Genomic DNA, 223,912 nt, shown 5'->3' with positions numbered 1-223,912 from the left:
TGAACTTATTGAGCGGCACCACACTTATCTTCTGACTACACGCCGCTGTTTTCTGGATGAAACTTTGCTCAGTTGCACTGGATTATCTTTAAAAACTCTGGCCCGGAGAAAGCTGGGATTGGCTTCAGCACCCCCCGCAACCCTAATGAGGATTTTGGAATGTTGAAGGCTGATGTCAAAATAATGATTCATGGTAAAATACCTAAAGTATTCCTCCATTTTTTTACCCTCCCAAATTGCTATCATCTGATTAACAACATACATCAAGCTGGATTTTTGCCGGTGGAGAGTCAGTCGTTCCCCAACTTGGCGACGTCAGGGTACAATGACAATAAATGACATTGTGTTCATTCTGTTCCAATAATTATTATAATAATAGCTTTTGTCTCACAAGATAATGGCTTCAACTTCAACCTCCATAAACGAACCATCTGCCATTCTAACCAATTTTCATCAGGGCCTGGGGTGAAATTTTCACTGCACAGACAAGTCGATTTCAACGGTCCTCCCCCCTTTCGTTCTGCACTCGCTGGATAAAAAAGTGTCTAGGCGTTCAAACTCGCAAAACTAAATTTGAAAATGTTACCTAAAATTGATTTGGCCGGTTCTGATTCAACAATGGCTTTAAACAGGGTTGACAAAGTCAAGGGCCGGGGGCCAGATCAGGTCCACCGAATCATTTTGTGTGGCCCGCAAAAATCAAAATATGTATCGACTTCTTGCTTTAAAGGTTGTCACAATTAAGACATTAAAAGCAATCTCGATTTTACTCGGTTTGGACTTCAAAATCAGCGACTGCATTTTTCAGCTTTTGCTGTAATCACACATTTGGGTTCCCAGTCAAACAAGATGGTCCCCCGAAGCAAGCCGTAGCGGTACTCGGTCGATTGGTCGCCGGTCTTTTGGTCGCCCGGAAGGTTATTGATAATTACCATTTAAATCGTTGCTCAAATTCCCTAAATACAAACTGCGAATTACTATTTAGTCATACTTAATGCCCTATTAATTATTAGGCTAAAGAAAAGCTCCAAATTTCCCGTACTTTTATTGTGTTTTGTTGGAGAACTTGTTAAGACCCTGACTGACATAGCTTCTTAAAGGGACAACGCATGTACATACAACTCTTATACACTCACACGTCAGGCTCAGTGAAACTGCTCATGGCCATTGTTGGCTTTTATTGATGCATAGACCGTGTTGTTTTACCTTGTTTTGTCGCCGGTCTTTTGGTCGCCGGTCTTTTGGTCGCCGGTCTTTTGATCGGCCGTTGTCACGGTCGGGGCGACCAAAAGATCGGCGACCAAAAGACCGGCGACCAAAAGACCGGCGACCAAAAGGCGGCGACCAAAAGACCGGCGACCAAACGTCCACACACGAGCCGTAACGACAATGCGGCTAGTGACAAAATGAGTTTGACACCACTGGCCTGGATCGTGGTCAACCTCATTTGGCTCATTAGAAAGCTAATTAGTGACCACACAAGATGCTTACGGATTAAACGCTAGGCCGAATGTGATATATTTAATAGACATAAAAATAGAGTAATGACGTGAAATGTGAAAAACTATAAGAGGCGGCGTGAAAGAATAGATTCTTTGTGCCGTGGTGCAGTGGGAACTGACGTTTCACAGTTGTAGATCATGTTGGGGGCTCGGCAGGGAGAGCCTGAGAGGTATTTTCCCTTATTGTGTTGGCCGTGTGCCCAGAGGGGAGACGACGGCTCTATAGCCCAGACTTGTATGTTAAAGTTCATGGCTGCAGCCTGCCTGTCTGTCTGTTAATGGCAGAAGAGTGCTTTTGTGTACACGCACGTACTTGCGCATACTCGTGCAAGAGAGAATTAATGTATGTATGTGCAAGAATTTTGCTCAGTGGCTTGTGCATTTAATCCTTCCGCAGACAAGGGATGAGTAAGAATTAACGGAAGTTGGCGAAAACCCCAATAACCTCCAACATCATCACACACACCCATGGCCAAAAACATGCCCCTTGAAAAGACGCCACAACTTTTTTCAACTTCTAGCCTGTCTACCTAAAATTGTTGGCATAGTAGAGGATAAAGAACCGCAATGGATTGCATAGATTGACTTACTCCCCCAATTTACTAGAAAGAAGCAGAAGTAACGTTAAGCTCAGTTTAAATCTTGCCAAATGCTTTCTGGAATTGCCTTGTCTGTTTTCAGGTTTATCTTTAAAATTGGTGTTGGAAATCCCAGTGGTCAAAACCTCGGGGTTGTAAAGTTTGAGGACGACATGTGGTTAGGTTTGTACCCAACCCATATGGCATGATCTGGACTATAACTCGTTCTATTGACGATATAGCACTTTAAATTGTTATATTATTAAGCTATGTGGCATGGTTTCATCATGCAATGAAGGAAGTTGAAAATCAATGCCTTTTATATTTATTTTAGCTTCCCACAATTTAGAAACATGTCAAATTTATTTATTAAAATCTAATTTTATAGGGGGGCAGCCCGGCGGCGTGAGTGGTTAATACGTCAGCCTCACAGATCTGGGGTCCTGGTTCAAATCCAGGTGAGTCCACTTGTGTGGAGTTTGCATGTTCTCCCCGGGCCTGGGTGGGTTTTCTCCGGGTACTCCGGTTTCCTCCCACATTCCAAAAATATGCATGGTAGGCTGATTGGACACTCTAAATTGGGTATGAGTGTGAGCATGGACTTCCACATTGGATTATCGGCAAACCAGTTTAGCAACTTTGAACAATGATTCAAATGAACAACTTGTTTCAAGTGTTGGCATTGTTCATAGAATCACCGTGACAAAAACATTTTATGCTTCCTTTCCTCTTTCATTTGTCACCCAAGGGTAGGGCATTAAGGTATGTGGTGAAGGGCATTTGCTGATTTAACGGCATCTGGACGCCACATGGAGCCCCGGCCCCCCTCTCCCGTCATGTGAAAGACTTTTCATCGTCCACATGATGGATGACCACTATTGTGGCAACATGTGCGACTATACCAAGTGTATATCTCTTTTGTGTGATTGGTCGCTGACTGTGTCAAAGAACAACCAGCCTTTTCAAATCGAAAAAAGTCAAATACCAAGTAGTGGTCATTAAACATGTATGTGTTATAACAGCTGACTGACATGGTGTATTTATTTTTGCATGGGAGACTTCACTCCAACAGATTTTTACCCCACACATTCCAATGCAATGTGATACAACCCATAGGCCAAAAAAGAGGTGTTTTGCTACGCTTGAGGTCTCGTTACATTTTGCCTAAGAACCACAATTTCAGTTGACCTTATAAACATGTTTTTGGCATGGAGAGAGGCCGGACGGATTTTAACGTGTGACTTTTCTGAAGAGAAGCAGACTCTCCAGATGTGGCATATTCGATATGTTAAAGTTTTAAATCAGAGGACAGCGTTAGTGATGCTGTGAAAAGCAGAGAAGATGGATTTTTGTTTTGTTTTGAGGGGGTGGGGTCATAAAAAAGGCTTAGTAATTGTATTACTCAATAACTACTGCTATGACTGGCGTCATGGTTAAGTTGTAAAATTGTGATTACGATACCACTAATTGCTTTAATAAGGAGGTAATACAGTATATTTGTGCAAGTGTTACAGCAGGAGCATTTTGGTGATGTATTGGCCATTTAAAATTGTTCGCATTTTTAAATTCTTGTTAAAATAATTGGTTTTTCAGGTGTTTTTTGTGCTCTTAGAATTGGGATGGTTGTGAGGATCAGATCACATGCGTGACCAAAGCTGACCAAACTGAATCTAATACATTGTTGTATTGTTTCCATTTAGTCTTTTGGGGTAATTCTCAGTATGAGACTTATTGACCTAAGATGGTTGGATCACTTCTTGTCACAAAAATACATGAAATGTGTCAGATTATGAGGTTTTAGGTCTAGATTTCAGGTGGGGCATTCCAAATCTTTAAATAGTTGATTTAATTACAAATATGGAGTCAATATGATTCTGAAAGGTGAAATTCTTTTTAGCTATTTTTTTTCTTTTCAGACATCTGAAAAGATTGCTAAAATGTAACGTTCTTAAGGCCTGCATGGTAATCCCCTCCACCTTGAATAAAAGCCCTCTTCCAGATGAAGAAAAACAGCCCATGTCTAGATACTGCCATCAAGGAGTCTTTTCTGTGCATATGGTGTTTTGCTGGTGATGCATGGTGTTGTTTTCATGCCAAATTAAATCCAGTTGACAATGCGCAGCTGAACGGAAGGGGGGTTGTGCAGAGGGGATGACCTCACAAATGGACATCTTTCAAGCACTTTTAAAGGGGTTGTCAAATGTTGTCATAGCGAGCAGTTCCATATGTCACACTTTTGACTTGTGCAAGGTAACAATGCAATAATATTTCTTTAACTTGAGGTGTGTGCAGTTTTGCAATCTGCAATCCGGGCAAATCTTGGAGATGTAGCCCTTCACAGATTTTCTTATTTCTAGATTTGAGACGAAGATAAAGAGTGCCTGGGATAGAATTTTAACCTTGGGGGATAATTACAGCACCATCAAAGTGAAAACGTAGCGAACAAGAACCCTTTGGAGTCTTGGTCAGCTGATAGAGCTTGACTTTAATAATGAGGTATACATGATGTCATGAGCTGCATGTGTAAACACTTAGAAAGGCTTTAGGCTGTTTGCCACTTGAAATCGGCAAGAATGGGGAGGTGTCCAGCAAAAGTTGCTATTATTTTTCAACATATATATGCTGGATGCTTGATTTGATTAAATAATAACAACAGTGTGTTAGGTTAAGCAGAATTTTGCCGTTATGACCTGAAACTTGACCTAAAAGATTAGAGGGAGCAATGTTAAATCCCATAATCCCCTTTAGAGCGAGCAGTTCAAATGAGGTCTGTGGCCTGATGGTTGCATATGATTAAGAAATGCACAATTTCCTTCATGTTGAAAAAGCATCCAGATGACAAGCTCTGACATTAAGCCTTTTGGTGTGATAGGACCGTCGGGCCACTATGAGACAAGTTTCTGTGGGTCTCAGAAGCCATGCTGGCCCGTGAATTCATGATATAATATGTAAGTTTGAGTCATTATTTGGCAATTATTTACAGTTTTTTTAGGCGATTGATCTTACCAGACTTTTTCAGGCAATACAAAAGTCGCACCTGTATAGAAAAAAAGCACAAGTATGAATATATAAATCACATTTTTGGGATGCTATTTTCCCAGAGAGTAAGATTATATATTATAGTAATGATGATAAAATGTATAACAATAAGTTAAACAGGCATCTGTTATCGTAACATGTCCATTATTCAGATAATTCGACCCTAAACAGATAATTTAAGACAGAACACACAATTTGTTTGCCAAATTTTGATTTCTACCAAAATCAATCAAAGCGTTAATCTTTGGTATCTCTTCTAAACAACTCTGGAAATAGAGTGCATGCCTAGAGCACCCTTCTCGCAGTAGTCAATGTGAAGAAAAACAAAAATCCCCCCCAAAACACACAAGTTTCACCTGAGTAAGTCACTAAACAAACTATGAAAAAATTGTGACTTACATGCCAGAAAATACAGTTCTGTGAAAGTAGTTGTTTTAGGTTACCATTATATATTAGAGAAGTGATTTTGTAATAAATCAAACAAGTCTATGCATACCAACGATGGTACTCTAGCATGTGGCAGGTCTGTACATGACAAGGGTACTTAGTAAGGTTTTGGGGGGAAAAAATAAAATTAAGTTGCTTATTGTATTGTATTGTATTATTTTTATTATTCCCTAGGTAGGCTTAATCACAAGATTTTTTTCACTTGGTTTGTTGTGGTGAAAATGAATAAACCAGGACATCTTTCGACTGAGTTTGGGGGTGATGAGTACCCTTAAAAAAGTAGGTCATGGAACTTTTTTTAAGCAATCAACAGCTGTCTCCATAAAACGCAGCCAGAGACGAGAGATGACTTCAGCAAGTCTGCAGCCCAGATGCGGGTAAATGCAACGTCCACTTCTACATGTCACTAATTTAAGCTTTCCATCAGAGCCCTGTAATAAGTTTAAGAAAATGCTTTTTATTTTTTACATTCTGTTCCCAATCATTTTCTAAAGCATTTTCTCCCTCATCAGGGTGGCTGGTGAACAGGAATCACTAGTGACATCGAGTGACAGATACACCATGGACTGGTCGACAGTCTGTTACATATATTTAATTATTTACACAGTGACTGCTTCAACTCATAATCACACCGCTACCAAGTGGGAATCGAACCCACGTTGCCTGCATCAAAGTCAAGCCCAAAAACACTACACATTTGTATGAATTAAACAGAATGAAACACTGGCAGGTCTGATCATGGCTAAGGATATTTTTTTCCAGATAAATGCGCATGCATATTATCAAATGAACTGATATAATTCATATGTAGGTCATATATTAGAGAAACTAAAGATGATAGCATCAATGTACATTTTTACTATCCACCATCTTACTTTCTATTGACTGAGGCAAGTACTGTCCCGTTCTTAATCACACCCCCTGCAGCAGCAAATACTTCAAAGCTACGTAAAAAAAGAATATTGGCCAAGTGCCAAAATTAACTAATGAACCGTGAAAGCTGAAAATTGTGCTACAGACTACTTTGCTCTGAAACGATGGTTCGATAAGCCTTGTGTTAAATTAAAACCCTGAAAATGTATTTTCATGGTTTGGCTTGTTTATAGTTACCCTGAGAATTAGAAAAAAAAAGTGGCACAAAAAAAGAAAAGAAATTCAGCCTTTTTCCCCCTCAAGAGAGCAAGTAAAAACCACAAAACCTTGCTTTTATGATTTAAAAACTTTATTCTTACCACGGTATTATAAGGGTACTACAATGGTAAATGCATTTGCTTTTCCAGCATGATTTAAGGGAGACAAAAGAGCAGATTTAAAAAATTAAATGCCTCAGAAAAAAAGAAATGAGGTTCGACCGTAAAAATACACAAGCTACCTCAAAACACATGATAGTGTAATGGAGAAAAAAAATCCACCTGTGAAATCAACAAAATTGTTTAATCCTCCACGTTGCACCAAGAACGGGGCAAAAGTCTGTTGTTGTGTTTCTATGAATCGTCCGAAATAAATTCTTCTTCATTTGGATCTTCAATCCTCTGGAAAATAGCCCGGAAGTTTTCCCCTTTGTTGCGTTGCACTTTCTTTCCCTCCTCTGTGCAAATGCCCAAGCGAGGAATGATGACATCGTCAACCTGCAAACAAATTGAATTGAATGCATTTTACATGTCAAATATTCAAATGAGAAAATATGTTCATTGTTCGTTTGTGCAACAAAAAAAGGGAGACAAATGTTGGCAAAAAAACCAAAACAAAATGAAGCTAAAATGAGTGTGGGATTTATCTAAATCAGTTTTTTCCAAAATTGTTTTGCCTCCAAAGGCCATATTTCAGAAAAATTCCACAGACACTCTTCGACTATAAATTGTTAAATATGGTAAAACCAGTACACCAAAGAATTGCATATTAGATTTTTTTAAACTACATATAATCAATGAAGCCAACTTATCTCTTAACATCATTAGGGCACACAGACACGATGAGGTGATGACTGATGCCAGGCAGTCGTGACGTGCAAAAAAAATAAAAATTAAACGTGGGGAATTAATGGCCATTGGGCTAAATTTTGGGCATGTCTGTCGTAAATAGTTTTAAAAAGGAATTAGAGTCAGAAAACAATGTGAAAGAGGACCATTCCTTAAGTTTGTTTCCACTGTTTCAATGCAAATGATTGTGTGACCTGGTTGAAGTTTGACATTTATGTGGTTCCGATTGCAGTCGCTTCCGTTAAACAGTGTTCCGTTAAACAGTGTTCTGCAAACAAGTATATTTCAAATCGGTCACTGTGTGATGTCACATCGCTTCTTATTATGCAAATATCGGCCCACTTTATGCTTAGGAGACAAGGCAGCGCACCATTGCATTCATTACATGCAAACCTATTGGCGTCAGCCAAACTGACACAAGTTCATTTAGGCCTACATTGGAAGAATGACCAGAAATCGCACACAACATAAGCATTTCCTTCTTCTCTGAATGTTTTAACATGTGTTTGTACTTTTAATACTTTTGTCATTTATTGATCATTCCCTGTCTCTTATTAAAAACATTTTAGATGAACTATCAGCTTTTCACTATGGGCTCTAATTACCTATATATATTTTTGTGATCTGTTGTATTTTATTTCTACATAGGAGCAAAATGAAAGGTTTATGAGTCTAAAATCTTTTTTTAATGCGCATTTTCCCCCTTCAAGTACCACATAATCCATTGGCTGTCATTGACCTGTTTCATTGTCAATGACATGGAAACATAAATCACCACATGCTTACTTGGTGAAATTTGATTGAACAGCTAATGTAACAAAGGCAATCAATGAGATGATTGTCAAAAATTTTCCACTATGAAAACATTTTAGTCAGATATTTATTTGACCTATCAATCAATAGCAGAACATTGAGCGGAAAAACACCGGGAGATGGTGAAAATCCCATTCTATTGCAGTGAGTTCAAGTCTCCAGGGGACTGAACATCTCTCAACTTCCAAAATACACTGAATTGGATATCTCATTTTAAAAGGCTACACTACATACGAGAGCTTTAGCAGTTTGAATATTGACCAAACGTTCTCACTTAAACACCTCAAAGAAAAGTGGAACACTGGGGGGAAAAAATGGGTGACCTCTCTGGAGCAGACAGAAAACAAATACAGTTGTGTGTGACCTGCAAACAGAGGGTGAAAGAAAAAATTCCACGTACCAGCTCTTCATCAGGGACCCGCTTAAATAATGGATGTTCACTAAAATGCTTCACCATCCAATGGTGGACCTCTTCCACATCTGTGATGGTGTAAACCAAACCCTAGAGACAAAAAACATACATACATGCATAGATACACACATATACATACACATAATATGTAATATATCTCACATTACACTTTTAGAAAGGTATGGGGATGATGTATGATTTGTAATGTTTAAAAAATACCAAATGCTAAGCAATAAAAGACCTCTGCGGTTTGTTAGTTTAACATTTAAATTGCCATAGAGCAGAGCAAGAACATAAATTTGCAGCAAAGACTCTCCATAAGCGCTTCCACTAACAACCCTGGCCGAACTTGCCGCCTCCCCAACGTAAAAAGATGATTAACTGTTGAGATATATCACTTCAACATGCTTCCTTGACAGCAGCTAGTACGTTGGTGTGTGTTTCCAGCGAGGACAGCGTCCACAGGGAAAAAGAATGCAAATTGACTGTGTAACAACTAAACTAGGGTGATTTTTTTTTCTTTAAATAAAATAAATCCATCACTGTTGAGTTTTATACTAAATACCATCAATTTCCTAAAACGTGGCCAACGAGAAACCATTATATATTTTGGTATGGACCCATGGGATTTTTTTCCCCTATTTCTCTTAAGGTCACAACATAAGTCTTTTTAAATACCGCAATTTCACAGAGAAATTGTACACATTATTATGAGAGCATTAACACACATGCAAAAGGTGGTTTTTTCTGATGGTATACAAGTTGGAGCAGATCCAAATAATGGTGGCGCAAACTTGGCAGAGGTCTGCCGTCCGCAGAGAGCCAGTTCCAGTTTTTAGGCTTTCAGTGCAAATTGCTTCTGAATGTTTCATCACATGTGCAGAGCAATGATCCTTGGCAGTATGATAAAAATAACATAGAGACAACACAGAGGTTAATCCACGATGTCACTGCTATTTACTTTGGAGACTGCACAGATAGGCTTACTAGAACAAGGACTTCTTAGAAAATGCAGTCATGCCACATATTATCACACTGTACTGCACTTTAGCTTACTTTTACTTTTTTTTTCCAGGGTGGATGAAATGAAGACGAGAGATTGGACACACGTTATCTGCCTTCACAAAGATCATTTATGTTCAGAATTAATTTGCAAGATTGTGTCACACACTAACTATAACTCATATTTGGGGCGTGAACTGCATCACGTCAGTAGAGTTCATTGGGAGCCATCCCAACTGCCAGCACAATTATGGCCGGGAGCCAAAAGGTCCTGGCAGACCTTGTAGACACAAGCGCGTGCACACACACACACACATACACACACACACACACACACACAAACACACACACAACACTAACCCAAAAACTATAAAGCTTAATTTGGACACAATCCGTTCTTTGTTAGCGAGAAAGAATTTATGGCTGGAGGGAAGGCAAAAAGCTACTGGGTTAGACGTAGGTAAAAATTAAACACAAATTAAATTTCTCAACTGTCTAATCAATTTACTAAATATGTAGGAATACAATATCAAGCCTGTAACTATAAAGTCTAGTCGGAAAAAAACACGTGTTGCTATTGGGCAGGCAGAACCATTACACAGCTCCTTCCATCTGTGACTGTTTTATGCCAATCAGACCAGTGTATCCATAGCATAAACTTTCAGTACTACTGGAAATATATATTACTAATATTTGAATTGCATTGAAACAAAAAATCTCGGCCAAAACTGAAAACCACATAATGAGGATTCTTTTTTTTTCGGGATAAAATACTGTACTGCATCATTTTGTGCACTTTGCCAAAATCTTTTGTTTTGAAACTTTGATTATATAGCACATTTCATGCATCTACCAAAAAGTGATTTAGAGAAAACAAGCAAAAGCACAATTGATGCCATGTGTGCCCACATGTCATCCCATTTTTTTTCTAGCATATTCCTACATTCATTTATTCAACCGCTTATCCTCACAAGGGTCACGGAGGGTGCTGGAGCCTATCCCAGCTAACTACCAGCACCAGGCGGGAGATCACAAGGGGATGGACCACCATACGCACTCACACTCATACCTAGGTGCAATTAAGAGTGTCCAACCAGCCTTTTTGTGATATGCGAGGAAACCGCCGTACCCAGAGAAAACCCACGGAAGCCCGGGAAGAACGTGCAAACTCCACACATTGAGGACCGACCTGGAATAGAACCCTTGACCTCAGAACTTTGAAGCTGACGCCCTAATCACTCACTAACCGGACCGCCACATGCAAACATCTTGTAGTGAAATAAAACAAAGTCAAATGAGGATACCTCCCCTCAGACTCCAAAATAATGAATAAACTAAAATGAGTTTTTGCCATTGGCCTTTTACTGGGAAGAATTGGGGGGTGTCTACCATAGATGTCAGTTTCACCTCAGGGGATCTATACAAGCAGATAAGTAAAAAGCGGCAACTGCAGGCATGTTGATAAAGCTAGAATAATTAAGTTGATGTCTGTCTAGTAAGCGCAAGAACTTCAGCCCTTGAGGAAGGATGTGAATTTTTAAAGGATACACCAAAAACTCAAGTTCTGTGTGCGCATGACCTCATTGGCTTAAGTAAGCACTCTGAGCGTTTTTACTTTTTTACTCATTTCAATCCATGCATCAAAAAAGAATCCAGTTCCGTTAGAAACACAATGTCTTCCACTAAGTTAGGTTTCCGTTAGGGCTGTCCCTATGCAGATTTTTGCCGATCAGATACTCTTATTTTTAGTCCAGCAAAAATAATTGAGAACAGGGAATACTATGTTTGCAAAGTGGTTTGATTTACAGCAGCTGAAAAGCACGAAAACACGTGACAACTGGATCAGGTCAGAACATGTGACCAAATCTGATACTTTTTATAGAACGAAAATAAGTTTAGACAAATGTTTAGTGACTGCGCTTTGATTTGTGCGGTACGTACTCCGATTCTGAGTGTGTAGGCATACTCTGCCAACAACGTCGGACTGATGATCCTCCATTTGTGCTTGGTTTTCTTAAAATGAGGGTCTGGGAAGAGGAAGAACATCTTACAGAGCTAAAAAAAAGAAAAGAAAAAAGAAAAAAACTTAGAAACCATTTAGTGAGCCCCACCAGTGATTAACATTTAGTCACACTGAGCCACATACAACTGTAGTTTTTATTTTTAAAATATTACTATCATATTAAATAATGTAACCTTTAATCATGGCAGCCATAAGACTTTGTTGGTTGTTAAACACGGCTCTTTGCAAACTGGAATTGCCCTTTACAGTTCCTTATAGTTTCTCCCATCAAGTGCAGATAGTCTTCTAAATCCATTAAACAACATTAAAATATGCATTTTTTTATACAAATAGGGAAAAATTATATGTCAAGTATGGGTAGAAAGACATGAAGAAAATTACTAGGGACTAAAGCAGTGCTTGCAAAAAAATAAATAAACATTGCATCCATTTTAAGTTGCAAACTAACCATAAACCAATGAAATTGTTTCTGTCTGTCTTTCGAGATGTTTTAAAAACAACTTTGGCAAACATTGTTTTGGTAATGGGGGGAAAAAAAAGTACAAATACTTTATGTGTTCTTTCATTATAAAGGCTCAATTACACTGTGTGCGGAACAGTATGATCTGTCAGCAAACGCCAGTGGAATTAAATTTGCAACTATTAAAATCCATGTGTGTAGTTCCATAGGACACGTGAGTTGCGCATCTGCCCGGCGTGACCTCTGCGGCAGACGCAAGTCTAACGCAAGACTTCTACTTTTGCCAGACACTGCAAGTAAAACGCATCAGAAGCGACCACGGAAGTTCTGACCACAGAGTGAAATGTCCAGTTGATTTTCAAAATGAAATCAGGTCAATACTGATCTTCACTTAATAATAAGACCCAGTTTCAACTCAACATTCAAAAGGGTCTTTTACATCCATATTTCCAAAACCATATTAATGACAACACACATTAAACATGAGTTATTGTTTTTACCCCGTCTCGTTGGGCTGCTTTCCAGTGAACAAAATGCCAAATATGAAAAATTCAGTGTGATGCAATGGAATTTTATACACTATCGGTAACATTCTTTTACAATTACTAGTTTCAGAACTCTGTGATATGATCACTAATAAAACAAAAATGTTCCTGTACATTTCTCTGAAATCTTGAGATTTTCTTATAAATGAGCTATGCTTGCATTTTCATTCCAATTTTTGGAGCCCCCCTGAAGTAGTAAAGTCCAAAAGAAAACTCACAAACCTTTCAGCAAGCCATGTCATCATAAAATAATGGAAGCATGCCACTCTTGGCAACGAAACAGACTCCCGATTTATGCTCTAACCCAGGGGTGGGCAAACCGGCCCTCGAGGGGCAATGTGGGTGAAGGTTTTTGTTTCAACCAGAGATTTCTGCAGAAAACAATAAGCACCTGACTGCAATCAACTGATTGTACTTTTCTTCTTTATGAATTGGACTTAAAATCCCTCTTTCGCACTAGAACATGTGTCAAAGTGGCGGCCCAGGGGCTAAATCTGGCCCGCGGCATCATTTTGTGCGGCCCGATTAAGTAAATCATGAGTGCCGACTTTCTGTTTTAGGATCAAATTAAAATGAAGAGTATAGATGTATATTAAATTTCCTGATTTTCCCCCTTATAAATCAATAATTGTAATTTTTAAATCATTTTTTTCTGTGTTTTTAGTTCAAAAATGATTTTGTAAAATCTAAAAATTTATATAAAAAAGCTAAGATAAACATTGTTTTAGATCTATAAAAAACTGAATATTCAGGGATTTTAATCCAGTTCTTTTAATCCATTTATTTTAAAAAATCTAAATATATCTAAAATGGTCCGGCCCATATGAAATCGAGTTGACGTTAACGCGGCCCGCGAACCAACCAGAGTCTGACACCCTTGCTCTAGAAGTATACGTCTTAATAAACCCTGTATAAAGCTTCCAGAATTCCAACATCATACAATAACTACATTTACAAAAGCAAAATAGCCCACCTGTCCCTTCTTGAAAAAGTTGGGAAGATACTTCATGGCGTTGCTGCGAAGGCAGGCAACGTTCTGATAGTTTCCTGGATTGGTCTCACGCAATGATTTAATGCGATCCTGGACATAATCGGAAACCTTCACCCGGATTTCCAATCCCAGCATGAGTTTATCTGGGAAAAGTGGAGATAGCTCCACTAAAATATCATACATGTTAGAATGCAAATGTTCAGTGTACAACTTTTGATGTATTGAATGGTTAAAATGTAGCTACCCAAAAGTCCTCCGTATCCACATCCTATGTCTGCAAACTCAACTTGTGGAGTTTTTTGGGGAGACTGCTCCTCTGTGAAAAACTGTGGATACAATGTATGCCAGTCCATTTCCTCGGGACACACGGGACTGGCAAGGGAAGATTCAAACCATTGTCAATGTAAACAAGTATTTAAGGGTAAAAATAATGTGATAATGAGAAAGAGAAATGGGAAATCTGGGAGAAGTAACAAAACTCTGAACACGCTTGCTGATCAACACTCGTCATTACACACGTTGCCTGTATGCCAAGTGGTGACTTACTATTCAAATGTATGATGTGCCATCGGGTTTGAATGTGCTCGCTGTCTGTAGTAACGCTTCTGTGGCATCAATGAAGCCATTTTGGCTTCCACGCTGATGTTCTTGCCGATAACACGCCAACTTTTTCTTTTATTTTACCTGATCAAAATACAAACTTTGCTGTCACGCTTGCGGGAGCGCTAGGACCGGCGTCGCAGGTTTGTGACGTCATATTCAAGCACCCAGTCCCGATTGGTTAGTAAAGGCAGTAGCAAAATGACTAATCCACGTGCCTACTTGATAGCCATGTTAGTAAGGACAACAAACCCATCAAATCAATGCAAGAGCATTGAAATGAACGCGATCGTTCTTCAGTTTAGTATTATTATTAAAGTATTACTTTTTCATTTCCAAAGCCAAAACATATGCTTTCAAGGCAGTATTTTTTGTAGTCATTTAGGGACAAAAAATAAAAATAAAAACATTTAGAATTTATATATTGTATATTTCTTATCTCATTTTCTGAACCGCTCTATCCTCTTTAGGGTCGCGGGGGTGCTGGAGCCTATCCCAGCTCTGGGGTCCTGGGTTCAAATCCAGGTCTGTCCACCTGTGTGGAGTTTGCATGTTCTCCCCGAGCCTACGTGGGTTTCCTCCGGGTACTCCGGTTTCCTCCAACATTCCAAAAACATGCATGGTAGGCTAATTGGACACTCTAAAATGCCCCTGTCTATGGGTGTAAGTGTGCATGGTTGTTTTAAAATACTGTTCATTTTAAAATTGAGCTGATTAAAGATTGATGTATTAGACCCTGTATATTTACTAAACTATGTTATACATTTTTGCCATTTCTTTTTTTTATTGCACTTTTTCCCAGATAGAGTACATTTTATAATCTAAAGTGTTTTGATTATAACACTTCATGGTATTTATTTTTCTTAACCATAGATATACTGGGCACGTAATCTATTTTTTTTCTTCACGTAAAAGCAGTCATATAATCCAGTTAGTTTTTGTACTCTTAATAATGCATATACGTATTTAGGAATTCCATATTAAAAGCCTAGGTGTCCTTTCATCCAATCGTTACAATCCTTACATACTAATTTGTTGTGAAACCAATTAAAAACTGTCAACACAAGTATATTTCAAATTGAAATTTCAAGGTTTTATTAGGATTTTACAAATGCAATCCGTTAACACCAGACATTCAAATGTCTCAATAGATAGTTGCAGCACAAATAAGCATAACAGTATTTCTACAAGCAATGCTGATTCATCTGGGAAAAATACTGGGCAACAATGATTGGTCTTGGTGTTCAAAATATCTGCTAAATGTCAGTGATAAAAGACAGAAGACATGAACTTTATTTTTTTAGGAACTCTGTCACAACTGATCCATTCATCCCTTTGCACATGTTCACTTCTGTGAGCAAAATCTGGATTAGGAATTCTAAAAATTCATCCTGACTATACGGTGGCCACCCTCATGACCATCTCACTGTTGGCGATGTTGTTGGGCCTTAGCCTGGTCAAGATGCGCAGTACTGCATTGCCAAAATAGAGAATAAGGCAAGGCCTTAGACATGGCACAATTCCTGTGCGTTGGCGACGTGTCCGCTTTCTTCACCACCAGCACCTCTGCTGCCACAACCAATCAAGTCTTTTGTTTTCTCGTAATTCAGTACCTTCCACGTCTGGTTCATTGTATACCAGCGCTTTATGATGCGATAAAATTCTCGTCCTTCTTGGATTACAAATCCTACAAAGAATGTAAAAGTGCGGCAGAGTGGATCACATTGTTGAAGATATGGCTCAATATACACACAGTATGAATGGTGAAATATGCACTTTATCAATAAATCTCTTTTTAATACTTTTTCCTTTAGGTGTATGTGGTGGGTTGATAGCGAGAGAATCATAAATTGACGTTTTGTGAAAAAATCTGGGATTTTATTTTAAGGCAATATCGCCAAACCTTTGTTTTGTCTTTGCTTTTTTGAAAAACTATTTGTATGTATTTTTAATTACAAGTTACACATTACCTAATCACAATCAATGGGAAATGTTATTTGAATGTTATACACTGTACACTGCGCTTCTTACCTATACAAATGAAATCCACGAAGACATACATCCCATAGAATATCTGAAAGATATAATCCTTGCGTTGCAATTCAGCATAGGGGCTGACCATTGACCAGGTAAGCCAACCAATGCTGGCTATGAGGAAGAGTAAGCCCAAAACCATGGCTGAAATTTGTACCTTTTCAATCAAGTTCAGGGATATGGATTGCCACTGCAGGAACAGACAAGACAGATAAGTTAAAAATGTTTAGAATCTTACATCAACATAATAACCACTTATCCTCACAAGGGTCGCGGGGGTGCTGGAACCTATCCCAGCTAACTTATGGACACCAGGCAGGGGACATTCTGAATTAGTTGCCAGCCAATCGCAGGGCATCAGGAGAAGGAAAACCTTTCACACTCACACTTATACCTAAGGGGGAATTTAGTGTTCAACTAGCCTACCATGCATGCTTTTTTTGGAATGTGGGAGGAAACCCAGAGAAAACCCACACAATGAATTGAATGAATAACTGCATATTAATGAGAATTCATCGTCTGCAGAAACTCTAGACAAGAAGACCACGTAAAATGCTTGGAAAATGACTCATTGGGACACTATTGACTCAAACTTTAGTGACACTTTAATGTCCACGGAAGGGGGTTAGAAGGGCAATGAGTGGAGGGGGCAAGATGTCAGATGCTATGATACCTGCAGCGGGTTTTTGGTGGAAATGGCACAAACGTGGTATTTAAAGCGGCACAGCTCACAAGTCCAGGAGCCAGTTTCTCCGATCCAACGGACCAAGCAAGACTGGTGAGAGAAGCGGACAGAGCCGTCACAGAGGCAGGGGCTCAACAGTTCTCCCTGCAGAACACAAAGAGCACGTACATCAAGTATAACCCATTGACTTTTTTTCTGTTCAATGATGATTCACACGGCCTAATACATTGGTGATTTAATAAATTAGATACCTAGTTAGGAAATACGACATACAGTACAATATGCATAAGTGGGTAAACTGCTCCAGATGTCTTAGATTTGATGGGGGTCTTGTCCAGAAGGCACATTTCGGCCAAAAATGTGATCTGGGCTCATAGAATGCACCTTCAGAAGAGTCCAATACATTTCTCTGAGGTGATTTTGGCTGTGTGTTTTGGATTGTTATCCCGCTGAAAGACTCACGAGCTTCAACTGAGTCTTGGCTTTTTGGCATTAAGCAGCCTATCTCGCACCAGAATCCCTTGATAGTCTTGAGATTCTTGCATATTTGATAAATCCTGTGCCAGATGTACACAGCAGCTCCAGAACATAACTGAGCCTCCTTCAAGTTTCATAGACATCATGAGCATCTCTCCTATTCAACACAATTAGGCAGGAAGGGCATCCGGTGTAAAAACCTGCGTCAAATCTATCTGGGAACCGACTGTTTGGATGTGGTGATGCCTTCAAGGGGTATGACGAAAAGTCAGTTAAGTCTTGCTAGAAATATAATAACGAACAAATTCACTAACACGCCTATTTCACCCAACTCACTGAACAATCAAGATCAGTGTGCCAACAACCAATTCTGCTGCAGTCATAAGACTTGTGTACTATAGATATTTGTGTCTTGATTCAATGTTTTTTAAATGAGTTTCATGACCTACTTCACTTGAGTACATCTGACTGACATACGATTGGGAAGCAGTTGCCATTTTGAATAAAAATATATTAAAGTCAAACTATTCACCATTTTAACTTACGCAGCAGAGGAGCAGGGAAATTTTATATAATTTACCGTAGATTCCATAATAATTATTCTAGTATTTACACTACACAAACTGCTTGGTTTTATTACGATCCCTATCATATAGTCCACTGTCATAGAAAGAAAAGACCTAAGAAACCCTTTAACACACCTTTCAAAATCTTCAAGACAAAATCCCCCAAAATGCAAAATATCTTTGAAGGATATTTTACAGAAAAAAGTAGGACCACCACCCAAACTATCAAGTATACAAACTGAAATCACAATTTACTGATGCTCCTTATGAGCAAAATGTTGGCCTGTTTCATTGACTTTAAATCATTTATTCTTATAATGATGGGCAAACGAATTCTGCCATCTAGCGGATAAATCATTCGGTGCGCTCTCTCTATCACTAACATTGTATTTCCCCGAAAACATTTATGTCGATTTTTTCCCCCACATAGGATGATGAACTCCCAAAAGAATGCATTGCAGTGCACCTTTTCTGGACCCTGGAAACAGATCCGGCACTGAGGGCTTCGCAGTCCACTTTCGGTAAGACTGGAGATGGAGCCAAGGTCCTCAAGATGCTTCACTTTTTCTCCTGGCGAAGCGCAATCTTTCTCCTGCTCACTTCGCGGAACTTCGGGCCAAGAGGATCCATCAATGACCCCCATCATTCTTCGACGTGGTCTTTCGGTGCTCTCCTCCTGCTTGATTCGGAGCGGAACCCTTTTTTATTTTTTTTTAATAGATATAGTTTAGTTACCTACATAATGTACTCATCCTTTGCGAAGACGCCACAACGGTGGATGTTTGTGACGTGAGTAACAAGAGGAAATTGTTAAAGCATGTGCAACAACGCCAATGAGCCAAAAAGGGACGACATCATATGGAATAATGCATGGTGTTCGATTTAAAAATAAAATGTAAGCAAACATTTCAATCCTAGCATGAATGTAACCCACTTTCACAACCTCTCCTCTAAGAGTGGTACTGACGCCACAAACTTAAAAGTGTCGGTACCAGATTCAATTTCATTCCACTGCTTTTAAACGTCACGCAGTTGCCATGACGTGCGTGTGACGTAGATTATTTGATAAAACCGCAACAGAGGTGACTTGCTTTTTTATCATCGTCACCATCATCATCATCATCATTACCATCCTTATCATCATCGTCATCATATCATCATCATTATCAGCATCATCATATTATTGGACCATAAATTGCCTTACAAAAGGCACATGCAGATGGGACATTCATTAGACTACTGGTAGACTTAATAAACACTGTTAACTTGAAGGGTGCTATTGACAGAAATAGACGTCAAATCAGTTTAATGATTATATTCACTCCAACTGCCTTCGACAGACGCCAGATGGGAGGTGTATTGTCATAATAGACAGTACACAACCTACTTCCCTCTGGCAGGCGCTAAGGACCATAACAGCCAAGACACACAGATTCAAGGACAGTTTCTCCCAAAGAGCCATCACCATACTCAAATCGAGTTCTGCACCTAGGAGGACCTAATCAAAACTTATATTGTACTTGCACTAAAACTCTATAGGCTGCTAACCACTTTAGTCACTTTTTTACCTACCAACTTATTTCTGTGACCACTTATTCTTGTTGACTACTACTTATTTATTATGTTGACTGATAATTTATTTATTATTTGTTGATTATTGATTATTTATTATTCTTTTTATTTATTTGTGTTTGCTGTTTTTATTTGTGCACTCCCTACTTTATGTTGTTGACCATTTATTATGTTGACTACTTATTTATTTATATTTATTTTTTGTAGTTTTTTGTGCACTTCATGGTGAAGCTTTACATCATATTATAGAAGACTTCTATAATTTATATATATACTATATACTTATTTATGTTGTTGACCATTTATTATGTTGACTACTTATTTATTTATTATTTATTGTTATTACTTATTGATTATTTATTTTTTTGTAGTTTTTTTGTGCACTTCATGGTGAAGCTTTACATCATATTATAGAAGTCTTCTAAAATCTAAAAAGCTTTACATCATATTATAGAAGTCTTCTATAATATGATGTAAAGCCTCACCATGAAGTGCACAAAAAACTACAAAAAAATAAATTATCAATAAGTAATAACAATAAATAATAAATAAATAAGTAGTCAACATAATAAATGGTCAACAACATAAATAAGTGCTTCTATTGTCATTATACAAGTACTTCTATTAGAAGTACTTGTATCACATGGCATGGGGTCAGACGACATTTTTTTTAAATAAAACATATGTATCTTTTTTTAGACATAGAAGTGGTCCGACAAATATACACAAAAAAAGACTATTTTCCTTATTCTAGTCGTGATGCATGCCTAGTAGTATAAAACGATAATCAGTGGCACCGCCCCCGAGTAAACGTTCAACAGGAAGCGAAAACCCCCCGAAAAGAGTGCCGACTGAGAAGGATAAGAAAGGAAGGGTGGGTGGAGGCCGAACTCTCATCGATTGATTTCCTTTTTCTTCGATCGACATCGAAGGGGCTGCAAAACTAGTTCTGGCTGCCCCAGCAGAGCCTTGTGCGTCGGGGTGAACTTATACGTGGCACCGCATCGAGAAGAAGAAGAAGAAGAAGAAGAAGAAGAAGCATGTGCGCCCCTTAAGATCCAAAGAAAACCGAGGAGCCGGTTCTGGGTAGGGTCGAAGGTAAAATACTGCTAAGCAGAAGTATTATGACTGTTTTATGAAATATAGATTTATGTTTAGTATCTTTTGAGGCCATTCTTTGCCCACCGGACGCGAGGTTTTTACGTAATGCGTGGCCATGTAAGTTTTTACAGGTCACTTTTGCTAGTTGCAATGCACCCCACGCTGAAAGGTGGGAGTGAGGATGCAAACTTATGGCCGATCGTTCTCTCTGAAGCTTTAGTTTGAACTTTTATTCAACAAAAGAGCGATCAACGCAACGTGTTGCACTTCCCGTCCGTTCGGCCTGATTCTCTCTATTTCCGCCCACCAGCCTCGCGTGTGTCCGGATGGCTTGGATCAGTAACCCGATGTTGATGAGATTTAACCCCAAACTGGATTTGAACTTTAAGCACTGTCCCACATTCCACCTTAAATGATGAATGAGTGAGGAGAATGATCTGGTGAACACTCTGTGTTTGGAGACATGGGCATCTCCAGCTGTTTCCATGATGAATGAGTGAAGTGAATGCTCTGTGTTTGCAGACATTGTGGTCCAATCCAGTTGTTTCCATGATGGTACCATTGGATTTCAGTGTTATTTTTGGAGTAAATTGAAAAATATAATTATTTATTTTATTAGTCATACTTTGATTCCCGATTTTTCTAATAATAAAATGTGTGCTTCGGGTCAATAAACAGTAAATAGATAATCCTCATTTGAGTTTAATAAGGAATGTCAAGAGTTAATAAATGATGACAGGCTTAGCTTCAGACAATGACTCATCTTTCTCAACATGAAATATGCTTTGTTCATCATGACTACTATGCACTCACTCATATATTAATGATATTAAAGGGTGGTTAGTTACGTTCAATTCATATGGATAACCATCACAATTTATTTGCTATATGATTGCTATTTGTAACTTTTAACCTTTGGTTGGAAAGTTGGTTACAATGTAATCCAACATGACTTCTGTCATTGTAAAATGTGGTCTGAATATTGCAAAGATGGTCGGACATCAAGCCCAGTACACAAGTAAAATGTGGTTTGTGGGCTGCTACAGCAGAAAAGGCAGACTACACCCTTCCCTTGTCAGTTATAAGTTCCAGGGCACGTAAGCGACCCTTCTCACTCAAATTCATACTGTCAAGGATTGGAAGCTGAACCCATGCTCCGTCACTGAAGTCATCTGGTTCCACCACAACACTCTCAATGACTTTGCTCATGAAATGGAATCATAAGTGTATTAATTGTTCCATATTTAGCATCACCTATATTATCTAACACTTAAAAAATAACTGTGTAGTGAGTTATCATGCCTTCTTTTTACACACAGTGGAATGCAGAATTTTACTTACAATTTATTATTTGCAGTGTCCATCCAGGTACCGCACTCGGGTGATTTCCCCAGTAAGATGTCTATCATGCAAGGGTGATTCCAGATAATTTTCAACAGAGACGGCTTATACCAAGATTCAAATCTTGAGGCACTTAGCCTTGGCCACCAAACAGATGCACCACTTCTTCGTCAAAGGGGACTAAATAGAAGATGATATCCTGATACGCACAAATATTGTGTATAAATACATGTGAGATCTTCTACGAAAGTCAACCAACCAACCTCTGCTCTTGACTGACGAAGCAACATAAAAAAGTGGAGTTCCATTCCAACATCCTCCTATCAACAAGCTGGACACCCATTTAAGCATGTTAAAAGATTTTGTACTGCACACTAAAAAAGGAAGTCAACTCATTACCAAAAGTGTTTGGCTTTGCAAGTGTTTCTGTTCATTTGTCGCTGCACTTCAATCACTCCCCTGCAGAAAAAAATCCAAACTGCAGTTCTTTTCTCCCCCTTCAAAAAGCTCTTGCCCAGCAGGGGTTGGAGGCACCATCAAAGTCACACAGAAGTCGTACCTCTCTCTAGCATTAGTTAATTCAAGAGAATTGTGCCACTCGGGTCATAATTGATCTTCAGAGCAGCCTTGTTTTCTGTGAAGGGAGAAAAGCCCAAACATTTGGCATTTATAGAAGGTCAATAACTCGTGCATGCTCTAAAAGAAGTGGTTTGCAGACAGCAGGCTTTTCTTTCATTAATCAAATGCTCGGAAATATGTGTTTGATTTAGTCCAGGAATGTTGGATGAGTCAACAAACTCACTGACTCGTTCTACTTTTGCCGTGCAGCTTATTCACAACCGCTTGTACAATATCCCCACACAAGGACATGCATGTTCAGGGTGGAAGTGGGATGGAAGTCCCCATTCTACAACACAGATCTGAGATCTCCGTAGTCAGCATAACAATATCAGACCATAGAAGTTTGCTTGCAGTACCTCATACTTTGCAGATTTTACCCCTCCGGACTCGACCAAGTCAGTTTCTTCTTCCGTCAGGTCAAAAATCAGCACTTTTAAAGGGATTGTAAAGGGGGCTGCTGATTGGTTGTGAGTGGATTGACTCATTAGCACACCTCAAATAGTGCAAAATTCCCTCTTTCAAATATATCTGCTTACATGTGTAAATCACCAACACCAAGTCTATAATAACAAGACTAGACTTGCACTGTACTAGGGAATAAAACCAGAGGAACTAGATTGGCAATGATTGGTGGATATTTTCCAAGGATTTTTCCAAGATATATAGTGAGCAGTCACGTATTGAATGTTATATTTCTAGAACAATTATGATTACATTTTCTGAAAACACCGTTTAAGCTCAGGACACTTACTTTCAAATTGGATTGTGTATAGAACTTACGTTCTCACCTTTAATATGTTGTATTTCCCGTTTGACAAAAGTGATTGGAAATTTGTGTTGTACATTACTCTTAAATTCCTTGATTGAGGTTGAATTACAAAGTTAGCAGCATGGCACTGTCTCTATCCAAAGTGCATAATTTGTGAGTAACCAGACTTTTCTTTACCTGCCGTATGATGATGGCAAATCAATACTTTTGTCTGGTGAATTTTCACCTCATTACAGAGTTTATGTTCCAGAAAACAATCCTGTCTATATGTGGAGGTTAATATTATGTGACTTTAGGACTTTAGGAAATCACGCTCTTGTTTAGTGTAAATCAGGGGTGTCAGACTCGGGTTGGTTCGCGGGCCGCGTTAACGTTAACTCAATTTCATGTGGGCCGGACCATTTTAGATACATTTAGATAGACTTTTTATAAATGGATTAAAATAACTGGATTAAAAGCCCTGAATATTCAGTTTTTTATAGATATGTATGTGTGTATATATATATATATACATATACATATACATATACATATACATATACATATACATATACATATACATATACATATACATATACATATACATATACATATACATATACATATACATATACATATACATTATACATATACATATACATATACATTATACATATACATTATACATTATACATATACATTATACATATATATATATATATATATGAATGGATAATTTTCTTTCTTGTTTGTTCTTGTACTGTTATTTTAAGATAATATAATAAGAGCAATATTTCTGTCTTTCAGTGTGAAACCAGTCATGGCCCAAGGTACCAACATCCAGTATGAGCGAGTTGCAGAGATCGGCGGTGGTGCTTATGGGACTGTTTATAAGGCCCGTGACATGGAGAGTGGTCAGTTTGTGGCTCTAAAAAGCGTGCGGGTCCAGACAGACCATAATGGTATCCCCGTTTCTACGGTCAGAGAGGTAGCTCTTTTAAAGCGACTCGAGCAGTTTGATCATCCCAACGTGGTCAGGTAAGAGAGTTGTGTGCCCTCAGGATATTGAGTGTGGCTTTTTGTGAACATGCCCTCAACCATTATCGCTTTTCTACCGTCTGCCAGGCTCATGGATGTGTGTGCTACCCGGAGGTCAGACCAGGAGACTAAAGTCACGTTAGTCTTTGAACATGTGGAGCAAGATCTCAAGATCTATTTGGAAAAAGCCCCAGCACCTGGGTTGGGGCTTCAACGCATAAAAGTGAGCAGCCAGCATGCTGAAATGTTGGCAGTAGGCCAGTGTCCTGAGATATGCAAAATATGCACCAATGTTGTTGGGACAATTTCTTTCCATTGACTTGAAAGGAACACTTTGAGAGTACTGTTATGTGACACTGAAATCAAATCAGCTGCTCAAAAGCCTGCTGCTTGGCATAAAGAACAAATCTCCAGCTCCAAGCAATTTGTTTAAACTCCCAGTTGATGACTAACCAAACATAAACCATAAAGAATTGCATGTTATGTACTTAAAACAACCACATGATCTAGTTCTGTCTGAATGAATTCCATTTTTTTATCAAGCCGCACAAAAATGCTTTGCATAGGCTAACAAATAGCCTCTGGCGTCACTGCGTTATAACCTCTCGGACAAGGAATATGTGAATACAAACAGTGTTGGAACATCTCAACAGACAAAATAACCAAATGAATAAATATAAATAGGATTTATAGTTCTATCTGGAGGTACCAGTGTATATAGTATATTACATTGCTAACATGACAGTGTTAGGAGTATATATGAATAGTATAATATTGTACATTACATTTTTCTTAGTTGTAGTAGATTTTACTGTACTGAAGTGCATCATCCTCATCACGAGTGGAGTAAATCTGAATTGCGATGAGCATGGCGGGGCCCCACTGATGGCGGCAGTTAATTGAGAGATCAATCGCCACTGCCATTACTGGGATTATTTTTACGTTGAATTACCGAACACCAGCCGTCTTGATTTTGTTAGCGAAGAGGGGCGCATCATCATGTACATCAGGGGTGTCAGACTGGTTGGTTCGCGGGCCGCTTTAACGTCAACTTGATTTCACGTGGGCCGGACCATTTTAGATATAATATTTAGATTTTTTTTTATAAATGGATTAAAGGAACTGGATTAAAAGCCCTGAATATTCATTTTTTTATAGATCTAAAACAATGTTTATTTTAGCTTTTTTAAAATATATTTTTATATTTTACAAAATGATTTTTGAACTAAAAACACAGAAAAAAAATTGATTAAAAATTACAATTATTGATTTAAAAGGGGAAAATCAGGAAATTTAATATGCATCTATACTCTTCATTTTAATTTGATCCTAAAACAGAAAGTCGACACTCATGATTTACTTTCCCGTGCCACACAAAATGATGCCGCGGGCTAGATTTGGCCCCCGGGCCGCCACTTTGACACGTGATGTATACATAATTTTTAGGCCATCACCCAGGCCTCTTTTACGGCCCTCTAGAGGTCCACGTACGCCGAGGACTCGTTGCAACCCCAGCAATGACCAATAACCCTTAGATCTCTTGCTCTACTGCCATAATCATGTTGTCGAATGGTTGTGATTAGTATTTGCAAGCACTCCAACAGCTTGCAATTAAAATATATCTGCTTGTTTTTCTCCAGGACTTGATGAAACAGCTGATGTGTGGTCTGGCATTCCTGCACTCAAACCGTGTGATACACAGAGACCTGAAACCAGAAAATATTTTGGTAACCAGCCAGGGTCAGGTGAAACTGGCTGACTTCGGACTGGCGCGCATGTACAGCTGCCACATGGCCCTCACTCCCGTGGTTAGAAGCATCACATTTTCATTTATTTTTCTCTGTTACACATCATTTGGGTTTTCATTTGTTCAACCCATTTGGGAGTGAACCCTCCATCTCAGAACTGTGAGGCTGATGCTAAACACTCGGTCACCGAGCCTTGTTGGGTATTTATCGTGTAAAGTTTAATTAATTTTAATTTTAATTAATGGCCATTAATAATGATGCATATTCAATCTTGTGTGAATACTTTGTGCTGGTGGTTATGGTTCGATTTAACACTCTAAATGCCATGTTCCAAGATGAACACAAGATTGATGGATTGACGTCCCTCATTAATTCTGAGCAATTTGAATTTGGTATATTTTGTCGTATATTCATATTGTGTGGCTTGTCGGACAATAGCGTTAAAGATTAAACTTTCATTTTAAATTTGTCATGTTTTCAAAATCTGAACAGAAGCGGCTCTGAACTTTAATTGTGAGAAATTAATGATTTTTATGACTCGTTGCTTCATACATCTCCCTAAGGTGGTGACGCTGTGGTATCGGCCTCCTGAGGTTTTGCTGCAGTCCAGTTACGCCACACCTGTGGACATCTGGAGCGCAGGCTGCATCTTTGCGGAAATGTTCAGACGGAAGTGAGTCAACAGAAATAGTACTAATCCGATTAAAAGACACTGCTTATGACTACAATTTAATGGAAGTCACGGTATTGGAATTAGTGACATTGTGAAGAGTAGAAAGTGAAGATTTATTGTGGTAAGGCTTTTTTTTTTTAAATGCGGTGCAGTTCAACGCTAGAGTCATGTGTCATTATTACATTTATGCAGATAGCTTTCATTTCATTCATCAAATTTTGACTCCTTATTGAATGAGCCAGTCCCAGTCCGGAAGCGTAACAAGAAATGAACATTTTCATGTTATTTCTGACAGACCCTTATTCTGTGGTGAATCCGAAGTGGACCAATTGGGGAAAATCTTTGAGTGAGTCATCCATTCAAGAGTTGCCTCATTGTGACTTGTGCTGGTTGATGATTTTTATGTCTCTAAAATTGAATGTGTCTTTGCAGAGTGATTGGTCTCCCACCAGAGGAGGATTGGCCAACTGGTGTTACACTTCTAAGAAAACACTTCGCTCCTTCCTCGGCTCGCCCAATAACTGACTTTATTCCAGAGATAAACGAGCTCGGGGGACAACTGCTGCTGGTAAGATGTCAGTGACTTGGCAGTGAAGTGACAGTCAATCAGCATGTTAACAGCTATGCAACCTAAGTTGCTGCAGACTGAGGAAAGCTTAAAAATGGCAGGATTGGGCCACCTTGGCATAAAAACATAAAAAGTTAACTTTTAAATTCTACTAAGTATATTGAAAAGGGCAATAAGAACGTCAACATTGCTAGTTTGACATTATATGCTTGCACGTCACAGTGAAACCCATTGATACGTTTTGTATTTATTTTTTTAAAGAAACCTTGTCTTACACTCATTTTCACTGTGCTTAATGGGACCAGACGAGTTTAGGTATTTTGCTGCCAACCTCCCTATTCATGCACAGTAGGGAGATGTAATAGTCAGTCCATTACATGACAATGGAGGAGTTAGAAGATGAAATAATAATGATAGTGTAGTGTGTTTTTAAAATGCGCATCAAGATGTATTGAATTGGAGAAAACTTGATGGATCAGTTTTTTTATGAGACATTTGTGGACGCTGGCAATCTCGAAGCCCCACTCAACTGTACACATTCCTCATAAAAAAGTGCCCCTGTGTATGCATTAAAACTACAAGGACATGCTAAAATACTCTACTAAAATAAGAAAATCGATTCATTTATCTCAAGCTTAGGTCAAGGGTGCTTGATAGAGCGCTATTAGTTTTATTCCTTAAAAACTTGTGTTGTAGTACCCATAATAACAGCTTTTGTATTGTACGTGATGAGGTAAAATCGAGAGTATACAGATCTTCTGTGGTAAATCTTTTCTGCTTTCACAACTTGGCCCTGAGAATTGTTTTATTAGAACTTCATTGAATCCCCTTTGGTTGCCTAGCAACTGGCCTCACTGAGGATGAGCGCCCAACATCATGTCAAATGGCAACTGTCAATGTTTGTGAATCAGATTGTAAATCAAAGAGTTTAGTGCTGATTGTCAGCTTCAGTCACAATAAGCAGGTGAATGAACAGGTGTCAGCTTCTAATTTGGCTTCCGAATATGCCACTCTTCTTTCTGTCTTGCAGGATATGTTAACCTTTGACCCCTCTGATCGAATATCTGCCCTGAATGCACTTGCTCATCCCTATTTCTGCAATGATGAGATATTGACTGAAACAAAAAGCTGAGCGCCTCCATAAAACAAAGTCACAAGGGACGAATCAACTGAGCTTGGGCCACAAGATTTCACACTCAAGAAGCATTCCTGCACCTAGGGCTCATTTTTTTTATTAGTCCAGTATGAAATCGATCGCAAACTCCCTTATTGTGCAAATGCCAGTCTCAAAAAAATTGTTGTGTTTACAGGATTTGATAACCATCAGACATACATTGTCTTTGCCAACTTGTAGTCCAGTTCAAGCAAGCTGTCATTTGAATATACTTTTTTAAACTATGATTTATGCATCCTCTTCCATATGTTGATATTACACTGTACCTCTGATGATCAGCTGAAAAATAAATGTAAGAAACAATCTTGTACAGTTTGAAAAATATCTGCTATCCTTATATTTTAAGTTTATAAATGATGTCAAGTTGTCAACTGGGCTTCCCCTCTCATCCACCTGTTGCTCTCGCCACATCGTTCCTATTGGCATATATTCCACGTTAAGAGAACGTTCTGGATTAACAAGTTTAGGCACCAAAAAGGAGTGCTTCTTCTTTTGTCTCTTATCATTGTGACATCCATACGCTTTGCAGTCTGCCATCTTGTGCGAGCCAGGAGTCATTTCAATGCCATTTGCCTCTCAATGATGCTGTGTAATGACTGCCATTTGCTAACCATTTGCTGAATATGGTCCGTGTTGGAGGGACAATTTTGTTAACATACAAGATCAGAGACAAATTTAAGATCAAATATTTATCAAACTACTGTAATTTCACGACTATAAGGTGCACCACATTACAAGGCAGACCCTCAATGAATTACATTTCAATGTTTTTTCCATATATAAGGCGCACTGGATTATAAGGCGCCCTGTCTATTTTGGAGAAAATTTAAGACTTAAGTGTGCCTTATTCGTGAAAATACAGTACAGTATTGCTCCACGAACCCTATAGATTTTTTTCAGCTGACCTCCGGACGTGCATTTCAATGTATTGACTTCTCCATTCTTGAAGTTATGCACTGGGGTGCATAAACGCAAGTTGCGTCACAAAGGATGCAATCCTTCACCGTTGAGTTAAACAGCTGTGAACTCCAATGCTTTTACCTAATGTAAATGTCAAATGTATTGATGTAAGCAGCGCATGACTTAATTGTTTACGCTCTGTCTGTCACACGGCATTTAGTGACAAGCTCCGCAAAGTGACAGAATTGACATCTTGGTTGTGAGCAAGTCTTTAATAAATTGAAAATGCACACCATGGTGTCAATCACCTCTTAAATCCTTTTGGAAAATGGTTCGGTGCTATCGAGCTGAAGCAGTTCATTTCATTCAAATCCATTTCTTTTTTAAATCAACCTTCCCTGCAAACCACAAAGGAATAAAACTGTTTTCATCACAGTACAACTTCATGACTGCAAGGTTCACTTTAGTGTCACAATTCATGACTTGACACCCTGAGCTGGTCAACAGCTATTCACAGAAGCACTGAAATTCATGTCTACTCGCTATTTACTGTCTCCAGTTAACTTAAAATGAATGTTTCTTGGTTATGGGAGGAAAGCTGACTACCTGGGGGCATAACACACACAAACACACACACACAGACACACACACACACACACACACAGGCACTGAATGAATATGTGGATGCCACACAAGAAGGCGATAGCAAAATCCTTGACTTCTGAACTTTTAGACGACTGTACCGCTGCGGATGTCCAGATGTTGAATATAAATATATATATTTTTACTTCCAATTAAATCTTTTTCAATGCATGTTTTGCTAAACCCGATCCAACGCAATATTTCCATAACCCTTAATTTGTATTAAAGTGAGCCCTTGTAGAGCCTCCTTAAGAAATGCTGTGTTTACAACTATTACTCATACTGTTACTGACATTAGTTTCTAAAGAGAAGTCCCTGCTAAGAAATCCATCATACTCTGGTTTCAGTACTAGCACGCTGGATCTGTTTTCTTTTGGTACTGGTTTTGCTGGTACAGGAACCAGCTGTTGATTTCTTAGCTGGGTTTTCATTCCGTAGTAATATAATGCCTCTGTTTAAATCTTTACCCTTCCTCCACCTAAATCTTCCACTTCTTAATTTGATGTTGTATGTATTCTATTGATCATAAATATGCTAAGTGGTTCTCATCTTGTGCATCTTCTCTTTTGTATGCAAGCGGCCAAGCTGCAAGAGCAGACGCTGCCCATAAATTGCTTTGGAAAGGACAGAGAGAAAAAAAGAGAGAGAGGAGGAGAGGGAGAAAGAGAGAGGACAGATGCACTGGCAAGGGGTTTGTCGCCCCCCTCTTTCCTCTTTTGTAGTGTGCACAGATAAAAATCTGATGAACGTGAGCACCACCTCGCAGTTAGCTTCCTTTCGGAACCAGCGAGTCCAGTTGTGCTGCAGGATTACGGTAGGGTAAGTGAAGGGGGGGTGGGCAAGGGCGGAAGGGCTGGGGTGGACTGGTGGGCTTCCTCTGGCTCACGGAGACACATTTTATTGACTTGCTAATTGGATGAGGCGCTCGGAGGAGAGGATGCGGTGACCGAGAGGAGCCTTCTCCAGAGGAACGACGGACACAAGGAAGCGTTGCGTGCCTTTTTAGTGAAATTCTTCCATTTTGGGGGTTCATCAGTAGATGGCTTTTCCCCCCAGTAGCCGCCACGCTGTGAATACCTGCTTTTATGCGTGACATTGTCAAATGGAGGCTCCAGCTGCAAGACGCATCGCGACAAGTGAATGATTTTTCCCCCCTGGCAGCCTCACTTTCATCTATTTTCATTTCCTTTTGTGGATCAATCAGCTTCTCCGCTCCGAATGATATCCTGTTTGATGCCAGTTGATCGCCAAAGGAATCGTTTTGACTAAGCAAGGACCCATGTAATCGATGGGCGGCAAATTGAAGGTAGGAACACAATTCCAAGAAAAAAATATCCGGAAATGTGACCCAACTGTTCGATATATGCATTCCCCCCCTCCCTCCATCCCTCCTCCCTCAAATCCTGCGTCCTCGTCTATCCATCGGTGTGTCTACCTGTCAGATTTGTACAAAAGAAAAGCAAGGAAGGGCTTATGAATGAATTAATAGTAGAGACAAGTAGTAGCGGTGTGCGTGGATGGGGATTTATTCAGGGAGGGGGGGAAAGCAGTCTAGACAGGGTAAAACATTTGAATGTACTGCGAAAATATGTCCCGCATCCATCCTCGTGGATTGTGCTCTCTGTTTCAGTTGCCGCGTGCTGCCATGACTGAGGTTTGCATGCGTGGCCTGCTTGGAGAGAAGGTGGCACTGTGCTGAGCTCTTCTCTCCCAATGAACCAAGCAGACAACCCACAGAGGCGCACCACCTACCTCATCTCCCTCACTCTGGTGAAGGTTGAGGCTTTGCCAGAGGATGTAGCCGGGAACCGAGAGGAGAAGGAGGGGGGATGGAGCCCCAAGGAGGAGGCCAGGGCTTACCCCCAAGAGGAAGAACCGTGTCTCGGCCCACCAGCATCAGGCAAAGCGTGCTCGCGCCAGGATGAAGAAGCGGAGCAGGTGCGCGTCAAGTACGACAGCCCGCCTGAGAAATGGGGGAAAGCCGGGCAGGGAGACCCCAAAGATCTGGTGCCGTTTGCAAAGAGCAAGGACGCGTCTATCGCGCACGCCCAGTTGAGGCAAATGGTGAAGGTGTACAGCGGGAGCGCCCTGGAGAGCAGCGTCCGGCGAGACGGGCCCCGCAATGACGCCTCGCGGCCCAAGACGGAACTTTACCAGGAGCCTCCCAGGCTCTTCCCGAAGGGCGAAAATGGAGCCGAGCTCAACAACCGTTCGCGGTGCAGCCTCCCTTTTTCGGTCAGTCAGCGCCCTGACGTTCTAATGAGGTCGCAGACGGGAACCAGCTCGGGAGGCTGGAGGGAGACCAGGGAAGCCAACTTGTATCACTCAGCTAAGACTCTGGAGAGGAGAGACAACCGAATCGGGGAGCAGTCCCCCCTCACGGCAGCTACGGGTCTGGGGCCTTACCGCGCGTCTTGGGCCGACAGCGACGGCAGAGGCACGCTCATCCGTCCCGCCGCTCCCCTCAGCGGAGGCTATTCCGGAATCATGAACCGGGAGAACCATCACGAGGAGAGATTTAAGGTTTCCCTGGTTACCCCGGTAGGCTGCGATGTGAGCAGGCCTCAAAGAAAAGCCACCAGTCGCACCCTAGATAACAGCGACCTACATTGCCTCTCGGAGGATGCCAGGAGAGGAAAAGAGGGCCAAGGAGGAACGATGCAGAGAGCTCCCGCCCGTGACCGCAAGATGCTCAAGTTTATTAGTGGGATTTTCTCCAAAAGTGCAGCCGTGCCCCCAATTGTCAGCACAGCATCTGGTCCGTATCCCGCTGTGGAGAGGGGCTCCAGCGAGGAAGAGGGTAAGTTCTCCGTTGATTCATCTCTTCTACAACATGACAGAGATCTATAGTGGCTTCTCTGTACTTTTAACATGCACGTTAGCCTTCTAATTGGACCACTATTTCACACAGTGAGGTTTCTTTCCAGTCACTGACACAGTTATGCCATTGAGAGACGAAACGGTTCCCCTGCAAGATTTGTAGCAGGAACATATATATCTTGAGCCCCTCTCACCTCTCTGAGTTTAAATAAGGAAGCCCTCATGTACAGAAGTGATATATTGCCAAATCCTGTTCTCAGAAATTCAGTTCTCACTGTTAGAATCATTTTGAAAGACCCCATTTCAGAAGTGCATTAATCAGTGGTTCTGAAATTGCGGCACGAGTACCACCATTGGAATGCTAAGGATTGACTGAATTATTACTGTATAAATGTCAGGAAAAGAAAATTCATTTCATTAGAGGCACCCTAAAAAGTGGCAGCGAGGACGCAGATGTGCACTTAACAGGATATTAGTTGTTTATTTTTAGTCCTGTCATTTGGATAGTATCCGAGTTGTTAAGATATTTTGAACTTTAATTTTGAAATCTACCTTGGCCTCAATTTTTCATTTGAACAAGGGTATGTTGACATTGTCTACCCGCTGTAGCAAAGAAAACGCATTATTTTCAATAACATTTACAACATCATTAAATCTTTAATACATTTGTCAACAAATTTCATGATAATGAGTGTTGTATTATTTATATTTGTTGTTAATTAAATCCTGCCTGGTAGTCATTAACTCTGACTTGTTAAATGGACAGACAAGACGTCGTATAAATGGTGTTCATGTGGAAAAATAGTTGGGCAAAGAATTTAAATATTAAAATCACAAATTTCTCTCTTATTTCCGTCTTGCATGCTCACACTTTTACCTAGGGACAATTTTGAGTGGTCATCCAACCTACCAAGCATGTTTTGGGGATGTGAGAAAAAAACAGAGTACCCGGAGAAAACCTATGCAGGCACAGGGTTACAAACACCCCACAGCAATTGAACCCTCAATCTCAGAACTGTAAGGCAGATGTACTAGCCACTCACCCACTGTGCCACCCATATCATAAAAATGCTATTCTTTTTTTGTTTGATTGTTTTATTACCAAATACTTCTCTCTCATCTGTTTTTCTGAACCGCTTTATCCTCATCACGGGGGGTGCTTGAGCCTATCCCAGCTGACTCCGGGGTCAGAGGCGGGGGACACCCTGAATTGGTGGCCAGCCAATCGCAGGGCACGAGGAGACGGGACAACCATGCACGCTCACACCCATGCCTAGGGGCAATTTGGAGTGTCCAATTAGCCTATGATGCATGTTTTTGGAACGTTGGAGGAAACCGGAGTACCCGGAGGAAACCCACGCAGACCCGGGTAGAACATGCAAACTCCACACAGATGGACATGACCTGGAATTGAACCCAGGACCCCAGAGCTGTGAGGCCAACGCGCTAACCACTCGCTCCACCGGCCGCCCCCCCTTTAAACATCCAGAATATAATATGTCAACCTTGCTGAATGAATGAGCCTGGAAAATGTCAATGGGCTTCAAGTGTGACTTTTTACACAAGCAGAGCTTTACATACAAAGCCAATAAACAGGTGGTGGTTCAGTCTTCTAAAAAATACACATCAGTCTTACATAATGATATTCTAAGTTAGAAAATGAAGGATAAGATGCCCTGGTTTATCGAGCCTTAAAGTGAAGATAGTTGTCTATGACGGTGATTGTGGGATCCAAGAAGGCGCTGAATAATTTGTCAGGAGTAAGTGGGACATGAATAATTAAGGTTGGGGAGACACAGAGCCGTGTTCATGCAGAGAACAAGCTACTACTTCCTGCTCTGTGTGGCCTGGTCATCAACATTCACACTGTTGGCACGTCGACTATTGGTGAGCTACGTCGTCTACATCTCACCTGTTGTCTCCTTTATCTCTTTTACCCAGATTGATACAAATTCCGTTCGCACACAGTGGCGCGGAAAAATATACGTACACGGTCGTGTGCTATCTGTAAAGAGGTGAACAACACAGCCTCTTTTTGCCTTTCACATGTCGAGACCATTCATCGTATAGAGGCTTCTGGAAAAAGGAGTTGTCATGGCAACAGCCAGCTGTGGGGATTGTTATTTGGTCGCTGGTGTGACGGTAATGAAAGAGAGTTTGGGGTTACCCAAAGATGGAGGATTAGGAAAATGGATGCCAGGGGGACAGTTGTTAAATGGTTCTAAAAATATGTCCCCTTTGTGGGTGTGTTTTGCACTAGGAAAAAAACTGTCCATATTTAAGTGTGTGTGCGTGTGTGTGTGTGTGTGCAAACAGACTGAGTCATGCAGACAAACGAAGGATGGTTGCCCTGGACACATTAAATGCCCATCCTTGAACTATTACAGCGCCATTGACGATGACAGGCGTCCAATGTTGTGGCTCTTTTGAAATGAGTTTGTCACTAGTAGGTGTCCAATCAAATGGAACTGGAAGGTGACCATTTGTTACCAGCACCACCCAGTTCAAACTTATTGGATGCCTAGCGACATCAATGGCAGACAATGATTTCAACAGAATCATCAAGTAGCCTTGTACATTTTAGTGAAAGAAAATATTCAAGTTATGAGCCGTCGCTTTGCTTTGTGTTGAGTTAGAAGACAGTTTCAAATACCTATACGCTATTCTAAAGCCGTCACATTTACAAAAATCTATTGTTCCCTATTTTACTATTAATTTATTTTATTAAGTTCTTGGGTCCTGATAAATTAAGAAAAAAAACTCTCGTGCAACTTTTTTTCTCATTGTATTGTGTATTCTTTGGCTAATTGGATTCATACTCTGAAGTATTTATACTCAAAAAATACGTCAGCAGTAATGTTGCATTTACACTGTGTACTATATTGAAGGATTGGGCAAAATAGAACGAGAATGACAATTGAATGGCTTCCTCAGTCGACATATTGGCTCTCTCCTGAGAAAAAAAACAAATCTGAGAAACAAGACCATCTACAGTTTTCAAATTTGATTCCAGTCTAGTATGGTGCCCAACAAACCACTTCCTGCCACTTTGCATTCATGCATATTGATCATTCTCCTTTTGCATTTAGCTCCATGCACCAGCAGTCAGGAATGGACCATCACTCAAACTGTACAAGAACTTCACCTGGTAAAATTGGCTCTTTTCACGTTTTGACATTCAAATACATTCGTCATGCCTTTATTCTAACGCGTGTTTGTGTATCAGGCTGTTTTGGGAGGACTGTGCAGCGGAAAGTCTGCGCTGGTGCACAGACACCTGACAGGAAGTTACCTGTCACTGGAAAATGCTGAGGGTCAGTTTCAATTTGGAATTGTATTTTTGCTTGGCTTATTGATGCACCTTAACGTAAGAACTGAATGCACATTTCGTGATTTCATGGACAAGTCTTAAACATAATTTGTATTACTCAGGGCGTCAATATATTAAGGATGTTCTGATTGATGGACAGAGCCATCTGTTGATCATCAGAGAAGAGACTGAGCTCCCAGGGGCCCAGGTGAGTTAGGAAACAAGCTTTGCTTGGATATAAAGTAGTACACGAGTGAGTCCTATCCTCATGTATTGTAAACACCAATTTTTCCCCTGCCTCGTCTTCAGTTTGCGAGCTGGCTAGACGCGGTTATACTGGTCTTTAGCTTGGAAAACGAGGCCAGTTTCCAGGAAGTGTATAAGATCTACCACCAGCTCGCCGCTCACCGGCCCGTCATGGAGATACCTTTTGTCGTTGTGGGCACTCAAGGTGAGAAATTCCCGAAAAGGCCCCAAAAAGTCAATCTCAACATAATATGTAGCATGGATAAAGATGATTTATATACAATCTTAGTGGACATTTGTATCAGAATTTTTATGTTGGCACTCATAGTTGAATAACATTGAAATATATTCCAAAAATATTTACGTATTTGTTGATTTTTTGCAAGTTGAAACGTGTGATTTCAAATTAAGCGCTTAAAATTGTCAACTTTTACATTTGAATAAATAAATACATGATAAACATTTTAATATTAGGAAGAAAAAAGCTTTCTAGAAGTCACTTTTGCTGCTTTTCTATGCTTTTTTTTTCAGTTTAACCCTAAACCTGCTTCTCTGTTTGTCTGGTTCACACACGCCCACTCGCAAATCTGCTCCGAATAAACGGTTTGACTCTCTGAGTCGTGCCATCTGGAGGTGGTAATATGCCTGAAATGGGCATTTGTATTGTCTGTGGGTATTCTTTTTAATAACCACAAAACAGGAAAGCTTCAAGAAAGGTGTGCCATTTCACCTTTTAATTAAAAAAAGGCTTTGGTCAAAGCAATATCTGATCAGCTAACATGTTGCTTGAACACTGGTAACAGCAGCATTTCTTTCAAAAGAAATCTTGACATGAGCAACCATTTTCGATAGGGTTAAGCGATCTATGCAAGAGAACTTGAATAGAAAAAGTCTCATTCCGAAGCACCTTTTTTGCTTTTCACAGACTAAGACAATTAAACAGCAAATATTGGCAAAGAATGAATGAATCTAATGTTACCTGATCTCATGCTTATGACCTCTTTAAGAAGTGACTGTTTCGCTTTTTTTTCCCATTCAATTATTATTATTTAAGGCACATGTGTCAAAGTGGCGGCCCAGGGGCCAAATCTGGCCCGCCGCATCATTTTATGTGGCCCGGGAAAGCAAATCATGTGTCGACTTTCTGTTTCAGGATCAAATTAAAATGAAGAGTATGGATGTATATAAAATTTCCTAAATTTTCCCCCTTTTAAATCAATAATTGTAATTTTTTAATCCATTTTTTTCTGTGTTTTTAGTTCAAAAATGATTTTGTAAAATCTAAAAATATGTATAAAAAGGCTAAAATAAACATTGTTTTAGATCTATAAAAAACTGAATATTCAGGGCTTTTAATACAGTTCTTTTAATCCATTTATTTAAAAAAAATCTAAATATTATATCTAAAATTGTCTGGCCCCCGTGAAATCAAGTTGACGTTAAACCGCCCCGCAAACCAACCCGAGTCTGACACCCTTGATTTAAGGCATTGATTTAGTCTTTTTGTCTCGATCAGATAAGATCAGCAGCAACAATCCCAGGGTCATCGACGACGCCCGGGCCAGGCAACTCTGCTCGGATGTACGTCGTTGCACCTACTACGAAACATGTGCCACGTACGGCCTCAATGTCAACAGGGTCTTTACTGATGGTACGTCACAACCGCAACAAACTACTACTGTATAAACAAATACGGAAACCCTGATATATATATTTTTTTGCATTTAAATTGTTGTACTACCTTTATTCTTGCTCTAGCTGCTCAGAAAATCATGGCTGCCAAGAAGCAAGCTGCATTGCTGGCTTCCTGTAAATCCCTTCCCAACTCTCCCAGTCACTCAGGTGGCTCCACTCCAGTGTCTGGTGTCTTTCCAGGACAGGTGAACAATTGATAAACACATTATGTTACTTGAATTGTTGTCTACTGGTTCCACTATGTGCTTCACAATATTACCTGAGTATGTATAGTATCCATGGAAGCACTTAGGCAATGTGTTATTATCATATAAATCTGCACTCTGATGAGAATTCACATTGATGTAATATTGAAAATCCTGGAAAACCAGAGAAAAAGTAAATTCATTTACTGTTAGTTTTCCCACAATATAATTCCCATCCTTCACATACCTACAGATAAATATAATTTTCCTTTTTGCTTTCAAGGAAAGCTCTTCCAAAAGTACTGTATAGGAAACAATTACACCCCTTAAAAAGTAATGTGGCTCATGTCACCTTTCAATAAAAATGTTATTTGTGTTCATTAAAGTTTTTACAAGCATGTTCATGGGAAATATTCATTTCACACATCCTACTGTAAACTACTGCCTCGCTTCAATAATGTCGTCCATTTAACTCTCTTTCTCTCTAATTTGCAGGCTAGTAATGGGGGTCAGAGTAGCGATTACTCCTCGTCGCTTCCCTCCACGCCCGTGATTAGCCATAAAGAGATTGGCAGATCGGCAAGAGGGGAAAAGCAGGACGCTGGCACCCCTGGTTCCGTCCGCAGTGCCACTCGCAGACGCACTGCACGCTTTTCGGTATAAACTGCATTTGCCAAGTATACAAGGACCTATATATATATATTTAACCAATTGAATAATGATGCCATTGGATTGGATTGGATAACTTTATTCATCCCGTATTCGGGAAATTTCATTGTGACAGTAGCAAGAAAAGGCATAGTTATAAGTTAGACAGTACAGTCGCAAAGGCCGCACAACAACATAAAACAATAAAGCTGGCTGTATCCATTAGCAGAGTCACCCTGAACCACAGTGGCTCTATTTTAATTGGCCCATATGGTGTAGGCCTATGCTTGTTTCAATCCTTTAGTTTCTCGGCGGTCTCACTGCAATTATCGGTGTTTAGCAAGTAAAGTCTAATTTGACAGCATGTGTGACTATAATGAAGGTGTCATTTTGGTAATGTGTCTGCCGTGTGAATGATGTGACATGTTCGTTTTGTAGCTTACTTCTCGTTCCCTTTCCAATTGATTTTTGAAGAATTTCGGGCAAAATTTGGCTAGTAATATACAGGCAATGATGGGTATTTTTTTTTAAATTAATTATTTATATGTTATATTGAGTATCTCGATACTGCGTTTGGCTTGCAACCAATTCAGGGTGATCCCCACCAAATGCCCAAATTTAGAATCCAGCACCCCCGCGACTCTTGTGAGGATAAGCGGAAAGGACAATGAATGAATGAATTATAAAAAGTATTAGTATTGAGGCAGTCTATGGTTTTGCGACATGATAGTTAGAATTTTATTGTAGTGCGTATGATTTAGCTCACATAATACTTCTTTCACTCTGTTTTGCATTTTTAACATCTCTAACTTGGTTATCACCACCATGAAACGTATCGTTAGTTGTGAGACGGTGTATTTTATTGCCTTTGCTAACGTAGCAGAAGGTTGCATGCTTGCGCATCGTTACCTGTGAGATGAAGTGTTTTAGTGCCGTACACCAGCTGGTGATGATACTTTGGTGTGCCAAGAACAGAAGGAGGAGAGAATGAAGATTATTAGACCGCTTCAAGAGCAGGGTTTTTTTTAAGGTTTTTTTTTATCTCAAGGTGGCAAATTCTGGAAAGAGCTTTGGGAATTACTTTACACTTGAAATACCCTACTCCTAGGAAGTTAGTGACTGGTTTAGTGGTTCGTGTCTTGATAGTTCGTGTCAACTTTCTGTTGCCATGCCGACCGAGAACAGTGAGAATGTTCCGGTAATTCAGGGATCACTGTGTAGATCTAGCTGTTGCAATGCAACATGGGAATGTGCCACATTTAGAGGGAATGAGATGAGTCGATTTGATTGGTGGCGAATTCTTATTTGCTTGATGGATGTGCAAGACAAATTTAAAATCTGTGGGATAGGCTCCATCCTCTCTCAACAGTAAAAAAAATGCTCTTGGCAAGACACTGAACACTATTTTGCCCCCAGTGGGATGACAACCCATTGGTCTGTGAATGTGTATTGATATAAAGTGCTTTTGCCCATGTATACAGATTAAGTATTTATGTTTCCATAAAGGTTTATGAGAAACTAAATTTGTCAAATTGAAATCAATAAAAACTGAAATAAATTCTGTTTAAGGTCACCGATAATACTCAAGTCTATCATTCATTTATTTTTATAGTATTTAAAGGTTGTACCATAGAAACAAAGCAGTGCTTAACCAACATCCCAGCACAAAAATAAGGTTCCAATGAATTAACTTCTTTTCCCCCTTGTGTTTCCTTCAGGGTCGACGAGGCAGTGACTCAGCCAGACGAAGCGCAGACTGCAAAGGAGATGTGGGAAGCGGGCGCTTCATTCCCATCAAACAGGTGAGAGAAAGATGCAGCATACAAATCTTCAGTCGAGGACATCTCACCTTGACACCTTTAAGGAAGCGTCATTGTGTGAATTAAAGTATCGCACATATTAGCTGCATGGAAACGTTGTGGATGATTTTGGCCGCCACTGAGCATCCGTCTGAGATGAACATGCATGATTAACAGTGCGTTTCCCATTTTTTCCCCCCACGTGACTTCTACCAGGGTTTTTTGCTGAAGCGGAGCGGCAACTCCCTCAACAAAGAATGGAAGAAGAAATATGTTACCCTCTCCAGCGATGGCATACTGTCATACCACTCCAACGTCAATGTAAGTGTGTGTTTTGACAGAGCAATTTCAGGGTTTTATGATGCAGACACATCACTGTCAGATGGCGCTTGGTGGTCATGCAGTTTCCTTGACTTGGCAGGATTACATGCTGAACACCCCCGGGAAGGAAATGGACCTGTTGCGGGTTACAGTAAAGGTGCCTGGCAAACGACCCCCTCGTGCTGTGCCCGCTGGCGCCCCTCCAGTTGGGCTTAATGGCAGGATGAAAGATGCACAAGGAGCAGAGGGTGTCAACTTGGGTGAGGAAAAAAAAAGGATACCGCTCTGCTCTGCATACCTTGACAAATGTCCGGGCAAAAACTAACGATATAAATTGGAATAATAACATCATTAGGAAAAGGATCGCTCCCCCAAGGCCTTCCATTTGAGTAATGAGGCCGAGCACCCACAAAATTGTTAAAAATCAGTCAACTTCTGTGTGCATAATAATGAGAAATTCGAGAAAATGCGCAACTCTCCAAATTTTTGTCTTATTACATCTCATTTATTAGAAGTCACTCAAGGGCCTTGATTATTAACATAAACAAACAAGCTATACCATTAGAAAGAGGGGTCAGAATAAATATATTATATTATATTATATTATATTATATTATATTATATTATATTATATTATATTATATTATATTACATTATATTATATTATATTATATTATATTATATTATATTATATTATATTATATTATATTATATTATATTATATTATATTATATTATATTATATTATATTATATTATATTATATTATATTATATTATATTATATTATATTACATTATATTACATAACATTAGATTACATTACATTATATTATATTATATTATATTACATTATATTATCTATTATATTATATTATGTTCTATTATATTATAGTATTTTCAAGGCTTTTGCAGCTGCATACAGGAAGAAAAACGGTTACATCAAAGGTATCTATTGAATATTTACAATATAAACACTAGCAGTGAAGTGGCAAATAACTGGCACCTGAACATGAATAAATAAATACAATGTTGTTGTGAAAGGAAAAAGCTGCAGCCTTAGAGGCAACTTTATATGAATAAATAAATCACATTGACACAGTAATGAATAAGCAATAGAGCGTTGTGTTGATTAGGTAGTCTAACAGTGGAATGGATACATTTCTGGAATGTAATACTTTTGTTTACATCATGAGCAATTTGGGATATTTTTTTCCTCCATTTTTTAAATGTTTTTATTTTTTTACTGCTCGATTTTTGTCATAGTTCCTGTCAGTGCCAGTGGGCTCCTGCAAGTGGATGACATGGAGGGTCTGGGAGGCGTTCTTTTCCTGAGGAGCAACAGAGGCGTCCAAAGATGTTCTTCCAACGTCTCCAACCACGCTCAAAGCGTCGGTGAGGGAAAGAAGCAGAATATATGTACTTCAAATATCACACATCGTTACACGAGCTGATGAATTGCGAATGTGTCGGCAGACTCCGCCGTTGAGGGCGTGTCCAGCTCCTCGTCCACCAAGGACGTGGGCTCCACATCTCCAGTGGAGGACAGGAAGAAACATCGCAGGAAGAAGAGCACAAACCAGAAAGGGGATGCCACGATTGGCCAAGCAGAGGGTAATTATGAGATGAATATTGGAAAACCTACAAATGAAAATCCTTTATTATTTGTGGCCAAGTAAGCCAAATAATTGTTGAATGTCTTTTCTCTTTCTAGCCAAGCGCAAAATGTGGAAACTTAAAAGCTTTGGCAGCTTAAGGAACGTGAGCAAAGCAGGTAATGTATAACTATCTCTTATCACATTGCAACTTCTAGCACATTCTAAGTTAGAGATTTGAATATTGCAGTTGTTATAAGTTATGGTCATTGATAAGGATTTAGCAACATTTACTTTTTAGGTGTTAAGTAGTGCAATTTAAAAATAGTTAGTTAAAAGTAACCCCATGATTAAGAATTAGATGAGATTAGATAACTTTATTCATCCTGTATTCAGGAAATTTTACTGTCACAGTAGCAAGAGGGTGAGAATACAGACACAGGAAAAGACATTTTAGACATAAATAAAGAGGTAATAAATAAGTAAATAAATAGTGTTGCATGAAATATATATGTATATGTGTGTATATGTGTATATATATGTATATATACACACATATATACATACACATACATATATATATACATATACACACATACATACACATACATATATATACATATACACACACATGTATACATACGGTTGGTCTTAATATTAAGAATGAGTTTGTATGTTTGTGTATGTGACAGATGAAGAAAACAATGATTTCTTGATTGTGTCGAGCTCCGGCCAGACGTGGCATTTTGAAGCCCAGAGTGTAGAGGAAAGAGACTCTTGGGTGCAAGCCATCGAGAGCCAGATCCTAGCCAGCCTGCAGCTGTGTGAGAGCAGTAAGAATAAGGTCAGACAAGCAACTCCTCACACACACACACGCAAATGTATCTTGCATCTTGCGTCCATTTGCACTGGATATAATCAAACATTTTATCCTTGATTCATGATCCAACAACAGTCATGATGGCTCTTGTCACAAAGATAAAGAAAGTTTAATTGATTTTCCGCTGCAAAAGTCACTTCATCAAAGGCGTGCTATGATTTCAGGCCTGCTCAATATTGTCTTGTGCTGATATCCGCACTGCAGCAAGGACACATCCTTGGATGAGTGCTTAAAAATGTAATTTCCTCCGATATCACGGGTTAATGCTAAGATGCAGGTTTTTTTTTTTTTGATGAAACAATTTTCCTCGGGTCAACCCCTTTTAATATCATCCGCCATGTTTTACAGCTTTATTTCAAGCATATTTGGAGAAGAGCATGGCTAAAAGAATATACTTTTTTTTCACAGGCTCGCAAAAATAGCCAGAGCGAAGCCGTGGCTCTGCAGGCTATTCGCAACGCAAAAGGCAACAACTTCTGTGTCGACTGCGATGCTCCCAGTTAGTCACATCTTTCTCTATTTGGCTTTTTTTGTGTGTGTTTGTCTACCATGCAACATCTGATTTACTATTTAGAAGCTATTCTTGTGCCGGCATCTTTCATCTTCTGATGAATGACGTTTAACAGAACAATAGAACAAAGCCTTCCATTAGCTTTTGAGTAATTTCTCAAATTTTTGGAAACCCAAATGATCACATGGGGAGTAAAATAAATATCTCAGAATAGCACAATGTACGACAGAAATCCGTCTGATAATCTTGATTGCGAGACACAAAAAACACTTTGATGTCTTGTCAATTTTCCCACTGAATCAAAACTGGGTCACCATCATGTGGGAGGACGGGTACTTTTCTCCAGTAAACATCTTGCTTCTGAATGTCTACAGTCTTCTTTGTTGACATTTAGCATCATAAGACATTACAAAAGTGGCTGAGTATTGATGAAAAAATAGTGTTGATTGGTTTTTTATTTTTTCTCTCTCAAAAGATCCTACGTGGGCCAGTTTGAACCTCGGTGCCCTCATTTGCATTGAGTGTTCGGGGATTCACCGTAATCTGGGCACCCATGTTTCGCGCGTTCGCTCCTTGGATCTGGACGACCTGCCACGAGAACTCACTCTGGTTCTCAGTGCCATTGGCAACCACATGGTTAATTGCATATGGGAGGCACGCACCATGGGCCACCGTAAACCGCCGCCTGATGCTAGCCGGTAATCTCATTTTCTCATTTCATTTTCTCAACTGCTTTATCCTCACTATCCGCACTGGGGGTGCTGGAGCCTATCCCAGCAGACTACAGGCCAGAGGCGGGGGACACCCTGAATTAGTGGCCAGCCAATCGCAGGGCACTAGAAGACAAACAACCATTCATGCTCACACTCATACCTAAGGGCATTTTAGAGTGTTCAATCAGCCTACTATGCATGTCTTTGGAATGTGGGAGGAAACCGGAGTACCCGGAGAAAACCCACGCAGGCCCGGGGAGAACATGCAAACTCCACACAGGTGGACCGACCTGGATTTGAACCCAGGTCTCCCACTGTGAGGCCAATGCTAGCGGTAAAGATAATATATGTATTTAAATATATCATAAAAGTGCATAGCAACAAAGACTTTTTTTCTGTTCCAACTCTTTCTTGATGTGTTTTTCTCCAGAGAGGAACGAGAGTCATGGATTCGGGCAAAATATGAGCAGAAACTCTTTGTGGCGCCGTTGCCCCCTCCTACTCCCAATGAATGTCCGGACATGACACTGTCAGGCCGTCTTCTACTCGCCGCCATGGAGCACAACCTCCCCAAACTGCTGCTCCTCCTAGCCCACTGCACTAAGGAGGACATAAACGGCCCCCCCAGCATGGCGCTCTCCTCCCGATCCCAACTGGCACTGCGACTGCCCGGCACAGCCCTTCACGCTGCCTGTCAGCAGGCTGACGTAGTGATGACACAACTTCTTGTTTGGGTCAGTTTACTTCCCTCTCATTCATCCAAAAGTGTTTTTGCCGACTGCGATATACACTCACCGACCGCGACATTATGAAATCGGTAATATGAGATCATATGCTGTGTTTTGATCAACACTCTCAGAGAAGTATCCATTCTTTCTACAGTGTTATGGTTGCAATTTGCAACAAAGCACAAGCGGGTAAAATGACCTGTGAGCCTGTGACTGCAACAAATTTCAAATCCCATGAAGCGTCCAAATTTTTTTTCAGGCTGTCCTTCATGACATCTAGTTTCAGAACCCAGCACACGTGCAACAATTAAGTCAGTTTTGACCATGTCAAGGGGGTAGTTTTGTACATTCGTCCTCTAATATTTTTCACGGGTGAGTGGTTGGCCTTCAAGAGAGCCAGCAACGCCCTGACATTTCTTCTCCAAAGATCGTGTCATGGTGTGGGATAGCAGGCAAATGAGCAACAGAGCGGGGTGGGAGCAAAGAGGAAGGGCACCTACAGCAAACAATAATCACAACACCCACCTGAGATATAAATAGGGCATGGAGAAAATGAAACAGTCATTCATTTTCTTTCCCCGAATTAATAAAATAGCTTGTGACATCACAGAAATGCGACCGCTCTTCAATATTTATTTAATAACCCTGCAAAACTAAGCGTTGTCGAAATGCGCATTTTGATCATTCAGGTCAGCACCAATTATCCGGTTGCACACCTGCAGCAACATTGATACATTATGATGTTCAATCACTATAGTTTAAGAATTAAAGGGACAACATTATTTTTTTTCATTATGACATTGGAAACCATTTTACCGAGTTTGCATAACAATTTATGTTGAAAGTGCCCTGAATGTCATTTTCCAAGCTTTATTAGTTGGTCCTTTTGATGCTCTCCTGCAGACATTCACTTTCTCATTATTATGCATCTAACTGCATATAATCTAAATATTCTTTAACCCTCGAACAGCATCGCGGGAGTGGAAGTCGCAGTGAAAAAGTGGCATACAGAGGAACTGGTCATTCAACAAAAGTATTGTACTAAGCCACTGCAAAGGCTCATTTAAATTCTGCATTATTTTTATATTGGATGCGTGGTCCAGTTAAAATCCAGTTAACTTGTTAACCTTGAGACGGGTTTTCTAAGTGTTTAGTGCTCCCTCAAACAAGCAAAAGCTTCTCCAAGTCATTGCGTCATATAATCAAACTCTTTTTCAAATGTACGATTGTACAATAAGGACAAATTTACTAAACATGGCACATAGATAGCGATAAATTAAATTTACGCTTATCTGCTCTCTTAGTTGGTCTAAATTATAATGGAATAGGGTGATTTCATTCCATTTCACCAACACTAAACGAGTAAGAATGTCGAGAAGTTTGCTCCCAAACAATTCTAATTGATTGAGATTACGTTGTGAAAAATAATAATAAATCAGTATCAATCAAAAGAATGCATTGTGTATGTTAGAAATTAGCAACAACGACATAGAATGGTATACAACTATAATTCTGAATGTCCTCTACTTGGGAAATATTCAGGTTACGAATGTGTTTATTCTTAATTTTAATGAGTTAATAACATTTTTTTAAATCTTTTTTTCTCTTTTTGTGTGTTTCTCACATATTTCATTAGAAAATTGGTACACTGATCATTTTCAAAGGGTTTAGTTGGAAGTATATTGTGAACTGAGAGAACAAATTAGAGAATAAAAATCTAAAATGCACTTCTTCATACAAAAAATCCAAGTTACAGCTGTACTCAATTATCCATTACTTCCCTTCAGCAACACGCCTGCATCATATAACTAATTATCAGGCTTCTGGACAGCTTGCTGACGAGTTGATCATTTAATCATATATAGTTTCTTAAAATATTGTTTTATCTCTCCTTTCTATCAGTATGGATGTGACGTTCGGTACAGGGATGCTCAGGGGCAAACAGCGCTGACCCTCGCTCGCATGGCGGGCAGCCAGGAGTGCAGCGACATCCTGCTGCAGTACGGTTGTCCCAACGAACCTGCCCCATCCATCGCCACGACTACCGGTTTCGCATCCGCGGCCAACCCAGGCTTCTCCGTCGCCATGACCCCAAACCTGACGGTCGCCACGACCCTCAAGATCTCGCACAGGAGTGGCGGAGCGAGCTTTAGCTACAGCACGTCGAGAAAAGCCGTGTCGTAAAAGTGGATAGAATTGTTTTTTTGTTTTTCTTTTTAAAGATGATTGTCAGATTGTGGCCTGCACATTGCACTAGTGCTGTGCCAAAAACTCTAATGGAAAAGTGTGCATGTGTGTGTCTAAGGCCGAAAGACAGAGAGGTGGAAAAAAACTGAAGAAAAGACAGAACCGGCACATGCAAAAAAAGGTCAGGAGAGAAGATTGAACAGTTTTTTTTTTTGGTCGGAGTGGAACAAAATCTCAAGTTGAAAATGTCGAGAACTGCAATAAGCTAATTGGTCTGTACCTATTTGAAATGCCATCACTTTATTGGCTATTTCCAAGAGAGACTTTATATACAATGTTGCATTCAATACAGCCAAGCAGACAGTTCCATTTCAAAATTGTGCGACACATGCTGTTTTTGTTTGAAAGAAAATGTAGGAATATCATGAGATTCTATTGTAATTATATAAATCTACACACATACAAATCAGCACAGCTTAATTTACAGTGTTATTATTATTATTATTATTATACTTTTTGTACCGGTGGTTCTGTATACAAAAGTGGCTTGAGAAAAGATTGACACTTTTGTTGCTTTGGTGTTCCTTTGATAATTAACTCTTCAAAGCTACAGACTAAGATTTATATATGTAATGTTTGTATCACTGTGCCCGACATAAACACTTTACATGACTTGTGCATTTTAGATATCTTGAAATGACTATGAGCAGCACGATGGAGCAAAGGAAATGCCTTTCATTTCAACTGAATGTATTCAAAAGTGTCACGTCGTCAGAAAGAAATGCAGCTTCGACGGTTCTCTTGCTGTGACTAATAGAGATTAAAAGTATTGTTTAATAGCTTGTTTTCAAATGTACGTACAGTATATACAAGTGAGCATTGGAATGAATGTATGTATGTATGTAAGTGACTGGTAATCTGTGAGGATAAGAGGAATGTTGCCCATATGGAGATTTAAGGAGTAGCATAAGACCCATCCATACTCGATGTAATTTTGTGTTCATCTAATGACTGTTGCTGAGTATACATGTTCGTGCTGTAAAGAGTTTATTCATTTGTATTTTTTTATTCATGCAATGATTCATAAAGCATTCATTATCTCTGCAGGATATTCTTCCAGCTCTTTTCATTGAGTCCAAAAGCAAGCAAGCAACTACTGGTAACATTTATCGTACGCAAGATTCTACCGTTGTCTATTTATGTCCTTCAAATTGCCAGGAACGCATTGTAGCGCGGCGATAATCAGCCAGCAGAAATCACTTCACACTCATCATCTGACTGTTCGATTGCCCGCTCCTTGGCGTTGGCTTACATTTTTCTAGGTCAGAGCCCTGGACTCTCTTTTATTATGGAGTGCCGACATCAGCTGTAAAACCTAAGCCAGATTTATGAGTTATGATATGAAGGGTTGCCAGTTATTAGAAACAAGACATGGAGAATGGCTTCTTGAATTTTCTGTGAAAATATGCCAGCACAAATATTCTCTGCCAAGTATCAATGTTTCTGGAGGGTCAGGATGACAGTATAAAAGGCTTTTATGCAATAAAGACAAACAGAAGGAAAGGAGACAATATACTAAAGGGATGAGAATGGGTGAGTGTTCTGGTTCGACACTTTTTAAAATGCCAGGTAAAGGTATTTCTTTGTTGGTTTAGATTTAAGCATTAGGTTGTTGTAATACTGGAATTAAATTTCTATTAAAAATCTGATAGTTGATGTAGAAGAATCTTGCTCCCTAGTTTGGCCTGATTTAGAATCAATCTTGGTAGTATTCTTATCCACCATATCTCTTTTTAAATAACTTGTTATTCAGCACTGGCATACTGCGTTGACATCCTTTATTCATGAGTAAATAAAAGAACCAACGCAAACAGTAACGCAGAAACTTATGCATTATTGGGTTTTGATCAGTGCAACCTAATTTGTTGCCACAAATGTTGCAATCAACGCCAGAGTGCACTGCTTGCATTATTGCATTATCAGCATGAATGCTGAGCCAAACAATTGGTAAACAGGTTTATTTCTTCATGTTAAAAAACACACTTATTGGTATCAGAAGTCATTGTACACAAATGTCTCGAGTTTCATAAAATGCACATGTTTCAAACCAGATGGTTAGATATTACAATAGTGAATATTTGCAAATACGGACCACAATCAGATGTGAGAACAGTGGAAATTGAATTTTTTTATTGTAAAAAATCAGCAGGTCATTTATAAATTGCCCTAACCCTAAACACGTTTTCATCACTTATCCACAAACATATTTCATCTACCACATTTTTTAAAAAAATCATCAAAATGACTGCGCTGTGCTTTTCACATTTACTACAAAGTACTTCTACACTCTACACTGATTGCAGACTTATTACAAATGTGACCTTGAACAACAAATTTAAGGATTGAGTCATTTTCCTTTAAGTTTGAAAAATTCATTTGCGAAAATCACTTTTTAAAGACACATTTTAAGACCTTGTCCATCCTTTACTAGTGAAAGCATGATGGATCTTTGATCTGCTAGTCAAATATTTTAGTGACAAACTCCTTGAAACGCTTCGCATACTGCTCTGGATGAACAGTGGAAATCTCTGCTCCTGCCTGCAAACACACACGCACAATTTGTCAATATGAAAAAGTAGTATCCCTTGCTTGACTTGACGCTGATGCTCACCCCGTGTTTTACAGCCTTGGCCGCGTGAGCCGCTTTCTTCTTGGCGTCGTACTGCGTCAGCACATCAATCAAGCCCATGAAATACACTTCCCTCCGAGGAGCGCCTACATGGAAGTGGGGGAGGCTCAACGCTTCAGCCTTTGGTGATTACTTTGAATCTCACCGTATGCTCTCGAGCGCCCACACCCAGTGTAACGTGGTTTTAAAGTGAGCAAAGAGCAGCCTCGGGACTCACCTACAGCGCTCTGGATAGCATAGACATCCACATAAGGGTCAAACTCCCCGGGGCCCATAGGCTTGAAGGAGTTCATGTAACCCGCGATGCCTTCAGGTGAGGTGGAGTCTGGAACTAAAGATTGGCTGCTTTCATCTTCCTCTTCTTCACCATTAGACGATTCCATCTCTTCTTCCTCCCTCTCAGCCCTCTCCACATCATGGATTCCCAACAGGAGGCTGTAGTCCATGATCCTCATACGTACCAGAAACTGCGGGAAAGGGACACTAAAGCCTAATTTGCATTGCACGGTCGTCATAGACACAAAAGGTTCGAGGCTTGAATCTTAGCGCGGGACTTTCAAGCATTTTAAGATTAATGACGTTCTTGTGCTAGATTGTCACAACAAACTTTACAATAAACAGTAGATAATGGATGATTCTGGAATAAAATAATCTCCTTGCTTTGCTGTTGATATTTTCAGAAAAAAAACTAAACATGAAACAAAGAATTACTACATCTTGTGTTTCTGACCAAATCCCAATTTGTCTGCGAAAGTCCGCCAATTTAATGTTGACAAATAATAATGAGGTACATACACAATGGATGAGCTCATAAATCTGGCATCAATATTGCAGAAGTTATAAATCTTTAAACATCCTACATTATATTCAAACAAAAATGTGGGCATATAATCATGTTCTCATGGGAAAATAACGAAAAACAATTGTTTTTGATATGGTTGCAAGCGCTTCTTTAACATACCTCAATATCTCGGTTAAGCTTGTCCATGAGTCTCTCTTTCACCTCGTCACACACGTAAACCTTTTGCATGTTGTTTACAAAGTCTATGTCCTTGTAGGTGGGGAGTTCCTTGACCTTAAAAGCGCACAGTAACCACCTTTACTCAAGGCATTCTGACTGTAAAAGGACATATCAGAGTTGCTCCAGTCCTATGGATCTCACAGTTTACACACAGCATCAATTAAAAGCAGCAGTCTTCATACAAAATGTGTTTTGCATTGGATGATGAGCAATTCCTTAACATCTCCTTGTTTGTGTTTTCACTTCTAAAGTAAAAGTAAAAGTTTTAATCCGTTGAGTGTAGTACATGTTTTCCAAGCACATACTGTCATTTGAAAAAGCAACAAAGATCAGTCCACTTCGTTCTCAGTCACTCATATCTAATTTAGTAGTCCAAAGGAAGCTCACTGCAATCATGATGTAGTCCTTATTAATGCCAAAGGATAATTTGACTTCATTATATGTGCATGAATTCCAACAAGTTATCACAACAAGGAAACCTGCTTTTCTGTGAGCTCACCTTTTCTTTAAAAGTTGCTTCTCGTGACACTAGGAAACCCTGAGGACAAGAGAGACCACAAAACATTTCTCATCTGAGTAATTCTCAATTAAACTTCAAGTCAATTAGACCTGACGAACACATGACTTCACTGAGTTGTTGGCACATCACTGACTTTTAGTTATAGATGTGTCTTGTAAAATCTTATAGAAGATCTTGAAAAATGGCATCATTATTCATAAACATTTCTATAGTGGTTGTTAATTTTCTAAGAAAACTGAAAGTCATCGAGAAAGGGAACAGTATACACAGTCTATAATGAGATTACGACTGTTAATCTTACCCAATTTACCTTAAGATCATACTTCCAGTGTACATGCAGTCTGTGGCTGAACATGTTCCTCATGACCAGTAGGTAATTATCCTCACTCTCTACTGTGACTCTGTACATGGCCAGGAACTGAGGGAGCAGCGTTGAGCCGTGGCAGGTGACAACATGCTGCATGAGAAAAAGAAAAAAAAGTGTTTATTGACGAGTAGTGTGTAACCATGTGAATAAATCTCCCCTTGAACTCACTGCCTGCCATTGACAATGATGGACAGACTAGCTCTTCTTTTACATTGACCTCACAGTAAGTTTGGCATATTATCACTGAAAACAACAACCTTCCTTCTGATGTAACTTGCTGAAAAAGTACCTGCTAGTTTTCTGGTTCAAATATGTTTTAAATGCATATATCACCTGGTGATACTCAGAAAGGATGTTGTGCATTTCAGCCACCTCCTCACTGGAGATTTCTTTGACCACTAAAGTGCGGTCATATGACACAAGCAGCAGCCGCTCACATGACCCCTCCCAGTCTTTGAGGGGCGGACTGCGAGCCAGAGACACCTGTAGATGAAAACGCAGCCTTTTTACATACCGCATTTTCTACGCTCTTTAACATGCAAATCCCTTTCACTGATATGTAAATCGCTACAAACCGGACGATGGGAAAATATATTGCTCATATTGTGTATTTGCTCTAATGTTTCGTCAGCAGCGGAAACACAGAGTGGATGAAAGCATTCCGTATTATATCTCGATGCGTTCTGAGGGGTGTAGAAATGCAAATAGCACTCAAATGTATGCAAATTTAGAGATGATAGTCAAAAGAAATTCAGATCATTTCAGAACTGGGTGTTTGGCCGATTCTTTTATTTCTTAAAGTGTACCTGGTAATCTGGGTCCTCGATGCCGAAGCGCTCACGCAGGTTCCTGAAAACCTGCGGACAGTATTCTTTGAATTTAAACTGTCCCGGGAGATTCTCTCTGGGAAGCAAACAGCGCAAGATTGTTATTTTCTTATTCTTATACACTATTAACAAGTCCAGAACCATTTCAAGCATACTTACAATGAGGATGCTGAACATGTATATGCTTTAAATAATCATCCATTTGAAAATATATAAGATTCCCCTAGTATACATAAATCAAACAACTTTGTTCTACTACTCATAAAAACTTAAATACAACTTCATAGAGAACCAATGCACTAGTAAGTTCAGATCTCTGTAGTAACATCACATGACAAAACACATTTTATTGTTCTTCTGGAGACTGTTACACAACCGAGATTCCTGACTGGATTAACGGATTATTAAAAGCTACTCATTTTTCCAGATTTGAGTTTGTTTATACTTCTGTGAAGAATGAGGAAACTTTTTTCTTGACATTACGAGTATGTCGAAATGTCATACATACCACCTAAACTGCATAAAAATGGTTCTATCAGGGTTACGTTTTACCAGGTAAATAAATGGAATATAAATGTATCATTTCAGAATAATATGGATTCATTCAAATTTGGCCGTTAAGGTGTACCCAGTCTAAAGTGTGTTATTGAACTTTTTGAGGAAAGTAAGATTCAGAAGACTTTTTTTTAAATTTGTTATTAAAATGTACTGAATGAGAGGTAGTGAAATATATCAATTCTGTATGGGCCGTTCCTGGAGTTCAAATCCACTGAGTGCTGAGTGAGGGCCATTGTCGTGAAGTGTTAACATTACCACTTCAACGAGAATGAGAGTGTGAATCAGAGTTATTGTACGAAAATAGGAACATGAAGTGAAAGACAAGTACTAAACTTGTTGAAGAGGTGGTGATTGACTTTGACCTTGGTGCTGGCTCGGAAATCATCTGGAAGCAACATGACAGGAACTGGTACTTGGTTCAAGTCGTTGATCTGCACACAGATTGGCCAACAACCTCAACATGGAAAGTTTTTTTAAATAACCGGTGATCTCATTTTCTGATAACATTTGATTCTGACAACCTAACATTCTTTGTGTTATTTATACCATAGTTTATCACTTTTATTTCAACCTCAAAATAACTTGGAAGAGGGATGTAAAGTCATCTATGGTCAAGGTCTTGACTTGATTATGACATGAGGAGCATTAGTGATGACATGTGACAAGGATTGATCCCCACTCATCACATTATCTAAGAGAATTGTTTGATGTTGTTTGCTGAGACAAATCCATCTCGCCCACGGCTAAATTATAAACAAGTTGTTTAGAAGTTGTTTAATGTAGAAAAATATTCATCAATTTTCAACACATCCTTGTATGGGTAGCGGGGTGCTGGAGCCTATCCCAGCTAACTTCAAGCGAAAGGTGGACTCCACCCTAACCTGGTCGCCAGTCAGTTGTGGCACACAGACAGGGGTATGAGTATAAGAATGAATTTGTCTCCTTGTGCCCTGCGATTGGCTGGCCACCAATTCAGGGTGTCCCTTGCCTGGTGCCTGGGATAGCCTCCAGCACCCCCCGCGACCTCTGTGAGGATAAGCGGCTCAGAAAATGAATGAATAACTTATTCCACTGTCCAATGAAAACTGTGTTTTTTTTCTCTTTCTTATTTTTTTTTAAAAAACTTTTATAAGTATAAAGTATTTTAAATAGAGCAACATAAGGGAGTCACTCCATTCTTAAATTGAAGTTTGGTTTTGTACAAAGTAGTCCTACATTGGAACCAATTGTGATCATTTGACAACTTTAGCTGGACACAACAACATTAAAAAACAAGGTGTGTCATCCTCCCCATCCCAAACTCACCGAGTGATTGACTCCCCACATGAGCACGCTCGTCACGGGCTCCCCGGCTCGGAACACCTCCACTTTCTGCTGCACAAAGTTCTTCATCTTTGTCTTCCTCTTGTGGGGGACGCGTGCCGAGCTCGGTGAGGACATCGGATCACGTTGGCGTCGACACAACACTTTTCGAAGGGTCGGTGTGCGAGTGGTCACCTCGCGACGCCGTGTTGTATTTGCAAAAAAAAAAAAAAAAGCTGCATAATGATGGGGATGGCTCAACTTTCTGTTGCAGGTTGGTGGCGCTGTGACGCAATTGCCACCTGGTCCAAACGAGTGGACTGTCTTTTTTCATTCTCAACTTTAGACACGTTTATTTATCTAGCTTTAAAAAAACCAATGTCAAAATATGTAATGATTATCCATTATCATGAGACTTATCGTGTACTGCACTAAAAACTCCATAGGCTGCTAACCACTGTAGTCACTTTTGTATACCTACTTATTTATGTAACCAGTTATTCATGCTGACTGTACTTATCTATGTTGGCGACTTATTTACTATGTTGAATCATTCAATTTAATTCAATTCAGATGTTGTACTACGATGTAATGTATAATATTTAGCGATGTGTCTTCTCAGCGGACGAGACTTATATTCATCGTTAATATGAAATGAATAGAAAAATGTGAGTCAACTAAGTGAAAAGCAATACAGTTCTTGTTCTTGTAGTTTAATCAGTTTTTATTAAGGCAAAAAAAGGAAAAATATCCTCAACAGCTTCAAACTCCACATTTATTTCTTTTCCTGTGCCTGCTAATTAGCAGTGGCATTTGTCTGATTAGCATTAGTCATTATTTATTTATTCATTCATTTTCTGAACCGCTTAGTGCTCAACCAGCCTACTCTGCTATGTTTTCGGATGTGAGATGAAACCGAGGTACCCGGAGAAATCCCATGCAAGCCCGGCAAAACATGCAAAATACACACAGTGAGGACCAACCAGGGATCGAACCTTCAACCCCAGAACTGTGAGGCCGATGCGCTAAACACCAGGCCACATACAATTAGTCATATCTGAACATAAATAAAAGTATGAAAAATATAAATACCATGACAAATAGATATCACATACTACAACAGTTACATTGTTCCAATATCATTCATTCATTCAGTCATTCATCCATCTTCCATACCGGAAGGCTCGTGGGGGTGTGCTGGAACCAATCCTAGCTAATTACGGGTACCAAGCGGGGGACACCCTGAATTGGTGGCCAGCCAATTACAGGGCACAACACGGACAACCACTCATAGCCAGGGGCATTTAGAGTGTTCAACCAGCCTACCCTGCATGTTTTGGGGATGTGTCAAGAAACCGGAGTACCCACAGAAAACCCACACAAGCCCAGGGAGAACATGCAAACTCCACAGATTGAGGATCAACCTGAAATGGAACCCTCGACCCCTGACTGGTGAGGCCGACGCTCTAACCACTCATCCGCCGGGCCACCCTTGTGTAGATATATTATAGAAAATGTGCTGGCAGTTACATTAAATTAGCAAAAGGAAATTAAAAAATATATATCCAAAAATAACCGCTAAAATAGTTTTACAAATAACAAATTAAAAAAAAATCAACCCCAAAAAGAATTCATTTGAAAAACGGTCAGGGTTTAATTGATTTTGAAAGTGAATGCAATAGGGTTCCGTGAATATTAACACTTGTATATTGAAATATGTTAATTTGTACAGGTGGACCTTATACTATGGTGTCTGCCAGTTTAGTGGAGACATGAAAGTACGTACATATATTGCGTCTGATCAAAACAGTTCACCAAACGTTCCCTAGGGGGCATTAAAGATCAAAGTTGCACTTGTATATTTCTGCGGCTCATGTAATGAAAAGGATATAAGCACATTCAAACGAAGTTCCATATCCTATATTGGCTGCCAAATTGTCGTCATTTTTGGGATTCAACATTGGCGACCGTCTTCAACAAGTCAAGCCTTTGTCTTGATGTGACGTCACCGGAATGCCGCTCTCATCGACGCACCAGCACCTCCCTCGCTGTTTACCTCGAGAGGACCAACACTGCGCACAAAACACAAATTATGATACTAATCACATTTACATCTTTTCTATCTTTTCCTATATTATAGGATTTGTTTTAACCTTACAGAGCACTCATTGGCTGCAATTGACAGCTCTAGACATTCAATTCATATATTTCATTTTCTTTTTTTACATTCTATTCAAAATGGATTAGACATCTAGTGCTGTCAATGGCACGCAGACATGAGCATTCACAGACAGCCGTACCACTTTAAATGTATTAGACTCCTGTCATCGTCAATGACAAGCAATGTGTTAAAGACTATACATACTACTATGAAAAAAATCTTCTCTTGAGCATAACTTGGGCCGCGTATTTATGTTTTATTCATTTTAACTTCGTTTTTATAACATTGTATAGATTAATAAACATATCTCTGAATATTAAAAAATAATATGACTGGTGACTGAGAGGAGACCATCTTATTCCATATTGCTGTGGTTTGTTTAATCATTATGCTACTGTGAAATGCCTTTTGTTTGATTTAAATCCAATTGATTGTTCAATCTATTTTCTTTCCTGCTCATCAAGGCTGGCAGTTAAGCTTTCACTGTTGATTGGGCAAAATGCAGCATACATGCTGCACTGGCTGCAAATCAATGCAGTAAAAATTGATGGAAAAAACATTTCATGAATGTTTATTTTGAGTTTTCAATCAATTTACCATGAATTGTTTTGAAATATGGACAATTAAATTGATTACAACCCATAATCTCTGAACTGTAATGCAGATGTGCTAACTTGTCGGACATCAGCATTGACCACTACCAGCCATCTTATTTTAAGAGTACGTATTTCACATTATTTGCAGTCAATTTCAGTAAATGATTCAAAAATAAAAACAAATGCCATCTGTCATTTCTATGCAACGACACATTTGTAGTAAGACCTTCAGTCTGTGAATGTATCTATTAAGCCTAGGGGTTAAAGTTGCAGTAATTTCAAACTCACCTGCTTCTTTCTGAAGAAGCCACGTTTATCACAGTTGGGCATGTAGATATCATGATGAGACATGAATAAATAGCTATCAAGACCTCGGATAAGTGTTGTTAGCAGCTTTCGACATGGGGCCTGTGAGAGGAGAAGATCGTATGACTAATCATTAACTGTCACTACAGTGTATAATTATTAAAGAAGATGATAGTTACCTCCCCCGGATTCTCAGTAGGTGCAGGATCTAAAGACAGACAAAATATCTCACATGAGAATTGTTGTGAATCTAAATGTGATGCTATTTTGCATCATAATAAATGAATTCAAAAGCATTAGAAAGGCTTCATTAGAGCTGGGGTGTCCAAACTTTTTTCTTTGAGCGCCACTTTCATAAATATCAAAGGACACAAAGATGCAGAGGATCAGAATTGAGTAAAAAAAAGATTGGGCTGTGGTTTAGACACCTCTGATTTAGCAAGTGTTTAACAACCAAACAGTTGCAACGCCGTCAAGTGGCAAGCCGGAAACATTACCTGCAGTTTGGCTCTTTTGCGTCGCGCTGATGATGCTGACGTTACTGCAGACCCCCCTGCCCTCCAACAGGGTGCGGAGGGGCCGCGGGTCAGTCTGCGTGGGCGCACATCGCAGCCCCTTGGCACAGTTCAGTGTGTATACTCCACATGGCTCACCAATGTTCAGAGTGCTGATGTTCATATCTCCTGCCGTGTGTAATTGAGAAGCCTTCCCTTTGCAGCCAGGACAGCCTTTGGATGGTGAAGTTAGCGGCCTCGGGCTCGAAAGAAGTGGCTGCAGGAAAAGCAGCCCCAGCACATTTGCACACAGACGCATCTCACACTTGAAAGTTGTCCAAAGCCTTGATTTGTTGACGCTTCCTTTCTTTCCAAGGACCGTGGAGCCTCTTTGTTTATTTCCACTGAGCCTCGAAAGGTGAATAGCAATTTGCTCAAGCCAAGAATTTGTGATAATGAGGCTGACAGATAGCACTGGCAGCAGCTTTTAAAGGGCCAAACCAGTGAGGAGAGGTATGGGAGGGTGCTTGATGAAGAATGCTAGTTTTTCCTTCTCATTTCCACAGAGCTGAGCACACCCCATTTCTCCTTGTCACACAAACACACGCACAAACACACACACACACATACACACACACACACACACACACACACACACACACACACACACACACACTGATACCATTTGTTGTCTGTCATCTTGAAGGATAGTCATGTTTTCTTTTCCAACATAAATCAGCAGTGACAGTTACTAATACTTTGCTTTTTTGCCAGTTAAAGTGTAATCCATCTGCAACCACCAATCGGAGCACTGCAATAGTAATAAATGAAACTCTCCATGTGCTTGCGTAAATTTGATCCTGTTTCAGTTCTGTTAGTTGCTCACTTGAAATGTCTTGCTTTTGCTTGACTTTTGAATAGAGATTTTCAAGTAAAATACATTAGCTCTATCTTGTAATCCACAAAGAATTACATTCTAGAGTCAAGTGAGAAAGATCCTCAGCAAATTTGGACATCCTGTATGTCAATATTAATGTGAATGAATATCAGGTTTGTTTTAATTCTATTTTTGGGGTCAGTATTGTGTTTTAGGTTACTGCTTCTTTCACTGGTGTAGGGGCTGATATTTATGCCCTCAGAAACTAAATCTGAACATGATAAACAGAATCTGAATTGATTGGGATCACTGTACTGCAATATAATATAATATAATATAATATAATATAATATAATATAATATAATATAATATAATATAATATAATATAATATAATATAATATAATATAATATAATATAATATAATATAATATAATATAATATAATATAATATAATATAATATAATATACTATAATATAATATAATATAATATAATATAATATAATATAATATAATATAATATAATATAATATAATGTAATGTGGTGTATTGTAGTGCAGTGTAGTGTAATGTAATTATGTAATATAATATAAATTTATATATATACATATATATAATATATATATGTATATATATATATATATTCATATATAATATATATATATATATATGTATATATATATATAAATTTATATTATATTACATAATTACATTATAATATAATATAATGTAATGTAATGTGGTGTATTGTAGTGCAGTGTAGTGTAATGTAATTATGTAATATAATATAAATTTATATACGTATATATATGTATATATACATATATTATATATATATATACATATATTATATATATATATATATAATATATGTATATATATATATATATATATATATATATATATATATATATATATATATATATATATAATGAAATACTTCATCTACGTTTTCTGTATCTTATGGTCTACTACCATAAAATATGACTAATTTACAAGGTAACTAAATAATAACACATTATTTTAGTAAACAATTTGAGACGCAGTCAAATGCACGTCAACATGCGATCACGTTTTGTTAATCCCTTGCTCTGATTGGCTCCAAAGGCGGAACTTCCGGCAGCACCGGTTGAAGAGTGGACAAGGAGTAACTTCAGCTGACCAAAATTGGGAGAAAGTCCGAAGAACGTCGAGTTACGACTTGTCAAAGAGTAAGGCGATAGTTTACGAAAGACGGATTATCATTTGTTTGAGCTAAAAAATGCCATCGGAATGTATTGTCACCGCTTTTAATGGCTTAGCGTGAAAGTGTCGCAGCTATACGACAGCCAACCTCGTATTGTGTAGTTTGGGAAATTTCGGGGGCGTTTCATTACCAAATATATATACATACGTGGGTACATTTTTAATCGTACTGTCCCGCATTGGATAATCACTGTTCTACAGATATTATAGAATGTAATTTAACGGGTTCCACGTGACAATTGAATCCAATCATCCTTTAGTTTTCTCTTACATAAATGGAATAGAGCACCAGCAAGTCGTTGTTATTATATGTACAGGCATTTCTCTAGTACTGTATTTTGGTTTTGATGTGCTCGTCTCCTCAATGAGTTGTTAGGGCTGCTATTGATAATCACGCCCATTTCTAATGACTTGACCATAAATGTCTTTTTTTTTCAACATTGTATTGGTCTTAGACAGTGAACTGTATATCTTTTGTAATTTTGTATTCAGATATGTGTTGATCCACAAAGTGAGTTCTAATGATTGTCTGTTTCTATATGTACTGGGTAGCAATATGTGGATTAGTCTGACTTTGGGAGTGTCTAGTTTTCTAATAAAACCCCTAACAAGACTAGATGAGCACTCTGTAAGCAGATTGTCCTCACTGTTTTTATATCTCAGCATAGCACTAATTCTTCAAATCTAAAGGAAATTGGATATTCTGTCGTGTAATCACGATATTGAACTGAACTTGTTGACCTTTGACCTGTTCCCCTCATATTTTCAACTAGTTTATAGTACGAACATGTCCTGCAAGTTTGTTAACAATCCATTAATTTGTGTTTGAATGATCCACTTCATTTCTTTGCCCTTAGATTGTGATGATTTCCACAAATGGAAGATATCAACCTCCATTATCGCTTTTTGAACTTGAGAAGGCGAATACGAGAAATTCGTGAAGTACGACCACTACGCTACCGAGACCGCATGAAACGAATGCTAAGGGATGGTGATGTGCTCAGGTAATGGAAGAAGAGTGCACCAATTCACTAAATACCTTTTACTATTCAGCAAGAGCAACTTGAGTTTATTACATTTCACTCTTTAAATTATTTAAAAGGTTGTGATTATTTTTTCCTATTCTCTTTGGAGGTACCACGGTAACTCGGATGAAGTTGGCTGTTTTGTGGCTGCTAGGCCATTGACAAAGAGAAGTCGCTATTTTGAGGTAAGAGTCAGAGAAACAACAGGGAAATCAGCTTATTCTAATGTAAATTGCAAATCAGAATTTGTAATATATACACAGAATGTAGTGCATAGTGAAAAAAAGTCCTATCCTTTTTTAATCAAAATAAGATCTTAAATTACTTAAAATAAATTATTTAACACTATCGGCTACAAGCAGTAGTAATACTTCATCCAAAAAGATTCATTTTAAAAATTATAAGTAAGATGAGTATGTGGGTATGCTAATCTGACTGTTTCCGAAATGAATCTAAATTGGCTTAATTTTTTTTGTTTTTCGCCCTTTCTGTGTCTTTTCCATGTCAATGGCCAATTGTTTTTTTGTTTTGTTTTGTATTGAATATACTTTAAGTTTTGCTCCAGTTCCTCTCGGCAGCCTCCCTGTTTACCTTGGGTTCACGCCTTCTTTCCTCACCAGCCACAGTGTAAAGACAATCTCAAATATTGACTTGTCCACTATCAACATGCCAATATTTTAGATTGTCAGCTCTGACACCCAACGTAACTCAGACATAAAGATAATATTGATCTAATGAAAGATAGTCTGGCGTTGACCTACTTGAACGCGGCGGGACAAAATAAAGACAAAAACCTAATTGTCTCTCTGTGTAGAGAAAAGAGTATGTGTTGAAGATAAAAAGAAAAAGGCAAGGTAACGTCCAACTTAATTCCCTCTGAGGTCCTTTTCCAAAATTCTTAGGATTAGCTCTCAAACACCAAATTCCTGGAAGAAGGATAGAAACAATTCAAAAGAATGAAAATAATTTCACAATTTTCTGTGTGGCTAGGCTTAGTTTTTAACTACCAATCCACACTTCAGTTTTATTTTTTATTTTATTTTTTTTCCATTTCAAGTTTCCAGTTGTTGTTCTTGTTAAAACGTCATGCATTTCACTCAACAATTTCATGAAATGCGGCGTTATATTCTTAAATATGTAATAATAAGAATGTACAATTCTGTAACTACATCTATATAAAAGGGGGAAAATAGAAAACACGTTCAAGCAAATCAGGACTTCGACTTAGATCAGTCTTGTTATTAAAACTTGGCATTTTTAACTCATTGATGGCACTGTACGCCCACAATCCATTTTCACCGGGAGGTCTGACAGCGATCATTCCCTGTCAGCCCTCCCAGCCAAAATGGATTTGACGTCTTGCACCGCCCTCGGCACTAAAACATGAGCATTCACAGCTAGTCCTACATGTTTAAGTAAATTGGACATCTGTCGTTAAGTCAAACTCAAAACTCAGTATTCTGTCAACCTTTATAACAACCTTGCCTTTTGATGCAATAAGAACACCAAGCTGTTGGTTGCAGGAACTGTACTATTCAATAAAATGAAGTCATAATTATGTGATCGTGACAACACTCCCCACTCTAGGTATGTAATGGGGTGTGTTTATCATGCTCTTCTGACAAAAGACAAAAAAATTGGCTGCAATTGCGTTGGGGCGTTTGGCCCATAATTAGTGTCTCGGGGTGTGTTCGGCAAAAAGAGCTTACTGTTTGTATCGCAGAGGGCCCCCCAGGCTCATACATCTACGCTGGAAGTCGGCAAAAACACCTTCATTTTATGTCTGGGTCAAGGAAGTGCTGTCAGTGAATCAGTCAGGCGAGTTGTGCATCTAAGGTGATTTGCCCCCCGGTGGGAGATGTACTCCTTTTATGGTTTTCCACAAAGCCTTCACATTTTCCTCTCTTAACGTACACATGAAATAGCTCATCAAGTGATGCAGTTTTGTTTAACAATGATCTGTCCGGAATTGTCTTTTAAATTTTCCCTGAATGGGTGCGGGCGGGTCCCATACCGTCAGCTTTTTCCCCTCCCGAGGCTGCAAATCTCCCTTTTAATGAATGAATTATTTCATGGAAATCATCTGCAAATTGTATACATTCAAGACATTGTATTATGTCAAGAGACCGTGAGTTTTGTCTTTGTGTCTCCACCAATATGAGTCATATTAATTAAGAAATCAATACAATTTACTAGGTTCACAAGGATATGTTGGATGACGGTACATCATCCGAGGTTACACATGGTCCCTTCTGAGACATGGTCTTATTACTATTTGCTAAATATTTTTTCTTCACATATTGTTTATATAGTAACTTCAAAAAGTATTTGAACACTGCAAAATTGCAAGTTCTCCCACTTAGAAATCAAGAAGGGGCCTGAATTTTTTTTAATCTTAGGTGCATGTCCACTGTGACACACTTTAAATTGCCCCTATGTATGAATGTGAGTCAGCTGGGATAGGCTCCAGCACCCCCCGTGACCCTAGTGAGAATAAAGCAGTTCAGAAAATGAATGAATACATTTATATAATTTTTGACTATTCATTTATTTGTTTTTTGTCAAGTCACTGTGGGCCACGAGCAGGATTACGTGTTGCCATAGTAGCAGTTTGATCAGAACAGGACATTCGACAAAGAACAATCTGTTTTACGACATTACTATCCATATTGGAATATTTACGAGTGAGGGTGTAAGCAGCCATTACATCATATGTTTGGTTGTTCTGAACATTTTTCAAATCACCTTCCAACTATTCCATTCTCCCAAAAGATTTCATCTTTTTCACAAATAGATTTGTAAAGCCAAAAAACACAGCAATTACAAAAACAATTTTGCTATTAGCTAAAACGTCTTCAACCTACTCAGACTTTTCTAGTTACATGTAATGTTTTCATATTGTTATCCAACAATAATAAACAGTGTAAACACCTGTTCAAATGCTAGCTGATTTTGAGATCCAAAATTAGGAAATGGGAAATCACTTCAAATCAAAGTTTTCGTCATTAATGAGAAATCTGTAATAGCTCTACAACTCTATTTTTTAATCATTAATTGATTTAAATTTCTTTCATCATAAAACAATTTCTCACAAAAGTTTGGGAGATTTATGATGAGTATCTTTAGATTAAATGCAATATTAAAAAACCCTTGACCTACAGTGAAGCCATTCATTTGACAGCATTTTGCTAAGTCTAATATTGGAAGAACATTTTTGCAGTACATTAATGACATGACGTTATTTCATTTACTATGTATTATCTTTTTATTTTTTGCTCCCTCTTAATATTCTGAACACCAGTTTTTGATCAGTGTTCTATCGAATAAAATTATGCACCCAGTTATCATGAAGTGGCTATTGCTCAAATTCCCAGATGAAGTTTAAATGTTATTTCCCCCTTAATATATTCAAAACACGACTTATACACAAGCAATACTGCAGTATTGGAATTTCCCAAAAATAAATCGACTATTGTGTCCGTGTTGAGTTGCGTCATTTGTGGTATTCCAGGGTTAGGGTTGTCTCATTTTGTGCAAGAAGAAAAGCCCTTCCAACGAGGAGAATGACTTCTAAGAACTGGAATAATATATTGTGTGATTCCAAGTTGTAATTGTTTTAGGGGAAGAATGTCTTCTGACATGGCTGTTTATCAAGTGGGAAGCTCCTCTTTGTGTCACTTTGGCTTTAATCATTTGAATCCTGCAAAATTCTGACTGGATCCAGATGGTAGATTTTGGACATATAGCCACTTACAAATTCAGCTCAAGAAGGAGTACGTGCTTCTGCCTACATGGAGGATGGCAGCTGACTGCTGGCCAGTTTGCTACTGTGCAAACAGTTGTAACTTATTTCTGAGTTGTTTTGGTGTGATTCTATTCGACGCGTTCTTGTTAGTGAGTCAACAAAAGCAGACAATGGTGGGCTATTGTATTTTCTACACCAAACATTGGCCTACAATTTAAAATATTGAGAGACGCACACTGTAAATCAACTTGAAAAGTAAACATCCACATTTCCTCCTATTTATTAGCTACTCATCATGAAAACAATTTCCTGGCTTTGTGTGTAGCAACGGTTACGACAGAGAGGGATTTTGTCTCACGGCACACATTTATTGCAGATAAAGTAAGCTGTGCTGTTCATCATTTTGAAAAATAATTTGCAATTTACATTTGTGTGATAACCAATAATTCATTCATTTTTAGAAAGTATTTCAAAAGCTCAACAATGAAAAAAAAGGATACAAATGGGATTAATATAGTGTGACTCCAAAAAAAATAGCTGAAATCTTCACAGTGTAGGTCAACTATATAACATTACAAAACTCTAGTTGGCAAATGTGTTGAATATAACTTCCAAGTTTTCTTTCATGATTTACAATCGCTAAATGTGGCCACTACCGACAAGGACAACATCACGCTGAAATGAGAATTTCTCCCAAACGTGTGTCACCATGTCATGGTCCACTGTGTTGATTGTAGCTGTTCCATTTTCCATGTCACCAATATCTGCTGGAAGACATGCTATGTTAAAACCAACATTTAAGTTCGAAAAACATACGTGAAACCTTGTCGGCAGTGGCCACATTTAGCGATTGTAAATCATGAAAGAAAACTTGGAAGTTATATTCAACACATTTGCCAACTAGAGTTTTGTAATGTTATATAGTTGACCTACACTGTGAAGATTTCAGCTAATTTTTTTGGAGTCACACTATATTAATCCCATTTGTATCCTTTTTTTTCATTGTTGAGCATTTGAAATACTTACTAAAAATGAATGAATTATTGGTTATCACACAAATATAAATTGCAAATTATTTTTCAAAATGATGAACATCACAGCTTACTTTATCTGCAATAAATGTGTGCCATGAGACAAAATCCCTCTGTATCGTAACTCTGATCTTGGCCCCTCACCTATTTTTCCAGGAACGTTTGTTCACATTACTTGAGGTGTCGATATGATTCATTAGGCTAGCCTGCAGTGGCATCCGAAATTGTGTTTAAACTTGCCGAGTAAACCCACGCGGCCCGGTCTAGTGATACGGTTACAGTTACCACACCTTTTAACCTTTCTTTTTTTACATGAGCTTTTTCTTATGACTCACCAAGTGGGAGGAACAGCAAAGAAGGGAGGCAAGAGGCCATGTGCGTCAGTGGGTTTGGGGGCCTAATCAGCGGCGTGGCCTCCTCGTAGATCTGATGTCAGTATTTATGGGCCATCTGACACTTTTAAAGAAGAAAAAAGAAAGATTTATTCCTTCTCAATCACGAGGGATTTTTGAGAGATCGGTTGAGGTCATGGGAAAGAACTTGAAGTATCCTTTTCTGCTTTTCTTTTGTCTGCCAGCAGTACGCTTCCTTGTAGGGCTTCCCAGGAATCACGTCACATGTTCAGAATTCAGGTGTGATATCAACGGCACAGACCGGTTCCTAGATTCATTCTGACTCCGTAGTTTCGATATGAGTTGGACATCCGACTGGCTGCTATGATTTGTCACTTCTTGTGAAAGCGCCCACACTTTTAAAAATTAACTGCAAGTTGACGATTTCCACTCCTTGGAAAATAAATCAGGTTGCTGACAGGTTGGATTTACTAATTACATGTTCAACTTTAGCCTAGAACTTCATTCACCTAGAAAGTTCACTATTACCACTTTAACAATTGTATTTCATATTCCCATAAGTCCTTTTGATGCTTAGCAGTGACCCTGGACAATTTAAGCTAAAACCCAAACACACGCATGATGAAAATGGTTAAATGTGCTAACAGGTGTAATTACTTAAAAAAAAAAAAAAAAAAAAAAAATTGGTTTTTCCAATAACCTATACTCGGATGCAATTTAAATATATTATATTATTTTCTCATTAGGCATCAAAATGCATTAGTAGGCCGTGCCTTACAGTAACATAATCGTAACTGAAATATATTAATATTATATAGGCAATGGTTCTGCACAAAGCCACTCACTACTTTTGTAGCTCGACTCGTCCGTAAGTTTACCACTTTTCCAAGCAGCCTCCACACAGAGAAACAAAACGGACGAGCTATTCCTAGCATCGATTCGTAGCTGATTACAGACTTGAAAGAGAATGACGTGCGCGCACTATCTCACAAAAGTCCAAATATTTTGGACTTCACTGCCTCATCGATGATATGCTCACACAAGTCGCAACACTACTGGTTTTCACATTGCAGCTGGCAAAATAAAAGCATGCAAAACTGTATGTAGTGTTTGAATGAAGTAAAACATGCCAAGCAGAAACACGAGCCTCTATGGCGGTGTGTTAATACTAGCTCCAAGGCCAAAACAAGTCCATACTGCTGTAAATGAAACTATTGTGTTTTCTGCAAGGCACTGTGTAGGACGAATGAATTAAGAGGTCATATTTAGAAATATATATAGTGACTGACCTGTTACTATGGCTTTTCCTATAGGTCACAATTGTAGATACTGGAGTGAGGGGGATGATTGCTGTCGGTTTAGTACCTCAACTCTACAAGCTGGACCATCAACCGGGTTGGCTCCCAAATTCAGTGGCTTTTCATGCAGATGATGGCAAGTATGTGTGACCATTTTTTTGAGCAGCATGACTTGTGGTGATGTTTGAATCACATAACAAAAAATAACAAATAGCATTAAAACATTTAGCCTTGTCTCACTTGAAGTGGGAGAATCTTGACCAATAAGTGTTCACGCAACTGTAATTTCACAACACTTGTACACCATTCTTATATGGTGTGAATTAATATGAATGTAGTACTTGACTGTCACACTTGCCCTTAAAAAGTCTCACGGTGGTGGCAATAGAGCAGAATCAACGACACAATCCTCGTTGGTTCCATCCCAACAATAAACATTTTATCTGCATACCATCCAGCAACATTAAGCCTAAAAAAATCCTTATCATCAACACAAAAGGATTTTAACCCAGTTGAAATAATTAACTATAATAGCAATCTTCTGTTTCAAGCTGAATATCTGTAGTTGTTCTTCTCCCAGGTGTGTTTGTATATATGATTTTTAAACTAATGTTATTCTGATCTCTGAGAGATTTGTTATCTCCTATTTCTGCAGGCTCTACTATGGCAACACCGTAGGACTACAATTTGGGCCAAAATGCTGTAGAGGGGACCATATAGGCTGTGGAATATCCCTGGACTCGGATGATGGACAGTTGATTGTGTTTTTCACCAAGAATGGAAAAGAAGTAAGTCCTCTGAACTGCACTTGTTGCGATTTCTTGATGTTGAAGAACATGTGAATATGTGTTCAGGTAGGCAGCTTGGAAATACCAGCAGATGAAGCTCTCTACCCTGCTGTCGGAATGCATTCGCTGGGGGAGGAAGTACTGCTGGACCTAAATGCTGAATGGAGAATGGAGGAGGATGAGGGACTGATGATAGTCGATAGCCATGAAGATGACTGGGGCCGCCTCCATGATGTCCGTGTGTCTGGCACTGTAAGTAATTCACACCTAGAGGAGGTTTTGTAAAGCAGTCTACAGAGTACAGATTCCCGTATTTGAAAAATATCATTTTTCTGCAGCATTCAAAATTGAAGGTTGCCTTCACGTACATGTTTCAAATAGAATTATGGAAACTAAACGCCCAGTTTTTCGTCATTCTTATTCGTTTGCCTTCATAGAGAAAATAGATGAACACAAACACCCAAAAAGCATTAAGTGCTATTTCAACATTACTGCAAACATCTACATCGTTTCATTAACAATTACTCACTGCCGGTAATCAAATATTGCTGTGTTTAGTAGTGTTGCACCGATACTAGTTTCGTAAGGCGTCCCTGAAACTGCAGGAAAATCCAGGTATCGTTGACACCAAGTACTAAGAAAGAATGCTCCCATGATGTGCAATATGTGCTCTTCCAGATTATTTCCAAAGAGTGGAGTTTTTATTCTGTCATTTTTTGCAATGTTAGTCTGTGCTTTAAAATATGCATGTCAAACAGTAATAACGACCAAGATTTAACCGTCAATGAACACTGACCTTGTCATCAGCATCGATACATAATTATAGGTGTATTTCCGCTATGAAAGACAAAAATAAAAAGTTAGTATCGTGACCCTTTATATAATCCATTTTGCTTGCTCCCCTAGTATGAAACTGTTTCTGTTCATAGGAAACAAAAATGACCTTATATTCAAACAAGTGTCAGATTTCAGTAAATGTGTAAAACAAATTTATAAGTTTTTAACTTTTTATGCTGAATCTTGTGATTCTTACTATATGTAAATTATGCGCCTTAGTCAAGTGGCATTATGGAATCTAACTGCTTAATTTCTATGTATAAATATTACATTGGGTCACTGTTGAGGATTTGGAATCAAAGTTCCCACCTTTTTAAATGACAATATGAATCATGACTGAGTCAGTAAAGTAGAAAATGCCAAATACAAATGTATTCACAAATTGTTAATGATAGAATCGAATTAGTATTTTGACGAGGTCATTGACCTCCCTCCCTTTTACGATCCCCACCCATCGTGGAGACGTCCAGACTGCAGTGTTGGTGTCTGACTCAGACGCTGATGTGCAAATCTGAGCTCAATTATAGGAGGCAGGAGGGAATCGCGGCTGTATAACCCTCAGGCACCAGCAAATAACACGTGTCTGGAACACCTTTTCGTCATGCGTGATTCCTTCAAATTAATCCCCTATCATTTTATCAACGTCCATTCTGTAGTACATCAGTACACAGCATGCAAGCTGTATTGTTTTGTCCTCCGGAGGCTTGTTAGAGGGAAAAACACGTAAAATATGGCTTTGCATTCAGATAAGCCCAATTTATGCAGGGCCTGAACTTGAATGCTAATTAACAGTATATTAGCTTGTTGGGCAAGCGTACAAATTTTGTAAGGCAACTGTAATAAAATCTGTTACCGTCGTTGGAAAATTTTGTGAATCTAAATATGATCGACTGGCTTCAGTATTTATTTGTACAAAAAAAATCATTATGTTTTTATTGACAAATAAGGTGTCCACCCCTAAAATTGACACCAGGCATTAATGTTTAAATGCTAAATCCGCACAATTTAAGATAAAAACATAATTTATAATAATAATGATATCATTTTGTGTCTTGCAGTCTGCTTGAACCCAGTGCCCCCAAAACTGCTGCATGCCTGCAATATAAAATTTAAACATCCAAACTTTTTTTAATCCAATGGGGGCTAAATTGTTTAAGTTCTCAGTTCTTCAGGAAGCAAATGTCAAATCTTGGTTTTGAACTGAAAATGTTATGTAGGATTAATTAGGAGGTCACATAGTTTGCATTTTTTTCCCTCTGTCCCTGCATGGTGAAAGTTCACATTTAAAAGTCAAGTCAGGAATTTAACCAGTCAGCATTTGAGCATCATAGACACACCTTTTTCATTCTAAGCATAATAACAGCCTTCTTAGCTCTATCAAGATGTGTTTAGCTGTTTCAGGCTATTCAATCAAGAGAATGTATGAAGTGCTGATGTGAACATGTTCTTTCCTTAGCTCTTGGAATACGTGGGCAAAGGAAAGAGCATCGTTGACGTTGGCTTGGCTCAGGCCCTTCGACCACTAAACACCCGCTTCCACTACTACGAGCTGGAGATCACCGACGCCGGGGAGAAGTGTTACATTGCCCTGGGCTTGGCGCGCAAGGTACGTGATGAGGCGCCTGGTGCTATTCACCATCCCAGTGTTTGACAGTCCACGTTGGGTCACTTCTCTGGAGGCTCCCCTCGACATGAAGCGCTGCACTCACAGTTTCCAGTTCGCGTGATGATGGATGAGGGAGGAAAAGCTAACAACAGAATATAAATATTGTCTCATTGTGCCCTCACATCTGCGTTTCCGTCCAAAGCAGGTTGTTCCACTTAGATGCTAATCTGCCTCATTAAGGAGGAAAGGGTGGTCACTTTGGGGGAAACTTAGTTTGGTGTTGTTTGATTGCAAATGATTCACATTCTGGAAACGGGTTGCGGCTGACAGAAGACCTGTTTAATGTTTACACATTATCGAACCATTGTGTCATTGAAATAATACTAAAGAAGGGGGCCTCGTCGGATCATTGGTTTTATTTTGCGGTGGTGGTTTTACCAGCAGCAATTTGCTTTTTGCTGGTAGGCGTGTCGCAGCAACTGAGAAAAAAGATTTTGTCCCATGGATTTCTCCATGTGCATCTGTGCTTTTTCTAAAGCTTTTGTACTCTTTAACCCACCAGTCAGTCGTCGTTTTTGCTCCAATAACCAAAACACAAGTGTCGTTTTTCTGTCAGGGTAACAGTTTGTTCTTCCACAACTGTTTGGGTTCCATGTACTCTTTAAGGGTAAAGTCATCAATCTCACTATGGATCCAATTTGGCTAGGCTTTCACAACACTAATATGTTCACATCTTTTCACTCGGACTTTCTATGAGTAAAACAAAGGTCACGTATCCCATCGTGTGCCATTCCAATAGTTCAAACATGTGACGTTCCTAACTCATGTCAGCCATGTTCTTCCACGGTGAGGGAAAGTCAAGGCTGATGGTGTCAAGAGCATTTGGAACAAAAACATTCAAAGACTTAAAACAACCTCACCCCACACAAGTTGAAGGCTAAAGCTACAAGGGTGCAGCTACAAACTAGAAGCTTCTGCTGTCCTTCTTCACCAAGGTCAAAATTGTCAAAAAGGAACATTTTGGAACCTGATTGACCAGAACTCACACCTACTGTGGCTTATGGGGCTTAAAAAATGAATTTACTAGCTGCTACTTGATTAAATTTGTACTTTGATCACACAGGATTACCCAAAGAACAGACATCCAGGTTGGAGTAGAGGATCCATCGCTTATCATGCGGGTCAGTATTGATGAACTGTCACTGTTCAGACTAATTGTGAGATCAGAATAACCCTGTTGCAATTTGTCTCTTTGCATATGGACAACAAGGGCTTAGAAAAACAATGCTTGGGCAAATTTGAAAGAAAAGTCACGAGATTGTCTTTTGTAGATGACGGCAAGTTGTTCCAGGGTAGCGGTGTCGGCGACGCCTTCGGGCCGCGTTGCTTCGAAGGCGACATGATGGGCTGCGGCATCATGTTTCCACGCGACTTCAGCCACGAGGGCGGAGGTGAGTGGCTTCGCGCTCCGTCCGCCAACGGTCCTATCCTTTGTCTCATTTGTTCGACTTCGTCCCCACCGCTTTGTTTAGATGCGGCAGACGAGTGGGACCCGGAAGTTTTGTCGCAGCCTGCAGAGGTTCAGAACGACTTATACGAGGATTTATACAACAACGAGGACGAGGATGACGAAGAGGAAGACTTGGAGGGAGCCAAGGTCACGGTGAGGTCATGAAAAGCGAGGCCCGAATTACAGCCTGCTTGGCTGCAGGAAATTATGAAATTATCATTGAATATGACCCGCAGGAGAGCCTTGAATTCAGCCTACAGTTTAACGTAAAACTTGACAATGGATTAAAATCAATGTAGGAAAGGTGTCACATTTCAGTATTTTGTGTTACATGAATAAGACATTTGAGATTTTCTTGTTTCGGAAAATTTCTTTAAAAAAAATCTTAACTCTTTACTCATTAAGCACAATTGACAATTATAGGCATCAAATCCATTTCAGCCATTGAGGGCGCCAAAGATCCAATCCCTATTGACTGGGGGACTGGCAGCCAATGAGTTAATAATTAACAATAAATAAGATATAAAAACCGGATCTTTCTTACCCAATTCCCATCCTCTAACAATTGAAATTGGTGGAATTTCAATTTGAGGGATAGAAGTTTGCACACCCCTATCATGAAAGTGCGAGGCTCCCCCAGTGAAACGACATCCGTTGTCCTCCTATGGCAGGTGTTCTTCACCCGCAACAGAAAGGTGGTGGGCCGCAGGGAGGTGGTCTTACCGACAGGCGGCTTCTACCCCACGATCGGCATGATGAGCGCCGGGGAGAAGGTCAAAGTGGACTTGCGCCCTCTCAGTGGCTGAACCCCGTTACGGGAATTCCGCATGCTCGTCGTCGATGGGCCACTATGCAAATGTAGCCTTCTCATGCATGCTGTTGGAGTCAAAGAATTTGGATTCCTAATCATCCGAATGTCTATTCTGGGTAAGTTCTAATTGGATCGCACAATGTGGTGTTGATGTTTTACGTTAAAAACAAAATAATAATAAAAATAAGAGAAATGAGAGAAAAGAGCAACGAGAGCAGGGTCAATGTTGACAGCAATCAAATATTTTACCTTTAATTTAGTGGTGGTTGCCAAACTCCAATTCCCACAAATTGGACTTTAGTGACACTCTGTGGTCAGAGTCCTGTAATGCAGTCATGAATACGTGTTCAAAAGACATCTTTTGATGGACATAAAACAATACCTTGAACTGTAATATAATGGAAATATGTGTCCTTAATTAGCTTGATTAAATAATTTTGTCTATTTTCCTGGTAATTTAATGCCACTGAGTACATGTTTCAAATCTGGTCTTGTTCACAAATCACAAAACATTTTTAACCTGTTTATCAACTAAAGTTGTTTTGATACTTAAAGGGAAAATGTGATTTTTGATAGGGTAATAACTGACCAAAAACAGAAGTTTAAAATGCATTCTTGACAAGGAAGCCATAGATTTATGTTGCTCTCAGGTCTATTTAAATATAAAAAGTTTTTTTTTTCATTAAAGTTACAAATGTCCTTGCTTATGGCATATTCTTTTATTTGGATTTTTTTCGCTTATTGGAATTATCGGTTGCAACACTAAAATGTATTAATTTCTGTTATTTCATCTTTCCAGTATTTATTCTCATCTTCAGATGAGCTCTTAAAGATTGTGTCCAAGCTCCTTCTACATTCCAAAAAGCAGGCGTAGCAATAGCCAATTGATGGAATGATAGCAAGCTTTTCTTTTTCATTTGTATTTACAATCCGCTTTGTGGCAGCCAATCACATTATTCTCACCAAAGTGCCTGTGTTTACAAATCAACATGTATATTTTTGTCAGGGCTGGCAAACCACCTCTCCTGAATTATCAATTAATGAAAATGGCATCATGGTGCCTGTTATGATGACCTAAACCTAGCCTAGACATACAATTATGTATTGTCTTAATTAGTAATCCCATGCAAGCCAAAAATGTATGCTATGTATATTTTATTTCACCATAACTTTTGGACAATTCATGCATTTTTGTCACCTTTTAGATAGCTGTATAAATTAAATGCCGTATTCCTGAAACTTGAGTATTCTCCATTTTAAAGTTTACATTCCACTTTGCAAATCTTTCTTCCAGCGTAATGTCAACTGTTGGTATTGAATACGTAATGCATATTTATATTATGTAGGGAACATATTCAGGTTCTATTGGAAATATTACAAAGTGCCATGAATGTTTGTGCTTTTAATGCATTTGACAATTGTTATGCAGTTGATTCATAATCCATAGTATAGATAGAAAAAAGCTGTGTTGCCTTTAATGTAACATTTTATTATACTACTTGAACATAAAAACAGTGCTACTGAAATGGAATTTATGGTAAAAGTTATTTAACAATCATAGAGGAAATCCATCAGTGCACTTTTACATACAAAAACATGGTTTTTGTGCTGGTATACAAGAACATGTATGGAGAAACAAAATCTGACAAATATATTAATTGGAAACAGTTTGTCGATTGGGACTTTTTGTGGCAGTTTGAACATATTAAGAGCATCTTGACTCCCAAAGGCTAAAAATAAAGTGACACCAAAGTGACATTTCAACTCCCTTTGGAAAACAGTAAGGCAACATATGGCAACGTGGCCTTCACTATTAAGGTGTTCGGCGACAAAAGTAAAGGCTTTTTAGCGCAGAGCTCTCTCATTTGTTTACCTGAGACGTTTGGTTTGCAGTCAATCTAATTGTCTTTAGCACGGTAGCAAAATAATATCGGACTCCTTCCAGTATAATCACAACGCAATTGAGCAATTAGCCATCTAGCTTCAATCAAAAAGAAAACTGACTTGAGCATTATTTCATCCTATCCAAAATCTCTTTTGCACGTTGATGAGACGGTCGTCTCACTCGTCGTAGTCGTAGCAACGGTTCCGCTTGATGATGGCCTCGGGCGACAGCTCCTCTGTTTCGCTCTGGTCTTTGTCGTTCTCCCAGAAAACTGCGTCCTGCTGTGCATGCTTCTCTTTAGGGTTGGAGGAGGACGCCGACAAGTCGGAAGAGATGCTCAGTGAGACCTCCTCCGCCTCCACCTCCGCCTCCACCACTGCCACCACGCTTCCTTCCCGTGCGGGCTGGTCTCGTTGGTACTCGCTTTCCACTTCCCCCGCCGCTGTGCTTTTGTTTGCTTCGTCGCTCGCAATCTGTTGCTTCTTCAACTCCATTTTCTTGGCCTGCGTTCTCTCTTTGATTTCGCTCTTTTTCTCCAGGGACGCCCTCCACTCCTGCAGGGCCTTGAGCGGCCGGCGTGGCTGCCGTACCTCCCCTGGACCGACTTCGACGTCGGACACGGAGCTCACGGTGAAAGGCCGACTGCGCTCCCGAAGCGAGGAGGTCCTCCTGAGGCTCTTCAGTTCGGCGTTGTGGGTCGACGCCGTCGAGAGCGAGGACTCGTCCTCGGGGGGCCATTTGGCTCTCCAGGGTCGTCCCGAGCCGGGCCCCTCCGCGCCCCCTTCCGCGGTCGGGCTGCGTTGGGGCCCGCCGGCGGGGGGCGGCCAGGCGATCCTCAGCCGGCGCGACTCGGCCGGCTTTTCCCCGCTGCCGACGGGCATCTTCATCCGCGTTTCCAGGTTAGCGGCCAGGTCGGTAACTTTGACTTGCGCCGCTGCCGCCGCCGCCTCCTCCTCGCCGGTGGATGTGACGCTCTCCCCTGACTCGCTCCTGCTCCTCGCCATCGCAGCCGGTTCTTTCGACTTGATGGTCACTTCTTCGCCTTCCTCTCCGTCCTTGCGGCCCGTCCACAGCTCCTTGTGAGGCCGATGGCCGAAGCCTTCGTCGTAGTTGCCCTTGGCTTTAAAAAGCTGGCTGAAGTGGGGCTTGCAGTAGACGTTGCCATGCAAGGACGCAAAGTTACCCAAGCTGAAAACAGATGAGGTGGGTGTTAAAAATGAAGTTAAAAAAAGTTGCAATCAAGCAATTTGCTCATTTAAGAACTTCACCAAGACCTTGAGTCCTGTAGGCCACAATATTCACATTTGTTATGGAACATGTACGGCCTTCATGTCAGGAATAAATGCAGATGTTGACCGATTCCAATCCATTTAATTTTCAAATTTAAGTGGAAAGCTTTCAAGTTTGGCTTTTCTGACATTTCAAGTAAAAGTTTTAACATTCCTACTGTAAAGTAAACTTTCAGTCGAGTAACCTGAGCTTTGTGCTGCAGTGGCAGCAGCGGAAACAACTCTTGTGGTAGACGTGCTGAAGAGCCGCCAGTCGCTCCAGGGGGTACACGGTCTTGTCGCAGACGACACATGTCTCCTTGGCGGCGGGGAAGAACTTCTATGCACACAAAACAAACACGCTTAGCATGCACCTTGTCTATTGACTTCAAGGCCTGGCTGCTGGACTCACCTTGGACGATTTGGGGAGTTCACTGTTAGTATCCCCTGAAAAAGTCAAAATACACGCAAAATGTTGAACTCGCTTCAGACAGCGTGAAATTTCATGACTAACCTAAAATGTGGAACAGTATCAGTATAGTACAGTAGTGCTGCAATTTCTATTATTTTTAAATTCCATTAGAGTGGCTTTTTGAAATGCATGCTTTTAAAGTGCTTTATTGGGAATGAATGGTTTGGGAGGATACAGTGTCCTCTGGTGGCAACAGCGAAGTTGACATAACTAGTCTACCATGTGAGGCCTTTGTTTTATTTGGCACCGATAAGAGGACATAAAATTGGAGATTTGATTGATTTAATTTGATGCTAGATATTTCTTTATACATGCATGCGTACGCACTAAAGATTTTTCCATGGAAGTCATCCTGGACTTGAGTCCACGGAACAAGGCTGCTCTGCACTGTTCATCTCACTTGGACTACCTTTTTATTGATAATTTATTTGTCTGTTTGTTGTTGTTATTTGTGCACTACACAGAGAAAGCTTTAAATTTCATTATACTTGTATAATGACAATTAAAAGCATTCAATTCAATTCAAACTCCCATTGAGTTGACTTACCATTGCAATCGGATCCAGGTATGACTTTCTGAATTACAGCTATTGATATTTTGGAGGGCAGCACCTCTGGCGTCACAGGCTGGAAGGGACCAGTCGAGGATGACAATAAAAATGCAGTTAGTCACCAGAGAGGAAAAAAATCCACAATTGACTTTTTTTTTTAAAGATTACTACTTTCAATTTAAATCTGCTGCTGTGCATGACATGCAAGATTTGGTTAGGGACTCATCTAATTCCTATTCTGTAAAAACATACTTTTCTTGAAATGAATTCCTTTTGTGGTACTAGATACAATTTAAAGACACCTTTTTGTTACATTCCTTATAACCTTGCATTATAGTTTAGCTTTTGAAAGTGACTCGACTGGCAATTTTCAAGCGACTTTAATTTGTTCTTTTATATCTCTTCTGCAGACATTGAGTATGCAGCTGACTGGATCAAATTTGAATGTTCCTTGCTCTGATTGGCCGTCGACAGCGTGGCTATAGTTCTTCAATGACACCAAGGTTTGCTATTTCAAAATTCTACAAAAATGAAATGCTATTCACTCAACCTTTCAACTGCCAGACAATTCACAACATGGAACAAATCGTCTGCATTTGCACGTTGACAGTGATTCCGAGAAGTTAAAACAGAAGCAGCGACTAGTATTCCTTTACTTACCGATTTTGAGTTGCTTAGTTTGGTGACTGCGGCAGAGTATTTGGCCAGCTTCTCCCTCAGCGATGACTTTTCCAACACGCGGTCACTCACTGATGGAGCACAACACACCAAGTCCATGGTTTCCCTTGTCTTTTTTGTGTTAAAGGTGAAATTCATGTAAAATCTCACCATAGGTTTGTATCATTTCATCAGATGAGGCACTTAGAAGAGAGGACCTGGGACCCTGGATCAAAAGAGGAGGCATACTAGTTGAACGTTGGCACTGACAAACCTCCCTGAACTTTAACATTTATAATTCAATCAGTAAAGTCATTCATCGGCTTATCATTGCTCCCAGGCCTCTTCCCTTTTGCTCGGCCGCCTTCCTGTCTTTCGCCAATACCCAAGTGTAAAGGTTACACTCCCATGCAGTCTAGACCAAGTGACAAGGCTGAAGCATTGTCGTATTAAAAAAAACTGAAGCGTGAGTGATGGTCCGAACAAGCCGATGAGAGCACGTTGAGAAAATGTGATAAGTGAGATAGCAGCAGTTTGAATGAGGCAACAGCCCTAAGTCAGGAATGTTCCTACATTCCTTTCTTGGACAAGGTGAGCTTTTAGGGGATTGTTTTAGTAAGAGCGTGTCAGAAAGGAAAGCAAGACATGCTGAAAACTTGAATAAACTTGTGGAGTGACTTGCTACAGCGCAATTTAATGCTTAGTTTAGTTTAGAACGTTTGCCAATGCAGCTGGGAACGTCGATTATAGTAGAGGTATACCTTGTTGGAGTCAAACTAAATGTCATTTGTCAATCATTTCCATTTTATAGATAAGTAAAGCAGGTGATCACCTTTACCAGGGTGTCGTCCGCCTTCTCAAACCTCTTCTTCAGATTGTTTAGTGGCACTCTGGGCTTTTCACTGGAGGCACAAGGACTAGTCGGAACTTGCTCTTCAAGTTGTTCGCCGCGCGTCGGCACATCTTTGTCCATCCCTTTTTGTTTGTCTGCTTGGTTGAGGAGCAGATCGGTGGCGGATGCGCTCAGCGGATCTTCCTGAGGATGCTGCCGGGCCACCGAACTCTTGGGTGCGGGGGCCTGCTCGCTGACGGAAGTCGATCTGGTCAGGGCAGCGGTTGTGCTCTGAGTGTTTATGGGCCCCGAGATAAATGGCGCCTTGTCCTGATGACCGCCGTTCCCTGCTTGCTCCCAACGCTTCTTCAGAGCGCTCAGGTTACTGGAACGCTGGGAGGAGGATGCTCCGTCAAAGCCCTGCAGTGTAGGAAATGTTCATGAAAGCCCCCGTCGCAACAGGATTAAAAGTGCAAATTTCCTTGAGGAGACTGCACACTTGCAGGGGAAAATATCCTTGCCTGCCTTTATTTTCCCATTCACGGAACAACTTAGAAAAATGATTCGTGGAAATATTGAGGTTTTCCAGAGTCTGCTTGAGGCAAAATGAATGGCTCAAGACGTATCGAACAGGGCTGAGCATGCATGCCGCATTCCATTGAGAACAACTTCACCTTTGCTGAAACCAAACACACTGAGGTTGTCTCTTTTTGCCATACATGCAAATGAGAAAACAGGCCGGACAGAGAGCAGAACAACGGGTGAGGGAGACCGGCAAATATTGCGCGACCTTCAAAAACTTCCTGAATTGCAAAAGCGGAATGACACGTTGAAGAAAAAGAGGATCTTTGCATGAACGTCAACCACACACAAAAATCTCAGTCTACTTTTGTAGGCATGCTTTGAAGACCTAGACACTATGACGTCAAATAACCCCCCCAAAAAAGAAAAAAACTATCTAAAACACTAACAATTACATTTAGTTGTTCTCACCATCTATCCTTAGAAAACTAAAATGACCCAAGGAAAATCATCAACCAGTTTTACACTTAACTAATTCGCATTTAGATGCAAAAACAAAAGTCTTTACCATTGTGTATCATACAAACAAAACCTAAACAAAATCAAAATAGAGCAAAAAGAAAGAAAGTCAACCTTTGGTAAAAACAGGCAGCGTGGTGTGATCGCGTTCTCTTCTCCAGATGAGAGCGAAGTGGAAGTGTGCCAAATGTTAACCACCAGACTAAATATGCTCCCACAACTTAGTCCAACCCCTCTGACATAGGGAAAAAGTCAGAAAGCCCAGCCAACTCGAGCAGGAAATGATACATAATGAGAAGCGTTAACTCTTTGTATACTGTGTGGATACAAAGCTCTGTGTGCACACACACACACCACTGAACCCTGCTCTTTCAATCTTTCAAATATCCGCGTCTGACGTGGCTTGTTGTTTTCTATCTTAATGGCACTAGCACTTTAATAGATGTGCACTTTGTGCACACAAAAACTTCACGAGTGCAAATAATACACTGCAGTGGTTCTCAAGTGTGCTCAACAATAAACTTGGTAGTGGCCTGCGATCATTTGCGTCATGAATTAGTATATCTTAATTTGAGTGTTTCTCAAGAGTGTTTACACAACGACCAATCGTGCTTCAGCTTGTTTTATGGTGTTTTTAATAAAGCACTCCAATTACAAGAAAAGCGCTGTCCTCAAAAAATTGCTCCATTACGCAGAAGATACTCTTTAACTGCTTTTACTTAACGCTACGTACGTCTAAATTTAAATTTGATTGTTTGAATTAGTTTCAAGTGAAGCAAAAATATTGTGAACACCCTCAGTATGGTACAGTATAGTTCTACACAAATGCAAATGGTTGAGTGTTAATAACTTCATAAAGACAACATATCAGATACATCACTTCTAAATTGAATTTTTAGGGGGCTTTTTCCATTGGTAGAAGGGTTCATGAGGTCAAGTGAACTATAGCCTAAATTTCTATTTAAATAGAATAGTATATATTATCTACCTTTTTCTGACCCCAAAACCGGTAAAACTTTCTATTTTCTCGCCGACCAGCTAATGGGAAGGGTGACAACGTAAGACAAAATTGTGTGGGGGTGGGGTTGGTTCAATTTCAAGTAGGAGGGCGATATTGAAAACCTTAATTTTTATTATGCTGACGGACCGGTGGTTGGGAACCACTGTTAGAGGATAACTCCTAATGTCCTTCACTATATAATTATGTATTTTTATGATGTCATAAAGCTGTTTGTTTCGTCACATTTTCTTGCATGTCTCGAGACCACATGGTTTTTGTTTACGTTGGATTTTTTTCTTTGCAACAATGTATTTTTATATAAGGACAACAAGAATTGTAATACTTGCCAACATTCCTCGCAGCTCTTTTAATGTTGATGCGGGCTTTTTGCCAGAGTCCCTGATCACACTTCTTCTCGATTTAATACTGATTTTAAAGGGAATACCGGGTGTGGATAATGTCCCGGATGTGCTACTTTTCCTCCATCTGTTAAAGGTCTTCATTGTGAACTCTTATGTTCTAACGTGCGCTACACCTTCGCAACTACCTATACCCTCTACATAGTCATAAATTTCACCCTTCTATGATTTGTACCCTTTGTGACCACAGTCTTAGCTTTATGATGCTCCCCAATACATATGTGATATTCATTCTGATGACATCCTACTCACTAAATGTAAGAGAGAATACAAACACGAGGCAAAATAGAGCTATTGCTATGTATTCTAACGTTATCTCAAATGATCAATGCACCAACATCTAAGACCAATCAAACCGACATTCACCTTTTAAGTTTGCTAAATGTCTCAACAGCCAATCAAAACTGTCGGTTGCCCAATGCTTTGTAGCATTAATGGACTGTTAGTCCAAGAAAGTAGCAGCATACTATGTTCACCTACACTTATAGCCCCCAAAGATATGTTTCGAGGCCCAACTTCAAAATTAAAATAGAAATAGGTGTTCGTTTAATTCTTCATGGCTTTAATCATTTTCATTCAGCTCTTATTTTGACATTTGTCCCTGTAGCACGTCATATCGTGTAGGCCTTGCAATTTAAATAGCTAATACACATATAAATGATTGGACACTTGAAAAGAATTTATGCTGTCCAAAATATTAAAAGATCTGGAGAAATCTATGCACGCTGAAAATTAACATTAACTGTACATGACATTCTATCCCTCAGGCATCACTGCATCATAAAAACGTATCATTGTGTAGGCATATTGCCACTTTAGAAACATCATTCTCAGTTAATGCGCTGCATCTTCACACCAGAAAATGAATGTTACAACTAAAACTTAAAAAAACTGAACAGACAGGATCTAATAAGCATTCCTCCTTAACGCAAAGTTCTTGGAAGGCACCACATAACCCACATTATTACCTTGCGGTTTTTCATAAATTGTGGCTTTTCAGTTATCCATGCAATAGGAATCAGCATCATTATTGTGTGCTTGTTTATGTTACCTTTTAGCCAGACAAAGCTGCGATCATACAATTGCAACACTTGAGACCCTTGCATGGGGATTACAATGACTGAGGAGGGATTACAAGTTTGATAGCCTGCCCATTGCTACTTGTGGCCAATGAGAAGTCGAACAGGACAACACAACCAATGTTTATGGGTGAAATAGAATAAAACGAGTTGCAAACCTGTTGAACTGTCAGCTCATCATGCAACTTTTAAAACTGAGGTGACTCCGAATGTGTACTTTGGCTTTTTTATCTCAAGCCAGTAGGAGCAAAGTCTGATTATAACCTTACAGCTAAGGATCACTTATCCATTAATTGGTTTAATCCATACATCTGAATAAAATAATTTGAAGACACATCATGTGATTGAGTTATCCCAATTCGCATTAATAACAGCAAGGAACATTTTATGCAGAAAAACATAGGTAAAAATACTTGAAAAAATGACTCATTTGAATTAAGAGATCATGCACTACTTACTCCTTTTGTCTTATTTGCACTTAAATCCTCTGCAGCTTTTTGGTATCTAAGACAGAAACAACATAAAAATAAATCACGTCTAAATTATTTTGTGTGAATAAAAGGCAAAAGTAATGCAACCACAGTTAGGATTATTGTACTGCGGTAAGCAAGCAATTGATTCTTCATAATGGATGCAAGAGTCCATTTGCCTATCTTTCATTATTTCGTAAGTGCTGTTTTTTTGCAGGATAAACTAAATACGCTTCCGAAGTCCTGTAGTAAACTCACTTGGAGAAACGCTCAGCAATGGCATTGCCTCGTCCTCGCCCCCCGACAAGGGACATCTCCTTCGCCGTGACACGCAAAGACTGCGTCACCCATACGTTTCGACTGAATGGAGCGCTTTCCATCTTTCCAGCGACCTGAATTCCTGGAAGACAAATACATCATAAAGGTAAAAAAACAGTGCAATCAGTTATGCTTAGCAGAAGTTTGTGCCAAAAGTCAAAATTAACATACAAAATGTTGTTATTCACAAGTTGAAACTTGCACTCCTGTGCCTGTTTGACTTTAAAATGGAAAGTACAAACATCTATGCTGTTATTTTCAGAAGGCCAGTGGACATAACTCACTGGTGGCTCATAACCGCATGGCTCAAAACACATGGTCGCTATTTAACTTTATTCTGCAATATCGTAACAGTGGCAGACATATGATAACCCTCCATTACCTTTTGTGTGTTCAGTAGAGTGGAACTTCCAAAAGTCTGGGAATGTCTCCCACTCCTAGTGTTCGCAGAGTGCTCTATGAATATGATTTAGCAGCACTGGGAAAACTCAGAAGAGTCATGCTAGGATATTAACGCTCTAAAAAAGGGGAAATATTAAATGATTGAGTGTGTTTTTTAAAAAAAAATACAGTCCAATTGGTTGACTGTGACTCATCCATTTAATGATCACAGATTGGAAACCTATCATAATGTGTTAAAGCCATTTTATGAGTCAAAATTGCTTTGCCACTAATAGCGGCCAATGATCTGAGTGAAACCCATAAAATTGCCTGCACTGAATATGCTATAGGCTCACTGATGAGATTAATTTCACTTGTATTTCTATTACTTTTTCTCATTTGGGAGGTGCTACAGCTAGAATGATGAGATAAAAACAACTGGAATTAGTGGCCAAACTAGACCGACTGTGTTTGACCCCTGAGGTTCTGCTGTCATTAGAATTGCACAAGGGAGTGGCATTTTACCGCTATTTATAAATTCAAAGTAAACACAGCAAAGTGTTTGAATGCTATTACGAGTGCCGTGCCTAAAAATCCACCACATTGCACTGATCTTCTCAATGTCTGGGCCTTCTTAAATAACAATGTGGACTATGGACAAATTCTTTTTAATACACGCATTTATTATTTTGTTTGCAGTGACGACATAACGCTCTTTAATTGTAGAGAGTGATTTGCAAACACCACACCTGTTAATATGTTTCTATGAGAATTAGCTGTGTGATTACAGTGGAGTTGTAGGACAATATTATGCAGTCAGCTGGGTGTCACACAGTTCAAAGCCAGAGCTGTTGAATGAACAATGACATCAGCAAATGGATATACGTAAACTCATTCATTTCTTTGGCCCTGCTCAATTAATTGAAATAACTTCCTAAAGAGCGTGATGTGGTTCTACGGGTGATTCATTGTCTTTACTTTCAGCCTTGCGCGGTTATGGCCTCAGATTATGACGAACGGAAAGGGAGTGCTAACCTTGGTGACGCCTCAGATCTTTTTACTTGATCATATAACAAAAGTGGTGTTCAGCTCTGAGGGTTTTACATAAAGAAAAAGAAAGTATCAGTCCATTATTTTTGGGGTTAGTGCAAGGTGAATACTGAACTTATATCCATTTTTACAAACACTTAAATACTGATGGGTTTGAGGCTGACTCAGAGGCAATAAGGAGGTGCATGTAACTTTTTTAAAATATAAATCAGAACTGACCATAAAAGAAGCTAAAGATTATAAATAAATAAAAAAACCCTGAATTTCTGCATAGTGGAATAGAACATTTGAGTAGGACTGGAGAAGCCTGCTCCCATTGGGCACTATACAGTAGGCCTAGAGTGAATAATTTAATTAATTACAGACGTATGACATAGTAGCTGATTTAAGAGGTAAAAACTTTAAAAGGTGGAGGACGCCATGTGCACTGTTTTTAAAAGATCGTTAAGCGGTATGTAGGTAAGATGATCGATCGGTTTAATAGGGTATCCCCAAGGAAATATTGAAAGCTCATTATTACCAAAACGAATCTATGAGCATACCGTGTGACTACTTTAAGATAAATCATAACAAAACGACGAATCAATACGTATGTTTTACGGGATCGGATTGTAAGGAGTCTTACCTGTACAAACTTCCGTGGACTTTTGACGAAACCTCAAGACACCTGACACTTGCTAGTGTAATGCATGGTTGCCAGATCCATCTTTTCTTGCCCGAGTGGGGGGGTCGTGTCCCCTGCTCTTTCCCAAATATCTCATAATATCAGGAACACGTAATTCCTACAGTCTGTCCCCAAATATTTCCCAACTTGAAAATACACTTTATTCCTTTACACCACTTTCCATAAAGATTTAAATCATTGATAAATGAATGCAATCTTTAAAGTAAATGGCTGCCTTTTAACTTTCTAACCTGGCAACGTTTTCCGGCGAGAACAAATTGGAGGTGGAGTGAAATGAAAGGTGTCGTAAGAATGGAGGAAGTGAGTCATGTGACTTTATGCACCAATGACCTTTGGTGTTATGTTACGTCTACCTGGCTCACTTTTGCTAGTTGTTACCGGTCTAACGCCATGTATTGGGACAAACTACAGGTGCACGAAAGAACGCGGTTCTTTGCGGGATTGTCGTTACAAAGCAAGAAATAGAAGGAACGTAGTAAATTCGTTTGGTGGAGGACGTTTCAATTAAGTATTCCACGTCTTGCGCAGTCAGCCATTTTGCACGGTTTGAGTGGCGTTGCCAAAATGACGCACCAGTGTCATTTGTTTAGATACTAAATGCTTACTAAAATCTGGTGGCAATTTAATTCTATAATACAATTTTTAAAAATGTTATTATATTTTTATTTATTATTTATTAATACTACCACATTATTATTATTATTATTTATTTATTTTTATTTTAAAGTGCATCTTTTTGCCCCACCACTTGTTTCAATATTTCACCACATGCTAACAGGCGCCATAAAACAGTGCAGTTTATGTGTGGGTTGAGGTTGAACACATTGTTGTTTTGTAAAGGGAAGAAAGTGTTATGGTGAATAATATGGTTTTAATTGTGTGTTTTTGTGTGCGTGTGTGTCTGTTTTGGCAGGTCACTGTGTGGTGTAGCTCTTTGAGTTTCACAGTTGAATTTTTTTCTCTTAGTGTCTAACTTGTTTGCTACTACTGGACTAGAATGATTTTGAGGGTAGAACTACCAGGAAAGAGGGCTAAAGGTCGACCTAGGAGAAGATGCATGGATGTAGTAGTGAGGGAAGGCACAAAAGTGGCTGGTGTAGCACAGGATGAAGAAAACAACAAGCTGAAGTGGAATAAGATGATTCACTGTGGCGACACTGCGTAGTCGTTCGACAATGGTCGAGTTATATTTTTTTCGGGGGTGAGAAATATTAGGTGTGACGTAGGACGTGAGAATGGCCTGACAACAGCGGAGTATACTACTCTCCTCCCCTTCTTCTCTTCCTCCATCTGCTTCTCTCAGTGTATGATCGCACCTCTGTCCGCAGTAAATTGCGCGAGGGCTACTCCCACGGAAAAAACAACAACCGCACCATAAGAATCAAAACGCGGAGTAAATGCCGCGATCGACTGTCTATGCTTTCCACAAACGTATAGGAGTTCGTTGAGGCCACTGAGTGATTGAAGAAGATGATCTCTTGGCTCGAGGAGGCTCGGGCTATGCTGTTGCTGCTGCGTGGGGGAGTGGGTCCTTACATCCTGTGGCGTTTCCTGTGTTTGTAAACTAGACGCTCTTGGAAAATCGTCGGCCGAAATAAGCTGCAAGGTAACCGATCACGCTTCGATTCGCCTTTTCTGCACTCGCTGGGTTTTTGCATTTCATTTTTCTGCTACGCTCTAGACGCCCTCCTAAGGGCCAGAATGGTAGGGAGACATTTACTCGATGTTTTAGCTCGGATGGCTAACGTTAGCTTGTTCGTCGAAAGGGGGAGTCTGCACGACGGCCATTATGAGCGTCGTTATCGCCCCCATCTAGTCTCGAGCGGCTTGCGCTTTGTCTTCAACATTCACGGAGAGAATACATTCGTTTCAATCTATCTTCTCGGTGCATACTTTCGTCGGGCTTGTATGTGTAAATAAAGATTAAGTGGTGGAAAATAGCATGCGATTTGTATGATTGCAGTGGCCCGTTCAACCTCCGCTAAACCAGCGTCAGGTTTGGTTGGAGCGCGAAGGCCGAGCCCTGCAAAATGTAGAAATTATATTTACATTCTTCGGAATATAATTGTGGTACTAAGGGTCCATCTTACACATAACACGCTCCAAATTCTATAATTTTTGTCTTCAAAAGTAGTGTTGTTTGTTTTATTACACAGTAACAAGTGGTGAGAAGGTTAGCTAAGCAAGCTAAATGTAGCATGCAAATACTTACAATGTAGTTAGTATATGTTTAACTTTGGCTTCGATCATTGTTCTTGATCTCTACCATTTATCAACTACATGCATTAGGGCCAATTAAATAAATAGTAGCAATTCTGGGCCCTCATTATTATGGAACGTTTTGCAAATATCCTGTTTAGATTGTTGCTTATGGTCAATTTTAGTCAAATCTGCGTGTCTCAAAATCTGAGAATTCATTTATAACCACTCGTAGTATTTTTGCCCATTGTTTCAGCCAACAAAATAAAGCACACGGGGAAAAGACCCAAATAAATGCATTTTGTTTATAATTTTTACAACATTGTGGTGGACTAAAAGCAATTTTCCCATATAAATCCATATCACAGTACTCCGTCAACATGTCCCATTATATTTATGTTGTCGTTTTTTTCCATATATTTCTGTATTGTTTATTGATTAGGAGTATAGATTATTAACCATATCATCACACTTTACCTAAGATCCTTGTAGCCAATAAGTGCCCCATTGTACTGTAAATGGCTTAATTGTGTCAATATGTATTATATAATGATACATGTATCATACCACGAGCCAGTACTTGAATTAACGTGACCCATAGATAACACATAGCTATAAAGACAATAAATGATGCTGTTCTTATTCCACGTGTTGTCTATTTCACCCACATCCTCCTCTTCTTCAGTTTGAATGCTAGATGAGTGAGGTGGGTGTGGCTTCCCACCAGCCTGACCATCCTGACTGACGGCTCTCTGGATGACCTTGTCCCCACCCCTGTCCCTGCGCTCACACACACCGTTACAACAGCAATGTCACATCTGCCCAGCAGCTCAGTCCGCGACCATATGAAATGGGTTTGTGTTTTATAACCCCAAAGTGGTTGCAAGTCACTTTTGATGATCACTCTTATGTCACTCAGGATGTGGTCGTTGATAAATGCTGTGCAGTTAGCTGCAAGGCCGCCTGACGGTTAATCCTAAATGTGTAACTTCCCAGGCCGGTCTGCTTGGCTGTGAAGCGGTGCTCTCCAGCATGGCCTTGATGCAGGCTAGCACCATGGCAGCTCCACCCAAAAAGATGATGGCCCCACTCGGACACGGACCGCCACAGAGAGACGGATCTGACCGTGGTCCCCAGAGTCACATGATCCTCCCCTCTGGCATGAGCTGTCCACCTCTGGTTAGGATAAATCACTGGAAAAATACGGCTTGCTTTGCTTTCTTTAGATGACACATTTTAAATATTGGAAAAGTTTGGACCGTTTCTTCCAACCGGGCAAATTCTGCACATTTTCAGTACTGGATTTGTGAATGATACATGTAGGAAATTTGAAGGTGTTTTAAAAAAAGAGTAAAAAAAGCAGCAAAATTTGAAGTCATTCTCCATTCTGTGTGCTTTATTTCAGCTGATACGGAAGGAGGGTGAATTCCAAGCGCCGCGCCTGCTGGACGAGAAGGACATGAGGACCAATGAAGACCTGCAGCAGAAAAAAAAGAACAGGAAATCAGTGGCGCCCTGTAAAGTGAGAGAACAAGAGGGGAGGGGAGGGAAGGTCAGTCACTGTGATTGCAAAACAGGGAACGGTCTCGGCGCGCTCCCCCTCTTGGGGCTCTCCCTAGTCTGCACATTTGTTTGTGTGTGTGGGGGTGGGGGGAGGAGCGCGAGGAAGACATGGAGGGGGTGGAGGCCTCTGGAGAGGAAAGCGGGGGGGAGGGGAGTGCAGCAGAGCACTGCACAATAACAGCAGTTGTGTGGATAGTATGGGGAGCAGCACCATGGCCGTTAGGAAGGGAATGTAAATTTCTTCCCTATCCTGAAAAAGTTCTAAAGTACACCTCGATTGTAGGATATTTATATATGACTTGTTTTACTTTTCATTAACGGGATTGTCGGGGAAAAGGTATGGAAACAAACATATTAGTTTATGACTGGTGCACAAGGAGTGTTGCTGAATGACTATTTATTATTGTCCTCCTCAGGGGACAGGTGGAGATGAGAATGGTCCATCTTCCAAAGTGCAGAAAAACTTTATTTGTGATCACTGCTACGGAGCGTTTAGGAGTGGATACCACCTGAAAAGACATATCCTCATTCACACAGGTATGCTTTATGCTATTGATCCTAGTGCTTTCAATATGGCACATTTCAAATAGTCTGGATATAGCAATGTGCAGGCTTAAAATTGCCTGTTTGGTATAATAGGTTTTGCCTCACAGTTTTTAGTGGTTACTGTGGGGGCTTGAACTAAAACTGGTGCTCTTCGGTTTAGGGGAGAAGCCGTATGCTTGTGCCGTATGTGACATGAGGTTTATTCAGCGTTACCACCTGGAGAGACACAGCCTCATTCACACGGGTATGCGTCTTTTAACCGTACCCATATTGCATATACACTCCAAACTACCTCTCAGTCTGACACTTGAAATAATGGTCGGGTGTTCAGAGTTTCTTTTGTCTGTGGACAGTAATTTCCAACAAAGCCACCATGCAAAAAAATCTGATCAGTCAGATTTTGTGAATTCTCTTTATCAGCATTTGAAGTCTTCTAAGTTCTATTTCCTCAGCATCAAGTAAACCTACTCCAGAGAGGATGTCTCATTGTGGTCCATCAATGTCAAGTAATGAAAACCCTTGCTTATTGTCATGAGTTGTTTCAGTGCAGCTTTTAATATTTGGACTTATACAGAATGCACAGACTACACATAAATTCCAAATGTTTGGATGCTATTTGCTATCATGCACAATGGTTTCTTGATTCTGAGTCAAAAGTTTTAAGGAAGACAAGAATTACTCTTTTGCAACCACACTTGAACTGCATGCAGTGATTCATTTTGTCTTTTATGCAAAAGAGGGTTGAAAGACTTGGAACCTTTTGTTCGTTGACTAGAATGTCAGGGAAGAACATTTTTGGGAAAACGGTTTCAACAATTTAAACACATTCGCTTTCATAAAATAATCACAAGACATGCAGTTTTGAATATCATGGAAAGTTGGCTAAACCCGAAGATCCACAATGCTGATGCCCGTAATACTTACAGCGAAAGGTATATGGCAGCACCTATTCATTCATTCTTTTTCCGTACCGCTTATCCTCACAAGAGGGTGCTAAAAAATTTGGGATGCTTACCATTTGAGTGGCTAAAATATTAGAGGCATTAATAAGATTACTGGGTGGCAACTTCCTGGAAAATCTGGCTTCAGTTTATGGTTTTCGTCACTGTTGTAACATCAGAAAAAACTAAAAATTAAAAGATATATTGCCTATGCCTACTACAACTACGCTCCACACATATTTAGAACAAAAACTGAACGGAAATCCCCTAATGGATAATATGCTTGGTTTCTGTCGCGACATCTGTTAGTGAAGCCCCTAGCAACATATCTCTACTGATTTTTACAAATCAAGATGATATGCTTTGTGGTGGCATCAATTTACATGAAAATAAATCTGCTTGTATATTAATATTTAAAAATATCAATTTTGGGGGGGGGGGATTCAAGCCACCACCTACCTCCATTCTTCTTGAATTTTAAATTCTTTGAACAGTAGTATTGTTCTCATTTTGGGCAAAGTTCTCAATCCAATCTTGAATTTGGCATAGCAAATTGCTCTTATAATCTCATAAAAATTCATGCTAACCTCAATTGCTTCGTGTACACGCAACGTCCATCACAGGCAGTGGCCAACCTTGAGCACTAAACACTGGGTTTTAGCCAATATCTAATCCATCTGAATCACAGATTTTGTCTAACCCTTAGCAACCAGGAACATGATAATTTGAAAGATAGTATACGTGAGAAAAAAATGTTGCAAATTGCTCTCTTATAGACACCCTGTGGAATCCTTTATATCAAATCAAAAGCCTTTATTGTCATCATACACAGCTGCGTATAACGAAATTGGTGGTGCTACTTTCCCAGTAAAACATAAATAAGTAATATAAAAATATAAAAAGTCCCGTCTGGGTAAAGTAAATTCTAAAATATTGCACAATCTAAGATATTGCACATTGTTATTGCACACCCCAAAGTTATTGCACAAGATCAAAGCTATGCTTGAATATAGTTTTTCCAATATTTTCCTCAATATACTATCTTAACACATTATATTAGCACGTGAGCTGTGATCTCATTGCCTTGAAACTCATTTGAAATTTGACTATACCTTTGTCACACACCTATACACTAGTATTAGAAACATACACATACATTAGAACTGTGTCTTTAAATCTGCAAGATTGACATTACATCACATGGTTTTCATACTGGACATTCTTGTATGATGTTAACAAGGGAGTTGTTACCACAGTATTGATTTTTTCTGTTGTTATGTTACATTGATATAATATGGAATTTCCATTGACGTAGAAATATGTTTCAAAATCAACACTTCTTGCTCAATCAGTATTTCGTGTGGCTGGGCAAGTTGGTGTGTGAATATACTTAATTTGAGCTATGTTGATGGTTGTGCTTTAAGTACTACAGCGATAAGAATAAGCAATAAGACAATGGCAAATTCACTGATCTTTTTTAGTGAGCTGTTGTCTGCTTTGTGTTGGCCAGGACAAGAAAAAAAAATCCTGACAAAATCAAAATGTTCCTGGTCAAATATCCAGATCTGTTCCAGAGCTATGATGAGAGGGTTTAGTTTCTTCGTATTGTGTGTTTTTGCGATCTGTCCATGGCTTAGTGTAAAACACTTCAACATTTTTTAATGGAATTATAATATTTTTAACAATTCATATTAATTAATTCACGTGCAGCCATTTGACCGAGTGGTTAGCGCTTGGGCCTCAAGAGTTCTGAGATCAAGGGTACAATCCTAGGTTCGGACCTTCCTGTGTGGAGCTTGCGTGGATTTTCTCCGGGTACTCCGGTTTCCTCCTACATCCCAAAACCATGCATGGTATGCTGGTTGATCACGCTAAATGGCTCCTAGGTATGATTGTGAGCGTGAATGGTTGTCCGTCTCCTGGTGCCCATAATTTGGCTTGGATCTGTTCCAGCATCGCCCCTCAACCCTTGTGGGGATAAGCGGTACGGAAAAGGATAGTTTGATGAATTTACATCTGTGATATTCATGCAGCAACTTGCTTGTGCCCTTCACTGCCAGAGTAATGTCCTGTTAGAATTAAGTTACAGTTGGTTTGCAGTGTTGTCCTTCCTCCAGCATTTTACTGAAGCAATTTCATGGTGTGTTACTAATATTCTCTTGATGCCTATCCACATATACATGCACAACAATGACTGTAGCTCATGTAGCTGAGTTCTATTTATCTCTGGATTTTTAATTAAGGGTTTAAGTACATTTTCAATGTTGTGCTTTAGAAGCAGGAATTGAATGACAAGCGTAACTACCAGGACAGGTCATCACTTTGCAGCCTAGCCTAAAGCAAAAAAACAAATTGTCTCAAACAACACTCTCTCCCCAGTGGAAAAGGTCATTCATCAGTCACTAGTCGTGCGAATGAGTCTGCTTTCGCTAGCCAGTGTGATCGCTGTATCCCACTTTTCTTTGCCGTCTTGCTGCTGACTTGTTTGTGTCGTTCACGCATGCTTGGCTCACATCCTGTGGCTGTTCTTGTGTCATGATTCCATACAACAAATCCTTCCATTTAACAGAAGACACAATTGGATCTAAGGAAGCCTTTAATGATTGTCCCTTTTAATCCCAAAGTCAGGTCGTCGCTAATGTGTGACTTTGTGTATATAGGGGTGAAGCCGTACGCTTGCTCCATGTGTGACATGAGGTTCTTCCAACGTTACCATCTGGCAAGACACAGCCTCACTCATACTGGTATGCGTCTGCTTACACTAGTTTCTCCGGTAGATGTTTGTAGAAGTGCCTCCACTCTTTCAAAGATAGAGTAAAGATATGTTGCCATTAGTTTATATTAAAACACATATATAGAAATGTTAGGAAGAATAATGATGTATCCAGACATGTTCTGACAGACAATTATCACCCAATTCTATCTAGCATTACGTGTGCATGTAAAAGTATGAAACGTCAGCTTTTCCCCCGCTGAATGCTCTAGTACTGCTGTTTTGCGTACTCAATTTGTTCCCCTAAAACAAATCTTCACACACATTTTTAATGTGGCTGACGGCAAGCTACCTAAACATTGCACACGTCAAAGCATTAGTTGCTGGAAGGATTTTTGAATGTATGAGAGCCACCGTGAGGGAAGAGTTGATGGTTCTGATTTGTTGTTTCAAGTTAATACTGACATACTTTTTGTGTGTAGGGGTGAAGCCATACGCTTGCTCCATTTGTGACATGAGATTTTTCCAACGCTACCACTTGGCAAGACACAGTCTCACTCACACTGGTAAACCTTCATACTGGCCCAACAGTCATTTACCCTTCCTGATTTCTTGAATTACCTTCATAGGCCTTTCCTTGCCTTTATCTTTGTGCTGGTTACTATTCAACTTATAACTTGAAACTGTTGTTCCAGGGAGCTGCTTCCATGGAGTTGCCACATTTTGACCTTAGCCCAAAGAAAAACATGTTTAAAGTTAGAACTTTCTTAACCCGTATTGTGAAAGACTAGAAAACAATAGGTCTATGCGTCTAGTGTCATATACTTATGCTAGTGCCCTTGGCATGTCTGGATACATAATAACAGGGTGTGTCCTGTTGAGATCATTGTGGTGTTGCGTTTTTCTCTTTACAAAACAATTTTGCTCTGTGTGTACAGGGGTGAAGCCATATGCTTGCTCCATGTGTGACATGAGATTTTTCCAGAGATACCACCTGGCGAGACACACTCTGACACATACTGGTACATGTTTATTCCTAACCTCTCTCATGTTATCACACAGTGGAGTGTTGTAGTGTATAGGCCTCACCCTAACTGTCAGAGCACGGAGACACAAACGCCCTTCCACTGCACGACCCCTACACGGTTATACTCTCTATTAACCTCTTTTTACTGTCAAAACCAGGTACCCGTACATGCTCTGGGTCAAGTGTAGTGACCGAGACCATTAGTGGCAAAGCGCTGCAAATTTGTCGTCCCTTGTATTTTTGTAACACTTCGAATACATTTAAAAAGAAAAAAAACATGATAATATAGTATACCCTGTTGCTGAACTCTATCTGGACACTGTCGTGGTGTACTCCACTATGTCCACTTCTCTGTGACTATTTATGTTGTCCGTGTAGGTGCCATGCAGTGGAAGCGCTGCTCAAGATCAATAAGTGTGTGACTCGAAACATGTTAGATATGATTGTATCCATAGCATGTATTTTCCCCCAAATTAAGTAATACATGTAAACAATACATATGTATTTATAGTTGACGGGAGCACTTTAATAAAGTTTGGTACTGTATGCATTCAGGGGTGAAGCCGTACGCTTGCTCCATGTGTGACATGAGGTTCTTCCAACGTTACCATTTGGCAAGACACAGCCTCACTCATACCGGTATGCCTCATTTGTTCCCCTTTTACTTTAAAAACGTTGAATATTACCAACCATCAACATGAGTAACTTATTTTTTTGAGTCCCATTTCCTACAATAACATGATTATATAATTGATGGAAAGTCTATTAACACTGTAGGCTTTGTTGGAAAACTGTCCACAGCAAAAAATATCCCCCTTTGCAACTGAAACTGTAATGTTACCATAGCATGTTTATCAAGGAGCATTGTAGGACACATCAATGGTGGGCACATTACACAAGATTTGATGGCAGACATCAGTAGTCTGTATGTAATTCTAGTATGTCAAGTTCCATTTCCTTTAATTGAATAAGTATTTGGCTGCTTGACCATTGAAATGATGCATTTGCACGATCTTCAATATTAGGCCATTGACCATTGTCTGCACTGAGACGAAACGTTATTAAAGTAGCTCCTACATACTCTATATATCTCTTGAACTCTCATTCATTTTATTGAGTTATAAAACTTATGATGTCTGCCAGTTCTCTCTGGCGTAATGTCTCGACAGTGTACAATTAGATAGCATGTTCTTACAAATCACCCAATTGCTTGTCCTTGTATCTTTTACCTGTTATGTCTTGATTTTTTTTTTTTTTTGCATCTAACATATTTGTATTTTATTCAGGAGTGAAGCCCTATGCTTGTACCATGTGTGACATGAGGTTTATACAACGTTACCAACTGGAAAGACACAGTCTCACCCATACAGGTACGTTGTTTTTATTCGAATGAGATACAGGTCACACTCTCATTGTCATGCCATTGATTTAGAATTGTGACTACACCTGTCACCATGTAGCAGAATTTTTTTGTTTTGATTTCAAGTTTGTGTACTTTAAAAAGTAGTATAGTCTAAAGGTAAGTTCCCTTACTATTTTGTTTATGTAAAATTATTGTTTGGATGATGCTTTACTTATGGTTTTTTTTTTTGTATTGCGGCATCAAAGAATTTTGCCTAATACAGTGGAACCCCAATTTACGAACTGAAATTGTTCTGGAATGGGGTTTGGAAATGGAAACATTTCTATATTGAATTTTCCCATTAAAAAAAACATGAACAATATGTTATAGACTCGACAGAAGTCCCTATTGTAGTAAATCTTTGTACACTTTAAAGACAATATAATGCTTTTTAATACACGTTATCAAACATGACATGATCGATCAATAATCTCTTCAATAGCCACATTCTAAAAAAACAATCGGAATTGTCCTGCTCATTCTTTCAAATGCCCCACCACCACACACAAACAAACACTGTCACAAGTCCCTCTGATTCATTTAGAGCTATTATGATCAACAATACAACAGTAAAATGTACAATTATAAATAGGTCAGTAATTCATGTAAAATAAAATAAGCTTACTTTGACTGCAGCACACAGAATTTTTTGTTGTGCTTTACAAGCGGCCTCCTCAAACTCCGCACATCTGGTGAGCCACCAGTTACTTTACATTACATTTTTATTCTGTACTTCATCATGGTCTTCAACAACTTGAAATGCAAATGCTTTTTTTGTCAACTTTTTTAAAAAATTAACTTTGGAAAAACTAATACTTGATAAATAAAGTAGTGGTAGTATGTAGTCTGCTTAGCAGAGTAGAGTGAGTAGCTAAAAGCAATCTGTCTACAGAAAATGGCTGCACCGTTTGGCATGAAACACGTTTGCTGTGGGACACAAAATCCTTTGGTTATTAAATTGAGTAGTTGGGGCATTGTGGCGTTCGTAAATCCGGGTTCCACTACCAAAGAGAATGTTTCTTAGGTAGGCTTTTAGACTTTGATTATTTTTCACATCACCTAAGGAGGCTACAAGTATTTCACCATCTTAATTGCTATTTAATCAGTATGAGGACTATCAAATTATTGATTTCGGTTACATCAAAAATATTTCATATTTCACCCACACATTCAAATGTATACTGTCATTGCCTTTTGTCATCAAAATAACTTTCGTAGATAATAAATTACTGACAAGAGAACATTTCTAGCGTCTCGTCATAAGATTACTGTAATAGTCTTTGTTGGTATTCCTTTACTGCTATATACAGTGTTTTTTTTTTTTTTAATAGTGTTATGATGTTTTACTGTGCATAGTTTTCCAACTGCCTAAAATTGTCAAACCTGCGATCAGCGTTGAAAAAAAAATGAAGAAGAAAAAAAAGGAAATCAAGAAATCTCCTATTGGCTATTAACAGCTGTACTTCGTGGAATGTGTCCATTTAGGACCTCAATTCTTCCTTTGGATTTGTATGTTCTAGGTTTGCAGATTGGTTTGTTTTCTTCTCCAGATGATTTTGATTGCTTTTAGTATTTTGAAATTTGAACAGTGACTTGAGATTTAGCAATCATGGTAACTATAGGGAAAAGTCATGTTCAATTGGAATGGCAGATGACCTTCCTCACCTTTGGAATCTCTGCAGCAAACTAAGCGCTGATGAGTGCAACCGAACTTTACTAAACAATTAGTAAAGTTTAGCGTCGATCATTTTCGGCAGTTGATTAATTTCTTTTCCATGCTAAAGCTGGTACTTTGTGTGCATAGGGGTGAAGCCGTACGCTTGCACCATGTGTGACAAGAGGTTTTTTCAGCGCTACCACCTGGCGAGACACAGCCTCACTCATATGGGTATGCGCCTGCCAATCCTAAGACAGCCACACCGTTAGAACGCTGCAACATCTGTTAAATGTCTGTCTTCTAGCACATTACTTATGGTGCAGATTTAGTTCATTAGCACCAATGCCATGACCGACTCGTATAATGCAAGTTGATCAGAAAATAGTCTCCGGTGTACAAGCACGTATTTAGCTCATGCTTAGCCCATGTAACTAATGTTAGGGTATGACATTGGTTATTAACCACAGACATCAATTTAGCCCGGATTACATACATCAAGATTTCCTGTTTCTTTGTGGCAGAGGCACCAATTAATGCTGTTAATACTCTGCATTTAGGTGTGAAACCTTATGCTTGCACCATGTGTGACATGAAGTTTTGTCAGCGTTACCATCTGACGAGACACAGCCTCACTCATACTGGTATGGGTCCGTACACCGTGGCCAGTACATTTTGTGTGCATCTTTCCATTTGTCACTTCACTTAAGGAAACCACTTATTTGTAACTGACACGGAGCATTTGATTAATTCTTTTGTTTTCATGACAGCTATTGTCGTGGAAATATGCTTTTACTTATGGGTACCCTTTTTTATAACTCTTGTCGAAAATGTATTCAATTTCGAAGAGGCAGATTAACTACTGCGGTATGTGGAGGGAGCACTTTATTTAAACAGATAGGCATCCCAAAGACCATACAAACAGGTTATTTAATGCGTTATATTTGCTTAAATTGCATTTTCTCTGCCAGCTATCTTACCAATTTTAATTAAGACTTTATCTGCAGTACAGCAGAAAAATAGTGTCAAGCAATGCTGCAATTAAACCTTGGCCTTTTATAACTATAGAAACTAGGGCAAATATTCTAAGGAGTTAAAAGCAGTGGTCATTTTGTTTGGATGTGAGATAGGCAAAATGTAAAGCTTGTGTACGTTGATGGTCTTTGAAGGCATTAACTCTACATTTTCTTTTCACAAAGGGAGCCAAAGTGTTCTGGGAGCATGTTCTACCCTTTTACATAATAACTTTAGAGATATGGCTTGCTTGTCAAGCATGATCAGTGAGTTTCATTAACTTTCCTGTAGTAAGGAAATTGTGGGGAAGATTTTCAGTACTACCCAAAATTTGAATTTACATAAAGTAAACTCTTTCTGACCAAAAATAAATAGGGAGAAATGATAGGACACTGAAATCCTGCTGCATTAATTGGGAAATGTGTGGTTAATAACCAATAGCTTAGGTATGTCAACAAATCATAAACTGCAAAGTCAAGCAAAGTATGATAATGTTGCTACTTTGCATTTAGGTGTGAAACCTTATGCTTGCACCATATGCGACAAGAGGTTTTTTCAGCGCTACCACCTGGCGAGACACAGCCTCACTCATATGGGTATGCGCCCACCTTGCCTATGACACTTAAGTCACATAGGACTTTACATGACATCACATGCAGCATTGGTCATGGATGCCTCAATTTCTTTAATTTCTGTGAATGCTTCCTAGCATTTTATATACAATTGGTCATTCAAAACAAGCATACATATCTTTGACCAAGATTGATATAGCTACTGAAAATGTTGGTTTACAACCCATCAATTTTGAATTATGAAGTACATTTCATCACTGTTGGATTGTGAACACCAAAGTGTGAAAGTAATACGTTTAATACTCTGCATTTAGGTGTGAAACCTTTTGCTTGCACCATGTGTGACATGAGGTTTGTTCAGCGCTACCACCTGGCCAGACACAGCCTCACTCATACTGGTATGCGTCAATGCACCTGACCCCTAATCTTGTTGAAATCTAATTGCCCATCAACCTCTCTCGCAGACAGTCCGATTTGAAATAGTCTTAAAATTCAAGTCGAAATGTGCAAAAATTGCATTTGGGTACTTTAGTGCAACAGTCGTGTTACAATTGCAGTTTAATGCAATGATTCCTGAGAAAATGGAGCTACTCTCCTAGGATACTGTGTAGTATGTTTTCACAATGCAACAGTTCGGGTGGGACTGTTACTTCAGCGATGCCAACACTCAATTTTCCAGTATGTCCAGGATGAAAGAAAGCAGCCCAACTTCTGACATTCCGGATGCAAACAGATTCTTCTTATTTCAAAATAATGCGTTTTCTATTGTACTGTGTTATCTCCCCACAAGTGAGCGTGCACAATTGTTAAATCGGGACACCCTGTTACAAGGCCAGACACATTAATTACACTACTACACGTGTTTGTCACAAGTTCATGCTCGCATGAGGTGATGCGAGTGCACGTAAATTCTGAATCAGACTTGTAGATGTCTGCAATGTCAGTGGTTGTGTCGATATCAGCCTCATGGGCATCCCGGGAAGTCGGAAGGATTGGCATCTCTGTTAACTGGCATATAATATAGCAGCATGAAATAAACTGATGAGAAATGTGCCACTTTATTCTATTGTTGCAAAGTGCAGCGCCGCAAAGCCGCTAAATGCATTGGAAAGAGGCCGAATGAAATAAGATTTTGCATGAATTGGCGTTTGTGTGGTTAATAACCAATACCTTCAGGATGTTCTGGCAAAGGATGAAAATCGAGCGCCAGTTATGTAACACTGCCACTTTGCATTTAGGTGTGAAACCTTATGCTTGCACCATGTGTGACAAGAGGTTTTTTCAGCGTTATCACCTGGCAAGACACAGCCTCACTCATTTGGGTAGGCACCCGCCCACCTAAACAAATGACACCGACCGAATGTTAATATAGATAATGCTATTTAGACAAGGCGAGCCGCTACTTTCTAAAGGCAATCGGTCGTATCTCGATTTAAATCGAAAACATTGATTCAATTCAAACAGTGTGACATCATCAGCTCATGTTGTGTTAGCTGTGGAAGTCAAAATTGATCAAACAGAATTCAGTTTAATATTGGATTGCGTTTCAGCCAAGCAGAGGTGTGGACTTGGGTCATATGACTTGGACTCGAGTCAGACATTAGTCATGAATTTGATGACTGTAGCCTCGATTTGACAAAAGCTTTCAACTCCATTTGGACTTTAACAGCAATGACTAATGACTTAAGTAAGACTTAGAGACTTGCCTTTTCTTAATTAATAAATAAATTTAAATATATATATATATATATATACACACGCATATATATACATATATATATGCATATATTTATATATATTCACATATATACATATCTATCTCTATACATATATAAATATATATATATATATATATTTCAGCACAGTGCTAATTATAGCACATTTTTTAAAGTACTAATTATGATTGCCCTAAATAAAATTAGTTTGTTTAAATAGAAAAATGGGGTGTGACTGAGGAATTGTGGGCACAGACTTGAGACTTAGTTGCGACTTGCAAAACAATGACTTCTTCCCACCCCTGCAGCCAAGTGAAAAGTGGTTAACAACCCATCAATGACAATTCTGCTGATCGATGGATAATGGAGCCGAATGACAAGTCTTGAAAATTAATATATTAATGCTTTGCGTTTAGGTGTGAAACCTTTTGCTTGCACCATGTGTGACATGAGGTTTGTTCAACGCTACCATCTGGCGAGACACAGCCTCACTCATACGGGTATGGGTCCATACACCTGCCCCTCTCATCTTTTTAGTCACTCAGTGTGTCTGGCATGATTTTTTTTGTGAAAACATTGCTTAGACACTGCTAGGAATATATAGATCCCAAAATGTCAAATTTTCTCAAGCATTTATCATGCTTACCAACTAACACACAATTGTTGATCCCAGCCAAAGGGCATCTGGAATTTGGATTAGTGTAATCCTCCATATAGTGTCTCATCCGGGACTGTTTCACAAGATGGTCCGAAAGGAAGCAATTGCACTTATGTAGCTCGTATATGAATTTTCTCATGAGTTAAAAAAAAAAAAAGTACAACATAGCAACCTGTAGTCTGAGTTGGCCCTCTCTAGTGGACGTTAATTTAAATGGATTGTTTGGAAACTTAAAACTCCCTTGACATTTTTTATTATTTATTTTCCATTCTCGGACGGCCCGGCGGCTGAGTGGTTAGCGCGTCGGCCTCACAGTGGGGACCCTGGGTTCAAATCCAGGTCAGTCCACCTGTGTGGAGTTTGCATGTTCTCCCCGGGCCTGCGTGGGTTTTCTCGGGTACTCCTGTTTTCTCCCACATTCCAAAAACATGCATGGTAGGCTGATTGGACACTCTAAATTGCCCCTAGGTATGAGTGTGAGTGTGAATGGTTGTTTGTCTCCTTGTACCCTGCGATTGGCTAGCCACAAATTCAGGGTGTACCCCGCCTCTGGACCGAAGTCAGCTGGGATAGGCCCCAGCACCCCCGCGACCCTAGTGAGGATAAAGCAGTTCAGAAAATGGGATGATATTTTCCATTCTCATTGTTACTTTTCTTTACTGATAGGCTGGCAGAAATCGTCATGCTCTACTCCTTATAGAAAGGGATCATTTTGACTAAAGTTGCACAAACATGGCCTCTTGCCTTTTAAAAGTAGCAACGTGACAAAAACAAAAATAAAAACCATGGAGTGTGCACCTTTACCACCTCCACTCCCTTTTCCCCTTTTCAAATCAAATTTTCTATTGCAATATTCTTCCAAAACACTTCCAAAAGAAGGCCAGTCCGTCCTCCCCTTACCATCCCCTACTCCATTTCTTGGAAACCTGTAGCCAAATGTTAAAATCCCTGGTGTGTGCACTCAGGTTGAAGAGTCTATTTAAGAGAAATGTGAATTTGGAAGCACAAAAGTGAACGTTCTTACCGAACTTATAGAACGTGCCGTTGCTAATGTTAGGCAGCGCGCTAGACTTATTCTGTCTTCCGGCTGTATGTATGTCGTTTTTTTGCGTATGCGTTTGAACATTTCTGCACTGCGTGTTTGTGTACGTATGCGTGGCTGAGGTGATGTTGCACGTATTGACTTTGTGTGGTGTGTGGCGGCAAGGCCTAATACGCTGCTCTGTGTGTGTAGGGGTGAAGCCGTATGCTTGTTCCATGTGTGACATGAGGTTTATTCAGCGTAACCACCTGGAGAGACACAGCCTCACTCACACGGGTATGCGTTCCGTTGCCGTGCCCCCTCCCTCCTCTGCCGCTCGCACGCCCCCTGACGCGCCTCACCACTTTGATGGGATGTTGAACCAGCATCACACGCAGCCCAGATCTTGTGTACATTTGGGCCCTGATAACTCCACTCTGATCTACACATAATGAGTTGATGACCAGGCTTTTAAAGTATCCTAAAACTCATAAGTTACAGATAAGGCTTTTCCTACTTACTATTGCTGCAAAAATTGTAGTTCTCAAAGACAGTTTGACACACTTAAGTTTGGCAAAAAAACAAATACTGACGCATTGACTCTTGTGTGTGCTTTTTGCTAGGGGAGAAGCCATTTGCGTGTGACATGTGTGACATGAGGTTTATCCAGCGATACCACTTGGAGAGACACAAGCGCGTGCACAGCGGCGAGAAACCTTACCAGTGTGAGCGCTGCCAGCAGGTGGGCACAACATGTTTGATTTTATCCATCAGAAATCACTTTGAAGAGTCGAAATTATTAGTCTGTTGAAATACAAAGGACATTTTTATGTGGAGAGGCTGTTTAAATGGCACTGAAAGATTGGTACTCGGACGTTTGGTCGACCGGACGCTTGGTCGACCGGATGTTTGGTAGAATGGACGTTTGGTCGCCGGGTTGTTACTGTTGAAACCAGCTCTCAAAATTATAATCATGAGAGAGAGAGTGAGTTTAATATCTAAATATCTAATATCAAAATATCAACAGTAAACTCTGTCATAATCTGACAGCGAGCGAACCCGGCGACCAAACGTCTGTTCTACCAAATGTCTGTTCTACCAAATGTCTGTTCTACAAAACGTCTGTTCTACCAAATGTCTGTTCTACAAAACGTCCGTTCTACCAAACGTCCGGTCGACCAAACGTCCGGTCGACCAAACGTCCGGTCGACCAAACGTCCGGTCGACCAAACGTCCGTTCACGGAAAGATCAGTTGACATTCCTGACACGTCTGTCAAGTTGTTATTTTCCAAGTACCTATAAACCAAGTCTGACTTTGGATGCATGCTAAATACTTCATTGCTTCCACAAAAAATGATTTGACCTGGATGTGTCACTAGCTTGGATTGTGTCAGTCTATCACCAACTTTCCCATAGAGTATTTACCAATGATTTTAAGTGTTGTTAAAATTGGAAGACGTGTAGACAAAATCTTAACCTAAGTCCACTTGTTGTCTTCCCAAAGAATTTTTCAAGGACAGACCGTCTGCTGCGGCATCGTCGGCTCTGCCAGGGCCGAGGCGTAGCAAAAGTGGAGAACCAACCGTGTTGTGAACCACGCCAATATGCCCAAGAAGCCCCACCCGCACCCCCGACCTGGAGCCCCATGCACCCCCCTACGGGTCGGCTGGCCGTCTGACATTCCATGTTCGCCGCACCCGCGTGGCCGCCAGTCGCGGGATCGGCCGACGGGCTCGGCGCTCTCTCTGTGCTGGGTGGGCCTAGCACAGACTGAGGACGCAGCTCCAGTCTTGGATTACTAATAACTGCGGGACATTTTTTCTTTTACTGAACCCTCCGCCCCACCCCACCTTCATGTTTTCTTAACGACAAGACTTTTCTGTGATGAGGAGTGATCCTGTTTTGTACTTAATCTGTTTTTATCCAGTGCATCTACATTTGTTGTTACTCTGTTCAGACGGCAGATTTTTTTTCTAATTGGAAAACAGAGGCGTAGTTGCAAGAAAAAGCATTTCATCGTGTCTCTTAAGATTTGTCATTTAAGTCCAAATACGGCTGGTGCTAACCAGTTCCTGTTGGCTGTGGCAGCTGTGTTTTAGTTGGTGTAGCCATGGCAACAGTAACTTGATTGGGACTCTATTGTGAAGCCATCTGGTTGACCAGTGTTCTTTACCTCTAACGACAGAGGTACACTGTCTGTAAATATCGCTAATACATTCACAGTTGGATTTAAGTGGATTTTTTTTTAATTTGGTCAAGAGTTAATTACAATCTTGCCAGCAAGTGGATGTTAACGTTGACCAGGACTTTCGTGGAGGTAATATGTGGGCTCCTGGGTGGTCCCACGTGTTGAATCCCCATTGTCCGCCACCCTCCAATTGCGAGATGGCTCTCTGTATGAGAATCATCTTCTTTAAAAAAAAAAAAAAGGAAAAAAAACAACCAAGAAACTAACATTTAACCTTTTCCTCAATGGGTTTTTATTTTGTATCAGATGTATTTACAGAGACAAGGCCGCTTTTATGTCACAGTGGATGTTTTTCCTCTAAACTCACGTGGTTACAGAATGTTGGTGACCCCCCCCAGTGGGACACAAAATGTCATTGTTGTCCCTGATGGCGAGTCACATGATGGTTCTTACTGAAGGAAAACCCGATCTGGTCAAACCAACACTGCTGTGCACTAACCGTTGCCTTTTAATGCAGATCATATGTGCTTGGTGTGTTTTAACCGGTGTTTGTCATATCATTGGGTGTAGCCTTAACAAAGTGCGGACACGCAAATAATCATTGTGATGGTTAACATTATTGTAATAAGCATTTTTGGTGTACCGGAGAAGGCGGCGAGGCTCCATCCTAGCTGCATTGCTCCCTTCTCATTTGTTTCTCAAACTTGACCCTCCTTGAATTGGGAGCTCATTCATGACAAAGAGCTTTGTGTACATAAGACATTCTTGAGGTTGACTGAATGTAAGATAGGTGCAATCCGAGTGTGTATTAATTCCTTCCTTTGTTTGCCAGAAACACACCATGTTGAATATAATTGAACCGTGTTGATTTCACATTGTTGTGTTAACAGCTGACGGTCTGACGGAGGGTCAGCTTTGAGGAATCCTTACGCGCTCTTCCAGCTGTGCACAAAGCATGCGGCTGGCACATAGTGACAATTGTTTAAAAAAAAAAAAGGCGATACATTACTTGTCTGTTTAGTTTTTACTAGGACCATGCAAAAGAATCCTGACGTCTCAATCACTTGTTCTCCACGTTGAAGTTTTGATTTTTCACTCGGATCAAATGTGCGTCTGAGATTTGTTGCAAGTACCTTTTTATTCTAAAATTGTAAACACTGGAGTGAGAGGGAAAAACGCAAACCGAGTGATGGGTATTTTTGTTCCCTTCAAACTGTATTCTGTTTTAGACAAAGCCTTTTGCTCCTCTGAGAAGATGAACAGATTTTGGATCAGTGCATTGGACAGCCCATTAAGGTTGCTCTTTTGAAGACGGTTGACAAAGAAAAGTTTTTTTTTTTTAAATGCAAAGTCCCTGGTATTTGTAGTAAATTATATTGATCATGGTATTAGGAAAATGATGGCTTAACGGTAGCTATCACAGGTTAGTTGTTTTCTTTATTAGTCTTGCATGCAAAGTTATGGTCCTCAGTTGAAATAATAGAATATTGATATTGCTTATTTTGTGTAGAAAAAAAGAGTGCTTTCAAGTAACTTCCTAAAACTGTTACAATAATTATTGTAAAATGGGCTAACTAATATGTACCCTTGTGATCCAATTAGTTTCAACCGTAAAGAAATCGGAGGAGAGGCTTCTTACTATTATGCTGAAATAAAAACATTTGTTATGGATGCCTGCTTCAGTATTTCAATTGCTTATTTAATTCTCACTCAAATCTGTCACGTTTTTCCAACAATTTCACAATCCAATTCTTCCCCTGAAATGTTGTTATCCATGTTGCCAATCAACACATGAAATCTATCTTTAAATTCTTTATAATCGATCAAAATGTCTTCCATTTATTTAGTTCCACAGCAAAACAATTTACTGCATTCACACGCCATCTCGCAAATTTCCCCAATATATTAGTTTTTTGGTGTGGTTTTCTTATAGTAGTACGTACTATTACTAATCCAAGTAAACACATGTAGTACGTATTCCAGGCCTGTAGGTGGCGGTAACGCGTGTAAGTGTCGTTTTTAAAAAACAAAACAAGACGAGGCGTCAACAGGAAACAAACCGATCCCAAATAGCAATAATGTCAACACAGTGACATACTGCGATCAAATCATTTTACAGTGAAAAGTAATTATGTTAAATGGCGGTGCGATGTCGAGAGGTGATGGGAACGAGGAGGAATCAAAGCAACACGTCGTACTGAACGGGACTCATCAGCTGAACGCGACCCCTTCCTGTAGGTTCCTCGAGCTGGAACTGGAGCTCAACGCCCACCTTCGTGGGCTCCGCTTTGGAGAGCCTGTCCGATATGTGTACAACCCATTGGAGTACGCGTGGGAGACGCACCGTTGTTACGTGGAAAAGTACTGCAATCCGGGCCAGAGATTCTTGTTTTTAGGCATGAATCCTGGACCGTTCGGCATGGCCCAGACGGGGGTGAGTCGGTATTGAATTAACAGCGGGACATGAAATTATGTATCTGACTCGTTGTGTAATCCCAAAAATATGTGGAAAACTTGTAACAGGATAGGAAGCAAGTGTGAAATCAAACCCCCCCCCCCCCCCCCCCCCCTATTCTAGATCAGGGAGTACAGTGACTGTAAATAAGTAATTTCTCAACCTTAAACTTAACCAAAAAGGAAAATACATCCTTTAATCATTCATTTTCCATGTATTTTCTTAACCACTTTATCCTCACTAGGATCACAGGGGGTGCTGGAGCCTATCCCAGTTAACTAAAGGCACACCCTGAAATGGTATCCAGCCAATCGCTGGGAATGAGGAGACAAATAACCATTCACGCTCACACTCAGACCTAGGGGCAATTTAGATTGTCCAACAAGCCCACCATGCATGTTTTTGGAAATTGTGAGGAAACTGGAGAAAACCCACACAGGCCCAGGGAGAACATGAAAACTCCACACAGGTGGACTGACCTGGATTTGAACTCAGGACCCCAAAATTGTGAGACTGACATGCTAACCACCGGGCATACCAGAAAGCTTTAAAAACATTTTAAACTTTTTTTTTTGGGGTTGCTCAGTGTGATCTTACTTCTACTTTTCATTTTGAATCTATTTTGTTTCTGATGAATCATAGGAGTGACAAAGTCGAGTGAATCAACTAAACTGTTGGATTTACCTGTATCATCTCTCTAAGGTTCCTTTTGGGGAAGTCAGGTCTGTGGTGGATTGGCTGAAGATCACGGGGACAGTCGGTCGCCCTGAGGACGAGCACCCAAAACGCCTGATCAGCGGTCTGGCCTGCACCAAGAGCGAAGTGAGCGGCGCCCGCTTCTGGGGCTTCTTCAGAAAGTTGTGCGGGGAACCGGCGGCGTTCTTCCGCCACTGTTTTGTGCACAACCTGTGCCCTCTTATTTTCATGAGCAGCAGTGGGAAGAACCTGACCCCACCTGAACTCAGCGTCCATGAGCGTGACCAGCTTCTGCGCTTGTGTGACACTGCCCTGTGTCAGATCGTGGAGGCCCTGGGTATCTCCATGGTGATCGGTGTGGGCAGGGTGGCGGAGCAGCGGGCGCGTCGCGCTTTTTCCGCAGCTGGAATGGACGTGCAAGTGGAGGGCATCATGCATCCTTCCCCCAGGAACCCTCACGCTAATAAGGGCTGGGAAGCTGTAGCTCGAACGAAGCTAGAACAACTGGGCGTACTCGCGCTGCTTAGTAACAACACGGAATCATCTCAGACTCAAGGGACTTTGTGACAGGAAAATTCAATTCACCTGTTTTCTCTAATCCGATTCAGTTCGTTACATGTTGGGCACATGTAAACAACAAACACTTCATGCTGACGTTCATACTATGGAAATAATAAGTCTTGAATTAACCTTTTTTGGTCCACCATCCTGAGTTTGACTTGGAATTTGGGTTATGAATAATACGGAGTACAGATTTCTCCCTAATATTTTTTTATTAACTCTACTGTTGTTTTACTCTTGTACACATAGTGTACATTACTTTATACTCAGGGTGGTTCAGGGGTTTTGTTACTGAAGCTTTGTATATATTTACTTTGTGTCATATGTTTAATGTCTTTTGCATAGCATTTTTACTACCTCTGCATTTTTTGTATTTGTTACAAATGTTGTTCTTGTATTATGTAGATTATATCTATTTAAGGAACTATTGGTAGATCGCACGACGCTAACATTTTGATCCCTCCCCTCTGTCATATATATCATTACATAATTGCATAAATCCCAACTCATATTCACAATTTTACTCTTAAATTCTGATTATGGCTCTCAAGGAATAAAATTTCAAAATAGGAATTGTTTATGGCTCTCTGTGTCAAAAAGGTTCCCGACCCCTGTCTTAGAGTGAAAAAGTTTGAATACTCCTGCAGGAAGTCATGTGGGATACCTTTCCACAAATGTGATAGGTTAGAAGTGCAATCATTTGATTGCAGTCAGGTGCTTCTCATTTCAGCACAACCCCTGTTGGTTAAAGTGTCTTTGGAACAAAAAGCTGCACATGCAGCGGACCTCCAGGACCACTTTGCCCACCCCTGAATTCTAACCCTAACAACAAAGTAGATCTTGGAGCAAAAAAGGGTGAGTGTCCCTCGTCTAGCCCTTTAAATATTCCACACACCTGAATGGTATTATCAGATATTATTCTGTAAAGATTATTACCATTAACAACAAGACAAATCTTAAACTCGGTTCCTATCATTTGCAAACTGTGGAGTAAATTCCAAGTGAAAACCCTTGAATACACCTTAACAATTCAGAATCATCAAAACACACAGAATCATTCTTAGTCATGAATTTAATGTTGGGGATAATTAAAGATGATTTCCTCTGATTATGTGTAATATTCAATAATGCACATGAGTTGGTTTTACTGTATAAATGACAAGTTTGTTTACCAACAGTGAAATCAGAGTTAATATTTTGAATATTGGACAAAAAGGTATAGGCTAAAATACAAAAGATGAATACATTAATTCATGATAACTAAAGATATCTTTAATTGCATTTTTTTGTCTTTTAATGTTTACAGGGAGGTTTTATTTGCCATTTGAATATATGAAATAAAAGAAACCTCCATGTGGTTGTTTGCATGACTTGTAGTGCCTGTCATAAATAACGTGACCATTTTCCTAGTAAACTTCGGCCACTGCCAAGAAATAAAAGACGCGTGTAAACAACTAATAGCAGAGAGGATTAAGTGTCCAGAAGGAGGACACTGTTGTGTTCATTGAGAGTGAACTGCATTTCCCGGGGTGCTCTCACATAGCCAACCTCATACGGCACGGTTAAAACTTAGTCAGATGATGGAACAAAGCGAGCTGTCAACTTCTTCAAAGAAATAACCTTATCTCCCAGGTAAGAGTCTTTATTGGAATTCTTTTTTTTTTGTAGTTTAAAATAACCAAAAAAATGACAGTGACAGCTAGTCAAATAGCACTTAAAACTGTAGTTGTTGTTGTATTTAAATAAAAGATAGTTTTTTATCCATTTGACTGACTCAGTTAGACTTTGTCTTACTCTTATGAAAGAGCAATCAAAAAGCTGAATATATGGTGAAAGCTTGTTTTTAAGCAGGTTGGTGAAGTCAATGTCGCATTGCACAACTGCGTATCTGTCTCTCTAAAAATGTTTCCTCTGCTCAGCTGTCCTCAGCGTGTGTCTTTCTCCTCGTCATCGTCATGGAGATACAAGATCCACAGTCCACAGTAGTGTTTCGAAATGTGGGTCAGTTCTACTTTCCCCAAACCAGAGTAGAGTGTCACTACAGCGTGACTTCTGCACATATGTGGAGCAGCAGTGACTGGATTGGCATCTTCAAGGTGTTGATGTTGTGACAAGTGCATGAAAAACACCCACTGACACCATTTGAACTACATATGGTTAACTGCAAATGGAGTTAAGATGTTCTAGTAGTCCTTTCTTACCTTTTATTTCTTAGGCCTATAGGTTTTGTGTTAACCATACTGTCATTTCTAAGTGATGTGGTGCAACATGTTTCTGCAGGAAACGACCTAAAACAATCATGATGTTGTCACCAAAAACCCCAAAGTTGAGCTTTAAGTGCAGAATCATGTGTTGGTATTTTGATCAACCAGATGGATTGTCCTGTTTCTCCACAGGTGGGCTATTCATCACTGAGAGAGTACCACACGTACGCATGGTCGCTTGTACCTGAAGGGTACACTGAAGGAAGTCCGGTCGACTGTTGTGTAGCTTTTCAAGGTAAACATCAAACATTGCTCGGTACAGTAATCCCTCGAATATCGTGGATAATGTATAGACCAGACGTGGCCGCGATAATCGGAAAAAAAACGCAAAGTAGGACCACCCCTATTATTACTACCATACTATAGTCTGTGTTTAGGGCTTTCTTCTAAAGATGGGGTGCTTGCACTTTTTTTATCCTCACAAGGGTCACGGGTGTGCTGGAGCCTATCCCAGCCAACTATGGGCACCAGGTGGGGGACACCCTGAATTGGTGGCCAGCCAATCACAGGGTACAACGAGACAGACAACCATTCGCGCTCCCACTCATACCTAGGGGCAATTTAGAGTGTCCAATCATCCTATCATGCATGTTTTGGGGTATGGAGTACCCAGAGAAAACACACCTAAGCCCTGGGAGAACATGGAAAGTCAATATAGGAAGGTCCGAACCGAGGATTGAACCCGCCATCTCAGGACTATGAGGCCAATGCTCAAACCACGTCCCCACTAGGCTGCTCTGAAAGTTGCATTTGAAGGAAAATTAATTATTTATTGTTATTAATTGAAATTTTAACACCTGTTGTTGTTTTGGTAGCTTTCTACTTGCCTCGTCCAAGTGCCGTTGAGTACCACTTTGTATATGTGGACAAGATGGGAAAGGTTTGCGCCCAAAGCCGCTCCTTCACCTTCTGCGCTCCCAAACCTTTAGATGAGCTAGAGACCCTGAGGGAAGAGCGTGATGAGAAAGATGAAGATGATGTTGAGGACGAGGAAGAGCTGCTCTTGGTGGTCCCAAGAGCGCATTTGCTGCAGGTAACAAAACCAAGCTGCCTACTGATCACTTCTCGATACATAATAATTTGTTGTTGCCGATTTGGCGTCCACAGCATCGGCTGGAGGAGTGCTTGAGGGAGAAGGCGCAGTTGAAGCGGGCTGTAGATGAAGCCAAACAGGAAATAGAGGAGGAGAAGAGGAGCAACGCCAATGCAAAGGAGGACTGGGACAGGCAAAAGGAGGCCTTGGTGGAGGAGGTTGAAGACCTTCGTCAAATTCTAAGACACAAATGTGATGCCTTAAAAACAGCAGAAGGAAAACACAAGGTAAGATCTCATGCAGTTCATCTCCTGTCATGTCGTGTTATGATGCTCATGTGTTGTGTCACAGGATGTGGAAAGCAGTCAGGAAAATCTCAACTCTGAATTGACCCACCTAATGTCTGAAAAAGTGCAAAGTAAACAGCAAATCAAACACTTGCTGGATGAAATCAAGGTGCTAAATGATAGAGAGAAGGAGAGAAATGTGGAGTTGGAACGGCAAGTCTTTAAAACATCTAACGCATACATCAAACGGTGAAGTCCCAAATTTTCACCTATTCATAGATACTTTATTCTCAAGCATGAAGTTTGGTTCTTTTAGGATTTTGTTACAGGTTTGTTGTGTTTTTTTCAAAAATTAACCCCCTGAACCGCTGCCTAACAAAAAAAAATCGGTGTAGATATGCATTTATTAACATAAACTCCCCCCCATGTAGGCTTAAGGAGATACTGATGAAATTATCCAGCCAGATCAAACAGGATGAAGAAAAGAGGAAGATGCTGCAGGTCTGCAATGTTAAGTCAGATTCCCTTTTATTCTCATACTAAAGACGTATATCATCTTCCTAGGCGGAGCACGAGGCCACGCAGGCGGACGTCCGCGACCTTCAGAGTCGCCTGGAGGCCAGCGAGCGCTTGGCAGAGGGACTTCGCAGGGAGCTAAGGGAGCTGGGTACTCGTCAAGGCCACGCTCACGCTGAGATGCACCAAAGCCGACTGCAGGTGGCCCAATTGGGCCTGCAGCTCTCTGAGGAGAAACTGCTTCTCAGGGAGGAGCGTGCCAACTGGGCCCTGGAGAGAGAAGCCTTCAGGAGCGCCGCCCGGGTGAGGAACGAGAGGTACCACTGGAAAAATATCAATTCTTTAGAAATGAATTAAGATGGCGTCTGTGTTGGCATAGGCTGACAAACAGAAAGTGGACGAATTGAGGAGTGAGGTGCGAAGAAAGGAAGAGCGACTGCAAGAGGAAACTATCAAGCTGGAGAAGCTGCAAGCAGAGTTTAAAAGAGAGAATGACAGAGTCAGTTCACGGCAGACACGCCCATTCTCGCCCACACACAAAGACAAACACCCACCTTTTACCTGCTCTTTTTCATTCAGATGGATCAGGAGACTGATACCAATCAACTGATGCTACCGGGACTTGTTGAACCAATCTTCAGGTCCCCTCCCTCCCCACCATTTCAAACAAAATACTATATACTACCCACAAGCATGCCTTTAATTTAGTATTTTTCCTTTGCAGGGAATTGACGGGCTCCATCATGTGGTGACACAAAGAATTGCAAGTCTGTAGGTTGAGGCCGAGTTTTTTGTGTTGGATTATGTATTTATTTTTAATTTTGTGTGTGAGGGGGTGGTGGTGTTGGGGTGTGTGTGTGAGGGTGGGTTGGTCTGTGTGTGTGTGAGGGTGTGTTTGTGTGTGTGTGTGTGTAGGGTTTGTGTGTGTGTGTGTGTGTGTAGGGTTTGTGTGTGTGTGTGTGTGTGTGTAGGGTTTGTGTGTGTGTGTGTGTGTGTAGGGTTTGTGTGTGTGTGTGTGTGTGTAGGGTTTGTGTGTGTGTGCGTGTAGGGTTTGTGTGTGTGTGTAGGGTTTGTGTGTGTGTGTGTAGGGTTTGTGTGTGTGTGTAGGGTTTGTGTGTGTGTGTAGGGTTTGTGTGTGTGTGTGTGTAGGGTTTGTGTAGGGTTTGTGTGTGTGTGTGTAGGGTTTGTGTGTGTGTGTGTGTAGGGTTTGTGTGTGTGTGTGGGGTTTGTGTGTGTGTGTGTGTGTAGGGTTTGTGTGTGTGTAGGGTTTGTGTGTGTGTGTGTAGGGTTTGTGTGTGTGTGTGTGTGTGTGTGTATGTGTAGGGTTTGTGTGTGTGTGTGTGTAGGGTTTGTGTGTGTGTGTGTGTAGGGTTTGTGCGTGTGTGTGTGTAGGGTTTGTGTGTGTAGGGTTTGTGTGTGTGTGTGTAGGGTTTGTGTGTGTGTGTGTGTGTGTGTAGGGTTTGTGTGTGTGTGTGTGTAGGGTTTGTGTGTGTGTGTGTGTGTGTGTGTGTGCGTGGGCGCGCGCACGTGTGCCTTGCACAGTGTTTCCCAACCATCATTGAGCCACGATAATTATTGACCAGTTAAATAGAAAAAATAATTGACATTTTTCTTTCTAAATAATTTCACAAAATGTATTGGTTGCACTAAAATTATGACTATAAATTTCATTATACCTGTACAATGACAATAAAAGCATTCAATTTCAATTCAAAAGTGTTTACTTGTGCCCCGCGATCGGCTGGCCACCAATTCAGGGTGTCCCCCGCCTCTGGCCCGAAGTCAGCTGGGATAGGCTCCAGCACCCCACGCGACCCTAGTGAGGAAAAAGCGGTTCAGAAAATGAGATGAGACAATGAAGCATTCTTTGTGTTTCAAATGTTAAACTTTTAATGGACTAAGATGGCCTGGAATAAAGGTGAGTTGATGTAAAATACTAAGTAAAAATGTTACTCAATATTTGATCAAATTAGTGGACTGACACTGTTTTATAGCATCAAGACCACAAAAATCACGACTAATCTACGTCATCTCCAAAACATAGACATTGAGTTGGGAGGACGAACCTCGGGGAGCGCGGTAAGCAAGCCACCATCTTTTCCCCATTCAATATGGCGGAACAATATGGGCGTGGTTACGACCATTAGCGACGAAGGTGGGTAAATTACGCACATGCGCAGTCTCTCGCCCTTTGGGGAAGCGTTTTTCATGCAGATGGACGACGAGCACCACGAGGTAAGGCGTCGTAAGGCAAATTACTGGCCTAAGTGCATTTTTATCACGCTACCGGGAGATTTTTTAGGAATCAATTGAGCCTAAAACGCCAACAAATCTGTTAGTTTAATGCCAGGTTGAACACACCGGCGATAACTTAAGTTTGGGCTACTTTTCATCACCGGCTGTGTGCTCCATCCAGCTATTTTAGCATTAGCGTCACGCCGACGGTCCCCATTTGACTTAAAAAAAGTATGTTGCCCGTTTTCTCTCCATTATTGAGTCGTGTAGACAGACTTTTAATCTAATCAAACAAAGCCGAGACATCAACAGACGGTTTGTTGGGTAAAGGCTCACTCAAAAATGACACCCAGAGGCTGGATTTAGTTCCTGATGTGATGTATCTAATGATAGTTTTCAGAGTGCTAAACACCCGTTTCCAATTTATTGTTCTGTTTTCACCAAAAAGTCATTTATACAAAAATGGTTTACTCAACTTTCTCCTAGTTGTCAACCCCAGTCTGTATATTTAATCACCTTGTCTGCAAAAAGGAAAATAGCTCGGAGCACTCACTAACTTATTTTCATTCATTATTTGTCTTGATCGTTTAACTGTTGAATCTCCAGTCTCGATATATGATAACTTTTTCTTCTTTTGCACACATCAGGCCTGTGTCTGGGCTTTCTCCAAGTGATCTTCCTTGCCTGAAGATGTGGCATCTCTAAATTCTGCACTTTGGAGCCTTCTTGAAGGTTAGCATATTTGTTTATTGTAGAATATCCAAGTATTCATCCAAATTAAAAGATTATGTAACTCAATTTGAAAACAGATCTATTTTATTTCCATGGTGAGGTTTCACTGACTAAAGTTGCAATTTTCTCCCCCTCTTATATAGGTGCAGTCTTCTAGACTGGGCTTTCTCCAAGTGATCTTCCTTGCTTGAAGATGTGGCATCTCTAAATTCTGCACTTTGGAGCCTTCTTGGAGGTTAGCATATTTGTTTATTGTAGAATATCCAAGTATTCATCCAAATTAAAAGATTATGTAACTCAATTTGAAAACAGATCTATTTTATTTCCATGGTGAGGTTTCACTGACTAAAGTTGCAATTTTCTCCCCCTCTTAAATAGGTGCAGTCTTCTAGACTCTGGGCTTTCTCCAAGTGATCTTCCTTGCTTGAAGATGTGGCATCTCTAAATTCTGCACTTTGGAGCCTTCTTGGAGGTTAGCATATTTGTTTATTGTAGAATATCTAAGTATTCATCCAAATTAAAAGATTATGTAACTTAATTTGAAATCAGATCTATTTCCATGGTGAGGTTTCACTGACTAAAGTTGCAATTTTCTCCCCCTCATATAGGTGCAGTCCAGAGTTCTCTGGCTCATGGTGGCAAAGTGAGAGGCCAGATGGATCAGCAACTTCATTTAATGTGGCAGAAAAGGAGATTTGAGCAGCAATTGTCCTTTTCAAAACACTTGGGAGAAAAAGACCTAAAAGCCTTTCATGGGTCTTTTTTTTAATAAAATTGTGGTTATTTTGGCTAAGTGTTTTTTGATATTTGTTTCCCAAGTATACCACTAAGACCATTTAAGGTTTTCAGCAATTGTGTAGTTATTTTGGCTAAGTAATTTCCAAAGAATTTTTTTGATAAATTTTTCCCAAGTATAACACTTGCTGAAAAAAGCCTTCCATGGGTTTTTAAAGTCATTTTTCTAAAAATATTTCCAATGAATAAGTTGTCTATTTTATTCTAAGTGTACATGAATTGTCTTTGATAACTGTTTGGCAAAATGTAAGTTTTTTTTTTTTGTGTGGAGAAAATAAGCCTGTCACACAAATCAACAGTTCAATGTAATGACAACTTGTGTGCAAGAGTTTTGCTGTTAATAAAAGTTTTTGAACTTGACATGTTCCTTGCATTTTTGCTAAGTAAATGTGAAGAATAAGACATATGTACTTCAAGAACATTTATTTTTCCACACAAGTGGCTTTCAAGATTGGTTTGCAGTGCAATCTCCCATCGGTAAATGGACAAATCCTCTTGCCCTTGGGTGGAATTCTGGAAAGAAAGGCATAATAGATAAGTCCAACATTAAAAATGTTGATTTTAGTTATGTAAAATAAAGGTTTTTTTCTACTAACATCAAAAAGATACCTGGCATCAGGAAGGTCCTTCTTCCACTCAGGTACCATCTCCATTGTTCAAAGTCATCAAGCCTTCATCCCACTGCAAAAGGCAAGCAACATTAAAGCCACAGGAAGAAAAAAATGGATATTAGACATACCCCTCTGATGACTTTGCTCAGTGGCTTGGTGTTCTTTTTGTCCACAGCATCAAAAATGATTTGAGTCTTTATAACAGGGATCCCCAAGTGCAGTCCTTGAGGGCCCCTATTCCAGTCTTTATTTTCCATGTCCAACACACCTAAATCAAATAATCAGGATCTTGATCATTTGATTCAGATGTGGTGGAGGTATGGAAAACATACTGGACAGGGCCCCTCCAGGACCAGAGTTGGAGACCCTGAGGGTGTCAAAGACTGTGCCATCTTCCAACATCCCCATATACCCACAGCTCGGTGGCACTCTTTTTGGGGAAGTTTGTCTTGTCACATTCTTTTGGTAAACTTGGATGGACCCTGAAGAGAAGCAAGATACAAAATGAGTAGGTCTAGTACACAGTACATGAAAATAATTAATTAAATAACCTGAAACACAATTTCTGCCTTGACTTCTTTGGTCTTCGCATCAATTTGGACAGCTTTCACCTGCCTTGTCACTTCTTCCACCATCTCTGTGGCTTGAAATCCTCTACAAAACAGCACAGCATGATTGTTATTTCTTATTCAACCATTTTGATGCACAAATGAACCACAATCATTTCCCACATTATTTCATCCTGGAGGAGTTTTCCAGTCAACCACTTCAAATCTTCATTCTTTAAAAAAATAAATAATCCAAAAAGTCATAATTGCTTCCGTTTTTCTCTTCATACACTGAACGGCAATTTTACCATATGTTTAAACTCGAGTCAAGAACGACCCCTGCGCAATTGTTGAATGAATGTCTCACTTTCGTTTTGTCGGAATTTGAAATGTATCGTGGTAAAAAAGCGAATTGAGCAAAACCTTGAATACTGAACGCTGACGTATTATTACACGGATAGAGAAAATAGAAACCGTTCAGAAAATGACTCACTTTGCTGACAAACAGCTCGGGATGGTATCGACAAGTTGCTCCTTTTTGGCCACATTCTTGATGTTTTTCAGCAGTCTGTGCTCGTTGAGGAACTGAAACACACAACGGAAGGATTTATTTTTAAACATAAAGCGCTATAGGTAACGCAATGTAGCCAATTTGTTTGCAAACATTTTTTCGGTCTTCATCCTCGTGGGGCTACAGCACGCGATCGAAGCGTGCTCCCGTCAAAAAGCACTCTTAAAATGAGACAAAGGGCTTCAAAATCCCCAAATTAAAACATACCGAATGCGCTGCATTGTCCTTTAAGAGCTTTATCAGGTATTTCTTCAGTAAATCGTCACTTCTGAGCTGCTCAGCAGTCCTCTCCCGAACTGTCTCCTGGCTCATCCGCCATTTTGAAGGTTGTGAAAGCGATGACGTATCCCTACACCAATGAGAGGCCTTGGTGTCGCCCACTCGACATCTGATTGGTTAAGACAACAAATAATGGCTGAAATGTGATTGGTTAAATGCTTAAATATCAAAACACACATCTGGAGGCAGCGCAACCAGGGGAAAAGCAATGAAAGGAATCTGACAGACAATTTGGAATTATTTAATAAGTATTCATGGCCAAAATATAATTAACATCAGTGAAGGCCTTGCAGGCCCTGACGATCCACCACTATAAAAAGGTCATAATGGCTCCACTGTGTCCTCGTTATGATGTAATTCTAAGTCATTTTTTCATCCTCCACATGCCTAAGTACAGATATTATACAAAGGCATTTACACATCCTAAGTATACAGCTCAAGTCAAAATCACCACAGGTGAGGACTTAGCAAAAGTTTTTATAGTTACTCATTGGATAGGGAGTCAAACAAGACAAATGCATCTGTTGGGTTTAACTCTTAAATGCCTTAAATCAGGGGTGTCCAAACTATTCCACAAAAGGTTGAGATGAGTGCATGTTTTTGTTCCAACTGATCCAGCACGGAGAGTTTCACCAACGAGGTTTCGTCTGAAATCAGCAATATCTGACTGCAATCAACTGTTCATACTTTTAAGACACCAGAACGAAAACCTGCATCTACTGCAGCCCTTGTGGACTGGTTTGGACACCAAATTCTTAAATGGTCCTTCCCAGACCTTTGACGAAATGACATAAAATGTGGACAGTTAGATTTTACCTGAGCTGATAATTGTAAATATGCAACAAAGGAACCTGCAGAAATTCTGGGTCAGCAAACCTTTCCCCACAAATCAGTCCATTGCTCGTCGACATTGTTTTATCCTTGGTTCTTTCTATCAGTTTGGTCGTCCCTCCATGAAAAAAAATGTTCTGCAACCATGCACGAGATTTAGTTTTTGATTTGAAATATAGCAAAACCTAAGCGTGCTTTTGCCCTGACACCAAAAATACCAAAATATTCTTCTTGGGTGGGTAGTCATCCCTCTATATAACCATATGACTTGAAGGTTTTCAATACCTATCCCTATTATTGGCATAAAAGTCATTATTCCTTGTTCTTCAGAGTTGTTGGAAGACCACTGGAAGTTAGAGCCCTGCTCTCACAAAAAAAAAAACAAATAAAAAAAACTCACACACACACACAAAGAAAATAGACAAAGAGCTTAGACAATACACCATAAAATAAGAACTTATAAGTAGCATTTCTTGTAACAAAAAAAGAGATGTTTTCTATACAAGCGTAGCCCTTTTCCTGAGGAGGGGGACATTCCTTGCGTCCCCCCCGCCTCCTTCCTGTCACTGCGGACCACAATGAGTCGCTTGTTGAGTGCTTTTGCTTCGTCCTTGACTCCCTTTAAACTTTGTCATTCTTTCACAAAAGCCTGATGGTGTGAGAATGAGGATGCCAGGTGTTTTGAGGGGTCCTACTGCGATGTCCCGTTTTTATTGTGCGAGCTGGCTGCCGCCTCTGCCCACGGCTCGGAGTCACTGTCCACCTGTCGCTCTCTGTCCTCGTCCCAATAGTCATCGTCCTCATCCTCCTCGTCCTCCTCCGCCGCCGATTCGCACGTCGATTTCTCTTCCTGCTTGATGGCCTGAATGGCGGGCGGCGGCGGAGCGGGCGCGGCGGCGTTCGTGGGGGTGTCTGATGACTCCCCGCTGTCCTCGAAGGCATCTGGGTTTTCCAGCATCTCCCTGATGAGCGGCGGCATGGGGCCGGGGATCTCCATCTTTAGCGTGATGGCTCTCTCCGCACCTGCGTAACACGACACAGTATCACAAGATTAGGGGTGAGCATTCTTTTCGCTTGAATGAAACTCCTAAATTCCCGTCAACATGTTTCCCTGGCACCAAGATGTTGGCCTAAAACACTAAGTGCTTAGATGCTAAAAGCGAATGTCCAATTAAACACGGAAGTTGCTGTTGTAAATTTAGCAATTTAACTTTTGGATAGAGAATAGCAAGTTTTGACATATTCAGGGGTCTAGACTATTTTTTTAATATCCTTACCATGAGTGGCCCCCAGCATGAACATTATGGCAGCACACTGTTCACACGTGAGGTAGTCATTTTCACTATATTATTGAAAAAGACTTAATATGCATTAAGGGAAACAACCATGTCCACAAATAAGCAGCTTAATCTCATTTTTCTCCACTGTAAATATTTTTTTTTCTTTTGCACAAAAGCACAATAAGCAATATTACACTTTAAAGTAGAAAATTAAATACTCAAATATTTTCTTTCTTTTCAAAACAGCTAAAGACTAGTTTAGTCAGAAATATAATAGCTTTGTAGATGCACTCTATGGACAAAAATATTGGGACACCTTGCTACTGAAGTGTCTCTGTATCATTTTTTTAAAAATAGTGTGTAGGAGTACATTTTAAGGAGCAAAAATATTTAAGAATAGTAGCAATGATCAAATTTACTGGTTGAGATGCCTAGTAGATGAAAAAATGTATTTGGTAAATTTTAAGGCAAAAGACATTCACGGTAGTCTGGGGAGCTTCATGTTGATACGGAACTTTAGAAAGGGTCAAATAAAATTCACCTGCGAGCTAAATTTTGCACATTCCAAAATTCACCCAAAAGCCCAAAGGTGGAGTGGTGTATTTAAGGTAGGTATTTAATGACTGGCAATCATATCATCATTATGTTCCTCTGATCTGACTGTCTTTGAGACTCTGAAGGTGTGTATCATTGTAATTGACTTTGGCTGTGGCCAAAATGCGTAATTGGCGATTAGCCGATCTCCAAATGTAATACTTGTTTTGGAAGGGCAAAAGGTGACAGAGCCTAACCAGAACCCATTTTTGTGTCATGGCCAAGTGCGGCTGTTCAGATAGTATCAAACGAACCTTTGGTGCTAATTCCTCGCAGGTCAGTGACTTTCATCAGCATGCGAGGGAACATGTGAGGTTTGTTGGGGCGCCGGCGGCGTGTGTAAATCTTCAGCGCCTCCAGCAACGGCTCTTGCAGCTTGTCCACCTTTGCAGGTTCCTCCAGGTCCATGCGGTCTACGTAAGGCAGTGTGAAAATCTGGCCAAACGGTGGACGAGATCAAAAAATGAGGCCAGGTTTGTCATACCTCCACAAATGAGACAGATGGCACTGAGGAGTCCCGTTTCCGTGTCATCCATCTCCAAGGGCAGCAGCTGCCCGGCGAAGGCAAACACCAGGTCGGTGAGCGGACCGAAGCCGGCGTTGTGCATCTGGGTTCTGTTGAGGGTCAGGCCATCGGAGAAGGTCATGGTGTCTTGCTCAGGGGTGTAGCGCGTGCATATCCTCAGCATCTGAAGACAAAACGAGGTGACATTGAAGGAGTCTTCCTGGCGGTGGTAGAAAGAACATGCATGGTGATGTTTGCCATGGCAGTACCAAAATGTCCAGACAAGCAGACTTGAGGAGGGTGATCTGGTCGGCGATTGTTAACGTAGTAAAGCCTGGTAGTCGCTTGGCAAACTCCACAATCTTAATGATGCACTTGGTGGACAACTCGCTGAACTTGTCCCACAAACCCAAGTCTAGTTGGACTCTGTGGTCAGAGCTGGAGTTCTAGGAGGGATAAAGAAGAGGCACACATGGACAAACTGGCTTGGTAGGCTCATAAGAAAGTAAAACTTGTTAAAGCGATTCTTACTGTGGTGTATTTGCCCAGCTGGCACAGTGACGGAAACGTCTCCTGGTGGGCTTTGCTGACTTTGCTGACCAACTCCTCCAGCTCGCCGCTGAGCTCGTAGTTCTCGGGCAGTGACGCCTCCTCCTTCACGTCTTTCTTCTTCTTGTTCCTGTCGTTGCGTACCGCCTCTTTGGACATGCCCACCTCGAAGCACTTTTGCAGCCGGCAATACTGGCAGCGGTTGCGGGTCACCTTGTTGATCTGGCAGTTCTTGTCTCGGTGGCACGTGTACACCATGTTCTTTTGGATGCTGCGCCGGAAAAAACCCTGAAATGCAGAATAGTCTCATATGTGTTATTTCCACTGTCATGGCTTGCATCTCTTTTATTTTCACTAACTTAACCTTTTATAGGCCACTTGTTAAGGACTACAAAATGAGGAAAAAAAATCTTTAGGATGTTACGGATGGCCATAATCAGTGTATTTCTATTAATATCCATCTTAATTTTTATTTATTCATCCTTCTTCCATACCGCTTATCCTCACTAGGGGTACTGGAGCCTATTCCAGCCAACCACAGGACAAAAAAAGATTAGCATTTTATAAATTTATTATTCCCATATTCGCCCAGTGGACGAGTGGTTAGCGTGTCGGCCTCACAGTTCTGGGGTCAAAGGTTCAATCCCAGGTAGGTCCTCACTGTGTGGAATTTGCATATTCCCCCTGGGCTTGTGTGGGTTTTCCAGATAGTCCAGTTTACCCCCACATCCCAAAACATACATGTAGGAGTGTGTGCATGTATGGTTGTCCGTCTCCTTGTACCCTGCGATTGGGTGGCCACAAATTCTGGGTGTCCCCTGCCTCTGGCCCAAAGTCAGCTGGGAAAGGCTCCAGCACCCCCTGCGACCCTAGTGAGGATAAAGTGGCTCAGAAAATGAGATGAGTCAAAAATCTATATAACCGAGCGCCAACATATGTACACATCACATTTAAAGTCATCTAGGCTGCACCAAATGTTAACAGTGTGGCATGCATGACCCAAAATGTGATGTCCACAAATGTGGACGCAAGTTTTTTTTCCTAATGATTATTTTGCGCTCTGACATTAATAAGAGGGTTTTGAATTGATTTGAAAGTTTTGTTTAAAAAACACACTAGAGGGCAGCAGACCAGCTTTTGTGGGTTGGCGTGATGAGTACCTTGCAGCCTTCGCAGGAGCTGACACCATAGTGGTATCCAGACGACTTGTCCTGGCACACAAAACAAGGCTTGTAGATGCGAGGTGGCGGTGGCGGAGAAGGCGAACTGGGCACCATCTCCTCTGAGCTGGTGCTCTGCGTCTCCACAGCTGCACAGACCATAAGAAGCATTGAAGTCAGTACTGGAAGGTTGACAACATTTGCGGTCGCGGCCAGAAGAGCATCTCAAAAGCAGACATTTTTTTAAGAGAAATGGGAGGAGGGAGGCATCTGATTGACAGGAACTTAAAGGACACACAATTAGCTGATGGCCAGATGGCCCCGCTGATAAAACGCTGATTGGCAGCTGAGATTTGATTGGCTTCTCCATTTACTGGCCAACAGGGGGGAGCGGGATTCCTCTGTTGACTTTTTTTTCCTGGAGTTTTGTGCCTGTTTGTGTTCACAAGCTCCCATTTTTACGTGGAAATCTCTCCACCAATGAGACTGGCCCATGTACCTCCAGGCCCATGTGAACAAACAAAAGCTGGAAGTTTACGAGGCTCGGCCCCTGTCCCCTCTTTCCCAGGGGAAACTGCATTATGACATTTGCTGGGCTAAAAACAAAAACAAACTGGAAGGTAAAGAAAAAAACGACAAAGCGAACCAAGCCCAAAATTTGAAATGGCGCAAACAGCCAACGACGCAGCGTGGGCCTCCTACCCGTTTGGAAGGTGATGACTGAAGGAGCAGATTGTCTGGAACATGCCTTTCAACTTTCACCTTCCCTCACCCCAACTTCACCTTCCTCTGCCCATTTCCACCCAACCCCCTTGTTTCCTGGCCCTAAATTCCTCAGTGCAGGCAGGACGGGTTTTTAATAGTTGCCCAACCTTACAAGCGGCCCAATAAAGGTTGTGTCTCGGTTGGGAAGGAGCCCCCCGGCCAGGCTGACGGCCCCTTTATTGGCATCCAGTCACCTTGGGCGGCTATTCACACATACAACTGTGTCCTCGCATCCTTTTCTAGTAAAAATTCAAGAATCTGGGGTCAAAATAGCCAAAGTCAGCACCCCTTCTGTCACCTCCAACGGACGGCACAGGGCCCAACCAAATGTGGCCCACCCCCACCCTGCTGCAGCAGCCTTCAAATGAACCCGGCGGCCGGTCATTAACGAGGGTGGTATTGGTTTCAAATCGCAGCGAGATGAAGCACAAAGGAATAATCCAATAAAAACAAAAGAAAGGAGACAGAAAGAGAAGAAAGAAGGTGAATGTGAGGACACAAACTTCCCAGTGCACAAGAGCTTCAATCAAAGATTGACCATTTAACTTTGACCTTGGCTGGAGAGGGTCATTACTAACTACTTGCCCAGCAGGCACTTTAAAAGTTCAATGTGTGTGCAAGTGGCATTCAACAATTCACCCTTATCTCTGCCAATAATGTGGAATTTCTTTGTCCTACTAAATCACTATTTCCAAAAAGAGAGACAAAATAAATAGAATAGATAGAATTTTAAGATTATTAATTTAAATCTGCATTGATGAAACATTATTAGATGAAATTCTGATACAGCTAAAATTTTATATTAGGGTTAGTTTGAATACAGTAGGCAGAATAAATGTATAAAAAAGGGCTCTACCACACTAAGCCAGATAAATCAATTGACTATTTTTCCTTCAAATGCCAAAGAGTCAAGGGGGTCACAGGTTCAAATCTCAGCTTTGACTTCCTTTTGTGGACTGGGTGCATAAACCCGTGCTTGCGTGGTTCTTCCCTGGTAATTTATCTGATGACATTCCATGTGCTAATCATTGTTCACCTTGCTGGTGTTGAAGCAATTGTCGAATCAACCAATATCACTCAGATGATGTCAATCAAGACAGTCTTGGACGGAGACACCCTCTGAAAGAGCTTTTGCGAAATATAAAATGACATTTCTGCGTAACACGAACGGTCATAATTTCATTCGGTTCAAGTTTCATTGATTTTGGGACAAATCTTCATTGAGAATTGAATGTCAAATATGGAAGGAGATAAAACACAGTTTTGACAATGAAAAAAATGACCAATAACATATGCTACTCTTTGACATGGTCAAAACCTCTGCTGTGAATGTACGAATACTGGACTAGCAATGTGTTGACTTTTGAGGCTTTTAGAGCGCAGGTGAGAGAAGTTGGGCGGGGCTAAGGTCGTAAGCCGATCTGTTGATATAGCGACAATGTAAGAGTGTCTCCGAGAGGGAAAATAGATGCCATTGAAATAGAGGTAGAGCATCTGGCGCCAGACGGGAGGTACCGACTGACAACGTCTGAGTGCGGTGAGAAAGGGCGAGGAAAAGTCAGTCGGCAATGAAGGTATGAAAGGAGGGAGGGGGGGAGATATGCTACCTGGCGTGACGAAAAGAGGGAGGGGAGCCAAAAAGTGTCAGTGGGCTGTCATCACTCTGAACAGAGCGCAGCCTCAGAGGCTCGGCTCGAAGAAACGACAGTCCGGTCTTAACCTGCGGCTCACCTCGGTGTGTGTCACACATCTGTCAGCACACCTTTTGGCGGAGCCACAAGAGGCAACATGACCGAAGGGAAGGGAATCCACAGGCACTTTAGAGATCATCGCCTTACAGTGGAGAGACGCAAGGCGCACGCATGCATGTTTTCGGAACATCCTTGCAGACTTTCTGTCACCTACATCATCGCACAACTATTCCAGCGCCACGTTTGTGTCTTGTTAACATCCCTTCCTTCCTTCCTTTCAGCCATCAGTTTAATGTCTTATCAACACAGTCCAGTTTGGCCTGGTACTTTACAACCTAGTTCACATTGAAAAGCAGCCTGTTCGCGCCGGCCTGTCTCCGTCCATTTGCCGTCTGTACCGTGTTTCAGTTGGACTTGACCAATCTGTCACCGTGTGCCTTTACGCCGACATTGAATGTGGGTTTTTTTTGGTTGTTGTTGTAACTTTATTGCTTGTGGGTGGCTGTGAGGACGACCTAGTGACATATGGCGTCCAGCTTGACTTTGGTCCAGGGAGGCGTTGAAGATTTTCCATAGTGGAACCTCTACTGTAACCTAGAAACCGCACACTTATATTAGCGCTGTGGACCTCATCAAGGTAAACGTTTGAGCAAATGTCTTCACTGGGATCATTTTCCCACTTAGACTAAGGTTACCACACAAGCATATACAGATTAAAAGCAGTCAATGATAGCCATCTAAGGTAACTTGACAATATCAAATGTAACTACTTTTATTGAACTAATGATTAAAAACTTATTTCACCAGGCTAGACAGCACGCTTTAAAGCCATTCACAATCAAAATTGCCAATACCGCTGTAGAACGTGAGAATAGGGATCCTAATTTGACAAAAATAATGCTTTCACTATATTGGCAAATTATAATTTTTTTTAATCATTTAAAAAATTGATGTGATAATTAGCAGAAGTCTCTATTCTGAAAATGTTGTATAGTTGCCTCCTTGCTGTTGAGGGTAAAATTGGAAATGCAATATATTGCATAACACATGACTATTGGGGAAGGCTAAGGTAACCAAAAAATGAACTCTGATTATAGCAAAACGGAGACAAATTAAAAGCACAAGTAATCGTCTTTCACTGTCTGTCTGTCATAAGGTTAATCTTCCATTACCTTTTTTTTTTTTACACTTGTACGACAGTTAAAAAGCTGGGTGGTTTTGTAAGTCATTTCATTATTTCGTTTTTAACACCCGTATGACAGTTAAGAATGTGAAAATGGTGGTTTTATGCATGTCAGGGTTGGCAGGTTTGTTGGAGTCATTCAATTTGAATTCTTCATATCAAACTGTCAATCAAAAGGCATGCAAGTCTGAGGAGGATCAGGCATGCTGAAGTCACGCTCCTATTAATAGGAACATTTATGATGGACTTTTTTTGATTCATTTTCTGAACCACTTTTCCTCCCAAGAGTAGAAGGTGGTGCTGGAGCCTATCCCAGCTGACTTCAGGCACCACGCGAGGGACACCCTGAATTGGTGGCCAGCCAATCGCAGGGCATAAGGAGACAAACAATTATTCACACATATAACTAGGGACAGTTTAGAGTTGTTCAACCAGTCTACCAGGCATTTTTGGGGGATGTGAGAGGAAATAAGAGTACCTGGAGAAAACCCACGCAGGCACGCGAAGACATGCGATCCCCACGCAGGAGGTCGGGACCCACCATGGATTGAACCCTTGATCTCAGAACTTAGAGGCGAACATACTAACCACTCTTGCACCCCAAATAGCAACACTATCTGAAAAATCATGCGACTATAATACTGTAATAGCGGCCCTTAACTTTTTACATTCAATTCTGGCTCCAGCAAATTTTTGAGAATACCCTGTAGAATGTGCGTGCGCATGTCAAAATGGCTGATTGTGTGTGTGGGCCGTGGATGAGCGAGAGCATCATCGCACATACAAACATGTAGTATCTGAGACGCAAATGCCTCCCTCCATTTGACTGCTTTAAATTGATTGCTGTTGTCATTGTCAAGTGCTTGGAATTACTTTGTTGGGTTTCAAGAGCAGCCTAAGAGGGGAGAAGGGGGGCGGGGGGTTGGTATCCAGCGCAAATATGCTGAGTGAGTAATTACCACAACAGCAGGGAGGAGACAGAGGAGATGTGAGTGACAATCCCTTTCATCAGCTGTTCTAAGTTCAATACCAATGCACCCCCCCAGTCCCCCCAGTAATAACCCTCTTCCCCCCTCTGTCCTCTCTTGCCTTCCTGCCCGGGCAGGAGGAGGAGCCCTTCCTGTCATTGGTAGCGCCTCTTAAAGGAAAGACTGTGAAAACCGGGCTTGTGTCCAGAAGACAGCTCCATAAAAAACAAAGCACCAGACATTTAAAAAGAGGTAGACGCGCACAAACACACACACACACACACACACACACACACACAGACACAGACACAGACACATACACATACACACACACACACACACACACACACACACACACACACACACACACAGACACACACGTTCGCACAAGCTCAACAGAAATCCCGGACAAATACTTCATCTTGACAATTCTTCACACACTTGTGAACAACGCCCTTGGATCTCAGACGGACAACAAATGTGAATCATCAGCAGCTTAGCACTCTTTATTTGAGTTTAGCTGGACAGTCTGCATACCAGCACTAAGCTTATTTTAGTTAGCCCTGACTAAAAAGGGGTGTCTATTTGATGATTTTGTCAAATGTGTTTTGTCCATCCAATATATCCTGAGGTCTTGTTACAGTGATGACTACATCATGTTGATGATCAAAGTTAAACTACTCATTTAATTATCTTCTATTTGAGAAAAAGATCATTTGCTAGAAAAAATGCTTATTTTCAAGTACTTTGACGCAATAGGCTTTACGATTTACAGAAGAAAAAAAGTCCATAATTTACTTCAAGTTGTTTTTTGATTAAACACTGGACTAGAACGGCCACAAGTAATCGACCACTATTTTGGCAATTGATAATTCTGTCTTTGTTTAAAAAAATAGTGCATTTGAAAACAACTCATTTTACTCAGAAAAAAAAATTGGGCCGATTACCCCGAACAAGCAACTGAATCAGTTTATTTAGACAATAATGTGATGTTTTTGCAGACATGGTTGACATTTATCTGAACTTGAGCAATGCATTAATCACTCTTGAAAAGGTACTTTATCTTACATTTTGCAGAAGCTTATTCAATAAGACCTGTTGACAACACCCATTGGTGGCACGTTAATACACATCCAATCCATTTCAACTATTTTTCTTTTGCTGTCAATGGCAGCTAAAGAGTTAGACATTAAAAAGCTTTTTTTTTACACGGTTCCCACGGATAAGAACATTTTCCCTTTTTAAAAATGAAGTTGTCAGCTGAAAAGTTACTGTACTGATTGTGTTTACAATGCATGTCCCGCCCTCCACCTTCAGCCAAATACGAGATCAGTTATTTGTCTTTGTCCAAGTTCACACAACTCTGTAGGCTACAGTAATGAAGGTTGGCCCCAGGTTCAAAGTCGGAATTAATGATGCTGTGTACTCTCGAGCTCATATTTACTTTTATGATGGAAAGACCAGCCCAAAAAAACTCCCAAAACAAATGAAAACTTCTTGACAAATGCGCAAGGTGTGGCACATCTCACTTTGTAGACCACGGCGGTCCAGCAGCTTTTCTTAGGTAGCTTTAAAGATGCCCCCCCCCCCGGTGAAGGAGATGTCCTCCTCGAGGCATGAAACACCAACCTAAGAAGTCAATAGGAGGGAGGGGGTCGCGGGGCTAATCCCAAAACCAAATTCATCCCTCTCCTCCTCTTTCATGCCCCCACACGCCTGCTAATCTCTTAATTGAGGCCTTTTCTAATTATAATGGCTTCATTAAAAGCTCCGGGTTACACAAGACGAGGCGTGTAAACTGAGCCGTGCGCGAGGAGGACATCAGAGAGGCGGACTAACACACAGTCCCGGATAGGGTCACCGGGCAAAAGGGAGAGTGGGTGCCCCAGAGCAGAGTAGAAACAAAACATCACGCAGGAGACGCCAGCGTGCACTGACACACTTTGCTACGGACGCCGCTCCTTTTAATGCCCGCTGACGTTGACACAAAGGCAGGCACAGAGGTGCTCAAGTGACCCACATTAAGAAGGAAAGTGTGCAAAGCTTTCAAGCCATTTTACTCCTAAGGATGTGGCCGTCGCAAATTTCAGCACCAGAGTTGCTTAATTTTGAGTTGAAGTTAAAAAATGGGGGAATTTTCAAGATCCAAGTATTCAAAGTATTCCGTGCATGACAACAAAGTCTTTTATTTACCTTATGCTGTCAAAATTCTACTTGTTGCAGTAACCTGACCCTTTCAGGGAAAGTGGACGGCTATTCAAAAGTTGACACTTAAGACCTAGAACACTTGATAGGGCAAGTGATGAATTTTGGTCATTAAGAAACGAAACATACTATATGAGCCATTATGATCATATTAAAAAATATCAATCATTATTTTTGTGTGTGATTATAAATACATTTATATATTAATACAGCATTAATGAAAGCTAATAAAACGTCAATACACTTTGCTCCTTTTCATAGTATTTAACTCATTGCCTGCCATTAACGGCAAAATATGTAGTACAAGTCATTTAAACTTTTTGGGACAGGCTGGGAAAGATCTTGAAGTGCAATTGCCTGGGATGATGTCAGAATGGATTGGACTTCTAGCACCGTCAATGGCAGCCAATGAGTTAAACTACTGCCCTGTAAGCCTTCTAAATGTTAAAAAAATGATAACCCATGTGCGAAAGGGTTGATAAAGACGTAAAAATGTTCCATGTATCAATCTTAGAGATTATAAGTGTAAAACCAGGAAGCCTCATTTCATTTCTACATTCACATTCAGTTACAAATAAAAACAAAAATCCTATTTCAGGTTGTTGTGGAATCTAGACCAACCGGTTAGCGTAGAAATGAACGAGAATATTTTATCACACAGAAAAAGTCAACATTTCAAAAGGGGTGTTTGTCTTGTATAAAAACTACACATCGACTCATTTTTTTGCCATACGCTTTAAAGCCAGATGAATACTAACCTGGCTTTTACACGTTATTACTAGAAAAGTTAGTAATTTTACCCTCATCAAATGACTTCAAAGAATGAGTCTTCATTTTGTCGGAATTACATTCCTCGTTTTGTTTTTTTGGAGTGTGATTTGAAATGACGAAACCTGGTTGGGCTATCACCCCCCTTCTGACGATTATGAATTATCTTCCCGGAATAGAGCACAATTAAGTTGTTAGTTAAAAGAACTATGAAGCAGTGAAGTAAAAGAATACATAGTATCATAACGCCAATTAAAATTGAAACTTGGCATCATTTGAGCCTCCAAATTGTAAGTATCTAAGCAGTATTATTTAGTTTCGCATTACAAGTCGATGGACGTGACGAGTAATGTCAGTGCAACTCATTATCTTGTTCTCCTACAAGTAGATTATCAGGTTATTGCAGGAGAAAAAGCTCTTTCGGCTGGACATTTCAGTTGACTTTGCAGAAATGTAGGGAAAAAGAACAAAGTTGGATTTTGTTAAGTTCTAAATTGCATAATTCCAGAAATGGTGCGGGAGATCCATGGTGTCTGAATAGACATTTGTGTCAAAGCATGTGGGGAAGCGAGTCGGAACAGGCCCTGCTGTGGTGTTTGTCAAGCAGACCGCTCATCCGTCATCATTAGGCTTCGCCGCGGACTCGACGGCGTTGGATGGCTCGCCATCCTAATGATTAGCCAAGATGTATGGACTCGGGGTGCTCAAACCACTTGAGCAGAGCACGGGCGGGCGGGCGGGCGGGCTGGTGGAGTGAGCGCGAGCTGGATATCTGAGCGGCACTCCGCAATTTGACTTGAACAGATAGAGTCAATGTTTGAGTTTGCGCGCAACAGGGCCGAGGGGAATAAAAGAGGTCCACAATGGACTCCATGACGACAACAAAAGATCTGCTTTTCTTATTATCTCGAGCGGGATTGCTCCAGTGGCCACACTTGATGCGACGCGGGCCTCCGCAAAGCTGGCACGCACTTGACCGCAAACACATCATCGCCATTGAAAATGAACACGGTTGAAGAGGAAAGCAAAGACTCATGTGAGTGCTGCGCAGTGGGACTTTTTCACACCAGGGGCCAAATTACAACAATGTGATTTCAAGGCCCATTTGCCTTCAATCTGTCAGAGCCCTTTCTGTTTGGACATTGTGTTCTAGAGGGCCTGCCGGGTCAGGTCCCGTATTGTTTTAAGCGGCTGTCTATCATGTGAAGTCATTAGGCCAGAAAATAAACTAGACCACGTATAAATATGCACCACGCCAAACGCATAAACAAACAGATGGTCACATGGCACTGAGAGGAATCAGCCTCCTCCTGCAAAGAGAGCACCTGGATAAAAGCGGTCCCGACAAGAAGCTAGAGGATGGGCCGAGCCAGTACTCACACTGAAGGCTGCCGGTCCCGGCCCAGGCGAAGGGGTCCAGGCTGGAGAAGAACGGCGGGGCCTTGGCCAGCATGCAGGAGCCCTGAGCAGAAACGTTGTAGAGGGGCCGTGGGACCAGCCCGAGAGCCTCCATGCAGTCAAACATGCTGGACTCGGACCGGAGCTGGAAAGTGCCACTCCGGCAAAGCTAACGGGCCTACAGCGGTCTGGCCTACGATCCGGCCGTTTCCCCGCGGACCGCCTTACTATACTGCCCTCGGGTCACTCGGCGGACCTCGGCTCTGTAACTGATCTCAGTTCTTCTCTCGCCGGCTTTGTGGGCCTCTCGCTCTCCACCGCAGGCGCAGGCAACGCATGAGCACAGGGGGGCGGGGTCCGGGGAGGAGGGGCAGGATGGGCCGGATAGCGTGCCTGATGTCTGATAGGCCACGAGGAGAAGCCTCAGTTTCCCTCCGAATCGCCTCCTTCAACTTTTCCACCTTCATATTTCAGATTTAAAATAAATACGAACACGCCCGGTGCACGGTCCGCCTTCTGACATGCTTTTGAACTTTCTTTCTGGTTATGATACCATTTTAGCAAGAACGCAGTCCCCGAAATGATACCCTGCTCCGTTGCCATTAGCGATGATAACAAAACAAGTCATTCTGTAGAAATAAAAAGGAAATCACCCCACACCTGTTGGGACAAAGACAGGAGCGTGTTGAGAGATGAACGAACGCTGCATTGAGATGATGAACTATGCGGAGGTCAAAGTGCTTACATAAATACATTTTCATAACATTGAGAAACGCCTCCTTTTTGCAGTGACTCAGAATTTACCTAACAACTAAGCAAGTTGGCATCTCTTTAGGAAAAACTTGTTGTAAGTTTACTCTTGCCACATTGTTTGTTTAAACTAACTTTTTTGATTTACAAGTTTGAATTATATATTAATAACAGTCAAAGTATTGGTTTGAAACTAAATGGTTAAAAAAGACCCACTTTTAGGATTTTTATGTCTTATTGTTCAACTTTTTAAGGTTGGAATTTCATCACCCGGATTGAGATCATGAAATCATTTTTAACAATACTGTGGAATGCTAGATTTATAGAATTTTAGTACATCAACCTGGATAACAAAAATTAAATAGGGTGGCCTGTTGCATTTTATTGTGAAATATTGATTAAATGAAGAAATGTTGAAATATAAATTCATTCACTCATTTTTTAATCTGCTTGTTTACAAAGGTCACTCTGAAATATAAACACCACTAGTATTTAAATGTATTCCTCAAAACCTATTAAAAATGTATGTCTTATAGAGATATGGCAGCAACTCAGACTGACAGCCTCACCAGATCATGTGCATATTTGACTTATACGGCAGTAAAATAAACAAAAAACAATAAATTTAACAATATTCTTCAAACATTTGCAACTTTTCTGCATTTTTTAGGCCTTGATATATGATTCCTTATTACTTATTTATTTGTCTCTTTATTTATTGTTATTTGTGCACTTCATGGTAAACGCTTTACATTTATTACATTTGTATAATGACAATAAAAGCATTCCATTTAATTTGGACCTTATCTATAATTGTCCACTAATGAATTATGGCCCAATTTCTCTTCTTTGAACAGTTTTATAATCGTCACATTCTTCATTTCTCGGAAATCATCATGTGTTTTGGTGTTATGTGTTTTGGTGTTATTCATGTGCCTGTGCAAAATTGTGGTCCAAACTGATGAAGTTGTACGCGTGCAGCTCTTTGGACGGCTGGTCCTGAAGTGTGAGCGTGCTGCGTGCAACACACACACACGCTGACCTGTGGTGTGAATAGTTTTTCTACTAGACAGCTTCACTCTCTTCCCTCCACTCCTCCCTTTCCTTCCCTCCTTCAAGAGAGATGAACTCTAGAAGAAACCCCCACTGGGGCTCCCCCCCCTGCACATACACAAATACACACATGCACACGCACTCCCAAACATGTCATGCCTTTGGCTTTGTACAATCAGAGTATTGCAATTGTTTTTCCCCCCTCTTTGTTTGTCTCTTTCATTATTGTACCCCCCGACTGAATGAATACATTATGATTTCCAAGTTAAAAGGGATGCAACGCTCTATCTCACACATCTTATGAGCTCTCCTCTGACCCACTCTTGTTTTTCTTGTTTTGTTTTACCTGTCTTTCAACATCATGGCCGGGCACACAAACACTGGCTATAATGACACACTGCAGGGAGTAGAGTGGCACAATAACAGCCTGCTGAGCTCTCTCCACACCTTGAGACAATTACGCTCCCCGCCTGGCGGCACCCTGCCCCCTGTTGCTGCTTTGTGCAGAACAGACACACGAATACAGGGGAATGTGGAAGAAGAAAAAAAAGCTACATTTTCCTTCACTTTTACTAAAAAAGGGGGGGTGAGTATTACCTCAAAGCGTGAACCAAAGCGCACGCGTTTGGCTGTTTAAAATGGTTGCAACTTATTGATATTGCTTTCCATGTAGAAAAAGTCAGATTACAATTTCTCACAATCGGGTTGGTTCTTCAGCTATTCATCCCTTCGTCATGTGTGACACAAACACACAAAGCTGAACAATGGCCTCTCTCTCTTTCTCTCTCGCTCGCTCGCTCTCTCGCTTTCTAGCTCGGCCGCAGATATTTGCACAAAGTCTCACTGCGGCCATCACACAACGCACAAGTAAGTCACAAATGTGAGAAGCACGGCATTCATGAATGTTGGAATGTGCAGCCTACAGAGGGGCAATGGAAATATCTGCCCGTGTGTGTGTGTGTGTGTGTGTGTGTGTGTGTGTGTGTGTGTGAGAAGGAGAGAAGAGAAAGAGATATTAGTAACTTGAGGCAGAGAGTGGGACTTGTGTGTTTTTCTTTGTGTCTGTCATCACAGGCACTCAGTTCAAGGATACACACAGTTGTGCATCAGAACACGGACTCACACAAACACACTCACACACACTACAAAGAGTGATTGAATTTATGTGATGAAAACACCAAAAAGATATTGCATCCATTTAAGGAAAAAGAGAAAACAAATGTTTCCTCATTATATCAATATGTTGACATGTGAAAATGTTGTTGTTTTCATCTCTGCACAACATTCCACAGCAATAGTCAGGAGGAAAGAATTTCCCTGTTTGTACTGGATGACATATTGATGCATAACATCTACACGCCCTTATTTTTGCCAGGTTTTGGGGATTTGGGAAAAATAAAGCGATGGAGAAATTATTGCAGCCAATAACCTGACTAAAATTGGTATTTTGACAGTAGTTCAGTTATCCCAAGCCAAGTGATTATATTACATATACTCAGATTCAGCTATTCAAAGACCTCATTACCTTTTCTGAAGCAAATACGGTGCCTAGACATGATGGTTAGTGCCAACCCGCTTTTAGGGTAGCGAGAAAGAAACCAGAATGAGCGAAAGGTTCGCAGGGTGTGAAAATAACGTGATTTGAATCATTCTGCTTGCATGAAGATGTTGACGCGAGAGAGGAAGATCATGATTCATTTACAATCTTGCAGTTTGCGCATGCAAACTGATTATTCCCAATTTCTAGAAAAACGAATGATTGCCCTGAACCTGAATATTAACTGCATGTAAATGTGAGCACTGTGACCTATAGTCAAGTCAATAGCATTTTATCTGACAGGAATTGGAAAAAGAACTGAGATAATTTCATTTTTTTTAGTTTGCACACCATCTACAGTTTGGATTGACACCAAATAAATTTCAGATATTCAAGTAGGCTTTTTCTGACTTACAATTTTTACAATGTTGTGATACAACATGAATATTATAAAGGCCTTATCTTGATATCTTTGCGGTTTTGGTATGAAATTATGAGCCATTGTGGGAATATAGTTTTGAGTCGGCTATATTGCGAGAGTTTGGCATTGCATTGTTTGAATACATTTAAATGCTTACTATGACACTATCCTAAGCTGTCATGAATATAAAGGAAAGCTTAAGACACGTCTTTAAGTGCCATTCAATAAATTATCTAACTTCTGATGCAAAGTTTATATTTTTTTTCCAAAGTCTTTGCGCTTGGGGTTTAGGTTACGGTTAGGGTTATGACACGTACTGACATCTGTCATAAAAATTCATTCAAGTCCGCGACAGGTGTCATGCCACGTTTAGGAAAGTCCTATGACACTGTCATGAGTAGCATTGGTTTGCAAGTAAGTACATTTCAACATTGGTTCTAATGGAATATAAATTCATGGTATATATATATGATGTTAAGATGATTTTTCCACTTATGTTTGACTAAAAAAATAAACAGCAATCTAACGGGGTTCAGGATTTATGGAAACAAAGTATACTGTATGTTTATAATGATTGCTGCTTCCATTAGCAAATCTCATTGCATGAGTGAATAGGCTCAGGAGCTTTTGAAGTAGATGTGTGTGTGTGTGCTTACTTCAAGCGTACCAATGTTTCATCTCATTAGGGAGCACCATGCACCGATTAATTAGCAAAATAAATGAGAGATCACTGCAGCTTTATTTGATGTAAAGGAATGGCCATGCGATCAGAATGGAAACCCTCTGAGAATCATTTCAAACATCCAAAGCGGGACCTTGTTGGCATGTTAGCAATTAGTATTCCAAAGAAGTAGCTTGATATTTTTCAGCTTGGAGGCAAGGCTACCCACCGAGAATTGTGTGTCAGGATAAATCAAGACGTTTAGCTCAATTTTAAGATAAGTGCTTGGATTAGATTAAACTTGATTTTAATTTGCACACAGTGGTGCACTGTGTGACAGTATTTGCACCTCACATCCGACTCTAATGTAAATACAGAAAAAGGATGGATTTATCCTAGCGATACATTTGTTAATTTTCTGTACCACTTATCCTCACAAGGGTCGCAGGGGGTGCTGTAGCCAGGCAATCACAGGGATGCTGACTTAACTACTACAGTATCTTTATGAGGCAATCAGAATTACAAATACTGTGTGCTGTATTTTCCATCCTCTATTTGCACTACATGACTGAAATGCATCTGTCTTCATGTGTAAAAAAAAACGTATGGAGAGCGACATGCTACAGATGTAATCACATGCTGCGAACTACTATCCTGGTGAAATACTACATGCCTCTAAAGGCACTAAACGACTACAGATCAAATGATAACAGCTGCACGGGGAGCGTGAACAATGACACGCACACACACACATGCACACAAGACAGAAAGAGATTGACAGGCATGCCTGATGACCATTTCACACATTTGTTTGCACACAAACATGCGGTGTAAAATGTTTGATTTGGATAGTGCACTCGCTGGCACCACTGTGCCGCCTTGTTCTTCTCTCCACTGGGAGCGCTGCGTTATGGCTTCCAAGATTATGCAGCTGGCCGGGATACGACTTGAGATTGACTGTAGCAGGTTAATGTAAGAGCGGCAGTCCGCCGGGGATGTTCAGGTGGGTGTCAGGTTAATATCGTTAATGGGGCTATATTTATACATTTCATAAAAATTGTGAGGGAAGTCAATTTTGTCTTGTAAAGCAGGATGTTGAAGGGAGAAAAATGGATATTGTGAATATTGTTTGCTTCCTGGTCAATGTGTTGTCCTTCAGCAAGGCATCAATTACAAAATAACTGAAATTAACTCTTTTTCAATTCATTATTAGCGTAACATCATTAACTCTCTGTGTTGTGGTAGAGAGTAAAAGAAGAAAATTGATATTGAAAACACCTACTGACACCTATAAATATTTGAAATGATTTTTTTTGCAACCATTTAGGCAGTATATCCACTATATCCATGTAAAAAATAGTTTTCCAAAGTAAAACCTATTACAGAAAACTCAAGACTTTTTATGTTTGCTGTTTATACTGAGCCAATGATATAAAATTAACAAGTCTGAAAAAATAATATTTTAATAATCAAAAAGGATTTTCGTGGAAGGTGTGCTGAATCAGCAAATAAGCATAACTGTGAATCAGAAAACATTGTGCCCCTCCTTCATTGGAGTTTAAATTGACTGTCCTGATAATAGGCCTACTTTGTTTGTGCATAAAGAGTTGAAAGTAATACTGGTTAATTTTTAATGTAATCTTCTCATCATACCAGCTGTAACACTTGATTTGGGACCAGTAACTACAAGAGGATTTAGGAGCAGTGTCAAAAGTTGACAAACTCCAGCAGCATTCAGCAATTCTTTTTTCGTTCACTGCTTTTGAGAGCTGCCATAACCACAAGAAGGAAAAAAAAATGGTTGTAGGAGATATGCTTACAGCTCTGTGGATTAACACAATACAGATGTAGTATTTTCTGAGCACAAGCTCAAAACCTGCAGCGTCTTTTCGTTTACTCTCAGTTTTTTCTAAAATTGACAAGAAGAGCAGACATTGCATGTGGTAAATAATGAAATAAATAAATAATATGAAGTGTGGCTCGTATCAATGGTGTTTTTAAGGCTCTATAAACACAGAATTGACAGCAATTCATCCATTGTTTAGTTGAAATCTAGAACTATCTATCTAAATCTAAACTATCTAAATATATTTCATTAAAAAAAATTCAAATAATAGAGCAAGAATGCCAAAAGGGTTAACGGAAAACCAAGTTTAGAAGGGAAGAATGTATTTTGAAGCCTCTTTGGAAGCTTGGACGCCTTAGGTATGACTAAAAGTACAATAGCACCCTCTTTAGCCCATAGAGCAAATTCCATGGTGCTTTCAAGGTGAAATTCTAGTAACTTTATTTGTAGAGCCCTTAAAAAACAACTACAACAGCTAACAAAATGCTGTAGAAAAATGTAATCCTCGAAATACTTGTAAAACTGTGCTATATTGAAAGGAATTCCAATGTTGTTCACACAGCCGAGCACAGACAGGCCGCACTCAGTGTCATGTGCACGACTGTGTGACTGAGATTAAAAATGCCAATTCTTCACGCATTTTATAATTACCACGAGGATCTGACCTTTGCTGAAGTTTTGAGTCAGTCATGGCTATTACATGGATTTTACAGCATTTTCCTTTGTACAGCAGTTATTCCATTTATTTTCATTAGAGTGAACTGATGTGGCCGATATACTACCTGGAATGGTTGCCTGCCAAACAGAGTGCACATATAGACAAACAACCGTTCAGACTATTAGTCAGACAATAGTTCAAGCTCCAAAGTTGAATGGAAACAGTGCCACTTTTGTTGTACATTATCATAAAATATATTCTGAGTAAATATGGGTTTGTAATTAAAGTTTACGCTTTCCCTACCATTGTTTATGACTGACGCCCAAAGAGAGGCTCTTTGTATCCTTTTGTGAGTTTTAATAGACAAGAAATTATTTTTTTCCAATATTACGGTCTAATCCATAAAAAAGCACAAATTGGAGCTTGCCCTGGATCAAGTGTATTATATGTTACGTTTTTTTTATTACATTGATAGTTTCCACTTGCTGGTTCTAAAATGCACACATTAACGATAAAGTATATCAATAAAGCTATATTTATACATGTTCCTTTGTTGGGGTTTAGTACAGTTATTCTGTTGTATGACCTGTTTCTGTCTTTATCACCTTTTTTCCCCATGATCTCCACACTCCGTCTAGCCCACATGTGTTAAAGTGGCGGCCCGGGGGCCAAATCTGGCCCGCCGCATCATTTTGTGTGGTCCAAGAAAGTAAATCATGAGTGCCGACTTTCAGTTTTAGGGTCAAATTAAAATGAAGAGTATAGATGTATATTACATTTCCTGATTTTCCCCCTTTTAAATCAATAATTGTAATTTTTTAATCCATTTTTCTGTGTTTTTCGTTCAAAAATCATTTTGTAAGATCTAAAAATATATTTTAAAAAAAGCTCAAATAAACATTGTGTTAGATCTATAAAAACTGAATATTCAGGTCTTTTAATCCAGTTCTTTTAATCCATTTATTTAAAAAAATCTAACTATTATATCTAAAATGGTCCGGCCCACATGAAATCGAGTTGACGTTAACGCGGCCCGCGAACCAACCCGAGTCTGACACCCCTGGTCTAGCCGGATGAGAGGTGCTTTTCTTGGCTTTTGCGCTGGCAAAAGTGGGCCCAGTTGCCTGGTCCTCGATCATTTTTTTCTTCTACTCCCTAATGGCCCTCCCACCGCCCCTTCTATCTGCTGTGCTTTGCATTCAGACCCCTGTACGACAACAATGACCTGCAGCCTAGGCGCGTCACGTGAGTTTGTTGGCATCAAGTGAGAGAATGTTTTAATGATAAATGTTAACTGAATATTTAAGCATTTGAAACCAGAAAGTCCTTGGCAAATCCTGCCTCCTGACCGAAATATGCCTCACTGCGTAAAAGCGTGCATGAAATCCCGCAGTGTCTAGTAAGAGAACAATTTATTTTTGTATAATTGTGAAAACCTTGGTGTCATTGAAAAACCATTGCTGGCCACATCTCCGCGATGTGTCAAAGTCAGGATACATATTGCCAATGGCCACGTTTCCCACCGGCACACCCTCTCCACCGATGGCCAATCAGAACAAAAAGTAGATTCAAATGAGATTTGTACAGCTGCATAAAAAACCACATGTCTGCAGAAGACATCCCAAAAGGACCCACTAAAGCAAGGGTGTCAAACTCGGTCGGGTTGGTTCGCGGGCCGCATTAACGTCAACTCGATTTCATGTGGGCCAGACCATTTCAGATATAATATTTAGGTTTTTTTAATATAAATGGATTAAAAGAACTGGATTAAAATCCCTGAAAATTCCGTTTTTTATAGATCTAAAACAATGTTTATTCTAGCTTTTTTATATATTTTTAGATTTTACAAAATGATTTTTGAGCTAGAAACAGAAAATATTGATTAAAAAATTACAATTATTGATTTAAAAGGGGGAAAATCAGGAAATTTAATATACATCTATACTCTTCATTTTAATTTGATCCTAAAACAGAAAGTCGGCACTCATGATTTACTTTCCCGGGCCACACAAAATGAAGCAGTGGGCCAGATTTGGCCCCCAGGCTGCCACTTTGACACATGTGGACTAACTTGAAAATGACATTTGGGGCACTTTAAATGCAAATTGTTGTTCAAACCTGTTAAACTGGCATCCAAGGTTATAAAAAAATGTATAAAAATAATACTTTTAAAATGAAGTCTATCATCAGTCACCGCCAACGGCTGTCAAAGAGTTAGTTCAATGTTTGAGAAGACAAAATTCAAAAGATTACTTACACAATGCCGCCATCTCTTTGGGAAGGTCTGCCCCAAAGCGACCAAAAAGGTGGCTGCTGGCCAAAAGGTCAAACGGGGAGTGGCTTCTCATGGCGTTAAAGGGGAACGGGTACATGGTGCGAGGGAAGCCCGCCATATGACGCAGTTGATGCTCCCTGTTAGTTGCCATGGTAAACTGGAAAGACGGCCGTCCGAGTCTGCTGATTTGAAGCGGGATTTTCTCAACGTGCTGGTCAGAAGTGGCAGGTGAATCTTAAAGGGACCGCTGCCATTCAGCCCCTTAAAGTGTTTGCATTTCTCTGGTTGGAATCCAGGAAACGCACAGATGATGCTGATGGCCTCCCAGTGACAGTCTGCAAAGGACGGAAAACAACAACGATGCGTTAAGATACTAGAAACAAAATGAAAGCTTCTCCAAAACTCACCTCTCGTCGACAAAAATGAGAAAGAAAAAAATCCCAAACGCTAATAGAGAGAACACCCAAAGGCGAATAAAGAAAAAGCGCGAACAGAAAGAACATTTCTCGGACTTTCTGTTTCCCCGCGTAGCGTTATGATTTCAGGCGATGCCATATGATTTCAATCAGTGCACTTCTATTATATAAAGGGTCTCTGTGTTCCCTTTGCCAGCTTGCCAGCAACATGGGTAAAATTAACCTCTTACAACAACACACACAAAAGCAAGTTGTGCCCATCATAACCCACAGGAAGCCTTGTCTGCTTTCACTTTGCTCAAGGTCGCCACCATCTCATCTCATCCCACCTTTTCTCTCTTTTTTTTTGGTCTCCCGCTGTGCCTCAGTGACCCACTGGAAAAGTTATACGAGGGCTGCCCCTCTCTTGATTCTTTCTCATTCCCTTCAGTGATTTCACGAGAGGGCGGGGCCTAAGTCTCTGTGGTAGAGCTGCGGTAAATACAGCTCAGCCAAAGAATGTCTTGTTGTTTTGGGCCTGCTTCAGCATGCGAATCAAACTCACACATGCACATCACGGGTGAGGAGGGGAAATCTGAATATACAAATGTTTTCCTCTGAAGAACAAAGAGAAATCTATACTGAATAAGCAGGAAAGGGGCAAAAATAGGCGGAGGGGAAAGAAATCAAATGGGCTCAGCTGACATTGTTATCACAGATACACACATTCAGTCACACACGGCCAATTGTCACATCCAGGGCGACCGACGGCAGCGAGTCAACTCATACGGGCTTCAAAAGGAAACTCTTCCAGATGTGCAGAAAAGCAAACGCACACACACACACACAAGGTATCGCTCTTTTGTCGCTGGAATACAATACACGCAGCGTCGTTGTAAGAACGTTTTAGTTTCACACTCACATTTTTAGAGGCTTAATAGCTTCACTGCTATCCAACAACATTCAGCCCCCCTCGATGGAAAGTTTTTGCTTCTCCACGAAAATAAAGTAATACATCCAGTGTGAACATTTGTTCACTTTGCCTGGAAAATTTTAATGACGAGGTTTCATCTCTAAATGTAGAGGAATGGTTCCACATATTTCTGATCACTATAAATTTTACAATAGATAGGAAGCAAACCAATCATAAATAGCAAAATAACAAGTAACTGACACCGTAAATATTCGAAATCACGTTGACGGAGTGTCATCCAACACTTACTCTTGAATTGGTTTAAAGGTAATTCGTCAACTCTAACCAGATTCACATTCCAAGTTATAAAACAGTGTGCACACTTGTGCAACCACATTATTTTATCTGCTTTTTTAATCATTTTTTTAAAATTGCGTTATACCAAGAGATGTTTATTCATTTTTTTCAATCTCATTAATATATAACACCTGACAAGTAGAACAAGCTTGAGAAAAGATGGGGAAAAACTCAAGATGTTTTGGTCCAGATCTGGATTAAGTTGCAAAATTTGTATTCCTGTTTTAGGGCATTTTAAGATCATTTACTCTTACTTACAGGGCTGAAGTGAAACATCGTATATGTTCAATAATTTTTATTTTTTTTACTTTCCATTAAACTAGTCAGAAAAACAAGTTTGCGTTGATTTGTGCTGCATAAAACCTCAGTTTTTACGACATAGTGGTTGTTCAAACAGTTTAATGTGAACATATACATTACCCACTCTGAGGATTATTTAACTATGTTAACTTTTTTTTAAAAACCATATACCTAAAATAACTCTTGGAATAATCTTATTTTATGAGCATTAATAATACAGAGCATTGGGTGACATTAGAATGATAAATCTTCAGTTGTCATGACAAAATAAAAGCTTTTGCCATTTCTTTCCTCACTCTCTCACACACAAAGTCAACGCACTCAATGTTGTTTTAAAGTCATATTTCCCATATTGACATATTTCTGTAACTGCTCGGCTCCGCTGCGGTTTTTCTTCACCGCGAGGACCAGTTGAGGAGAGTCCCTGCAACTATTTCCACAAAGAACTTCACTGTTTTGATGATCAAAGAATGTCCAACTCCATTTGAACAAAGTAGGCTACTTTTTTAAAAAAATACACAGTGGCAAATGTCACATTAAGCAAAAATTAACATAACACATGCCTGCGTAAAAATGGAACACACATGCAAGCAGAGACACGTAGCCTACAAAAGTGAACGTACACAGATGTTCCACACATTTAACTCTTTGAGGTCAAGGACATTTTCCTCTGTAAAGTCCAACTACAAACTTTCATATAACTCCGTTTCTTTGTTCAGCACCACCTGTGCGTTTTTTTTTCCCTTACATACCGGTTTGATAATATGATAAAATAGAAGGAAGCCAAAAATGACTTTCAATGCAAGTGATTTTCAACACAAGAAACTACATAAATATTGATCAAGGTGTCAAATCCTTGCTTTTCCAGGCATCACAGTGAAGCTCAACCGGAGCGCGTTAATCATGTTCAGGGGCAAATAATCAAGCGTAAAATGTGCCAGCTTCACACAAGCTGAAGCATCATTGAAAGCTTCAATTGACCTTGAAGAATGAAGGAGTAAATATAGGACAGAGAATCCCTCCACAGATGTAGCCTTAAGGTCACTCAGGTTTGCGTCAATTCTTTTACAAAAGCGACCCCAAAAACACTAAAAGCCAAGTATGAAAGCCAGATGTGTAAAAAGCATTGCCATGGAGAGGGGGGAAAAAAAGTTTAAAGTTAAAAAAAGATGGTAAGAGAGCGCATGAGGAACACGAGACAGAGTTCCAAGCATCTGGCTGGCCATGTGTAGGAGTTGAGTGCTATTAATTAGAGGCGCATTGGAAAAGAAATTAATAAGAGAAAGAACGGACTGTGGTGAAACAGCACGGGGCAACAAGAAAGCAGACAGTCGTTACATAAAGCAAACATAAAAAAAAACGTGGTTAGCAGTTTTATTTCTGCTAATAAACTATGAAATAATGTGCACCTAAGCCATGGAATGGGTTCTTTCTCTCTAATGAGTAACACCCTCCACCCCCGCCCCGCGCCGTGCCTCCGGGGGGAATACACCTTGGGTAGGGCAACAAAAGTAGGGCTGTGTCTCTGGGCCTCAATGCTGCGTTTATGAGCGCAGGCTGGGTGAGGTCAGACTGGGTCACCTGGTCCCGGTCCTGTTAATACACACGCACAGCACCGATTGGTGTTGCCTTTTCCCAGACAATGGGGATTAAAAACAGCTTTGGTGTAAAAAAGGATAAATGGGGTTTTCCATCGGACTGTCTTTTCCAGCAAATTGCTACATAAGTTACCATCAGTTGTGCTTATTTTCACTGGATTACCACATCTAAACAGTTGAAATGACATAAACTTTTTCAATCACATGTTCCGCTGCTTGTCAGGGAGTCATCTGGATCTAGTTATCCTTTGTAAATGGGACTTGGATTTTATAGTTTTTCCAAATCAGCTTGTGGTTACAGTTATGAAACACACACAGTCATTACTGAGAGTCACACTGGTAACGAGTCCTCACCACAGTTTTAAGTTGTTTTCATTAATGCACAACACAAGCATCGCCCAAAACACAGAAAAACATTGCGCTTAAATCATAGCATCAAAGCAAGTTTCTCTTTAGAAGGCAGAAAAACAAACACATTTAAGTTAGTTTCTTTCCATTTACCTGGCACAAGCTATTGACCAAACCAGGCTCACATGGCAATTTAGAGTTTATTACATTGGCCATTTAAAATCGCAGACAGGAGGCGTGAACGCTTAAACTGCCACCCTTCATCTTTAATGTCGGGGGCTCATTATCAAAACAGAGAGAACAGTATTGTAAGCCGTAGATAAAGTTAAAAGACGTAGTAAATCATTTTAAAAACATTTCTTCAAAAAAATCCACAGGTGTGTTTGACTTGCTGTGATGAATTAATGCAGCAATAAACATTGGTTAAACGCATAGTTAAACACATGGTCAGAAACCAAAGAAACTAATGCCTATTAATGAACGAACTGCTCACAAACACAATGAAACTGTGTTACAACATCACGTTTTGAAACAAACACGGTTTGATCATGTTAGCGTGTTGCAAGACCGCTCATAAAAACAGTATGGAAAGTGCTCACTCTTTTTAACCAAATCGAGTGGGACAGTTCTGTTACATTTAGCGCACAATATTTACCGTCTCCATGGTCAATATACTCATGAAGTGGACCAAAATAACTTGGCACCCTCCAATTTGGTATCCACCGCAGCTATACAGTGGTAACGACAAACAGAAAAGAATAGTCACTTCAGTCTGACAACAAATGAAGAAAGAGTGCAACGTCTTTGCAAAAGTCATGCTTTGACACCACGCAACTGTCACCATTAAGAAAATGAAATGCTTGACGTTCACCATGGTTGTCCTTTAATTACTGCGTCGTGCTACGCTCGTACCACGGAGACTGGGACTGAACTCTACCACATTGTGGGAAAGTGGGTTTTTGACTCCTGCAAGCATTTAGTTTAACGCCAATGCACCGCCACTGACACAAATACACTTGCAAAGTTCAGCTTTAAAACAAACATCCTCACTGAACCTTATATAGCATATATAGGAACACATCAGTAGAACTTTGCAGTCTTTACCAATATTTATTCTTTTTGTGCTCAACCACGGAAATATCCTGGTCAATATATAAAAATCCATATTTTTTTGGACTACCTATACCTGTAAGACGCAACGAATTATAATGCTGCATTTAAACCGGTCGTGTCTTTTTTTACAAAGTCAATGTAATCGTACGGGGAAGTAATTTTAATATTAAAGCATTAAAATTGTAGTATTATGAGATATTTACATAAGGTGATGGCAAAATGACTTTTTTGCGTAATATTAAGAAATTTAAGTAATATTCGGGCAACTAAATTGTAAAGTTACGAGATTAAAGTCGTAGTACATTTATTTTACGTGAACCAGAAGTTGTTTGGTTATGTAAACTTCAATTTCTGGCAACAGTCAGGTTACCGATATGCTTCAACAAAATAGAATCAAGGTCATTGAGCACAACCAGAATTTAGATTTAAGGTTTACTGGGTCAATATCTGGCAAAAACAAAGAATTTTAAGTGTGCCTTATAGTCCAAAAAGTGGTAGTTGAGCATTTCTGGACCTCTTATTTCTTTTGTTTCTTATGAAAGCATGAAGATCTTGTATCTAAACATTATGAAAAGCATAGCATCCTAATCACATTAGCCTTATAAGTTAAACTAACAGTGTTGATGGACGTCAAGATAGACAACCTTCATAACCACGTTATCTGACCAATCTCTATGACAACACTCATGATGTTATTTTCGTTTTACGGCTGTTTGAAATCCAATTCCATACACAACACAATGTATACATGCTACTTTCTTCATCTACACAACTGTAAATATCCAAATAAACCATATACAGTAGTCTCTAGTTTATATTTGTATTGTTTGCTAAATCCTGCAACTTCTCTGTCACACATACTTAAACAACCATTTTTGTTCCATTCAGCATGGCATGATGTCAAACAATGACAATAAAGTACTTTCATGTGACTTTGGTTGAAGTAGTGAAATTGTGTATATGGCGGAACACAACTGTGACCCTCGTTATTGATTGGATGCCTCCAGTGGTGACCAACTAGAGCCACTGGGAGAAAATTCTCTGCTTCGCAATGTACAATGGTAGCCTTTATTTAGTTTGATCATGTGGTTGATTACTACTTAGTGTTAGCATATCAAATGCATTACACAGTGATGTGCCTCTGTCCTCAAAAGTGGATTCATCACTTCCATATTTGTCTTTCTACACCTTAAAGTTGTGTTTATTTTCCAAAGTGTACATGTTTAAAAGCAAAGAGCGACATGCTTAATCTCATTGAGCTGGTTGCTTCTCGACCTGACATTTTTGCACTTCATATGCACCCTATTTTTCCACACAGTACTAAAGCAGTCAGTAGCTCAACATCCGCAATTTTATTTTAATCGACTTTAAACAATAGTACTTGCAAATGAACACAGTATGCAGTGTGTTTAATTTGACTATACAAAAATCCACCACAGTTACTCACTCAAACCAGGATAACTATTTTGGAATCAAACTTTTTAACACAACTTCACCAACAGACTAACCTGGAAATACAGTGGTTTAAAAACCGCTTAAGCAAAGAAAACGACCACAAGCTGTCAACACACGACCCATGATTTGTAAAACACAAGTCATGGACAAATGAGTGTGGGAGACGTAGACAGCGTCCACAATATCGCAATAGAGACACAAATGCCTATTTTCCACTGAACGGTAACCACTCAGCTAAACGTGGCTGCACTTGAAATGGACTTATCGATCGGCCTATAAAGCGATTGCTATAGAGACGGTTGTGGTCAACATTTGCGTGAGCAGATTTGCCATTTCAGTTTTATTAAATGACACTACATTTCTAGAAAATGACAGAAAGAAAGCATAGAGCATAAAAATCCTGTTGCTAGACATTAGTCCTAGTTGCAGCCTTGTTTCACTCCACACACTCACTCACAGCTTTTCTAGCCACCCTCATCTTTTGATTATCTTTTTGCATTTTGTGTCCTTAGTTTACGCTATCATGCTTTATTTGTTGTTACTTTGTGACCCGGGTGGCCCGAGTGGTTAGCACGTCGGCCTTACAGTAGGGGACCTGGGTTCAAATCCAGGTCGGTCCACCTGTGTGGAGTTTGCATGATCTCCCCGGGCCTGCGTGGGTTTTCTCCGGGTACTCCGGTTTCATTCCACATTCCAAAGACATGCATGGTAGGCTGATTGGACACTCTAAATTGCCCCAAGGTATGAGTGTGAGCGTGAATGGTCTCCTTGTGCCCTGCGATTGGCTGGCCACCAATTCAGGGTGTCCCCCGGCCTCTGGCCCAAAGTCAGCTGGGATAGGATCCAGCACCCCCCTGCGACCCTAGTGAGGATAAAGTGGTTCAGAAAATGAGATGAGACTTTGTGACCCGATAGATATGTTAGTTCTGAGGTTTAGTCATGCTGTTTTTTGTTTAACTGTTACTCATCTTTTTTGCATGCTCACTTGGCTCAATAAATATCAACATGTTGTGCAGTTGATTGCCTGTTTTTTAATCTGCCTTGGAATCTTGCTTCAAAGGCCTACAACACAGATAAGGCAGACCCATTATTGTTTCCAAGTGGGTCTTGTTTGGGACGAAATATTTTCCCTACACTAAAAACCTCCAGCGTTGAGATGAAGGGTGTGTTAATCGGATAATGAGTTGATCATTTCAAGAGTTCGGCATGTCAAATTTGGCAAAATATACTGTAGTTATACTTCATTTTGTTCAACATTTGCTGTTAGCCTCACAAGCACTTTGAAAAACGAGCCCCACATTTTTAAAAACACATAAATCAAGCATTCTCTACAAAAACACGAACTATTTGGAACTTGGAATTACATGGTGTAAATTTGAGGTTAACAGAGGGCTAATGGCTGTGATGTTTTATAAAACACACAATGTCATCATTGTATGGGGTCAACCCTGTGGGCTGCTCAAGGTCGGAATAGGTCAAAACCAGGGGTCAGCTTCTAGAGCTTCAGGCCTCGCAGCTCGGCCATGGGTCAGTCCTAATTGAGGCATTTGGTAGGCAGCTTTTCATTTTGTATTTAAGTGAAAAGTGAGTCTAAACTCCCCTGGACCCCCACCCACAGTCTGTGGCTCCAGGTACAAGACCAGAGGTGTGTTTAAAAGGACTTGTATAGAACATCCTCGGGCTAGGAATCAGCACACACTGTGAGCTTCTTTGGACATACTGGCACATACAAAAAAGCAGCAATTCAATTGACTTCCAAATCTCTGGAGCCTATTAGACATGCAATCGGACAACGTGTAATACTTTGGGGAACAAAAGAACATTTGATGGGTTGAGAACACAAAAGTCTCAAATTTCAGTTTGTTGTACAAGAACTGGCAGAAAACTCGACATTTGTAGGGGACAAGGAATGAGAAGACTATAAAGGCCTCCGGGACAGTCGTTCTTGATAACTGTAGACCGGGGGTCGGCAAGCGTAGGTTCTGGAACAACATGCGGCTCTTTAGCGCTGCCCTAGTGGCTCCCTGGAGCCTCTTCAAATGTGTTTAAAAATGGGGGAGAGGAATATATTTTTTGTTTTAATAGGGTTTCTCTAGGAGGATAAGCATGACAACCATTTTTAACATTTTCCAATGCTATAATGTGTCGGATAAATATAAAATTTCAACATTTCTGTCAACGAAGATGTGTCATAGCCTGCGAAACACGTTTGCATGCTCACTTGGCATGATAGGCAGGTCGTTGAGGTAAACAAACCGGCGACTGTGTGATGGGATCCCAATGGGAAAAGAGGAAAAATAACTGAGGAAATGGAGGATTCAATATTTCTTGAACCCAAATCATTTTCATCTGCTGTCAAGGTTGCCTGAATTTTTGCTTTGGAGCGAGAAGTTGTCAAATAACAAAATGAGTGATGTGTGTGAAGACATCCAGTTAAGGCATGCTACATTTGTAGCCCATTTAGGAAAGACAGAAAAAGTGCGAGTGCATTACTTCTGGAGAAATTAGAGGAGCGCAAAAATAGATGTAAGAAGTGATTTGAATCTCCAAACTCCACGACTGCTGCATGTTTTGTCGCAGTGGAGATAATAAAGCGTGGAAAACCGTTCACAGATGGTGAAGTGCTACGTTCGTTGTTTTGTCTAATGCAAAAAAAATGACATTAAAATCGGATATCTTTAATTTCATCAAAGCAATGAAACAAAGTTAAAGTTGAGGGGAGCATCATGTGCTGCGTCATTCTCCGCAGAATGTACTGAAGGAAAAATACAAATTTAATCATGAATGCTCATGATGTACTTGTAGCCAAATTTGTCATTTTTATAGTGAGGTAATATATATACATACAGCATGTGTTGCCTTCATTATAAGGCTTTTATTTTTTTTGTGGCTCCAGACATAATTTCTGTTTTTTTGTCCAATATGGCTCTTTCAACATTTTGGGTTGCCGACTCCTGCTGTAGATAATAATGATAAGACTGCAGCAGGGTTAAGAAACATCCAACACGCTAATCAATTGGAGCACACATTAATAATATACTGGTTGAGGAGTTTTCACGGGACGGGATTTAACCAAGAACAGATGTCATGTCTCCAACCTTTTTTTTTTTTATAGAGGTCTCATTTGAGTTATACATATGGACTAGTTTACAGATCAGGCAACATTTGCAGGTGTCTACAGTTACATAGAAAATAAATTGGAAATAAATAAAAAAGAACAAAAGAGCAGATGAGGGGGGAAAAAAGTGCAAGGGACTTAAATTGGTGGACTGATGTCTGGATCCATATACAGACGCACTGCCTAACCTTTGAGTACAATTACGTAATCAGCCATTAAATATCCATTCAGAACCACTTTTCCGTAGAATGTCGAAACAAGGTGAAGTGAGTTTATGAGTCTTCGGCGTGCCCTGACTGTTTACGCATAACTCTTTAATTGCCTGCTATTGACTTGTTGAAAATTGACATGAACTGATGCGACATAAATAATAAAGCAGCACCTCAATCGTTGAACATTATAGTGTCAGGGTGTCGACCTAGATTGCTTAAATACAATTGGGATAAGGCACTTGGCATCTGACTCTTAGTAATTATTCACACTGTATTTATAGCGCATAGATAGCATTAAGGATGTTAGGACAAAACACAGTCAAGTTCTGCGGCATTTAAAACTTTTTATATAACCTCCAGAAGAGGTAGAGACAGCAAATGTGTACGAACGGAGTTGTACGCGACCTCCTTTGGCATTTATTATTGTGGAGAGGTGATCCATCAAGTTTGACAGGCAGTCTGACGGCACTCAGCCTGCAGCCAACTCTGTCTGCCACTGCACAATCTCACCTGAACTACTTGACTGGTGACTTCGGTGAATCAGAGAGGCCAATCCTGTCTGTAACCATCAATTTAGCAAACCAGAACACGCTAACACCAAAGTAAAAGTACATTTTTCTCACATGGAGTGGCTTTCGAGTGCATGCGAGCGCTGATTTGCTTTCATTCCTCTCAATTTTTTTCTTCTTATTGCCCTGTTCTCAATTAAAGCTGTCCTCAGGAAACCAAATCTCACACTGGTGCTGTCCAAACAACCAAAAACACATCTCACTCATGCTCTGACATGCCTATGTCTTTTCTTCCACACTGCTGATACATGCTCAAGTTGGATATAAAAAATTCATAAAAAGCAAAAAAAGAAAAGAAAAAGAAAAACAAGACTACAAGTCAAACTTACCAGATGTCTGTTGGGAGCCCACCACAGTCTGCCTGCTTTTTCCCCCTTTTGTTTTGTACTTTACAAGAGTAGCTATAATTCAGAGGAGAAATGAGCAGAGCCTGAAGTCAAAGTTGTAAAGTTTCTCAGTGCGACGACTGACTTTAGCCTGTTGCATTCCGCCTCGCTCTCGTTTTCTCTCTCTCTCCCTCTCTCTCCCTCTTACGCTTGAAGTCATAGTGCGCTTTGATTCACAAACCCTGCCTCTGTCACGTGATCCAAAACCTCAAATATACAGTGCATTTTTTTGCCAGCCACAGAATGCCCCTAGGTAGGGAGAATGGGGTCCACAAGGCTTAGGTTTCATTGTGCTGGCCACCCCCTCCCTTTTTTTGTAGCCCTCTTTTCTTTGTCTCGTATACCACATTTCGCCTTAAACTGCTATGCTATATGGTCAGCCACAGCTCTTTTATTACATTTTGTCTCAAACTGTTTGTTGCTGTCCAAATACAGCCAACAGCGGACAGACAATCCTACAAATGAAACTGTCATTAGCAGACAAAACACAAGACAAATCAGGCTACACACCTTTGGGGGTATCAATATCAGCTCATGTACCATTGCACCATATTTACAATGCCTTGACTTCAACTTAGCGGCCAGCCAATGTGGGACACCAAGGGGGGTCTCAATAGCTCCACAGGATTTAATTGAGACATCAATGGCCAAATATGCCCAAGTAGATCGGAAGCTGTACTTTCTCTGCAAACGTGCCTTGATACCTTAAGATAACAAGAAAATAGAAATATAATCCAATCCATTTTTAAGATTTCTTTCAAGCAAAAAATACATTTTCATGTTTTTTTTAAACAATGTGGTACTTTCCTTTTCTTTGTATATTTTAAAAGGCATGCCGAGTATTTTCAAACATTTTCTTCCTTTGACTTTTTATGTTTGAATATTTCTCATCTCATTTTCTGAAACGCTTTATCCTCTCTAGGGTAGTGGGGGTGCTGGAGCTTATCCCAGCTGACTTCGGGACAGAGGCGGGGGACACCCTGAATCGGTGGCCAGCCGATCGCAGGGCAAAAGGAGACGGACAACCATGCACAATCACACCCATACCTGGGGGCAATTTAGAGTGTGCAATGATGTTTTGTTGGAATGCGGGAGGAGACCAGAGTACCCGGGGGAAACCCACGCAGACCCAGGGAGAAGATGCATTCTCTACACAGATGGACGTAACCTGGATTTGAATCCAGGACCCCAGAGCTGCGATGCCGGCGTGCTAACCACTTGCGCCACCGGGCCGCACTGTTTGAATATTTATCTTCAATAAATGGTGTAATCAAATCAATTTTAGATGAATTAAAAATAATAAAAATAATAGCTGAATGCACACGTTACCGCAATAGTAATAAATACAACCTTTGAGGAAAGAAAGCTAAAAAATACAAAAAATGGAATGAAAAAAGCAGTCTCAATATTTTTTATGCAATTATTGGCAACTATAATTCATGTGCACATTTTAGATCTCTGAAAATGTCTGAGCTCGTATTTCATGCCTAGACACAGTCTAGGCAGCACAGAGTTGCAATTTTTTAAAAGGACAACTCCGACTGTAATGGCAAATTATTGCTGCTATAATTTCACACACCTTAATCATAATTCAAATGCTTTGCAACAATGAAAAACCCAACGCCACTTTCATGAATTTCAAGCACTTGTGGGAATCCTACTCAGTATTGCATTTGCATGAAATATTCATATGAATGCCAATCCAGTGAGACTTTGATATGACAAAGATGATAAGAAATTGGGTAACTGATCCCCACCTAGTCACAAATTATATGCAAAATATTCAATAGATTGCAAATTTCCAGTATAAACACATCATAATCGTAAACAGTCTCGCTATAAATATATTTTACAACTCCATGAGACTCTTTCAATCTTGTCGTCTCAATGGTTTCTTTAGCTAAACAAGTTCACGGGTACCCTTCTTTTTGGCCTTGCGGTGTTTTCAAAGAAGATCAAACTGTTACTGCCCAGTCAGAAATCAATAAATGGAGCCCCTTGATGAGATAAAACCTGACTTGTCGACTTCTCGGGGTTCCAGCTACCTGCTTCTTCATGTCGCAGAACAAAGTATTTGCTACGGTCTAAATGCCTGCAGCATGGTGACTACAACCACTGCCCCCACAAAAAAACAAAGGCATTCAGCAGGCCCTATGTACAATATGGTCTTTAATCTATCTCATAACCTTTTGAATTGAAAGACCTTATTGCAATAGCTGTCAATTAAAGACAACGGATTGCTTGTGAAGTCTGTCTTTAATATTTTATTTATGTCCAAAACACTGTTACTGGGGCCGAGAACCCACGTTTGATGCAATAAGACGAGGATTTGCGTGCCAAGAATTATATTTGACTAGTAATGAAGTTTTCCCTTGGCAAGTGGAAAGTTTGGATGCACAAATCTACCCAGTAAAACTGCATGGTGCCTTTTGATACACTGCAAAATCACCCCATCCTTGAAATTCTGCTTCCTTTTAGACATCATGATCTAACAATTCCTTTGACAAATATGATAAACACTTTCATACTTTAACTATTTTGGGGTGACAGCAAAGGATTACCAAAGTAAATTAATTTTGATCTAATGTGTGGGGGGCATATTTGTTGCAGGAGATAACTGACTTCAAGATGGACACAAATGAATGACTCCATGTACAGTTCTGTTGTATTTAACTTTTAGAATCAATACATATGGATGTGTGCATTTTTGTTTTTGCATCGTCGGCGAGGGAATATAGACTTTTTTTCTGGTTTGAGTGTATACATTTAAGCTATTCATGCTCTTTAGTTTTATTTTAGGAAAATGCTACAGTGCCAACCTATTTTTGTCTAGATTGAGAACGTTCAAAAGTAGTTATGAAACAAATAAAAAAACTACACTGAAATTATGACTAAAATACTCTGTGTAACCATTTTTCTGTCTATCGTAAGCTTTTTGTGGCCATGCTTTGCAGCTTGAAAACAGTCCCAAAGATTTTTAAAAAGCCATTTTGTTACTTAAAGCTGGTGAATTTATTTATTTTTAGTTATTACCACACTTCGAAGCGAGGGGGGTGGGGTTTCGACTGTTTGTATTTGTGTGTCAGTGAAATATGCCAAAAGTGTTACTGGAACTCCTGGCTCAGTGTGAAAGAAGCAATTTGTAAATTTCTCTATTTTAAACAAAAACAAAAAGTTATGACACTCAAATACTTGTTCGTGAGTGCACACTCACACCTGGGAGAAAAAAAAACTCAAGATGCATAGGGCAGTGTTTATTGTAGTATAGCTTGTAGGTGTGACACTAACAGCTCGGGGCCAGATTCGGCCCCCCACGTACATTTGTGGGGACCGCCAAAGTAAATAGGTCCATCAACTCTCAAAAAATAATTTTTGTAACATATCTGAATTCTTCCCTGAAACTCAAGACTTAACCTTTTTCCATATTTTAAATGAAAGATAATGGGTAATAAAGCGATTTTTGAACATGATTTGAAAACAACATTTGGGAAAAAAATAAGGGAAATTTGTACTGTTTTTTAATTGTTATTTTCTAATTTCATTTAAATGAACGAAAAAGGCAAATATTTTCAGTTTTAGCCTTTTATTTTTGTGATTAAAAAAATGTAAATAAATAAAAAATACCAGAAGAGTATTGAAAATGAATATAAAAGAATATTTACGCTTTTCAACCACTTTTTGTTCTGTTCGTTAAAGATTTTAATAATTAAAATAAATGTTCAAATACGGGAAGTGTTTTAAACAAGAGGCTGAAAAAAGAGGCTTTATACAAGCATTTACAGCAACAAAAGGATTTATCGAATAGTTGTTAAAACAAAGCAAAAAAAGGATAGAACAAAGAAATTGCCAAGGAAATCTGAAGAGGAAAAATAGACGCTTTTAACTTTCTGCAGAACTGAAAAAGGGGCCCAATTTGGCATTGAGCAGTGGAGAAACCACCGAGTGGTGCGACGCTTAAGTTAAGGATTCGGAGGGGCCGGGCGGGGGGTGCAAAGGACAAGGAAGCAGGGGAGCGTGCTGAGGAGGCAAAAGAAAAGAAAGAAGGGGGGTTAAACGGCAGGTTTTAATCAGCAGCAGGCTGCTGGTAATGAGATCACTATCCCACTGCTCTCAGATTGATGTCATGTGAAGCTATGTGATGCAAAGACAGGCACGCCACGGATGACGGGCATGCATGACAAGCCTGCTTACTGGCTCGGACACGCGCAAACATAAGACGGGGCACAAACGGCAAGGTAGACACTGCAATTACTGGCAAATCCTACAGGCCGCCATAAAGTAACACCACAGCACACAGTACTGTTACAAAGAACCTTTAAGACGCTATGCCGCTGTTTATCGCTCCTTTTATTTCAGACAAGCAAAAAAAAGCCGACACAAATATAATCGCACCCACACATTCACCATAAACACGTTTCAAGTCCCAGTGCGTCTTTACGTCTTCCCTTCCTGCAGAATGGCTAAACATGCCTGCGCACAAAGAACATACTGTACCAGCGGACGAAATGTTGGCGAGACACGCGGGCAGAAAAATAGAGCCCAAAAGTGGGGGAAAAACCCCCTGTAAACGAGGGAGAAAAGAGGAAACGGGTGGCACTCTGTGTAGCCATTTTGGGGTAAGTAGGTTTACCTCACATGCCTGGAAATGAAAGGGATTCTTTGAGTGAGCACTAGAGGCCAAAATCACGGCAAATCATATGCGCACATGGAAATACCAACGAGCTAAAATGAATATTAAAACGCCAACGCATGTTTGTTGTTTCTCTGTGGGTGAAAAGGGCGTACATGTGCATTCAATGAAGAGCGAATAGCTCTTCCCGCACAAATGTTCCCCAAAAATTCAACCATGATGTCACCATGAACCTGTTGTGAACTCAACACTGTCAACTACTATTACCGTCTCATCCCACCCCCCAACCCCCCTCTTCTCCCCCCGCTTTACCGCATTGCCTCTCGGTCTCCATCTTGTTTTCGGCCTTCTGCGCTTCATCTTTCGCCATGCAACATTGTCTGGGTGCATTTTTCTTTTCAACACAAATAGGCGCAAGACCACCCCCCCACCCGTTCCTCCTAACCCACCGCGCCAACCCCATCCAAGCCCCCTTCGAACACACAAACTGCTCACAGCCATTTGGACAGACTCTACTCTGACAGGGACAGTTTTAATAAGAACAAGCTGGCATATCTTGGCCAAGACCTGCACTTATGGTAATTTAATCAGAACGAGAGGGAAAAGAGGGGGGGGGGGGGGGGGGGGTAGTGTAAAGGGGCACGCAGAGGGTGGAAGAGTGTGAGATAGGGAAATAAGAAAAACAGAGGGAGTAAAATGGAGAGAGTCGGTGGATTGGAGGGTTCGGTGATTAGAGGAGTTTGATCCACATGTGGGAATGATTCTCTAATTATAGCAGATATGTTCAAGTGTTGCTGCCTGGGGGACCGACGGTGATTGGGGGGCTCGGTAAGACAAAAGTGACATGATTGGATGCGAGCGTAATCAAGACGAGCAATTGTAGGAGGAGAAAGAGATCAAGAGAAGTACGCTGGAGGTTCTTAACAAGGAATTTTCCAAATTGCGGTCTTGGAAATTTGAAGGGCTTCCTCCCTGGAGCTGAAGGCCATTTCAGCTCGCATCACATCGATAGTCAGGAAGCATTTAGATAGTTAACATGTCATTTTGGTCAATGAGTCCATTATGGGTAATGTGTTCAACAGTATTTGTATCCAAACAAGATCACTAAAAGTGTACACATAACTTAGAAAAAAATGTTTTTGTTTGTCACAACATCCAAGTTCAACTATAAAGCTATTGTTTTGAAAATAATAGCTTCATTAAAAAACAAAAACAACAATTCATATATTGATACTAGACCAAGGGTGTCAGACTTGGGTTGGTTAGTGAGCCGCTTTAACGTCAACTTGATTTCACGTGGGCCGGACCATTTTAGATATATTTAGATTTTTTTTTTTTATAAATGGATTAAAAGAACTGGATTAAAAGCCCTGAATATTCCGTTTTTTATAGATCTAAAACAATATTTATTTTAGCTTTTTTAAAATATATTTTTAGATTTTACACAATGATTTTTGAACTAAAAACACAGAAAAAATGGATTAAAAAATTACAATTATTGATTTAAAAGGGGGAAAATCAGGAAATTTAATATACATCTATACTGTTCATTTTAATTTGATCCTAAAACAGAAAGTCATGATTTACTTTCCCGGGCCACACAAAATTATGCAGCAGGCCAGATTTGGACCCCGGGCCACCACTTCTACACATGCGCTTTAGACGCTTGTAGTTTTATAAGGGGACTTTGCGATTGCGTTTTCTTAATAGCCAAGTAAAGAAATGCACATAATATTTGCACGAGAATGTTTCAACACAGACAGATTGTTTGTTTTCAAATGTTTTTTTCTTTTTCATAGGTTTTATAACACATGTTTTGAGAAATTTTACCTGACCTTACCTAATTGCAATAAGAGGCTTGAATCAAATTTTAGTTGAAAGGATGTCAAATCATCTCTGACCTGACATCACGGAGTCTGAACTTAAATCTGGGTTAATAACAATGTGCATCCTAAACAAATACCCTGACCTAGATTTAAAAAAACAGTACTGGCAATAATTTAGATTCCTAGCAAACAGTACTTTTAATTTTTCAACATGTGTAAGGCAAGACAATAATTCCCCGTGAGTAAGTAGTTGCAACAATAACAGAATAAAAACTACACTAACCACCACCAGAATTGCATATTGCGAATCTATTTTGGGTTCTTGGTCATGACATTGGCTTTAATACTTACAAACATTCACTTGTATTCTGCAATGACTGATGACCACAAACACTCTGTAAACACTCTGCACAGGAAACACCTGGTTATGACGCGTACTTTTAGCATTTCTCTTCTCTTAATTCCAACAGGTTGTGGTTTAAAGATTTATTAGTTCAATTGGACTTTTGTGTGAACTCCCCCCTCAAGCCTCCCAATCTGCTTCTTTTATCATCTCGATTTTAATGGACTTCAAGGGGCTACTGAGCATTTGTTTGGATTTGGTTTATTTGGAAGAGCAAGTGGTGACCAAACATTCAAAGGACCACTGGCAGATAAATCAGAGGATGTCGAGACCACTATTATCTTGGTCCGCAGTTATCTGCCAGATCTTTGCTGAAGATCTTGCTGTCCGATATTTTGTATTTCCCATGTGCTTAAAGTGGAATGGGAGGGATTAGTTAATTGACATATCCCCTGCCGGGCATTTTTTTATCCTGCTTCATTTGAAACTATCCAAAACTGGAGCATAGTTCTCCGTTGACTTAGATGTCCTAGTTGTGGCAACAGTTCATAACCGTGTTGCCCTGCTAACTACCTCTGAGTGCAAAGATAACAGCTTTTTCAATGAATTGCACCTTTTAGATTTGCATTTCCACCTCAGTGACTTTTTTTGTAATGTACTGTTTTTAAAGGTCTATAAATGATGCTAGAACTGGTAACATTTAGATGTTAAACCAGTGGGACTAAGGCATAATTAAATTGTTAATTGAAAATAAAGATTAAAAAAAAACTTGAGGCACCACAAAGTGTTGATCAAATCAAATCAAATCAAATCAAAAGCCTTTATTGTCATCATACACAGATTCGTATAACGAAATTGGTGGTGCTACTCCAAGCTTTTCAAAAAGTGTGTTTTCCCCGTAAAAAAACCATAAATAGTAGTTTAAAAGTATAAAAAGTCACATCCCGGCTAGGTGAATTCTAAAATATTGCACAAATTTCTAAGATATTTCACATTGTTATTGCACACCCCGAAGTTATTGCACGGAAGGGATTGTCTATCGTGCTAACTCAAGTTCAGTCCTGAAAATGGTTGCTAAATTTGAATTAATAATAATAATAAAAATTAGAATTAAAATTGTGACAAATTGAGGTGTCACCTCAGCTTGCAGACAGGTTGGCCGTGTCTGCAGAAAGCACTGCAAACACACCCTGTAAAACGTTTACTCTTAATAATTAGGATATTTAAAATATGCCTAAACCAGGAGTCACCAACATTATGCCAGCTATTCTCAGTCTACGCACGTTTTCAGCAGGTGTCTTGGAAATCTCTATTTAGAAATACAGGCCAAAAGTAGACAAATCAAAATGCAAAAACAGCAAGGTGTGGTGCTTCCCTCATGGGATAATGTGGCACCTCATCAAAACTGCCTCCAAAAATATATCAGAATATGTTAACTACTGAGCGGGAAGTCTGTGTACCTGCCAGAAAAACATGTGAACGAATGTTTTTTGCCCAATTAAAAGTAGTAAATAAGGGCATGTAGCAGACCTCGAATGTTAATGAAGTCACATGCAACAACACTTCACTAATCTCACCTTGTTTATTATTTTTAGAATGAAACAGGCCTCAAAAGCAAAGAGTGCTTGCACACTTGGTGTTTTTTATGCTCACAATTTTATTGTAACCAGCTGTACAATACATTCTATTTATATTTCCTTTGAGCATGCTAAATATGCACTCGAGTCACAACATTAGGTACAATTGGACCATCTAATGAGATACAATAAAATATCAGATAATTTATTAATAGTTTTTTTATTCAGATTTTTTGGGTGGTAAAATTGCACTAAATCCTATTTTTTTTCAAATGTTTTCAAAAGATATTACAAAATGACTAGGCCATATGTGTCAAAGTGGCGGCCCGAGGGCAAAATCTGGCCCGCCGCATCATTTTGTGTGGCCCAGGAAAGTAAATCATGAGTTTCTGTTTTAGGATCAAATTAAAATGAAAAGTATAGATGTATATTAAATTTCCTGATTTTCCCCTTTTTAAATCAATAATTGTAATTTTTTTAATCCATTTTTTTTTGTTTTTAGTTAAAAAATAATTTTGTAAAATCTAAAAATATATATAAAAAAGCTAAAATAAACATCGTTTTATATCTATAAAAAAAACTGAATATCCATTTATAAAAAAAAATCTAAATATTATATCTAAAATGGTCCGGCCCACATGAAATCGAGTTGACGTTAACGCGGCCCGCGAACCAACCCGAGTCTGACACCCCTGGACTAGGCCTTAGTGAAAGCTTCAAAAATACTCCTACACATCCTTGGAACACAAGGTAATAAATAAAAATGGGTTAAATCTTTGCAGACTCAGTAAAGTCTTCCCCTTTATGTCTCAGTGGTCCCTAGGCTCTTTTGTACCACGAATGACTTTCATGCAAAGAAATTTCTGGACTGATAACAAGCCTAGATACGAGAACATTTCATATTATATATAGTACTGTGATGAAGCATTGTAAGCATCCCCTCACCCCAAATATGATCTTTTCTCTGTTGCAACATTTGCATTACGTGTATTTTTTTTTTAGACACAGCCTTATACATTTTACAAGCACTAAAAGCCTCCAAACTGTTTCTGCATAGTCATGCTGTTTGCAGTGCTGCGACAAGTATTTTTTGACAGTGTCATAAATTGCACCAATCCACATTGTCTTTTTAACTTCTAAACCAAACCCAGAATCCAGATATCGAATGCCTTTATCATTATACAAGTATGAGATTTAAAGCTTCACCATGAAGTGCACAAATAAATAATCAATAAATAAGTAGTCAACATAAAAAACAATGGTCCTGAATAAGACAGGCAGAGAAATGTACTCTTCTAATTTCACAAAACCCCTATAATTAAACTATTGCTCATTTGGATGTTGTACCCTGAGGTTGGTATTAGCAAAACAAGAAAAAAGACTAAGAAAACTAACACTAAAATGATTTCTTTTGACAAAACTCATTAATTCGGGATCATCCGATAATCTGTATACCATAGAGCTAAGTATTAACATTCTTGTAGATTTTTCGCCTCTTTGTTAATGCTGTAAAAAATACTGTAACTGTCCAAACTAGTTTTTTGTTACTGTATTAAAAATATATTATAATAATGAATAATTTCTCATGCATTGTGTTTTGTGAAGTTTTGTGCTAGTGCGCAATTTTAGCTCCCATCCTGTAGATCACCTGGGGGGAGCTAAGCCCCTCTGCTTTAATTCTTGTGATACCTCCAAGTGGTTGTCCCTAAACTTGGCTTCAAAGCTAAATAATGGAGCACTTTTGGTGGGTTGATATGCAAAAGCAACTGTTTGTATTGCATTGACTTTATTTATACAATTTGTTTAATGTCCCAACTTTTTGGAAATCCTGTTTGTATATGCTATAAGTGGCTTAAAGGATTTTCCAAGGCACATCCAATAAACACTTCTAAAATCCAAACAACATTTTACAGTATTATAAGATTGCTTAAATGGTGGTTGTTAAAAAAAAATAAAAAAGGTAGACCAGGATTTTTTCGTTTTTTTTTTTGCCTTCTGTGCCAGTCACTTTGGGTGCACAGTACATATCTTTTTGTTGTTGTGGTAACTTAAGTGAACTAGTTATGCCTTCATAGATCATTTTAATGCAAAAAAATAAAAAATATTGAGAGGATCACTGAGGGTTGGCAGCAAATACACACATGAAACAAGATTACAGTACATGAGATTACATAGAATATGTGCCACATGACAAGGCCTATACTTTTCTGCAACATCAAGGACTGTTGGCCAAGATTTGACTTCCCCACAAAGAGCTCATAATCATAAGATTGTTTTTAATGGTCCCTCTGTGGAATAATGTAAAACACATTTTTCCGTTGGGTATTGTGAATCTGTAACCTAATAAGTAATAGAACAAGAAGGCTTTACGAGAGATTGTGACAGTCAGAGATGTTGAAATGATAAAATCCTATAATCACTGTTAGCAGCCATGATATTTGCCCATAAAAAGTTGTTTTTAGTGGTTGAGAATGACTGTATTGGAAATGGGAATTAATAATATTAAAAGTTAAATCAATGAATTAATACATAAATGCTATGCAATATTAAAAAAAAACAAAAAATAATTGTATCATTTGTTTTATCTTATTTTAGGTAAATTTTAACGCATTATTTATTTCTGCTTAGATTAAGTCTGTGAAACTTCAAAGGTTTGTCCATTTTAAGAGATGTACCAATATATGAATGAATGTTCCTTTTTCTTTTGCATGTGAAAATGATCTTTCCACAAACTGTTGGAGATGGCATATAGATACAGATCACATTCTTTTGTAGCAAAATGAAGAGGCTATGTAGAAATTTGTCCTCAATTCCTAACTTGGGTTTACTCAAATGATATCAGTGTTGGGTCTTAGAAAGTTAAAGATGAAAACAACTCACTGGCTGAAGTGTGATGGCAGAATCAAGGAACGCCTAAACTGATGTGGGTTTTCTGCACAAAAGAAGGAAAAAAATGTCATCAATTTTGAGTATTAAACACATACGAAAGCCCAGGTATGAAAAATCCGAATGCATATTATGAGTGTCTGAAAACATTAAATGATAGCGATACATAAATGGCATGGTTGCACAGGAAAATAATTGGATGCAATTAGAATTATTATTCACTTTTGTGCTCTTCAGAATCAAATCCTTTCCAGAAATGTACTAAATACACGCAGAGTCTATGTGACCGAAAAGGTAGTGGTAGACTGAAACAATCAAACAGTGACGTCTTGTGGAAAAAACATTTCAGTAAGGGAGGACATTTTATGGACTTGCTATGCTTGTTATCACCACACGGAAGGGCTGTTGTTTCACTATTCCATCGAGGACACGAATGCATTTTGGTCAACACCTTTTTAAAAGGAACGCCTTTTGATTATTTTCCATAAATTGGGAAAATGTTACTTTTGCAAAATATAAAGTGAATAAGAATGAATCCATTGCATAAGAGTTCATTGACAGGCAGACGGACAGAATATTCAACCCATAGCACTTTTTTTTTTGCATGTTGGCATATGGTAAGGAATGAATAAAGGAGGCTATAAACAGGGGTTTAAACTGCCAAAAGTACTATAAGATCAATATATATAAATATATAGTATATAATCATTAACAATGAATATACTGACAAGTTCATTGATTAATAACACTGGGGAGTACAATTTCTGGTTCGGTCTAACAAATATTTATTACAAAGATGTCCAATCCAAAACTGATCTCGTCAAGTTTTTAAACTATGGGGTCAGCGTCCCCCCCAATCAACTTTGATTTGACCCTTTGAGCTGTCAATGCCACTGAAACAGATATTCAGACAACCCCTCCCAGTTTAAATGAATCAGAGACCTGTTGTTGTCAATGACAAGCAATGAGTCACTGTGCTTGTTTTAGAACAAATTTTACATTACTATATTAACATAGTGGGGCAAATAAGTATTTAGTCAACCACCAAATGTGCAAGTTATCCTACTTGAAAAGATTAGAGAGGCCTGTAATTGTCAACATGGGTAAACCTCAACCATGAAAGACAATGTGGAAAAAACCCAGAAAATCATACTTTGATTTTTAAAGAATTCATTTGCAAATCATGGTGGAAAATAAGTATTTGGTCAATACCAAAAGTTCATCTCAATACTTTATGTACCGTTTGTTGGCAATACGGACTTTCAACTCCCTCCACAGATTTTCTTTGGGGTTGAGATCTGGAGACTGGCTAGGCCACCCCAGGACCTCGAAAAGTGTGTGTTAGGAATCAACGTCATGCTGAAAGACCGAGCCATGTCTCATCTTCAATGTCCATGCTGATGGAAGGAGATTTTCACTCAAAATCTCTTGATACATGGCCCCATTCATTCTTTCCTTTACACAGATCAATCGTCCTGGTCCGTTTGCAGAAAAACTGCCCCAAAGCATGATGTTTCCAACCCATGCTTCATAGTGGGTATGGTGTTCTTTGGATGCAATTCCGTATTCTTTCTCCTCCAAACACGAGAACCCGTGTTTCTTCCAAAAAGTTCTATTTTGGTTTCATCTGACCATAACACAATCTCCCAGTCCTCCTCTGGATCATCCAAATGCTCTCTAGCGAACCGCAGATGGGCCTGGATGTGTACTGGCTTCAGCAGGGGGACACGTCTGGCAGTGCAGGATTTGAGTCCCTGGTGCCACATTGTGTTACTGAAAGTAGCCTTTGTTACTGTACTAATTTTTCACCATGGTAATATACATTAACCCATTTCTGGGATGGTTTGCTTATGTCTAATAATGATTTATCCTGAGTGGTCGTCTATAACATTGGAGAGACGTTTAAACCTTCACTGAGCTTACCTATCCAAAAAGACATTGGAGTGGTTAACCTCACACTTCGACACGACTAGGTCATAAAAAAAGATGACCCAGATGCACCTGCCACCAAAGGGTGGGATTTCTGACTATTTTTCGACGACAAACCCACATTTTAGGCACATTTGGTGCTCCCCTCCTTTCTAAAACTACTGTTTCCACAAGCAGCTTGTGACCTACATTCGAGCGTTCCCAGCCAATCTAGGCCTGATAGCATGGGTGTGTGCAAACACAATCTGCAGAGAGCAGGAACGTGACAAGGGTGGGGGAGGAAGAGTCGTAGTCACGCTGAGCACCGCCCACCATGCACGTGCGGACTGTGACGGGGCAAGATTGTCTATAAACAAACACGGCACTCACTCGCGCAATCTGCTTCCAACTGTTTAATTCTGGTGTGTTGCGGAACGTGGGAGGAATGTGCGCAAGCTTTGACACATCCACATTCACTGCGATCCTTTATTAGTTCATTCATACAAACCAGGAAACATTGCTTTCCTGTGTCTATACTTATGCCGGAGAAGAATAACCGAAAGAATTGGTGTCAGACCAGCCAACCCCCAATTGGGTGCAAGTTTTCTTTGCAACCAATGAAGACGACATCTTCACACCAATCTGATCTCCTACTAGTGTAATCAGTTGATTGCAACGGAATGCTGCTTGTTTCAGCAGAAAATTCATTGGTTAAACTGTCAGCACCGTGTTGAAATCCAGGAGCCTCTTGGCCCTTGCTGGTATTGCTTTGACACCCCTGACCAAAAGTCAACAGTCTCTCGCTCGCTTTTTCTTGTCTTGATGATGCCAATGTTAAAACTTTTAAGCAGATACGGGTAATTCATTTTCCAAAACGGCCAACATTAGAAATCTGTTAGTTGTCAAAAGCTACACATGTTAACAACCAGCCTAGGCTGGACAACTACCAACTGTTCTACGGGAGTTCTGTTCAATACATTTTTTTAAATTATCTTTTTTATACTTTTGTTGAGTTGAGGAAAGGGGAGTGTGGTAGAAGACTAATGGATGACATGGTCAAAAACACACACAATGACAGACAACACAATATGACTAACAACCGACATGCATTGAGTCTTGTAAGGTTCCAATTTCATATGATGATGGAGAAACCTGGGGTTGCTAATAGCAGCACATACCACTATTTTTTGGACTTATCACATTGTTGTCTTTTCTTCTTCTCCCATTTGGAAAGAAGAATCAATAAAAATACATTTAACCAATAATAAGGTTTAGTTGAAACAATGAAGAAGAAAAAATTAATTCATTTGGAAGGAGCCCAGAAGGACAGACAAAAGGTGCAGTATTGAACACATCCCTGAACATACTCATACAATTCATCAGAAAGCACATTGTATAGCTTTAGAGGGGCAGGATCAATGTTTAAAACAGGTGCCCTTGTTAATGCCTTGAAAAGTCAATGCTCTTCAATGATTTTCTGCTGTACATTGGCAGTTTAATTGCATGGTTCTGACGGAACATGTTAACAATCAGGGTCTCTTGGTGTCTATTGGACACTTTATTGGAAAATTGACGGATCGAAACTCTTTGTCACACCATTGTATAGAGCCAGGCTGTAAATGTGTTGAACACATTTAGAGAGTGGCTACTGTCCCTTCACAACATTCAGATTGCTTACACGTGTGAAAAGGCCATGCATTGAATTTTGGAACACACTCTAGTTGAGCTAATGATAATTTTAGAATAAATAAGCCCGGCGGATCAGTGGTTAGCGCCTCGGCCACACGGTTCGATCCCAGGTCAGTCCTCACTGTGTAGAGTTTTTGGATGGGCTCCAGCACCCACTGTGACCCTTGTAAAGGAAATGAACGAATGAATGATTTTAGAATAGACGTCCAATGTAACTACCAGCTGTTTTTTTTTCAATTCCTCAGTCTGACACGCAAATACAGGTGGTCGAGACTCACTGCCCTAGTGTGAAAGAGGCTTTTCCCTCCAACAACAGATGGAACATTTCACACGGAGTGGGACATCTCCCTGGCTCTTCTCGCACCCTCCGCCCCATCTAGTCGCAAGCCCAGGCAGCCTATTTGCATAAAATGTGTGTCAGTAGGGCAGAACTGGCTCACATGCCATGCGCACATGCAGTAGAGCTTAAAGCAGCATTCCAATGTGCAAACAGCCCAATGTGCAGTCTCCGAGCGATGTGCCTCAGCCAATGAACGGCCGAGGACGGGCGATCGGAGTGGGGGCGTGAATAGGACGAGGGTGGGGGCAGAAAGAGAGAGACGGAGAGAGACGCATCAACAACGGGCGGTGGAGGGGACACGAGAAAAGCAAAGAAAAAAAACGGTCACATTTGTCAGGCACCTGAAAACGTGCTGGTTATTTTCAGGACGCGTGTTGCTTATTGATGAGAGGGGAGTGTTTAAACTACTTGTACTCTAATCATGTTTTCATGGTCACTGTACAAGCAGTTCAGTGTGACACAAACCCTTTGAGGAGCACACCCATACAGTGCTATTTGCCGCGCAGGTTTTTCTTCTCTTCTTCTTGGACTGAATACTGCGTTGCTCTATTTTCTCCTTTTTAAGAGTTTTGCTCTGGAGCTCAGATTTTCTCAAGATTGCCTTTCTTACCAATGCACTGTGTGCATCCCTGATCTTTTGATCTGAGAGATACATCTTCTATGCCTTGGCGATTCAGGACTCTTTCACCTGTCTACTAAACTCCTCGGCAAGGAACAGAGGCGTTAAAACAAGAGAACAAGAAAAGTGACGTTTGTTTGATCTGCTAGCAGACATGGAGAACAGCCCTGGAGGTACGTGTACTTTTCTATTAATCCAAAGCTAATGTGTCTCAGTAGTAATTGTGTCATTTACGCAGTTGATAATTCGGACTTGTGAATGCATAGTTGGTCTATTCCAAATATTATTATTTAAAAGATAAAATGTAGAAAAATATGTCAACGAGGAAACACGGCAAAAGTGTCTGGCTGAAGGCTGCAAGCGAGGGAATAAAGGAATAGCGTTTATGAAAGAAAAAAATGATAGCAGCTACATATTCATCATGAGGACTTTTTATGGAGACTAAATCCCTTTTGAACAATTGCATGTAAACAAACTGGCATGGAATGAGACCTAAAATGCCCCCTGAGCATGAGGATTCCCACACCCCAAGCCCCCCATTTTACTCTTGCTACTAGTTAATGGTGATCTCGCGTTATCAAGCACACAATATGGTGATGTGGAATAACTATGGTCACTAAAATCACGCAGAATTCCCAATGGAGCCGTTCTGACTATGATCACGTCTCCTTGGGCGTTAGATGTTCTATTCCTCCTAAGTCTGGTGCATCATGGGTAGAGGCGGCGGTGATATTACTCGTTATCATGCGGCCTATTTCCGACACGCAGCCAGTCCCCGCCCCACATTGAGCGGCAAGCACGTGTAGGAAGCTCTTCATCCACGTGCTGCGCATGATTTCGTTGAAGCCCGCCCCTCGCAGACGCTCCTCTCTAAAGAGGCGCGTGCATGCTCCTTTGCTCCCTCCAAAGCCCAACACGGGGATTCCGCTGTATTCGCAACGACTTTGGTCAGTGGGTCAAAGAGTTTTAACCCTTTCATGCAAAAATTATGACTTTTTATTTATCAATAGTTACAGGAAACTCATTAAACTCAATTCGCTACCATTGAAAGCGCTTGACGTCCATTTTTTTTTTTACAAATGAACGCTCCTTAATTCAGTTGAGTTGGTTAAACGTCTGGCCTATAATGGGTTAAAGCAGTGGTCCCCAAACTATTCCAAAAAGAGACTGTGTCACATACTACACATTAGGAGTCACAGTCAAGTGTAGTAAACGCGTTCATCCTATTATAGTGAATTAAACTCAGTAAAGTGGTACTTTGACTTTTATTACATCAGTGAGTACTTCTGTTAAATAAATAAAAAATGGATCATGTCAGGCACAGAATTAACATTTAGAGTGGCCAACATGAACCAAAATGTGATATTCATATATATTTATATACATATGTTGAGAAAAAGGTTGGGGACCACTGCCATATAGGGCTAAAAGGCAAATATACACCAATCTGTCCAAAATTGTTAATCCAAGGGTTTGTAAAAGTTTAATAATAAACAGTGGTATTTAAATATTAGATGCTGTAGGTGTTTATGTCTATCAATTATCTACTCAATATGCACTTATCCTGTTCAGGGTCACAAGAGACCTGGAAATTATACTGGCTAACTTTAGGTCAGACTGATTGTCGGGCAATCGCAGGCAGATGTTAATGCTCGTCTAAATATCTGAATGCGTCACAAATGTACCCGACGTAGCCAAAAACATTCATTTCAGATGACGGAGAAACAAAATCAGCAAGTTACATCTTGAGTCAATATTGACCTGACCATATAAAAGAAAAAATACTGTTCCTTTTCCAATGAAATTGGTATAAACCATCTCTTTGGTGAGTTAAGTACCCCAAAATGTGTTGTTAATGAGATTTAGTCATTGCCATATAATACTTAGCTGCCACTACAGAACCACCCCTTTTTAAAAGTACGCATAAAGCTAGCATTTGCACGTGGATAAGGGTTTACCACCCATGTACGACTCTGTTCACACAGAACAAGGGTTGGAAGGGGTAGGGGGGTTGTGGTTAAAGTGCGGGGTTTCTCTGTGAGTCATGTTCTGAAATTAATGTTTATACAGTAAGCTGGCCATAGTCAGATGCCTAAGAGGCGGGAGTACACGAGAGGGTAAGTCAGGAAACATCGGAACGAGGGAGGGGGTGGTTTGTTTGGTCTAATTTATAGCTCTTTTGACCCTGTCCAAGTCCGCATGTCACGTGTTGCAACTTGTGCATGACTGTGTCATCGTATTCCAAGAGCTCTCTCTGACACCTAGTCAAACTGGATTCCAGGAAGTGGTTTGGGGCGAGTAGAATAGGGGATGTTTTTACAGGAGGGAGTGGGTGGAGATTGTTCTACTGAATGAAGGCAGGAAGTGTGTACCATGTGAAGGCCGGCGTGACTCAGGAGGAGCACGTTTTTAAAAGTTGACCTTGTTCATACGCACGCAGGCAAACAGAGTTGAGGAAACAACACATGCGTGTCCGTGAAGTCAGAGCCACACATGGCAGTAAGCCATGACTACCTGGCGGCTCACTCACTGTTGACACGTGTACGCACAGGAATTAAAGAGGCAGACATTTAAAGCTGCACAGAAATGCAGCACGTTTCCCCTAGTAGGATGAAAAAAAAAACTGGAGCAAGTACCTGATTCAAGGTCATCAATGGAAAATGTACACATAAATTATACTATAAAAGGCAATGATCCAAGGGTAAGCACTTCTCTACAGAATCAAAAAGTAACTTGATTCAAATAGCTTAGGCACAAAATATATTAAATGTGATGTTTAAATTGTTAGTATTTAATTCACCCTATCATCTATTAAATATATCAATTCACCCCGAATGTAATTAAATCAGTCTAATAGGCAGCTCTTTCATATCCACCAAAAGCGAATTTTTACTCAATTTGCAAAGCTCATGCCACCATTCCATAACCTTCTGCCCAGTTTGCCAACAGATAATTTGTAATGTAGCCATTTCCCACATGCGGCATTAATAGCCCGAGTATTCCCAACGTGATCTTGCCCTAGCGCTTATTATTTTACTGCTGCTGTTGTCTACACGAGACTGCGCAAAAGAGCCTTGTGAGTCGGGCGGGAACTGTGTCAAGAGTCCATGTGAGCTGGCGGTCAGGTGGCTGGCGGATAAATGGGTCTGCGTGCTCTGAGCCAGAAAGGAGCGGGGGGAGGTACAGAGGAAGGGAGGGGTGGAGGATGGAGACGAAGGGAGGGGTGGCAGAAGGCGTAAGGGCTGTGCTGAAGTGAAAGCGAGGCAGCCGGGAAGGGAGGGAGGGAGGGAGGGAGTTGGCAGGCTCATGCTGCACGTGAGAGGGACTCTTTTATCTGGTGGGAAGAAAAGTGTCTGCACAACAAGGGGGATGGCTGCAGTGAAGCTGAATGCGAGGGTAATAGGGCATTTCCAACTGATGTGACATCCAGAGACAAAGGCCAGTTCATGGCGCGTATGGCATACATGAACCTACAGTGACTGACATGGTACTCTAAATAAAGGATAATTATTCCGTTTAACCCTTCCTGGAGCGTTATATAGATTAAACGTATCTTGCAAACTAATGTGTTTTTTAAAGAAAATTTATATCAATTGTGATGTATATTATCCCTTTGTGAAGTCCATGTTTTGGATTTATCGAAACCTCAGAAGTGGGTTTTTTTTGGTTTTACAATTATATCACAGGCTAAATCTAAAAGGTCTCAACACAGGTTCCAGAGATTGGCTACTATTCCATTTTTAGCCATTGGAGAAAAAAAATCTTGCTGAAAGAACCAGGTCATCGTTGGCCTACATGAGGGCTAAAACCATATTCATTTGTTTAGCCATCCTAAAATGTGATAAGGATATAACAACTGAAGAAATTGAAAAATGAAATGGGTCAACTGAGTTTTTTTTTTCCACCAACCCCTTTGTGTGTTCCTCAGGTGGTGTCATCCTTTACGCTGGCTCCTCTGGCAGCGCCAGCCCAAGTCCCGGTAGCCCCTCTAGTGGATACCAGAGTCAATCACCCTCCTCCCACTCACAGCCCTCATCCCCAGAGGGTGTCTCCTTTCATGAGATTGGGGCCATGAAGCAGGGAGGGGAACAAAGGGGAGGGACGCCTTCCCCGAAAATGGTCTTCCAGTTTCCAGAAGTGAACAATGCTCCATCTGCCCAAGTTACGACAGTGTCATCAGCCACCTACTGCCATCCCACAGTGGCCAAAAGACCTTGTGGTTTTACAGGCACCTTCCCTAGTAAGTAACAGCTAGCATTCTCTGACCTGACCGCTTTATCCATTGTCCCCTTTCTTAAACAACTCTATCTTCACAGAAACAGGTGGGATGGTGCTTTTATGCAAGGTGTGTGGAGACATTGCATCTGGGTTCCATTATGGCGTCCACGCCTGTGAGGGCTGCAAGGTGAGCCCCCCCACAATGCAATAATGATGTCCCCCAGCTCCTGTTCCCATTTTTGCCCCACAGATTTAACTCTTCTTGTCCTTTCTCCAGGGTTTCTTCAGACGGAGCATTCAACAGAATATCCACTACAAAATGTGCGTGAAGAATGAAAGCTGTCTCATCATGCGCATGAACCGAAACCGCTGCCAACACTGTCGCTTTAAGAAGTGCTTGTCCGTGGGCATGTCCCGAGATGGTAAGAAAACAGAGAAAGGAGATGCATGCAAGCATAATTTCTATCCTTTCGTTTTATCCTCGTTTCTTCTTGAATGTGGAGTCTCTTTGATTTGTGGCAAAAGGGGAAAAGGAGTCCCAGTAGACATTAATCACTGAGAAGTGGACAACGGTAGTTTATTTTTGGCAATTGGGACACGAGAGTTTTGGAGCCCAAAATCGCCCCCCTCCTCCCCTTTTTTAAAGGCAATCTCATATTAACGTTATTATGATTTGGTTCTATTAATTATAGCAAAATAGAGTGTACCAGCTCAGATATTCCAGAAATAAATGTGCCCTTCATTGCATTTTTTTTTCCCACTGTAAGGCTTCAGCCTCTTGGGAGAAGCGCAAACTAGGTGATGATAAATCATCTTTCTGGAGCAGAAATTTTTAGTTGACCCCAAAAAGCCAGAATACAGTAGTGAAAAATCACCAGGTAACTGGGATAGTTGCTTATTCGTTTATATCTATCACATTTGAATGAAAAGTAGCACCTATGCCTTTTCACATTTCAAATGTATTTTTGCCTTCCACTTTTTTACCTGCCTCTCATCTATTCAACCTATTCTCATGCCAATTTGAAAAATAACATAATATTTAGAACAGTTGACCCAGTAACCTACTTCTACAAAAGAGAGCGGCAGCACTCAACTTTGACACAGAATGCAAAGAAAGACTGGGGGGAGGTGTGACAGCATATAGCAAACTATAAATAGTGCTGTCAATGGAGGAGTCGTAAAAAAGGGTGGACTGTAATGCTGGAGAGTAGGAAAAAGCTCTCAAACTTTTCAATGCGTAGAACAGTTTACAGAATACAGGCATTTGAGTTTCTAATCTAAAGATGTACATTCGAACTAGGTTAAAGCGGTTTTCTGATTTTTTTTTTTTGCTGCTGCGAAGTGCATTCTAACGGTAGATGCTCCTTTTCTCTTCCTCTCTTCCTCAAGCTGTGCGCTTTGGCCGTATTCCCAAACGGGAGAAGCAGAGACTACTGGATGAGATGCAGAGCTATATGAACAGTCTTAATGAATCTGCCTCCATGGAGATGGAGATGTCGCCTCCCTCCGACACTCAGCGCAGCCCAAAGAATTCGACGAACGAAGGATCAGCCTCCGTAATGCAGTCCTACCAGAGCGACTTAATAAACAGTGAGAAGAAACCTCTGAAGAGGCCTGCCAGCGATAGCAACCATGGCACTTCTTTCCAGAACAGTCCCATGCAGGAACGCGTTCCCCGTCACATAACAGCGCAGGCACACCATACGTTTCAAGCAGAACTGACACCTGCGTACAGTGCCCCTTCAAAGTGTCCCGTTTCCCACACCAATAATGATAACACGACGAATAACAATATCAACAATTCCAAGTACAACTTCACCAATCAGAATCAGTGCCCCGTCCGTGGTGGTCTTTCATCTCAGCACTATGCAACCAATCTGAAGACTAATTCTCAGAACCAAAATTCCTGTCCTTGGAAGTTAAACGGCGGAGCCAAAGTTCTGGTGAGTTTTCATTTATTTGTCTCAATACTCTTCACATCAGTGCTAGGGAGGAATTGCATATAATGCCTATTTTTTTTCCTCGTAACAGGCATGTCCGCTCAATTCTTGTCCGGTGGCTCCAGCCAGTCGCTCCAGTCAGGAAATGTGGGAGTCCTTTTCCCAGTGTTTTACCCCTGCTGTTAAAGAAGTGGTGGAGTTTGCAAAGAGTATCCCAGGCTTCCAGACTCTTACCCAACAGGACCAAGTCATGCTACTGAAATCTGGCACTTTCCAGGTACGGTTCCTTTAATCATGTTACATTTGTACGTTGTATGGAGACCAATTATTCAAAAATATTCATGTGGATTAAGATTTATCTACTCCCTTTGACCCTAAGATTGCTTTATTTGCTTGCAGGTGCTGATGGTGCGGTTTTGCTCGTTATTTGACCCCAAGGAGAAAACGGTGACATTCCTCAATGGGCAGACCTACTCCTTGGCATCACTCCGGGCATTGGGCATGGGTGTTTTATTGGACGCCATGTTTGACTTCAGTGAGAAGCTAGGATCTTTGGGCTTGGAACCAGATGAGATGGCCCTCTTCATGGCTGTGGTGCTAGTTTCAGCAGGTTAGAATTTGCCACTGAAAATAAAACCACCTCATTCCCCTTGTTTTTAAGGTCATTTTCTAACATTATTTTTCATTATTAGATCGCTCTGGTGTAGTAGATGTGGGAGCAGTGGAGCAACTGCAGGAGAATCTCATCAAAGCCCTGCGTACGCTCATTACGAGTCGCCGGCCGGACGACAGCACCCTCTTCCCAAAGCTGCTGCTACGTCTGCCGGACCTGCGAACCCTGAACAACCAGCACTCCGACAAACTTTTAGCATTCCGCATTGATCCGTAAACAAGCACGAGACCTGCTGAGATGTCCGCTCCGGAGCGCTTCTTGGCTTCTCATCAAGAAAGGCCCTGCCACAGATGTTGGCCTCTGCATGACAGATCAATGTTGTTGGACCATGGCCGACTGCGATGGCGTGAGAGAGGGGACTTTGAAAGAAAAGGATGCACGCATAGCAGGAGGTGGAAGCCCGTCAACCCGACAGATCTCTTGCTTCCAAGACTGTCAGTAATGACTTCAAACTGTGTTCTTCCTGGTTGGTTCACCAAATTTTTACCACTCCTCTGGGGAGCGCTCTGTTGATCCCCTACTCTCGACTTTGTCCACACTCCAGCCCGGACACAAGGCGTCTGTACAAACCTCTACCAACGATGACTTTCGACTGTACATTCACACCTGAATTGTAAATGGCACGCTACAGATATTACAACGACCCTCAAGCCAGTATAGATGATAGCAATAGAAATGACCCAAAGTTTCGAGAAGGGTTTATGTATTCCCTGTCGAAATGGTTCTTGCTATCTTCACATCATAAGTAAATCACCTAATTGTGAACGGGAGGTGTTTAATGATGTATTTTTAAAAATTGAAATTAAGTTGTATTGTGTTGCTACGTGCTAATCAGGGAGAAAATATCGTTCGATAAGACGGAGTCTGATGAGTTTTCACTAAATCTGTTCTGAAAAGTTTTGTAAATATTATGCTTGTTGGTAGTTGAAAAAGTCTTGGATATGTTAATGAATATGTTAAGTATTGTATTAAGCCAGCCTCATTAACAATATACTATAAATTGCTCTATCGACTGCATTTGAACCATGCACTCTGAGAAGAAACTTTTTATTTCAGAATATATGAAAGAACTAAATGTATTGTCAACTGACTGCATCACTTGTGTATATTTTGTAACTGTTTTGTGGTTACACCATAGAGTACTATTATTAAATAATATTATATACCATTTCCTTTGTCCTCTATCCATTTTTCCTTTCTAACAAAATGCTACCATCTTCAGTGCCAAGGCATAACGTAACACAACACGTGAGGTAACCTAGCAACTGGTCTAAGAGGCCTTACAGAACCACCAACGTGGATAACCGCTTCATTCTTAAGAATGTGGTAAGAAGCGAATGCTATATTAGAATAGATTTAGGAATGGATAGTATTTAATAATTATAAATCAGGCCAAAAAAAAACCTGTTATGCTAAACATCTAGGAGGAGTTTTTGCAAATAAACTGATTACAGACATTAATTGTGCTTAACACTATGAAAATAAGCAGTAGTGGGTCTTAATGTCTCTCCTAGAAGTCCTGGAAAATGTGAAATTGGACAACAACATTGCTTATAAATGGTAACAGACTACCATAAGCATATGTTTCAATATTAGTTGTGTAGTTGTTTAGAAATAGTTTGAAATGAACCCAAGTATGGACTGCTGCTCTGCTCAATCGTGATGAACAACTATGAACTATCATTATTATCTCTTGTGATATAGTTTTCTCTGAGCAGCAGTTTCTGAGTTGATTTCATTTGTTTTTAAACTACTTTATTATTCACATCGCAATCACTGGTGAGACAAGGAGAATTAAATCATTTTTCTTTTCCACAGTAAATTTCTGAAATCTGCGAGTAATTCCTACCAATCATGATTTGATAATTAGGAATAAAACCTTGGCCACAGAGCCAATCCTGTATGTAAGGGAATACCAGAAAGACAAGAGGGTCATCAACTTTGACATTCATTTACCTTGCCGCAGTGTTAGAAACAAATGCCACTGTCTGAGAAACATCGTATTACAAAAGCTGCTATCATTACACATCAAATGATCTTTGTGTAATGTTAAAATTCACATATCTGCCATACTTTGCCTTTTATTCAGCCTTTTGTTACTGTCCCAGCTATGTCTCTATTGTGGTTGAAAGCGTTTAACATAAAGACAAAAATATCTTATAATAATAATAGTTTTACAATAAATACAAATTTGACGTGAGCCTGCTCTGCAAAAATGTTACTATGTTTACAATGAACATTGGAAGGCCTTGAGTAGAATCAAGGAGAAAGCAGAAGGTTCTTGTCTTCCCGGTCTTAAATTATATAGTTAGTAAAAGCTTTCAGCACAGCCAAAGTCCTGATCTACTGCGAACCACCACAGGATATAATTTATGTTCTGCTGGATCATATTTCAAGGAAGGGTTTTAAAAGGGAAATGAGCATCAGGCATGGCAAAAAAAGCCAAGAATTCAGTTGCTTCATGAATTGTTTGAAAAGTTTGAAAGGGATTCTCTAGACTTTTGGTACCCATTTATATTTTTCAGTTGGGCAAAATGGTTGAACGGTCTTTTGAAAAATGCATACAAATTGCCTTTGTCATTTGCTACCACCTGGTGGAAAAATGACGCAACACAAGCAGAAATTGTACAGCGTGTATGAATTCTTCAATCAAAAAGTTGCTTCATTTAAAGTATATATTTGCAATCAAACAAGCAATCCATCCATCCATCAACAAACTATGGTAGGACAATTGTGTGTTTATAATTCAGTCCAAACAAAGAAGTGATTCTAAACATCTCAATGAAATTAGTTTTGCAACTTGGGATGTACAAGACAAAAATAACCAAGGTGAATTAAATTAGAGAGCCTCATGTTTAATTGAAATATCAAAATGACATGACACTAATCATTTCAATACATACTTACATACGTATGTATATGTACTCACCATCGTCTTCACAATTGTTTGCTGGGTTGAGGAATGGCGACGATGACGATGACGATGAATCCACCTTCTTCCTTGCTTTTCAGAATGACGCCGTTGGTGAAATCACTCGTCACTCAAACATACCTGACCCAATATGGAAGTGGGATATTTATTTAATAAACACATCAAAACTTGTTTTTCATTTAAAATATAATTCATTGTTATTATTAGAAATAGTGATAAACAAATACATTTGTCAAAAAGAGTGACTATGACACAAATGACCCCAAAAACTATGACTTGATAGCAAAAGTGTTCAAATGCACTTTAAAAAAAAAACTTCGAGTATTTTTTTGCATTCAAAAACATTGTTTTTCTAAGATATAAAATCGTTTTTTGATGGAAATGACTTTTTTCATTGTTTTTGTTTGAATTTTAATAACGGAATCAATTACAAACATTTCTTCAATCAAATGAGTCCAGCTTCTATCAAAGAAACCAAACCTATTTTCAGTGTTTTTATTTTATTTTATCAAAGTGAGGGTTTGTTTGATTAAAAACATATTTTGATTGAAGCTACTATACTGTACCTACTATATTGTACCTCAGAGGTGGCCAAGTCCGATCCTCGTGAGTCCCTATCCAGTCTGTTTTCCACATCTCCCTCCTCTACCACACCCGAATCAAATGATCAACTCATCAGCAAGCTGTCTAGATTCTAGAAGCTTCCTACCAATCCCGATTATTTGATTCAGCTGTGTTGGTGGAGGGAGACATGGAAAACAGACTGGATCGGGGCTGTTGAGGACCGGACTTGGAAAAAGGCAGACTAAACCCTATATACTGGTCGCCAGTCGACAAACGACAAATCTCATTATTAAATTATGCAAAGGTCTTACGGACTTCATAATGTTCTTAACTTCCATCTCATTAGTTAGAGCTGTTACCAAACCAGTCTCTTACAAAACGTATGATGTCAGAGATCACCTAGTTAATGATTATAGTTGAAAATGAGAATCCATTTTGTACAGCAAATAAATGAACACTTACTTGCTGCTTTCTCACTTTTATTAGCGCACATATGCATGCAGTCAGAATGTGAATAATAGTCATTCATTCATTTTCCGAGTCCCCTTTCCTCACAAGGGTTGCGGGGGGTGCTGGAGCCCATCCCATCTTATTACGGGCACCAGGCGAGGGGCTCCCTCTACAAGTGGCCAGCCAATCACAGGGCACAAGGAGACGGACAACCATTCACACTCATAACTAGAGGCAATTTAGAGTGTTGAACCAGCCTACCCTGCATGTTTTGAGGATGTGTGAGGAAACTGGAGTACCTGGAAAACCCCCACGCAAGCCCAGGGAGAACATGCAAATTCTACACAGTAAGGATTGACCTGGGATTGAACCCACAACCCCAGAACTGTGAGGCCGACACCGGGCCACTGCAAATAAATATAAAAATTGCAATATATTTTTATGCACACGCCAACTCTCAAACATAATTCTATACACGTGTTATTTAGATTTGTAAATCATTTGGGTTATTTTGGTTCCTCTTGGATGATCAAGAACACAAGCGGGAGGACTGGTTGATCATTTAACAACACACAATATTTAGAATATGGAATAGAACAGTCTGTCTGGCTGTGTTGCAATATTTTGAGACTACCTGTACTTTGCTAGAACAACCTCATTAGGAAGAAGAGAGTGGAGGCTGTGGATCAGGGTTAGAGAGAGATTAACCACATGGAGGATGGACCCTAAAGCTGCTGCATAATCCGCACAGTCGATTCAAAATCCCGGTGACAACTCGTACACTTTGACAACATGCTCACAATCAAATGAGGACGACAACACTGACAGTTGTCTAACTTTTGGATCTTGGTTTTGAAAAAGGGACCACCGACATTACCATTTCTAACATCTTTCTTCTCTTTCCTATTATCATCACAAATTGGACAACCATGAAAAAGGAAAAGGTATGTTGTCATGCTAAACCAGTGATAAGTGTTCAACCCAGCTACCAGTTGTCAATATGTAACCATGTGAGGGAAATATTCTCTTTGTTATTTGTTTGAAAAAAAATCATGTTTTGAGAGTAAATGATTTACAATGTTGCCTTCCCATGGATGGAGGGCCTACACATCCAATCTAATCTGCTGAACTAAACATTGAAGTGTGTGTGAGAATTGTGCCTGACATCAAATAGACCCTTTAAAATGAGATTGTAATGTACAAAAGAAGTTCTTTTTTGATAGGCTATTATAGTATGTGCTTTTAATAAGGACTCTTCATCTCCACAGATCAACACTGACCATGAACCACCAACGTATCAGGAAGCGACGGAGGGTAAATGCTGTGTTTTCTATTTGTATTCCTCTCATTACTGCACAAAATAAAATCTAAAGTCTCTTTTAAAAATGTAAAAAATGCTTAAGGCCACAGTTTGTACACAACAACAACAACAACAACAGATGTACAGAATGTGACATATTTTTGTGATTGCATCTAAAAGCTATTGGCTGAATAAAAATAGATTTTATCGAAAATATGTTGTATGTATGAAATAAAAGTAAAAAAAATGGAAGTATATGTTGAAATATTTTGTGTATCTGTGTTCACAAAGGTTATGAAGAAATGCAGGCTCAGTTTTCCTGGGATGATCATACCATACGGCAGACCTTCATCAGGAAGGTACATTGTCTTTTAATAACGATCCCAGAAATGTAGATAGCATCACATGATAAAAATTTGTGGTTTCTTTTTAGGTCTACGCTATTCTCATGGTCCAGCTCTTAGTGACCGTGGCTATTGTTGCCCTCTTCACATTTTGGTAAAATCATTTTAAAATAACAAATATACATACAATGCAGTCAATGATCACTTTACGAGGAACATGAGCCAATCTTATGAGCCGATACCGAACAAAGATGGAAAAATAATCATTTTTTATTGATGTATCAACAATACCTATCTATTTATGTCTAAAATGCCTTTCCTATTTCTGCATCCTCACCCTCTTGCTACTGTGACAACGAAATTTCCTGAATACGGGATGAATAGTCATCCAATCCAATCCAATCCAATCCAATCCAATAGAGGGTAAAGATTAAATTGCAAAAATTAAAGTAATTAAAAGGTATTGAGTCATTATCATTTCATTCTGGGAGTGAGTTGGGTTTTACAACAACTATAGCCAAAATAACCCGAGGCAAGTGGCGAGTACATCTTTTGTTTTGTTTATTCGATATCGCCTGGATGTCAAATTAAGCAAGTGGCTTTGACCTCAGCTTGAAAGTTGCAGCTTTCCTCCAAGCGCTGTTTATAAGTCATGGGCAGAAAATCAAAATTTGTGATGTTACCAACCCAACATTAGCTTGCCCATAATTGAGCCAACATTGATTTTTTTTGTCATGTGCTTACTATCTCTATTTGTCATTGCAGCGCACCTGTAAGGTTCTTCATTCAGACTCATCCCAGCTTGTACATGGCATCTTAGTGAGTTCAAACACGTTGTTACATTTCATTTCACTTGGAAGTGTCACATTTTTCACTTCATTTCTTGCCTTTTCTGGACAGTCTCGTTTTCTTCGCCACTTATATCGCACTGTCCTGCTGTGGTGACTTGAGGTAACGTCACTTTTCAATACTTGCTCCTGCTCATTCAAATCTTTTTCTGAGCGGAGTCATAAACAAGTGCCCTCCATTCCACCCCGACAGGAGACAGGTTCCCTGGAACATCATTTTATTAGTTCTTTTTGTGAGTATCTCTTGATTTGGAAGCAGAACTGTAACGGACGGGTGTGTAACCGGAGTGAAATGTTGCTTTCCATCCTTGCATAGACTTTAAGTATGGCCTTCATGATGGGATTTGTGTCGAGGTGAGTTCATATTCAGGTCACACGGATACCAAATTTTACTGTCTGCTTTGCTCTGTTGTAGATTATCCTCTCCCCCAAAACACATATGACTAAGCTCTGTCTTTCTTCAGTTTTTACAACACCAAGTCAGTGGTTCTGTGTTTGGGAATTACCTCCCTTGTGTGCTTTTCGGTCACAGTCTTCAGCTTCCAAAGCAAGGTAAGAAATAAGATGTAATGATAGACCAGGGGTGTCAAAATCATAATAATACAGCAGTTATTGTAGGTCAACTTTGTATAGTTTTACAAGCACATTTTGTTTCTTTAGTCATAGAGAAATGTGTTACCACATTTTTGAAATAATATATCCATAGGCCAATATAAGTCAATACCTTCAAGGAAATACCTGGTATTCTTCAGTTGAGCAAATACTTTGCTTCAGGTCAAAATATGAAATATAAATGCAGTAGTATGCAGAAGTTAAGGTGAATTAAAAAAATATGGAATATATTGTTGAATTGCTTGTGAAAAAAAGTTTCTTTGATTTGCCAATGGAATAGTGACGATTCACTTTTACCATTGTAAAATATGCACCCTCTATATTGCACGTACTGTAGTACTAATATTAATGCTAATGTTCTGCATTTTTCTTCACCCTGTTTCAGATTGACGTGACTTCCTTCCAAGGAGTCCTCTTCTCATTATGTATAGTCATGTTGCTGTGCTCCATCACCCTTTCCATCGTCATTCCCTTTGGATATGTAAGTTCTCATTTCTGAACCGCTTTATCCTCACTAGGGTCGTGGGGGTGCTGGAGCCTGTCTCAGCTGACTTTGGGTCAGAGGCAGGGGGACACCCTGAATTGGTGAACAGCCAATCACAGGGCTCAAGGACACAAACAACCACTCACACTCAGACCTAGGGGCAATTTAGAGTGTCCAATAAGCCTACCATGCATGCATGTCTTTGGAATGTGGGAGGAAACCGGAGTACCCGGAGAAAATCCACACAGGCCCAGGGAGAACATGTACACTCCACACAGGTGGAGCAACCTGGATGAAAACCCAGGTCCACATCGCAGAAATATAAGTTACATGTAAAAAATAGAGTAGATTTTGTCAAGATGTTGCAACGGCGTCTGACTTGGAATGGATTAGACTTACAGATAATCTTTTTGAAGTGCTACACCAGGGATGGCCAAACCGGTCCTCGAGGGCCGCTGTGGGTGCAGGTTTTTGTTCCAACCGATCCAGCACAGACATTTTGACCAATGAGATTTCTGAAGAAAACAAGAAGCACCTGACTGCAATCCACTGATTGCACTTGTAGGACACCCGATTGGTGAAAAGGTGTCATCTTGATGGGTTGGAATGAAAACCCGCACCCACTGCGGCCCTTTGTGGAATAGTTTGGACACCCCTGCGCTACACCAAAATTAGCACCATGCTATCCTTCTTAGCAGTGTTTGAAATATCTTGGTTTTGCAGGTTCCTTGGCTACATGCACTTTATGCCGTTTTAGGAGCCATCCTCTTCACTTTGGTGAGAAACACAATAACTAAAAGAACTAAACTTCTACCGAGCTGCAGAAATTCAAATTTGGACTACGGAAGTTTATATTTCTGATGAATATAATAAACTATTTCTTACATTTTGTACATCCTGTACAGTTCCTGGCATTCGACACTCAGATGCTATTGGGCAACAAGCGATTCAGCATCAGTCCAGAAGAATATGTGTTTGCCACACTCAGCATCTACCTGGATATAATCTACCTGTTCAGCTTCCTGTTACAAATTGTGGGAGGAGGTCGCGACTGAAGCCCCTCCTTATATCCACGCTATCCCTGTCCAACTCTATTAAAGTCAACAACCAATTTTATTCATTTCTTTTTAAACCTTTGTCAGCCTTGTGAGTGTTTGTGTGCACATACTGTGTGGCTATTTGTGTGACTTGTGACATAATAGCAGACTCTACTCCTCAGGTTGGATTGTGCTATGCGGTGTTGCAGTCATCTATGATGAGTTCTTCTTTCATTCTTTAAATACATTGTGAAGTGAGGACAAGGTAAAGCGTAAACATACTCTATTTCAGTCTGGCAGGGTTCACAAGTGCTTAAGTGCTAAGTGCAAACATGTAATCGAAGTTGATGTGTCGTGTACTGTAAATTAGCAATGGAAATGTAGCATTTAATACAAACAAATGAGTGTATTTAACTGAAGCACTTTAACTGTAGCTATTTTAAAATATATGTGATGTTAAAATAAAATAAAAAATAAAAAATGAATTCCCTTTTGGCTTTTTGATATGCTGAATGTAATTGCCTTTTAGGACTTAAAATCCATGTGTTTCCTTCAACATTAATTAAATGTTGGACAATTCAAAAAGTGACAAAATGACTGTTCTCGCTTGTATTAATTAGATTTGGGTGTGCAGGAGTCATTTCATGCTCAATTTGGGCCACATATAAGATACACAAAGTAGTGAATGCACAAATCTGTGTGATTTGACTCAAATCTCGCAAACAATAAAAAGAGATTAGGCAGGCACGATAACTCTAATCAAAGGAACAAAGCATTTTATTAAAAAAAATCAATTGACATTTTCAAATTCAAAAAGAAAACCAAGGGAGAAGGAACATCTTTTCTGAAAATCTATTACAAAAAAACAACAACAAGTTGCAGACACTTTTAGAAACTCTGGCACAGGAAGACAACAGCCAATTAATTGGCTTTGCAAAATAACCAAATATCAAAAGCTCTTTCCTCAAACAAAACTGTACAAAATGAGTTCTTGTATAAATAAGAAAACTTTTCCTAAACAGGAGATGGGAAGCAACCAGTGCATTTTCAAAATCTCTGATTAATAAGTAGTATTTATTTCTTTTTGTTTTTTCCATTTCTGCAGGTGAATATGAATGATTGTACAAATTCCTATTTTTGATGTATTACCAAGGCTAAAGATCTAGAAAATGCAGACTGGGTAACAACCTATAACCAGTTGAGAAGTCCTGTTTTAGCAGCAAAACATTTTGAAGCTATGAATTAAGCTATCAATCTCTCTACGTACGAGTCAATTTTATCAAACTGGTGCAAGTACAAATAAGTGCATGACGAGAAAACTATGGACCAAGTAACATTTTGCAATGCCGTTACCTTCTTAAGCATCATAAGTGTCAGATTTGCTTATAATTTGGCCGGAAACTATCAAATAAACACTGCATTGTAACAAAGTAGTCATTTCATAGCTCCAAAATCCTTTTGTGTGTGTGTGTGTTCAACAGTAGGGCTAACATATTGAAGAACATTTCTTTCATTTAAATGTTTTCCATGATATATTCCTTCATGGTGCGATCGATTTGGACAACTTGCTAGTCCCGGTGTGATGTGAACAGTTTATGAAATCAAAAATAAATGTCAAAAAACAAACACAAAATCACACAATAAACAAAATGATGTCAAAAACAATTGGTGAGGGGGACTGTACAAAATGTGTTCTCTCAAGTTCCAAAAGGTGCTGATCCTGGAAGCCCCCTAAAGCCCACTACAGTTTCATTAGGAGACCGTTTACATCCACTGCAGTCTTCCCTCGGATGCTGTGTAAAAGCATTAAGCTTCCTAATAACTTCCCACGTGGAAACAAAAACACTTTGGATTCTGAGTGCATGAAAAGGCCGTTCATTCATTATAAAAACAAAACAAAAACAGTTTTTCCAGCTTGTATCGCACTGCTTGTTGAGAGTAACTTAGTATTAACGTGAATGTGTGTGTGATGACAACATCTTTGGTTGCACAAATAAACAACATAGACAGTATACATGTAACAAAATAAGAAAAAAACGTTTTCACTGGATGAAAATGTGGTGAATAGAGAGAAAAAGCTTAACTCTGGCCAACAATATTTGTTAACTGAATGGCTTTCCAACGAGTTGGTTTCCTGTCTCATGTGGTGACCATCCCTAGAGAGCTAAGGCAGTTAAGAAAGACCTTTAAGCCTTTGCTAGAATTAGAATGAACATTTCTAGATTACTCTGTGTCCCTCTCACATTTTAGGCATTCATTCCCCTTTTCCATTTAACAGTACTCCAATGGTAGCTTCACTTCCTGCAATAACAGATGCTAACTGTTATGTTTTTAGTATTGCTCAACGGTCAAGCACATTTGATATCACTTTGTCCTTAACCTCTTCCGTGCAGTAAATGTAAAAAAAAAATCTAAAGCATTAATCTGATGTTGCAGTGACAAAAGAACACTTAAAATTTCCCCCTTCAAAAATTCTTGTTTGTAAAAATCGCACCAAGCTAAATAACCCACAAAAACAGAATGAAGTTTAAAAAAAAAAAAATTTAAACCATATAAAAATACAAATCAAAGTTACATGGTCTTGTGTGGCCTTTTATGGTCCTACACAAACAAATTAAAAATATATATTTCAATTATTGGCCCATTACTTTACAGACATTCTTCTTTTTACGTTGATAAAAATAAGAATTGAAAAACTGTTTAATTTAATTGGATTATTTTTGATATTTACATTTGTGTGACGACCTTAAAATGAAGATGGAAACAATAAGAACAAAAAAATTCGTGAAGGGGAAATCATTTTCCATGCCACTGCAGAATTTAACAGTGTCAACTGAGCAGGCTTTACTACAACGACATGAGATGATGCAAATGTGTGATGTCAGCACCAGCATGGGAGAGTGACATAGCTTTCCACGCCAAACGACAGGAGAACCCAACATCAAGCGTTTTCTATTGTGCGACACATGCAAACATGACGGTTCCCTGGTGCTGCAGTAAACTATTATTACACGCTCAGAAGTAACGCTTTTTAGCCGGGGCTTTATTTTACTGTGTGTACTTTTGAGGTGGAAAACCAATCGCTTAAACTCAGCCTTTCATTTATGTGTAGACTCTCCAATGGCACTCGAACCGTCTCGTGATGAATCTTTGTAAAAGCCAACATGTTTACAGTGTATGATGTGCGCGTGAATGAAAGCATGCGTGGACGAAACAGTGTAATATGGCCAAAGCCTTATCTTACGCTGCAAGACTAATGCAGCAATATGAATGTTTTGAGTCAGCAAATGAAGTTCGTTTGGTTCAGCTATCCACATGAAAAGGCTTCTTTTTTTTCTTCTTTTTTTTGTACAAAAAGGCTCAACAGCACAACATCGGTACAAAAGGAACAGAGATCCGTGTGAATCGGAACAAGAGAAAATGTGACGTCGCGCAAGAAAACAGCAAAACTAACTCCTAAAAAACATCTAACACTACCTCCACAACTAAAATGTCATCTACTTCTAAGATAATCAAAAATAAGGCAAGTTAGCTCAAAAGGTTTTCAAGTGACAGTCAAAGGGAAACACAAAACTTTTTACAAAACACAAAACGACAAAACAATCAATGACTTCAAATCAGGTGACAACAGCAGCATTGAGAAAAGACCTCCAGCTCCCTTTGCAACCAATCACTCTGAAGAGAATGTGTAAGTCTTCCGTTTGAGTTCCCTCATGTTCATAACTCAAGTTAGCAACAGCGGTTCTTCCTCTTTTGCAAAAAGACTACCAGTTGAATGATCCTTGAATAGTTGCTTCAACAAAACCGCTTAAAACCACTTCTCAACAGGGCCATGAGAAGTGTGAACAGGTGTCATGCTGATCTACAGCCTGTGTGCATTGCATACACAGAAGATAATAAAAGCCATGAACTCACCGGAAACGGGAGAATCATTCTTTTAAATTTGACCCTTTTCACCACTGCCAGACTGTCTCTTCTTAGGATTATCTTCAGCTCCACAAATTGAAATGGAATACGATATAATAAAAAAGGGTCAAGTGAGATTAATATTGTTGTTATTAAAGTTGTTTTTGTATATTTCCCATGTAAAATGGCAATTTTGTATCAGATCCATCTTCTTTTGACATGGACACATTTACCAGAAAAGATGGAAAAGCTCCTGTAATTAGGCCTGAGAGTCGTCTGCTGCTTTTGATCATACTTAATTGCCGAAATAGGGACCCTCAGATGTGTCAAGCTCGATTATGCCACACACTGTGGTACTTGTTTGTTAAATTTAAAAAACTAAGAAAAAATAAAAGACTTTGTATGACTCTATCCAATGCATGACAAGAGTAAAACTTGTCCGTTTTGGGGTTTATTTAAGATTACATTTATGCAATCATTTTATGAACAGCTTACCCCCACAAGGGTCACGGGGGGTGCTGGAGCCTATCCCAGCTAACTACAGGCACAAGGCGGGGGACACCCTGAATCGGTGGCCAGCCAATCGCAGGGCAAAAGGAGACGAACAACCATTCACGCTTACACTCATACTTAGGGGCAATTTAGAGTGTTCAGCCAGCCTACCCTGCATGTTTTTGGAATGAAAAACTGAAGCACCCAGAAAAAAACCCACCCAAGCAAGGGGAGAACATGGAAACTCCAGAGTAATGTCCAAACTTGGAATCGAACCATCGACCCCAGAACTGTGAGGCCGCCTTATTTAAGATTACGACAATCTTAAATAATAACACAATACTCATCTCACTCTATATTGCATTATTCATTTTTTTCTTACATCTTATTCCATTAATTTATAAAGGCAGCAGAAGGGAAGACAGAGACAAAAGTTCTGACTGTGAAAAGGTCACAGTTGCCAAAAAATGTTAAACTTTTTTCTTTCTGGTCTTTAGAGACTCCATTATTAAATAAACTTTTGTATAAAGGGTTAAATGGTCTAAAAAAATCTGGGGAAAAAAGAAAAATAAGTCAAATATAAATAGAAATAACTGATTGTCTTTTGTTCACATTCTTTTCTCTCTTTTTTAAGAAAATAAATCAAAAGTATAAATAAAAGGTGTTCTATCATTTGTGCATGAATAGAACTGTCTGCAGCAGTTAAGGAAGAAGTAGCTTTAAACGGTTTGCCTCCCTTGCCTGCAATGACCTTATATCCAGCAAAAATGTTACTTCTTTAATTTTCTTTTTAACCTATACAAACTGTTGCCCCAATGCTGTAAATATAATGTCAAAGAATCGACATCAGAAAATAAAACACGTTTGCATATTTTACACCAAAAAAAACACATTGTGTTTTAATGCTTTTTTTCCAATCACTCTAAACATCCAGGATGCAATTTTAAAAATACGTTTGTTTGTTTTTTATATTACGTGCATAAAAAATAACGCTCTTTTTTTTCTTTTTTGGCTCTTCACTAATCCTCCCCCCTCTTCTCTGACCTTTTTTTATTACGTGTTCCTTTTTCAGATATCAAAATAGATCCTATTTTCTCCGGAGTTTACCTCCTTTAGTAGTTCAACTTGTGAGCAGGGATGTTCAATGACGAAGTGGTGTCTTGTTTCTTTAGAATGGAAGAAAAACAAACAAGCACGCACACACTCTTTTACTCTCTCACATGCACACAATCACACACGTTCTTTTTGTCATCCATGTTCAAGTGCGGATGCTTTTGGTGACGGTACGGAGTAGTGTCCTTGCTTAGATGAACTTGAACAATTGGTTTCATCCATCGCATGGCCTTGGCCCCATCTTAATGGAGCTGGAAGACATCACCAATAAAAGTGGTAGGATTAAATAAAAATGGTATTTATGATCTAATATTCTTGAGTAGTCTTTTGTAATACAGTGCTACCTCGACCTACGATCAGCTCGTGATACGACATGCTCGTGGTACGACGAAAATTTCGATCGGATAATTCGCTCGCGATACAATTAAAATTTCGAGATGCGACCAAGCCAGGTGGCCATGACATGAGAGGCTGTTTATCATTGTAGCGCACTGTCTTTTTTTGCTGCATCTGTTTCGTGTATAACTACTATATCTACGAGGACTGAACGATTTATTCAGACGGGTTTCGACCAGGAAACGCACAACGCGCATGCGCGGGCAAAAAGAGGGCTTTCTGGGTAATGAAGTATACTCGTGCACACAACGCCGATAGGCAATGGCACTCTTTCTCAGACTAAAACTTCATTACCCACAATCAATACGTGGGTAGGAGGTTGCATTTTATTACTATTAAACCACTAGTTATGTGTTACTTTGTTAATAGATGGCGAATTAGAAGAAATAAAACATTTTTTCCAATCCAATATTCTGTTTTTGGTGTTTTTTCAGAGGATTGGAACGAATTAATTTGTTTTTAATTCATTTCAATGGGAAACGTTCGTTCGAGTTACGAAAAGCTCGAAATACGATCTCAGTCCCGGAACGGATTAAGATTGTATGTCGAGGTACCACTGTATTGAGCATTTAAGTCATTGAAGGTATTAAATAATATGTAGTGAGATTTGGTAGGCGACAATAAGTGAAAGATTTTCACAATCTTTAAAAGAAAAAGGTCATCCTGACCCAATAACCTTTCTGAAATGAGTATTTATAGATCATAGACTTTGTCTTAAAAATGTATGACATGCATAATTCATTTTTCTGTGGAAACAGTCTAGATTTAGGGTTATATTGTTTCAAAGTTCACGTTAATAGTATTATGAATTTGAGTCCCCAGGCTAAACAAAAAGAGCATTTCCTTCTGGTTCAGGCCTTAAATCAATGGGGCTTATTTTCTTGCAGTGTAACAGAAATGTGGTTACGTGACTTTGATTTATAAGACACAAGGAATACACAAATATCAGTGACATTGCTATGAACCAAAGAGAATTGCTTGGGGTTGTCAGATGTGCAAGTAAAACATTATATCTTGACAATCATGGTAATGGATAAATGACCACCTTCAAACATGATTTTTCCCCCTCCTCGTATGTAAACAATACGCAAGAGTAAAATATAGCACTTTCCAATTACCACAAAATGTTTTATATTTATTTTTGAAAGAATTTATGAAGTCTTGGCAACAGAGTAAAGACTCATGTTTTCCTTTTGGATTGCAAAGTGTCAAAACACATACCTTAGCTTCACTTTGTGTGTTGGTAGGAGTAGTTTGTGTGTTCTGCAGGAGTTTCCAGAGCAACCTGTTGCTGTTGGCCACCATTCTCCTGAAAAACAAATGTCTAATTATTTAACAGGTTGTCTGCTTTCCTCAACAGAAGGGAGGTTTGGTGTTCACTGATGTTTACGATTCACACTTGACACCCACCCTGTTCACCGCCTGGTACCACCATGCTGCTCACATTCATAAATGTTCTCCCTTTTATCCCTGCTGACAGCCATCATTCTGCAGATTCCCACCACCATTCACACTGAATTATATTAGTGCCGACGCCCCGCGGGCACATACGGTCTCACGCAGAGAATTCTGCCAGGCTGCTTTCATTCAGCAGTTAATGTTGAATCTTTGTCTGAAGTCTTTTATACATTTGAATACATGAAAAATGTGTTGAAAATGCACTTAGAATGGGTCAAAGTGAGAAATACATACATTTACATGTGTTTGTGATTGCCCCCAAAACATCACCCTTATGATAACAGAGAAAAAAACTGAATGTAAGAATCCTCACCTTGCGTAATCATCAGGACAAAAGTTAGAGCAGGAAACATTAAATTAATCTTTGGAAAATATTAACGGTGATTCATTTTCGAAACACATATCTTGGTCCATTTTTTTTACCATACACAAACATAAATCCATTTGTGTAACTGACATACATAGAATAAATATATCTGGACAATTTACCTCGACTGCGACACTGGAGGGAGGCACTGGGGTGTACTGGGGGATATAAGTCCCCTGCATAGTTGTGTTGGCCGGAATATACTGTGTTGAAGAAGACAAGAGGGGACTATATAAATGTTATTTTATAAAGCCTTGTAGATATAGTTTAGGGTTACACAAAATAACTTGGAGTAACATTCCTATTACTTTGAGGAAAAAAAAATTCGTATGAAAGGCGTAGTATAACAATACATTATTAAAAAGTTTCTTTCATTCTTAAAATCATAATACACTACTATGACATTATTATTGTTTAAAATATTAAGTATGATTGTATAACCTTTTATCTTACAAAAACTCTTTTGTATAGTCTAAATCAAGGGTGTCAGACTATTTTAGATATATTTAGATTTTTTTCTAAATAAATGGATTAAAATAACTCGATTAAAAGCCCTGAATATTCAGTTTTTTTATAGATCTAAAACAATGTTTATTTTAGATTTTTAATATATTTTTATATTTTACAAAATATTTTTTGAACTAAAAACACAGAAAAAAATGATTAAAAAATTACAATTATTGATTTAAAAGGGGGAAAATCTGGAAATTTAATATACATCTATACTCTTCATTTTAATTTGATCCTAAAACAGAAAGTCGGCCCTCATGATTTACTTTCCCGGGCCACGCAAAATTATGCGGCGGGCCAGATTTGGCCCCCGGGCCGCCACTTTGATACATCTGGTCTAAATGTTTGTGTAGCTAACTTTATTTTCTCAAAAAATAATGCTTTTATTTTCATTTTCCTTCTTGTAATGATAGCAATACAGCATGTTTTTTGTCAAACGTAGGCAATATCATAGTTCCCAAAGCATTTAAAAGAGAGTAGAAAAAAATGTGAGTGCACTCACTGTGCCCGTGCTACCCAGGGAGAGGTGGCTTAGCTGCTGGGCGAGAGGTCCCATCATAGACGTGGGCTGGATGGACATGGCGTGATCCATTGCTGGAGTAAGAACTGTACCCTGTGAATGCATTCATACTCTAGTGACCCAAAAACGAGCGACACACGTAACTGTAAAGTTGACTGATGGAAAGACTGGTGTTTACAGCAAATGCTACTCACAGCTGGCTGCATGAGGTATGACTGATGGTGCATCCAGGACGGGCTGTGCACCTTCACACGAGGGCAGAATGACAGTAATTGGGGTTGTTATGTATGACTATTGGTCTGTCTGGCTGTGTATACATTCATCTGTTTATGCCACTTATCCTCACGTGGGTAGCAGGTGTGTCGGAGTCTTTCTCGACTGACTATTCAATATTTGAGAATCTGATCTAAGTGTAAATGTTGACGTTTGACGAAAATACACCACCTGGTAGGAGGAGACTGGAGAATGCATGTAAGGTGAGAGGGATGTCTGGGCAATCATCCGGTTTGGAGCCAGACTGTACGGCGACGAGTAGAAGCTGTCGAATTAAATGAGATGAAATCATAAACCTGCTCTTGAAAAATGCATATACTGTACAGCAAATAAACTATATCCTTGCCTGATTTACTAAACAAAGCTTTGACAGTATTTGACCGCTAAATTTTATCTTAGAAAAATACTTACAGTTTTTAATACAAATATTTGGTTATCAGGATATCATAATTCTGACTTTTCAATGCAAAATCAAGTGTTTTCTTTTCATTTGGCATAAAACATGAAACTCATATGCAAAAAATTCCCTAAAAAATTCCCCGCTATGTTGTAAAACCTAAATGTGAGAAAAAAAGTAGCAGCTTATAGTCCAAACTGACAATAATTCTATAATCGATGAGGTGTCAATTGGTTGATTAATAGTTGGATCCTTACAAACCAACAATGAAATTGATGACGCTTGAATTGAAATTTTAGTGAGTGAGGTGGACATTAAACACTCCAAATTGTGTTACTTGGCACCAATTCAGCCAGGCTCAATAAAAAAAGGAAACCATTTACAATTACAGCTTCCATGTTTAGTACTACCTGATTCTCAGTATTTGTACATTGCAATCTCTCAGTAGGTCACATTAAACATGTGACTGTAATGCATTTAGAAAGAAAATATATTTCTTTTTCAATGTCTTTCAAACGAAAAAAAAATGATATGAAAAGTTGAACTCATGAACTGACAAACATCCTCAACAATCTAGCAGGGGGCAGCATTGTAGCAGAATTGAGGCCTAGCGCTTTTTTGCATTTTGGTTGGGGCTGTTTTCACTCAGGCCCTGCATACCACTCACCCATTTTGTAATGCTGTGGGGTCATATGCAAGCGTCATTCCTCCCTGGGAACACAATGTGGGATTCAGAAGCAGTGAGGTCATGCATACAGCAATGCATTCAGCTCCAAACTTTACTAGTTTAGAAAAAGTTACTCACGGTCTCGCCGTCTCTGGCCCAGGGCCTTCCGTTGGGGAGGTACTTTCCCTGGTTCTGCCTCTTTTTCTGACCCCCATCAGCAAACTTACATAATAAGGGCTCTGTGGGCACTGGGAAAACAAAAGATCAAAAAGAGTAGAGAATTGAGCCATCGCAGTGGGGGAACGTAAACGTGAACACTGGCACTAACCTAAGCAACTTCAAAGTTTGTTTTAACAAAAGAAAATACTAATAATTCCACGCACCTGGAACTCCCGGTGGAGTCTTGATGAATTTGCCATTGAAATGCTGGATTATGGCCTCGCACTTCTCTGTGGACTCCATCCTGCAATACAAATAAATAAGTATACAGACTCATGCATTTCTTCTTCTTAATTTTAATTGCTTTAGTCTGACCTGGCAAATCCCACACCGCGGCTGGTCCCGTTGGCATCTCGCAGAATGCGCGTAGAAATGACCTGGCCAAAAGACTTGAGCATGCTCTCGAGCTCTTGCTCGTCCATGGACACTGGCAGGTTGGAGATGTAAAGGTTGGTGGGGTCCTGTTCTTGTTGCTGTTAGGGAGGTAGGTGGGTGTTAAAATTGACATCTTAAATTTATATGTTGTCACGGTTCCTTAATGAAAGCAAAAACCTTAAAGTTTAATGATTATGATTTCAATCAGGAATGGCTTAAACAAAAGTGAAAACAAATCACAGGGCATATGTTCTTCTGTTTGTTCATGGAGGATAAAGTCATTCTCTGACGAAGGAGGGAGGGTGAAATTCATCAAAATGAAAATTACATTATCTCCAGCTTTACCAAGATCTCCCCAAAATGTAATGAGCTAACCTCTCACCTAGTTTTCGGGGAATTGGTTGTGTGAGTTACTACTTGTCTTCATGCATTTACACTTGACAGAGGTAATGTCCAGCCTTATATGATTGACAAATTGTTTGTTTAAAATGTGTGGGTCAAAACTTGTACATATGTACCATTTTTTTCTTTTTCTGTCTTTATACTGGGGCTGGGATTTTAACAAATATGCACTTCCATAAGGTTGGATAGTGCAACTGCATAAACTGCATTTCCAGTGAAAGTCTCATCTCATCTCATCTCATTTTCTGAACTGCTTTATCCTCATTAGGGTCGCGGGGAGTGCTGGAGCCTATCCCAGCTGACTGCGGGCCAGAGGCGGGTACCCAGAGGAAACCCACGCAGGCCCGGGGAGAACATGAAAAATCCCCACGGATGGACGTGACCTGGATTTGATTTAAAATATTGTAATGTCTCACTGAGCTATTTTCATGCATAAATTCCAAGTATTTAGCTGTGTGACCCCAGGTCCTATTATTCTGCCAATTGTCTAGTAATGTTAATCCTTTCAAGTAAATTTACCAATCATGCCCAATACGTTAAATCTTTTTTTTTTTTTTAAAGTGCCTGAGTTATAGACGTAAAAGCGGAATACTGACTAATTTGTCACTTACGCTAATGGAGCGTCACTGATTTAACTAAGCTGACTGTCACTTTAAAAACTGCACCCAGTCATTAATATACATATTCACACATGCAAATAGGAACTTATCAACTCTTGCAAACTGCGGTAAATGTTATTTAATTAAGAAATATTGACAGCTGCGAGTGCATTAAAGCAGAGAGATTATGCATACACATGCAGATTTGAGACTTAATTTTTGTGGCGCTCGTCTGAAAGTGAAACCTTGGGAGACTTTAGAGGCAGAAAGGAAGTCAGGCATGAAGTTAAAGAGTTCACAGAGAAACAGAAGCTTCGCAACTGGGAGCAAAAAGATTGGGCCAGACAGAGGAAGGGAAAAGGCACAGAGAGGAAAGGAGCGGCTCAGATGAATGAGTGTCTTCTAATAATATTTGGTACTGGAAGAGGAAATGACAGGATAGGAAGCAGTGGGAGTTTGGAGTAATTTTAAGGGAGGGTGACTGAAAAGTTGATTAATTTGGTCTTCTGATGTCTTTTGAATCATCTGAGTACATAATTCATCTTGTTGAGTGCCATCTTTTCGCAACTGCTAAATGGTTAGATATGAAAAAGCGAATCATCACTCGAAATCAGCCTTGACGGATGAAGAAGAAAACTATTATTTCAAAAGGCTAGGGTCATTGAGTGTAGACACACCTGCAAGTTTTATACGACTGATAAAATTTCTCTCTGCCAAGAGACACCATCTCTTTTCCAATGATGTGCATCATTCAGGGTGTGGCATTTTAGCATTAAGATGATTGTGTAACACATCAGCAGATTGCCGGAGGTCATTGACTAAAGTGTCATTTTGCTGAAGACTGTATGACAAGCAGAACAAATAAAACCCACCCCCCTTTACATATTCTTTCATCACGTCCTGCTGGTTTCTATCTATTCTAAATATTGAACCTGTGCTGGACAATATGCTTCATTCTCTGTGAAGGTGTCACAGGTGAGCGTGACTGTCAGCTAGGGAGTGTCCCTCTCTTGGCCCCATTTGCACAGGGAGGGGCAGGCAAGTAAAGAGGCTTATAGTTTTAATTGTGTCATTGTTCCCCAGGCACTCAAAAATGGTTTCTGCTAATACTGCTTACTTGGCGAAAGATTGCACTCAGGGAAGATTCCGAGAACACTTTGATTCATTTTTCGAGAAGAAACAAAACAAGCCACTGTGTAGTCAAAAGGCTTCATATTAAAAATCAGATTGCTCTTTCAAACCGAAGTAACCCCATTGGTCTGAGCCAGCTGTGTATATTTAGGCTTTTATTGTGGTTATTAACACCACTGCCCGGGCGCAAGCTGCCTGGCTGAGGCACATTAAGGTGTCCAGTTGCACTTGTCTGATATGGAGATGAACAATATTGCATGAAGTTAGGGTGTGGATTGCTTACAGTGCAGGGGATATCCTGGTGTGACATTACAGTGGACTCGGGGAGGTGGCAATGACTTGGGGATGGAGTGAATTAAGTGCGGGTGTCAGCCCCAGGCCTTAGGCCCAGACGCTGGACAATGCCAAGGCATTGTAACTGCCCCATTGACAGAGGCTGCAGGGGCACCCACCCCTGTGTTCCCTCAATGGGGAGCAGGAGAGCCAGGGGGATCAGCTTAATGGGCCGACAAGAGGCTGCTTTGACTGCAGACACCCGCACAAAGCGCTCTGAACAAGAGCTTCATACAATGGGAGCAAGTTAGCAACGTACACACGGAAAGAGAGGCTGGCTCAAGGGGAAACAAGAAAGGCGCTTGTGAGGACGCAAATGAAGACAATACAGCAGGGCTTGAACAAGTAGTTTGAACAGGCCAAATTGAAGTGAGGTGGGATTTTTTTTTTTAAAGTAAATGCAAACTTGCTTTGGCCATCTGTGCCTGGACGCCACTTGATTTTAGATCCGTAACAGCTTTCTGAGCTGCTGCTGGACTGTCAAAGTCCACAAAGCCATAGCCTGTTGAATGCAAAAACAGACATTTTCAGACATTTAGTATTAAAATGTTAAAAAATTTAATTTGTGAAAAGGTATTTCATAATCAAGGTTACAAGTTTTGTCTTCTATTAAAAGTTCAAGCCTGGATGATGATCATCATCAATCACTAAAAATTGTCATCATACTACGTATATGATCTTCCAAAGAGATATTACATTAACTTTTAAAAAATGGCATTCTGTGCAGATAAATACAAGTAAAATATAAATATTAAAATTACATATTTAACAACTGCCCTGCTTTCTAAAAAGGGGATGGACTGATGGTTTGCCATTTCGTGAAGCTAACACATTAATAATGCTTCTTCCCTTTTGTACCTAGCTAGTTTAAATCTTATCCTTCAGCATGTTGACATATTACATAATGCGCAACAAAAATAAGTAGACAGGTGATCCACGTGAAATTAAACATGATAGGATTTATTTGACAGCATCAGACCCTACTGCTCTTCAAAAGTATTTTTTGCAGTTAGTCTAAGACCAGTAATAGTAAATTGTTTGGAATATAATTTCATAATAATAAAATAATGACCATTAATTGATTACTCCTTAGGTGTTAAAATACCCACCCTCATTCACACGAAGTCGGTACATAATGTGCTAGCCAGCGGCTGGTTGTACTCAACTCACCTTTACATTTGTTGGTGGTTTTATCCAAAATGGCTTTGGTAGATACAATCTTGCCATACCTTTGTGGACAGAAAACAAAGCATCCTGTCAAGTGACGAATGACGAGGAATCTGCTCCATCCACATGCATAGCAATCGTTAAACACTTCCTCAGATTGCATTCCAACATAAATACAGATGTCTGCTACTTACGTCATACACCGCTTTGTCCTCCTACACTTCCTATACCCTTCTTTCTGCAAGAGTAATTTTGACTTTTTTTTTTTATTTTGACAGGTGTACACCTCGGGCCAAACACTATTTTCCAAGCATGTCTTTAGCACATACAGACAGACACCTCCTCAGGGCAAGCTCCTACTTAAGTGTGTCGCAATCAGACATGACTTATTAGTAATCACAGAGTGCAACTCTCCTGCTTTTCAATTCATGACATCAGTATTGACTGGTACGGCATGATACATATTTTGACTTGGAAGTGTAAAGACTAATGAGGAGAACATCCACTTTAAACACCATAGTATAATAGATTGTCCCCGCCTAAACGAAGTAAGAGGCTGGTCTTCCTCTGTTTGGGCGACATGGTGTCTGGGTGGATTGTAACCTGATGCTTCAACCCTCGAGTTGGCCTTCCTTCCTTCCACATCCCTCCTCCTTTTCCACCCTGACATCACAGCACACTGCTGGGTCCTACAAGCCTGCCTTTACTTTGTGGCCAAATGATTTGGATGGAAACCATGAGTCTCGTGATATCTCAGGGTGGCATGTTCTTGTACTACTGTGTCATTCAAGCCTTGCAGTCTTGTAGTCTTGTCTTTCAGACGCACACATACACACACACACACACACACACACAAAATTTAATGCATGGAATAACAGAGAAAGTATAAGTGTTTGGGGGTATTCATATTTCATCATCCTGTATATGATCATATAGTGCAAGGCCTTCTGGTTAAAACCCATTTTTATTTAAAATTAATTCATTCAAACTAGATTAACTGGTAAAAAAAATAACAAGGTGGCCCAGTGAAAGAGTGGTTAGTGCATCGACCTCACAGTTCTGGAGTCGAAGGTTTGATTCCAGGTTGGTCCTCCCTATGTGGAGTTTGAATGTTCTCCCTGGGCTTGCGTGGGTTTTCTCCAGGTACTCCAGTTTCCTCCCCCATCCCAAAAACATCCAGGGTAGGGTGTTTGAGCACTCTAAATTGCCCCTAGGTAGGAGTAGGAGTGTGAAGGGTTGTCCTTTTGTTCCTTCTGCGCTGCGATTGGCTGGCTACCAATTCAGAGTATCCCCCACTTGGTGCCCGTAGTTAACTGGGATAGCCTCCAGCACCCCCCCGCGACCCTTGTGAGGGTAAGCGGTTCAGAAAATGACTAAATGAAAAAAAAAAAACTATCTCTGTGACAAAGAGTTTTCATACTTAATGACGATTTATCACTTAGGTGTGGTGCTTAAAAACAAAACATTATTGTTAGTAAAATGTCGGCCCTTAATAAGTGTCTTTGTTTGGAATATAACATGAAACACAAAAGCATTGTTTCATGTCTTCATGTTTGCCCTGTCGGGGACACCAGACCAATTCAAAGGGCTGAAGGCAGTGCTTATTTGACCTTCCACTTAACTTGAGACCTCTCCAAAAACTCACAACACTGTGGAGGCCACACACACTTAAAAGACAGCCATGTCCCACATACAGCTGCCTGACATTCTTTCCCAGCAGGCGATGCTACTCTTTCCCACTCATTTATGTTTCTCCTTAAAAAGGAGCCATTCCAATCATGTTGAACCCCGCTCGCATTTCTGATGCCACACATTGACCTCCCTGTTAGCACTTTACTTTTACTGTTAAGGTCCAACAAAGGTCCAGGTTGTTCATTGGCTGTGCTAAAAAGGCTCAGAGGATTTGGAACTTTCTTTGGGATGCACTAGAGCATCATAATAGGGTTAAGGGTTGGGTAAGACTATATTGTTAAAGTTAGTATGACATTGAACGGAGTGGTATCATGGTGGTGACAAAAAGATAGAAAAGGGCAAAATGTGGGACCATTTGCCTATGAAGCACAGTCTGAAGCTGCATAGGAGCTGAAATGAGGTAAAAATATTATAGCACAAGTCATTAGATAATTTTTTTAAGTACCTTACGGACAAAGTTAGCCTGGCAACTTGTTTATTACTATAGTGACAAATACCACACGTGCCTGCCTGTAACCACAAGGTGCTTGGAATTTGGAAAAAGACAGTCAGTGTAGTACCGTATACATATGGCCAATGTCGCACTGCAACATTTTGAGTAACGTGTGTGAAGAACATGGCAAAAGAGGACTAAGCTATGGCACAACACTAAATAGTAGTTTGCATTTGACTCTCCTTTGCTCACGTCATTTCCCTCAATAAATCCAAACAACTCAAGAAGGACCCTTTCTTGTTCCTTACTTTTCTGCCCCCTTTCCCATTAACAAATAAATTCCTTCATGCAGCCTATCAGGCACAGAAAATGTTTCACGGCACGAAGAATTAGACTAGGCATATCTATGATTTGGACCACTTAGGACTTCCACTATCAATTTACAATATGTCTCAATAAATATGGCATATGGATCTGTAGCTGAAGCTTAAAGGATTAATAAAAGATGTGTTGACAACTGTTTGTCACAATTATAGTCAGTTTTTCAAAGTTCTTGGGATCCAATGAGCAATGATTGTGGTTTTATGACTAAAGCATTCATTACTGTATGTTGGTTGATAAATCAGAGTTCACAACACATGCAAACTGGATCCAGGTTTCTGTACGGAATGCTGAATCTGGAGTAGGAGACATTCAGAGGATTTTCTAGTAAATGGATAACATCTGCTCTGTAGCTCTGTTCTTCATCTGTTTCACACATGAAATTGAATTATTCATGTCATTGTTTCATATTCAGAAAAGAGCTTCTTATGGCAGAATAATTCTGTGGATTAAATACAAGTAATAGGTCTTAATAATTGAAGAAAAAACTAGTGACATGACTGCCATTTTTGTTTGACTTTTTGCATTAAGAAGACGAAAGGGTGAACTTAAGCTTTATTAAGTCAGGGGGAGTAAAGGAAAAGAGCTGGGGCCAGAGAAAGGTACTGCCGGATGCCTTCTATCCTCAACTAACCTTCCACTTTCTGTAAGCTTGCAACTGGCTCCGTGCTAAGGAACACTAATGCATGAAGAGTGCCATGTATAACACGCGCACACACCAGCAAATTGGTACTGGATTATTAATGAATAAATCAGGCAAGACCATCTTACTTGCAAGGTTTGAAATCCCTCCTCTTTAAATCAAAACAGGTCAAAACATACAAGAGCAAGCTTTAAACTGTTCTTCTGTTATACGATCAAGCGTAGGAAGGAGCCTTGCTGTGCAACAAAGTCAAATGGCTAATTGGCACAAGCATAGTGTCATCTTATCGTGTAATGGGTGGCTATTATTTTTCATTCATTTATTCATCTTTCGTACCACCTATCCACACAAGGGCCCCGGGGTTGCTCGAGCATATCCCAACCAATCAAACCTAGACTGCCCGTACCAAATATCCAATGTTTAAAAAAAAAATCTAATCATCCATGGTTATACTTTAATGGTTCTTCCATAGTGGCAGCAAGGTTCTTGACAACATGTCGGCATGTACCTGAAATTAACTTGTTTTTCCACAAATTAGCCTATGGAGTTATTAGTAGCTAAGGGTGCGTTTGGAGAATAGAATATACACCAGGCGCACGGATACCCACGGGAAGTCAAGAGTGTTTTCATAACTGAACCTGGAACATATACTATGTGGCAAAATGATGGGATGTGCCGGCGAGCAAAATGAAATTTAAAAGAAACATATTTTCACATAATTTAAATATAAAAAAATATAAAGCTGATGATGTGATTGGTCAAAATCAGATTTGACACATATCCATCCTTACCACAAAGAATTATGACAAGCCCAATATCTCCAACAAAAAAATATGCACCAAATAAATTCTGAGAATTGAACATCATTCCACACTGAGTACATTAGTAGTTTGTTGATTTCAATGTTCAAATTGTCAAATAATAAAACTTACGGTTGGCAGAGCTTGACAAGGTCTTGGTCTATAGTCCCTGGATGAAGGCCGCGGATATACAGGTTGGTTTTACTCAGCTGTTCTCCACCTCCTCCACTGTTGTTGCTGTTACTGTTGTTATTGGGACTGGGAGGAGCCATCTGATGACCCGAGGACACATAGGCCTGCTGTGAGATGACACAAACATCAGAATTGGACAGACACCTCCAGGCAAATGGCAAAACAATAGTTCTTTCCAATACCAACAATTTTTGGTTATAGCATCAAAGCAGTTCTACTTTGCAAATATTGTTTAAAGATTCAACACAAACTTCATCAGCGATGTTTCCGACAACTTTTACAGCCTGACTTGCCACAGTGTAGATTGTGTAAAATCAATCCCAGATCAATGAAGTAAATTGCTTCTGCTAATAAAGAAGAACACTGTTTAGTCCACAAGTTTTTCTTTAAATGTCCTACAATCTGCATAGACCATTAAATGGGCCATTAGTTGACTGCCGACAAGTTAAACCTGATAAGTTACAGTTTCCTAGATATCCTGTGGATGTTGTGCCTCTTAAATTTTAGTCAGTAAGGCTCATCCCTCCTTAAGAAATGCTTTCTCATGAAAATGGTAAAAAAATGCTTTTTAATCTGTACTGTATCTAACTGAAGTCTTGAAATGACAGAACAAATAAGAACGAGAAATAATGATGATTAAATATTTTTAAACATTTCAGCAACGTATTTAGGCAGCTGCAGTGCTCTTGCAACTGAGAACAAGGGAACAACCTTTTATGAGGAGATAAAAAGTAAATCTGCAGGAGACAGATGTGCCCTCACTTCAGTGAAAAATGATATCACACAGCGCCCACGTCAACACTCAATAATAATGCTTCCTGAGGGGGATTTTGGGCCTCTTGGCTTTTTGCTCCATATAGGGGGAGAAGGGGCCTCCTGGGCTCTCTCCATATTGGGTAACTCCTCTTTCACTTTTGAAATCACAAGAAAATAGCTTGCGAAGAATAGCAAAACCAGAAAATCGAAGATCCAAGACCAACATTTGGGTGGAGCATAATGATTTTTTCTGCTTGTTTTCTCTCATTTCTTATGTTGTTGAGAAAGGAATCCTAGTTCCCCTCCTGTCATGGCATTAGAAACTAATCTCATGACTGATTCCTTTGTTTGTTTTTGTTTTTTATTGAACTTGGTCTTATGCATAAAACTATGACATTAAAATGAGGAAATATTTGTGCACCTATTTAATACAATCCTGGTGTAATTTGAAACACTTATGTTTGAAGACAGTATCGTGCAGTCAATTACTTTTTGCTATGTGATAGACATTGGTTGCAGACTGCACATGCTGTATGTTTACATGCTGTATGTTTACATGATCATTGCTGATGTTAATGTGTAGTTTCTTAGCATCTGACTTTTATGGTTCAAATGCAACATTGGTATGTTAACACAGCTAGATTCTCAATTGCAAAGTGCTTATCTGGCAGACGAATGGGGAAGGGGATCCGGTCCACTTCAATATTTTGATGGTATTTGCAGTAATATTTTTGGCCACAAATCTTAAACATGTCTTATTTAAAGGAGTTGCGAGGGATCAGAAAGAGAGGCATTAACATAATAAAAATCAAACCATCTGGATGTCAAAGAGAAAAAGTCAAAGAAAAATCAGGCAATATCAGGCATTCATTGTGTAAATATTTGCATGCAACCATCTGTAATAGCCTGATGAATCCCTCTTGCATTTCTCAATAACACCTTCCCGCCACAACTGTTTTCAATGTCGATGGTTAAAAAATACGGTGGATGAACTATCATGACTCACCAATTCAGTGGGATATTGTGCAACAACCAATGAATCACGGATTGTGGCTCTCCGTGGAAACATCATACTAAAGATTGTGCAACCATTCATTCAAATCCATTTTGAGGTGAACAAAGTTGCATAATCCCTATCAGAAAACTATGAAAAAAAGTTTCCTCTTTCTAGGAATAGAACACTTTTATGACCAAGGCAATAAATAGTAAACTGAAGGACTCACCACAGCTGGTAACCAGATGCTTATCAAGTGTATTTAGCCAAATAGTTTTCATGTCCTATATGTGAGTCCAATCAGACTAATTCAGTATCTTAAAGAAATAAAGTATTTCAGCACCCTTTTTTATAAAAGTGCGACTTTAACTGTGACATTGTTTAGGTAGAACACAAAACTTATTTACATTCAGGTTTCAAAAATCTAATTGTAATAAAAAAAGGCGTTTTAAAAATTCTTAACATAGAAATCTAACAGCAATATTATTATAATAATATTCAGAGGGAAAAGATCCTACATCCAGATCCTATTAACTGTGAGAAAGGTAATTTGTGATAGCTTTCCTTTATCGTGTTATTAGATAAAAAAAGATCTTTATTTACTCAGAAGAATTGTTAGGTCTGTTATCTTTCTCCACGACAGATTAGTACTAAGGTGACTCAAAATATCCGGTGCATATTTTTAGAATCCAGCTAAAGATAAAACTCGACTCATTTCCATAAATAAAACACTTTCTGTACCTTGCTCACCTGGCGGCAATATTCTTAGCGGGATCAAAGCGAAAAATTGTTCTCCTTGTAATGCGATAATTCTTAATATACTGGACAGCTCATAGGCGTCATTAGATCACACAAGGGTCCCTAATGACGTGTTGGGTAATTAAGGTTTTACTGCAGCACTGCCCAACTTGTTTCTATGTCCAACCTTTTTATTAGCTTCACTTCACCTCCCTGTGGGCTTCTCCAGTTGACCCTGGTTCGACCCTCAGAATTTCATGGATTCCTGGCTGTTGGGGAGTTTTCCCGTCTTTGTGTGTCATGTCTCCTGAGGGGAATGCTTGTCTTCTCCTCAGGAAGGAAGTGACCAGCTGACTGACATAAATGCTGATGCACAGATTTATAGCCTGCAGGACATTAAATTCAAAATTCTATCCTATTCATTTTTCTTCAATATCCCAAACGTCTTTTGCTATTTTGTGTCACATCAACTAAAACATTTCATGTTTTCTGACTTACTTAAAAGTAACATTTTAATTGATGAATGTCAACAGTTCACGTATGGTAGACTCGGCTTGATTTCTGTTTCATGATGGCAAAAACAACATTGTTTAGTAAATCTGTAGTAAAAATATTCATCTATTCTTTTTTTGAAATTCATTCATTTTTAAAGCCGCGTATGCTCATGAGTTTTGCGTGGGTCTAATTATTAAAAAGATTTAGTTGAGAAAAGAAATTAAAATCATTTTTGTTATTTTGATTTGAAACGAGTTTGAATGATTTTGAACTTTATAATTCTCAATGAGTTAGTCGTTTTTTCTTTGCTGCACAAGAACAAAACTAGTATTTTTTGAAAGAGACCTCGAGTCTAACATTTTGATACACCTCTTAACACTCACAAAGAAAATGAATCTAACACAATGAAATAAAGCTTTTATTCTAGAAAATAGTAGTTCCCGAAGAACACGCCTCCTGTATAATAAAAACAAAGAAAGGAAAGCTTGTCTGCTAATAATCTTATTGCACTGTAATTAGTACGACGAACTCCTCATTTCAACCAGGTGAGAAATTAAATGAATATACAGACTGCCCACCAGGGCCATCTGCTTTTATAGGCAATGCAGCGCACATATTATATCACTCTTCAATGTGTCTGTCTCTTAGGGTGTGATAGCACCTTTAGATGCACTGGCACGTGTTTGCTTTTAAGCCGGTTCGGGTGGCACAAGCTCAGGAGCTTTGAAATGTACACACATCCACAAAGACTGGCCCAGAGCCCAGCTGGAGAGTGAAAGCATAGAGAACGTCTGGCATCATTACTACCCTACTTTAGACAACTGAGCTCCCTCCCGTCTGTCCCCCTCCTTTTCCTACTTACCTCGGCAAGATTATGGTTCAAAACATCTGACATCCTATACTGAGTTTAAGATATACATACTTGTGCCAGAGAGGACAAAGGTGAAACTTGAGTCACCCCAAAAATGTCAATGTGCTGCAAGGTAAATTTGATGATTTTCTTCTAAGTAAATTAAATTAGTTTAAGGATAAGTGCTGAGAACATGGACGCAAGCTGAGAATAGGTGAGTTCTGAATCTCTGAGTTATTGGGAGAAACTATTTTTGACGGATTTTTGAAGTTTTGTCCAGCCATTTTCGGACTTTGACAGCTGTTGGCTGTCAGTCAATGTGCTGTGGTCCTGGCTTAAAGGCTTGGTTGTGCTAAAAAAGAGTTATGAAGTGCTTCATGACCGCGATTGAAGCTGCTTGAAGGAGAATAATTTTTGTCACAGATATTCCATAAATGTGACCCACCATTGTGCAGTCATGTAGGACCGGCGTGTAGCAGGAAACATTAATTTAAGAGATGAAATGGGTTACACTCCCACACTGTCCTTTCAGTTGACTAATTTTCTGTTTTCTCACTAATGATCCTGATGAGTAATTTGTGCCGAAGGTTTGTTGCCCTTATTCGTGATGCCACATGATGATGGAACATTTAACAAATGCAAAAGATTTTGAGCATGTAAGACAAACTTGCCTTGTAGAACTTTCTGCAAGCACAATGAAGCATAAATTAAACATCACTCATCTTAGAGGAGGCAGAGTGCACATTTTTCATTCAAGATAATGTCACTGCATGTATCATGATTATGTATGGATCTTATATGTTTTTTGAAATCACTTGGGTTGCAAGACCACATCGCCATCATGCCCACGAGCGCTCTAACCTTTGAGCTAAACCCCCACTTAGCAGCCAGCAACCAGCCACCATAGTGAGGTGGCGCCCAGGAAAGGCCAGCGGAGGCTAACTAGGACTCATCTGAGGTACACGCTGCTCTAGAGGCAGTGGGGGCTTGCCAGCAACTTCCCCAGGCAAAATTATTGTCCAACTCAAACTCATAGTGTGGCCTCCACCTTGAACTATGAGGTGGACGTGCTAACCACTCCGGCTGAATAAAAATATAAAAGCAATAATTTACAAATGTTGTCCGTCTCCTAGTGCCTTGCGATTGGATGGCCACAAATTCAGGGTGTCCTCGCCTGGTGCCCATAGTTGGCTCAGGCACCCCCCACGACCCTTGTGAGGATAAGCACTACGGAAAAATAATGTATAATTGACAAAAGAAATTCAATTGTTTTTTTATTTTTTTATTTTTTATGTATGGGGGCTTCCATGTTATCACACTAATAGATTGTCTTTGAAGAGTGAATAGAATATGTATATCTTTAACACAGTAGTCATAGTGCAATTTTTCAGAATACATAGTTTAGTTTCCAAAGTATATATTTAAAATGAACATTTTAAACCCAGTGTAATATTTACTTTAGATAGTTTACAGCAAGGGTGTCAGACTCAGGTTGGTTCGCGGGCCGCTTTAATGTCAACTTGATTCTATGTGGGCCGGACCATTTTAGATATAATATTTAGTTTTTTTAAATAAATTAATTAAATGAACTGGATTAAAGGGCCTGAATATTCAGTTTTGTATAGATCTAAAACAATGTTTATTTTAGCTTTTTTAATATTTGTATATTTTACAAAATGATTTTTGAACTAAAAACACAGGAAAAAATGATTTAAAAAATTACAATTATTGATTTAAAAGGGGGAAAATCAGGAAATTTAATATATATCTATACTCTTCATTTTAATTTGATCCTAAAACAGAAAGTCGGCACTCATGATTTACTTTCTTGGGCCGCACAAAATTATGCGGCGGGCCAGATTTGGCCCCCGGGCCGCCACTTTGACACCTGTGCTTTACAGTGTTCAACCAGCCTACCATGCATGTTTTTGGAATGTGGGAAGAAACTGGAGTACCCAGAGAAAACCCACACAAAAGAACATGTAAACTACACAGTTAGGAGCCACCTAGGATTGAAAGATCGACTGGAGAACTGTGAGCCCGACACACCAACCACTCGTACACCGGGCCGCCCAATAAAACAAAAAAAACCCATCTACAACAAAAAAGGACCTTGACAAAATGTGCTGGATGACAGGCAAATCCAATTCTGTCTAGTCGCTTTGGCACTATGAAACTTCAAGTGTGAAACTGATTGACTGTGTAACATTCTTGTAGCACAGATTCATGCACTAAATGACAAAGGCTGTGTTTTTGGTGGTGGTTATCCGAATGACTGGTCCTGAGAATAGCAGTGAACAGCTGTTCAGTCTGCCTCTTTGACTCTCACTGACTGAACGTCTCGCAGACAAAGAGAGGAAGCATTTCTGCCTCGAGTGCACAAACAGTCCCTGTGTGCCCTGCTGAAACTTGATCCATGATGATGGACCAGATAGCCGATAGCTTCTATATTCACATGAATATGGACTCAGCTACACATCATTGGGCACATCTGGACCTTCTGACTAATTTGTTATAAACAATATAAATCAGATTTTTAAAAAGTACCTTTCAAAATAGATACATTATTAGATACTTGTCTGCATAAAAGAAAGAAAATTATTTTTCCACTAAAGGTTCAAGCTCTAACAATAAATCTCATCTCATTTTCTGAACCGCGTCATCTTCATTGGGGGGGTGCTGGAGCCTATCCCAGCTGACAATCGGTGGCCAGCCGAACGCAGGGCACAAGGAGACAGACAACCATTCAAGCTCACACTCATAACTAGGGGCAATTTAGAGTGTTCAATCAGCCTACCATGCATGTTTTTGGAATGTGGGAGGAAACCGGAGTACCCGGAGGAAACCCACGCAGGCCCAGGGAGAACATGCAAACTCCACACAGTTTGACCGACCTGGATTTGAACCCAGGACCCCAGACACATAACATCCATAAACTAATTACTCAACCAAATACAAAATACATACATATTTATAAGTAATCTTTTCCAAATTGATAAGACTAGCATGCACAACAGGCCATCGGCGGTCATGCATTTGGGACTGGCACGGCATGCATATTATTGTTTTAACTCTAAATTTGCGGTAACACAACACACATTCCCTTCTGAGGTAATATGAAAAGATGTTTGGGTGGTGATCTGCCTCCTACTAGCTGACTGAAGATAAGTGAAAGACAGTGAGAGGTAAGTGACCTGTATCCATAACAGCAGAATGCCAAATTACAAGTACGTAACTATCACTCATTTAGGTCTTTTGCCGAGTAAACACACCTTATGGAGAAGTACTACCCATTTTGTCATACGCAGTTTCTGGGTGTGATGACAAGTAGGCTTTTGTTGTTGATGATGACGACAGGACCTATGTCTGATTATTATTATTATTATTATTATTATTATTGTCAAGTTATCTCTACTTTCTTCAAATTTTGCCCGAAACTTGAAAAGGGGCCCCGATCTTATCAACGCAGGAACAACTCAAACTCTTCCAGTTTACACTTTTATTGAAGTTTATGGTGATAGGAAGTGGTTAGGTTGAAAACCTTAAAGAAAGGGGAAAGGAGGAAGCATGTGACGTCATTCAAGTTTCACGTTACTATGGTGATCAAAGTGTTGCTCTTGAGTTTACTAATAACATCTTGACTTTACTACAGAAAAGCAGGAGAGCGTTGAAATGATAGAGTGGAGGTGAATGGGTACATTAACTGATTGAGTAAATCAAACACAAATATTCACTTTACAGAGATAGGTCATAAGAGTAATCCAAGTTAAGGGAAAATACAAAGAATGCAACTTAAGGTTGTGAGAAGCAAATTAAGCATCAATCAGCTGGCATCTAGGTGGTACTTATTTTTCCTACCAGTTGCGTGTGATCGGGTCTGAAGGGTATTCCTTGCTCCTTTCTCGCTTGTCTACTCTCAAGGCTTGAATCTGAATTTTTTATATCCTGGCTCATGCCCTATGATCTCAGGCAGGAAATGAGGCGAGGTGACATTGATTTGGGTTTTCTTTTCTGCACCCTGTTGGCCTGGAGGAGGGGCAGACATATCTTTTCCAAAGTTGACTTGACAATTATTATTAAGTTGTTTTGTAAGAATCATTTCAACAGGGTTAGTTTTGACAGTGTTGTTGGCTGTAGTCGGAAAATGGGAAAATTATCCCTGAAGTTCAGACAGTCCTAATGTATTACCATTATTCAAATTAAACTTGTTTTCAGTGGATATAGCTGCATATCTTTGCTTTGATTTGTATTTTTGGGCAAGACTGTAATAATTGTGATTATTTTGGAGACTATAAACAATTACAATCCTAATCATCTCCATGATTTATCACTTAGGACACGTGTCAAAGTGGCGGCCCGGGTCCAAATCTGGAGCGCCGCAACATTTTGTGTGGCGCGGGAAAGTAAATCATGAGTGCCGACTTTCTGTTTTAGGATCAAATTAAAATGAAGAGTATAGATGTATATTAAATTTCCTCATTTTCCCCCTTTTAAATCAATAATTGTATTTTTTTATCCATTTTTTCTGTGTTTTTAGTTCAAAAATCATTTTGTAAAATCTAAAAATATATAAAAAAAGCTAAAATAAACATTGTTTTAGATCTATAAAAAACTGAATATTCAGGGCTTTTAATCCAGTTCTTTTAATCCATTTATTAAAAAACATATAAATATTATATCTAAAATAGTCCGGCCCATGTGAAATCAAGTTGACATTAAAGCGGCCCGCAAACTAACCCGAGTCTGACACCCCTGACTTAGGACATCTAAATGTTTCTTCTGACTGACAGGTACCCTTGAAGAGACCTAAATGATATGTAATCATTAACATTAATCTGGAGCTAATCTGTTATAATGCATTTAGGAAAAAAAGATAAACAATACGCTATCATTACATATGCACATTCCATTATGGTAATACTACAGCTATTGTGAAAGAAGGGCTGAATTCAGATGGCTGCTGTCACTCATATCCTCTTGCAATATCAAATCATGCACAAATGAATGAGAATCCAGCTGTTTGCAGAGGTAAGCAAAAATTACCAATTACAATAGCTTGGGAAAGGATCCAATCACATCAATGGTAATGTAATGTAATGTAAAATAATAAAGGGGGTTTATTTTGAACATGTTTGTTTGTCTTATCCACTGTATTCCAGCAGTTTGCTAAATAAGATGCATTATACTATTTATATATTTTTATATATATTTATATATTATAAGCATGGTGGGGTGTTTTGATCTGAATCAAAAATGTTGCGTTCTTCAAAGTGAAGCAAAATAAAATTACAAGGGAGTTTATATGTTCAAGGTTAAATTAAAATGGCACCCATGCAAAAGAAGACGTGGATAGATTAAAAGGACTTCAGTCGTTACAGGGTGGAGTACAGGCAGGCAGTGGTAAAGTTACTCAATTAACTCTTAAAAGTTAAACGTTAAAAGCTCTGCTTTGTGTGCTGAATTTCTATTTAGCGTAGCATATTTACAGTTTAACGACAGTTTTAGTTCCAAGTTGTGTTGTGACGCTGTTGAGTGTATGTTCACTCATCTGGACAATTAAGTCACTGTAATAGACATTGACATTTTTTTCCGATGAGCTCACAACAAGATGAGAATGAACGTCTGACAGAAACGAACATAAACAAGCCATTCGATGAGGCCCTAAGCGAGACCCATGATACCTTGAGAGACGACAGGCTGTCTCCTGTTATTTTTCCTCTCAGGAAACCTTACATGGAAAATGACCAAATTTAATTTGAGAACATTAATTCTATTTATTCGAAGGAGGAAATGAGGTGCTGAGTCAGGGGAGGAGCCGGTGACTTTTCATGCAACAGAAACCAAACACCTTCGAGCTGCACGGCGCTGTAATCGCGGCCCCACACAAAGAGCTTTTCTCACTCCTCTCTGTGTTTATTTTGTGTTCAGACATTTATTTTGTGTAATCGTGCGACTCAGATATGCTAGAATGGGAGCAACATGGGGAAACTGTAAGAAGCTGGTGGGAGCGAGAAACATTTTCACAGTGTTCTGACCTTTTGGTGAACCTATTCTCCTCTAAGTAGGCTAAAAACGAATTGAAGATGTAGGCAAATCCTCTAATTTTCTTTCTTTCTTTTTTTTTAACTCTTCTGAATCCTCCAGATTTTGCAAACAGTGTGGGTGTATAATAAGATAGCAGATGCCACTTTATAATTCCTTTAATTCTCAATGAAAGTTGCCACTAGCCTACATATATTTTCTCTGGGTCCACAAATTTCCCCCCACAAACATTATAAACACTCCATATTCTCCACAGGCATGATTTTTTGGTGTGTGTCTGTGTATAAGCCCTTTTCTCTATGTGTGCCCTATGATTGCAAACAGGTCAATCTCCCATAGCCAGGTGGCCTAGGCCGAAGCACCCAGAAAATGAGATGAATATGATCATTAACATGTTGGCACGTTGTCCAAGTAGTGATCATACTAACATGAGCCACCACCATAGCATGAAAATCAGCCATATCAACTTGTATTACAGTGAGAAACACAGTGAAACATGAATCTCACCGCATTGACATGTCAAAATCCACCCCTTCGGCTCCTTCAATTATTTTTCAAAAGCACAAATGCATACCCTACTGTCCGTATATTAAACGTGACTTGAGGATGAGGTACTTTCATATCCTTTTACACAGAGATTACACAATACTATCTTCAAAGTAACTCCACATAACAGTACACTGGTTGTTTACCCAGACTCTTATCTATGCTTGCAAATTGTGGCCCCTTTTAGTGTTTTCCATAAAAGCACGTGAGTCAAGCTCATCTGTGTTTTGAAAAATGTGCCCTGCTGCTTTCATTAGCTCTGTTTCTGATTTTCTGCCCAAATCTAGCTGCAAGTCACAGTGCTAAAAAAATAATTAATGCAGCATTGCTACCTGTCATCTAAACCATTGAAGGTTCGATCATTAATTTTGTTATTGAGTGGCGCTACCACACTTTCACAATGGATATGCTTACACTGAAGGTTTCTTTCCTTTTTTGTTCATATATGTGATTTCTTTTCATTCTATGCGAGCAAGCCTCATTCATCCGTGGATTTAAATGACATATCTGTTCAATTTGAATGTAGTAAGTTTTTGATGTCACGTTTATCTGATATATACATTATCAAAAGAGGGAAAAGAAATCACAATTTTGGGGGAAAAGGAGACGTTTTTGAAAAGAAAGACCTAAAGATCACAACAAATCACAACAACTAGTGGCGAAAAGAAGCTTCAGAACTCAGTGCTGAAGGAGCATTCACTTCAATGACATCTATGCTGAGTCTTATACACCACTGTATTATCATAAACAAACAACACCTTGTAACGTCATGTGTTATGTGCAATCATCTATAAAAGTGTTTTCACAATGTGTACGACTACCATGATGTTTTAACCTCAGTACACCAAAACAAAAAAGCAGCCACCCCTCAAAAACACACATCATAAAAAAGCTTGCATTATTTCTCCTTAATTCTTCATCCTGCAAAAGCAAAGCTATCAATCAATGTTACATTTCATTGAAGTGTATTACTTACAATGACTTTTAAATACGTGTTTGCCTTACTTCCACAGCTAACTGTGCATCTACTACAAATGCCCAAAAAAATCAATGCGAAAAGAAAGAGGATACAAAAGTAAAGTCAGTGTTATCAATTTGGTCATTTTAGCAAGCAATCTTCCAACCACTCTAAAAACGGGTAAGAAAAAGACATTACAAAAAGAACACATTCACATTGGCAAACACAGAGTTGACCGGGAGAACATTGTCAAAGACTGCCTCATTTCAAGCAAAGACGTTCATTTGTCACTCGAAGGTCAAAGTGCCACTGAATTGTCCACTGCACTATGATAAGAGTTCAATTTGTACATATATGCATGGAGAGCGAAAAGCCATCACTCTCCTTTACTGTGGTGACTTAAGAGCAATTCTCTCCAGCAGATGCATTTAACATATAGTCGTAGTTTTAAACATGTGACGTCAGCTAGAGCAGATGTCTTCAATGCGTGTGGATCTTTTTGCGGCTCTTGTACATTCAGACAGGAGTCTGACAGCACCATTAACCCTGTGGTAGCAAAAGACATCCGATCCCTTTGAACTTGGGAGTGTTGGAACCAAATATTCCTTCCCAGTTCAAATAGCTTGGACATCTACTGCTAACAAACGTATTTAAATTCTTAGCGGAAGAAGGAAAATAGGTAGAGAATTGGACATTAACCATTATCAATGGCACTATAGGGGTTTAAAAAATATTGTGAATACCCACACAAAAATCTCGTATAGGATCAGCAATAAAACGTGCATTAGAAATTAGGTCTGATCGCTAGCTAAAAAAAACGTTCTCTGTGTAAACATTAAATTTAGTTCATGAATGAAGATTACAGGTAGGAGACTATTGATTTTTTATTTTTATTTTTTGCAAGAAATGCCATCTTTTGTTAATTGAGTTTGACTCGCATGCAGCTATTTTTAAACAAATGAAAGTGATCTTCTGAAAATAATATACTTTGATCATCTAAAGTTTCACAATGACAAATATGAGGTCACATACAAGTGTATAGTTTGTGTGTGTGTGTGTATGTGTAGAATTTAAAGCAAACAAATGTGCAATCAGATAAAAATGTTGACCTTAGAGTAGCTAGGTGTTGGCCTTTATTGAAGCAATGCAAAAATGTTACTTTACATTGTAAATGTCACTTAAAGGTCCACCAACACACCATGGGAGGGAAAAGTGTACATGTACGCATGCATATTTCCCAGAAATATGTTCGATGGCTGACAGGATGTGAGCAGTTTTTGCATCAGCAACCTCAAATAGATGGAAATGATTCAGAAAATCCACAAAATGAATCAAAATGAAACAGATCAGGTTTCAATTACAGTACGTCAAGGCTGCAGCTAAATGTTTTTTTAACAGTAGGCGTCTTCACATTGCTTTTAAAATGTCACAATGTAAACATAATCCACAGGATATACAATTCTGGGAATAAAGCAGTCACCGTGGGCTTTTTTCCAAGGGGTGGGGCATATTCCACTTCCACACGAAAAATAAACTTTGCCAATTTAGCCGGTTTCTAACATTCGATGAAAGTAGTAGGTGAAAAGAAGCTTTATTAAAAAGAACGCGTCCTCTCCATCCCGTGCTTTTTACCCCGACTTTTACGCACACATCCAGGCACGGTGTCCGCACACAAGTTGCTTAGCGCTTTTTCTCCCCACAAGAATCCGTAAAAGCCCCGTCCACATCCCGCCCGCGTTTCTCTCCTAGGCGGGCCCCATACCGCGCTTGTGACGGCCGGCTGCCGCCTCTAAACGCCAACCCGGTCGGATCTCGCCATGTCCGAACCGCAAGGAAAGCTGTCCGCGGCGATCCCAAGTATAAAAGTTCAATTGAAGTGGCCTCTCAAGGACACTGCAGCCAGCCCACTGTCACCAGTGTCTCGGTACCGACGCGCGCGTTGCGGGCGTGTTGCCCCGCGAGGTAAAGTCGAGTGAAAATGGTGGAAAAGCGAGAGAGACTTTTACCTTTTTGTTGTTTCTGCTGTTAAAGCCGCTGTATGGGTTGATTCCTGCCCTTGGCGGGACGGAGAGCAGCATTTTTTTTCCTCGGCGCTATGTCCGAAGCGGCGAGCACTGCCCAGGCTGCCAGCTGACGTCAGCAGCTGGGGAAGTGAGTGCCTGGAGTCCCGCTGTTTGACTGCGAGTGGTGCTGCTGTCCTCGGGACGCGGCCGGCCGGGGGAGGGCAGGCGGACACGGAGGGCAGGACTGCTCCCAGTCCCGGGGGTCTCCTCGCACGGCTCCAAGTGGTCCTCTTCTACTCGATGTGTTTCTAGTGTAGTGTATATGTATATAGAACTGCGTCTGTTCACAATTAATTGAATTGAATTGAATGGAATTGAACGGAATTGAATCCAAGGGATTTGAATGGGATGGAATTGAATTCAAGGGAGTTGAATGGGATGGAATTGAATCCAAGGGAATGGGATGGAATTGAATGGAATTGAATGGAATTGAATGGAATTGAATGAAATGGAATGGAATTGAATGGATTTGAATTAAATGGAATGGAATTGAATGGAATTGAATTAAATGGAATGGAATTGATTTGAATTGAATGGAATTAAATTGAATGGATTTGAATTGAATTGAATTCAATTCAATATTCAATATCTTAAAGAGACTGTAAACTCGTTTAGATAATTTGCTTCCAAATACAGTGGTAACTCCCCTTAATGAATTGATTGCAGAAGTGGTTTTGTAACTTGGATTTTTCTTAAATTGAAACCTATTTTTAAGGTCGCAATACTAACACTAAACCTTTAAAAATGATCAAAGTATATACAATTTTTCATGAAATATCCGCAAAACGCATAAAAGGGAAAGAAGATAGTAAAATTATTTATTAAGCCATTAAAATGAATAAGGCACAGCAGTGAGATACCCTTCAATACCGCAGCTCGTTTTCTCGATGAGCGATGGGACAGGCATCAAACAAAGTCATCCACAAACTGAATTCACCAGGACTACACCATTTTGGCACAGAAATACATATGGGTCCAAATGCAAACATACGAAATAAGAAAGTGTGTCAAAAACTAGCTGACTGTTTCATTGCAGTTACAGACCCCATATAGGTACTTACTGCAAAAGGGGTTGTAAACAGTATGTCTAGTTGGTATGTTTAACTCAACAATGCATGATACAGTGTCACAAAAGTAGGACTATGATGTAACCTGGCTTCCAAAATCTTGTGCAACGAATGAGAGCAGCTGCTAGCTGAATGTTGCAAATATGATTCTATCTCCTGTCACCTTTTTTGGATCAACTGTGATTCCTGTGATTAATTATGCAGTACAAATTGGACACAAAGAATTTTCACACAAGACGCAACAAGTCAAAAGCAGTTAAACACCCCATGGGTTGCTTGTAAGCTACAATAGGTGTGATACATTAGATGTGCCAAAGCAGTGAGATGCCAGCATCACCATACACTTTGTTTCTTATTAGCTAAACCAAAAGGAAAATACAATGCATTTTCCCAGGGGTCTATTGGTGAAGTTTTTTTTCCTTCAAAAAACCCACAGGGTAATTAAAATGATTGCCTAATGTTTCATTACTATAGAGTGAGAAGCTTTACTTTATAGTTGGGATTTGGATTTATTTGTTATTTTTAGATGACATGAATGTTTTAGCCTACAGCTTCTTCAAATTAAAGTTGTCATTCAATCGTGTTATATTTTTCTGCTAAAATAACACATTCTCTATATAAAGATCCAGTAAAGCAAATGTTTGTGGGGTAGAAATCGTGGTGTGAGTACATCTGGCGCCAGCTCTAATGATGCCCTGTAGTTCCCAGTGAAGGTCACAGAGTAAGGTTGTTAAACTGTAGACGCACATACCTACACACACAACCCAAACGCAAAAGACGAAGTGAATGTCCTGAAGTCACCTTAACCATCTTATTCGTGCTTATTTTGTCATACAGTCTCTGATATAGTTTTACTTCTATATTTAAATGTCTTTTCACTTTCTCCTGTTGCTACAGATTGGCCAAGAGATGAATCCCTGGGCAGATGGTGGCTGAAACCCAATGCCTTAAAGAGTACACAAGGCAATTAATTTATTGTTTGCAAAGAATCAGTGCTACACAGAAAACACTTCAAAAACAATCATTACAAACATTTATGCATTCATTCATTTTCCAAATCGAGGATCATGGGGTGCTGGAGTCTATCCCAGCTAACCATGGACACCAGGCGGGTGACACCCTGAATCAGTGGCCAATCGCAGGGCTCAAGGAGATAGACAAGTATTCACACACACCTAGGGGCAATTAAGAGTGTTCAACCCACCTACCATGTGAATTATGGGGATGTGGATGGAAACCGGAGGATCAGAGAAAACCCACGGACGCCTGGGGAGAACATGCAAGCTCCACACAGTGAGGACTGACCTGGGATCGAACCCTAGACCACAGAACTGTGAGGCCAATGCGCTATTCGCTTGCCCACCAGGCTTCCTGGTGTAAAAAAGGGCAGGTTTTCAAAAAATTTTTTTTTTTTTACCAAAACACCAAATAAGTCCACTTTCAGTAAAAAAAGCAATATTTTAAAATATCGCAAGCCACAAGGGGACGGACAACCATGCACACTCACACCCATACCTAGGGGCAAATTAGAGTGTCCAATCAGCCTAACATGCATGTTTTTGGAACATGGGAGGAAACTGGAGTACCCAAAGGAAACCCACACAAGCACAGGGAGAACATGCAAACTCCACACAAGTGGACGTGACCTGGATTTGAACCCAGGACCCCAGAGCTGTGAGGCCGATACACTAACCACTCACGTCACCGTGCTACCCTTACTGGCTCATAATTTTTTTTAATGCAACAGAATAGTATTTTGTGCATGCAGTTAAACACCTATTTACTCTCTTCCTATTTACTTTGTAACTCAGCAGTGACATTGTTGCTCTGGGCACAAACTATAAGTAAGTCAAGCACAACCCTCCTCTTTTGACATCAACATTGTTTGCACATCAACAGGCTCGTTGCTATGTAACCGCACCCCCTCTATCCTGAGTCTTATGGTTTGGGAATCCATACATATTTATCGTTGGAATAAAGATGTTTACTGTGTGTTTTTAAGAAATATTACTAAAAAAATATGTTTGTTTAAATAATTCTTGGCAACACATTGATAGAGTGGTTATCATGTCCGCCTGACAGTTCTGAGATCCACGTTTCAATCCTCGCCTTGGGGTGGGATAGGACCCACCAACTTTCATGAGGATATGCAGCATGGAAGATGAATAAATACTTTTTAAATGAGCATTCAAATTTAGTATGCATATTTAAATAAATCTGATCAAAAGGCACTATCATTTACAACTTGTAAAACTCATGACCATAAATCTCTAGGATAACAGCAGATGCACAGGAAAGGCATGAACCCCCAGCCCACACAAACGAACACAAAGCGTCAATTCTTTGGACGTGAACCTTGGTGATCAAAGTGAACTGTTGTTTGGGTGGGAGGAAGGGAAACATGTGCATGTGGACGCATGCCTATGTGTGTGTGTACATGGAATACAATTGGAATGGAAGGGTTCAGTGGGTTGGGTGGCTGGAGAGGCTCATGTTGGGGTTCAAGGTCAATTGAGTCAAAAGGGAAAGATGAAAGAAAGCAGACTTCAATTGTAGTGTGTAGTTTTCAATAGTGTTTGTATGAAGGGAAAAGGCCCGCAAGCTTTCTTGTCAACTTTTTAATCAAACTGTTTCACTTCCAAGTTATTCTAATTGAAAAAGTAGTTTGACCAAGGAATTTACTTCCTCCAGGCTCGAACTGGAACTATCACAGAAATCTTCCAGTGGCAACGTACTTTGTACTTTTTCATGCATTCCTGTACATGCGATTCAGTACTTTGCTTGGTGTGCAGTTCAAAGAATACACCAGAATGGGAGTTGAATTTCCCCTTAAGGGGCACCAATGATTAAAATAACTAGAAGTTCAACATGGTATTAGACTAATAAAACAAAGTGTAGAACTCCCCAAATTTTGTTAATGCCTCACAGCAAAAAAATAATACCACATATTTTTGGATATGCGTGTTTTGAATGTGTTTTAAAATGTAGGGTGCCCGTGGTAAAGCTCGACAAAAAAAAAAAATAGTTTGGGAAATATATTTAAGTATATGGATTTTTTCACAAGACGAACTGCTGTTTTTGTTCCAATTAACAGTGTGAATAGAAAATATCATACAGCAGCAATATTGACACATAAAACATAATAAGATTTATTCTACTCCATGTTGTTATATGCCAAATAACAAACTATTTCAAAATAGAAAAATAAATACAAATAACAAAATAATTTTAAAAGCTTTGACGCAGTTGTTCAACTATCGACAATGAAGCAACCTGAAAGGTTTCAAATGCTAAACATTTATGCTTTTGTTTCACGATACAGTGTAAAAATAAAATTGCATTGTAATGAGAAACATCTGTAAGTGAAGGAAGGCAGAGGTACAATTTGTGTCTCCCAAATATGGCACATTGTGGAAGTGAGCCAGCAGTACACCGATCAAGTGATGGATGTGCTTGTTTCACACTAGAGTAGTCAGGTTACATGTCTGCCCACCAGACCACACACACATGCACACGCGCATTCACACACACGCCCAACAAACAATCACTCATGCCTACCCTGTGGCTGGAATGTGTTTTGGAAAGCAAGTGTGAAAGAGACAGTTTGGGATGGAAGGCAAATAGTTAACAAACAAATATAGACATGTAATGTAGTATACATATATGTACAAGGGAATGTACAATTTATCCACACGGATGCATGTTTGTTTTATATGGTAATGTATTGCAAATTGATTATTAGCAGAAAAGAAATAATCAAAATAAACCACATTTGACTACATACTTTACTTTAGTTGAATTCAGGCTCCTGCTCTCTGGGTGGGTTGTGGCACCAGGAACGAGGAGACGACAATAATAATAATATTAGTAATAAATTTTATACAATGACTCGCCACTCAACTGGTTAGTAAGCACACCAGAAAGCCAGAGGACGATTAGATATAGTATGTGTAGTATCAAGAAACACATTGGTGTCTGTCAACATCTAGCAGAGAAATATGCCATAGTAATGACATTGCCAACAACCAAACTCCCTCAAAAATGTGTCAAATTACATACAACAGAACTGGTCAGGTAGGTCGAAAACAGTACCTGCAGCTCGAACTGGGGCCTTATTAATTATGACCAACCATAACATGATATTCAAACTAAATAATAATTTTTCGGGGGTAATTCTATTCTATTCTAATTTTAAATAGTGGCAAATGTTCGTGGACTCTCATTTAACATGAGTGATGTGAGCAATTAATTCAGAACACATGCTATAAGGATTATTCACATTTTCTTTGATTTTTTTTACACTTTTGAAATTATTTATTTTACTCCTAATTTTGCACTAACCAAAAGAATATTCTTTCCCACTGTTATTCTTTCAAAAACAGTATTTAGTATTTTTTTTCTCATTGTTAAACCTCAGTTATTGGACTCTGACAATTCAATTTCTAAACAAAGAAAATAAAAACATCCTTTAAAATAAAGTAGACTCTTGAGTTCAACAGGTAGTAAAAATATAAGCACTGGATTAGAGGAGGCAGAAAAAAATAGCAAAAGGAGTGGGAGGAATGCGGGAAACAGGGGAATGGGTACAGCAAAGGGGAGCAAAAGAGAAGTCCAACGGATGGGGCATGGGCTGTTTGTGCATGCCTGGAATTCTTTAGGTGTTATCAGCATATCCCGCTGCATAATTGCTGGCTTCAAGAAAGAAGGGTGTGTGTGCGTGTGTGTGTGTCGGGGGAAAGGGCGGGGGTTCAAGAGTGTAACACGGAAATATGGCAAAGCTTCCACTCTTGACTGTGGTGACCAGAAAGGAGGAGGGTCAAGACAAAAGAGAAGGGTCAAGATCTTTGAACTGCAATGTTGATATTTCCGGAGTTGCTATTTTTGCCTCGTAAGACAAAGGACACATTTGGCTTTCTAGCCCGACTAAAACAGAACCAAATCCTGCTCAAATAATTGGAGTGGATGCCCATGGATGCCATTTTTCCACAGCATACATACAGTTTACTTGGCAGCATGTTTAAAACAACAACAACAACAACAACAACAACAACAACACAGCTTCACTTAGCAAATGTGTGAAGAATTAAACGTGAATAGTGGCGTTTAATTCCACTGAGATTTGAAGTGGAGGGAAAGCATTCATGCATTCTTGTCTTGTACTGATTGATTTTAATCTGTTCTTCTAGGCCACTTTTTTGGGAGTGAGAATATGATGTCAATGTTTGTCTGGTTAATGTCGTGATTTATCGCAAGTCTTTCTTCTGTCATTCTCTCATCCATGATGCTCCTCCTCTCGCTTTGCCCGAACTGTGATAGAATCCAGAGGAACAAGGAAGACATTGTTTTCATGCCATACATTTACTGTTAACATATGAGTAATTCATGGGAAAATATCCTCGTTTTTTTCTGTCTACCGCCCCATACTAACTCAAGCCAAGATAGCCACAAGTGTGCCAGCTCTATGCAAGCACATGCATACATTTCTAAACGAAATCATGATTTGGAGCAACACCATCGCTCGTGTTCTACATTCTCTTTCTCCCGCCCTTCGCTGTTCCTCCCCTCTTTTGCCTCCCAGCTAGATGGATTATCTCATCAATCAAAGTTCCTGGAATCACATCCTGCATGCACGCGTTTACCAATGCAGTTACACGCTCATGCTCCACAGCCATTTTGTGAGGAATGGAATTTAATTCTGGAAAAGCTTTAAAAAAAATTCTACCTATGTGAAGGATTCATGATTACACAGGAAAGCGATAATCTGCACTATGCATTTGTAGTTGACGGCAATTTGTGAAATAACATCAGGAATGAATCAGATTGAATAATCACAAAAAGACTGAAATTCCGATACCGGAAATGGCGTAAATAAAGTAGTACCGCAAAAGGGCCTATGGTAACTTTAACGTTTTCTTTGACTTTTTGTCAAAGTTAGACGAGAAAGTAATGAAAATACATTTTCTCACATGAGGTTTAGAGATTTTTGTACAATCTAAATATTTGTCTACAAACCCATAAGTGATGTTTGGCTTGAACCCAGCATTGGCCACCACTAAAAACAATTCCTACAGTGAAGCCCTAGACAATGCAGAGACAGTAAGGTGAGGTGGGGTTAATGACTGTTGAGGCACTGACTCCTCTAGAAGCGGATGTAAAAATATATCAATCCACAATAGAAGATTATATTTCCATTTTGACATTAATTCACATGTTTTCAAAGCTGTTTAATTAACTTCCATTCAATTACATACTGTAGAACAATGCCAGAATATTTAATATAAGATCTAATCAATTATTTTATTTTGGGTTTTTTCTGAGGAGGGGGTTACCTTTCGTTTTATTGTCAGCTTGAAGCAGGAAATGAATGTTTATATCCCTGTTGTTTAAATTTTCAAATGCAACTGGACTCGGACTGAGAGATTCTGTATTCTATGTGCACAGGCTAAAGATAGAAGTTATACATTAAACAATGCCTTAATTACACTTAAAAAAACATAACCCGTCTTCTTTATAAGACAAATGTAGGTATACACAACACAATCATTTTTCCTTTGCAAGGGGGCAAAGACTGCATCACAGTGAGACTGCAGTATCTGTGTAGGATGTGTAAAAGGGCATTGAGCGAGTCCCATTTGATAAAAGTATCATGTTACAACATGATGCTGCAGAGGCACAAATCAATACAATGCAGGTACTCATGCAAGATAAATTGACGCAGGCATAAATAAGGCTAGGCATAAAAAATGTATTGAAGAAGAGACTGCATTTCTCAGGATGATTTTTTAAAATAATAATTTTCTTTTTTGAAAGCTACAATACACTGTGATGGAAGAAGTGCTAAACAAGGAAGTCATGCGACAGTAACTACACTGAACACAACACAAAAGATTATAGAAAGTATAAGTAATAAGCAATTGCCAGCTTTTTTAGACTCTATTATGCCAAATGTTTTGATAGATGATGAATCAAAAATTAGCTCCAGACACTCAACAGAATTCATACCAAACACTCATTATGTAATATACTGTATTAATAGACTAATTCATCTGACAGTGGCTAGAAAATATATAA

The 223,912-nt window shown here is 39.8% G+C and overlaps 14 protein-coding genes, 1 long non-coding RNA gene and 1 pseudogene across 58 annotated transcripts; 9 read left to right on the top strand and 7 right to left on the bottom strand.

Annotated features, from left to right (window-relative positions):
- Nucleotides 1-6,766: 6,766 nt before the first annotated feature.
- Nucleotides 6,767-14,577, bottom strand: mettl1 (methyltransferase 1, tRNA methylguanosine). The gene is made up of 6 exons (XM_077603899.1): nucleotides 14,338-14,577; nucleotides 14,036-14,163; nucleotides 13,774-13,958; nucleotides 11,714-11,827; nucleotides 8,759-8,860; nucleotides 6,767-7,194 (listed from the first exon to the last, which is right to left on the bottom strand). The coding sequence occupies exons 1-6, from the start codon at nucleotides 14,415-14,417 to the stop codon at nucleotides 7,051-7,053; spliced, it is 753 nt and encodes a 250-aa protein (XP_077460025.1). The 5' UTR covers nucleotides 14,418-14,577; the 3' UTR covers nucleotides 6,767-7,050.
- Nucleotides 14,578-15,488: 911 nt separating this feature from the next.
- Nucleotides 15,489-19,110, bottom strand: LOC144076035 (E3 ubiquitin-protein ligase MARCHF9-like; annotated as a pseudogene). The gene is made up of 4 exons (XR_013300713.1): nucleotides 18,620-19,110; nucleotides 17,099-17,254; nucleotides 16,423-16,615; nucleotides 15,489-16,078 (listed from the first exon to the last, which is right to left on the bottom strand). The product of XR_013300713.1 is annotated as an E3 ubiquitin-protein ligase MARCHF9-like (transcript).
- A 1,634-nt stretch (nucleotides 19,111-20,744) lies between these two features.
- Nucleotides 20,745-29,047, top strand: cdk4 (cyclin dependent kinase 4). The gene is made up of 8 exons (XM_077603561.1): nucleotides 20,745-20,823; nucleotides 24,344-24,574; nucleotides 24,662-24,797; nucleotides 26,215-26,382; nucleotides 26,886-26,995; nucleotides 27,291-27,341; nucleotides 27,428-27,563; nucleotides 28,594-29,047. Exons 2-8 carry the CDS (start codon nucleotides 24,357-24,359, stop codon nucleotides 28,693-28,695), a joined length of 921 nt encoding a protein of 306 aa, XP_077459687.1. The 5' UTR covers nucleotides 20,745-20,823; nucleotides 24,344-24,356; the 3' UTR covers nucleotides 28,696-29,047.
- A 2,072-nt stretch (nucleotides 29,048-31,119) lies between these two features.
- On the top strand, nucleotides 31,120-49,019 carry LOC144076107 (arf-GAP with GTPase, ANK repeat and PH domain-containing protein 1-like). Its single transcript, XM_077603680.1, has 20 exons — nucleotides 31,120-31,585; nucleotides 31,910-33,079; nucleotides 36,189-36,247; nucleotides 36,326-36,413; nucleotides 36,532-36,617; nucleotides 36,719-36,860; nucleotides 38,172-38,306; nucleotides 38,414-38,535; nucleotides 39,031-39,192; nucleotides 40,902-40,985; nucleotides 41,199-41,303; nucleotides 41,404-41,563; nucleotides 42,566-42,694; nucleotides 42,776-42,913; nucleotides 43,014-43,073; nucleotides 43,587-43,738; nucleotides 44,183-44,273; nucleotides 44,761-44,983; nucleotides 45,429-45,732; nucleotides 47,629-49,019. Exons 2-20 carry the CDS (start codon nucleotides 31,993-31,995, stop codon nucleotides 47,908-47,910), a joined length of 3,609 nt encoding a protein of 1,202 aa, XP_077459806.1. The 5' UTR covers nucleotides 31,120-31,585; nucleotides 31,910-31,992; the 3' UTR covers nucleotides 47,911-49,019.
- Nucleotides 49,020-50,323: 1,304 nt separating this feature from the next.
- Nucleotides 50,324-55,418, bottom strand: LOC144075661 (phosphatidylinositol 5-phosphate 4-kinase type-2 gamma-like). Of its 3 annotated transcripts, none has more exons than XM_077602953.1 (10): nucleotides 55,201-55,418; nucleotides 54,229-54,326; nucleotides 53,317-53,413; nucleotides 52,844-52,993; nucleotides 52,454-52,600; nucleotides 52,123-52,161; nucleotides 51,564-51,677; nucleotides 50,820-51,069; nucleotides 50,585-50,688; nucleotides 50,324-50,511 (listed from the first exon to the last, which is right to left on the bottom strand). In XM_077602953.1, exons 1-10 carry the CDS (start codon nucleotides 55,333-55,335, stop codon nucleotides 50,431-50,433), a joined length of 1,215 nt encoding a protein of 404 aa, XP_077459079.1. In that variant the 5' UTR covers nucleotides 55,336-55,418; the 3' UTR covers nucleotides 50,324-50,430. The 3 variants fall into 3 exon arrangements, with proteins under 3 accessions (XP_077459079.1, XP_077459080.1, XP_077459082.1); XM_077602954.1 differs by having other exon boundaries at nucleotides 53,317-53,367; nucleotides 54,258-54,326; XM_077602956.1 differs by having other exon boundaries at nucleotides 54,258-54,326; nucleotides 55,201-55,349.
- A 509-nt stretch (nucleotides 55,419-55,927) lies between these two features.
- Nucleotides 55,928-59,400, bottom strand: igfbp6b (insulin-like growth factor binding protein 6b). The gene is made up of 4 exons (XM_077603299.1): nucleotides 58,758-59,400; nucleotides 58,440-58,468; nucleotides 58,243-58,362; nucleotides 55,928-57,269 (listed from the first exon to the last, which is right to left on the bottom strand). The coding sequence occupies exons 1-4, from the start codon at nucleotides 59,071-59,073 to the stop codon at nucleotides 57,171-57,173; spliced, it is 564 nt and encodes a 187-aa protein (XP_077459425.1). The 5' UTR covers nucleotides 59,074-59,400; the 3' UTR covers nucleotides 55,928-57,170.
- A 1,311-nt stretch (nucleotides 59,401-60,711) lies between these two features.
- On the top strand, nucleotides 60,712-76,426 carry spryd3 (SPRY domain containing 3). Of its 2 annotated transcripts, XR_013300748.1 has the most exons (12): nucleotides 60,712-60,842; nucleotides 61,734-61,880; nucleotides 62,011-62,086; nucleotides 68,344-68,468; nucleotides 68,984-69,116; nucleotides 69,183-69,368; nucleotides 71,410-71,559; nucleotides 72,683-72,740; nucleotides 72,891-73,010; nucleotides 73,092-73,222; nucleotides 73,741-73,996; nucleotides 76,067-76,426. XR_013300748.1 is itself a non-coding variant. In XM_077603761.1 (11 exons), the coding sequence occupies exons 2-11, from the start codon at nucleotides 61,753-61,755 to the stop codon at nucleotides 73,873-73,875; spliced, it is 1,242 nt and encodes a 413-aa protein (XP_077459887.1). In that variant the 5' UTR covers nucleotides 60,712-60,842; nucleotides 61,734-61,752; the 3' UTR covers nucleotides 73,876-75,119. The 2 variants fall into 2 exon arrangements, 1 of the variants encoding a protein (XP_077459887.1); XM_077603761.1 differs by lacking the exon at nucleotides 76,067-76,426 and having other exon boundaries at nucleotides 73,741-75,119.
- LOC144076133 (LIM domain and actin-binding protein 1-like) lies at nucleotides 75,019-86,226 on the bottom strand. 2 transcript variants are annotated; one of them, XM_077603723.1, is made up of 10 exons: nucleotides 85,928-86,226; nucleotides 83,812-83,953; nucleotides 83,542-83,587; nucleotides 79,545-79,964; nucleotides 78,884-78,938; nucleotides 78,716-78,804; nucleotides 78,053-78,131; nucleotides 77,446-77,480; nucleotides 77,240-77,373; nucleotides 75,019-76,953 (listed from the first exon to the last, which is right to left on the bottom strand). In XM_077603723.1, exons 2-10 carry the CDS (start codon nucleotides 83,931-83,933, stop codon nucleotides 75,942-75,944), a joined length of 1,992 nt encoding a protein of 663 aa, XP_077459849.1. In that variant the 5' UTR covers nucleotides 83,934-83,953; nucleotides 85,928-86,226; the 3' UTR covers nucleotides 75,019-75,941. The 2 variants fall into 2 exon arrangements, with proteins under 2 accessions (XP_077459849.1, XP_077459850.1); XM_077603724.1 differs by lacking the exon at nucleotides 85,928-86,226 and adding an exon at nucleotides 84,254-84,430.
- znf740a (zinc finger protein 740a) lies at nucleotides 78,464-106,872 on the top strand. Of its 33 annotated transcripts, none has more exons than XM_077603726.1 (21): nucleotides 78,464-78,558; nucleotides 83,771-83,977; nucleotides 88,872-89,040; nucleotides 89,183-89,365; nucleotides 89,592-89,738; nucleotides 90,166-90,286; nucleotides 90,456-90,539; nucleotides 93,897-93,980; nucleotides 94,432-94,515; nucleotides 94,888-94,971; nucleotides 95,532-95,615; nucleotides 96,263-96,346; nucleotides 98,183-98,266; nucleotides 98,593-98,676; nucleotides 99,559-99,642; nucleotides 99,933-100,016; nucleotides 100,857-100,940; nucleotides 101,750-101,833; nucleotides 103,226-103,309; nucleotides 103,636-103,754; nucleotides 104,518-106,872. In XM_077603726.1, exons 3-21 carry the CDS (start codon nucleotides 88,996-88,998, stop codon nucleotides 104,689-104,691), a joined length of 1,881 nt encoding a protein of 626 aa, XP_077459852.1. In that variant the 5' UTR covers nucleotides 78,464-78,558; nucleotides 83,771-83,977; nucleotides 88,872-88,995; the 3' UTR covers nucleotides 104,692-106,872. The 33 variants fall into 33 exon arrangements, with proteins under 33 accessions (XP_077459852.1, XP_077459853.1, XP_077459851.1 ...); XM_077603725.1 differs by lacking the exons at nucleotides 78,464-78,558; nucleotides 83,771-83,977 and adding exons at nucleotides 86,073-86,398; nucleotides 86,901-87,593; XM_077603727.1 differs by lacking the exons at nucleotides 78,464-78,558; nucleotides 83,771-83,977 and adding an exon at nucleotides 86,070-86,398.
- A 372-nt stretch (nucleotides 106,873-107,244) lies between these two features.
- LOC144076272 (single-strand selective monofunctional uracil DNA glycosylase-like) lies at nucleotides 107,245-109,486 on the top strand. The gene is made up of 2 exons (XM_077603979.1): nucleotides 107,245-107,635; nucleotides 108,359-109,486. Exons 1-2 carry the CDS (start codon nucleotides 107,333-107,335, stop codon nucleotides 108,917-108,919), a joined length of 864 nt encoding a protein of 287 aa, XP_077460105.1. The 5' UTR covers nucleotides 107,245-107,332; the 3' UTR covers nucleotides 108,920-109,486.
- Nucleotides 109,487-109,620: 134 nt separating this feature from the next.
- LOC144076271 (calcium-binding and coiled-coil domain-containing protein 1-like) lies at nucleotides 109,621-113,855 on the top strand. Of its 3 annotated transcripts, none has more exons than XM_077603976.1 (12): nucleotides 109,621-109,768; nucleotides 110,324-110,545; nucleotides 110,833-111,009; nucleotides 111,310-111,412; nucleotides 111,993-112,210; nucleotides 112,285-112,497; nucleotides 112,562-112,710; nucleotides 112,929-112,998; nucleotides 113,062-113,316; nucleotides 113,393-113,512; nucleotides 113,593-113,654; nucleotides 113,738-113,855. In XM_077603976.1, exons 3-12 carry the CDS (start codon nucleotides 110,869-110,871, stop codon nucleotides 113,763-113,765), a joined length of 1,359 nt encoding a protein of 452 aa, XP_077460102.1. In that variant the 5' UTR covers nucleotides 109,621-109,768; nucleotides 110,324-110,545; nucleotides 110,833-110,868; the 3' UTR covers nucleotides 113,766-113,855. The 3 variants fall into 3 exon arrangements, with proteins under 3 accessions (XP_077460102.1, XP_077460101.1, XP_077460103.1); XM_077603975.1 differs by having other exon boundaries at nucleotides 112,562-112,746; XM_077603977.1 differs by lacking the exons at nucleotides 110,324-110,545; nucleotides 110,833-111,009 and having other exon boundaries at nucleotides 109,634-109,768; nucleotides 112,562-112,746.
- Nucleotides 113,856-115,202: 1,347 nt separating this feature from the next.
- On the top strand, nucleotides 115,203-117,135 carry LOC144075957 (uncharacterized). Its single transcript, XR_013300691.1, has 5 exons — nucleotides 115,203-115,248; nucleotides 115,896-115,980; nucleotides 116,124-116,215; nucleotides 116,359-116,452; nucleotides 116,589-117,135. It is a non-coding gene; the product is annotated as an uncharacterized LOC144075957 (long non-coding RNA).
- Nucleotides 117,136-117,183: 48 nt separating this feature from the next.
- On the bottom strand, nucleotides 117,184-178,896 carry LOC144075575 (retinoic acid receptor gamma-A-like). Of its 3 annotated transcripts, XM_077602769.1 has the most exons (15): nucleotides 178,808-178,896; nucleotides 178,225-178,347; nucleotides 163,903-163,954; nucleotides 141,865-142,217; nucleotides 123,704-123,852; nucleotides 122,526-122,831; nucleotides 122,264-122,440; nucleotides 121,974-122,178; nucleotides 121,744-121,902; nucleotides 118,713-120,638; nucleotides 118,428-118,519; nucleotides 118,002-118,040; nucleotides 117,515-117,868; nucleotides 117,385-117,456; nucleotides 117,184-117,288 (listed from the first exon to the last, which is right to left on the bottom strand). In XM_077602769.1, the coding sequence occupies exons 4-10, from the start codon at nucleotides 142,031-142,033 to the stop codon at nucleotides 120,307-120,309; spliced, it is 1,497 nt and encodes a 498-aa protein (XP_077458895.1). In that variant the 5' UTR covers nucleotides 142,034-142,217; nucleotides 163,903-163,954; nucleotides 178,225-178,347; nucleotides 178,808-178,896; the 3' UTR covers nucleotides 117,184-117,288; nucleotides 117,385-117,456; nucleotides 117,515-117,868; nucleotides 118,002-118,040; nucleotides 118,428-118,519; nucleotides 118,713-120,306. The 3 variants fall into 3 exon arrangements, with proteins under 3 accessions (XP_077458895.1, XP_077458894.1, XP_077458896.1); XM_077602768.1 differs by lacking the exons at nucleotides 163,903-163,954; nucleotides 178,225-178,347; nucleotides 178,808-178,896 and adding an exon at nucleotides 152,590-152,738 and having other exon boundaries at nucleotides 117,938-118,040; XM_077602770.1 differs by lacking the exons at nucleotides 141,865-142,217; nucleotides 163,903-163,954; nucleotides 178,225-178,347; nucleotides 178,808-178,896 and adding an exon at nucleotides 132,664-133,012 and having other exon boundaries at nucleotides 117,938-118,040.
- On the top strand, nucleotides 168,162-176,463 carry nr1d4b (nuclear receptor subfamily 1, group D, member 4b). Its single transcript, XM_077602743.1, has 8 exons — nucleotides 168,162-168,637; nucleotides 172,393-172,704; nucleotides 172,781-172,869; nucleotides 172,960-173,104; nucleotides 174,072-174,625; nucleotides 174,714-174,899; nucleotides 175,022-175,232; nucleotides 175,315-176,463. Exons 1-8 carry the CDS (start codon nucleotides 168,619-168,621, stop codon nucleotides 175,509-175,511), a joined length of 1,713 nt encoding a protein of 570 aa, XP_077458869.1. The 5' UTR covers nucleotides 168,162-168,618; the 3' UTR covers nucleotides 175,512-176,463.
- Nucleotides 178,897-179,980: 1,084 nt separating the features above from the next.
- Nucleotides 179,981-184,351, top strand: faim2b (Fas apoptotic inhibitory molecule 2b). The gene is made up of 12 exons (XM_077602806.1): nucleotides 179,981-180,185; nucleotides 180,510-180,555; nucleotides 180,833-180,900; nucleotides 180,975-181,039; nucleotides 181,651-181,704; nucleotides 181,786-181,836; nucleotides 181,927-181,966; nucleotides 182,050-182,087; nucleotides 182,198-182,285; nucleotides 182,731-182,826; nucleotides 183,553-183,606; nucleotides 183,735-184,351. The coding sequence occupies exons 1-12, from the start codon at nucleotides 180,171-180,173 to the stop codon at nucleotides 183,882-183,884; spliced, it is 765 nt and encodes a 254-aa protein (XP_077458932.1). The 5' UTR covers nucleotides 179,981-180,170; the 3' UTR covers nucleotides 183,885-184,351.
- A 5,110-nt stretch (nucleotides 184,352-189,461) lies between these two features.
- On the bottom strand, nucleotides 189,462-215,985 carry LOC144075588 (RNA-binding motif, single-stranded-interacting protein 2-like). Of its 3 annotated transcripts, none has more exons than XM_077602804.1 (14): nucleotides 215,718-215,985; nucleotides 202,273-202,439; nucleotides 198,195-198,253; nucleotides 197,435-197,526; nucleotides 194,500-194,657; nucleotides 194,349-194,428; nucleotides 194,104-194,213; nucleotides 193,966-194,009; nucleotides 193,073-193,166; nucleotides 192,823-192,873; nucleotides 192,611-192,721; nucleotides 191,721-191,801; nucleotides 190,995-191,082; nucleotides 189,462-189,628 (listed from the first exon to the last, which is right to left on the bottom strand). In XM_077602804.1, exons 1-13 carry the CDS (start codon nucleotides 215,787-215,789, stop codon nucleotides 191,002-191,004), a joined length of 1,200 nt encoding a protein of 399 aa, XP_077458930.1. In that variant the 5' UTR covers nucleotides 215,790-215,985; the 3' UTR covers nucleotides 189,462-189,628; nucleotides 190,995-191,001. The 3 variants fall into 3 exon arrangements, with proteins under 3 accessions (XP_077458930.1, XP_077458931.1, XP_077458929.1); XM_077602805.1 differs by having other exon boundaries at nucleotides 202,273-202,436; XM_077602803.1 differs by lacking the exon at nucleotides 215,718-215,985 and adding an exon at nucleotides 210,024-210,132.
- Between the last annotated feature and the right edge of the window lie 7,927 nt (nucleotides 215,986-223,912).

The sequence above is a fragment of the Stigmatopora argus genome, chromosome 6 (assembly GCF_051989625.1).
Source record: "Stigmatopora argus isolate UIUO_Sarg chromosome 6, RoL_Sarg_1.0, whole genome shotgun sequence".
Taxonomy (NCBI): Eukaryota; Metazoa; Chordata; class Actinopteri; order Syngnathiformes; family Syngnathidae; genus Stigmatopora; species Stigmatopora argus.
The sequence above is the reverse complement of the archived record's forward strand: the minus strand, read 5'-3'. Positions and strand labels throughout refer to the sequence as shown.

Excerpts from the sequence above, each read along its gene's own strand:
- cdk4 (XM_077603561.1), top strand. The coding sequence starts at position 24,357 with ATGGCCCAAGGTACCAACATCCAGTATGAGCGAGTTGCAGAGATCGGC. Across the intron at positions 24,798-26,214 it reads TGGGGCTTCAACGCATAAAA|GACTTGATGAAACAGCTGAT; the intron begins GTGAGCAGCCAG and ends GTTTTTCTCCAG. Across the intron at positions 26,996-27,290 it reads GCGGAAATGTTCAGACGGAA|ACCCTTATTCTGTGGTGAAT; the intron begins GTGAGTCAACAG and ends TATTTCTGACAG.
- LOC144076271 (XM_077603975.1), top strand. The coding sequence starts at position 110,869 with ATGGAGATACAAGATCCACAGTCCACAGTAGTGTTTCGAAATGTGGGT. Across the intron at positions 111,010-111,309 it reads ACTGGATTGGCATCTTCAAG|GTGGGCTATTCATCACTGAG; the intron begins GTGTTGATGTTG and ends GTTTCTCCACAG. Across the intron at positions 112,747-112,928 it reads TCTAACGCATACATCAAACG|GCTTAAGGAGATACTGATGA; the intron begins GTGAAGTCCCAA and ends CCCCCCATGTAG.
- LOC144075575 (XM_077602769.1), bottom strand. The coding sequence starts at position 142,033 with ATGGCAACTAACAGGGAGCATCAACTGCGTCATATGGCGGGCTTCCCT. Across the intron at positions 122,832-123,703 it reads GCTCCTGCGAAGGCTGCAAG|GGTTTTTTCCGGCGCAGCAT; the intron begins GTACTCATCACG and ends TCTGCATTTCAG. Across the intron at positions 121,903-121,973 it reads CATCTGTCTCATTTGTGGAG|ACCGCATGGACCTGGAGGAA; the intron begins GTATGACAAACC and ends TGCCTTACGTAG.
- mettl1 (XM_077603899.1), bottom strand. The coding sequence starts at position 14,417 with ATGGCTTCATTGATGCCACAGAAGCGTTACTACAGACAGCGAGCACAT. Across the intron at positions 11,828-13,773 it reads ACTTTTTCAAGAAGGGACAG|CTCTGTAAGATGTTCTTCCT; the intron begins GTGGGCTATTTT and ends TCTTTTTTTTAG. Across the intron at positions 7,195-8,758 it reads GGGTCCCTGATGAAGAGCTG|GTTGACGATGTCATCATTCC; the intron begins GTACGTGGAATT and ends ATTTGTTTGCAG.
- LOC144075588 (XM_077602803.1), bottom strand. The coding sequence starts at position 210,119 with ATGAGCCAGGATATAAAAAATTCAGATTCAAGCCTTGAGAGTAGACAA. Across the intron at positions 194,214-194,348 it reads GACTCCACCGGGAGTTCCAG|TGCCCACAGAGCCCTTATTA; the intron begins GTGCGTGGAATT and ends TTGTTTTCCCAG. Across the intron at positions 194,010-194,103 it reads GGGCCAGAGACGGCGAGACC|GGAGGAATGACGCTTGCATA; the intron begins GTGAGTAACTTT and ends TTGTGTTCCCAG.
- LOC144076107 (XM_077603680.1), top strand. The coding sequence starts at position 31,993 with ATGAACCAAGCAGACAACCCACAGAGGCGCACCACCTACCTCATCTCC. Across the intron at positions 36,618-36,718 it reads CTGAGCTCCCAGGGGCCCAG|TTTGCGAGCTGGCTAGACGC; the intron begins GTGAGTTAGGAA and ends CCTCGTCTTCAG. Across the intron at positions 44,274-44,760 it reads TGTCGACTGCGATGCTCCCA|ATCCTACGTGGGCCAGTTTG; the intron begins GTTAGTCACATC and ends CTCTCTCAAAAG.
- znf740a (XM_077603726.1), top strand. The coding sequence starts at position 88,996 with ATGTCACATCTGCCCAGCAGCTCAGTCCGCGACCATATGAAATGG. Across the intron at positions 93,981-94,431 it reads ACACAGCCTCACTCATACTG|GGGTGAAGCCATACGCTTGC; the intron begins GTATGCGTCTGC and ends TTTTGTGTGTAG. Across the intron at positions 98,267-98,592 it reads ACACAGCCTCACTCATATGG|GTGTGAAACCTTATGCTTGC; the intron begins GTATGCGCCTGC and ends CTCTGCATTTAG.
- faim2b (XM_077602806.1), top strand. Across the intron at positions 180,901-180,974 it reads GGCAGACCTTCATCAGGAAG|GTCTACGCTATTCTCATGGT; the intron begins GTACATTGTCTT and ends GTTTCTTTTTAG. Across the intron at positions 181,705-181,785 it reads AGCTTGTACATGGCATCTTA|TCTCGTTTTCTTCGCCACTT; the intron begins GTGAGTTCAAAC and ends TTTTCTGGACAG.
- igfbp6b (XM_077603299.1), bottom strand. The coding sequence starts at position 59,073 with ATGCGTCTGTGTGCAAATGTGCTGGGGCTGCTTTTCCTGCAGCCACTT. Across the intron at positions 58,469-58,757 it reads GCAAAAGAGCCAAACTGCAG|ATCCTGCACCTACTGAGAAT; the intron begins GTAATGTTTCCG and ends GTCTGTCTTTAG. Across the intron at positions 57,270-58,242 it reads GCTTCTTCAGAAAGAAGCAG|TGTTGGTCCTCTCGAGGTAA; the intron begins GTGAGTTTGAAA and ends TTTTGTGCGCAG.
- spryd3 (XM_077603761.1), top strand. The coding sequence starts at position 61,753 with ATGGAAGATATCAACCTCCATTATCGCTTTTTGAACTTGAGAAGGCGA. Across the intron at positions 69,369-71,409 it reads ATGTCCGTGTGTCTGGCACT|CTCTTGGAATACGTGGGCAA; the intron begins GTAAGTAATTCA and ends TTCTTTCCTTAG. Across the intron at positions 73,223-73,740 it reads TGGAGGGAGCCAAGGTCACG|GTGTTCTTCACCCGCAACAG; the intron begins GTGAGGTCATGA and ends CTCCTATGGCAG.
- LOC144076133 (XM_077603723.1), bottom strand. The coding sequence starts at position 83,933 with ATGGAAAGCGCTCCATTCAGTCGAAACGTATGGGTGACGCAGTCTTTG. Across the intron at positions 78,939-79,544 it reads CGGACGACACCCTGGTAAAG|GGTCCCAGGTCCTCTCTTCT; the intron begins GTGATCACCTGC and ends CTTTTGATCCAG. Across the intron at positions 78,132-78,715 it reads AACTAAGCAACTCAAAATCG|CCTGTGACGCCAGAGGTGCT; the intron begins GTAAGTAAAGGA and ends GGTCCCTTCCAG.
- LOC144075661 (XM_077602953.1), bottom strand. The coding sequence starts at position 55,335 with ATGTCCTCACCGAGCTCGGCACGCGTCCCCCACAAGAGGAAGACAAAG. Across the intron at positions 54,327-55,200 it reads TGTGGGGAGTCAATCACTCG|ATCAACGACTTGAACCAAGT; the intron begins GTGAGTTTGGGA and ends ATCTGTGTGCAG. Across the intron at positions 53,414-54,228 it reads AATCACCACCTCTTCAACAA|AGAGAATCTCCCGGGACAGT; the intron begins GTTTAGTACTTG and ends TTTGCTTCCCAG.
- nr1d4b (XM_077602743.1), top strand. Across the intron at positions 172,705-172,780 it reads TTTTACAGGCACCTTCCCTA|AAACAGGTGGGATGGTGCTT; the intron begins GTAAGTAACAGC and ends CTATCTTCACAG. Across the intron at positions 174,900-175,021 it reads TGAAATCTGGCACTTTCCAG|GTGCTGATGGTGCGGTTTTG; the intron begins GTACGGTTCCTT and ends ATTTGCTTGCAG.
- LOC144076272 (XM_077603979.1), top strand. The coding sequence starts at position 107,333 with ATGTTAAATGGCGGTGCGATGTCGAGAGGTGATGGGAACGAGGAGGAA. Across the intron at positions 107,636-108,358 it reads TCGGCATGGCCCAGACGGGG|GTTCCTTTTGGGGAAGTCAG; the intron begins GTGAGTCGGTAT and ends CATCTCTCTAAG.